At 45.0% G+C, this 288,358-nt stretch overlaps 2 protein-coding genes, 3 long non-coding RNA genes and 3 pseudogenes across 14 annotated transcripts; 5 read left to right on the forward strand and 3 right to left on the reverse strand.

Annotated features, from left to right (window-relative positions):
* Positions 1-1,012: 1,012 nt before the first annotated feature.
* On the reverse strand, positions 1,013-114,640 carry GLCE (glucuronic acid epimerase). Of its 3 annotated transcripts, none has more exons than XM_023255129.2 (5): positions 114,438-114,640; positions 33,494-33,541; positions 14,779-15,375; positions 11,041-11,286; positions 1,013-4,986 (listed from the first exon to the last, which is right to left on the reverse strand). In XM_023255129.2, exons 3-5 carry the CDS (start codon positions 15,359-15,361, stop codon positions 3,962-3,964), a joined length of 1,854 nt encoding a protein of 617 aa, XP_023110897.1. In that variant the 5' UTR covers positions 15,362-15,375; positions 33,494-33,541; positions 114,438-114,640; the 3' UTR covers positions 1,013-3,961. The 3 variants fall into 3 exon arrangements, with proteins under 3 accessions (XP_023110897.1, XP_023110896.1, XP_023110895.1); XM_023255128.2 differs by lacking the exon at positions 33,494-33,541 and adding an exon at positions 76,258-76,324; XM_023255127.2 differs by lacking the exon at positions 33,494-33,541.
* On the forward strand, positions 66,593-67,124 carry LOC123386233 (annotated as a pseudogene).
* Positions 114,641-156,815: 42,175 nt separating the features above from the next.
* Positions 156,816-178,030, reverse strand: LOC123385875. The gene is made up of 3 exons (XR_006599054.1): positions 175,074-178,030; positions 167,735-167,907; positions 156,816-157,406 (listed from the first exon to the last, which is right to left on the reverse strand). It is a non-coding gene; the product is annotated as an uncharacterized LOC123385875 (long non-coding RNA).
* Positions 178,031-185,023: 6,993 nt separating this feature from the next.
* On the forward strand, positions 185,024-205,486 carry LOC123385876. 2 transcript variants are annotated; one of them, XR_006599059.1, is made up of 6 exons: positions 185,024-186,757; positions 187,467-187,640; positions 191,002-191,216; positions 202,482-202,568; positions 204,148-204,260; positions 204,821-205,486. It is a non-coding gene; the product is annotated as an uncharacterized LOC123385876 (long non-coding RNA). The 2 variants fall into 2 exon arrangements; XR_006599058.1 differs by having other exon boundaries at positions 185,024-187,640.
* Positions 205,487-206,133: 647 nt separating this feature from the next.
* On the forward strand, positions 206,134-207,144 carry LOC101098716 (annotated as a pseudogene).
* Positions 207,145-207,463: 319 nt separating this feature from the next.
* On the forward strand, positions 207,464-208,340 carry LOC109491362 (annotated as a pseudogene).
* Positions 208,341-209,799: 1,459 nt separating this feature from the next.
* LOC109500608 lies at positions 209,800-220,230 on the forward strand. 4 transcript variants are annotated; one of them, XR_006599055.1, is made up of 7 exons: positions 209,800-210,448; positions 210,584-210,685; positions 212,209-212,386; positions 214,967-215,864; positions 218,174-218,238; positions 219,213-219,373; positions 219,937-220,230. It is a non-coding gene; the product is annotated as an uncharacterized LOC109500608 (long non-coding RNA). The 4 variants fall into 4 exon arrangements; XR_006599056.1 differs by having other exon boundaries at positions 209,800-210,685; positions 219,209-219,373; XR_002742876.2 differs by having other exon boundaries at positions 209,800-210,685.
* Positions 215,383-259,404, reverse strand: NOX5 (NADPH oxidase 5). 4 transcript variants are annotated; one of them, XM_045059115.1, is made up of 17 exons: positions 259,178-259,404; positions 253,679-253,802; positions 251,894-252,044; positions 247,097-247,307; positions 245,196-245,430; positions 243,315-243,468; positions 242,952-243,130; positions 241,845-242,027; positions 240,226-240,358; positions 236,875-237,011; positions 234,632-234,823; positions 232,485-232,529; positions 231,960-232,084; positions 231,600-231,684; positions 230,827-230,926; positions 227,102-227,268; positions 215,383-215,497 (listed from the first exon to the last, which is right to left on the reverse strand). In XM_045059115.1, exons 1-17 carry the CDS (start codon positions 259,225-259,227, stop codon positions 215,438-215,440), a joined length of 2,331 nt encoding a protein of 776 aa, XP_044915050.1. In that variant the 5' UTR covers positions 259,228-259,404; the 3' UTR covers positions 215,383-215,437. The 4 variants fall into 4 exon arrangements, with proteins under 4 accessions (XP_044915050.1, XP_019687716.3, XP_044915051.1 ...); XM_019832157.3 differs by lacking the exon at positions 215,383-215,497 and adding an exon at positions 225,322-226,117 and having other exon boundaries at positions 259,178-259,401; XM_045059116.1 differs by lacking the exons at positions 215,383-215,497; positions 253,679-253,802 and adding an exon at positions 225,322-226,117.
* Between the last annotated feature and the right edge of the window lie 28,954 nt (positions 259,405-288,358).

Below are 288,358 nucleotides of genomic sequence, written 5' to 3' on the forward strand. Positions count from 1 at the left end.
TGGCTCGAGGCAGCAGGGTCACGTGGCACAGTGGCTGGCAGGGTCCCGCGGAGAAGGAGGCATTCTCAGGTCACACGAGCTCCTCAGACTGTGGAATAAGTCCTCTGGGGCTTGGAGGGTCTGTTCCCGCTCAAGGGCAATGGGGGAGGCGAACAGAAGAGGTTTAGTGTGCTAAAGCAGAATGGCCGATGGGCTAACAGTTTGGCTCTAAATAGCAAATCAAAGCAAGAGCAGCCTGAGCCCTCATCCAGACCAAGAACTGCTTGCAACCCGTGGCTGTCTCCCAACTGAGGATGAGAGAGAGAAAAAAGAGATGCCAAGGATGTGGAGTCGTAGCCTGTGCACCCATCAGCTAGAGAAGTTGCTTGGGGATCCACCGGTACTCCGTCACACAAACGGTGTGCAATGTGTCTAACCCAAAAGATAACGTGCAGGGAAACACAACATAAACCCGCAGGGAAACACAACATAAACCCGGGCTGGTCTCTAGTTTTACATGTATTGGGGAGGGTACATCATTACTGAGAAGAAGGGAGGGGCGGAGATTCAATACTGCTTATTGTTCTGGAGAAGAGGCAAGGAGAGAAAATACAGGAAGGACAAACTTTCAAATAAATATAAGTCAGACGAAATTGGTTACCAGCCTGAATCAGCATGGCAAAGGGCACCCTGATTTTGCTCATTGCCCTTCCCTCTTCTTCGACTCGGCACCGGGAACTGAAGCCCCCAGGGAGGCACTGTCTCCTCCACAACACCTTTCCTGACCAACCACAGAGCCTGGCAGTTTACTTTTCTGAAACTGTTCTGTGGACACCGTGTCCCCCTGTACAATAAACCTCCCAGGGGTAAGACCCACGGGACAGGCCCTTCCCCACTTTGTCTTAAAGGGCCCGATACACCTCTGATGAATATTTACTGCCTAGTTGTCACCGGTTGAACAGAAAATCCTCAGAAGTCCACTTGCTGGGCTCAAAAAATCTTAGATTAGAGAAGGAAGAAATCTCCAGAGATATTCCTTTTAAGATAAAAACTTTATTTTACAATTTTATAAAGCAGCTTTACATTAAGCACAAACAATCCATTTACTTTGTATAGAAACAAAATACCTTTCCATCTGCAAAAAATCCAGTTTTGCTGTATAGAAAACTAACATGTGCACATTGTGCTTAAATTGCCAAGTCTGTACAGCTTTACAAAGGACCGCCCTTCAGAAGGGCGTCCTGTAAACACTTTATTGCATATTTAACACATGGCATCTAACCCACATGGACAATGGAGGAGAAACAAGAAAAACAATTACAACAAGGATGAAAATAGCAGCTTTCAGTGAAAGTGTGCACACCCACAAAGAAAAGGCCTCTGCCACAGCTGGAAAGTTGTGCTTGTGTGTCACTTCTGTATTTGCTCACAGACACCGGGCGGTTTTTGGATGAAGCCTTTCTGTACAATAATCCTAAAGGGCCAAACTTGACCTTTACCTGGAAACTTTTGGCTGGTTTTACAACTGAAGTGGCAATAGATTTAATTTAACATCAGAGCTAACTCAAGATGAATGCAAAAAACAAAGACCCATTATCTTGGAACAAAGACAAATCAAAAGAAACAAAACAAAACTAAAATACCTTCCCCGTTCTTCTAAGCTGAGAACAAGTAAACAGTTCACATGGTTTAAAACCCTAGAAAACTCTGTAGGTGTTTCGGAACAAAAACGCAATCGATGGTCTTGGGCAGTGTTCCTCCACGTCTGCCCCGCAGATCACCTGCGTGAGAATTATCCGAATGCTTGTCAAAAATGCAGATTCCCATGCTTCACGGGCAGATTTAGTGAGTAACCGGCATCTGAATTTCAGGAAGCTCCCAGGCGATGCTGAGGCACCCTGAAGTTTGAGAACCACCGGTATATGCTGGCGGGGCTGTCGCAGGTTCAACTCATCCTCTTAGAAAATTCTGGGATCACGAGAAAAATCAAGTTGCTGTTGCAACGTGGAAGGCAGTGTGAAACCAACAGCAATGAAACAGCAATGCCATTTCTAGATCAAAATGTCTTTCCTTTTTCAGTGGAAAAGGACAGCCACATCGTTAAGGCACTGGTATCTGTCACGGAAGCGTACCATGCTGTTTTTGCTGATTCCCTTAGTCTGAAGTACCAGTATGCAAACACAAGGCAGAAGTCTGGACCGCTCTAGATAATAACAGAGCAGATGAAGTAAAAAGGGTTTCCAGATTGGAGAAAGTTTATTTTTTGAGCACTGAAATAAAAAAAAAAAAGAGGAGTCCAGGTATTTTTGTTGAGACATCTGATGTAGAACTACAAAAGTCAAATGCTAGGGGGAAACTGAGTAACCCGCAGCTCTTCTGTTGTGGGCAAAATAGAGTTGTGGCCACATAACTTGGGAGTTGAAGCTTACTTTTCCGTAATATCGTCTTCAGTGTAGATCTATATTGTTTTCTCGGCTCCTGCTCCCTTTGCCACTAATATATATACTTTGCCTTTATATTACACTCATACACATGTATACATTTTCTGACTTCTAAGTTGTGTTGGTAGGCTGAGTTCAATTTAAGATGCAGTATGTGGGCAAGTGCCCTCGTGGCTCTTGATGTGCATTTACTACAGGTCACAGACAAATTGCAATGTGTTTGTCAGACTCAGTCTCCTGAAAGTGTGGGGTCTCGTATTTCAATCTGTGTAAGTTACAGTAGTGATTTGGTGTTCGTCACACACTAAAACAAGAACAGCAAAATCAACCTCGCTTGATATTGACAATGCCGGAAGCCCTCTAGCAGACACTGCCCGGGGTGTGAGGGCTGTGAACCTATTTATGTGAGGTATGGTGGGATATAAAACCAAAAGAAAGGTCTGGTTACACACGTACAGCGCATGTGGTAGCATCTACCCAATAGCTGAAATAATTTAAAATTAAAATTGCAAAAGAAAAACACTGATGTGCAGAGTCAATGGTCTGGAAAGTTGACAACCAAGAATGACCTAAAAGAAGGGAAAAAACCTGCTATGGTTCTTGTGTATAATATCTGACAGAGTACGTTTCTTTACAGAGGGGAAAAAAACCCCTGGAAGGGCAGCGGGAGGGGACTAGCTCCTTAAAGAAAATTTCCCAAATGTCCCCCCAAAACAGATAAAACTCTCAAGTGTAGTCTGAAACGAAATACAGAATTCTAGACAGTGACAAAAAGAAAGCATCACAGGGGGAGTGGGGAGGGATAGACTGATTATCAAATCTTTACTGATTGTAGATCGAGTTTCATAAAACAGAGTAACATTTTTGTGATTTCTTGTGCAGTCAACAAGTTTCATTTTAGTTGTGCTTACATTATATAACTGTGAAGCCTGAACACTGGTTGTGTTTTTAATTTACATGTTTCAAGAAAACCATACATTCAAAATATTCTCCATATATAACAAATTCAACAAATGCAACACGAAATTTGCCCAGAAATTAATCTATAGAAAAGAAACATCATTTTAAAAAGTTGCACACAGTCCACTATTCAGGCTGCGAGTACACACTTACTGTATTACAGCACATAATTTTTTAAAGTTTGCTTCCAACATAAACATAAATAGTCACATTTTAAGAGAGGCCCATACTAAGTTTTCAGGTAAGCACTAGACAGCTGGCCACTAACAGCCACTTACCAGCGTCTTTCCCAAACCCAGAGGGATGGGACTATCTGTGGAACCGCAGAAGGTGATAAGCAAGGCAAAGTTAAACATCTTTGTTCAGCCATCGACCAACACTTTTCTGCTCCAAGGGCCACCGAGGTTTCAAAACACCCAACCCACAGAATGCAATGATCTCTGACGACTGGTTTCATTTATCACTTTGATGTAATCCACAAAAACCTAGTATACCACCTTTTAAAACGTGCCTATGCTCCGCTGACGTAGAGCCCATAGTTGTGTACGACAGAGGCTGAAAGACGATTTTGGTTCTGAGCTCTAGTTGTGCTTTGCCCTGCTGCCTTTAAGGTAGCTTTTCCACCTCTTGACAAACTCTTTGAAGATTGGGGACTCATCGATGGTGCTGAGTAGCTGCAGCTGATTGATGTGGGTGGTGTGGTAGTCCCAGCGGGCCAGGTTGGGGGCAATGCCAAGCATGAAGTGGCGGAGGTCATAGATGGTTCCTGACCCGGTGTCATACAAGGGGAGCATGGCTTTAAGGGATTCCATACCACGCTCATACAAGGACCTCGCTTCTTTCCCGAGTTTTTCCCCTGCAGTTTCTTTTAAGTCATACAGCCCAATTAAAGAATACATAAAGCCATTTAAAACGAAAGAGCTAGGTGTGGTGGGATATTCTTCATACCAGTCGTGTTTATTCATAAACACAGCCCTAACTCCATGCTGTTCTGACAGAAACTTGTAAGGGGCTGTTGCCCTTAAAGCTGAACTGAGGAATAAATGGTCTTTTGTTAATAGATAGGCCCTGACTAAGGTAGAAATGGCTTGCCCTTGGGCCATGGCCGAGTACCACCCTGGCTCTAAAGACTTGAACCCCTCCCCTAACTTACGGGTCACCATAATTGGCCAGCCACCTTTCTCATCCTGGTTCCTTACCAGCCAATCGCTGGCAGCGAAGAATGCAGCCATGTGGGCTGTGGTAGAGATGGTAATGTTGTCAAGGAATCCTTTCCCTTTTGCAATCAACCTAACCACCTTTTTGGGCATGATTTTGGTTGGCTTGACAGCTTTTGTGTTGGAAAGACCCACTCCTTTCCTGAGGTCAGTGACCAGGTCCCTGGTGACCGTGCTCCATGAAGTTCTAGGCCCAATGCCATAGTATATGTCTCTTTCTTTAAAAGCAATTAGCTGGGTATTTGAGACATAATGTACAGTGAAGAGCTGATTCTTTTCTGTGGTCTCTAGAACCACGGACACACTTCCATTTGTCAAGAACTTGAGGTCAAATGAAATAATAAAATCTTTTGTGTTCCCCAGTTGCAAGGATACACCTTCACTGGTTTCTGTAGGGGGAAAATATACCAACAAAGACTGGTTAGAATAAAAGCTCTTTGTATTAAAAATAAATCACAATTCATCCTTGATAACCACTAACCATACAAAATTAGCATTTCGATATTTTGGTTAACCATATCATCATCATCATCATCATCATCATCATCATCATCATTTTACTGAAGTAACCAAAAACAAATGATACAATTGATGAGCCCATCCATGATGCCTCATGAGTTTCAGGCCTGTCTAGTTTATGTTAGCAGGCTAAGAGCAAATGATTAAAGTGTTGTTGATCAAACTGCCTATTCTAGATCGAATGCTGGCTGATCGATAATCAATGGCTGCCCTAATATACCCATTCTATAAAGAGAAAAAAAATAGCCAAAATAGGCTTAGCACATAATATTGTGAGACGTTAGAAGAATGGCTGCACATGAATTGAAATTTTTTAATCTAATTAACATTTAGTAAGTATTTACTATGTTCTAAGTGCTTTACTAGTCGCTTTTTTTTTTAATGTTTTTATTTTATTTTTGAGAGAGAGAGACAGAGCGCAAGCAGGGGAGGGGCAGAGAGAGAGGGAGACACAGAATCGGAAGCAGGCTCCAGGCTCCAAGCTGTCAGCACAGAGCCCCATGTGGGGCTTGAACCCACAGACCGTGAGTTCATGACCTGAGCCCAAGTTGGACACTTAACCGACTGAGCCACCCAGGCGCCCCAGTGCTTTACTAGTCTTAACTCACTTAATCCTTGTAACAAGAATAGTGCTATTATTACTCTTACTTTATGGTTGACAAACTGAGACACAGGGAAGTTAAGTAACTTGCCTGATGTACAAAATGTGAAACTCAGGTTGCCTAGTTTGGCTTCACAATACACATTTTTTTTTTAAAGTTTATTTTTAAGTAATCTCTATGCCCAACATCGGGTTTAAAGTCACGACCCAGAGATCAAGAGTTGCTCACTCTGCCAACTGAACCAGTCAGGCTTCCCTTTACAATATACATTCTTAACTGCTGCTAACTGATGCTGAAAATGATAGGTTTGCTTCCAGATATCTGCTGGAGTTGTGAATAAAATTTCTGAAAATTAAGCAATGGGTTCATGTAGCCCACAAAAAGGGAGGGGAACTGGGGGAGGTCAAGGGGGAAGCATAGAATTAAAACCCCACAAAATCTTGTTTGAACTGTTACTCTACCACCTACTAGCTTTGAGATGTTCAAGACGATATAACTCTTTGAACCTCAGTTTCTTCGCATGTTAAATAATACTTTGCAAGGTAATTGTGAGGATTTAAAAAAAAAAGATAGTGGCTTGGAACAAAGTAAAAATTGATAGTGATTATCATTATTATTACTCTGAAGCCACTGGCCTTCAGAGGCTGATAAAACAGTAACAGCTGTTTTATCTGGCAAATCATCAAATAAGAGATTTCTCTTGCGTATCTACAGTACAATGACAGCTGACTCCCAAAAAGTTGCCTTGCTGAATATGGCTGGTCTAGATCTACCAAGGAAAGAAACAGAGCATATTAAAGAGCAGCAGCAACACGACCACCACCATTAGCAAAAATACACGTACTGTATATTTTATATATGAATTTACATTCCCATGTGTTATCTTACAGGATCTTTATAATAATCTGAGGCCGGCAGAGCGGGAATTACTACTTCCATTTCAGAAACAAAGATATGGAGGCTTTGCAAGGTTAAAAGGTTTGCTCAGAGCCAAATGCCAATTCGTGGTAGAGTAGGCACCAGAAACCAGGATTCCTGGACCCAAGATCAAAGACTATGAAAAAGAAATGGTATTGGAAATGGCATCCTCATGAGCATAATCGCTGGAAGAGTTATTTCTCTCAAAATAGCTACAGAATCAGATCTGCTTTGAGGAGTCCTTTGAAGAAATCTTCCGTATATCACCAGGGGCAAAGATGAAGTGTGGATTGATGATGGTGTATACAAGTGTAATTAGCCTGGAGAGCCCTAGCATGTGGAGCTGGCTGTTAAACTCTCCCAACACTGGACTCTACCAGTGTGGACATAATTGGTCCAGGGCTCTTAATTATTTCATTTGATGGAACAGACAATCATGGAAATTGTATAAGGAATGAGAACATCTTGATAGACTTACATGTCAAATGATGCTTTGAGTGACTTTTTTTTTTAACTTTATTTTTTATTTTTTAAAATTTACATCCAAATCAGTTAGCATCTAGTGCAACAATGATTTCAGGAGTAGATTCCTTAGTGCCCCTTACCCATTTAGCCCATCCCCCCTCCCACAACCCCTCCAGCAACCCTCAGTTTCTTCTCCATATTTATGAGTCTCTTCTGTTTTGTCCCCCTCCCAGTTTTTATATTATTTTTGTTTCCCTTCCTTTATGTTCATCTGTTTTGTCTCTTAAGAGTCTCGAGTAGTTCGAGCCCTGCATCGGGCTCTGTGCTGAAAGCTCGGAGCCTGGAGCCTGTTTCAGATTCTGTGTCTCCCTCTCTCTGATGCTCCCCTGTTCATGCTCTGTCTCTCTCTGTCTCAAAAGTAAATAAATGTTAAAAAAAAAAAAAAAAAAAAAGAGTCTCGAGTGACTTTTTAAAAAGGGATTTCAGAAGCATATTTCTAATAAAGATCCATTTTATCTGGAAAAATGTCAACATGCAATCTCTCTCTTTACTAGTTGTTTTCCTACATCTACGGTAAAATGGAATCTGATGCTCAATACAACATTCCCAAAACACTGCAGGATTCTGAATTGACTGACAAATCACTCAGGTTTAAATTATATTCAGCAGAGAAGACTGTCTTGAGTGCTTATTTTTTCATTCTTAGGGTAATGCCTCATTAATAAGACAATATTATTAAGTATGACCAATTCATTCTCATGAAACTGAGTAACAGTGATCCATCTTTAGAAGTCCAAATGGGGGGCTCCTGGGTGGCTCAGTTGGTTAAGTGACTGACTTTGGCTTGGGTCATGATCTCACGATTTGTGGGTTCAAGCCCTGCATCGGATTCTGTGCTGACGGCTCAGAGCCTGGAGCCTGTTTCTGATTGTGTCTCCTTCTCTCTCTGCCCCTCCCCCACTTGCACTCTCTTTCTCAAAAATAATAGATAAAAACTTTTAAAATTTAAAAAGTCCAAAATGGGAGGAAGCTGAAGAATTATCTATTTTCCTCCCAGAATTTCCTTCTTTCACTTTATCAATACAAATCTAATGAAATGATATGGGCAAAATTACCTGATGTTTCACTATAACAGATTAGTTGATGTCATGGGATATAACCTTTAAAAAAAAAAGACTATTTTCCTAAAACGCTATCACCACCAGAGGGAGCTACTGAGCCACACAGAAGAAGAGAAGAAGTCCCAATTCCCAACACAAATCAATCAAACAAAAAATGGTAGTCTTTACAACAATCTTCCAAGTCTTTTAATTCCCAATTTATAGACATACAGAGTGGTTACATAACCTGTCAACACCACTCGGAAGGATCCAAATGGTAGCAAAAGGGATGTGAGTGTGGTTGTGGCAACCACTCTGGAAATACAGCAGGCGAGGTCTGAGCTCTACTGAAGGTATTCTGTATCTAGAGATGCCTACTTTCAATCTATTAGTAGAAAGTTCTGGGTTTCCCATATTTTGAAATCCATACTCGTCCTCTCTCTGAGCAGTTAAGCCTAGGAGTTACTATAAGTGTTTATTCTTGGTGTATGTGTCCTTTAGGCCAAAAAAGGATGATAAACACTTAAGAACAGTCTTTAAATCAATGTTGTCACATACAACACAAACCATCATCATTCATTCATTTTAATCCACAGACTTACTAAGCTCAGTGAGAAGAGGCCCTCCCTACTCAGAACCTTGAGGAACAGTGAGAGATAAGGGCCAGGCAGAACAGGAGACGCTCACAAGAAGTCTGAGAAAGAATGGCTGCACAGAGAGAGGGGAGAAAGTGAGGTCATGCAAATGAAGTGAAGAAAGTACATCAGGAAAGGGAAAGCTAATTTAATTTAAAGGAGTATGACAGGTATAAAGTTTCAGTTCATTCAATTTTAAAATTAGGAAGAGGAACTCAAACATTATTCAACAAACAAAACAATAAAATATGATGTAGACCCATGTTCTGGTTCTTTCTTCTAGAGGATTTTATTTCCTTTCAAGGAAAAAAATTAAAGGCCCCAAAAGAAAAACTAAAAGGCCAACAGCATTCAGCCCCTGGTCCTCTGAGACTCACCTCATTGAGGCCAATGTTTCTATACACAAGTTCCAAATTCTTCTCAACAGGGATTCTCTGAATTTATCCCCCAGGAGGTCTATACCCTCTGAAAAGCCTCATCTCCCATCCTGCGCTTCAAATACAACAGTCTCACTGCTTTGATTTCCTTCTCCCGTGCTGAGCAACAACTTCCATGTAACCCAACTCACTTGCCCTCATAACCTAGATCAAATACACCTCCACGCATGCCCAAGATAGCAAAACAAGGGCCCCATTCCCAGTTAGCACACTCCACCAACAAGGAGTTCCAACTGTGAGTAGCTTGTGTGCCACTGACAGAGTGACCGTCCCAGAGTTCTCTCCCCCATATACTGAAAACCACCTTAGAAAGCAGTTCTATCTCTAGCTACGGGCTGCAGAATGAAGAGCTGACGTGAGGGTCCCTCACACAGTATGAGGAGACTTATCTTTTGTATCACCCGGGGCATCCAAAATGAGCAATGAAATCTACTGCTGTAAATAGAATAGAGTTCAAAAGAGCACTCTAGACAACTTCTCAACATTTGAGATCAAGATGAGAGCTGTTTCTCACCCTAATCCAGACAACATTATTAATTAGTGCAAAAGTAAGTTCCTTGGGTACATACAAAAACAAATGTCCTTTTGCTTAGTCTAATCATTTCCTGCTACAATAACCTCTTTGGTATCACAAGCTACTAAATACTCTTGAACATCTCCTTGTACTTTCTCACCAGTCAAGCCTGTGGTTTTACAATAAGCAGAGATGCTCTGTGTACTGGAATATCACAGAATACCATAGGAGAAAAGAAGTTCTAGTCACAATAAAAACTAAAGGTCATTCATTATTTGCACTGCATTAAGCACTCATAAATCCATTACTTAAGGTCATCTAGAATGAGTAGATTTGTATTGTGGCTTTCAAGGTCTGTGAATTACACAGTCATCAATAAAGGACAAGGAGAGAATACAGAAGAGGTCTTATAACCTTTTCTCTCGTTTTATTTACCGACTGCAAGGTTGGTGGGAGGGGGGAATCAGTTCTGTTCTTGACAACATTTCCCCCATAGAGAATTAAGCCTGAGGTGCTAACTGAAATTATTTCATTGTCTTTTTAAGTAATCGACTCATTAATTCTCATGGATATTGATTAGAGGAGAAAAATACATTACATCCTAATTAATGAGACTGTCTTACTAAAAGGGGAAATGTTGCATAAAGTTAATTTGATTTTATAAATGATTTTATTAATGAAATGGTTTTATATGAAGTTTGAGACAATCTAGTACATTAACAAAACTCAATACGAGAAGCAGGCCTGGTTGCTAATGCTATAATATTTTGAAGAAAAAAAAAAAACAAAAAAAACACAAAAAAAAACCATGCTGGTAAAAACCAGACAAAGGAAAGGATGGCTCTCTATAAAGAAAAATTTCTACCTTAATGCAAAACAGTTTAAAAGTTAAAGAATAAATGCTGCACTGAAATACTAAAATAAACCAATGAGGGTCATTCCTATGGGACATAGATCCCTGGAAGGAGACACATACCATGTAGCCATGTAGTAACCTGGATCTTAATATTCAATCTATGGCTTGGTTTTCCACGCAGTTTTTTTTTTTTTTTTTTTTTTTTTTAATAACCTTGAGTTTTTAGCTGTTCTTTTTCTAGGGATTTCACTTGGGTGACACCATGTTTCTTTATATAGATACAATATAAAGGGTCTGCTAATGTGCTTTTTAAAACCATAAGAGCAATTTTAAAGGAGTTATCAGGTACCATAAATCAACATAAAATTAGCAGACACATATAATAATCATCACTTACCTGGAGTAATGAACTGCTTAACATTGGTGAATCTAGACTTATCAGCCACACTAGCCATAAAGCAGCCCTTTGGCACAGTCCAGTCATTCGGCTTGCTGTTTCTGTCTCTGTCTTCTGCTGTTTCATATACCTCTACGTGAGGGGGTTTCTCAGTTAGATTCTTGCTGTAATGACTCAACCCATATTGTGCAATCTGGATTGGGTAGAAATAGCCTTGAGGTCCCCATTGTGTAGATAAAGGTACACCTACAAAATAGAGAAACTAAATAAATAACCACATCTGGACATTTCCAAGCGTATTCTGAACAACGCTCTCCACTGCTTTACCTCTGGGGCACGTTATAGGGTTATCTGCAGCTTTAAAGCTTTGGTATTACGCTACTTTCATAATGATTAAAAACTAGTAATGAGGCAATCAGACATGAAAAACAAAATTGAGGCTTATTCACTCTTGGTCAGTATTTGACAGACAGCAATGCAGTGTGGTAGAAAATCCTTTAAGAACTGATGTTTTACAGAGCTACAGACGTCCCGTTTTCAAAACCCCGTTTCATACATTCATATTTTGTACAATTTAAATACATGTAGATAATGTTACCACAGGTTTATCCTAAAATATTAACTCTGAAATTTTCTTACATGTTTGTACTTCACATTCAAGTTAGTAACCTACTCCTCTCTCTCTCCAGTGTTAAGATGTGGTCTAACTATATCAGCTGATGGTTAAAGTATTTGCTTAAGGAGCCGGGTATGACCAGGCAACTTCAAGTATAAACGCAGTTTGCAATTCTTCTTCATATCCGGCATGTCAAAATGTGACTCTTGAGAATGAGGCGTGTTTTTTAAATGAGTTAAAGTTGTATATCTAACTAGAGATTTCTGACATAATTCATTAATGGATGATCTCTTGTAAAGTTCTAAGCAAAACTTTGAAATGTTTATTAGTGTTTATTTTAGTAATTCTACATGGGGAATACAATAATGCCACATTGCACAGAATATTGTATTGCTGCATCATGGTCTATGTGTTTAGAAATAAACTCCTTTCTGTAGTTCTAAAATAATTTGATCAACATCAGATGGACATAGCAGAAACCAAGAACCTACAAAACTGTATGTGTGATGTAGTTTCAAAACAGTTTAAGGAATTAGGAACTATAAGGGCTAAGAAACCTAAGTACAGATATGCTTTTAATATAAAGACTGCATCATGAATTGGTGGGGACAAGAGATTATTCAATACATGTGAGGGGAAGAGCCTGAAATTATACCCTGACTTTGTACCATTTACCAAAATATAAATCAATTAAGCTGGCCTAAAAAGCTTAATGTAAAAAACCAAAACCCTAATAAAACTATTAAGAGAAAATACAGATGAACAGCTGACCACAATGTGGCAATGACTTTCTAACCATAAAAGTAAAAAAAAAAGTCTGTAAGTTTAGTAAATGAAACTAAAAACTTCCAAAACTGACAAATCATAAGTAAAATGAAAGATAACCAAATTGAAGAAAATATCTTTAATAAGTGTAACAAAGTATTATTAACCTTACTATATATATAAAAGTTCACATAAATATTTTAAAAGCCCACTTAATTACATTAGAGAAAGAGGGCAACAACATGAAGATCATTTTATAATGATTGAAAGCATATGAAAAAGATATCTGACCTCACTAATTGCTATAGAAAGCAAATCATGAGATCCTTTGTAAACAACAGATTAAAAAAAGAAAAACCAATGTTCCTTGGGGCCCCTGGGTGGCTCAGTCAGTTAAGCATCTGACTTTGGCTCGGGTCATGATCTCACGGTTCGTGAGTTCAAGCCCCACACTGGGCTCTGTGCTGACGGCTCAGAGCCTAGAGCCTGCTTCAGATTCTCTCTCTCCCTCTCTCTCTCTCTCTCTCTCTGTCTCTCTCTCTGTCTCTCTCTCTCTCTGCCCCTCCCCCGCTCACACTCTGTCTCTCTCTCTCACAAATAAACATTAAGAAATTAAACAAACAAAAAAACAATGTTCCTTACAGAAAAACAATAAAAACAAAAAACGATGTTCCACGATGTCAAGAGCTGGGTGACAAGTGTGCCCTCACACTCTGCTACTGGAAACATGAGTAGTTCAACCTTTTTTGGAAAGCAGTGTGACTAAATAGATCAACTTCTATTATTTGAATGACAGTTTATTTCCTAGGAAACTACTCTTAGAATATCATAAAAACAGCAAATGATTAACTATAAATATCTATACCATTATGTATAAAAGCAAAAAAAGCTGGAAATGACCTAAGTGGCCAACTAAGGAGAAAGGCTGAATACATTACACATATCATGGCATATTCTTACTATGAATAGTAGTTGTTAAAATGTTCGGTAACTATTTAATAACAAGGGGTGAATAATCAATATATTTTAGATGAAAAAAGGAGAATATAAAATTGACTACACAGTATGATCTCAATTTATTTAAAAAAACAACAAAAAGATCGGGAAAACACATCAAAATATTAACAGCGGTTATGGGTGCTTTTTACTTTTTCTTTAGCATCCAAACATCTATTAATTTTATACATTTTGCCTAATTTACATGAAAAGGTTTGACGATGGGTATCTCTGAAATCTCTAAGAAAACATTACCACCCTGGACACTGTATGGTTAAGTATCATTACAACTATGTTAAAACACAGACCTAGGTACAAAGACCTCCAGAGAATATACAAAATGGTAATAATTATCTCGAAGTGGTATCAATATAAGTGAATTTGGCCCTTCCCTCTTCTGAACATTAGGTAAAGATATCATAAAAAACTTAAAATATTGTATTAAAATCACTTTTTAATAGAATGAAGAAAATAAAATAAAACTAAGCAAAGCCATCTGAAAACACACTAAGTTCTTTCCTCGGGTTAAATGATGTATTTTAAAGTCAAGTTCAATTTGGCTTTCAGATCCATCTTAGGTTTGAAATACAAATTCCAAAATGTACTAATGACACTCATAACGAGCTCCTACTGCTTCAGGTTTTAAAGACAATATGTAGGGGCGCCTGGGTGGCGCAGTCGGTTAAGCCTCCGACTTCAGCCAGGTCACGATCTCGCGGTCCGTGAGTTCGAGCCCCGCGTCAGGCTCTGGGCTGATGGCTCAGAGCCTGGAGCCTGTTTCCGATTCTGTGTCTCCCTCTCTCTCTGCCCCTTCCCCATTCATGCTCTGCCTCTCTCTGTCCCAAAAATAAATAAAATGTTGAAAAAAAAAATTAAAAAAAAAAAAAAAAAGACAATATGCAATAGACTATAGGAGTGTAGCATAAAAGTTCCGAGAAAATGGTGTCTTGTTCTGAGGACTTTAAACCTCCATCCAGAGATGATACCTGGCTAATCTGGTAGCAAGACTGCATTGGTACACAGGTCTATTGGTCTCCTCTCATAGGGCACTAACTGCATATTTTAATGCAACATTTTTGGAGATGCTGTGCCTTTACTTTAAAGGTGATAATTTTAGATTCTGAGGCGGGTTCGTGGAATAATCCTATTTGATCAGGTATCATCTTGCAGCCCCCATATCACATCATCTAGAATGATGCCTCAGGTTTAGACTTAACCCGGTCCTCCTTGCTAAGTCAGAGTGATGAATGGTCTCCTGACAGTAAGCTATGTATGTACTTGCTATATAATTAACACCTACAATTTCTTATTCCTCAACACAATCAAGATAGAAAAAGGCAGTGGAGCAGACAGATACCAACCTTCAACTCCACTTATGCACTTGACTCTGTCTCGGACTTCCACATTGTAGCCTTCAAAGGACATAAACACGCCATCAGGGTGATAAGGGGCTCTCTGTGCATAGACTTTGGAATAGCTATGAGAGAATTCAAACCGATCGTAGCCATCATACTGAACCACCTTTCCATATACGTCAAAATATTTCTCTACCCAAGTGAATGGAAGAAAGACTTCATTCCCCTCTCTTCTCCCTTTAATTGTGTGTTCATCATTTATGAGACAGTCAATTTCTTCGTATTTGAGCCCTAACACCTTGCTTCCCCCATTGCTGTTGAAGCTCCCAACAACAGGGGGTGCTTTCTGCTGTTCCTGAGGGAATGCCTCCTCAGACTGCTTGGCCATGTGGTTCACATAGTTGTTACTCTCAGATGCTGCTGCTCTTTTTTCTAATCCATCCACTCTGAAGCCACTACTCAAGTGCCGTGGAAACTGGATCGCTTTATCGCTGGAACATTTATTCCACAAAAGTACCGTGACCAAAGTGAAGAGTGTGCAGATGATAATCAAAGTCTTATAGTTGACCCGAGCTGCCAAGCAACGCATATTTCAGACCATACCTATGGAGGCAAGAAGAAAAATTCATGCAAAGCTGTACCGCAGACATTTCATAGGATAAGGTTTTCCTTATTTTTTTTTTATATTGAACCACATTAGGGCAATTTTATTCACTGCAGTAATCTGATCAGATTTAAAATGACTAACTCAAACTTCTCAGCAGAGACCAAGAAAAGGCAAGAGGAGCTTCCCCCTCTTAAAATACTTAGCATGATCCTCTAAAGTAGAGATTCTCAAACTTTTCTGTTTGTGGCTCTCTTGGTATCTTACTAATTGTTTCAAAGTCCCTAGGCCAAAAGAAATACCTGACAGTTCCATTTATTAAGTCCTTGGGCCCAAATAACTTAATACATTATTTTGTCTCAACAAGTTAGTAGCTGTCGGAAAAAACACAGTGGCTTTTGTAAAGGTAAACACTGATATCCATGCTGCCAAACCCAACAGTGAATTTTCGGTGCCCCTCCTACTTGCTCTCTCGGCAGCATGAATAGTCAATGACTCTTTCCTACTGGAAACACTGTCTTCTCATGGCTTCCGGGGCACCATCCTCTCATGGATTTCCTTGTACACCACTGGCTGCTCCTCCTCAGTCATCTCTGACCATTCTTTCTCATCTCCCTGAACCGTAAGTGTTAGCGTGCCTTAGGGTCTCAGGCCTCATACCTCTTCTTGACCTCTATTCACTCCTAGGCGATCTCACCCAGTCCCATGGCTTTAAATACACTTTATATGCTAACTACTTTCACAATTTCCTCTCTAAGCCAGAACTTTCTCCAGAACTGCAGGCACATACATCTCAGTACCAATCCAAGTAGCTGACATCTTTACTTGGAGACCAAATGAACTTTTGAAACACCCCAAACTTAACTCCTCATCTTTCCCCCCATCTGTTTCTCTTTTCCTATTGCTCAGGCCAGAAACCTCTACTCCTTTCTTGCTCACCCCATATCCAATCAGTCAGGAAATGCTGTTGGCTTCCTACAGCCCTGAGTATATTAGAGTTCCTTTCTGGTTAAGTTCTCTCTGATTAGCTCTATTTTCTCCAGTAGCAATTTTTCTGGTTATTTTCGTCTTTCATGCCATCAGTTTTCCTCACATGCCTGGTGATCTTTGGTTACTCATTCGCATTTACATCTGAATGATTCATTTTAGCCAACACAGATTTCCTCTATCATTGTGAAGATGGTTTGATTTCTGGTCGGACTGCTCTCCTGAGGAGGGCTCTGTGTGGGGTAGGTACAGGCTGACTGGCAGTGTTCCTTTAGGATGCATGGGTGGGGACCAGCAGACCTGCTAAATACCAGAATAAAGATGGCTTTTTTCCCCTTTTGTTCTGGAGATATAACTTGTACCTTAAAAGCCTTAGCTTTTCCCAATTTCTCTAAACAAAATCTGTTTGATGTCTTGCCTGGGGTTTGTGTCTGCTATCAATAGTCTAAGTGCAGGGAGGAGAGCGGTAAGGAGAAATGAGAGCCTTCTAGTACTCGAGCAGAGACCCAGAAATCTGTTCAATTAACACTCTTTGGTAGCCTTCCTATTTATTGTTACTGGCTTCTTCATTTCTTATTTCTATACATTTTATTTCAGTAGGGCATCAAGAGGGAAAGTAGGCAAAGACAGGGTTTTGGTCCATCTTGGAAATCACACACAGAGTTAAGAGCCAGAATCCAGTAACACTTTATCATCCACATTATTACTATTAGAAAATGTACTGAATGCTAAAAAACCAAAGCGTGGTACAAGCGAACCTTTAGAAGTCATATATTTACAAAGGATTTCCTTGTATTATAGTACCAGCAAACCAACACACTAAATGGCGTTTATTTTTAAAAAGAAGTCCTTTGTTAAAAACACTTATGTGTCAACATTTCAATCATCTGTCAGCTCTACCTAACATTTAGACCAATTAAAATAGAAATATACAGATTTTATCCCATCTTTGAGAAGTGCCCCTTTCTTCACGACTCAAATGAGAGTAAACCCGCCTATGGAAGTAAGCTACCATTATAATGAGATGCATCATGGGAAAATATGGAAAAAATAAAAATAAAAAACTTTCAATAATCTTTATGCAGAGATTTTGTTATCTGATCCCATTCTTTAACAAAAGCAGTGAGGGCTTCTTAGAGAAACGGATGATTCCAGGTGTAGGTCCTTGTCATGCCAGAAAATAAAGAAAACTTAAAAGTATCAATGGGTTCATAATCCAGGGGATCAAAAAAAAAGCAGTAGGAGAAAGATAAAATGAGATTGGAAACACCGATAATGTTGAAACTGAAAGATGTGTTGAAGGTTCACTACATTATTCTCTATACTTTCGTTTGTTTGAACATTTCTGTTAAAGAAAAAGAATAGTATCATAGCAAAAAATACAAGACAAGACTCACCCTGAAAGGTCCCTTTCCCCATTAGTCAAAGCTGTGAAAATTATGACTGATCATAACTGAAACACACTGAAACCAGAAAAATCTGAGCCTACAATGACACTCAAAAAGGAGAAAGCCAGAAAAAAACACTAATGTCATCTTCTGACTGGGCTGGTGCAAACTGGTAACTAAATGAAAGAATTTATTTATCTATCTGGCCTTGTAAGAGAAGAAGTCAGTAGCCCCAGATAATAAAGAATTCTGTTACAGATAAAGGGTGGCTAATGATGTAGAAGAAAATTTTTTAAAACATCAGAAAATTTGCATTGTGATCCCTCACAAAATTTACTAATTTAGACAAGTATTATATTCAGGTATATGTTTGACAGGAACCTAGTGATTCATATTACTCAAGGTAACACCAAATACATTATTTTCTAGTAGCAAGAGGAAAAAGTTGAGACTCTACAATGAGGGCATCAGATTCATTACCCTAATTCAGTACTCAAATGCAGTCTCATTAATGCTGACTCATCCAGATACTGTGGCTTTTGATGAGTTAAAAGAAAAAGTAAATAACCTATTATATATCCCAGCTAAAAATGTTTAACATGATCTCTAGGCTTTACAATTTGACTTGTAACTAATAGGATATACAAGAGACAGAGGAACAAATTAAATGCAGATGCAACCAGACAAATCTAGAAGGCAAGATGTCCTGCAGGAGAGCTGGCCCTGTCCCTTTAATAAGCCAGTGGTATGAAAAGAAAAAGGGGACTAGGTCAAATTTTTTGGGATATGACAACCAGATGTGAGACACAGTCCCTCCCTGGGAAATCAGACTGTGGACTTGATAAGACATGAAGACAGAAGAACATACAGAGATTGTAAATTGGAAAAAGGAGGTTACAAATAGCACACACAGAATGATCTCACTTTAGTAAACAATGCATACATAGGTCTTTATTTTCTCATTTCCCATGAATATATTTACTGGTTTTTTTTTAAAGCATTAAAATAGAAAATTAAGGTCAAAACCACTTTTGTTAAAATATTAAAGTAAATCTAAAATTTAACTTTAAAAATGTCTACAAATAAACAGTTTTCGAAATAGGCATGGACGTCTCTTCAGGCGAGAGGGGAAATATGGGAAAAAGAAGGAAGACGGAAAACAAGAAAACCCTGAGTACCGACATGCACTATTTATTAACTACTAAATAGATTAACCTAAAGGTAAACATGATGATTTTATTATAGTGTTGTTCAGATTATAGAAAACTAAGCAGAAACTTCAAAATTTCAGAAAGTATACTGCACTGACATTTTGCTAGTGCAGTAACAACGGTACTTGTAACAGCCCAAACCAGGGTTTTCTGCTGACTGTTGATAAGCTTCCTACTTACTTTAAAGCTTTTGCCACATCTATAAACCAGATTAACCTTTCAAGTTAAAAAAAGAAAAAAAAGTTTTAAACAAATCAATAAATTCCAAAACCTTGAAACCTCATCTACTGCAGGTCCTAAAGATTTATTTCATTAGAAACATTATCCAATAAAAATTGGTTTTAGTACCTTTGGAGATCTAAAACAGAAAACAACATTCAGTAAGCATCATAAAGAAACGGGAATAATTTCTCTGCAGAAATGGTTAAAAATTAGGGAAAACAAAATATGACTTAGTTTTCCTTTGGGAAAGCAAATTGTTCTCTTCTAAAACGATTTGCAATTCTAAGAACTCTTGTGTGATACTTTACTGAAATTAAATTCATTTTTCTAACTGAATATTTCAAGTAACCAAGTCATTCAGTAAACATTAAATCATGGATATCACCATGAGTTTTTAAAATATGAAGGTCGTATTTCAGATAAGAACATTTAAATAAATTTGTAGAAGATTTCATTGAAAGAAATTTTCTTCCTCTGAATAATGCAGACCAAGGCTTGCCTGATCATTATTTTCTCTTATTTACTCACATACCTAACAATTTGTATTTCTCTGGTACCAAGTAAATAGGAAGAAAAGTAGTTGTGCAATATATAAACTAACTGACTTGTTCAATCAGCATCTGTTCAGCACCTACTATGTAGCAGGTGAGGCACTACTTCTGTCCCTAAAAGCCAGATTACTGGGAGATATGTGCACAAAAACGACAATGCTGAGATACCAACCGAAAAAAGTTACACAGGATCCTACACAGAGGAGGAGGCCTGTAATTCTCCCTTAATGTTTTAAGGTGTTAAGGAAAGCTTTAAGGTGGAATGAATAGAATACTGACAACTAAGCATACTCCCAGATCAAGTACCTGAACTTGCCATGCCCTCTGCCTGGCACCGTTTCCCCAGATATCATTTGGCTTGCTCCCTTACTTCTTCAGGTCACTGCTTAAGTGTTAATGTATCAGAGAGGGCTTCCCTGACCACCTTATCTAAAACAGCACTTCTTACCCCAACATTCTCTAGGTCTTTACTCAGCTTTCCTCTTCTTAATAGCATTTATCATACTTGATATCATACATATTAAGCTTATTATCCATCTCCGGAATCTAAGTTCCATGAGGGCTGGGTTTTGCTTCTCTTGGTCACTGCTGGATCCCCAGTGCCTAGAAATATGTCTGCTTGACACTAGGCATTCAATAGAGATTTGCTGAATGAACAAATATCATTAAGTATGCAATTTTAAAAAATGATAGACAACTTTGTTTTCTTTCCCGTATTTGGGTATTCTGAAATCATAATCCAAATAAAAATGAATGTAACTGAGACAACAGAATATGGACTGTGATGCTGTATACTGGCCAACTCTTTAAAATAGATTTACAACTTAATTACTCCTGTTAGAAATGTTCCATCTGTTTACTGCTTGATAGACCAAGACTTAAATTACACAGTCAAATGGTTAAGTACTCTGTGACAGCTCTAACACAAAAGAGAAATGCCTAATATTTTTCGTGGTCAGGACTCTTCCAGTAATGTAAAACAGTATTCTCACTATAAAGAACAAAGTGAGAAGGTAACTTTGCCATCCTATTTTTTAAAAATATCAAAGTTAAGGGCGCCTGGGTGGCTCAGTCGGTTGAGCATCCGACTTCAGCTCAGGTCATGATCTCGCGGTGTGTGAGTTCAAGCCCCGCATCGGGCTCTGTGCTGACAGCTTGGAGCCTGGAGCCTGATTCCAATTCTGTGTCTCCCTCTCTCTCTGCCCCTCCCCTGCTCATGCTCTGTCTCTCTCTGTCTCAAAAATAAATAAAAACATTAAAAAAAAATTAAAAAATATATCAAAGTTAAAATAATCTCTGATACAACTGGCTCACGATGCTTCAAGTAAGATTATACCTCTAGGCAAATATCCCCAAGAAATTGAGTAGGGGGTATGCAGTACACAGGCATACCTTGGAGATATTGTGGGTTAGGTTCCAGAATACTGCAATAAAGCAAGTATCAAAATACAGCAAGTCAAATAAGTTTTTATTTCCTAGTGCATATAAGTTTAATAGAGTACATTGTTTAATAGACTAATATGCTAAATAGACTATAATGCAGTCAATATATTAAGTGTGCAACAGCATTATGTCTAAAAAAACAATGCACATACCTTAATTTAAAAATAATGCTAAAAAGTGCTAACCATCATATAAGCTTTCAGTCATAATCTTTGTACCGGTGGAGGGTCTGGCCTCGATGTTGATGGCTGATCAGGGTGATGGGTGCTGAAGGGCAGGGTGGCTGTGGCAATTTCTTAAAATAAGACAACAGTGAAGTCTGCCGCATTGATGGACTCTTCCTTTCACGAATGATTTTTCTGTAGCATGTGATGCTGTGTGATAGCATTTTCCCCACAGTAGAACTTCTTTCAAAATTGGGAGTCAATTCCCTTAAACCCTGCCACACTGCTTTATTAACTTACTTTATGTCATATTCTAAATCCTTTGTTGTTATTTCAACCGTCTTCACCAGAAGTAGATTCCATCTCAAGAAACCGCCTTCTTTGCTCATCCATCAGAAGCAACTCCTCATCCGTTGCTAAGTTCTATCCTGAGACTGCAGCCATTCAGCCCCATCTTCAGACTCCACTTCTAATTCCAGTTCTCTTGCTATTTCTACCACACCTGCAGTTAGTTACTTCCTCCACGCAAGCCTCGAACCCTTCAAAGTCCTCCACGAGGGTTAGAATCCACTTCTTCCAAACTCCTGTTAATGTTGGTATTTTGACCTTTTCCCAAGAATCATGAATGCTCTTAATGGCATTCAGAATGCTAAATTCTTTCCAGAAGGCTTTCAATTTACTTTGTCCAGATCCATCAGAGGAATCACTACAGCAGCTATGGCCTTTTAAAATGTATTTCTTAAAATAATAAGACTTACAAGTTGAAATTACCCCTTGACCCATGGGTGGTAGAATAGTTGTTGTGTTCGCAGGCATGAAACAACATTAATCTCACTGTATACTTCCATCAGAGCTCCCGGGTGACCAGGTGCAACCGTCAATGAAGTTATATTTTGAAAGGCATCTTTTTGTTCCAAACAGCAGGTCTAAACAGTGGGCTTGAATACAAAATTCAGTAAATCGTGTTGTAAATAGATGTGTTGTCATCCAGGCTTTACTCTTCTATATAGACCATAGGCAGAGTAGATTTAGCATAACTGTTAAGGGCCCTAGGACCTTCATAATGGTAAATGACCACTGGCTTCAACTTCAGGTCATGAGCTGCGTCAGCCTCTAACCAGTCAGCCAGCCTGTCCTTTGAAGCTTTGAAGCCAGACACTGACTTCTCTCCAGCTATGAAAGTCTCAGATGGCATCTTCTTCCAATATGAGGCTGTTTCATCTACGCTGAAAACCTACTGTTTACGATAGCCAACTTCCTTAATTATCTTAGCTGGTATTCTGGATAACTTGCTGCAGCTTCCCTATCAGCACCTGCTGCTTCACCTTGCACTTTTATGTTATGGAGACCTTTCCTTATACCTCATGAACCAACCTCTACTCGCTTGCTCCAACTTTTCTTCTGCAGCCTCCTCACTTCTCAGCCTACGTAGAATTGAAGGGTTAGGGCCTTCCTCTGGATTAGGCTTTGGCTTAAGGAAATGTTGTGCCTGGTGTGATCTTTGTTTCAGACCACTAAAACTTTCTCCGTATCAGCAATAAGGCTATTTCGCTTTCTTATCACTCTTGTGTTCACTGGAGTAGCACTGTTAATTTCCTTTAAGAGCTTTTCCTTTGCATTCACAATGTGGCTGTTTGGCGCAAGAGGCCTAGCTTTTAGCCTCCCTTTGCCTTCAATATGTCTTCCTTACTGGGCTTAATCATTTCTAGCTTTTGATTTAAATGAGAGATGTGTGACTCTTAACTTTCACTTGAACACTTAGAGGCCATTGCAAGTTTTTAATTGACCTAATTTTGATATTGTTGTGTCTTAGGGAATAGGGAGGCAAGGAGAGGAAGAAAGAATGGGCAGTCCATGGGGCAGTCAGAACACATGCAACATTTATTAAGTTTACTGTCCTATATGGGCAGGGTTCATGGAGTCCCAAAACAATTATAATATTAAGATCAAAGATCACCATAGTAAGTAGATAACATTTAAAATATTGCAAGAGTTACCAAAATGTGACACAGAGACCAGAAGTGAGCGAATGCTGCTGAGACCCACAGACTTGCTCGATGCAGGGTTACCACAAACCTACAGTTTGTGAAAAACAAAACAAACAAAAAACCAAAACTGCAATATATGTGAAGCGCAATAAAGCGAAATGCAAAATGAGGTATGCCTGCCTATATTACATGATTCACATTTTACAGATGAAGGGACTAAGATATCATAGCCCACAAGAGATTCACTAAAGAGGACAGGAACAAAGCCAAGAGAGATGAGAACTTAAACACGGTTAAACATTGTGTTCTTTCTTATTTTACGGATGATGAAACAAACAGGCCTTGTAATGTTAAATAATTTACCCTAAGTTACATGATTATTTGATGGTTCACTTGAAATTTGAACTCAAGTTTGTCTGTCTGACTCCCAACCCTGTGCTCTGACAGGTCATAAGGTATCTTTGAGCAGTTACACATTATATTCCAGAAGCTGAATACTATCCTTCCCCAGAAGATATTCTAATTTATAACAGGTTACCCCATTGTGAATTGAACTCGGCCATCAATGGGTCTTATTCTAGACAGAGCTGAATTTTGATCTTCAATCAATAATTTGCATCGGTAAAATACAATTTTAGGAAAAGTTATTCTAAAAGTTTATTAGTATTTTTGAATGAAACTACCAGAATTTTGAATTTTCTTCAAATCTAACAGTATAATTATACGACATATTAATATCAGAATAGAAATGAGTCAGAATTATGAATATTTATGTATATATCATCCAATAAAGCTATCTGCTCTCCACATTAGAATAATTAAACCCATGAAAACAGGATCCCCATTGCCCCCACAAATCTAGCAACAGCTCACAAATGCATTACAATACCTCATCTCTGCTAATAATTATTATGATGTACTGGGATAACTTGTCCAAGCAAAACCTTTCTCTAGAGATAGGAATGGAGCTTAGTAACAGTTTTATCAGTCCACGTTAATTTGAGGCTCTGAGAATAATGTCGTAAAAACCCCAAGGTGGCAGTATATAAGAAGTGTAACTAGCATTAATATAAGAAGTTAGAGTACAGGGGCACCTGGGTGGCTCAGCTGGTTAAGCATCCGACTTCGGCTCAGGTCATGATCTCGCAGTCCATGGGTTTGAGCCTCGTGTCATGACAGCTCAGAGCCTGGAGCCTGCTTCCGATTCTGTGTCTCCCTCTCTCTCTGTGCCCCTCCCCTGCTCTCGTTCTATCTCTCTCTGTCCCTCAGAAATAAATAAACGTTAAAAAAAAAATTAAAAAAAAAAGAAGTTAGAGTATAACAAAGTAGAAATCTTAAGTCTTATTGGGCGTCATGGCTGTGTTGTGGCCCAGAAAGAAGAGAGAAAGGCAAAAGAAGGGCAAAAGAGCATATCTCTCAGTAGAATGTCTTACCCACTTAATGGGAAGTACTCCACAAATATTAAATCAGAAAGGGCCTAATTCAGTCACACTGATCTAGTCACAGTGTTTATGGTTGCATACGTTTTCAATTTAATCTACTGGCTTGTGTAACCTACATGGCAACCTAGTCTTCCCACAGTCTATAGCTTGTGCTAAAAATTATCACTAACTAGCAATCACTGATGGGTAGGTCAGTCATGCCACCTCATCTATCCTCAAACCTTCATGGGACATACTTAGGCTTAAAACAAACAAACACCAAATTACATTTGAATGATAAAGGAAGTTTGCTGACTTTTGAGGGGGTAGGGGGAAAGGCTACAGGGAAAGGAAACATTTAAAGACCAGTTTTACTATATGCCAGGTGCTATACATATTTCAGTTACTGAAATCAAACCCTAAGCAGGAGTTCTTGTTATCACCATCATATAGCTGAAGAAACTCTACAAAGACAAATTATTAGCAAGCACACAGTGGGATTTAAACCTAGATTTATCTGGCTTCAGAGTGTTAGGTTCTTCTTATACCACAATAGCCTATTATCTGCTTCCAAATCACTATTTACTTTCTCACCAACTAGATGAAGAGTAGAATGATTTGCCCTTAGTTTGTGCAGACATCTTAAACTACTGACACTATGCAGCAACTTTTGAAACTAAAAATTGTTTCCGAAAAGAGGTTCTAAATGTATTCAGCTTAATTCTCCCTAACATTGAAAGCAATAATATAAAGAACTAGGGCAGCAGTGTTTTTTAAGGAGCAAAGAGCAGCAGCTTTTGTATCCAGAAAAGTTGAACAGCTATAGTGTAGCTAAAATGTTCTTTGAAGTGCTGTATAATATTTAACTAAAAAAACTGCTTCTTCTGAGCAATGTGTCAAACTCAGCATATGTTATGTAAATAAATCAGTTCAGAAAGGAGTCCTAGGCTTCTCCAGCTGTGTAACATTTCTCCCCTCATTAGGAAAGCAAGAGAAAGAAAACCTAATGATGTGTTTACTCTGCATGGTTCATGCATACGGGGATTTTACAGTACAGATTGGTGGAACTATCCTAAGAAGTTCTACAGAACAGCTGCTAATAACTTTTTATCAAGTTTGATGCACTCCTGCAAAACAGAAATGACAGAAGGGGAAAAGTTCATCAAGTTGCTTGCTTATAGCAATTTTAAAGGTATAAAGGTATAGAGTCTTTGGCCATGCAGAAAGTATGTGGAAGAAATCATATGTGGACATTGGCCCCAGATGATTTATATATATATATATATATATATATATATATATATATATATATATAACATATATACAAGTATATATATACGTGTGTGTGTGTGTGTGTGTGTGTGTGTGTGTGTATATATATATATATATAATTTGAGAGAGACAGAGAGGGAATGAACGAACAGGGGAGTGTGTGTGTGTGTGTGTGTGTGTGTGTGTGTGTGTGTGTATAATTTGAGAGACAGAGACAGAGACAGAGAGGGAATGAACGAACAGGGGAGAGGGGAAGAGGGAGAGAGAGAATCCTAAGCAGGCTCCATGTTCGGCATGGAGCCTCAATCCCCAGATCTTGAGATCATGACCTGGGCTGAGATCAAGAGTCAGATGCTCAACTGAGCCAGCTGCCCAGTGTCCTTAGAATGCAGTGTTGAGTTACTTCACAAGTAATGCAGAATGTATCACTTTGGGAAAAAAATGATTAAGGGAATGTGCTAAAAGGATCATGTGCGAACAATCTGCCAGGCTGTTGGGCTGTACTGTGAATTCTATTTGCTAGCCGAGTTTGTGTTTTTCTAATGTTTACAATAAAAAGAAACATCCAATATACTGGCCTTCTGATGTTATATAATCTTTTGCAATTAAAGACATTGTAAGTTTAGCACCCATATTTTAGATTTCTCTGAATAAACAGTTAACAGAAGTGCAGGGCAGGAGACAGGGAAAGTGGGACCTTTATAAGAAGGGAAGGAGAGGGGCGCCTGGATGGCTCAGTTGGTTAGGCATCTGACTTAGGCTCAGATCATGATCCCACGGTTGGTGGGTTTAAGCCCTGCGTTAGGCTCTGTGCTGACAGCTTGAACCTGGAGCCTGCTTCAGATTCTGTGTCTCTTCTCTCTCTCTGTCCCTCCCCAACCCATTCTCTGTCTCTGTCTCTCAAAAACAAAACAAAAAAAACCCCACACATTTAAAAAAAATGTTACAAAAGGGGGAAGGAGAGGAAGAGACTGGCAAGTCTGAGTCCTTATTAATATACTCACATTTAATTCTCACAACTACAAAAGTGGGTATTATCTTCATTTTCCAGATAAGGAAACTGATAGGGAGTCAATTGTTGACTCACCCACCTTACTGGCTCTGCTCCCGCTGTCAGTTACCTCATTTCTGTGATTCGCAGTTTCCTCATCAGTGCAATAGGACTGGTACTAATCTACCTCATAGGTACCTCCTAGGGCGTCTAAATGAGCTAACATATACATCTAAACGATGTGGAAACCTTAGTTCCATCTTCCTTCTTGCAGAGTAATTACTAATTTGTTCAGTCACAATCTGTCCAAAGTATAGTAAGACATAAACAGCTGGAAATAAACCAGGTAAAAGGACTAGTAATCAATTTGCCATTTTACTACATTTTCATTATATTTCATTTCATATCCTTTATCTTCATACTACTACGACATAATACATTAAAAAGAGTATGTCCCAAATATCAGAGTACCCTTCAAATTTTGAAAACAGTCAACAACTTTCTTCATCCCCTGATTTCTAACAGAGGGCTCAGAGCCCTCCAATGAGGTATCTCATATTTTATGTTATCCATGACTAAATAACCTATGAAGTAGTATCAAGAGAAAGCCATGTCACTCAAGATGATGTCATGGTACCACAGAAATTTTAAAACTAAACAGGTTACTAACATGAATGTTTATAGCATTTATTCATAATATTCTAAAGCTGAAAACCCAAATGTCCATCAGCTCAGGTGACTACATAAAGAAGCTGTGGTTCACCCATATAATGGAATACAACTCAGTAATAAACTAATACCTGATATCTGCAACGACATGGATGAATCTTTTTTTTTTAAGTTTATTTATTTATTTTGAAAGAGAGAGACAGAGAGAGTGAGAGCAGGGGAGGGGCAGAGTGAGGGGAGGAGGAGGAGGAGGAGGAGGAGGAGGAGGAGGAGGAGGAGGAGGAGGAGAGAGAATCCCAAGCAGGCTCCGTGCTGTCAGCTCAGAGCCCAATGCAGGGAACTTACAAACCATGAGATCATGACCTGAACCAAAACGCAGAGTTGCCATCCAGGCGCCCCATGGATGAATCTTTAAAAGCGTTTTACTAAGTGAAAGAAGGCAGACACAAAAGGTTACTTAATATATGATCCCATTTACATGACATTCTGGAAAAAAGCAAAATTACAGGGATAAAAATTAGATAAGTAGTGGTGGCAAGGGATTAAGAGGCACTAGGAACTTTGAGGGGTAATGGAAATGTTCTAGATTTTTATTGTTCTGGTACAGGTTACATGACTGTATACATCTGTCAAAACTTATCTTAACTGTACACTTTAAAAGGACTGCATTTTGGGGGTGCCTGGGTGGCTCGGTCGGTTAAGTGTCTGGCTTCAGTTCAGGTCACGATCTCACAGTTCATGGGTTCGAGCTCCACACCAGGCTCTGTGCTGACAGCTTGGAGCCTGGAGCCTGCTTCAGATTCTGTGTCTCCCTCTCTTTCTCTGCCCTTCCCCAACTCTCGTTCTGTTCTGTCACAAAAATAAACATTAAAAAAAAAAAAAACTTAAAAGGAGTGCATTTTACTGCATGTAAATTATATCTCAATAAATCTGACTTTTAAAACTTGTAATTTATAAAATTAGTCAAGAATAAATGCATTTCAAAGGGTGTCTGGGTGGCAGTTAAGCATCTGACTCTTAATTTTAGCTCAGGTCATATCTCACAGTTCATGAGATTGAGCCCCACGTCAGACCCTGCACTATCTTCTTGGGATTCTCTCTCTCTCTCTGCCTCTCCCCTGCTCATGCTGTCTCTCTCTCCCCCAAATAAACATTTAAGAAAAGATTTTAAAAAGAATTAATACATTTCTATCATTTTTTTTTGAGTAATAAATGCTATGAATATACAGAAGTAACATAAAATAGGCCATAAACAAAAGGAGAGACTGTATTTGGGGGGTGGGGGGGGAAAAAAGCTTTTGAGCCCAATACTCCTAGATTTCAATAGTGGTAATCTGGACAATCTTGGACCAGGTAATCTCAATTTTCTTATCTGTAAAGCTGAGATAATACCTTCTACTTTATAAAGCAGTTGTAAGACTAAATGAACACTTAATTTGGTTCCCACCGTGTATCAGGCAAAGAAAGGAAAATGTCAATGGATGAAGTGATACCTCTTTTTGAAGTTAATAAAGAGTAAGTTTCATCTATCTGTATCAGTTCATTTAATCAGCATCTATTTGTTAAACATCTATTATATGGTAAGTCACCATTTTCCCAAATAAGCATTATGAAAAAAGAGAGAATTATATGTCTCTCCCCCTGAAAAGAACACCGTTCTCTAAATTTCTATAATTTTTATTATCTCATGAAAGTTGGTAAGAACAGCAATCAAGAAACAAACAGAATGATATATTAGTAAGGAAAATACATTTTATCAGCAACAAATGTGAATTAAGTAAGATTTAAGCTAAGGTTTCCCAAATGTACAATTTTCTGAGCAAACAGGAAGGTTACCAAATTGAATTAACTTCAGCACTGTAGGAACTTTCATTTAACTCCTACTTAAGACTTTACTGCATGCTGAGCAAAGGGTATGGATACTTTCTGGTGGTTTTTAAAACTGGGATGAGGGGCGCCTGGGTGGCGCAGTCGGTTAAGCGTCCGACTTCAGCCAGGTCACGATCTCGCGGTCCGTGAGTTGGAGCCCCGCGTCGGGCTCTGGGCTGATGGCTCAGAGCCTGGAGCCTGTTTCCGATTCTGTGTCTCCCTCTCTCTCTGCCCCTCCCCCGTTCATGCTCTGTCTCTCTCTGTCCCAAAAATAAATAAACGTTGAAAAAAAAAATAAAAACTGAGATGAATGTAAATTACCACAAAGAAATCCATTTACCTAAATAAATAAGGTGGCTGGAGTAGAAATGAAACTTATCCAAAATAGTATTTCTTAATGCACAAAAATATATTTCTATACATTTTCTAAGGGTTGAAGCTAACTTTTCACTGACAATTATGTAAAGTCTCAGATCCTGGCACTAGGATCATTTATGATGGTAAACCTGAATTACAAATATTTAACAAAGAAAATTACATCTTCTAGGATTTTTTCCCCCAAATCAAAATCCTTTTCTCCATATACATATATGTTTATTATGTATATTTCATATACACATACATACATATATTTTTTCTTCTGGCAACAAAGCCTATTGTATACCGAAGCACACGCTGCTTCATGTTTCTAAAAAATTATTCCTTCAGAACAGAATTTAAAGTATTATCCAACGTCTCATGAGCTTTAGGTTTCAAAGTGTGGCAAATACTAATTCAAGAATAAGAAATGAAGATAATACACCAATTTTCCCTTTGCTCTTCAGCCAACCATAAAGCAGAGATGGCCTTCCAACAACCCAATATGAATCTCTTCCTATCATGTCCTATGATGCACATTTGTAATAAGGATAGAGATCATTCTTTGTTAGTGCTAAACTCCATCTCTGGGAAGCAGAGTGAATTTATGTAGGCATGTATATTTTGAGAGAGAAAGAGCAGGGTAGGAACAGAGAGAGAGAGCGAGCGAGCGAGAAAGAATGACTCCCAAGCAGGCTCCACGCTGACATCACAGAGCCTGATGCAGGGCTCATACCTATGAAGTGTGAGATCATGAGCCGAGCTGGAATCAACTGGACGCTTAACAGACTGAGCGCCACCCAGATGCCCCAGAAACAGAGTGAATTTTAAAAGCTTAATATTATATACTGAATCTGAAGACATAATACCAATGTTTTCTACCCCCTTACTATTTACTGCCTAGGGTACGAAAGGGAGAAGGTGTTCACATTTGATAACAAATAGTGAACAATATAGTGCCAATAATGGCAACTATTTCTTGACTGAAAATTAAATTCTTCTGGCAGTTTCTTGGTATAAATTGATATGGTCTGAATGCAGAAATGAAACAAGGGGACTTTGTTTGTAAGCTAAAAACAAACAAGGTCATTGAAACTTTTATTTCTCATTCTCCACTTTAGTCAGAAAGTGACTAGTGCTCCACAACGGAGCAAAGGGGGTTATAGGAATTTGGGGGCTTCAAGACTTCTGGGGGTCATATGGAGTCTTTTACATGTTTTCCATATACTTTAGACCTAAACTCTCTGAGGTTATGGAGCACCCTAAAGATAAACATGTCCAACCTGAACATACTTTTCTATAAGGAACTCCTTAAGAGAATTCATAAAATTCTAAACCAGTATATCTTCCTGCAGTCTTTCCAGGAAAATGAGAAATTACCCTAAAATGCCCCAATATGGATATCCTACAATCTTTAATAATATCAAATAAGCTATTTCTTTACATTATTAGAAAATTATTTCTCATTTGTATATCCTCTGCCTCATTCCTTAATGTCTACTGCAGCATATCCTCCACCAAAACAGAAACACTCTGAATTTATGATTTTGGACTAAAGTTTGTAACTTTCCAAGGATGAATTTCTTATATACCTTTGCTGTTGCATTTATATCAGAAAATAAAGTTCTAAGAAAGAAAGAAAGAAAGAAAGAAAGAAAGAAAGAAAGAAAGAAAGAAAGAAAGAAAGAAAGAAAGAAAGAAAAGAAAAAGAAAAAGAAAATTAAGTCCTTGAGGGGAGAAACCATGTGTGAACAGATTTTTCTCCCTGCCAAAGTGCCTAGGAGTTTTCTTTCCACATAATAGCCTAATTACTCCTGAAATAAATTTGGATAAATTCCTATGAATGTAATTCCCACCTCAAATTCTACTTTGCTATCTCATCCTAAATATCCACCTAAGGAGAAGTAGCCAGTTTGGGAAGTGTAAAGGATCCTAAGCTCTGCAATAATGAAATACACATTAAAAAATCAACACGTTAATTAAAAAAAAAAAAAAGTATTTTGAAATCTTTAAGACAACTGGCAGAATAAGATAAAAGTATAATTGAGCAATTTCTACTTTCACAACAAATAAACCTAAGAGGAAGGAAGGAAAATGGGCACATGAGTTTACACACACACACACACACACACACACACACGCTTCATGCACTCACACCAATCCCAATGTACCAAGTGATACATCAAGATGTTTACCTGGAAAAACATTTCGTAATATAGCACAATATTATGTATCTCATCTAAGATGCTACTGCCTAGAAATATCATTGATTATTTTTAGCATTTTCTTTCTTTTTTTAATTTTTTTTAAATTTTTTTTTTAATGTTTATTTATTTTGGGGACAGAGAGAGACAGAGCATGAATGGGGGAGGGACAGAGAGAGAGGGAGACACAGAATCGGAAGCAGGCTCCAGGCTCTGAGCCATCAGCCCAGAGCCCGACGCGGAGCTCGAACTCACAGACCGTGAGACCGTGACCTGAGCTGAAGTCAGATGCTTAACCGACTGAGCCACCCAGGCGCCCCTAATTTTTATTTGGGGGAAGGGGAGAGAGAGAGGGAGAGGGAGGGGGAATGAAGGAACGAAGGAACGAACAAGCAGGGGAGGGGCACAGACAGATGGAGACAGAATCTGAAGCAGGCTCCAGGCTCTGAGCTGTCAGCACAGAGCCCGATGCAGGGCTCAAAACCACGGGCAGTGAGATCATGACCTGAGCCGAAGTCGGATGCTTGACTGAGCCATCCAGGTGCTCTGAAATATCACTGATTATTCAGAATATAATATTACACCTGGATCAGCTACTGACTGTTAGAAAAGCATTAATGACTGTTTAACCATACTCTCCTATCAGATTGATACTATTGGCCTGACATACCAACATACTAGATACATATAGGAAGTTGTCCTCTAGCTTAAATAATTAGAATATTATTTTTATGCAGATAAAAGGGAACTATGATCACTCTGTCAACAGTCTGTTTTATTCCATTCAAAGGTTTGTATGAAAGGCAGAAACACCTATATACCCTAAATAAGAAAAACTTGTAAGGCATACATAAAGATATTGAAAAGGTCTTTCAAGAGCTAAAGAACAGAGAACACTAATAACATAAATATGAAATGGGGGCATTTGTTGTGAGTTTCAAGAGTTCAACGAATACTCCACCAATTCACCTGATTTTTTAGGAATGACTGGAAAATAAATGGTAGAAGCAAAAGCAAAACCCGTCTCCTTGGAAAAATTTGGTAAAATTTAGATATTTTTGTCTTCAAAAATCTAAAGTGTAATAAAATCTGTCTCTCTCTGTCCACTTATCCACACCCGAAGAGAGCACTAGGAGAAAACTGATTTTTGTCAGAACTGCAAAGTGGATTTGAATTCTTGACCATTTGTTCGCTTTTTCAAATATTTATTTTCGCTGTCTTGTTTGAATTATCTATATATCAAGTATTCCATCTGAAATACAGGCTTTTTTACTTTAGAAGGGAGTCCTGAGCCACAGAACATAGACAGTCTCTAGAAGCTAGAAATGCAAGTAACAGGCAATTCCTAAAGCCTCAAGAGGAATGCAATTCTGTCGATACCTTGATTTTAGTCCAGTGAAATCCACTTTGGACTTCTCACTTCCAGAACTGTAAGATAATTAATAAATTTGTGTTATTTAAAGCCACTACATGGTAAGTTGTTACAACAGAAATAGAAACCTAATACATCTAGCAATTCGTAAGTCTCAATAATTATTTTTACTGATCCCTGGTTGTGGATACTTACACAGAATCGGCACCTTAATACTACTCTGATAATCAGGTTTGGTAGGCATAATCTTTTGGTTAACAAGACAAAGTCTCAAATCAAAGAAAACATTAAAACGAAAAAACAGCAATAAATCATGCCTCTCACGGTAGACTATAGGTCAAACATGTAGTACTGAGAGAATGCTGAAGTTTGCAACTATGTGCGTTTGCCTACTTCTCCTTTTAGTTGTACTGCTTTTCCTCCATCTATTTTAAACTCCTGTCATTAGATGCCTACAGATCTAGGACTGTTATAGCCTTTTGACGAACTGACCCCTTTTATGTTATGAAATAATTTTCCTATTTTTTGTTCTGAAATCTACATTATCCAGTATCAATATAGGAACTCCAGCTTTCTTGTGATTACTGTTTACATGGTGTTATCTTTTCTGTTTACTTTTAACTGGTATCTTTGTATTCAAAGCGGCTTTCTTATAGACAGTATGTAATTGAGTCTTACTTTTAAAACATCTAATCAGGTAGTGGAGCATATAGACCATTTAATGTGATCACCAATATGGATGGATTTAACTCTGTTTTACTATATCTGTCTTATCTCTGTTCTCTTTTTCTTTCTTTCTTTCTTTCTTTCTTTCTTTCTTTCTTTCTCTTTCTTTCTTTCTTTCTTTCTTTCTTTCTTTCCATCTTTTGGTGTTTTTTATGATTCCATTTTAGCTCTACCATTTTTAGCTCTACCTCCTTTTTTTTTGTTTTTAACTTCTACTTATAAACACCATAATGTGTTGTTATTCTTGTTCTAAACAACTGTCTTTAAGAATATATGAGGGGAAAAAGAATTTTACATCCACACACATATTTACCATTTCTTAGACTCTTCATTTCTTTTTGTGGGTACAAATTTCCATCTGAGATTATTTTCTTTCTGCCTGAAGAACTACTCTTTTAACATATCTTATAGTATAAGCCTGCTGGTGACAAATTCTCTCAGCTTTGTTTATCTAAAAAACTCTTTATTTTGCCTTCAATTTGGAAACATCCTTTTTGCCAGGTACAGAGTTCCAGGTTGAGTTTTTGTTTTTCTTCTTCTAGTACTTTAAGGATGTCATTTCTGGCATGCATAGCTTCTGACAAGTCTGTAGTGATTTTTATGTTATTGTTCATCTGTTATTTAAGGTGGTATATTTTCCTCGGGCTGCTTTTAAGGTTTCTTTCAAGATTTTTGTCACTGATTTCTTCAATTTTTGTGCCTGGTTCTTCTGCTTGGAAATTTGTGAACTTCTATAATCTGCGGGTTTACAGTTTTCATCAAACTTGGTAAATATTTGCCTTCTATTTTTTGAAATATTTTTTTGTCTCCCGATCTCCTTCTAAAACTTGTTATACTTGTGTTAAATAGCTTAATGTTGTTCCATAGCTCACTGATAGGTTTTTTCCAACTATTTTTTTCTGTTGGTATTTCATTTTAGATAGTTGCTATGTCTTCAGGTTTTAACTAATCTTTTTCTCCTGCAATGTCTGTTAATCTCATCTGCTGTATTTTCCACTTCAGAAATTTTATTTTTCATCTCTGGAAGTTCTATTTGGGTCTCTCTTTTGAAAAACAACTCCCACTTCTCTCATTGACATGTTTGTTTTCCTTTACTCTCTTGAACATACGGAGTATAGTTATAATCACTGCTTTAATGTCCTTGTCTGCTAATTTGATCATATGTGCCATCTTTCTCTCTTCCTATTGGTTGATTCTTCTCCTGGTTTTGGGTCACATTTTCTGCTTCTTTGCATGTCCGGTAATTTTTTATAGGATGCAAGACATTAAGAATTGTTGGGTAATGAAATTTTTTCAGACCTGTTATGGATATTTTTACCTTTCATGCTTCATCTTCACTACTGCATGTTTTTTTAAAGCAGAAAATGGTATTTATAGAAAATGTGAGTTGACAAATGAATTTGTGCAATTTACTTTTTTGTCTACGACAAAATTTTAAGTGTATGGTACAACATAAGCACAATGTTGTACACAAGATTTCTAGAACTTTTTCAACTTCCATCACTGAAACATTATACTCATTAAATAGCAGCTACTCATTTTCCCTTAGCTCCAGCCCCTGGCAATCACTACTCTACTTCCTGTTTTTCTGAGTTTGACTACTTTTAGATACCTCATATAAGAGGAATCATGCAGCATTTGTCTTTCTGGGACTGGCTTATATCACTTAGCATAAAATGTCCTCAAGGTTCATTTATGTTGCTGCCTGACAGAATTCCTCCTTAAAGGCCAAATAATATTCTACTGTACATACACATCACCATTCTCATCTATTCAGACACTTGGGTTGCTTCCACCTCTTGGCATCTGTGAATAATACTTCAATGAACACAGAAGTGCAAATCTCTCTTCAAGATCCTGATTTCAATTACTTTAGGTAAATACCCAGAAGTGAGATCACTGGATCATTCGGTATTGGATTTTTCTGAATTCCTGTATTGTTGAGCTTTGTTCTGGGTGTAGTTCAATGGCCTGGAAACAGTTTGATAGTTTCAAGGTTTACTTTTTAAACTTTGTTAGGTGGGACCAGAGTACAACAGTTCCCCCTCATCTGTGGGAGATGTTTTCTAAGACACCCAGGGGATGCTGGAAGTTGAGCTTAGTCCCGAAACCTATGTGTGTTTTTTCCTAAACACATACTTCTGCTAAAGTTTAATCTATAAATTAGGCTCAGTAAGAAATTAACAACAACTAAAAATAGGACAATTATGACAATATACCGTAATAAAATTTATGTGAATGTGGCCTCTCTCAAAATATCGTACTATACTCACACTTCTTGTGATGATGTTAGACGATAAAATGCCTATGTGATGAGATAAAGTGAGGTGACTGACACAGGCACTGTGATGTAGCATTAGGCTACTGCCAACCTTCTGAGGATACCTCAGAAGCAGAACCACCTGCTTTTGGACCACAGTTGACCATGGGTAACTGAAACCACAGCAAGTAAAACCGCAGATAAGGAAGGGCTACTACTGTAGCTTTTGGTCTAGAGCAGTGCCCTTGAGACTTTATCCAGTGCCTATTAGGAGGTCGTTCCACTCTGGCTAATGTGGCCAACTTACTCTCTGTGATCTCTGAGGGCTTTTTCTCTACTCCTTCCAGTGGTTCTCTTCCTAGTGTTGAGTAGTTACTTCACATGTATACACAGATTGATAGCTAAAGACTTGAAGAGGCACTCTCCAGGTCCCTGGAGTTCTCCACTTCTATACTTCTTTCCTTTCCAATATTTTGCCTTAAAATTTTAGCTTGTCATCTCTGAACCCCAAACTCAATCCTGTGAGGCTCCTGGGCTGTTTAGGTTCCCTCTGTCGGCACTGTGGCTTAGAAACACGGTGGACTCACCCGCATTCATTTCCCCATCTCTCAGAGATCATTATCCTGGATTGACTTTTAGCCAGTATGTGAAAAACCACAACTAAGAAAGAAGTGAAGTTGAGAAGTCAATTCTTACCATTAATACGTTCTATCTGATAATTATGCCATTGCTTTGCTCCAACATAAAAAGCCTCACTTGTATTTATACCTGACTTCATGGAGGCATGTGTTAATTACTAAACTATCTCATAAAATGTTATTATTCTACAAAGTACATTCTTTTTAAAAAAAATTTTTTTTAATGTTTTAATTATTTTTGAGACAGAGACAGAACAAGAGCAGGGGACGGGCAGAGAGAGAGGGAGACACAGAATCCGAAGCAGGCTCCAGGCTCTGAGCTGTCAGCACAGAGCCCGGCGCAGGGCTCGAACTCACAGACCGTGAGATCATGACCTAAGCTGAAGTCAGATGCTTAACCAACTGAGCCACCCAGGCACCCCAGTACATTCTATTTTTGTAAATGTTTATCCATTTTTGAGAGAGACAGAGAGAGAAAGAGGGAGAGAGGAGAAGAAGAGGGGAGGGGCAGAGAGAGAGGGAGACAAAGAATCCAAAGCAGATTCTAGGCTCCGAGCTGTCAGCACAGAGTCCAACATGGGGCTTGAACCCATAAACCGTGAGATCATGACCTGAGCCGAAGTCCGACACTTAACCCACTGAGCCACCCAGGTGCTCCTACAAAATACATTCAAAATCAAGCATGACTGAGAAAGGATCTTCCATGGAAATGTAAAGTTTTCTTTATCTCATCTTATAAACTGAACATGTACATTTTTGGCTAACTCTCCAAGTATCATTTTCATTTTTTTATTAAAAATTTTAAATAAACTTTTTATCACAGTATAATATCGTAATGAATAGCTTAATTTTCATGAAGTTAATGTGCCTCTGAAACCAATACCCAGATCAAGAAATATAGTACAAGAACACAAGTCTGGTTTAACATTCAGAATTCAAATTAAAAGAAAAAGAGAGGAAACCCATACCAGGTCAATAGCTTTCATCATATAAAAGCATTTGATAAAATTTAGTCAGTATTTTATTAAAAATGCTTAGAGCAAACTATCGGAATAGAACTTTCTTAACCAGATACACAGAAGATTCCCTGGTATTTCCCTGTCACATCTTTCCCCCAAAGAAATAATTCTCCTGACTTCTAACACAATAAATCAGTTTTGCCTATTTTTGAACTAAGTGGAATTACAATGTGTACTCTTTTGTGACTGGCTTTTTCTCCTGAACATTGTGTTCCTGAGGCTTATCCATGTGGCTGTGTACTACAATAGTTCATTTATCCTCACTGCTGTATGGTATTCCACTGTACAAATAATACCACTATTTAGTTATCCAGTTTGCTGGCTTTGAACATTTGGATGGATTCCAGTTTTTGACTGTATGGGTACTGCTCTATGAACACTCTTACACGTGTGTTTTGGAGAACATATGTTAGCATTTCTGTTGGATATATACCTAAGAGTGAAATTGTAAGGTCATGTGGTATAAGCATGATTAAGTTCAGCTTTAGTGAGAAAAAAATAAAAAAAAGTATTAACCAGAGTGGTTAAAGCAATTTATATTCCTACCAGCTGTGGAAAATGAGTTGCAAATACAATACATCCTCATCAACATTTGATAGCATCAGTCCTTGAATTCTAGCCATTCTGTAGGACAGACAGCGATACCACATCATGGGTTTAATTTATACACTGCAAATGAATAATGAGATTGAGGATCTTTTAATATGTCTGTACACTTTCTGAAGACCTTCTGCTGCGAATTGACCATTTAAGTGTTTTGCCCATTTTTCTATTGGGTTGTCTGTCTTCCTACTGCTGTATAGGAGTTTTTAATATATTCTGGCTGAGTATTCTGCAAATACCTTTTGTTCCAAATGCAAATATCTTTTTCTCACTCTGTGGTCTGCCTTTTCAATCTTAACTGTAGTTTAGTGAACAGAATTACTTTCTTTTTTTTTCTCTTTTCTTTTCTTTTTCTTTTCTTTTCTTTTCAAGTAGGTGTCACACCCAGCATACAGCCCAATGTGGGACTTGAACTCATGACCCTGAGATCAAGATATGAGCTGAAATCAAAAGTGGGACAGTTAACCAAATGAGCCACTCAGGTGCCCCAGTGAACAGAATTTCTTAATTTTAATGTATATTCCATGGGAAAGGGAAGGAAAGGGAAAGGGAAAGGGAAAGGGAAAGGGAAAGGGAAAGGGAAAGGGAAAGGGAAAGGGAAAGGGAAAGGGAAAGGGAAAGGGAAAGGGAAAGGGAAAGGAAGGAAAAGAAAAAAAAGAAAAAAAAGAAAAAGCTGGGGGAGTAATACTTACATGAGACAAAACAGACTTGCAAACAAACATTGTAACAAGAGCCAAATAAAGGCATTACATAACGATAAACATACAATCTTCCCAGACGGAATCAGGAAGAAACAGAAAATCTGAGATTACTGGCTATGAAATTGAAACAAACAAAAGTCTAGGACCAGATGGCTTCACAGGTGAATTCTACCAAACACTTAAGAGTAAATGCCTCTCCTTTTCAAACTATTCTAAAAAAAATAGAAGAGGAAGAAATGCTACCAAATGCATTCTATGAGGCCAGCATTACCCTGGCACCAAAACCAGACACTACCAAAATTAAAAAAAAAAAAAAAAAAAAAAAATTATAGGCCAACATTCCTGATAAACACAGATGTAAAAATCCTCAACAATATATTAGCATACTGAATTCAACAATACACTAAAAAGATCATTCACCACCATCAAGTGCGATTTATTCCAGAGATGCAAGATGGTTCAGTACCTATGAATCAATCAGTGTGGTACACCATGTTAACAAAACAAAGGATAAAAACCATATCATCATCTCAATAGATGTGAAAAGCCCATTTGACAAAATTCAACACCCATTCATGATAAAAAATTCTCAAAAAAGTAGGTATAAAAGTTCTCAAAAATACCTCAACATAATAAAGGCTATATATGACAAACCTACAGCTAACATCATACACAATGGTAAAAAACTGAAAGTTTTTCCTTTAAGATCAAAACCACGACAAGAATGCCCACTCTTGCTACTTTTATTCAACATAACAATGGAAGTCCTAGTCACAGCAATCAGACAAGAAAAAGAAATAAAAGGCATCCAAATTGGTAAATAAGTAAAACTGTCACTACCTGCAGATGACATGATACTGTATATAGAAAACCCTAAAGACTCCACCAAAAACAAACAAACAAACAAACATGAGAAGTAATATGTAAATTCAGAAAAGTTGCAGGATACAAAATTAATATATAGAAATGTGTGTTTCTAGACATTAATAACAAATTGCCAGAATAATCCTATTTATACTTGCATCAAAAAGAATACAATACCTAGCAATAAATTTAACCAAGGAGGAAGGAGGAAGGAGGAAGAAGTCCTATACTCTGAAAACTATCAGACACTGATGAAAGAAATTAAAAATGATGTAAACAGGGGCATCTGGGTGGCTCAGTAGGTTAAGCATCCAACTTTGGTTCAGGTCATGATCTTGCAGTTTGTGAGTTCGAGCCCTGTGTCAGGCTCTGTGCTGACAGCTTGGAGCCTGGAGCCTGCTTCAGATTCTGTGTCTGTATCTCTTTCTCTCTGCCCCTTCCCTGCTCATGCTCGCGCTCTCTCTCTCTCTCTCTCTCTCTCTCTCTCTCTCTCAAAAATAAATAAACATTTAAAAAAAATTTTTAAATGATGCAAACAAGTGGAAAGATAAACCATGCTCACGGACTGGAAAAATTGGTATCGTTAAAATGTCCATACCACCCAAAGCAATCTACAAATTCAATGCAATCCCTATCCAAATTCCAATAGAATTTTTCACCGAACTAGAACAAATAATACTAAATATTGTTATGGAATCATAAAAACAAACAAACCCAAATAACAAAGCAATCTTGAGAAAGAAAAAAGCTGGAGGTATCACACCCACATTTCAAACTACACTGCAAAAACTACAGTAATCAAAACAGTACAGTACTGGCACAAAAAGAGAGACATAGATCAATGGGACAGAACAGAGAGCCCAGAAACAAACCCATGCTTATTCAGCCAATTAATCTTCAACAAAGGACTATACAATGGGGAAAACACAGTCTTTTCAATAAATGGTATTGGGAAAACTGGACAGGTACAAGCAAAAGAATGAAACTGGACCACTTTCTTATACCACATACAGAAATAAACTCAAATGGATTAAATACCTGAATGTAAGACATGAAATCATACAACTCCTAAAAGAAAACACTGACAGTAAACTCCTGAACATCAGTCTTACTCATATTTTTTTGGATCTGTTCTTCAAGCTAGGGCAACAAAAGCAAAAATAAACTGGGGCTAGCACAGACTAAAAAGCTTTTGCACAGTGATGGAAAGCATCAACAAATTGTAAAGGCAACCTACTAAATGGAAGAAGATATTTGCAAAGGATATTCTAATAAGGGGTTAAATCCAAAATATATAAATTATAGAATTCATATGAAAAAAGCAAACAATCGGATTAAAAACCAGGCAGAGGACCTGAATCGAAATATCCAAAGACGACACACATGGCCAGCAGACATAGGAAAAAATGCTCAACATCACTAATCACCAGGGAAATGCAAATCAAAACAGCAATAAAATATTACCTCACAGGTGTCTGAATGGCTAGTTAAAAAAATCAAAAAACAAAATAAACACAAACAAAAACAAGAATAACAAGTGTTGGTGAGGATGGAGAGAAAAGAGGCCCTCATGCCCTGTTGGTGGAAATGTGAACTGGTACAGTCAGTATGGAAACTAGTATGGAGGTTTCTCAAAAATTTTAACGTCGAAATACTGTATGATCCAGCAATTCTACTTCTGGGTATTTCCCACCCAAAATGAAAAAAAAAATTCAAAAAAAAAATACATGCAGTCCTATGTTCACTGCAGCATTATTTGTAATAGCCAAGATAAGGAAGCAACTTAAGTGTCCACTGATAACATGAATAAAAAAGATGTGGTATACGTATAAAATGGAGTATTATTCAGCCATAAAGAAAGAATTAAATCTTGTCACTGTGACAACATGGATGGACCTAGAAGGTATCATACTAAGTGAAATGTGTCAAAGAAAGACAAATATGATTTCATTCATATGTATAATCTAAAAAAAAAATAAATGAACAAAAATAACAAAACAAAAACAGACTCAAAGATAGAGAAAAATGGGTGGTTGCCAGAGGGGAGAAAGGTAGGGGGTGGGCAAAATAGGTGAAGGGGATTAAGAGGTACCAACTTCCAATTATAAAAGAAATCAGTCAAGGGACACCTGGGTGGCTCAGTCAGTTTAGCGTCCGACTTCAGCTCAGGTCATGATCTTGCAGTTTGTGAGTCTGAGCCCCGCGCCGGACTCTGCGCTAAGAGCTCAGAGCCTGGAGCCTACTTGGAATTCTGTGTCTCCCCCTCTTTCTGCCCCTCCCATGCTCATGCTCATGCTCTGTCTCTCAATAATAAATGAACGATTAAAAAAATTGTTTTAAATAAATCAGCCACAAGAATGTAAAGTAAGGCATGGGGAATATAGTCAATAATTTGTAGTAATTTTGTATGGTGACAGATGGTAACTACACTTATCATGGTGAACATTTTTTTTAAATGTTTGTTTATTTTTGAGAGAAAGAAAGGGGGAGACAGAGCGTGAGTGGGGAGGAGCACACAGAGAGGGAGACACAGAATCCGAAGCAGGCTTCAGACTCTGAGCTGTCAGCATAGAGCCTGACGTGGGGCTCGAACCTACGAACCATGAGATCATGACCTGAGCCAAAGTAGGACATTTTTAACCAACTGAGCCACTCAGGCACCCCCATGGTGAACACTTCTTAATGTATATAGATGTTGAATCACTATGTTATAGACATGAAGCTAATATTTATCAATTACATTCAATTAAAATTTTTTAAAGATGTTTTCTTCTAGAAGCTTTATTGTTTTACTTTTCATATGTATTAACTCATCTATATTTATTTTTTTGTGTGGTTTGAAGTCAAGGTCAAGATTCATCTTTTTGTTTTCTCCACGTGTATGTCTAATAAACCCACTACAATTTATTAAAAAGAATATCCTTTCCTTCTGCACTGCAGTGTTATCTTTAATATAAATCAAATGACTATACATGCATATATCTGTTGGGCTCTGTTTTGTTTTATTGATTTGTCTTTTCTTGTGGCGGAACCACATTGTCATTATTATAGTCACCTTATAACGTCTTGGTATCTTGTAATATAAATCCTCCAGTTTTGTTATTCTTCAGTATGATTTTGGCTATTCTTGGCTCTTTGCATTTCCATAATTTAAGAATCAGCTTCTCCATTTCAAAAAAACTAAACTAAGAAACAAATCTGGGATTCTGTTAGAGACTGCATTGAATCTACCTGGGGAGAAGTGTAGAGGTCTTTTGTTAGATGTTTGGATATTTGGTGTTTTTGATATATTGATAGGGAAACATTTAAAAATTTTCATTTTTGGCTTATTGCTGGTATTCAGGCCTAAAACTGATTTTTATTATGTCAATTATGTATCTGGTCAACCCTGCAAAAATTTCACATTTTAATTCTATTAGTTTGTAGACTCTTGAATTTTCTTTGTAACAATCATGTCATCTGTAAATAACTGTAGTTTTCTCTCTGCTTCCTCCCTTAGTGCACTGAGTAGGCCAGCACTGTCCAACAGAACTTTCTGTGGTAATGCAAATGTTCTATATTTGTTGTGTTTGGTGGCCACTGGCCACATGTGCCTAGATGTGGTATGCGGCCAGTTTGATTGATGACCTATAATTTTAATTAATTGAAATTTCAATTGTGAAATAAGGTATTAGACAACTTAGGTCTAGGATCTCCAATATAATGGTGGACACAAATGGTTATAGCAGTCACCCCTGTTTTATTCCTGATCTTGAGATAAATGTTTTCAATATTTTACCACTATGTGATGCTTGGTATAGATTTTGGGGGTGGCACGGGTAGAACTCTCTATCAGATTAAGGAATTAATATTCTACTGATGGTTTACTATAAGCATTTAATAAAATCATGAACAGATAAATTTTATCAAACGCTTCCACTTGATAAAACCTATTGAGATGATGTAATTCTCTCTCTTTTTTGTTAATTTGGTTATATTCACTGAGTTCCGAATGTTAGATCAAATTTGTGCTCCTGTATTAAATTCAACTTGGTCGTGACATCTACTTCTGTACCTATATCTATTTACTTAGACTTGATTTACTAATATATTGGAATTCGTTCACCTATATTTACAAGAAAAATAGACTTGAAATTTTTTATAATGTCCTTATCAGGTGTTGATACTAAGGTTATACAATCCTCAGAACAGGTTGGGAAATATTTTCTTTTTATTCTCTGAAGGAGTTTTAGTAATACTGATGTTAGTTCTACTGAAAATTCTTGGAAGAATTCATTTGTGAAGCCATCTGAGCCTAGAAATTTATGTGCGGAAACATTCCAAATTATAGACTCAATTTCATTAATTAATATGAAACTATTCAGATTTCTAATTTTTTGAAAGTTTTAATAGTGCTGTTTTCCTAGGAATTTGTCCATTTCACCTAAATTTTCAAATCCATTGGCATAAAGTTATTTTAAAAATCTTCTTTTTTTTAACATGTGAAGTATCTGCTAAAATGTCCCTTTTTCATTCCTGAAACTAGAAGTTTAGGGGTGCCTGGGTGGCTCAGTCAGTTGAGCATCTGACTCTTGATTTTGGCTCAGGTCATGATCCCAAGGTCATGGACTCAAGCCCTGCAACGCCCTGCAACAGTCTCCACCATAAGAATGGAGCCTGCTTAAGATTTTCTCTCTCACCCTCTGATCCCTCCTCTGATGGGTACACACACTCTCCCTCTGTCTCTCTTTAAAAGGAGGAGGAGGAGGAGGAGGAGGAGGAGGAGGAGGAGGAGGAGGAGGAGGAGGAGGAGAAGAAGAAGAAGAAGAAGAAGAAGAAGAAGAAGAAGAAGAAGAAGAAGAAGAAGAAGAAGAAGTAGTAGTAGTAGTAGTAGTAGTAGTAGTAGTAGTAGTAGTTGTTTATGCTTTTATTTTTTTCCTTCATCAATACTCTGGGGGGGGGGAGTTACTGTTTTTATTAAAAGTAGTGATTGTGTTGATTTTCCCTTTTGTACTTTTGTTTTCTACTTTATTAATTTTGGCTCTAACTTTTATTGTCTGCATTCAACATTCTTCATTGATTGCTTCTTACAAGACTTTGCTTGGTCCTAAGTCTTTGCTCAAAAAAAAAAAAAAAAAAAAGAAAGAAAGAAAAAGTTATCCCGTTTTTTTTAGTGTCTTAGAAAAAATAAGTTGCTGGCTGCCCTGATTAAGCTATCTAACAGTTCATTCTATTGGCTGTGTTTTTAGAAGTTTCCTCTGCAATACCTACTCTAGTATCAGCTCTATAACGAGCAATTAATATTTAAGACTAGTGAGTTGTGTTGTTATAGGGCTTCACTAACACTTCACTAATACTGATATTTTCTCTCCAAAGTATGCTTATATATAAATAGGGGGCCCCTAATGATTAATTGGATACCCTTACTGTAGAACATACAAATTAGGCTAGTCAGGATAATCAAGGCCTGGGGGAAGTAACAAATATTCTTGATACTTTTAATGACTTTAGCAAAACAAATTTATTTCTTGCTCACACATGGTCTCCTAACTCAAATTACATTTAAACAATCAATCACCATTGATTTAAGTAAGCAATAATTTTATATGTGAGGTGTGTGTGTGTGTGTGTGTGTGTCTTTTTTTTCCCTATTGACATGCATTCAAGAATATACTCATTAGTTGGCATGCTTACTCTGGCTGAAGACAGGAAATCTATATTTAAAGTCCTGGTTTACAGATTAGGAATATACATGAACATGAAGTCCTTATAAAGTTTCTATGCAGCCATGTTTGGATTTTCACTAAGGAGTTGGGATTCTTCGTAGTATAAACTTTCCTGCTTGGCAATTTAGCCTTACTCCAAAGACCCCATTATTTCTATACTGCTATGCAATGAACACTATGGACAAGGAAAAAACGCTACATTTAAAGGGACTGATTGGCTATATTATTGCCTTGGATTTTCCTATCTTCTGCATTGTACATCTATCTGTGGGACAGACGGGGCTTATATAGACTAGGAGGCTTATGAGATCTTTAGAAAAATATTCTATTTTCAATGTCTATCTTAGTACAGTATCCAAAATTCTATTTAGCTTGACAGTTCCAACAATAGCAGTGTTTGGAACTTTGCCAAAATCAAGTTTATTACTCATGAAATAGTTCTAAAATGTTAATAGTTTGGAACGAAAGTGTTATTTGTGTCAAAGAGCTAATTTTTATCCAACTCACCTAAAGATAAGGAGTTTAGCGGTCACAACCACAAGATTGTCTAATCACTATAATAACAAAGAATTGAAATGGGTGTGTGTGAAGTCTGATGAATTTAAAGCCCGAAGTCCAACAAAACTCTGAAACTTCACATATATAACACTGGGAAGCTGTATAGCATAGTAATTAAGGATGTATGCTTCCAATTGCTCCTTATGGGTTTGAATCTTACCCTGTCACTTATTAACTCTGTATTTAAGAAGGTTATTTAACTTGTTTACATATCAGTTTCCTCACATACCATATGGGTTTAAAGAGTAACTACTTCAGGGGCACCTGGGTGGCTCTGTTGGTTAAGCAACCAACTCTCGATTTTGGTTTACGTCATGATCTCATGATTCGTGAAATTGGGAGATCAAGTCCTGCATAGGGCTCTGCACTGACAATATGGAGCCTGCTTGTATTCTCTCTCTCCCCTCTCTCTGCCCCTTCCCCCACTCTCGCATGTTCTCTCAAAATAGATAAACATTAAAAAAAAAAAACAAAACTACTTCATAGATTGGGATTAATGAGTTAATGCATGTAAAGGGTTTTAGATCAACGCCAGGCACACAGAAAGTACTCAATAAATGTTAATAAATCCACCACAACCCACCATCTTAAAAAAAAGTGAGAAAAAGAATTTTTAATTAAAAAAGTCAAAGTTCAAAATTTTAAACCTCACAGCAAGTTGTTCATATACTTTCAACCTAATGTCTACCAAAGTTTCAAAACCTTTATCATCCCTCAAAACATTACTATTCCTTATACATGACGATCCAACCAACAGTGTTTATTGAACACCTACTAGGCACTTGGACATAAAGACAAGAGGCATTACAACTGCTATTAAAAACCTTATAATCATATTTAAAAATTTTTTTTAATGTTTATTTATTTTTGAGAGAGACAGAGACAGAATGCGAGTGGGTTAGGGATAAAGACAGAGGGAGACACAGAATCTGAAGCAGGCTCCAGGCTCCGAGCTGTCAGCACAGAGCCTGACGCAGGGTTCGGACTCCTGAGCTGTGAGATCATGACCTGAGCTGAAGTCGGATGCTCAACCGACTGAGCCATCCAGGTGCCCCAAAACCTTATAATCATTTTAACAAATTATTTAGAGAATTAGACCATATATAATCAGATGCTGAACTCTGTGGTAAAGAACATACATCTTGACTAAGATGACAAGGAATTCCATGAGAGCTGATACAAAGGTGCCTAGTGTACCGCAGGCATTCCCAGTACTAAGGGCTAACTCCACATTATGCTAAGCATAGAGAGGTCCAAATAATCCAACCCTTCCCTATCTCCCTCCTGCAAAAAAGAAAAAAAAAAAAGGTTAAAAATATTTGGCTAATGTTATAGTCTTTTATTCCTAATGGCAAGAAGCATATTTTTTTTTACATGTACTGTATTACTATAGGTATATAGAGTAATCTAAGCACTTAAATTCACGAGCATAGTTGTGCTGGGCTGCTCATTCTGAAAACAAAAAAACAAAAAAACAAAACAAAAATCCCTATTTATTGGTTAGAACCAGAAAAGAAAAGTAGACCAACTATACTATTTATATTAGTTTTAGTACAGACATAATTTCTGGCCTAAGAATCACAGACGTGGAATTAATCTTAGAAACCACAGTCTAGGGGCCCCTAGGTGGCTCAGTTGGTTAAGCATCCAACTTCAGCTCAGGTCATGATCTCAAGGTTCATGAGTTCAAACCACACGTCAGGCTCTGTGCTGATAGCTCGGAGCCTGAAGCCTGCTTCAGATTCAGAGTCTCCCTCCTTCTCTGCCCCTCCCAGGCTCTCTCATGCTCTCGCTCTCTCTCTCAAAACTAAATAAACATTAAAAAAAAATTAAGAGAAAAAATGTTTAAAAAGAACCCACAGTCTAATTACTTTACAGACAAAAGAATTTAAGATCTAGAGGAGTTTAATGCTCTGTCCAAAGTCACACGATTAGTATTGGCTGTACCAACATTACAATTCAACTGTGCTGATTCCTAATGGTGTACTTTCCTTTCCAACCTACTGCCTGTATAGATCTTCGTGTAACACCAAAACAAATAAGTAAATAATAAGTAAATAAACAAGTAATGTTTTTACATCATCCTACTTAATATTATACTTTTCCCTAAAATATTAACAAAAGAATAATGAATTCTTACCAGATGTCAACTAACAGCACTTTTAACAAAAGGTCTGTAGTCTGACTGCTTATATACACTGAAACAATTTCCCATACAATTTTATCATATTTGAAGTATTTTCTATATTTATTGATTTGAGAATTTTAATATGCTAGAAATACTAAATAATGACTGGCGTATAGATGGATTTACACTAAATGTACAATAAGATCACTAATACGATGAAAATGTTAAGGAAAAACTCTTACAACTGACACCAATTCTACATATAGTCGTTAATTTTGACAGTATAACATCACTACGGGGTAAAATACCATTCAGATAAAGACAGCTTAATCACTGCACAAATGGAATTTATTGATCTGCCATAAAATGAATTTATTGACCAAACAATCTAAAGCATTATTTGCAAGCTATACAATAGTTTGTTTTGCAAATGTTATACTAAGTATCATTTCTAGTTTAATCAGACTTACTAAAAAGTTACTAGTTACTAGAAGTGTGAAGTTTTGAAATAATTATTTTTTACTACTAAGCAATTCATACACGTATTATTTCTGATTCACACACGATTTTTATCAAGAAAGCTAATTATCACTAACATCACTAGAATCCTTTTTGAGACATAAATTGGAAACTCAATCGTCATTAGCATTAACATGTTTTATGTATTAACATGTATTATGTATTAATTAACATGTATTATGCTGGCAGTTCCCTCATATAACCTGTATAAAATAAGTCTTCCAAAAGCGAGGTCCCTTAAGGTTGAAGAAAACACCACCAAGGTTGAGGTAATCTCAGTCTTACCTAATTATTAGTTTCTCTCCCAGAGGTTTAAATGTTTAGAGATTTTCTAGTAATTTCCATTATTTTCTTCATTTTAGGAGAGGCAGTATAATGGGTAAGCATAGGCTTTTAGCTCAAAAAACAAAAGGTTCAAAATCCGACTCTGCCACTATTAGCTGTTACCTTGGATACGTTTTATTTGTTAAAATGTGGGTAATTATACATACCATGTAGGCTATTGTGAGGACTAAGTTAAATAACGTGGAAATTACAGCACCTGATTTGGAGTCAAGCAAAGAACAGCTGCTCAGAAGTTAAACTATGGGGGTGCCTGGGTGGCTTAGTTGGTTAAGCTCCCGACTTGATTTCAGCTTCAGGTCGTATCTCACAGTTCGTGAGTTCTGTGCCCACAAGCACAGACCCTGCTTGGGATTCTCTCTCACCCTCTCTCTCTGCCCCTCCCCTGTTTGTGCCCTCTCTCTCCCTCTCTCTCTCTCTCTCTCTCTCAAAATAAATAAATAAATAAGCATTAAAAAATAAAAATAAAAAGAAGGGGGCCGCCTGGGTGGCTCAGTTGGTTAAGCGTCTGACTTTGGCTCAGGTCATGATCTCATGGTATGTGAGTTCAAGTATGTCGGGCTCTGTCCTGACAGCTTGGAGGCTGGAGCCTGCTTTAGATTCTGTGTCTCTCTCTCTGCTCTTCCCCTGCTGGTGTTCTGCCTCTCTCTCTCAAAAATAAACATTAACAATTTGTTTTTTAAAAGTGAAACTCCATACTTCCTCAATTCCCCAAATTCAGAAATGGTGATTTCTTTCTTTTCTTTCTTTCTTTCTTTTTTTTTTTTTTTTTTGAAGTTTATTTACCCTGAAAGAGAGAGACAGAGTGGAAGGGGAAGAGAGAGGGGGAGAGAAAGAATCCCAAGCTTGAACCCACGAATCTCAAGATCATGAACTGAGCCAAAGTCAGAGGTTTAACCAACCGAGTCACCCAGGCACTTGAAATCGTGATTTCGATACTGGAAGATAAAGCTGATACTGTCAACTGTCACACACGCACCACTGCTTGTGGCTGCCACTTCTTGGAATCTAAAGCAAAATCAACCGAAGTCACAAAGTTCACCTTCCTAATCTGTAAATAAGGAAGAAGCTACCATCAAAACATTAGAAAACAACCCCACCTTCCTCTTTTTTCCCTGCTGTTCCCATGAAAATGGAAAGAAGGAAATAAAATATATTTATAGCATAAATATATATAGCACACCCCCCCACACACAAGGCTGCTTCTTCTTATCTAGAACTTATTTACAAAGAAAGTCTGAAAAGGTAGGTCAATATAAGTAATATACAGTGACCAGAGCAGCCACTGTAGAAAGGTTAAAATTTCCAATTTAAACTTTGCTGGTTTAGGGGCACCTGGGTGGCTCAGTGGGTTAAGCATCAGGCTCCATGCTAGGCATGGAGCCTGTTTGGGATTCTCTCTCTCCCTCTCTGTTTGCTCTTCCTCTGCTCTCTCAAAATAAATTAATTTTAAAAAACTTGCTGGTTTAAATTCAAACTGCCATGATCATACTAACAACAACAACCCAGGTTCAGCTACTAGAATCATCAGTAATGTAATCACACTATCAAACAGGATATTTAAAGAGACAGACTCACTCTAGTGGTGCCTAGGTGGTTCAGTCAGTTGAGCATCCAACTATTTTGGCCCAGGTCATGATCTCGCAGTTGGTGGCATCGAGCCCCACACTGGGCTCCATGCTGTCAGCTTGGGATAATCTTTCTCCCTCTCTCTCTCTGCCTCTCCCCTGCTCATGCTCTATTTCTCTCTCAAAATAAACTTAAAAAAAAAAAAAGAAAAGCCTCATTCTAAAGCAGACAAGAAAGGCATCTTTCCATTTGTAATAAGTTCTAATAATAACATTATTTTCATAATCTGAATATGTAAATAAAATACTGCTTAAGTTGGCTTTTTCTGCTGAAACTGGGGATAATTCATTTTGTTAACTAAAAATCCATATCAACAGAATCATAATTAACCAAGTGATTGACAGCAATATTATCCTTTAAGGCTTACATAATTATTTTCCCAACTTAAGCATACATTTTATGAAGTATACTAAGTTCTTAAAAGGACTTTATACAGCAAACATTTAAATAATCTGGCATCCCTGCATATAGTCTAATAGATCAAATACAGGCCTTTGCAAAACAGAAACAGTAAATACAAAGCTTCAATAGGGTAAAAATCACTCAATAAAACTTTCTATGTTTTTACTTCATTCTGATAGAAGCTAAATTTAAACTAAGAACTTAGTTACTGAATTACAGCTTTTTTCAGCAGTAGTCTTTGAAATGCAAGAACGTAGGTGACGAGTATTCCACACATTTTTATTAATTCAGCTCAAGGAAGCAACATGTTATTTTTAAGCTGTCAATTTAAATGTTTATGTAAATTGGGGCAAATTTAAAAACATTCACTTCTAATCTCTTTCACCTAATATTAACTGATGAGTTTATAAGAATGTAACAAAGGCTGCATATCTTGACGGACATCCCAAGAAAGTATCAGGTTTGTTTGTTCATTTGATAGTCAAAGGGGAAAAGATCTCACCAAAGACCCTAAGATTTCTTTTTCTACAGTGACATTTGTCAATCCAAAGCCAACCTTTAGCACTAGCAGAGAATTTATTATGTTTTACCTTACCTTGCAGGTCTATGTAGTTACAGATGTAATCTATGAGTAGATTCTTATAAAACAATCTAGCTTTAGACAACAATGAAATTATCATTCAAATACTCAGCTACATAAACACATTTGTTCCACTGTAGTGAGTACAGAAAGCCAAAACTCATAATGGAAATGTGCACTTATTATAAAATATAGCCAAATCGTCAAAGATAATAGCAACCAGTTAAATCAAAACTATATTGGAAAAGACTATCCACCGGGTTGATCATAAAAAGAGAAAATCAAGAGAAATAAAAGGGACCAGCTACCCATTTACAAACATGGATGGCATATTAACATTACTGGACATTTGGGAAACGCAAATTAAAACCACCACACAGATATTAGAACAGATACAAGACAAAAATGGACTGACAATACCAATGTGCTGATAAGGATACATACAGAGCAGGAGAAACTCTCATACTCTGGTGGCGGGAATGCAAAATTGTATAGCCACTTGGAAAAAAGTCTGGCAGTTTCTTAGAAAGTTGAATATGTACTTACAATAAAGTCTGTGATCCCACTCCTAGGTATTTACCCAAGTGAAAACAAAAACAAAAACAAAAACCACCTTCATGTAAATGTAGCTTTATTTGCAATCACCCAAAAGTGGAAACAACGCAGATGTCCCTCAACAGGTAAATGGATAAACAACTCTGGTAATACAATGGAATGCTACTAGGCAATAAAAAGGAAAAAACTAGTGATTTGTATAACAGATAGATGAATATTAAATGCATTTTGTTAAGTGAAAAGAAGCCAGTCCTAAGAGGCTACATATTCTTTGATCCCATTTATATGAAATTCTGGAAAAAGCTAACTAACTAAAGGCATGGAAAACACGTAAGTGCTTGCTAGGTTTGGGAATGGGGCTGGGTAAAAGGGTTGACTATGAAAGGGCAACAGAAGACATTTTGTGGATGATGGAACTCTTACTGGTAGATACATGACTCTATGCATTTCCATAGAACTGTACAACACAAGGAGTGAATTTTATTGAATATAAATTAAAAAAAAAAACAAACCAGATTGTTGGGGAAACTGACGATGGAAACTGTGAAAAACTGGATCTAACTGTATTACAAATGAATGACATAGCAGACTGAAGGGGATATGGGAGAAAAGACCCGACTTAGCGAGCCTTGGAGCATTTTGGCTAGACTCTGCGAGAATAAAGATAAAAAGAACTGTACACAAACACTGTATTCTATTTAGTAAATGTGTTTCTCTCAGAAGTATATGACTGAGCAATTCTGAAACTACTACATACATGGATAGCAAATACATAATTAAACTGCAGATAATGAGAGGTTTCTCACTGTGGGCAAAATAAGTTACAAATAAGCAAAAGGAAATGTGAGAATAATCCTTATGGTGCTAGGTTGGAGTTGGAAGTATCAGTATCAAATGTTTTATATATATATACAGATAGTACATACAGAAATAAACATAGGTGTGTGTGTGTGTGTGTGTGTGTGTATGTGTGGATTAGTATACATGCACACATTTTCTAGGTCTGAAAGGCCTAGAAGCAGTTAATGCCTCAGTAGCAATGAGCACACCTAGCACCCAGATGTTGGTTTGTAAAGACTATTCTCCAAACAGATGGACCTGGGTTCCTTGGAGATGTGAGTGATTTCAGGCCTGGGGCAGGAAAAATAGAAGATGAGCCTAGAGCATCGTGTAGAGCCATAGAGTAAGAAATTGCTGGGGGAAAAAAAAAAGATGCTTTGAAAGGACAAAGATGCAAACTTCAAAGGGCTCCCAGGGGACAAAACTGAAACAATTTGAGCAACAAAAGAAATCAACACTAGTACTGTTTCTAATCCAGAGAATAAAATAAAAATCCAAGAATGTGTATAGGTATAAACAAATGATCAAATAAAATAAGTTAATGTGGGGAAGGACAACTCTTTCTTACAGAAGAAATAAAATTAATAAATGTAAGAGAAAGAAGTGGAATAGAAAATCACCATCAAACCATCAAAGGAGGGGCAACTGTGTGCCTCAGCTAAGCATTCACCACTTGATCTCAGCTCAGGTCTTGATCTCACAGTTGTGAGTTCAAGCCCCACAATAGGCTCCACACCTACTTAAAAATAAATCAGGGGCATCTGGTGGCTCAGTTAAGCGTTGGACTCAATTTCAGCTCACGACTGGTGAGACCACATCCCATGAAAAATATACAAAAACTATATACTATCTTTAGACTTATTTCTACACCTAAAATTATTATAAAATAACAAGTTGAAGAAAATCCCATAATGATCAAATAAAGTAACATTTTTTGCATTATCTCCTATAAGGATAAACCTTAAAGGTTTATTTCCAAATTACTGTCTTTACTGCCCTAAGGGCTATACAATGACATTATCAGGGTCTACAAAACTAAAAATTTGAATGTTTCTGTCCCCTGGAAATTCACGTTGAAACCCTAACCCTCAATGTGATGGTACTTGGTGGAGGGACCTTTGGGAGGTGATTAGGTCATGTGGGCAGAGCCCTCGTGAGTGAGATTAGTGCCTTTATAAAAGCGGTCCCAGAAAGCTCCCGCACCCCTTCCACTACATGAGGAGAACAGAGGGAAAAGACAGATGTCTACTGATCAGAAAGCAAGTCCTTACTAGAAACTAAATCTGCTGGCACAGATCTTGAATTTCCCGGCCTCCAGAACTGTAAGAAATAAATTTCTATAGTTTATTAGCTACCCAGTTTATGTTATTTTGTTACAGCAGCCCAAATGGATTGATATTGACATTCAGAAAAAAATTCCTAACTTGTCCACCCAACCTTTCTTCTCCAGACACATATACTCTAAAAAACAAGCAGCATATTCCATTTAAAGAAGAAATTCTGTGTCTTCAACTCATGCATCTAATTGCAGTGATACTGTCAAATTAACAGTGGCTCAGTATTTGATTTTTAAAATGAAATATTTTATGTTGACCTAGAAAAATCTAACTAATCTAAGTCTGTATGGAAGGACTATGACAAAACATAAATCAGAGAAGTTAAAAAAAAAAAAAGACATCTTAAGATACGATTTTGATAGAGGCAAAAAGCTTTAGCAGTACCTTCTTATATCATCCATCATTTAAAAGGGAATTCTTATTCATAAGTCTCAATCTATGAATCAGATAGGTACTTCCCCAAACCAATTCAGTTTAGACCACAGCTAAACACGCATAATACTAAGATGGCCTCATTCACATATTCAAGCTACCAAGAGTCCCATCAATTCTTCTGTAGCTTAATGTTATCCATCCTTCATAATTCAAATGTGTAAGTACTCTAAGTCTATACTGATTGAAGTATAAAATGACATAAAATAATGCAAAATACACTCTTTCAGATAAAGTTCCAGATTCCTCCTTCAAAAGTTAATTTTAAAAGTTTTAAATTCATTTTATAAGAACATAAGCAAAGATACCTCACACAAGTCTATTAGAAAGTCAAATGTATCTCAGCTTTATGCATGTTATAAAAGAGACTATTTTTCAAATCAAATAGTTCTTATGACATAAAGATTTTAGAAACTTATTTTGTTAACATTACCTAGAAAATAGCAAAAAAGAATTTATTTTTCAGATTTTGGTTTCCAAAAAAGCAAAATCCCTTTGTTTGATATTGCTTGGAAATTCAAATTTATATGTCCACGTATTAAGAAATATGTTTTTCTGTGGTACCTGGGTGGCTCAGTTGGTTAAGTGTCCGACTTAGGCTCAGGTCATGATCTCACGGTTCATGAGTTCGAGCCCCACATCAGGCTCTCTGCTGTCAGCACAGAGCCTGCTTTGGATCCTCTGTCCCCACACCTTTCTCCCCTGCTCACACATTTTCTCTCAAAAATAATAAAATAAACATTAAAAAAATATATGTCTTTCTTTCGCCAAGAGATTCCTGAGCAGCCTAGAAAACATTTTATTAACTATGTAGGCTCATAGTTTAATTTTTCCTTCTATCTTCCATTTTTAAAATACTCATAATTTCAGGAATCACAAACAAGTATAAGTGATTCAATACAAATTTCAGAGAAACTAATTCCAACTTTAACCACTAAAACACAGTTATATATTAGAATCAGTTTTATTTCATTAAAAAATGTATGTACTCTAAAATACTCTGTTACTAGGACAGATATTAAAACACATAATGATTACTTCCAAAATGTTCTGTTTAAATTTACTAGGAAAGAAAACAGAATTAAAAACATTTGTGTGCCTTTTATTTTTTTTCTTTAGAGCAGGAAGTAGCTTGACCTTTATCACATAAACTTTAATTTTTTTTAAATCTAAGCAAAATTAAGACTTCTACTGGAAATAAGAACTTGGCATTTAACTGCTCACAGCATTGTCTTATTTTTAAAATCAATTACTTCAGAAAATTAACACCTCTTTCTAAAAAATAATCTCTAATTAGTTTTCATACAGTTGTCTGTCACTTCACATATAATTACACAGCACAGTTAAGATACTCTCGATTCAGTTTTCTAAGCCAAAGGTCAACAAACTTTTCTTAAAGGGCTAGATTTTAGGCTTGCAGGCTCTACAGACACTGTTGGAACTAGAGAACTCTGCCACTGTAATGCTAAGACAGCCACAGACAATACATAAGGAATGGATGTGACTATGTTCCAATAAAATTTTGTTTAAAATAGGTGAGTGGCCTGTGGGCCATAGTTTGCTGATTCCTGCAACCAGGCAAACAGATCTGGTTATCAATATATAACACCCTCAGTAAACAAATGATCACATGTTCCCTTGTTTCTGAAAGTTATAATGTCCTCTTAAATCTAGAAGTGAAACATCAGTTATTTATATGATAAAGAAATCATTAAAATACTTTGAGGTCAGAATCTCAGATAAACTGAGAAAATGTGCTAATAGGGAGCACACATTAAAATATAAGTTTCAAAATGTATAGTGGGGATATGATTAATTTTAAGTAAGCAATCTTACATTAATCAAATGAAAGAATTTAAACTCTATTATTACATGTCTGGTTTCAAACTCAAAATATATTTAATCAAAACTTCAGTTTTTTGGTCAAATTCCTAGATAAATAAAATTTAAAGCTTTTAAGTCAGGTTCTAGTTCCAGATAAAATGGGTTAATCATACTCCAACCTGTCTCTCTGAGTAAAGGTAGGTACAAGACCTGGATAGAATACATGAATAGCTACTTTGTTTTATTATAATTATTATTTTTTTTTTATTTTTGAGAGAGAGAGAGACAGACAGAGTGTGAGCAGGGGAGGGGTAGGGAGAAAGGGAGACACAGAAGCTGGAGCAGGCTCCAGGCTCTGAGCTGTCGGCACAGAGTCCGACGCAGGGCTCAAACCCACAACCGTGAGATCATGACCTGAGCCAAAGTTGGACACTTAACCAACTAAACCACCTAGGCGCCCCTTGGAACAGCTACTTTAGAACTCTGAAAAGTAAACAGGAGCACAAAGATTGGGTCAGAAGACCAGAACTTGAAGTACCACTGAAACATCATTTTCCAGTATGTAAACTTCCAGTTCAAGTATCCTCTAGCCTGAACCTAATACCACCCCAAAACTAGAAGTGGGCATTAGTGCTGGCTCTAGGAGAGGGAAAGGGATCTTCCAACTAAAAGGAAAGTGTGGAAATCCCTCCCCCATTCCCTCAAGCTCAGCCTCCTGCAGCAGCTTTGGCAATGGAGGCCCATTAGGACCCTAAAACTGAGGAAGGGAAAACCTCCCTCTGATTAGAGGAGCTGTGGTCCAAAGAGGATGTGGTGAATCCCTGTTGCTTTCTCTCTGTTATTCTGCCACTTAGCGCTGGATATGGGCACAGTTGTAGGGACTGCACATTAGAGAAGAAAAAATAAAGCTCTACCTTTCTTGTCAGAGAAAAAGGGAGCCCTGAGGAATCAGAAATTACTGGGAGATCCCAAAGAAGGAGCAGCTTCGGAAAGCAATGCTTCAAAGTTGTTTATGGACTCCCAGGCTCATCTCAAGCAGCACATGTGTGTATCTGACCCAGACAAGCACAGACTTTGAGACTTAACTATGATATAGACCACTACCCAAGTTCCAGCATGGCCCATGTGTGGTGCACATGTGGGACAGATCCATAGAGCATGGCAAAGGCTCTGAAAATCCAACTAAGGTTGTAGTCACAACTCACAGGAACTCGCATCCTTAACCAAACTGGGCTATTTGCCTACGAAAACAAATACATCAACATTCTGCACAGGAACTGAACAAGACCCAAAGTCTCATAACATACTAGTCAAACTCTCCAGGATATAATCCAAAATTACTTGGCAAATGAACAACCAGGAAAATCTCAACTTGCATGGGAAAAGATGCCTACATCAAGGAAATACAGTTGCTAGAATTGAGGAAGATATTAAAGATATTAGAGCAATCCATCATAGAATGCTTCACCAAGTAAAAGCAAACATTCTTGAAACAAACGGATAGATAGAAAGTCTCAAAAAAGAAACAGAAGATATAAAAAGAGAACCAAACTCAAATCTCAGAAGTGAAAAAGTATCAATAACCAAAATTAAAAGCTCACTAGATGAACTCAACAGTAGAAAAGAGATAAGAAAAGATGAAGTCAATGAATACAGAGGAACAGAATTTATCCTCTGTGAACAGAGAAAAAGATTAAAAACAAAACAAAACAGGAAGAGTGCCTCAGATCCCACATTAATGACACCAGAATCCCAACAAAGGGCACCTGAGTGGCTTAGTCGGTTAATGGTCTGACTCTTTGATTTCGGCTCAGGTCATGGTACCACAGTTCATGAGATCAAGCCCGGTGTTGGGCTCTGTGCTGACAGTGCGAAGCCTGCTTGGGATTATCTTTCTCCTTCTCTCTGCCCCCCCCACCCTCCACCTACACACATGCTCTCTCTCAAAAATAAATAAACTTTTAAAAAATCCTAATATGAGAGGATTTCAGTATTTGTTGAATTTGTTGAAAGACAAAAACTTAGAGTTTCAAGCAGCCCAGCCAACTCCCCAAAGAGAATAAATATAAAGAAATCCATGAATAGCCACATTTAGAAAACTTTAGACAAAAAGTCTTGAAAGCAGCCAGAAAAATTTAACATTACTTAGAGGGGGAAAGTGTTCAAATGACTGTGAATCTATTTTCAGAAATCATGCAGACCAGAAGGAAGTAGAACATTTTTAAAGTGCTGAAAGAAAAGAACTGTCCACCCAGAATTCCATAACCAGCAAAAATATCCTTCAGAGATGAAAGTCAAATAAAGACATTCTTAGATGAAGGAAAACTTAGAGAATGTTTTGACAGCAGGAGTGCTGTAAAAGAATTGCTAAAGGAAATTCTTCCAACAGATGGTAAATAATGCCATAAGGAAACTGAAACATCAGTAAGGAAGAGCAATGTAACTGTCAAATATCGAATTAAATATAATGGACTATTCTTATCCTCTTGAGTTCTTTAAATATGTTTGATAGTTGAAAGCACGAAGTATAACCTTCTGTGGTGGAGCTTTCAATGCATGTCATACAATACAATATATAACACAACTACAGCATAAAGTGGAGGGCACAGTAAAGGGACTGACTGTATGATGGTACAGTTTCTATGAGCCACATAAAGTAGCAAAATCTTGATGCTAAGTAGACTGAAAAGTTAAGCACATTGTAACTTCCAGAGCAATCACTAAAAAACAAACCGTAAAAAGATATAAATAAAAACAATCAATAAATTATAGAATACCTAACCAAAACACACACACCAACACACACACACGCACGCACACACCAAACACTCTAAAAGAAGGCAGGAAAGGGAAAATTGAGAAATAAAAACAGGGGTAACAAATGGAAAGAAAGAATAAGAAAATAGTAAATGTATGAGGCGCCTGGGTGGCTCAGTCGGTTAAGCGTCCAACTTCAGCCCAGGTCACGATCTCACAGTCCGCAAGTTCAAGCCCCCATCAGGCTCTGTGCTGACAGCTCAGAGCCTGGAGCCTGCTTTGGATTCTGTGTCTCCCTCTCTCTCTCTGCCCCTCCCCTGCTCATGCTCTGTCTCTGTCTCAAAAATAAATAAAAACATTAAAAAAAAAAAGAAAATGGTAAATGTAAATTCAAACATATAATTACATTAAATGTAAAAGATCCAAACATATCAATTAAGGGAAAATCAAAGAAGAATAGTAGAAAGAAGCATTTTTTAAATACAATGTCATAAGTAGTGAGCCACTCACGAAAGGGGCCACGAGCCAAGGAAAGTGAGCACCTTTAGAAGGTGGAAAGAACAAGGAAACAAATTATCCCACAGAGCTTTCAGAAAGAAACAAAAGTCTTGCTGACACCTGGAATTTAGCCCAGTGAAACTGGCTTCAGAACTGTGAGACAGTAAATTTGTCCTGTTTAAGCCACTGTTTGTGGTAACTTGTTAAAGCAGCAACAGAAAAGTAATGCACTGGATCACAAAACAAACCTCTACAAACTTAAAAAAAATTAAAATCATACAAAGGATGTTATCTGCAATAAAATTAAACTAAATTATCAGTAACAGAAAGATAACAAGATATTCTCAAGAGGAGGAAATTGCAAACACACTTGTAAGAAATCCATGGATCAGAGGCAAAATAGAAAATACTTTGAAATCAACAAAAATAAGACACTATATCAAAATTTGTGGAATGCAGCTAAAGCAATCCTTAGAGGATAAGTTTTGGCATTAAAATACATTAGAAAAAAGAAAATCTAAAATTAACAATCTAAGCTTTCAGCTTAAGAGACTGGAAAAAGAAGAGCAAACTAACAAGTAGAAGGAAGGAGATAATAAAGAGCAGGGATCAATGAAATTGAAATTAATATTAAAAAAACCAATAAAACCTAATTAGCTCTGTGAAAGATCAAGACAAGCAAGAATGATAAGACAAAAAGGGAGAAGACATAAATTCTCAGTACCAGTAGAAATGGGGAAATTTCACAATAGACTGTACAAACATTTAAAGAATAACAAGGAAATACTGTGAGCAAGTCTCTATGCACACAACTCCCTGAAACCATAAACTACTAACATACATTAATATGGATAAGCTGCACAGGCTGTAACTATTAGATAAATTGAATTTATAGTTAAAAACTTGCAAAAGAAGAAATTCTCCAGGCCCAGATGTCTTTGCTAACAAAATCTACCAAATATTTGAAAAACAGATTAACTCTAGACTGATAAGACTAGCAAGTAAGAAATAAAACTGTCCCTATTTGCAAAAAACATTACTGTCTACTTAGAAAATTCCAAGGAATACAAACAAACAAACAAAACCCTCCTGGAACTAATAAATGAGGTTATCAAGGACAAAATATACAAGGTAAACATCAATTATATTTATACATACTAAACAGTGAACAATTCAGAACCCCCAAAGTTTTAAAATAATGTTATTTAAAATAGTTCCATAGAAACAAAATACTTAGGTATAAATCTGATAAAACATGTATAGGATCTGTAAGCTAAAAACTACAACATGCTAGGGCGCCTGGGTGGCTCAGTCGGTTAAGCGTCCGACTTCGGCTCAGGTCACGATCTCGCGGTCTGTGAGTTGGAGCCCCGCGTCGGGCTCTGGGCTGATGGCTCAGAGCCTGGAGCCTGTTTCAGATTCTGTGTCTCCCTCTCTCTGACCCTCCCCCGTTCATGCTCTGTCTCTCTCTGTCTCAAAAATAAATAAAAAACATTAAAAAAAAAATTTAAAAACTACAACATGCTGATGAAATACGTCAAAGATGATGCAAGTAAGTAGAAGGATATACCGAGTTCACAGACTGGAAGACTCAAAACAGTAAAGATGTCAATTCTCTCCCAAACTGGTCTACATATTTAATTCAATTCCAAAAAAAAATCCCAGGATTTTTTTGTTGTTGTAGAGAAGCTGATTTTCAAACTAATATGGAAAGGCAAAAAATCTAAAATAGCCAAAACTATCAAAAAACAAATTTAAAAAAAAGAAAAAAAGTTGGAGGAACTATACAATCCAATGGATCAGCAGTGTCCACAAATAGCTCCACACAAACACAACCACCTGATTTTTGATAAAGGTGCAAAGATAATACAATAAGAAAAGGATAGTTTTTTTGACAAACTGTGCTGGAACAACTGAGTGTCCAAATGCAAAAAAAAAAAAAAAAAAAAAAAAAAGAATGAATTTTTACCTAAACCTCTTATATTATATAAAAATTAACTGAAATGGATCATAAACCTAAATGTAAAATATAATACTATAAAACTTTTTACCTACCCCCCTTCCCAAAATAGGACAAAATTTTTGCGACCTAGGGCTAGGTAAAGAGTTGTTAGACATGACAACAAAATACAACCCATTAAACAAGATGGGATACATTGGATTTTATCAAAAGTAAAAAATTTTGCTCTGGAAATTTTTTTTACCATAATATAAAGACAAGCTATACACAGGGAGATAATGTTTGTAAATTAAATATGCAACAAAGAATTTGTACCCAGAATAATAAAGAACTCTCAAAACTCAGCAGTAAGAAAACACTCCAATTTAAAAGAAAGAAAGAAAGAAAGAAAGAAAGAAAGAAAGAAAGAAAGAAAGAAAGAAAGGAGAGAAAGAAAACAATCCAATTTAAATATGAACAAAAAGCATACTGATCAGAATGGTTAAAATAAAAAAAACATGGTAACACAAAATGCTGCCAAAAATGGAGAACGACAGGAATTCACATGCGCTGCTGGTGGGAATGAAAAATGGCAAAACCACTTTGAAAAACAGTTTGGTGGTTTCTTATAAAGTTAAATTTACACTTACACAACCCAGCAATCAAACTCCTAGATATTTACTCAGGCCAACTGAAAGCATATTCACACAAAAATCTGTATACAATTGTTTAATGGAAGCTTTACTCAAAATCACCCAAAACTGAAGGAACCAAGATGTCCTTCAATGGGCTGTTTAAAATGAAAATGATTAAAGGAAATACTTTAGGTGATACAAACAAATTTTATTTAACACTTTATGAGGTAGACAGTCACCCTTCCAACTGAAAATGGGGCAGAAGGCAGGAAGCTTTTATAGAATAAAGAATAAAGAACAAGGAAGAGAGAAACAGAAAATATCTGACTGGAGAGAGCCACACAGTCAACCTCATGTGGGGTGAGAAGGCCCAGAGGTGGCCTGGTAAACACCAGGGACTGGTTGACCAGAGATACCGTGTTTCTGGTCAAGCGGAGCTTTCACAGGGACACAGGTTTGCGGATGTGGCACCTAGAGCAGGAGCAGCTCTATCTCGGGCCTAGAAAGTTGTTTCAACGAGATGAATGGATAAAACAACTGTGGTAAATGCCTACAACAGAATACGCGGCAAGAATAAAAAGGAGTGAACCATTTGATTCATGTGACATGGAGAAAACTTAAACACACTTTGCTAAGTGAAAGAAGTCAGATCCAAAAAGTTACATAGTATATGACTGCATGTGTATGACATGCTGGAAAGGGCAAAACAGTATGAAAATAAAAGAGATTAGTGGTTGTCAGGGAAGGGGGGATGTGGGAATGGCTGCCTTACAAAGCAGGTATGTGAACTGAGTCGTGGGTTGGGCAGCCCTATGGGACTGAGCCCTTCACCTGTGGAATCTGCTACTATCTCCAGGCAGATGGTGTCAGAAACTTTAGTGCAATTTTGTGATTTATAACAAATACATACACTTGGTCATTCAGATGACCAAAGTATATTTCTCACATATATTTTGCCTTCATGGTTCCTGGCTCACTGTTCCAAAACTTCCTGAGCAATAAGAGCAACAGGAACATCCTTGGTTATATTTGGTCCCTTGTTATTCATAACAGGCCCCTTTTTCCATCACAACTGGGTTTATGTTAATGAGGTGACTTCCATAAAATAACTAAGTAAGGATGGAGGCTGATTTCTGGAAGAACCAACCCCGTGATTAGGGGTTGGAAATTTCAGTTCCACTCCCCACCCCTGGCCTGACCTCCAGAGAAGGGATAGGGACTGGAGGTGAATCGACTGCTAATGGCCAATGACTAAATCAATCATGCCTATGTAATGAAGCCTCCATTAAAAAAAAAAAAAAAAAAAGAAGAAGAAAAAAGAAAAACCAGGAAGGGTTTCAGAGAACTTCTAGGTTGGTAAGTACAAGAGCGTTTGGAGAGAGTGGTATGCTCCTAAAGGGCATAGAGGCTTCGCACCCTTTTCCCATATCTCGCTCTAGGCATCTCTTCCATCTGGCTGTTCCAGAGCTATATTCTTTTTTAATAAACCAATAATCTAGTAAGTAAAATGTTTCTTTGGGTTCTGTGAGCTGCTCTAGCAAATTAATCAAACCCAAAGGAGGGGGTCATTGGAACCTCTGATCTACAGCTGGAGGCTCAGAATCACTGGTGTCAACCTAGACTTGCAACTGGTGTGTGTGTGAACTGAGGGGTGGGGTGGCAGTCAGTCAGATGGGACTGAGCCCTCAACCTGTGGAATCTGATGCTACCTCTGGGTAGATGGTGTCAGAATTTAGTTGAATTGTAAGTCACCCAGCCTGGTGTCTGAGAACTGCGTGTTGGTGTGGGGAACTCCTCTGCCCTCCACACCCACACATACACAAGTTGCAACTAGGTCCAGAACCTTTTAACAGAAGAATATTCAGAGTGATGAAACCGTACGGTACTGGGATAAGCAGATAATGACCCTGTGCCTTTGCCCAAACCCGCAGAACTGTACATTGCAAAAAGTGAACTTTAATGTATGCTAATTTTTAAAAATCCACTACGATATTAGGGAAATCTTAAGATAGAATGCAGTCTGTGACAAATGAATCTGACGGTACTGCAAATGAATGGCAAAACCCCACTGAAGAGCTTAGGAGGAAAATGAGCTGATTTAAGTAACTTTGGAAAACCACATCTTAAGTGGAAACTTTAAGGCTAAATACAAAAAGGCCTATACATAAACACTGTAGTCTAGTTGGTAAGTTTATTTCTCATGAGAGTACTGGTTAATTCTGAATTTGCTTTTTACATGTATACTGGGGTGGAACAAGTAAGTAAATAGGCCAGGTTTCTCGTTCTCAGAGAAGTTACAGATAAGCTCAAAGGAGAAAGCTAGAATGAACCCTATGGTACTGAATGAGAGTCACAGACGTTGGTATGAACTTAACATATATGCTGCTTAACATATAATACAAATGGATAAATACAGAAACATTAAAGATGTGTACAGACGCATCAATTAGCATACAGATGTTTAATTCCTCTGTCCTCTGAAAAGGCCTAGAAAGAGTGACACCCCAATAAAAGCACCCCGACATTGGTCTCTAAACACCATTCTCCAATACCAGCTCTACACCAGAGCTCAGAGAAATGCCTGATTCTAGGAGTAGGGTGGAGACAATACAAGATGAGTCTGGAGCATCTTCTAGTGCCAGAAATCAAGGAAGTACTCAAAAAACGTCAAAGGGACACAGGGGTCAACGATGAAATAATTTTAGCAACAAAATAAATAACATAGCTTGGACTATAAGCCAATGTATAAAATAAGTGTACATAAGGACGTAAATGACTGAATGAATGACTGAATGAATGAAAGGGACAAACTTCCTTATGGAAGAATTCCTAATAATATATGTAGATAGACCCTCATTGATAAAAAGCATCCCTTTGAGCGCAGGCTAGAATTAGTGACTCACTTCCAAAGAACAGATGATGGAAAGACAAAAAATAACTTTACAGTGTAGAAACCTAGCAAATACTACCTTAACCAAGTGATATTATCATATACTCCCTGATATGATGTGATGAGAAGGGAGGGCGCTTTGCTATCATACCTTTGATATTCTTCCCTAAAACCATTAGCCTTGGTGTAATCATAAGGAAACATCAGATAAACCCAAATTGAGGGACATTCTCCAAAATACCTCACTAGTATTAGTAGTACTCAAAACTATGAAGGTCATTAAAAGCAAGGAAAGACTGAGAAACTGCCAGAGACCATAGGAGACTAAGGAGGCACAACAAATGCAATGTGGAATCCTTGGAACAGAAAAAGGAGACTACCGGGAAATCTGAGTTTAGAATCTGGAATTTGGGTAACATAAGGTACCAAAATTGGCTTCTTCGTTTCGGTTTTGTAAGATGTTACCATTACAGGAAGGTGGGTGACAGGTATATGGGGATTCTCTGTATTATCTTTGCAACTTTTCTATAAATCTAAAATTATCCCAAAACAAAGTTTCTATTATTTTAAAAAATGGACAAAAGATGTGGACAGACCCAAAGAGAATAGGTGTATGGCAAAAAAACACGACAAAATGTTTGACATCATTAACTATTAGGAAAATGCAATTTAAAACCATTATCAGATATCGTTCCAAATCCATTAGAATGGCTGTAATTAAAAAGAATGACCACTTGCAGACACCGCAGCCCCAGAGCTGGTCATCCGCTCAGTCATGGTCAACCCCACCACGTTCTTTGTTCTTCAATTATCATTGTGGATGGTGAGCCCTCCAGCTGTGTTTCCTTTGAGCTGTTTGCAAAGTTCTAAAGATAGGAGAAAACTTCTGTGCTCTGAGCACTGGGGAGAAAGGATGTGGTTATAAAGGTTTCTGCTTTCACAGGATTTACGTGCCAGGGTGATGACTTCACATGCCATAGTGGCACTGGCGACAAGTCCATCTATGGGGAGAAATGTGATGAGAATTTCATCTTGAAGCACACAGATCCTGGCATCCTGTCCATGGTGAACGCTGGACCCAACAAACGGTTCCCAGTTTTTCATCTGCACCGCCAAGACCGGGTGGTCGGATGGCAAGCACGTGGTGATTGGCAAGGTGAAGGAGGGCATGAATATCGTGGAAGCCACAGAGGGCTTGGAGTCCAGGAATGGCAAGACCAGCAAGAAGATCACCACTGCTGACTGTGGACGAATCTAATAAATCTCACTTGTGTTTTATCTCAACTACCAGACATTCCTTCCGTAGCTCAGGAGAGGACCCCTTCACCCCCACCTGTTTGAAATACCCTGTAATCTTTGTGCTCTTGCTGCCGTTCTATAGGTTCCATATTTTTCCTTACTCCCCTCCAAGTTTAGGTGGACTGCAGTGTCAAGTTTATGATTATTAATTAAAAACTAAACAAACAAAAAAGAATGACCGTACCAAGTGCCAGCAAACAGAACAACTAGAACTATCACACATGGCTGATGGGAATACAAAGTGGTACAACCAATTTAGAAACTGGCAATTTCTTACAAAGTTAAATTATACAATTACCAACAATGCCACCATTATGTATTTACCTAAGAGAAATGAACACTCACATTCATAAACGCCTATACACAGATGTTTATAATATCTCTATTCAAAATAGCTACAAACTCGAACAATTCCAAGTCCTTCAATGAATTAAGGGAGAGTGGTACATCCATACAATTAACTACTACTCAGCAATAAAAGTGAATGAAATAATGTTATACAAAACAACTTAGTTCACATGAAATCTTAAGGCGCTATGCTGAGTAAATGCATGTGTAACAGTGTCAAATAGCTAAATACTCTATGATCCCATTTCGTGTCATTTTTGAAAAGACAAAACTAAAATGACAAAGTGGTTGCTAGAGGTTATGGGTGGAGTCGGGAGGGTACAAGCACAAAGGGAGAGCATGAGGGAGTTTATGAACTAATAGAACTGTCTGGATACGGACTGCGATGACAGTTACACTAACTTATACACGATAAAATTCATCATCTGTTCACAAGGTAGATTTTACTGCATGCTCACTTTAAAAATTAATTTCTGATACTTAAACAAATCATCTTTAAGTCATCAAGATTTTTCCAGGATGTTTAGTTTGGATTTTACTGTCTGTAAAAATCCTCTTGTTAATTCTGGCTATTTTAACATAGAACAAATGACACATTTCTCAGCTCAGTCCTAACATGTAGAATCACTGGGGGATCAATAGCCTAGAAGACAATTCCTCTAGTCAGTGCATCACCTGCAAAGGAGTCTAATCTACCAACAATCACAATCTCACCTAATTGAAGAGTAAATCCTGACGTGCGCTTAATGGCATCATAAAAGAACATTCATTAATTTTTTAAAGAGAATACTGATTTATGGGGCCCCTGGGTGCCTCAGTCAGTTGAGCAACTGACTCTTGATTTCAGTTCAGGTCATGAGATGGAGCCCTTCAACAGGCTCCTCGCTGTATGTGGAGCCTGTTTGAGATTCTCTCTCTCTCTCTCTCTCTCTCTCTCTCTCTCTCTCTCTCTCTCTCTGCCTCTCTTTCCTCCTCTGTTTCTTTCCCCTGCTCATGGTCTCTCTCTCTAAAAAAAAAACAAAACTAAAAACAACTAATTAATTAATTAATTAATTTAAAAAAAGAATATTGATTTATAGCCAGAGAATTCTGGGGAGGGGAAAAATGGGATTAATAGGTGAAGGATATAAATCAAGTGACATAATATTTCAGAATTCTACTCTTCTGCAAGTTTTACCTCAACTAATGTAGTACTACTGTAAGCTTCCATTATACCATCCATACACATAGCACAAAACATTCAAATGCATCCACTCCAACAATTGGTTTAAATTTAAAAATCTAAGTCAAAAGGTACACCTTTCTGGAAAACACCTTTATTATTATTTACTCTATTTGATTCCTAGGTTTATCTCAGGTGTTATTTTTAAAAATCATATTTTGGCAACTATTTGATTTAAATAAAACTCACTGACTACTTGTTTTAAAGGACACAATTGCTCTCAGTTGTGCTAGTAAATTTAGCAACAATCTTAAAGTATAAAATTTTAAAAATATAAAATCTTAAAGTATAAATTTCACTTTATACTTTATTTTCAAAGAGCCAGAGATTTTTTTTAAAAAGCCAATCTCCAACTGCACTAATTTCAAGTGGAAAACAAAAAACTTCTGTGAGGAACAGTGTTTGCCTTAAGGCTTTTTGTTTCCCTGATATTACATTCAATTAGAAGTGAAATAGCCTGCTTCAAGAACTTAGGTTTATTTTCCCCAGAAACACATTCGGAAAAATATATGACTTACATCTGGAACCATATCCTTTCAAACTGAAGCCATTTGTGTGCAGTCACTGTAATAGTTCACTGAGGCCAGTTTAGTTTTAACACCCATTGACACAGTGCCTACTGCAAATCAGTCTGCTTAGTCCTCCATGTAGTCTTCTCAGTAAATGTTCAATTTACTAAACAAAGGCTGCTTCAGTAATTCAGGTCTGACTTCTAAAGATGCAAATATACCTGTCAAAAGCTTTCAGTAAGTCAGTAAATTTCATCTCTGTGGCATTGCAAGTATTTAAGTCATTCCTATATGTTAATGTCCAAAACCATGGAGGGTTTTCCCCCTCTTAGAAAAATCAACAGAACCTCAGTCATTTTCATTATTGTAGTGTTATACTTCCAGCCCTCTTCAAATTTCCATTTAATAAGTTTTTGCATATGAACTAAAGCCAATAGGATACCACAGTTGCCAAGACACTGAAGCATCAAAGAAAAAAAAAAAAAGGCTCACAGAAATCAACATTATCTATTAATACTTTAAAGATTACAGTGCACTGGGGCACCTGGGTGGCTCAGTGCGTTAAGCGGCCGACTTCGGCTCAGGTCATGATCTCAGGGTTTGTGAGTTCAAGCCCCGTGTTAAACTCTATGCGGACAGATCAGAGCCTGGAGCCTGCTTCGGATTCTGTGTCTCCTTCTCTCTCTGCCTCTCCCCTGTTCACGCTTTGTCTCACTATGTTTCTCAAAAATAAATAAATGTAAAAAAAATTTTTTTAATAAAAAATAAAAATTAAAAAAATAAAAGGTTACAGTGCATTAAACCACGTCTATAAAATAAAAGTAGCTATCACCTACCTAGACCCACATCAATATCGCTCAAACTTAACAGGACAATAGCCATCTCGACTTCAGCAAATGAAATGAATTTTCTAGCCACTGTTCCAAACTTTCTTTTATCAGAAATGAAATTTTGTATAAATACACTTAGGCTACTTGTTTGGAGACATGAAGAGTCATATGGATAAGAAATCATCCATAAGTAATGTTAAATTACCAAAGAATCATGAAGGAATTTTAGTTGGAAAGCTGTGTACTGACATGAAGAAGATGCCCTAAGACCCCATATGACATTTACACTTTGTAGTCCAAACCTGTGTAACAAATATATTTAACCACTTGCCAACAGTTCTGATAACAAGTTCTGTGATGATCAAGTTTAAAATTAATGCTGGTATATGATCTATAAATCTTACATACCTATACTTTACTCCAATCCATCATTACTAGAGTTCCTCATTGCTGCTTTGGGATATTATATAGCACAGAATAACCTTGACCATCACTGAAAAAATTAAGAATTGGCTTTAAAAGTCTTTGAACAATTGGTAAGAATCCCATGGTTTTTCACAAAACTTAGACTGACACTTGGCACATAGTGGGAGCACAACAGGGAGTTGTATATGAAGAAGACAGAGCTCTAGGAGTAGTACACAATCTCGCTCATGATTTTAATTTATTTTTACTCATTTATTTATTTATTTTTCATTATTTTAAAAAGCTATCCATCCCCAGAAAAGCCATATTGAGAAATTTATTTTAATGTGCTTCTGGGTTGGCAATTCACTATCTATTGATGAATGTAGGGCTTAAAACAACAGCTGAGGGGCGCCTGGGTGGCTCAGTCTGTTGAGTGTCCAACTTCAGCTCAGGTCATGGTCTCACAGTTCGTGGGTTCAAGCCCCATGTTGGGCTCTGTGCTGACAGCTCAGAGCCTAGAGCCTGCTTCAGATTCTGTATCTCCCTCTCTTTGTCCCTCCCCCACTCATACTCTGTCTCTGTCTCAAAAATAAACATTAAAAAAATTTTTTAAAAAAACAACAGTTGATTTTTTTTTTAATTGGGTAAGTATTTCTGGCTGTTGAAACCAGGGGGAAAAAAAGCAAAAGTGCCAATTTGGATGATGACAGCATTTATAAAGCTATCTTTAGCACTTTGAAGTTTTAACTCAGAAAAGATGGAGTACATGATAATTCTTAAGGCCTTTTAAAAAATTCTTCAGCAGGTATCTGATTAAATTTTAAATTATCATCTGAGTCTGGATTGATGAACTCAAAATTCCTCACTGCTTCTGGAGTAGAAAGTATCAGAAAAGAGAGAGAAGTCAGGTTCCTACCAATGCAAAGGAAAACCGAAGTAAGCCATTGTGAACGGTATCGGTTAAACCCTATTCTAGTGTGGCATGAGGAAAGGACCACAACAAGGGACACTAAGACCTGCTTTCAAAGGACTTACATAAACACGAAATACATGAAGAATCCTTTATAAAGCACTGCTGTATCTGTTTGGCTTGTTTTTTATAAGTAAACTGCTGTAGACATATAGGCAGGGCAGGGGATATGTCTGGTCTTTTCGCCACAATAGCCCCAATGCCTACTGCAATGCCTGGCACAGTGTAAGAAATCAAAAATTATTTGTTGGACAAATCAAGACTTTCAACAGTTATGTCAATACTGACATTTGGTTTCCTGGACTCTAGTGACCTAGCCCCTTTTGACAGACAGAATGGCCCTTCAAAGATGTCCTTGCTCCTTTCTCTCCTATCCCCAGCCTAGCTTCCCTTACATGCCAAAAAAGGCTTTCAGTTATAATTAAGATTATGGATACTAAGATGGGGAGATTGTCCTAAATTATCCAAGTGGGTCCAATCGAATCAATCACAAGAGTCCTTAAAAACAGAAGAGAAAGACAAAAGGTGGCATCAGAGAGGTGAGACAGAAGAGGAAAGAGGAAATACCGGAAGTGTGAAACAGAGGTGACCATTGTTGCTGGCTTTGAGAAGAGGGGTAAGAATGCCACAAGCCAAGAAATGAGGGTGATCTTTAGGGGCTGAGAAGGGTCCTCATCCGACAGCCAGCAAGACAACTGGGATGTCAGCCCAACAACTGCAAGGAAAAGAATCCTACCTCCAGCTCCAGGCTCTGAGCTGTCATCACAAATCCCGACGTGGAGCTTGAACCCACAAAACATGAGCTCAGGACCTGAGCCAAAGTCGAACATTCAACCAACTGAGCCACCCAGGTGCCCTGAGAGTCCGACTCTTGATTTCAGCTCAAGTCATGATCCCAGGGTCATGGGATCAAGCCCCACTTTGGGCTCTGTGCTGAGCGTGGAGCCTGCTTAAGATTCATATTCATATTCTCCCTCTCTCCCTCTCTCTCTCTCTCTCTCTCCCCTGCCCCTTTCCCCCACTCATGCTCTCTGTCTAAAATAAAAAAATTTTAAGCTATAAAAAAATACACCCCCCTTTAACCTCTACTCTAGCACCCTGTCCTCTTGCCATCACCCTGACACTACTCCAATAAAAGATCTAAAATCTTTAAATGCTTCAATCTGATCAAATCTCCTATTAACTTTTATTCATGCTGCTCATACTTGTCACGATAAAGGAAATATCTTGTTTGAAGGAAGGGAGGAAGGGATACCTTGAAACAAAATGTGTGGTTCACCAATCACAAATTCTATTTTCTAGTTACAATGTTCAGTCAGCATCCTACCAGAGTACATGACTGCCCCCACTGAATGGTTATAATAAAACTGCAAATTTCACATTCCTTGCAACATGCAGTACCAAGGACATATACCGAACTATGTTATTAAACAACCAGTATGTCAAATCCTGACTGACTTACCTTCAAAGGAAAAGCCTTTTGTTTTTAAATCTGGAACCATTTCTTTGCCTCTTTATATTTATACACTTGCTCTAAAATATTAAAAAAAAACCCAACCTCATAAACAATCTGTTTAACAGTAATTAGAATTTTATCTAGTTAAAACAACAGCAGAGCGTGCCACAACACAGATGGCAAAAGACTTTCTCCTTGCCTGATCAGTGTCAAAGAACCATTCTCCTATTTCACGATCAGGAAGAATTTTGTTATAGGCTATCGCATTTATAGCACACACACTAGTGAGTGAAAAGACAGCTTTATTAAGAAAGCCTTCGTTCAGCAGAACTCTTGGCTATTTCTCAATGTAAAGATTTTTCTTACTGCCCAGATAAAACCCAGCCAAATATATGATTAAGGAATCAGAATGGACGGAAGTCTGTACTATTGATTTCATTCTGGTTCCAAGTCCTTAAGCACACTAATTCCTTAGGGAACAGGTTCCCAAACTTGGAGCTTTTAAAAATCCCAATGCTCAAGTTATACCCCATACCAATTAACTCAGAACATCTGGGGATGGGGCAGGCATAAGTATTCTAAAAGATCCCTAAGTGGTTCCAGTATGATGATTAGCAGTGTGGCATGGTATGGTGCACTGAACGGAATCAGAGGCCTGGGATCTGGCAGTGGGCCCTGCTATGAGCAAGCTTGGGCACATCAATGACTGGGTAGCCATTTCCTCATCTATAAAAAGGTAAGACTGGGTAACTTATTGCTAATATCAAACATGTTATGAGTCTATGATGAGATTCCTTAGGTCTCTCCTAAAGATTAATAAACTGCCTCAATTTTAAACTCTCCCACCCCCCAACAAATCCAATCCATGATCTGATACTTTTCCCGCCTGTTAAGAGCTTATTTTTGTAAATAAAGATTATTTTAGAGTAGGGATCAAATTTAGCTCTTCAACTGCTCAGATCTTGATACACCATTATGTCTATCCAGGTCATAACATAGTATATGGACTGGGAAGGACTGGGAAGCTTGAATTACCTCAAAACACCACTTGTTATTAGACTACTTCTTGAATTCCCATTAAGTTATATACACGTTTTCTGGTTTTCCTAAATAGCATTCCTGGTTTTGTTTAGGTCACAGAGGTGTAACAGGATTTTAACTTTTCACTGATGTTAGCTCATTTCAAAGAAGGAAAGCATCAAGGACACTGGCCGGAAACATGAGTTGGGAGAACTGCTGAGGAGTGGCTGTTGCTGGACAGTCTCAAGCAGAGTTCCCGCCTTCAGCCAGACCTCTTACAAATGTACGCCACCAGTGATGAGGCTGCTTGAGAAAAGACTGATCCACTCAACATGTTAAGCACTTCATAGAACGAGGGTTTGGGGACTGGGTGGCAGACTTCTAAAACGGACCTCCAACGATCCCTGCACTCGTGGTACTCACACAATTGTATAATTACCTGTTCCTCTGAGTGTGGTCTGGGCCTAGCGACTTCCTTCGAAAGAAGAGAATATGGCAAAAATGATGGGCTATAACTTCTGTGATTAGGTTAAAAATGATGTCCTTCTTGCTAGTATTCTCTTCTGCTGGCACTCTTTCTTGCCCTCTTCCTTTCCTGCTCTGAGGGATACTCAACAGTAAGATCCATGTGACGAGGGACCAAGGGAGGCCTCTGACCAACAGCCTAAGGAGAAAATGAACCCTGCCAATAACCACGTGAGTGAGCTAGGAAGTAAACTTTTAGATGAGACTGCAGGCCCAGTCAAAACACCAATTGTAGCCTTCTAAGAGACCCACCTAAGCCATTCCTATATTCTTGACCCACAGTGAGATAGTAAATGTGGTTGTGAGCTGCTAAGTTTTGAGGCAATTTATTATGCAGCAATAGACAGAAAATACAGGCACAGAGCAACGAACACAAACACTGTACTGAAGGAACTAAGGGTTGAATAATGAGTAGGACCAAGGTATCAACAACCTAGTAATGGATAAGGGACACGTAAGTAAGCGTGATAAAGTGTTTTAAACACTCTGACAGAAGTAAAAATATGCAGGGTACAGTAAGGACATAAGAAAGGGTTTGTTTTTGGAAGGGCACAGGCAATGAAGTTCTTTAAAACAGGAATGTGAGTTGTAAGCATGAAATATAATGGTCAGTTTGAGAAACTACATGTAATCTGTTAAATCTGGAACATAGAGGGAAGAGATGATTATTAGTCCTCCAACTTCAAAAATGTGCAAGCATTTATAGGTAGCATAAGACTCAAAGAGGTCTCTAGTATTGTATGCTAAATTTATACTAGTAAACTCTCAACCTCCACTAGATTACAGAACACCATTATGGAATATCACTAACTATGAATAAATGATCCATGCTCCAAGACAGGACTTGGCCAGGGCCAATCCTTCCATCCGTATACTAGATCCCCATTCCCTTCCACCTATACAAGGAAACTGCTCCAGCAATGACCTCTTCTCTCTACTGCATTGTCAAATATTCCCTCTCTACTGGATCATTCCCATCCCATATTTAAAAACAAAAATAAACCTGCTCCCTTAACTCTACATGCCATGTGTACATAGCTCCCCCTTTATGATAAAATTCAAAAGTGTTGCCAATACTCACCCTCTCATCTCCTTTTGAATCCCTGTCAACCAAGCTTCTTTCTCCACCTATTTGTCGAACTTGCCCTTAATAAAGTCTATAATGACTCCCACACTGCTAATACAATGATTAAGTCTCAGTCTTCCTCTTATGTGTGGCCAACAGCTGATACAAACAATAACTCCTCCCATAAGAAACATGGCTCCCAGGGCACCCCACTGTCCTGATTTTCATCTTTCACATTATCTTTTGCTAGTTCCTCATTTCTCTATTCTCTATCTTCTGAATACATAATGTTCTAGACTTGTCCTTGGACCTCTTTTATGTAACTTATAATAAGAAATATATGCTCCATTTCTGGCACAAAGCTCCTAAAACTCCTGGAATTTTGGAATTTTCTAAGAGACAATAACAATAAGGACATCTTTTGTTGTGTTAATGAGATGACTTTTATAAAGCACCTAAAGAAGGGAGCTGGTTACCAGGAGAACCAATCACCAAATCTGAGGGTTGGAACTGCAGTCCCACCCACCTGCCATCTGGGAAAACAAGGGCAAGGGGCTGGAGGCTGAGTCAATCACTAACAGCCAATGATTTAATCAATTGTGCCTATGTAATGAAGCCTCCATAAAACATACAATAGGAAGGGTTTTAAGAGAGCTTCCAGGTTGGTGAACACATGAACATCTGCAAAGAGTGGGGTGCTCCTCGAAGGCACAGAAGCTCTGTACCCTTTCTTCATACCTTGCCTTATGCATTTCCTTCCATCCAGCTGTTTCTGAGTTACATCCTTTTATAATAAACCGGTAATCTGTAAGTAAAGTGTTTAAGTTCTGTTAGTCACTCTAGCATAAATTAACCAAGCTCAAGAAGCGGGGAGGGGTCACTGGGAACATCTGATTTGTAGCTGGTGGGTCAGAATCACAGGTTAGCAACCTGGACTTGGAATTGGCATCTGAAAGGAGGACTGAGCCTTTAACCTGTGGAATCTGATGCTATCTCCAGACAGAATTGACTTGTAGGATATCCAGCTGACACCCAAGAATTGCTTGGTGTGGGGAAAAAACCCACACTCTGGAACTGAGTACAGAATAGTATAGTACTTCTATCTACATTCACTCCCTAAGTGGTCTCCTCCAGTCTGAAGACTTTAAATACTACCTACAAACTGATGACTCCCCCAATTATTTACTGATAAAGAATTATTCTTTCTCCATAATTGTCCTCTAATACATCTAAACTTTCTACTCAACATTTTTAATTGGACATTTAATATGCCTTTCTTAGTATGTTCAAAACCAACTCCTGGGGTGCCTGGGTGGCTCAGTAGGTTGTGTCCAATTTTGGCTCGGGTCATGATCTCGCAGTCCGTGAGTTCAAGCCCCGCATCGGGCTCTGTGCTGACAGCTTGGAGCCTGGAGCCTGCTTCGGATTCTGTGTCTCCCTCTCTCTCTGCCCCTCTCCCACTCACACTCTGTCCCTGTCTCTCTCTCTCTCAAAAATAAATAAACATAAAAAAATAAAAAATAGGGGCGCCTGGGTAGCTCAGTCGGTTGAGCGTCCAACTTTGGCTCAGGTCATGATCTCACAGTTCGTGAGTTCGAGCCCCGCGTTGGGCTCTGGTGCTGACAGCTCAGAACCTGGAGCCTGCTTCAGATTCTGTGTCCCCCTTTCTCTCCGCCACTCCCCTGCTTGTGCTCTGTCTCTATCTTTAAAAAATGAATAAACATAAAAAATATGTATAAAAATTAAAAAAATAAAAAGTAAACCAAACTCCTAATTAACCTCACCACCATCCAACCCACAAACTTGCTCCTCTTCCACAGTCTTCCACCTTAGTAAATGATAACTATAAGCTTTTACTAGCTCAGGCCAAACGTCTACTGTTAGCCCTGCTTTCTCTCTCCCTTTTAGTTCTTATCCATCAGCTGAGTTCTTATCCAAAAACTGTTGGCTTCTCTTTTAAAATAGAATCATAAATTAAATAAACAAACAAACCATTTTTCACCATCTCCACTGCTACCAAGCACACACAAATTATTGCAATAGTCTCCTAAATGATTTATTTCTGCCTCAAGCCATCCACTTGCCTACCAGTGGTGATCCTTTCCAATCCCCATGCCTCCCAACATTCCCCCTCCCCTTTCCACCCTTTATTGTTCTCTATAGTACTTATTGCTATCTGCCATCCTATGCATTTCATCTGTTATCTTCTGTCTCCCTTCACTAGAATGTAAGCTCCACAAGAACAGGAATTTCTGTAATGTTGTACACTGTTTAGAACAGTGCCTGACAATAGTAGGCATTGTATTAATATTTTTGTTTGATGAATGACTGAACCAACCAAGGGGATTCTCTCACAGATCCATTCTAATATAGGGAAATAATCTCAATAATTTCAAAGGTACCAAAATATTACATTCATATTTCAATCATTGTGATGTAAGTTCTGGCAGTTTTAACTCCCTAATTATATTCATATTGGGCTCCCATTAGTTTGCATTCCCCTGGATGCAATTATGTGGGGAAGAGAAGTGCAGAATGATCTTCAACAACAAGGAGAACCCAGATTGATTTTTAAAACTAATTTTCCAGGGGCGCCTGGGTGGCTCAATCAGTTGAGCATCCAACTTCAGCTCAGGTCATGATCTCGCGGTCTGTGAGTTCGAGCCCCCCGTGGGGCCCTGTGCTGACAGCCCAGGGCCTAGAGCCTGCTTCGGATTCTGTGTGTGTGTGTCTCTCTCTGCCCCTCCTCCACTCATGCTCTGCCTCTCTCTCTGCCTCTCTCTCTCTCTCTCTCTCTCTCTCTCTCTCTCTCTCCCTCAAAAATAAAAAAACATTAAAAAAAATTTTTTAATAGAACTAATTTTCCATAGATAATCAAAGTGTAGGATTGCAAAGTGTAGGATTAGAGGAGACGTTAGGTAAAAATTTCAAATTTTACTAGTACCAACAAAAACTACTTTAAGGTTTTATAAATTTTTTCATAAGTAATTTATAACCTTTGCCTAATATAATACCACATGTTTTCCATCTGTACTCCAACCTATATTTTCCTTTTTCTAAACTATCTGTGGTAAAATAAATAAATAAACAAATAAACTATTTAGATGAAACTAGACTTACAGATTCTCAAAGATAAGAAGAGGACTTGACTGAGCTAAAATAATATATTATTACACTTGTATTTGTATAATGTTTTACACATTTTCCAAAATGCCTTCACACCTCTATGATGATCTTCATACTGATATGTACAATAAGCAAGCAGATATTAGCTCACTCTCCCCTACCTCCCACATACTTAAACATACCATACAGATGGAAAATTTTGAGTTTTAATGAGATTAACTGACTTGCTCAGGGGCACAAAGCTATTTAAGTGGTTCAACCTGGACTGTAACCAAGTTCTTTCAAATCCAAGTCTACTGTTTTCTATCACAACATATTACCTCACCCAGTGATTAAAGAAAGGTACCACTGCCTAAGTCTACAAAACTTGACTGTGAAAGCGTCTTCCTTCAGGATGGGGCATTTTCACATTCCAACCTATTATAAAATGCTTTGCAGATGACACAAATGTGCAAACATTCCTACAGGGAAAAAAAAGGAGAAAAAGCCCAAGAACCAATAAAAATCAAGTAAAGAAAACTCAGTCTCCAAAGCAGTAGTAAGATGAGATTAATATTCTCTGCACACAAGATCAAGGTTTTCGAATAGTTCAACTATCAAACAGATACTTAATACCACTCAGCCAGAGGTAGATGTTTAACAGGGGCCATTAATAAGTAAAAATCACTTATTACGGCTAGAACTCATAGTAGGTCCCTATCTGAATAACCCTGGAAATCTGGAATGAAAATAAGAAGAATGAATTCTTTTTGCCCTTCTCCCCTACAGCTTAACTCAGGTTTAGATCAACAAGTGCTTCCATGACTCATTTCATCTGGACTTCTTCCTGGTTTCCTCTAATATTTAAGATGAGGAGAGAGAGGAATTCCTTTATCATTCCAGCTGTACCCTAAAGCAATTCAAAAGTGGGTCAAGAGTAGAACTCAAAAAAGAGTACATTCCGTGTGAGATTAAATGCTTTGTTCTTCCCATCACCAGAACCTAACTGTGTGTCTCTGACCCATATTAAAAGTTCTTCTAGGGAACACCTGGTAGCTCAGTCGGCTGGGCATCTGACTCTTGATTTCGGCTCAGGTCATGATCTCACTGTATTTGAAATCGAGCTTTGCATCAGGCTCTGCACTGAAAGCACGGACACTGCTTGGGATATTCTCTCTCTCTCTCTTTCTTCCTCCCTCCCTCCCTCCCTCCTTCCCTCTCTCTACCACTCCTCTGTTCATGCTCTCTCTCAAAATAAATAAATAAACATTAAAAAAAAAAAAGTTCTCCTAGTAGAAATCTAGATTCATTTCTGAAGCCAAGTCAGACATACTCGGGCCTCTCAAACTACAAATATGCCTACAAGCTCAGTGGGCAGTAGCACACAGGAATTAACAGAACCTGGCCTAGGTAGGGAGAGCCACTCCTTTCTACGACCAGGACAGACTAACCTAAAAATAGGTAAGAATTAACCACACACGGTTTGGTTCTATGAAAGAATATTTGCTACCACAGATACTCTCCTTTCTTCCATTTCAGCCAATACCTAGGGACTGACATGTCACATCAGACTTTATTTCCAGTTCCTTCAAGAAAGTAATGGCTGGTGAGAAGTTAAAATAATTTAACTATGTAGGTTAAAAAAAAAAAAAAGTTAAAACTACTCTAAAAGAAATATGTAATATAGTTAATAGTGATTTGGGACCTACACCCTAAGTAATGAAAACGATCTTTGGTCTGGATTATCCCTTGCAAAGCCTGAAATAGAGTAAGACAAGCTAGGTACCTAGAGCACAATATTTAAGGAGGCAATGGGAAGTGCAGTACTGGCACCAGAGAGTGAGTGCCTCCTTAAATTTTGTATTAAAGGTGCCCCTTTATACTGTGAGATATATACACATATATCTACTGTGAGATATTCACTCATTCATTCATTCAAGGCACAGTGGAATATTCTGCGGCTTTAACAAACACCCCAGCAGAATTTAAAGTCTGAAATCCTGATCACATTTATCATGACTATCTTCTGAATAGAATAAGAAAAGGAGAGGCTTGACATTTTGCACACATTCTGAAATGCAATTGCCTTAGAAAAAGGAAAAGTTTATAGTGTAAATGGAAAAGTTCAGTGTTTACAGAGAGATTTCCAATTTGAACATGAAGGACAGGGATTATTCTTCTGCCTAAACAACTAGAACCTAGACAAAATATGGAAAACAACTGTTTTCAAGCACTGAACAAAGGCAACACAAGACTGTGATCCCAGACTACTGCTCTAAAAGGGCAATAAATGAGAGAAACCTCTAGCTTTCTGCCTGGAGGTAATTTCCAGGCAATGGTACAGAGGAGGATAACCCCAAAAGAATCCAGCACTACTGCTGAGTTTAAAAGACACAGATCAAAGTTTGAAGAGGCCAAGGAGGCTAGAATTTTGTGTAGCAGTACCAACTAGCTGAAAGGAGAGATCTACACAAAGAAAGAGATCCAAGAAACTGCATAGGGAACCTAGTGGGTCTTTGGCTGAATACAATTTGTACATGTAGAACGTGAAATCCCAAGAGGTCAGGCAAAAACAGAATCAACCCAGGGAAAGAAAATTACTAGGAAGCTGTTAGATAAAAAATTGCCAGAACTCACAAAGGGCCAGGAATTGTTAAAGTTCCCCCTCTGCAAAGTGGAGAAATCTTGTGGAACACAGAAGTCAACAATGACCCTAGAAGGGCCATGCCTTAGAAGTGAGGTTAAAATAGTCCTACAGTAAAGGCAAGTCTGGGTTTGCCCCGAAACTGTTTATAAACAAGCCATGAAAAGACCAAACTTTACCTGCAAGTAACTTAGCAGTTTACCATAAAAATTCCAACAGTCTTTAATGTAATACAACAAAATCCAGGAAACAACACAAAACAATGATGATCACACAATCAAAACCTATTATGTAACATACAGCATTAAAATTAGGTTTATAAATAAGCAATAAAATGTGACCCATGAACTAGAAAACCATTGTCAGTATTAACAGAATCAGAAATGAAAGAGACGATCAAATTAGGAGATGAAGATCTTACAGCAACTATAATATACTTGCTCAACAACATAATAGAAAATCTGAATATAATGAGGAGATAAGGAAATCTATAAAAATTAATCAAATGTAACTATTGGAGATGAAAAATACAATGTCTGAAATAAAAATGTCATTGGGAGGGATTTATAGTAGATTAGCCATTGCAAAAGAAAAGATTAGTATTTAAACCTGAAGACCAGAGAATAAAACTGCTCAAAAAAGTAAAGACGAATGAAGATATGCCCCTCCCCCCCCCCCAGGAACAGATCAGCAGTCTATCATATGTTTAACCTGAAGCCTGAAAACAAAAGAGGTGTAGCTATGTTGGAAAAGATAATGGCTGAGAAATTTGCAGTTTGTTGAATACCTCAAACTCACAGTTCCAAGAAGTCCAAGGAATCCCATATAGGATAAACACAAACACACATTCACACATACACATAAAGCATATCATAAGCCAATTACTGAAAACAGTGACAAAAAGTCTTAAAAGCAGCTAGAAAATAAAAGGCACACTACATACAATGGAACAAAGAGAAGAATCACCACAATACTCAGAAGGTATGCAAGCCAGAAGACAACAAAATAAAATCTTTAAAGAACAAAAAGATAAAAACAAGACAACCTAGTACACAGAAGAGTTAACTCAGCAAGCTCAAGACTGTTATCCTTAGAAAACTTTCACTAGCTAATACAGGTGGTTCACTGTGCCTACAGTGTTCGTGCAAACAATATGATCTATGCTAAACGCCTGCTTTCCTTCTGGGAGTCTGGTATTTTGGTGCATGCTAGGCAGAGGATGCTTATGTGACCAAACTCTCAATAAAAACCTTGGACACTGAGTCCCTAATGGGTTTCTCTGTTAGACAACATTTCTCATGTGCTGTCACAATTCACCGTTAAGAGAAAAACATTTCCTGTGTGACTCCACTGGGAGAAGACTCTTGGAAGCTTGTGTTTTGTTTTCTCCAGGCTTTAGTCATGCACCTTTTCCCTTTGCTAATTTGGCTTTGCATCCTTTCACTGTAATAAATCATGAGTGAACTACATGCCCAGTCCTGAAAGTTCTCCTAAAGAAACACCAAACCGGAAAGCAGTCCTGGAGACTCTCAACACACTAAAATTCAGCAGCCAGAAAAAAATCTTTCCGAAATCTTGATAAAATACTTTTTTTAGACAAATTAAAGCTGAGAGAATTTGTCACCAGCAGACTCGCACAATAAAAAAAAAAAAAAATGCTGAGAAAAAAAATGGGTGCTTGGGTGGCTCAGTCAGTTGGGCATGCAACTTCAGCTCAGATCATGATCTCACCATTTGTGAGTTCGAGCTGCACATCAGGCGCTCTGCTGTCAGCATAGAGCCCGCTTTGGATTCTCTGTCCCCCTCTCTCAAAAATAAATTAACATCAGGGGCGCCTGGGTGGCTCAGTCGGGTAAACTGCCGACTTCAGCTCAGGTCATGATCTCGCGGTCTGTGAGTTTGAGCCCCGCGTCAGGCTCTGTGCTGACAGCTCAGAGCCTGGAGCCTGCTTCGGATTCTGTGTCTCCCTCTCTCTCTGCCCCGCCCCCTACTCATGCTCTCTTGCTCTCATGCTACTCATGCTCTCTTGCTCTCAAAAATAAATAACATTAAAAAAAAAGTAGCATTTAAAACAAATAAATAGGGGCGTCTGGGTGGCTCAGTCGGCTAAGCATCTGACTTCGGCTCAGGTCATGATCTCCCAGTTTGTGAGTTCGAGCCCCACGTCGGGCTCTGGGCTGACAGCTCGGAGCCTGGAGCCTGCTTCAAATTCTATGTCTCCCTCTCCCTCTGCTCCTCCGCTGCTCATGCTCGGTCTCTCTCTCCTTCAAAAATAAATAAAAACATTTAAAAAAAATAAAATAAAACAAATAAATAAACATTAAAAAATAACGGTGAGAAAGAATTTCTGCAGAAGAAAAAATGACCATAAACAAAGCATAAATCATAAATCTCATAGGAATGAAGAGTACTAAAGTGGGTAAATATGTGAATAAATATAAAATATTTTTCTTTGTTAAGAAAGATTAAAGATTTAAAGATTCTTTAAAAGAATAATAATCTTATGGAGGTTGTAAAATGTATAGAAATAAAACGTATGATAATATTTGGGGAAATGATGGGATAAGGGAAAAAATGACTATGCTTAAAGTCACACATTATACATGAAGTGATAGATTATTATTTGTAGGAAGACTGTGATAAGTTAAAGATGTTTATTATAACCATACAGCAACCAATGAAAAAGATAAAGAGTTACAGTAGTAGTGTAGGCAGTAGTGGAGAGAAAATGGAACACTAAAATGTACTCAATTCCAAAGAAGAGTTAAAAAAACAAAGAAGAGATGGGACAAATAGGAAACAAACAGCAAGATGGCAAACATAAGTCCAATAATATTATATGTAAATGGTCTAAACATCTGACTGAAAGGAAGAGACTGTCATGTATAAAATGCCATCTAAAGAGAACCCCACTTTAAATATAAAAACATAAAGGTTAAAATTAAAGGATTATAAAAATATACCAGGCTACCACTAATAGAGTTGAAGTATCTATCTTAATATGAGAAAAATTATATTTCACAGCTAAGACTATTACTAAAGATAAAGATCATTTCATAATGATAAAGGAAATCAATTTAATCAAGAAGATAGAAGAATCTAACTAAACAGCTTCAAAACACATAAAGCAAAAACTGACAGAATTGCAACAAAGGACAAATCCATAATTGATATCAATGATTTCAACATTCCTGTCTCAATATCTGATAGAACAAGTAGATAGAAAATGAGTAAGGACAGAGCAGACTTGAACAATACTATCAACCAACTTAATCTAACTGAATTTATAGAACATTCAACCACCACTGACAGAATATACACTCTTTTCAAGTAACACACTGAACCATTACCCAAGACAGACTACATTCTGAGCCATAAAACCTTCTCAATAAATTTTAAGGATTTTAAATTACACAAAATACATTCTATTATCACAGTGGAATTAAATTAGAAATTAAAATCAGAACATCTTTAAAATCCCCAAACATCTGGAAACTAAATGCTATTCTAGATCTTAAAAAAGAAAAAAGGTTTGAAATCAATGACCTAAGCTTCCACCTTAAGAAATTAGGAAGAGAAGGGCAAATTAAACATAAACAGTAAATAAAGTGTTCTCTCCTTTTCTGTTAAAAACAAAAAAAAGTAAGATCGGGGTGGGGGAATGAAAATAGGGAAAACAAAACAGAAAATGGGGATGGTGGATGGTGTGGGGTGGGGGTGATAAAAGAATCAATAAAGACCAAAAAAGCTAGTTTTTCCAGATTAGTAAAATGCAAAATGGTAAAGACACTCTAGAAGACAGTTTGGCAGTTTCTTATAAAACAAAACATATTCTTACCCAATTCAGCAATCACGTTCCCTGGTATTGACCCAAATGAGTTGAAAACATATCTCTACACAAAAACCTGGACATGAATATTTATATAAACCTTACTTACAATTGTCAAGACTTGAAAGCAACCAAGACTTCCTTTAATAGCTGAATGGATAAACTGTGGAACATCAATGGAGTATTATTCAGGGCTTAAAAAAAAAGAGCAATGAAGCCAGGAAAAGACACGGAGGAAACGTAAAATGCATATTACTAAGTGAAGGAGCCAATGTGAAAAGGCTATATACTGTAGGACATTCTGGAAAAGACAAAACTGTACAGTCAGTAAAGATCAATGATTGCCAGGAGTGGAGGGGAGGGGGGGGGGGAGAAACGAACAGGAGGAGCACACAATTTTTAGGGCAGTGAAACTACTCTATATAATGCTATAATGGTGAATACATATCATTAAACATTTATCCAGACCCACAGAACACACAACACCAAGAGTGAATCCTAATGTAAACTATGGACTTTGGTTGATAATGATGTGTCAATGTATAGATTCACTGACTGTAAGAAATAAACCACTCCTGTGAGGAATGTTGGTAGTGGGAGGTTTTGCATGTGTGGGAAGCAAGGGGTATATAGAGAAATCTGTACTTTCCACTCAATTTTGCTGGGAATTTAAAATTGCTCTAAAACACAGCCTATTTAAAAAAAAAAAAAAATCTTAAGTCCATTAAAGCAAAAGCTGACTCTCTAAGTAAAATTCATAAATCTCTAGCCAGACTAATCAAGGGAAAAAAAGGAAAAAAGGCAAAACACCAGTATCAGAAATGACAAAGAATTTATAGACATTAAAAGGAGAATAAGGGAATGTTATGAACAATTCTAGGTCAATAAATTTAACAATTCAGATGAAACAGACAAATTCCTTAAAAGACAAGCTACCAAAGCTCACTTAAGAAAAAATAAGTAAATCCTGAATCAGTTTTAAACAAACTGAAACCATAGTTTAAAATCTTTCCATAAACAGAACTCCAGGCCCACTGGCTTCATTGGTGAATTCTACCAAGAATATAAGGAACAAATAATACCAAAGCTAAAAAACATCCAAAAAAATTGAAGAGCAGAGAATACTTCTCAGTTCATTCTACAAAGCCAGCAGTATCCTGATACCAAAACCAGACAAAGACATTCTAAGAAAACTATAGACCAAATCTCTCATGAATATGGACATAAGAATTCTTAACATTTCTGTAAATCAAACCCAACTAAACATGAAAAGTATAATGCATCAGGACCAAGTGGTGTTTTTACGAGAAAAGCTAAGTTGGTTTAACCATTAAAAATGAATTGATGTTAAAAAAAAAACCTTTAATATAAGATTCTGTCCTTTAATGTGGAATACATGTTCTCATTTTCTTATTCTTTATTAACTTTTTGAATGCTTGTTTATTTTTGAGAGAGAGATAGAGAGACAGAGTGTGAGCAGGGGAGGGGCAGAGAGAGAGAGAGAGAGAGAGAGAGGGAAGGAGGGGGAGAGGGAAGGAAGGAGAGAGGGAAGGAGGGAGGGAGGGAGACACAGAATTTGAAGCAGGCTCCAGGCTCTTAGCTGTCAGCACAGAACCTGACGCAGGGCTCCAACTCATGAACCATGAGATCATGACTTGAGTTGAAGTTGGCTGCTTAACCAACTGAGCCCCCCAGGTGCCCCCATTTAACATAGCTTATTAATATATTCAGATCCCACATGTACATTAATGTAAGGCATGATGAATATATTAAGTAGTATTTTAAGTCAAATTCCTCACCATTATCTTAATTTCATTCAACTCCAAATATGAGCTTTTGCTTATCAGAGTTCTCACCAATGAAATTAAACATCTCCTTTAGCAATAACAATCAAACTCCACCCACATTTCTGTATGAAATCCTAGGTTTCTTCAAAAGAATAATGTTCCAAGAAAGAAAAAGAAAGTGAATATGAGAAAAGTCAATAACCAAAATAAATAAATAAATGTATCCATCATACCCTGCAAGCCACATAAAACACTACCGTTTACCTTTACTCTACACCTGCTATCTTTAAAAACAGCCTTACCCAAAAAACCAGGGCAAAATTTGAATGAAAAAAATTGTAAAGAATACCTGAAAAGTTGCTACTAGGATACTTACTCGAATCAAGCATTCAAATAGCTGTTTTCTGATAAAACATCTTTTACTCGTTGAACATCTTAATTTCAAAACAGCTACACATCCTTATCTTCTACTGACAAATCTTGTATACTCCAAATCTAAGATCAATTGTTCACTTTTCAGGACCAGAATCTCCTGTGTTATTTAGGTTTCCTCCCTTTAAATGTACCCACTCTTTAATTAGTGTAAAAATTAAGACAACTTAAAACTGTGTTACTCTGTACTTTCCACATTTCTTTCACATCATTCTGACTCCCATAAGAACTTGGTGAAAAGATACTTCAGCTTACAGAGAAGACAGGTGAAGGTCTGAGAGCTGAAGTGATTTGCCCATGATCACATATAACTGGAAAGCAGTGAAGCTAGAATTAATTAGAACCCTAATCATAACCCAACTCACTTTCTACTTTATCACAATGCTCCAGGCAATTTTTGAAGAGAGAAAGAAAGGAGATACAAATCAAATCACTAAAGTCTCTATGTAAATGGCAGCTAAGTCAATTATCTGGAGGTGAAAGAGGTTAAAAGTTATTGGTTACAAGGAGATACAGATTCAAAACTGCCAACTATCTCTAATCTTTTCACTATTTCAACATTCTCTTTTTAAAGAAAGGAATGCTTAATAATTGCTATGTTGCTTTATATGATAGAAAACTCTGAACGTGGGCAATTAAATCAATAAAATCTGACTAAGCATATTTTGGCTCATTATGAAAGTGTAACAGAAAAAGAATGGATAAGAAACCTCAGAGCACTAGGACACAACCAAAGCAGACACTGTGACTAGTCCAATCTCCATTCTGCAACTTCTAAGTGGCAGCAACCAGGAAAACTGACTTCAGCTCAAGGGTGGGCTTATCCCTATCCTCACTGCTAGAAATTGAATCAGAAGTGAGGAGGAATCATGCCAATGAGACATAAAAAAAGGTTCTCTGTAAGAGCTTCTGGTTAAGTTTGTCCTTTCTGTTCAGAGGAAGCTGTGGGGTATCCAATCAGATGGAGAGGGCACCAAATGTGGGGTGCTCTGATCTGGTGGAGGCCAGCAGCACAGATGAAGAATTCACTCACCCAAGGCAGAATAAAATAGATACAAGATTACACTGCAAGGGCAGGTAGGGCAGAGAGCAAAAGAGACCGAGACAAGGCAGTAGTGACGGGCCACATTTATAGAGCAGAGCAAAGGATACAGGGACAGACAGAATTTTCCATTTTTTGGTAATGTGAGGAACTGTGCCTGGTTGTAATTGGTCAGTTAGGTCTACGGTTATTTCGACGTGGGTAACTTCATGAGCCTATTTGCACTGCCTGTTTGTATTCAGCTCAGTGATGAGAGTGGGCCCTTTTCTATTACTCAGGTTTCCATCACTCAAGCTTGTTGCCTAAAAGCAGCCCCTACACAAGCCAGACTTTTCTTCCTTGTAGAAGAACATATGGTTCTTTTCTGGCAACCATCATATAACTACAAAGAAAATCCTGCCTTGGCATAAAGCCAGTACTACAGAGCCTAGAGTAGAACAATGCAAAGAATCTGAATTCTTGGTGTCTTCATGAAGGTACTGACCAACATTGTCCTGAACACTACTGTCCTCTCGTCTTCCAGTTATGTTAAAAGCTATTAACTACCTTATTGTGTAAGGCTGTTTGCAATGGACCTTCTGATACTCAAAGCTGAAAGAAGCCAGAGCGAAACAGACAGAAACAGATACTGAGATAATACATCTAGCTGATGAATTATAAAATTTGTGTGAGAACCAAACTGAGCTCTTGGATTTTCGAAAAGATTTTAAAAACACTTACTCCATTAGCAGGTAATTTAGACACATTAATATAAAATGGAAAAATATATAGAATAATGGGAAGGAAATGGAAGTCTTTGCTTATTTTTTATGATTAATATTTTTTTCTGACTTGGATATTCCTGAAAGACTTAGAGGGAGGCAGAGTTTGCAAGGTGGGGACGTGTCATTATTCTGCACAGTTTCCCCACAACTACAACTAAATTGAGGAGGTGACTGGGAGGCTACAACAAAAATCATTTTTGTTAATGGTTCAGGACCAGTCTTGGGAAATATTAACCAGTGTCCTACTAATGTTGGTCTTAGGGCTGACATTCATTTTTACAAAAAAAATTCTGGATGCCAAATGCAGAGAATGCTTATTAATTCTAAGTGCTACTAAAAGAAGTAAGTCTAAAAAAGACAGTGTTAAAAAGAAAACGACAGGCCCGAAATGGCATTACTTGGGCCAAGGTAAGTAACCAAACCAGGGTTTTAATACCTAACCTAACCACAGTTTCAAACTCCCACAGAAACAGAAGTCTTAACCTATCAATCAGGAAGTTTTTGATAAGCACCAGTGAGGCCATCTGTCAATGGCCCCACTCACTCCCCCAATGAAAGAGGAGGAAATCCACCTAATAATACCCCTTGTCCTCCCACCTCAGGGAGGATGACAGATCCTTTCTTTTCTTTTGCTAGTAACTTTCTTGCCCTACCTTCCTTCCTACAAAAAAACTTCCATTTTGTACAGACCCTCAGGGATCCCCTCTACTTGCTAGATAAGACGTTGCCCAATTCATAAATTGCTTAACAAAGCCAATTAGATCTTCAAATTTACTCAGCTGAATTTTTGTTTTCTAACAATGTCAAACAGGGATACACTTAAATTCCAAAACTGCACTGCAATTTCTGCTTTCTCCAACACTGCATATCTTCAATGCCTCCATGATATTCTATTTGGGATGTTCTTCACTAGCTCAACTGGTTAAGGTGATTCTTGCTCTAACCACCACTTGACTCTCCCTTCACCACTGCTTCCCAGAATCCGTCTCTAAAAGAGTAAGAAGGAAAAGGAAATGAAAGGGAATGAAAACAATACACTAGAAAAAATAAACACAAAAAAAGGCAGTAATGGAGGAACTGAGGAACAAAGGGATATATTTTTATTAAAAAGAAGACCTTTGAATAGTTACTTTCAATGTAAATAATTTAAGTCTTCTATTATAAAGCAGAAATTGGTAGATTTTAAAAGATGATTGAATTATATGTTATCTACAAGAGACTCATTTTGTATCCAAAGACACAAACAGGTTGAACGAAAAAAAATGAAAAAAGACATTCTATGCAAACTAACCAACCAAAAGAGAGCTAAAGTGGCTATATTTATATCAGACAAAAGACTAAGTAAAAAATAGTTATAAGAGATAAAGAAGAACATTATACACCAACAAAAGGTAAATCAGCATGAAAATATATCAAATATAAACATATGGACCTAACAAAAGATCCTCAAAATATATAAACCAAAAACTAATGGAACTGACAGAAAAAACATTCTATAAGAATAGCTGGATACTTCAATATCTCACTTTCAACAGAAAAACCAGACAGATAATCAGTAAGGAAATTGAAGACTTAAGCAACACTATAAGCCAACTAGACCTAACAGATATATAAAGAACATTCCACTCAACAGCAAAACAATTCATTCTGGAATATTCTCCTCAAGTCCACACGGAACATGTTCAGGATAACCCATATGTCAGGCTAAATACAAAAATAAGTCTCAATAAACTTAAAAGACTGATATCATACAAAGTATATTCTCAGAACACAGTAGCATAATACTAGAACTCAATAACAGAAGGAAAACTTACAGATATGTGGAAATTAAAAGACAAACTCTTAAACAGACTCAACAACTAATTTACATTTATCGTAAATACCTATAGTAAAAAAAAAACAAAACCAGTTTTCAAATCAATAATCTAACTTTACACCTTTAGGAACTAGAAAAAGAGCAAACTAGTAAAAGAAAGAAAATAATAGATTAGAGTCCTGGAGGTAAATTGAATAGAGAACAGAAAGACAATGGAGAGAACCAACGAAACCAAAAGTTGGTACTTGAAAAGATAAACAAAATGACAAACTTCTAGTTAGATTAAGAAAATAAGAGAGAAGACTCAAACACCTAAAATTTTAGTTGTCTCTTATAACTACTGACCTTAAAAAAATTAAAAGGATCATAAAATACTATGAACAATTGAAATGCCAACAAATTAGATAGCCTAGATGAAACGAGCAAATTCCTACCATGATCTACCAAATTGACTCAAAAATAAATTAAAATCTTAACAGATCTGTTAATGGGAGACTATATCAGTAATCGAAAACCTCCCAACAAAGAATTAACACCAATCCTTCTCAAACTCCTGCAAAAAATTTGAAGGAACACTTACTAACTCATTTTAAGACACAAACATTGTCTTGATAACAAAGCCAAAGATACCGTAAGAAAACAACAGATGAATATCCCTTTTAAACAGAGATGCAAGAGTCTTCAACAAAGTACTAGTAAACTTAATCAGCAGCATATTAAAAAGACTTTGAACAGGTAGTATTTATTCCAGGCTTGCAAAGGTAGATAACATATGAAAATAAATCAATATAACATACCTTATTAATATAATGAAAGAAAACATGATCATCTCAATTAATGGAAAAAGGCATGACAAAATTTAACACCTTCTGACAATTAAAAAAAACCAAAAACTCAGCAAACTAGAAACAAAAAAAGCTTTCTCCCTACCAAACATCGTACGAGAAGTTCTAGCCAGAGCGATTAGGCAAGGCAAAATATATAAAGGCATCCAAACTGGAAAGAAAGAAGTAAAACTATCCCTATATGCAGATGACATGATCTTATTTGCAGATGACATGATCTTATACATAGAAAATCTTAAAAACTCTACAAGAAAAATTATTACAGCTAATAAACAAATTCAGTAAGGTACAGAGTATATCAACAAACAAAAATCAGTTGTGTATCTATACATTAGCAATGAACAATCTGAACAGAAGATTAAGAAAATAATTTCACTTACAATAGCGTCAAAAAGAATAAAACACTTAGGAATAGGGGCATCTGGGTGACTCAGTCAGTTAAGCATCCAACTCTTGGTTTTGGCTCAGGTCATGATCTCACAGTTCATGAGTTTGAGCCCCTCATCAGCAGATAGTGCAGAGCCTGCTTGGGATTCTTTTTCTGCCCCTCCCACTTGCACTCACACATGCTCTCTTTCTCTCAAAATAAATTAAAAACAAAACAAAACAAATAAACAAAACACTTAGGATTAAATTTGACCAAGGAAGTACAAGGCATGTAATGTACACTGTAAGGTACAAAAGACTACTGCAAGAAAATAAAGAAGACCTAAATAAATGCAAAGACGTCATATGTACATAAGTAGGAAGACTTAAAATTGTTAATTAAGATGGCAACAATCCTCAAAGGGATCTACAGACTCAATACAATCACTATCAAAATCTCCATAGTTGTTTTTGCAGAAATGAGAAAGGTGATCCTAAAATTCATACAGAATTGCAAGAACCAAACTAATCTTGAAAAGAACCAAACTAATCTTAAAAAAGGCAAAATTAAGTTGGAGAACTCACACTTCCCTATTTCAAAATGTACTACAAAAAGCTACAGTAATCATGAAGTACTGGCATAAAGACACAGCTACAGATCAATATAACAGAATTGAGAGTCCAGAAATAAACCCATTCACACTATGATAAACTGATTTTGGTGGCAAGGATGCCAAAACCATCAACAGAAAAAGAAACGTCTTTTCAACAAATGGTGCTGGTATAACAGGATATCCACATAAAAAGAAGAATTTGGGCCCTCTATGTACAAATATACTACAATATATAATTATACTATATCATATATAAATACTATATACTATTATACTATACATAAAAATTAACTCAAAATGGAGAAAAGACTTAAACATAAGAGCTAAAACCATAAAACTCCAAGAAAATATGCAGTTATATCTTCATAATCTCAGATTTGGAATGGTTTCTTAGATATGACACCAAAAGCATGAGCCACAAAAAAAAAAAAAAAAAAAAAAACAGATCAACTGAACTCTACCAAAATTAAAAATTTTGTGTATCAAAAAAAATTTTTTTAAGTTTATTTATTTATTTGTAGAGAGAGAGCATGCACACCAGTGGGGAAGGGGCAGAGAGAGAGAGAGAGAGAGAGAGAGAGAGAGAGAGAGAGAATCTTAAGCAGACTCCGCACTGTCAGCACAGAGCCTGATATGGGGCTCAAACCCACGAACTGCAAGATCATAAACCAAGTCGAAGTCAAGAGCCAGGCACGTAACTGACTGAGCCACCCAGGTGCCCCTGTGCATCAAGAAATATCATCAAGAGGGGCGCCTGGGTGGCTCAGTCGGTTAAGCGTCCGACTTCGGCTCAGGTCACGATCTCGCGGTCCGTGGGTTCCAGCCCCGCGTCGGGCTCTGGGCTGATGGCTCAGAGCCTGGAGCCTGCTTCCGATTCTGTGTCTCCCTCTCTCTCTGCCCCTCCCCCGTTCATGCTCTGTCTCTCTCTGTCTCAAAAATAAATAAAAAACATTAAAAAAAATTTTTTTAAAGAAATATCAAGAGTCATTTAAACCTCCGACTCTTGATTTCAGCTCAGGTCATAGCCTCATGGTTCATGAGATTGAGCCCCACATAGGGCTTGCGCTGACAGTGCAGAGCCTGCTTAGGATTCTTTCTTTCTCTCTCTCTCTCTCTCTCCCCCCCCCCCCCCCCCCCCCCGCTCTCTCTCTCTAAAGATAAGTTAAAAAAAATTATTATCAGTAAAGTGAAAAGAAAACCTACACAATGGGAGAAAATATTTGCAAATCATATGTCTGACAAGAATCTAGTATCCAGAGTATACAAAAAAATGTTATAACTACAAAAAGACAAACCCAATTAAAAACTGGCCAAAAGATGGGGCACCTGGGTGGCTCAGCCAGTTGAGAGTCCAACTTCGGCTCAGGTTATGATCTTGCCGTTCGTGAGTTCGAGCCCCACGTCGGGCTCTGTGCTGACAGCTCGGAGCCTGGACCCTGCTTCGAATTCTGTATGTCCCTCTCCCTCTGCTCCTTCCCCGCTCATGCTCTGTCTCTCTCTGCCTCTCAAAAATGAATAAACGTTAAAAAAAATTTTTTTTGGGGGGGGGCGCCTGGGTGGCTCAGTCAGTTAGGCATCCAACTTCGGTCCAAGTCATGATCTCGCAGTTTGTGAGTTCGAGCCCTGCATCGGGCTCTGTGCTGACAGCTTGGAGCCTGGAGCCTGCTTCGGATTCTGTGTCTCCCTCTCTCTCTGCCCCTCCCCAGCTCATGCTCACACTCTGTCTCTGTCAAAAATAAATAAACTTAAAAAAAAAATTTTTTTAATAAAAAAAATTAAAAAAAAAATTTTTTTTAAATAAAAAAGATAAAAATAAAAACTGGCCAAAAGACTTGACTAGATATTTCTCCAAAGAAGATACACAAATGATAATTAAGCACATGAAAAGATGCTCTGCATCACTAGTCATTAGGAAAATGCAAATCTAAACCAAAGTGAAATGCCACTTCTTACACACTAGGATTGATGAATTGCTAGAATTTAAAAAAACAAAAGAAATAACAGCAAAGATGTAGAGAAAGTAGAGTCTTCATACATTGCTGGTAGGAATGTAAAATGTTATATAGTCACTGTGGAAAACAATATAGCAATCCCTCAAGAAGTCAATCACGGGGCACTTGTCTGGTTCAGTCAGTGAAGTGGACAGCTCTTGATCCCGGGATTGTGAGTTTGAGACCCACGTGGGGTAGAGAGATTACTTAAAAATAAAATCTTAAAAAAAAAGTTAATCATATAAGTTCCACATTACACAGTAATTTCATTCATACATATATACATCCAAAAATTGAAAACAGGTATTTAAACAAAAAACTTTACACAAAAGTTTGCAATAGCAGTATTCACTATAGCCCAAAGTAGAGACAACTCAAATGCCCATCAATGAATGAATGGATAAAATGTGTTACATCCATACAAGTATTATTCAGCCATAAAAAGAAGTGAAGGGGTGAGACATGCTATGACACGAATAAACCCTGAAAACAATACAGTAAGCAAAAGAATCAAGATACAAAAGGGCACATATTGCATGATCCCATTACATGCAATATCCAGAACTGGCAAATTCATGGAGACAAGAAAATAAAATTAATTGTTGCTAAGGGAATAGGAAGAAATGGGGAATGATTTAATGGGTACAAAGCTCCCTTTTGAGGTGATAAATGTTCTGGATACAGTGGTAATCGTTGCACAACATTGTTCATGTATTAAATTTCACTTATTTGTACATTTAAATATGGTTAAATTTTATGTTATGCAAATTTTATCACAATTACTTCTTAAAAGACTCAGAACACAAATATTAGAATTAGCATAGAAGGACATTAAAATAGTCATTATAACCATACTCCACATGTGAAAAAGTTAAGTAGGGACATGGAAGATATTTTTTTTAATGGAAAATTTTTTCAATATTTATTTTGGGGAGAGCGCAAGCTGGGGAGGGTACAGAGAAGGGGATAGAGGATCTGAAGCGGGCTCTGTGCTGACAGTCTGACAGCAGTGAGCCTGATGTGGGGCTGGAACTCACAAACCACGAGACCATGAACTGAAGCAAAGCTGGATGCTCAATCAACTGAGCCACCCAGGTGCCCCTTTTACCAGAAATTTTATAGATGAAAACTACAATGACTAAGATGAAATACATTAGAGGAAATTAGCATTAGCACGGAGTAGACAATGCAGAAGAAAAGATTAGTGAACTTGAAGGCACAGCGAGAAGCTACCTAAAAGGAAAAAAGAGAGAAAAAAGAATTAAAAAAAAAAGTGAACTATAAGTGGCTGAACCTATAGGTAACTGGAGTCTCCCAAAAGGAAGAAAGTATATTTTTACATTTTACAGAAATAGGGGTACCTGGGTGGCTCAATCCGTTGAGCATCTGACTTTGGCTCAGGTCATGATCTCACAGTTCATGGACTAAAGCCCCACATCAGGCTCTGGTGCTGACGTTGCAGAGCCTGCTTGGGATTCTCTCTCTCTCTCTCTCTCTCTCTGTCTCTCTCTCTCTCTCTCTCTGTCTCTCTCTCTCTCTCTCCCTACTCCCCCACTCATGCACGCCCACTCACTCTCTCCCAAAATAAATTAAAAAAAATTTATATAAAGTTTTACAGAAATAATGACTGAAATCTTCCAAACTTAAAGAAAATTATAAGCCTAGCTAGGCTTTCATAACACATATAAAGGTAAAATTCATGATAATAGTAGTGTAAAGACCAAAAAGAGCTTTATAAACAACCTCAACAAAATCCAACCACAAAAAAAAAAAAAATTTTTTTAAGAAAATTGCACAAAGGTACATCATCAAACTGCCCAAAACCAATGTTAAAGAGAAAATCTTAAAAGCAGCCAGAGGAAAAACAGACATGTCATGTATATTACAATGAGGTAAGGACAACATCATATTCACAGAAGCAATGCCAATGAGAAAACATTGGAACATCTTTAAAGCACTGAAAGAAAAATATGTCAATACAGAATTCTATACCCAGCAAAATTATCTTCAAAAATGAATGCAAAATAAAGACTTTTTCAGACACTCAAAAGTAGAAAGAATTCATCACAAGCAGACCTACATTTTTTAAATGTTAAAGGAAATTCTTTAGCCAAAAGGAAAATCCAGACACAAATATGGATCTACCTAAAGGAATGAAGCAGAAATGATTATTTCAAGGGGAAATATATAAGATATTTTATTACTTAAATCTCTTTAAAATTGTTTAAATAAAAACAATAACAGTATACTGAGGGTTTATAACATATAAATGTAAAATGTATCACAACGGCATAAAGACTAAGAGAAATGAAAATGTTCTTTCCTATGGTTCATATTATTATACATAAAATGATATTAACTTTGAAAGTAGAGAAATTAAAGATGTATACTATAAAAATTTATATACTATAAACCCTAAGCAACCACAAACAAGCAGTTACAGCTAAAAAGGCAACTGATGTGATAAAAGAAAATCATAGAAAATACTCAACTAATCCAAAAGAAGACAGAAAAAAGGAAAAAGGAGCAAAGAACAGATAGGGCAAATGAAAAACAAATAGCAAGATGACAGACTTAAACACAATCACATCAATAATCACATTAAGAGTACAGGCATACCCCTTATTGCATTTCACTTTTTTATATTCCACAGATAATGGTGTTTCTTACAAATTGAAGGTTTGTGGCAATGTGGTGTTGAGACAAATCCATCAGTGCCATTTTTCCAACAGTATTAGCTCACTTTATGCTTCTGTGTCACATTTTGGTCATTCTCACAATATTTCAAACTCTTTTTTTATTATTCTATTTGTTATGGTGATCTGTGATTAGTGATTACAACACTGAAAGCTCAGATGATAGTTTGCAAGTTTAGCAATACAGTATTTTTAAATTAAGGTATGTACACTGTTCTTTTGGACACAATGCTATTGCACACTTAATAGACTACAGTATAGTATAAACATAACTTTTATACACACTGGGAAACAAAAAAACTCATCTGACACACTTTATTGCAATACTCTCTTTACTGCAGTGGTCTAGAACGGAACCCACTGATTTCTCTGAGAAGAGCAATAAAATTAATAAACATCTAACCTGACTGATGAGGGGAACAGAGAAAGACACAACCAATATCAGGAATGAAAGAAGTGACAGCTTTATAGATTCTATAGATATTAGAAGGATAACAGGAAAACATGAAAGCTTTATGCCAATAAATTTGACAAGTTAGATTAAACAGACAAATACAGAATTTGCAAACCACTTCTATAACAAAGGACTCTTATCTAGAATAAAGAACCCTCAAAATTCAATAGTAAAACAAAAAATTCAATTAAAAAATAGAAGACATGAGACATTTCACCAAAGAGGATACGGATGGCAAATATATGTTCAACATCATTAGTCATCAAGGAAATGCAAATTAAACCACGAAGAGTTACCGCTATACACCTATTAGAACACCTAAAGTAAAAAGTAGTGACAATACCAAATGCCAAGGAAGGGCGAGAAACTAGGCCTCTCATACAATGCTGATGGGAATCTAAAATGGTATACCACTCTGGAAAATGGGCTGACAGCTTCTTAAAATATACTTTACACTTTCTTAAATATTTACCATAATGCCCAGTAATTCACACTACTAGACATTCATGCCAGAGAAATGAAATCTCACGTCTTACACAGAAATGTTGATCACAGCTGTAATAGCCAAAGTAGCAACTGCCCAAATGTTCAACAATGGGTGAAGATTAAATAAACTCTGGTACATGCATACCACTGGGTTTTGTTTAGCAATAAAAAGGAATTATTGGTATATCCAACAACTGGATGGATTTCAAGGGAATTATGCCGAGTAAAAAAAAAAGTCAGTCTCAAAGATTACATACTTTTTGATTCCATTTATATATCATCTGGAAATGGCAGAGTTCAAAAATGGAGTCCAGACTAGTGGTTGCCAGAAGTTAAGGGGACGGATAGGACTATAAAGGATCACAAGGATCTTACTGGTGATAAAACAGTTCTGTATCTCAGTTGTAATGTTGATTACACAAATCCACACATGTGATAAAACTTCAAAGAATTATATACACACACAAATGAATACATGTAAAACTGGTGAAATATGAACAAGATCTGTGGGTTGTACCAATGCCAATTTCCTGGTTTTGATATAGTACTATAGTTATGTAAGATGTGACCATTGATGGGAATTGGATGAAGGTACATGGGACCTCTCTGTGCTAATTTCAGAACTTCCTAGGAATTTGTAATTACTTCAAACAAAAAAAAATTTTTACAACACACTCTTGACCGACCTACACACACACACACACACACACACACACACACACACACACACACACACAGTATAAAAGTGTAAAGTGTACGTAAGCAAACCAAAGTCTTACTGAGATCTCAGACTTCCAATCTCCGAGCCCCTCTCCAGAAGAAACTACTCCTTTTCTTATGTATCCTTCCAGAGAAGTCTTTAACATAGAAGCATAAATGTGCTTATTAATGTGTGCATATATATTTGCATACTCACCCACATACACACAACTTACATTTTTTTCACAGCTTACTTTTTTACAGTAATGTCAGCATACCATAAATATTGTATTGCAACTTACTTTCTTCACTCAATAATGTGTTAAAGATGAATTCATGCGGAAGTACTCCTTCTTTCTTTTTTATGGCTGTGTGACATCCCATTGTATGCTTGTACAATCATTTATTTAACCCATAAAAAGAATCATTTTAGGGGGCACCTGGGTGGCTCAGTCGGGTAAACATCTGACCCTTGATTTCAGCTCAGGTCATGATCTCAGGGTTGTGGGATCAAGCCCAGCATGGGGCTCATGGGATTCTCTATCCCTCTCCCTCTGTTCCTCCCCTACTTGCTTTCTTGTTTGCTCTCTCTCTCTCTCTCTTTAAAAAAAATCATTTAGGGCTTAGGCATTTAAAGATAAATTCTTTAAAATTATTGAGTCAAAAAGTATGAAAATTTACCATTTTAATAAGTAAAACCAACTTGTCCTTCCAAGAAACTGCACAAATTTACATTCCTGCCTAGAGTGTATGAGTAAGCAATTCTAGACATCCTTGCCATGGTGGGGTATTACTGAACTTTTTAATCTTTATCAACCTAGCAAGTGAAAAATGTTCTGCTGTTGTTTAACTTTGTTATTACTAACACTTTATACTATATAAGACCATAAGGTTCTGAGAATAAATGATGTACCCAAGAGAAAATTTTACTCTGGGGAATTATAACCAATGAAGAAATAGAAACAAAGATTGGGGGTATTCGCTGGCTCAGTTGGTAGAGCATGTGACTCTTGATCTCAGGACTGAAGGTTCAAGCCCCACGCTGGATGTAAAGATTACTTAAAAGTAAAATAAATTTTAAAAAATCAGAGTTGGAAAAGTCCTTAAAGAATACATTGATTAAACACTACTCAACACACGCTTTAACACCACAGTGAGAAACTGTCCACTCTATTTTCATTTTGATTGTTAAAAAATACCTTCATTATGGGGTGCCTGGGTGGCGCAGTCGGTTGGGCGTCCAACCTCGGCTCAGGTCATGATCTCACAGTTCGTGAGTTCGAGCCCCACTTCGGGCTCTGTGCTGACAGCTCAGAGCCTGGAGCCTCTTCAGATTCTGTCTCCCGCTCTCTCTGCCCCTCCCCCACTCATGCTCTGTCTCTCTCAAGAATAAATAAATGTTAAAAAAAAAAAACACAAAAAACAAAAAACCTTCATCATGTACCAATATTTCCCTTCCTCTAACTTTCATTCATTGTTCCTAGTTCTATCCTCTGGGGATACAAAAGATATGCTTCACTCCCTCTTCCACGTGCCATTCCTTCATGTGTTTACCAGAACCACACATTTGAGGCAGGAAGAATGTTAAAGATCACTCAATTACCAATTTGAGAAGCATTCCCATATACCCCACTAAAGTCTTCTTTTTTCCTGGCTGAAAATCTCAAATGTCTCAATTATTTTGCAAGTATCTGTTTCAGACACTGCTTCATTCTGATTACCCTCCTTCTGAATACACCATCAACATCCTCCTCAAGATGTGGCAAATAGAACTGAGAACTCAGCTAAAGGCAGAATAGAAAAGGATAATCAACTATGTTTTAGACAAACTACTTCAAAATAATGCTGTTTAAGTGAGTGTGAGCCTTTGGAGCAGTTATAATAAACCACTGACTCATCGACTTCAGACAAATAGAAAGACCCACCTAGGCACACACCTACTTCAAACAAAAAAATCCCACCTGTTAGCCCTCCAAGCCTTCAATACTGTATTTGTGCAGATTAAAAAAAAAAAAAAAATTCAATTGTAAGAATTTTTTTGTCCCTATGAACCAGACATATCAAATATAGAATTATTACAAGTAGTTTCTTAGATACAGTCTAATTATTAAAAATTAATAGAGGAAGGATCCTGATTCTGTCACATAACATACTACCCTCATAATTTTGAGAGTAATGGATAAACATTTTAAATAGGACATAGGGGAAGGCAGCATCTTGAGGGACACACTAAGAATGAATTGCAGTTTAATTTTAACATCAGCCCATTGATCAGTCACAAATCCACCTACCTATGCAAGTATTCAGACTACATTTCTCTAACTTGTCTATAAAGATATCATAAAAGGCTGTCAAATGCTATCTGGATAACCTTGGGGGTACCTTACCTCATTTGTAAAACAGTACTAAATGAGGCAATCTATGTAAAGCATTTAACCCAGTGCCCAGCACAAAATTAAAAATCCAATAAACGTGGCTATCATTCTAGACGTACAATGGCAGAGTATCTCCTGATGTACCTACCAGTTTACTTACCCCTATAAGAAAAGAAGTGAGACCAGTGTGGCATGACTTGTTCTCTGGGAACCCACGCTGGCTCCTAGTGATCAGCGTCTTCTTTTCTAAGTACCAACAACACGTGTGTTCAAAAATCTGAGAATTTGGGGGCACCTGGGTGGTGTCGGTTGACACCACTGAAGTCGGTTGACTTCGGCTCAGGTCATGATCTCATGGTTTGTGAGTTCGAGCCCTGCAACAGCTTGCTGCCGTCAGCACAGAATCCACTTCAAATCCTCTGTCCCCTTCTCTCTCTGCTCCTCCCCAGTTTGCACTCTCTTTCTCAAAAATAAACATACATTAAGAAAAATAAATTTTTTAATCTGAGAATTTGTTTAGGAATAACGCCTAACTCATCAGTTTATTATTATCTGCATCCTTTACTTGTTTTCCAACATTGTATATACTTCAGCTAAAACACTCTTTTACATATAGTAGATCGTTAAAAGAAATTTTGTTGAATTTTCTTTTTAAAAATCAGGATGCATTTCTTACTTTTGATAATCATGGTTATATCAAGATGTCAATTAGGGTAAGCTGAGTAAAAGGTGTATGGGAATTCTCTGTACTATCTTTGCAATTCTCCTAGGAATACATAACGACTTCAAAATTAAACCTGTTTTAAAAATTAAGATGATCTTTTCTGACCTCTGATAAACTCCTTCTTTAAATTCCTCAAATATTATCAACCACTATCAGGTGCAAACTCTTTAGCAGCCTTTACAACTTCATAATTAATCTGGAATGGAAGATATGAATTCCAACAAATAGGAATTCTCGTAATACCCCCACTTACCCTGGGCCACACAGAGTTAGTATTCAGTTAGTATTCAATAGCCATCCCCAAATTTTATTTTTGGAAACAAGAGCCTTAAAAGAAATCTATCCTAAAAGCAAACATTTTTATGCCTAGAGCATTAAAGCTCTGTACAATCCAATTAAAACCTCTGATTCTTATTGCTCGAATCACATATTTAGCAGTAACATTCAAGTCAAGCTCAAGATCTTTGATGTATGAGACCAATTACCACCATAGAGTAGCATTAGCATGAAAACTTTTTAAAAACTATACTTTAAAAATATATTTATATCATGGATAATTGGTTTCTGAATTAGGTAAATAAGAGTTTAGGAAAATGATAAATTTTATTTGTAATTATTCAAGCTCAAGCTTCCAATGTTAAGCAACAAAGTCATGAAAATTCTGCTAAAACTTTAACTCTCAAGCAAAAAAATCCTAACACCAAAAAAAAAAATAAATAAATAAATAAATAAATAAAGTATCTTTCCCCTAAATACCTCCAAATAGGTTTTGTACTTTAGAGTTTCTTTCAGGTATCAACTAATTTTCAAAAACTTGGCTTTGCTTTTTGGAACAGTGCTACAGAATTGGTACCATAAACAGAAGTGCTATTGTCAAAGAATCGATCCAATAATAAAAAGAGCTAAGGCCACTTGTCTTATAGAAAATTACTGCCAAATGCTGCCAGACCCTGCTTTTCTTCCTTCTGGGCTAGTGGCCAGATACTAATCATTTTTAGACCCTTTCTAATTTTTAGTACACAATTTAGTACACAATCCCACATCTGAACTAGACAGTATTTTAATGAATGTTCTCCATAATTTGTCTAATGTTCCGGCATACAAATACACACACACACGATCTACCATACATCTGGAAGTATATACAAGAAAGTGATTAACAATGGTTGCCTCTCAGGCAACTGTTTGGGTCTTTGAATTTTGTATGGTTTTGTAAAAACTATTCAAAAATAAATTTGCCTATTAATTCCAGTTAAAATATTTTGCCTTACAAAACAATGCATGAGGCTTTCTCTTGAAGATATTTTTAGGGGCGCCTGGGTGGCTCAGTCAGTTAAGCGTCCAACTTCGGCTCAGGTCATGATCTCGCGGTTCCTGAGTTTGAGCCCCGCGGCGGGCTCTGTGCTGACAGCTCAGAGCCTGGAGCCTGTTTCAAATTCTGTGTCTCCCTCTCTCTCTGACCCTCCCCCGTTCATGCTCTGTCTCTCTCTGTCTCAAAAAGAAATAAACGTTACAAAAAATTTTTTTAAGATATTTTTAAAATATTTTAATATGTAATTGTGTTAAAAACAACTTGCAATGTTCAACTTCAATTATAATAAAAACAACAAATTAAAGTAAGATCATTTCTGCTTACCAAATTAGAAAAGCTGAATACTAGCATACAAATTGTCATAACCTTTCTAGAAAACAATGACAGTATGGAATTTTTTTAAGGTCTTATCTTTGACTAAAAATTTTTATTCCTATCCTAAGAAAATAAGTATGGAGAACAATTATGTGAAGATTTTCTTCAATGTTAGCAGCAGAGGAAAAATTTTTCAATAATTAGGAATGGTTAAATCACTACACATTCATTCAATAGAACATTGTGCTATTAAAATTTAGGTTTTGAAATAATTTTACCAAATAGGAAATTCTTCATGATATAATGCTTGGTGGGGAATAAACAGCACACTATGAGTAAATAATCATCAGAAGAGGAAAAAGAATGTATAACATAACGTTAGTAATGCTTATATTTGGGCTGAGCTTACATTTTTGTCTTTTGTATTTCTCCAAGTTTTTAAAATGAGTACCTGGAACTTATAAAATCGGGAGGAAAATATAATATTAACCTACAAAACATAAACATATACCTTTATTCTTAAATTTATAATATTGCAAAACTAATGTATTTATTTTTGTTTTTTTAAGTTTATTTATTTATTTTGAGAGAGAGGGGTAGGGAAAGAGGCAGAGAGAGAGAGAGAGAGAGAGAAGAGAGAGAGAATCCCAAGCAGGCAACATGTTGTCAGCGCAAGCCCAATGTGGGGCTCAATGTCACGAATTGTGAAACCATGACCTGAGCTGAAATCAAGAGTCAGATGCTTAACCGACCCAGCCACCCAGGAATCCCAAACTGATATAGTATTTAAGCAGTTGAAATTAAAAAAAAAAAAAAAAAAAAAAAAGTAGTTGAAACAAATTAAGTCAAAACCTTCTAATTAATAACATTTAGGGAAACCAATAAAGAGTAACTCAAATTACTGTGTATCTTAAGATCACTCCTACCATACAATAAGCACTACCATTCAATACAATAAGCACTAGCAGCTAGCTCATTTTTAAATCAATACAATTAAAAAATAAAAGAAGGGGCGCCTGGCTCAGTCGGTTAAGCGTCCGACTTCAGCTCAGGTCATGATCTCACAGTCTGTGAGTTCCAGCCCTGTGTCAGGCTCTGTGCTGACAGCTCAGAGCCTGGAGCCTGCTTTGGATTCTGTGTCTCCCTCTCTCTGCCCCTCCCCTGCTCATGCTCTCTGTCTCAAAAATAAATAAAAACATTAAAAAATTTTTTTAAATAATAATAAAATAAAAAGAAAAGAAAACATCAGACTATAATATGGTACACAATATGGACAAAAATTAAATCCCATCAAACAGGATTAATAATGTAATTATGAGTTAAATTATAATGATAGTTATTAGGATAAATAATATCCCTGAAAGAAAGAACTCCTTAAACAAACATATAACATCTAAACTAATATATATTACCAGGGGCACCTGGGTGGCTCAGTCGGTTGAGCGTCCGGCTTCGGCTCAGGTTGTGATCTCATGGTGTGTGAGTTCGAGCCCCGCATCGGGCTCTGTGCTGACAGCTTGGGGCCTGGAGCCTGTTTCGAATTCTGTGTCTCCCTCTCTCTCTGCTCCTCCCCTGCTCACACTCTGTCTCTCTCTCAAAAATAAATAAAGATTTAAAAATTTTTAAAAATAAAAAAATAGACTAATAAATATAACCAAACTTTTCCTTTAAATAAGCAGAGTCTGCTAGTGGGAAAAGTAGTTATTGATGAATAAATTACCATTTCTCAGACATTAATCTGTACAGTTGCAAATGTAGATGGAGTATATCCCTAAAGATTATATCCACCACTACTGACCACTTAACTCACAAGTTCACTATTACTCTTAGCACTCTTCATTGGGTTACCACTGCCTTAAGCCCAAATTCCTTACAATGGGTGTAAGACTCATGGGATGGTCCTTGCTTTCACTCCCCACTCCTTCCTTCTCACCTTCTTTCTATATCTTAACCCAGCAGTTTGCAAGAAAGTATGATCCTTGAACCAGCAACATTTCCATCACCTGTAAGCATGTTAGAAGATTCATATGCACCAGGAGATTCATATGCACATTAGAGCTTGAAAACCACTGCTGCAGCCTTCCTGAATTACCTGCAGATCCTCAAATCCGCCCTGCTCTCTCTCTCTCTGCTCTCTCTCTGCAAATGCAGTTCCCTAGAGTGTTCTTTCACCCCATTCCCTATGAGGTATCCTATCCACCTTGTTTCCTATTAGTCTTTCAAGTCAGCTTAGAAATCACTTCAAAAGAAAACTGTAAACTTTTCCAGAATTAGAAAAATATTCCTCCAGATCTCTTCTATTATTGTAGGAGCTCTTATTTGCATTATTCACCAACTAAAGCCACTTCTAGAATTATTTAAGGCCATCAAAGAAAGCCTTTGCTTGACATACCCCAAAACATAACTAACACATGACAAAAATAAAAAACAGACTCAAAGCTTTTTTACCCATGTTATGAACGCATTAGCAAAGTTGATTTCAAAGCATATAGAATATTAAAGAAATATACAGAAGAACCAAATGTCAGAAAAAATGACTTATTGTTGAAAAATTACAGAAAAATAGCCAACCAGTTCTGAAATTCACATCTTGAAATTAATTAATTTGAATGGTCTCTTCCCTGCACATATTTCTTCTCCCATTTTCTGGAGGAGGAAGAGCAAGTAATAAGGAATATGGCTTAGAAAAAAAGGCAAACCCAGATGAAAGAGAAATGTGTAAAGCCTGGATAAAGCTATGTTTTATGTCAGATATAAGAAACAAGTGTGGACCAGAAACAGTTCTCCAATATTTTTAATAAGTTCGAGATAATCTCACAGTACATGATTAGTTAATAATTTATCTTCAATCATTTAATGACCATCTAACATGTGCTAAAAACCATGTGGGATTAAGAATTATGTGTATGTCTCTCTATATATGGAGATAAGTAACTCCTAGTTATTTAGCCAAGAACTTAACCATTATGTCCACCAAAAGACAGGTACAAAGTTGTTCACAGCAGCTTTGTTCCTAAGAGCTAAAAACTGGAAATGGCCCAAATGCATCAAAAGAATAGAAAAAAAATATATGTACTCAAACAACAGAATACTACACTGCAATGAAAAAGAATGAGCTACTGTTAAAAAAAAAAAAAAAGCATGGATGAATCTCACAGACATAATGCTGAGCAAAGGAAACCAGGTTGATTCAATTTGTATGAAGTTCAGGAATAAACAAAACTAATCTATTATGAAAGAAGTCTGAATAATGGTTACTGTTGGGAAATATTGACTAAAAGAGAACATGAGGAAGGCTTCTAAGGTCCTAGAAGTGTTCTACATCCTGATCTGGCTGGTGACTGCATGTTTACACATGTAGAAGTTCATTAAGTTATTTAGAATTTCTGTACTGTGTATGATTTTCTTGAAGTCCCATACATTTTTTTTAGAAAATGGAAGAGAAAAATTCCCCTTCCTCTCTGCCAGCCAGGAAAGAGGAACAAAGGAAGGAGAAGAAGTTAAATCAAATAATTTTCAAATTCCTGCTTTAAAGTTCAATTATCTTATTTATTGAATAAAAATTTGAGCACCTACTTAGTAACAGGTACTGTTCTGGGTGCTAGGGAGATAGCACTGAATAAAATGAGTAAAACTCCCTGCCTTCATGGACCTTATAGTATACTAGGGGTAGAAAGACAATAAAAAAATATAGAGTATGCCGGATAACAGAAAGAAGAAAACAAAGAAACAAAGCAGGGAAGAGAAATAGGAAGAGAGTGTAGAAAGGATGCTGTGATTTTAAACAAGGTGGCCAATAAAGGCCTCACAGAAGGGGTGATATTTTAACTAAGACTTGAAGGAAGGGAAAGAGACATGGATGTGTGGAAGAACATGTTTCAGGCCTCCTGAAACAGAGAGAAGTCCACCATGACTGCAGGGAAGTAAGCAAAGGTAAGATTAGAAAACAAAACAAAGCAAAACAATGAGAGTTTAATGAAGAGTTTGACTCCACCTCCTCATTTAAAGATTAACTTAGGGGCACCAGGGTGGCTCAGTCAGTTAAGAGTCTGACTTCGGCCCAGGTCATGATCCTACGCTTCATGGGTTTGAGCCCCACGTCGGGCCCTGTGCTGACAGCACGGAGCCTGGAGACTGCTTCGGATTCTGTGTCTCCCTCTCTCTCTGCCGCTCCCCTGCTTGCACTCTGTCTCTCGGTCTCCCCAAAATAAGCAAATATTAAAAATAATAATAAAAAAAAAACAGGGAGTTTGTTTTAAAAAAATAAAGATTAACTTAAATCGGGGCACCTGGCTGGCTCAGTGGGTAGAACATGCGACTCTTGATTTCAGCTCAGGTCATGATCTCAGAGTTTGTTAAGAGCTCGGAGTCAGGCTCTGCTCTGACAACGCAGGGCCTGCCTGGATGCTCTCTCCCTCACTCTCTGCCCCTCTCCCACACACAGGCACTCTCTCTCTCAAAATAAATAAACACTAAATAAATAAATATTTTTAAAAGATTGACTTAAGTCAAATCTTTTTAACACAGAAATTTCTGTAATTACTAGCCCAATCCACCCTGATATCTTCTGAGCTCCTACAGCTGTATCGCTCATGACATCTTTACATACTATCTTGCAATCTAATACATACTGTCTCCCACTCCCAAATAAACCAAGCCTCTTTAGGGCAGTGACTAGATTTTTTGCTTTTTTTCTATCTCTACAGTTGCCCTATGGATGGCACTTAAATGGTTACTGGTAAGGCTGACACCAGTAACAACTTCATCAGGCATAAAGTTAGTAAACTGAGGATAGATTTTCAAAAAGATAAAAGAGGGAGGACAGAAGCAAAGACTAGGGAACCACGTGAGTAAAGGCACCAAGGCGTCTCCATGCGTCATGATCCAAAGTCCGGATTTTCTCTGAGCCGTGTCCTTAAGACTCTGAGATCCTCGACATCACTTTTTCTAAAAGCCACTCCAGGCTTTTATTCTTGGGAGGAGGAGGGAAGAGGCACCTGGTATTCCTTTCAAGTAATGGTTTTTTTAACACCTATGTGTACAACTAGCTTAACAAAGAAAATCTTAACCAATTAGCTGCATGATCTTGAGCAAGTCATTCAACTACTCTTGCCTGTGTCAATTCCCTCATAGGCTACACGAAGGGTTGGATTAAATGATCTCTTAAGTCCAAACAATCTCAAATTCTCTACTTTAGCTTTTGTGAAAAAACTGAATGAATAAACATTACAACCTACTTCAATTTATAAAATGAATAAAATATCTATGAATAATTTTAATACACTAAATAAGCAGTCACATTTCAAAAAGCAGTATAGGATTTGGAAAAGCATAGAACTTGGAGTACAACGGACCTGCATCTGGTTACAGCATGCTGTTTAGTAGATAATGACCCTGAGCAAGTATTAAATCTTCTGCGAATAAACAGACAATATAAAGACACACATGCATTGACAACAATCATGTCCCATACAGAAAGCAGCCAGGTAGGTAAAAAATACCTACCACATCACTGATAGCAAGATCTGAAATACCCAAACTAGTTTATAACTTTCTTACCAATTTTAGTTATAGGGATTAGTGGTTGCCTCAAAATCTGCAAGTTTAACAGAGTAACCCTTAACTCCTATAGTGCTGGGAATCTCACTTCTTAAATATGAGGATAAGAACTACAGATCTAATATCAGTTTGTGGTCATAGGGTAAGAGAATAAGATAATTTAAAAAGCCCCAAATTTTAGAAAAATAGGACAAGACTTAGATTTGGGCTTAACTCGGACATTATGAAAATGGTCAATCTTGGCACAGATAGTTCAAACCTGTAATGAGAGCCAACTATGTAAAATAAGCAATAGAGGTTCAAAAAGTAGTAAGACAAATATAAACTTGGCTTCGAGTCCGGAGGACCCAGCAACAGACATAAATAATTACAGCATACCAGTGAACATAAGAGAATGAATGAACAAGACATAGAGAGTGCGTAACTCAGTGAGGTAAGAAAGAGGGACAACCAGAGGACACAGAAGACTTAAAAAGCAGATAGTGCTTAAGTTGTACCTTGAAAAAGCAGCAGACTTTGTCAGCAAGACAGGAGAACGAAAGGCACTCTAAACAGCGGGGGGAATATATGAGAGGGCTCTGAGTCAGGAAACAGTATGACTCTTTCAGCGAACTGACTGGATTAGTACAGTTGGAGCTTCAGATTTTCGGCAGGGGAAATGCAGGAAATGAGCCAGATGGTGAAGGGCCTAGTAATGACAAAGAGTTAGAACTAAATGTGTATTGTAGGTAAAGGAGAGTATGGATTTTAAGAAGCATTGAACAGATTTGCATTTTATTTTTTTTTTAAATTTTTTTTAAAGTTTATTCATTTTTGAGATAGAGACAGAGCATGAATGGGGGAAGGTCAGAGAGAGAGGGAGACACAGAATCCGAAACAGGCTCCAGGCTCTGAGCTGTCAGCACAGAGCCCGACGCGGAGCTCGAACTCACGGGCCGTGAGATCATGACCTGAGCCAAAGTCAGGCGCTCAGGTGACTGAGCCACCCAGGCACCCCAAACAGATTTGCATTTTAGAAGTCACCTTGGCAGGAGCGTAAAGAATGGATTAAAGGGGGTCAACCACTAGAGACATCATTCTACACCCTAAGTTAAATAAGTACATTACCTTATCACGTAGATACTCTATTAGAGAACCAGAAATCAGAAATAAAAATAATAATGCTTTAACAGATAAATCTAAAGTATTAAAAAAAAATCATTTACCTTCATGAATGTATATTCTGAAATTAAATATGTCCTATATATCTTAAAAAGAAAGAAGTTTCTAAAATTAGGTATCATATGTAAAAATACATGGATCTAGATGTATCCTGAGAACCAGCTACTCTTTAAGGCACCCATTCCTTTTCGTACACAGAATACTGCTGACGGGCAACATCAAAACTAATGCACAAGAATCATTAGAATTGGAGTTTGTACTGATTATTGACAGGGACTTCTCTGTAATTTTGTATATATGGAAACTAAGGCCGTAAGAGACTAAGAAATTACCCAAGGCCATATGGTTAATAGCACAGTGAAGATTGGAATTCATATCTTACGATTTCCTTTCTAAAAACTGCTTTAGTGTATCACATTTATCATTCCAGAATCTTGAACGATAACCCATTATAGTAATAATGAAATAGAAATAGTAATAAATTATAGTAATAATGAACCATAAAACTATTTTTGTTTCATATGCCTCAGAAGAGAAACAAATCTATTAGATGTGTCCATAGGTCGGACAAAAGAAATCTCTTCCTGAAGTCTGTGCCACAATAAGAACACCTCCATCCACAGAAACACAAAGTATTCTCGTCTAAGGAGTTTATAAAAACTTCCCTTCTCAAACTTGGAAATAGTTAAATTTTAAAATAGAAAGGCCTTAATTTGTTTTATTTTAAGTGTATTTATTTGAGAGAGAAAGAGAGAGAGGCAGGAAGGAGCAAAGCGAGGGAGGGAGAGAGAATCCCAAGCAGGCTTGGAGCTGTCAGCACAGAGGGGCTGGAACTCACGAACCATGAGACCATGACCAGAGCTGAAATTCAGAGTTGGCTGTTTAACTGACTGGCGGCCCTAATTTACTTTTATATAATTAAACATCTAACATCTTTAACATGTGTTAACGTTTTATTTGGAGCTTAGTACTCTTCTTATTCTGTTGTGCTCCCCATCCCCTATAATTTTAGATCCTTGAAATAGATTTTTTCCTTCACTAGTACACACAATGGGAGTGGCAACACTGACAAAATGCCTTATAAATACTGTACCTTTCACAAATTTGCATAGTGACTTCTTTAGTTTCCACTTGTTATGTCCACTCATTGAAACAGATTCAAATAATACAAAAGTATAAAATTAACAGCTCTCTTCCAGGACTCTGCAATGCTCTCTTACTAAAGAATGCCCCAAAGGGGCACCTGGGTGGCTCAGTAGGTTAAAGGTCTTGACTGAAGGTCTTGACTCTTGATTTTGGCTAAGGTCATGATCTCACAGTTCATGAGTTCGGGCCCTACAACGGGCTCTGTGCAGTCAGCACATACTGGGATTCTCTCTCTCTCTCTCTCTCTCAAAAATAAATAAACACTTAAAAAAAGAATCCCTCTCCCAATACTTAGAAGTCTGATATGTATCCTTACAGACTTTTTTATGCTTATATAACAAAAGGTACTAATCCTCAGAGTCAATATATATTTAACACCCAAACTCTACTGATCATTATTCCATCTCTAATAATTCAGAAGATGGATCATTACCTTACTTGGTTCCTGGTTATGACAACAGACATCAATCATATTACTCAGGGGTTATTTTAAAAAGTGAGCTGAACCCCAATGTTTCTTCATTATCAGCATCTTAATTATTTTATGTATTCATTTTATTTGCTGTCTTTCTCTCGCTCAACGTAGGTTATATGTGAGCTGGAAATAACTGTACCTCCAATGTTGTGACACCTAGCGGATAATCAAAGATTTTGTTGACTGACTAATATGTTTACTTAGAAATCATGAAAGCTGCTTTTTTTTCAAAGTTACTGAAATTTGCTTAATTTATCATTTGTCTTTCAGAAATAATGAGGGGAAAAAATGGTCTGCTTAGGGTTTTTTAGCTATAGTTCCACCCAAATATCTGCTCAATTGATCAGTTTCGGTAGCCATAAAAGTCAATCAGGCATTTTGGTTTGAATTATAACTAAAGCAAAAAACAAAACAAAACTCTTACACTCTTCAAAGAGTTAAATATTTGCTACGTAGGAGTCCCTCCTTTTTAAAAAATGATTGCAAAACTCAAGGATTAAGTACACTGTCCCTAACCTTTCTGGTTCTAAGATCAAAAAGAAATGTCAATCTAAAAAAACTGACACTAAGAAAAAGGCTAAGGCAGGCAAAAGTCTTTGCTTTGGCAAAGTCAAATTTGTCTGTTTACCCAAAATTACAAAATTACTGTGAATATAGACTCCACTGCCTGCCACATCAGGCTTCATTTACAGGCCTCTGTGATAAAGTAGCTATCTAACCTGAAGAAATGTCAAGCAAATCCAGACTTTCCAAGATATCCATTTTTTTAAAAACCCCATACACATACATACAGGCCATTTTATCTGAATTTCACCTAAGACTGGGCTGGTTACCAAGCACTCTCCATTAGAGTCAAGACTAACTAACTCAAGCTTCACAATAAAACTGTTAAAGCAGGATTCTCTAAAAGAGCTGTTAGCTTACAGGTCTCAAATGACGCAGAGCTCTAGCTCTGGGACCTCAAATTCAATACATTATTTGGAGACCAAACTTAAAAGCTATCCCTCTCCACGAACGTTTTTCAAAGGACAGAGAGAAGCCGGAACACACTTCCCAGCACTACTTGATTCTGCCTAGCACTCGGGCAAGACTTCAGGACAGATCTAATATTGCAGGATCAGCAAAGCAGACTATCTAGGAAAGTGAAGCCAAAACCACACAGCCTTCTGTATCTTCAGCGTCTGGCACGCTCCACCTGAGGACACTCGCCTCCTAAAGAACCTAGAGTCTATACCCACCTAAGGCGCTGCCACTCTCACGCTCCCGGAGCAGCAAGACCGAGCACGCCCCCACAGGGATCCCGGGGCAGAGAAAAGCAAACTGCAGAACAAACCCACGATTTCTCCAACTAAGAAACGACACGCATCAATCTTCCCACTGGGCGCTGAGTAAATCTCATCTAGGAAAGAGACCTGGTCCAGGATGCTGGCCAGCCACAGCCTGTCTAGCGGGGCTGGCTCGGGACGCCACTAGAGCCCCCGAGCCCACCCAAGCGCCTGCTGAGCCGCGCCCTCCATCCGAAATCACCCGGAGACCCGATAACTCGCCCGGTGGCCCCCGTAAAGACTGGAGACCATGCCAAGTTACCGCCCCCCTCTGGGCAAAACAGAAACCCCAGAAAAGACGCCGGGCTCCGCCGAACACCCTTCCGCCCCCAGCAGCCCACCAAGGCTGCCCGACCCCTGCAGGACGCAGATACATCGCCCTCTCGCCGGGAGGCCCGGATAAACAGAACCCCCTCCCCGGAACCCTAATACGCTGCCTCTCCACCCAGGGATGCGAAACAGTCCCGCTCAAAGGACCCCCGAAGACCCCAATGATCTGCCCCTTCAGAGACCTAGGACCTGCTAAACTGAATCCTCTGCCCCCAAAGAGCCTGAGACCGCGGTAAGAGGACTCCCCCCCCCCCATGTTCTGGAACCCCGCTACACCACCTCGAGGAACCCCCAGGACCCTGATAAATCTCCCTGGACCCTGAGGCGGGACCCTGTGCGCCGCCACCCACCCCCACCCCAAAGTGGAAAGAGCCCCAAGATCCCCAATAAACCGCCTCGCCCCAGGAGCCCCGGCAGCCGCCACACCGCCCTGGGGCGCCCGCACCCGGGTCCCACCCCGCCGCCTCCTGCCCCCCGCGCTCCCGAGCTCCACCAAGCCTCGCGCCCACCAGGCAGCGCCGCGCAGCCCGCGGAGCCGCCCCCGTCTGGAGCCAGCCCGCTCCGGCTGCTCCGAGTCCCCGCTCCCCGACCGCTCCGCAGCCGAGACGCGCTCCGGGCTTCCTTACCTGGGAGCGCCGGAGGGCGAGCGGACCGAGAAGCCCTGAGGAAGAGAAGGCGGCGGCAGGGAAGGGGCGGCCCAGGCCTGCGGCTGCCGCAGCTCTAACCTCTCCGCGAGGAAGCGCTTGTGTGAGGAGAGCCCTCCCGCTTCGCGCGCAGCCGGGAGACCAAGCCACAGCCGTGCCCGCCGCTCTTCCCGCGAGATCCCAGCCACGGCTAGGGGCGGCGGCGGCGGCTCGAGTGACAGCCCGGAGAGCCTGTCGGCGGCGGCGTAGCAGGCGGGACTCGGAGCCCGTTGCGACCAATTGTAAAATAGAAAAGGTGATTCGTCCCGCCCACCGCTTCTCCCCTCCCCCGCCCCTCGCAATTAACTAGGGGCAAAAGTAACAGTGACCTCAAATAGTCACAGGCGGTGGCAGATCGCCGGAGGGCACTTTGGGTGGCGAAGCTGGGCCTGTGTCTGGTCCTGCTCAGCCTCCGTAGACGCACCTGGTTTGGGGAAGAAGCAGGTCTGCACACCCGTGTAGGCGTAGAAGCCGTTACCCTTGGTTACAGCGCGGCCCCAAGTGCGCAGAAGGTTCACACCTTCCTGGTTGAAGGCGCACCCTCCTGGGGTTACTGTAATCCCCCTTCCCCCCATCTCGCCTCTCTTCCCTCTCAACCTCAAACAGGGCGCCATTGTTGAGATGCCCGTGTTTTCTAAACCCCAAGTTGGGACATCTGGTCTGACAAAGGACTCTTCTGATTCGATCGTTTATTTCTACTTTGAGCCTTCTAGAAGAGTAAAAAGTGTATCTCACTTGAGTCCCAGTATAACAAAATCCAAAATTACATGACAAGTTGTATCACTGTAGACCCCAGTGTCTGTACAGAGAGGGCACTGGATAAATGAAAGGAATGAATGGAGAATGTGATATTTGAATATTTGAAGTCTGGCCCAGCCCCAGAAAATTCAAGCTATCTTAGCCTTTTCTTTACAATGACAGCCAATCTCTTCACCCTTAAGTCCGGCCAATCACTCCATTATTATGCGTGTCCTGTCGCCTTCATTCATCTTCTTGCCCTCCTTCCCTTACCCACAGCAAGAAGTGCCCTTTCTCCTCATCAAGGTTAACCCCTGCACCTGTGCACTGGATCTCAGCCATTCCCAGATTTTGTTGAATCATCTAACCTTTCGTTCCCCATTATTAATTTTCCCCTCTAATCCAGCTCTTTTCTCCTACAAACACACTCGGTATCCTCCAACATTTGAACAGAACAAAACCACCCTACTTCCTCCACCCTCTGAAGGTACCCTATCTCTTCTAAGAATCACATTTCTTGAGAGACATCAAAGTATGTTTGCTGTCTCCACTTTCTCATCTCTTATTTTTCCCACTACAATGTTGTTTTCACACCACACCATCTGCTGTTCTCTCAACGGTCACAAAAGACCTCTTTCCCGGGGCGCCTGGGTGGCGCAGTCGGTTAAGCGTCCGACTTCAGCCAGGTCACGATCTCGCGGTCTGGGAGTTCGAGCCCCGCGTCAGGCTCTGGGCTGACGGCTCAGAGCCTGGAGCCTGTTTCCGATTCTGTGTCTCCCTCTCTCTCTGCCCCTCCCCCGTTCATGCTCTGTCTCTCTCTGTCCCAAAAATAAATAAACGTTGGAAAAAAAAAAAAAAAAAAAACCTCTTTCCTAATGGGCAAATGTTCTATTTGGGGCACCTTTCTCAATGGCCTCTTTGAAGCTTTTGACAATGGTGGCCAACTCCTCCTTTGGTGCCTAACTACATTCTTCTGATTCCCTAGTTACTCCTCTGACTTTTTTTTTTTCCTTTGGGGGTGAGGAGCGGGTCCCCTCTCTTGGTCTGAAAAATGTCTATGTATTGGTGTTTCCTTGTCCATATCTTGTCCATAATAAGAAAAAATGGCCATTCATAGTTGTACACTTTGAATGCCAGTAAGTGGCTCAAATAAAAGCAGTTAGAAAAGGCCAGTGGGAAAAGACATGACTACGTGACTATGAGGCTGGGTCTTAAAACAGTAGCTTGGCCGGGCACCTGGCTGGCTCAGTTGGTGGACCATCCAGCTCAGGTCATGATCTCACAGTTCCTGAGATCGAACCCCGCCTCTGGCTCTGAAATGACAGTGCAGAGCCTACTTGAGATTCTCTCTTTCCCTCTCTCTCTCTGCCCCTCCCCCATCTCAAAATAAATAAACATTACCAAAAAAGAAAGAAAGAAAGAAAGAAAGAAAGAAAGAAAGAAAGAAAGAAAGAAAGAAAGAAAAAAGAAAAAGGCCTTCTAAACCAGGCCAAGCTGATTTAACTTGATTTTGTATTAAATGGGGAGCCAGAACCAATCCTAAAATTTGTAGGGTCCACAAAGTCTACATTTAGAGGCCCACATATTAAATGAATCAATACGTAAAAGCTATAAAACAAACTAACAAACTGTGAAGTTAAAAAATATATATATATATATGTCTGGGCACCTGGGTGGCTCAGTCGGTTGAGCATCCGACTTTGGCTCAGGTCATGATCTCGCAGTTGACGAGTTTGAGCCCCGCTGTTGGATTCTGTGCTGACAGCTCAGAGCCTGGAGCCTGCTTCCGATTCTGTGTCTCCCTCTCTCTCTCTCTCTCTGCCTCTCCCCTGCTCATGCTCTGTGTCTGTCTCAAAAAAAAAATATATATATATATATATATATTTAACATTAACATATATATAAACATATATAATATATAAATATATATTTATATATAAATATTTATATTTTTATATATTATATATTTATATTTTAATGTATTTATGTATTTAATATATTAATATATATTAAATAGATAGATAGATAGATAGATAGATAGATATCTTTTCACCTTGAAAATATACTTCCAGGGGCTCCTGGATGGCTCAGTCGGTTGAGTGTCCGACTTCAGCTCAGGTCACGATCTCACGGTCCGTGAGTTCGAGCCCCGCGTCAGGCTCTGGGCTGATGGCTCAGAGCCTGGAGCCTGCTTCCAATTCTGTGTCTCCCTCTCTCTCTGCCCCTCCCCCGTTCATGCTCTGTCTCTCTCTGTCTCAAAAATAAATAAATGTTAAAAGAAAAAAAAAAAAGAAAGAAAGAAAATATACTTCCAATACAACTTGGAAGACCAGGTTTGAACTTAGAATTCTGGGACTTCTCAGAGCTCCCTACTAGAACAGAGGCAGCCGGTGTCCACACAGCAGCCTTCCCTACTTCACTTCCCACGGCCAGTTAGGCCCCACACTCCATGGGCACTCCAGCCCACATGTCCACTTTTTCCTCTACAAAACTGTCATTTCTTGGCCACTCCACAAGTCCAGGAGTATATATCAGAAGATCTAGGGGAGAAGCCCAAGATCTAGGGGAGAAGGCAGGGACTTTTGGCTTCTGGTTTTACCTGGAGAAACGGAGAAACATCTGAAGAGGTGAAACCAGCTCCAAATGGACACATTCCTTTGGCTCAGAGGACTCCTGCTCAGTATGCAGGGATGCAGCTGGAGAAGGACGAGGGCAGAGTCCCTTCTGGAAGACCCTTCCCACCTGTGCCTAAAGGAGGTACCAGGAGAGCCGCTGAATTTCTTTAGGAGGCTAATGACATATATATTCGGTCCGTATCTTGAAGTATAAATTCTGTGTGTTTTCTATGTTTCCTAGTGCCTCTTCTCTTGCTTATTTTAATGGCAGGAATATTCTGGAAAGAAAACTCTTCTCGGCTCTCTTGCCATGTGGCATCTTCTCCCCAGTGCCCAGTTTCATAAATTATACTATCGTATGACTCCCTTATCAATTAGTGTATCAGAAACTGGGGTTTCTTCTCTAAACGTGAGAAAAGATAAAAGCAGTGAAACACCCTTAGCCTGGACTACAGCTTGGAATACTTACATTTGACTTCTAAATTCAAATGCTTTGGGGCTCTTGAAGAGGCCCTACGCGAAGGATGCACGGTCAGGATGAGGACTGAAAAGGCACTAAGCCACGGCAGACAGGGGCCCCATGGCCATCTGTCTCCATGGCACGATGCTTCACTCTGTGGCCTGACAGTCACGCTCTGCCTCTCAACCTCTCCATCTGGTCCCAAGTGCTCCCTTCCTCATATTGTACACTTAAGAGCTGCCAAGGAGCCAGAGCCACCATGGTCTCTGTTTTTGAGATCCAAGCCTAGAATTCTGCCCGTGACTCCTCACATCTCTTGGTGGTACCGCGGGTGATTCCAGCCGAGCTCTGGCGCTTGCTTGATCCCAGGACTGGAGTCTGTTCACAGCAACCCTCTTACCGTCTGTGGCTGGTCTTTGCCAACCAGCAGTAGAACAGAACCAGCTAGCTTCTCACTCACCTCTTACCATCTGCTGTTGTATCTGACCTGTGATTAGTCCAGGTGAGTGCAACCAAACACTCCCGTCCCTGTTCAGAATCCGCCCTTCCTGGTGTCCCACTCTCTGAGTGCCCTGGGAAAAGCTACCTCCTGGCCACTGCATATTCATGGGGCGTAGAAGACAGCATTGTTTGCGAAGCTGGAAGAAGAAATCTGGCTTTCTCAGACCCAACCCCCACTCCATGAAGCTTTTGGGGGAGCACCTATATGGTTAGGTTGGAGGCTGAAATTTATATAAATTACCCCAAGAATAGAGGAGCCATATTTATCTGTTTATTGGCTGACCATATACTAAACCTCTGAGTTTGGTTTGTTTTTTGCAGACACTCAGTCACAAAGGGGGAAAATCAAGAGAGTTGTAGTGATTTTAAAATATGTCTACAGGGGTGCCTGGGTGGCTCAGTCGGTGAAATGTCCAACTCGATCTCGACTCAGGTCATGATCTCACAGTTCGTGAAATCGAGTCCCATGCTGGGCTCTGCTCTTCCCCCACTCACACTTGTGAGCAGGTGCACTCTCTCTCAAAATAAACTTAAAATGTACATAAACACACATATATATATATACATACATATATGTATATATATATATAATAAATTAAATTAAATATGTCTACAAATTCTTTGATAAAATCCCTTCAAGAGATGGAGCTCAATTCCCCTCCCCCTGTGTATGAGCTAGACCTAATGATTAACTCCTAACAAAGAAAATATGGTAGAAGAGCCTGGGTGGCTCAGTTGTTAAGTGTTGGACTTCGGCTCAGGTCATGATCTCACGGTTCGTGGGTTCAAGCCCCATGTCAGGCTCTGTGCTGACAACTCAGCCTAGAGCCTGCTTTGGATTCTGTGTCTCCCTCTTTCTCTGCCCACGACCACCACCCCCCCCCCCACCCCAAGCTAGCACTCTGTCTCTCTCTCTCAAAAATAAATAAACATTGAAAATATGGCAGACATGATGCTGTATGACTTCTGAGACTAGGTTGTAAGAGGCATTGCAGCTTCTTCTGTGGTCTCTCTCTTTAATTGCTCACTCTGGAGGAAGCCAGCTGCCGTGCCATAAGGACATTCAAGCAGAGGCTAATATGGCAAGAAACTGAGGCCACCAAGCAACAGCTATGCGAGTAAGCCATTTTGGAAACCCAAGTCCCAGTTAAGCCTTCAGATGCCTGCCACCCCAGCCAACACCTTGATATAACCTCATGAGAGACTCTCAGCCAGAACCACCTAGATTCCATACAGAAACTGTGTGAGATAATACATGTCTGTTGCTTTAAGCTAGTTCATTTTTTGACACCATTTGTTACGCAGCAATAGATAGCTAATACAAGAGTGTTAGAGTTGTTTGGTCTTCTCCTATTCCCAGACAAACATCTAAAAACTCACATCCTGCCATTCATCAGGCATTAACATTACCTAAGAAGCAAAGAACAGTGAATTTGTAGCTATACTTGCTACATCTACAACTCAAGTGGTGCTGATCCAAACGAAAGTGGAAGAAACCATTTCTTGGTGGGAACAAAGATTCCAGCGCCTTCAGACTATTTAGAGCATCACGGCGATTAGTGATAGCAACTGTGGTGCCGTTTGGAGGCAGTTAATAGTAGGCCTTGAACAGTAGAGAAACTTTTCACTCTCAAAAGCTTGGAGTGTTTTGCAAACATACTACTGTTATCCAGTCTTATGGGAAAGTATACGTTTCCATGAAAACGAGGGGGGGGGGGAGGGACCTCAAACATCCTCTTGCCCATCCATATTAACTGAGTATGAAGAGCTGAAAATTCCATCTATCAGGGCCCTGTCAAAATTAAATTGACATCCTGACACCATTAAGAGCCCGTGTGAAAGTAGAGTGTGTTTGACAGCAAGAAGATTGAAATTCTCTCTGAATGAAAAAACTATGTTTCTGGAGTCTTAACGTTGTGAATTAAGATTCAGTGGGAGAGCAATTTCCCTATTAAAAAAATGAGGAAAAGCCATAGAAAAAGGAGACCAGTTAGCCAAATTACATACACTGCCTGTCTAAATTCGTTTTACATGTGTAAGAACTCTATAGATGGGCCATACATACAAAGAGTCGAGTAATTTACAAGTTGAGGGAGAACTTACAGCCAAGAAGATATATCTGAGATGCATCCGCATCTCCATGATCCAAATGACTGTGACACAGATGTGGCGATTTTCCATTTTCTTTAGCAGTGAGGGCAAAAATTAAGTCTTCAAACAAGATCCCAGAAAGACTGACTTCTTGGCCCTTCTCTCAACCCCTCACCATCAAATTGTTAAAACCAGCCAATACTCAAAGAGGTTAGAGTGGGAGAGAGCCAAAGCATAAGAGACTCTTAAAAACTGAGAACAAACTGAGGGTTGATGGGGGGTGGGAGGGAGGGGGGGTGGGTGATGGGTATTGAGGAGGGCACCTTTTGGGATGAGCACTGGTTGTTGTATGGAAACCAATTTGACAATAAACTTCATATATTGAAAAAATTAAAAAAAAGAAAAGAAAAGAAAAAGAAAAAGAAAGAAAAAAAAACAGCCAATACTTCATTGAATAGCTACTAAGTGCAAGGCATTGTAAAGATGCAAAGTATAAGCCATAGTTCCTGCCATTAAACAGAAAATGTCATATGGACTAGATGCGAATCAGAAATATATAGCGCCTTGCATGTGGTAAGTTCTCAACCGCTAGCAGATAAGTTGATTAAAAAAAAGTATCCAGGCAGCCACTCTTGGTGACCTAGCCGATGGCAAGGACCTCACCCCTTCCTTCCTTCCTTCTAACAAAACCTCGCTTTTGTTCAGCAATGTGCTCAGCCCCAGGAATGAAACATGTTTGGGCTAATCCAACCTCAGCTATTCCACTCCCCTTTGCCAGATATTCATTTTCCCTGCCTCCTTGCCAAGTGATCCAAATTTCTTGGATGGCCTCTAAGGAAGCTTTCCTGTCTCTGGAAAAGTCCTTTCTCCAACTGCTCCCTTCTTCCTTCTGCTCGGAATACTAGCATTGCGTTGTGGTGGTTGGGACTCTGGCAACCATCTGATGACCATGGGGAAATAAATAAACGAAGAGGGTAGACAAAAAGAGCAACCGAAATTTGGAACCAGGAGAGTCCACTCACATTTGGAGAGTTGGAATGGATCTGGGCTGATTTTGCCTGCCTGGCACCCATCCTTCCTTCTTCTGGTAACCGTATCTCATTTTTCCTTTGGGGAGCCACCCAACTGTCATTCTTCACGCCCGCAGGGCTGACCCCACCCATGGGTCCCAGGAGTAGACCTATGACCCAGACCTGGTTAATCAGAGCATCATAGCCGTAGGCTTTCAGGATGGGCATGAGACCCATCCTTCTCTGGGACTTCTGTTAGAACTTTTAAGAAAGATAAGTTTGTTTTCCCTGAGGTTGTTAAGATGATAGGATGTGAGCCTTGAGTTTCTGGGGCTACCACGTGAACCTTAGGTTCACCCACTCCACCCAACTCTGAATGAAATCAACAGGTTAGAAGAATCAACACAATCAGAAGAGATAAAGGTCACTAATGATATTTTATGTAAAGTCATACTTATAGTCTATCATGGACTTATTGATCAGGTAAACTAATATATATATGTATATACGTATATACACGTATGTACACATATATGTATATATACGTATATACATATATATACATGTATATACACGTGTATATATATGTACACATATATACATGTATATACATGTATACATATATACATGTATATACACGTGTATATATATGTACACATATATACATGTATATATACACGTGTATATACATGTACATATATACATGTATATATGTGTACATATATACACGTGTATATATACATGTGTATATATACATATGTACATATATACATGTATACATATATACACATGTGTATATATACACGTATATATATACGTATATATAGTACATATGCAGAATATGCATAAAATAATATATATAAATAAATATATGAATTATAAATAAACATATAAATAAATATATAAATATATTTTTATATTTATGAATCTATAAATTTATATATATATATATTTACTTAAACCAGTTTGGGGTTTGCCTCACTATTTGCAACTGTAAGTGTCCTAATACAGGTGGCTCGGGACTATTATACAGGGAAAATGGGATATGAGCTGTACTATCAGGATGGATAGAAGTTTGATAACAGAAGAAGGGGAGCTTCTGGATGGAGCAAATAATGTAAACCAAAGCTTAGAGTCAGTGAGGAAAATTGTCTGCTGGAACAAACAATTCGCTTTAGAAAGCAAGCTGACACAGAAATATAGGTCAGAATCAGATTACAGACAGGCCTGAAGGCCAGGCCAAGTCTGAGCTTTATTGTGTAGCCAGTTCTACTTCAGAGGCTTTTAAGTAGAAGAGTGATCTGGTCAAACCAGTCTTTGGGGAAGACTAATCCAGGAGGATCTCACAGGCTGGACTGAAGTGGGGAGAGCCCAGGTATGAGACAACCTGGGCAGAATCCAAGGACAGAATCTGCCCAAGATGAGATGACCTCAAGAGTAAGTGACCACCCAGCAGAACAGAAGGAATCGGTTTTTTATTGCCAAATAGTAAAGGAACTCTTCTTGATGGAGATTTGACTTAGAGACAGAGTCCTTACGATTGGTCATGCATACATTCCACAGACATTTACTATGAGCCCAGCGCTCTGCCAGGTGCTTGGAACATAATAATAGATAGCTGTGAACACTAGTCAATGAGGTATACTTCCATGAAACAACCAAACACAATCACGATAGGTGCTCTGAAAATTATTGGGTGCTGTGAGATCATGTATCAGGGAACCTAATCCCAGTCGTATTAGGTTCTTAGGAGTCAGGGAAGGCTTCCTAGAGGAAGCAACACTTAAAAGGAGACCTACAGCAGGAGTAGGAGTTAGCATGGTGGAAGGGATTGACAAGTAGAACACTTCAAGCAAAAGCATGCTAAGCACGCTGAGGGATTTCTACCAAAGATCTGATGAAGTTCCAATGTAGTTTTCCTCCAAGGTGTAGAAAGAGCCTAAAGAGTTGAGCAGGAGGCTTTACTATGCAGGGTCTTACGTGCTGTGAAAAGGATTTGGAGCTTTATCCTGAGAGCCGTGTTAGCATGTTTTTCTGAGATCAGTCAATTCCGTTCTCTGACTTGATCATAAAAAGGGGCCAAGGAAAGGACCAACCCCATGCATTTTCCAAGTGGGTGGTCACTAGACGGGGGGGGGGGGGGGGGGGGGGGGCAGGAGGAGATGGGGGGGACAACTCTAAGATTTTGCAGAAGGTCTTCTACTTTGCAAGTATCTCCCCTGCTTGCAAACTGATGTTGAAAGTTTCATGAATAGGCAACCATTTGATACAACAAGGAAAGATCAAATGTCAAATGCTAATTCCTCCAGGAAGAGAAGCACATTTGCACGAAGGTGCAAATGACTGATAGCTGAACTTCCCTGGGGATGGTTTTTGAGGTCAAAGAGAGGGAGAAGACAGGAGGAAGGAAAGCAGGAAGCAGAAAAGTCACAGAGAGGGGAGACAGATACAAAAAAGAAACACTGGAGGCATCAGAGAGAATGTCTAGTACACGCTCAACAAATGTTTGTAGGAAGAAATGGAAGAAAGGAAGAAATAAACTTCATAATTCTACCAAGGCTTGGCATCTATTTCAGGCAAGCATGTTGGCTCTTTTCTCCCTGAGTCCACACATTCGAAAGACCGGGGGAAAGGAAAGGAGACAAGAGAGACATATCTATTCTCCAGAAGTCCAGAAGCATGCGCGGAGCATGGCTTGTGATCCAGCTCATTCCTGGGACCAGAAGCTTAGAGTATGGCTTTGCCTTCCAATGAGGAGGACATCCAACTTTTCCCCAGAAAGGCCGGGTGCCTGGGGAATGGGCTGGGACCGAGCCCTGTGAGCCAAGCAAGCAGATAACCGTGACAGACATTGCATTTCCATGCCTGCGAGCTGGAGACCCAGCACCTGCACTGTGGCGAGTCTACATCTAAGGTCTCACTTGCAGAAGCCATTGCCTTTCTTCTGACGTTTCTTTTTTTTTAAATGTTTTTTTTTAACGTTTATTTATTTTTGAGACAGAGAGAGAGACAGAGCATGAACGGGAGAGGAGCAGAGAGAGAGAGGGAGACACAGAATCGGAAGCAGGCTCCAGGCCCTGAGCCATCAGCCCAGAGCCCGACGCAGGGCTGGAACTCACGGACCGCGAGATCGCGAGATCGCGACCTGAGCTGAAGTCGGACGCTCAACCGACTGAGCCACCCAGGCACCCCTCTTCTGACGTTTCTTTAGTAGCACCTGTTCATTAGCAACCCCTAGAGGATTTCTTTAAGTATTTGATATTGAATCATTGTTACTGACCAAGAATCATCCACACCTATAGACACGTTTCCCACATATGTTGGGGCAGAAGAGTCCGAGACAAACTGGTTTTCGGTAATTAAGGATGGTTTCTTTCTTCCTTTTCATGCGATACAAAAGAGGAACCTCCGACTTTCCTTGTTCACATTTCCACTAAAGGTATATTTTCGCCATATTCTTATAAGCCTCTGCTGTCAGAATAAAAATCCTTCTGGAAGAGCTTAGTAAATGCACCATGTTAATGGTAACTTGACCTTTCACTGATTTCAAATTAACCAACAGGGAAACAGTAAGTTGCCTTAATTAAAGCATTATCTTCATTAAAGATTATTAGATGGGTGAGAAAAGGCTCCCTGAAAACCAGCCATGTGCTCTGTGGTTGTAACAACCCGGCACCTTGAAGGTAGCCTGATTGAAAAGTTGTGCTGCGGAGCCAGAGCCAGGATACTGAGTTAAGACTATGCGGCTATGACCTGCTGAGGGGAAGGGCAGCCGTGGGGGCCCAGGTCAAGAGCGAGTGGGAAATGAGACAGCAGGGTAGCAAGCACCTGTTACTTATAAGGCAGTGGGGGTGAAGGCCACTAAGTTTTCACAGGCTCAACAACCCGGGAGCAGAGCAGAGCAGAGTGGAGCAGGAGGGCAGGAATCTGCCAAGGAAACTTGGGGGAGGAATCCTAAGCTCTGGTTCCTAACTAAATATCAAGACTCTGGGTATGAGCAGGGTTGTCATACTGTGAAATGCCTCAGCAGCAACTCAAAATAGCTGTTTTTCCATCACAAAGGTCCAGAATTGAATTTGGTGATTGGATATCTCTGCAAAATACGAACCATGTTAACAATGATTCCTTCTCCCCAGTGTGTTCTAAAGATTGTTTCCATGGCAATCTACATTGTTTTGTCTAAATTATGCTTCATGCCATTTTTTTTCCCCTCCATCTAGATATTTGCGAAGCACCTATCGCTTGAGTATCTCTTCTGTGAACAAGTCCCCAGGAGGGGAAAGAGAATTTTTCTTGGAAGAAATGAAAGGCTGGCACTTGTCAAATAGAGCCCAATTTGCAAGATTATATGGGGCCTGAGGTTCTCTGCAGGGAGGCCTCCCCTGCTGGGATCTACCTTGTGCTCTTGTAGTGGCAAGGCGAAAGCCCTTCTCCACGTTTTCCGTCATCTCCGAGATGTCTTCCGAGATGTCTTCCGAGGAGTCCAGCCCTCCTTAGGCTTTGGACGGAATGATAAACTGGACGGGGAGGGGATGGCCCTTAGAAAAACAGCTGTCCCTTGGGGCACCTGGGTGGCGCAGTCGGTTAAGCCTCCGACTTCAGCCAGGTCACGATCTCGCGGTCCGTGAGTTCGAGCCCCGCGTCAGGCTCTGTGCTGACAGCTCAGAGCCTGGAGCCTGTTTCCGATTCTGTGTCTCCCTCTCTCTCTGCCCCTCCCCCATTCATGCTCTGTCTCTCTCTGCCTCAAAAATAAATAAATAAACGTTAAAAAAAATTAAAAAAAAAAAAAAGAAAGAAAAACAGCTGTCCCCACTGCGTAGCTGAGACAATGTTACTTGATTCCATTTTCTCCTGGCGCACGGGAGGATTTCACTTTCTAGGTGCAACCAGGAGCAAGTTGTAGCCAATGTCAAGGGCAGAAGCAATGGACACCACTTCTCGGTCAGGCCCTAAAATCTCCTGAGATATCCTTTGCTATCTCTCCTCCTTCCCTTCCCTGGCTGGCTGGACACAGAGGAACCAGTTAAAAATTCCAAGGGCCTGGAAGATGGAGGGGCACCGGATAGAAGGAGCGGTCCTGAACTGCCATTCGGTAGACTGTCAACACTTGAGCTGATGTGAGTGAGGAATAAACCTGTTCAGTCCTAAGCTACTGAGATTTGGGGTTGTTTGTCACAGCGGTTGGCCCACCCTGGCACTGACCGATGATCTATGGCAGGTTTCTGGACAGACCCAGTGACAGATGGCAGCAGGAAGTGTATGCGGGGAACGAAGTGCAGTGGCCAGAAAAATAAGGTGGACAGGAAAAAGGTCAGATTCCAGATCAGGGCCTTCAAAGTGAGATTAGCAGCCATAGCCCAACATTTGCTGAGTATAATAAGAGAGACTCTTTGGGATCCAAAGACTTGGGCTCCCACTGGACTCCAGCCTCTGGGACCTGGTTAGCACAGGGAGGGCAAGACGGGGCCTTCATTCCGAAGGAACGAAGTGGAACATTTCGAAAGGAGTCGGGCAGGGCAGGAGTTCGAGCAAGGATAAGACATAGGCCTGGTGACGAGGACCGCAGCACGAGGCAGAGAGGCTTGGACGTGGGAGAACAAGGCAAGAAGCTGTGTCCCGGCCCAGGGACATGAGAGAAATAGAAGCGATGGCCACAGCAAGGGCGACTCAATGGCAGTCTTCTGGGGGTGATACTATCTGGGGAGGGATTGGGTACTGCTGCACTTAGTGGGGGACACAAAGGGGCCTCGGCAAGCAGTCAGAGGACAGCAGAGCCTGGAGAAAAGGCACTGAGCTCTGTGGGAGGTCAGGTAGCCAGAGCTCAGGAAGCGAGAAAAGAGTGAGGAAGCCGTCTATGGGATCAGGCAGTGAGAGACAGTGGGAACAGGAAGTTAGAAGAAGAATCTGAGAAAAAGCGGCAAGAACGGAGCTTAAGGATCAGTCAACTGCCTGCTAATACCAGGTCAGGTAGACTTCAAGGACGGCAACAAGTGGGAGATGAGAAGGGGCGCCGATGAGCCAGCCGGTCAGGCAGTACCTGACAGCAATCGACAAGGGAAGGAAACCAGTCACCCGAGGAAACACGCTCATTCGCCCCTGGCGGCACCGTGAATCAACGGTGTCAGCACGGTGGTGAAACCTGGCTTTCCCTGAGCATCCCTCTAACCTACCTGCTCTCGTGTAAATAACCAGCCCTCACCTCATTCAACTAGTAAGAAGAGGTCGGATCACCACTCCAGCTGTAGGCACTGGACAATCGCCGGTTACTTAGACACCGCAAAAGAGTTTTTATAGGCAATGAGCGATGAGACTGTTAACATTTACATTTTGCCACACGTCTAGGAGTTTGACTTGCCGTATGTGAAGGGTAAGAGTTCCGCAGGTTGATCATTATGGGGCACGCTGTATTTTATTGGGAGAAATGGTTGGCAGCTCTTGGGATAATGGAACTCTCATCCAGAATACCCAGGGAGCTCAAATACCCAGATACCAGGGATGGTGCAGGCACACTGAGCTGGGCAAATGGTTAGTTCAGTCCAGGATTCTGACTCTGGTGAAGAGTGGCAGATGTGTTTCTCCATAAGACTCTTAGGCTGGGATTTCACTGGACTGGGAATTATCTCCACGACGTTCTTTCAAACAAGAAAGATACGACCTTTTGTTTTACACGCTGAAATACAATTTCTTTCTTTTTTTTTTTTTTAACGTTTTTGAGGGAAAGGGCGCAAGCAGGGGAGGGGCAGAGAGCGAGAGAGGGACAGAGGATCTGAAGCAGGCTCCACACTGACAGCAGCGAGCCCAATGTGTGGGACTCGAACTCACGAACTGTTGAGATCATGACCTGAGCCGACGTCAGGTGCTCAACCGACTGAGCCACCCAGGCACTCCTGAAATAAAATTTTTAACAAGAAAAAAAAAAACCTCTCTAAGAAACAACACATTGACTTATAGGCAATAGATAATCTCATTTATACTATAGTGTATATGACTGATAGCAGGCACTTCCCAGGGCAGGTTTTAATTATGGAGAGGCAGAGAGCAGGATCTCAGAACTGGGGTAGAACTACGAGGAAAAGGAAGCTCACAGGAAGGAGGATGGCAAGGAATGCTAATGGTACTCCTTTACAAGGTGACCTCTGCTTACTTCTCTCCCCGCTTGTCTGGCCATCTTTCACACCTGTCCTCCTCCAACACTGACCAGATACCTCCTTTTTTCAAGACACATCATGGCCTGTTATGTCTCTGTGCTCCTATGTGTATTCCCATGTTCGGAACTTTTCGCACCCCACAATCTCTGTCTGGACAGCTCTTAAGTCTCCCTCCTAGGCCAGGTTAAATGTTTTCTACCAGGCAGTGCCTGTTGCTGCTTCCTCCATGTTCCGTCAGCATTTTTGTTCAGGCTCTGTGTCAGTGCTGGTTGTTTTAGGGATCTCTCCCTTTGGGCTGAGGGGCTTTCGACAGCAGGGACCATCACTTGTCTCTGTGTGGAGCGTAGGACCAGGCATTGGTCACGTCCCAAAAGATGGCTGCTGGATCGATGAAAAATTTTTCTGTTTTGCGACTGCCCCCGACATCTAATTCTTTCCTCAGATTCCACCCTGTCTCCTTGGCTCTTAGTCTCTCAGCCCTCATTTTTCTCACTGGTAAGTTGGAAGTAAATACACTTAGGTATTGTGAGAATGGATGAAGAGAAAAGTAAGCTCCCAGTAGGAGTGATCAAAGCATCAAAGCCACCTAAGAGAATTATTTATATGGCCTTGACTTTGGGAAGGATTTAAAATCAAATGTTGATTCATTAAAACACAACAACACAACCTTTTGCAAAGTACTGGTTATGCTTCAGATGCTGGGCTGAAGGCGAGCCTTTTACCTTTAATGGGATTTATGTACGTTTTCCATTCCAACTTTCCGAGAACAGAGGAGACCAAATGTTTCATCCACTAGAAGATATTGTTCTTCTGGGCTGGTCACCCATTACCACGACGAGGCTTCATATTTGAATCAAGTCTATTCATGAGAGTAGTGACCAGTTAATTCAGAAAGATAAAACCCCGAGCCAAAAGCAGCGTGGTAAATAGGACTGCAAATCTGAAGGAATTGGCTTAATAAACTCTGCCCTGAGGAGATGCGTACCGATTCTTGGTCTCTTCATCTTTCAAACGAAGAAGGCTCGGCAGACTGTATTTTCCAACGATGGCCACGATATTATCTCCCTTTCGATCCCTTCTTGTCCTCTTTTTTAACCGTGGTTGAAACCCTGGGACTGCCTCAACCAGTAGAGCACAGAAGCAGCATTTCATGACTTCTGAGTCTAGATTATTCTAAAAACCTTGCTCTCGGGACACCAGCTCTTTGACCTCAGCTGCCATTGTGTGAGGAAGCTTAAGCACGCCCATGCGACACAAACCAGAGAAAGGCCATGTGTAGGTAGGTGCTCAGTCCATAGACAGATGTGAGTGAAGATACATCCAGAGGAGTCTAGCCATTAGCCATTGAGACACCACCCCCACCCCCTCCCGCCCCGTCAGCCTTCAAGCCTTTCCAGCTGGGGTCCCAGACACCGCGGAGCAGAGAAAAACACATCTCATCACGCCTGTCTGAAATCCTGACCCAAAGAATTTGTGAACATAATAAGATGGTTCTCTCATGTTATCAAGTTTTGGGGTGGTTTGTGCAGCAATAATAACTTGCAAGGGGAGGTAATATCTGTCCTGGCTGCCTCATGAAGTTGTGACTGCATTAGATCAGTATGTAAGATCGTTCTCTGCACATTTTCAAGTAGCCTACAGATCAAATTCAATAAGCTTACGTGGAGGCAACTGGGTGGCTTAGTCAGTTAAGTGTCTGACTTCAACTCAGGTCATGATCTCGCGGTGGGTGAGTTCGAGCCCTACGTCGGGCTCTGTGCTGACAGCGGGGAGCCTGGAACCTGCTTCGGATTCTGTGTCTCCCTCTCTCTCTGTCCCTCCCCCGCTCACGCTCCGTCTCTCAAAATAAATAAATAAATAAATGAACATTTAAAAAATTAAAAAAAAAAAAAAAAGCTTACGTGAAGTGGCCGTGCCTGGCACTCGCTTACCTCCCCCCCTCCCTGCCCTTGCAGCTTCTACGGCACCACCGTGGACCAGTAAGACGTTGAGGAACCCGGTTTGCAAACCCCTGTTTTCATGCAACCTATTGTTCTCTGGATGAAAAATCACCGGCCCAGAGCGGCTCGTCCCCAATCACCCAGCCAGCTATGTGCTCGCTCCAATTTGTCACGCTGCCTCCCCAAAGAGAACTATTTAAGGCAGGACCATCCTTGCCTGAGAGCCAGAAAGTCGCAAGCAGGGACGAGCAAGATCATTATGCGATATTTCTTTTCAAGTCTGGGGCAGACACTCTGAGCTGTTGCCCAAGCATGCCAAAGACAAGCCTATTTCATTTCCCCCGTTCCCTCCCCTGCTCCTCTCCCACTCGGTCCTAGGAGCATAGATCATTTCGTCGGGTAAAACAGAAAGACTGAGAGGCATGTTCTGCATCGAGCTGTGCAGGCTGTCAGCTCAGTGATGAATGGAGAGCTGAGCTAACGCAGAGGTCCGCCGGGGTGCGGGTGAAGCTCTGTTTGATCACCCATCTTTGGCGCTCCCGGAGAGCTCCTAATTGTCACTTGGGGATGGGGTGCTGCGCTGTGGTTGAGCGCGTGGGGTCCTCTCTGGGCTATTAACCTCTGTGTTGTCCCTAAAAGCAGTGAGGGCAAAGGCAGGCTGGCACTCTGATCAAGTCACATTTAATGCACTGCTTCTCTTACTCAGCTAATACCTCAACTATTTCAATGGAGGGGAAAAAAATTAATAAACCCCCAAACCAAACCAAGCAGGAAGGATAAAGGTGAAAACTATTGACCTGAATACAATAATGTCTTTCCATCTGGCGTGATATGTTCCTCTACCTGGAAAGGCCCTGTGGGTATTGATGAAGGACCCCTGACATTCTGAAAGCCACAGATTCATAAATCACTGGGTTTGAAAGAGGCTTTGGTGCTTGTCCCCTGAAATAAGGGTGTCGTTCATTTAGGATTTATGGCTCTGGGGAAGACAATTTATCTAAATGGCTACAGAGAACATTAATGGGAGACTTTAGTGTTTCTGAGCCACGAAGCTGGGAGCTTTCCATGGGGACCCAGGAGTATCAGGTTTAAATAAACCTTCAAAAAAAAAAAATCTACGGATGCGGTAATCACTGAACGATCATTCGGTTGGAATATTAGTGTCGGCATATGCGAGGAAGAGACAATGAATTATCTTTAAAGGCAAAGCAAGATGTGTATTACAGTGCTTCATGGCAGAGAACAGGGATTTTGAAATTTAAAAAGATTAAAAAATGAGCATTTTTATTACCGTAAAAGCGCATGTTCTCTGAAGAAAACTTGGTAAAAATAGAAAAGTGTAAAGAAAAAATTAAATCGCCCATATCCCCATACCGCAATGATAATCATGGGAGATATGCTGGGTGTCTTTCCTTCCAGTGTTTTTTCTTGTGTGAGTATGTGTCCTCATGCACACACATGTATGCATACACACACTTGATTTTGTCATATATATATACATATGTACATATATACATATATATACATATATATACACATATACATACATATACACATATATGTATATGTGTATATGTATGTATATGTGTATATATATGTATATATATAAATTTGTACAAGTAAATTCCCATGTAATTCAAAAAAATAAAAATAAAGATATATAATTAAAAATGAAGAACTTCCGTACTATTGATTCGCATTCTGCTTCTTTACTTGACATTATGTGATATTATTATACATTCTGTGTTTTGTGGAAGCCATGTAACATTTAGTCTCCTTGTATGTGGCAAAGCGCATTCAATGACTCCCCCATCACTCGACATCTAGTGCTTGCCAGCTTTCACGCTGTCTCTGAAATTTTCTTTAGGTGAAATCCTAGAAGGGAGATTTCTGGAAGGATATATACTTTTTTACAAGGCACTGGACACAAATTGCCTTTACAATTTTCGATCACTTTATGCTCTCGTTTCTGTTGCAGTGTGAGCCACGGGGCTTCGGCCTGGCTTTTCAACCCCTCCTCCAAGGATGATCACAGGGAGCCTCATCCGCCCCCCCCCCCCGACCCTCCCTCCCCAACCCAGCTCCCTAATTCCAAGTTTGGTTGCGTGTGTTTACTTACTCCCACACCTTTCCTGCAAATTTGTTTACTCGATGTTCCCCGGACATTTGCTGCCTTTGCCACTCGCACTCACCTTCCCCTCTTCTCCCCTTCCACAGACCCCACCCACCCTCGGGGTCTCCCTTAACTCCCCACAGAACCCTCCCAGACCACTCTATCCACAGGCTTGTCTCCTGAACGGCCCCATAATTTACTGTCTTCACACTACTCCTCCGACAATTAATCACCACTTACCAGCTGTATGACCTTCAGTAATCCCAGAAGCTTGTCGTGAGAATTTAATGAGATCAAGCCTATAAAATAAATACCTATCACAGAGTGGGGAGCGCACTGCAGCTGAGCAATAAATGGAAGCTCTTATTATTATTACGGCCAGTTCGCCCTGTGACATTTCTTCTGTTTAATGTTACACACGCCCGTCTCCGCTGCTATTTAACCGCGTGCGACCTGGATTCCTGATGCCCTGAGGGCGGCCGCCGCGTGGCACCTAGAGCTGCGTCCTTCCCGAGGAAGCTCCCCGGGAACTTTGCTGCTTGTGAGCAGGTAGTCGGGTCACCCAAGTCTCTCTCCCTTGCTTTCCCCCAACTAGCTTAGCTTCTTAGATGACCCCGGCACCCCAAACTCTGAACTTTTCTGCCTCTCGAATGACTGCGGAAGCTGCTGTCGCATGTGGTAACATCAGCGGGGGGGGGGGGGGGCGGGGGGGGGGGGGGCCAGGGGGCCGTGGGTCCAGTTGGGGCTAGTTTGTACTTAATTTGATGGAGGGGTGGAGATGTGACTCTGTATGTGCATCAGCGTTTCTGAGTTGGAAGGGGGCATGGAGGTCCTTTGTCCCTTGTACCCATTTTCTGGATACGAGATACCTTTTCTCTCTCTCTCCCTCCGACCGTCTCCACAACTCTCCCTCTCTCTCTCTAAAATAAAAAATAAAATTAAATGAGAGGGTTGGCCTAGATAATATCTAAAGTGCCTTGCAACTAAGTTTTACGATTCTATGAAACCGAAGCCCAGAGAGGTTAGGAAACTTTCCCTAAAGTACGAAGAGCAAAACTAGAAATATGACTTACATCCCAGAACTTTGTCAATCCTCCAGCCCATCTCGCCAACCAGAGGCGCTCATCTCGTGCCTCCCACACGCTAGACGCCTGGAAGGATCACGCACGGGTGTACGTCAGGGCCCCAGTTCTCCCAGAGCTCAGAGGCCAGCTGGGAACACGGACGCAGAGAGAAAACTACAGACGTGCTAGTTTGTTCCCCAATATCTACTCCCCCTTTTCACGCACGCAATTAATAGAACTCCCAAGTTTAACTGGCTAGGTAGCGACACAGAATAAAGTTAAACGTCTCAAGCTTTGTTGCAGCTAAGTGCGGGCATGTGATTGAGCTCTAGACAGTGGGACGTGATCAGAATGTTCTGGGCAACCTCCAGGTCACTGCTCTCCCTTCACTCATTTTCCGGTCTCCCACTGGCTGGAATAGAAGCAGAGTGATGAGCCGTCTTGGGCCACGTGAATGAAGGCACTATGCTAAGAACGAGGGAAAAGAGAGCAGTCTTGTGTGTCCCTGATGCCCTGGGGCCACCACAGTACTGATCGTTCTTGCACTGCTAAGGAAGACAGACGTACATTTCTACGTGTTAAATGAGGCAGAAATGTGACTCCGGGTCACTGTTACCATTGCAAAACTTACATCTTTACTAATATATGTAACAGCTGAGGGTCAAAGGTATTCCTGGAATACAGGTAAGCGGGCCATTCCTGGAAACTGTGGTGGTCAAGGTCGTCAGAGAGGTGACAGGGTGTGAGCTGAGTTAAAGGCGTGATGGGGAGAAATAGAGAAGAGCCAATCTAAGTGAAGTCTGTGACGTCGAGCCAAGTCACAGAAATGGGATTATAGGTGGCAATTTCGAGAGGGACTCAAGGGAAGGTTTGTGTAAGACAATGGTTTCGAAACCAACCAGTCACTATAATCACATGGGAGGCTTAGAAACAGATTCCTGGGGCACCTGGGTGACTCAGTTGGCGAAGCGTCTGACTCTTAATTTCGGCTCAGGTCATGACCTCATGGTTCGTGAGATCGAGCCCTGTGTCGGGCCCCCGCTGATAGCTTGGAGCCTGTGGGATTCTCTTTCTCCCTCTCTGCCACTCCCCGTGATCTCCCGCTCCCAAACTAAATAAATAAAACTGAAAACAAAAACAAAAACAGATTCCAGGATCCCAGCGCCAAATATTATGATTACAATAAACTAGGGATGGGATCCAAGAATCTGAATTTTAAAGTTTCCAGGTGATTCTAATGATGGAAGGCACTTTGTCTACCATAAGGAGCAGCTGGGGTGGGACCAGATCGCGGAGGGTCTTAAATACCATGTGGAGCATCCATCGCTCCCCCAGACTGTGCTTGGTACACATAAACTTCTTAAATTGGGTCTTTAAAGCTAATTGTCAGGTCGGAGGAATTCTAAGAGAGAGCCCACATGGTATCCTAGCAATAAGTCAGACCCGACTCCCATTCCGGCTCTTCCCTTTGCCAACTGCGTAACCCCAAAGCATGAGTCTCAATTTCTTTTATCAGGGAGAATAGAGACGATGAGCGTTGCTGTGGAGATGAAACGGGAAAGTGTATGCACAAATATCTAGCTCAGCGTAAACATGCAGTCATGTCACCAAAATGTTAGTTGCCCCTCCAGGCACGATGCTCTTGATCTGCCTGCTGTGCACGAGGTAGGTTGGCAGGAGGAAGCGGGGAGGGTGGTCTAGAGACCAGGGCTTCAGTCCTGCCTCTGTTGGACCGGGGGACCTTGGGACGCTGGCACTCTGCCAGAAGTGGACTGTGCCATCATGAGTCATTGGCCCCTGGATAAATAATTCAACCTTGTTATTATTTAGCACTCTGTGGTCACTGCTGGAGACCCGCCAATGTCAGGCCAGGCCTCAGTGACACTAAAGGGCTCTCGTGGGCATCCCTGCAAGCTCAGCCTTCAGCCTTGATTTCCATTAGTTCAGGATGGAGGAGAAAGGGCACATTCTGGAAGCTCCCAGGGTTCTGCATTGTGACTTGGTGAAAATAAAAGGGCTTAATTACTTTGGGCTAAAGCACACAGGCATTTGACATTTTGAAAAATGGTTTTATGGCATTTCTTTAGATAGGTCTGGACCAACGGCAGCTGCTTACTTTTCAGGGAGGTGACAGAAAAGGAGAAGGGAAGAAAGCAAGGGAGGGACCTCAGTATTTTAAGAATACTCCCTGGGGCGCCTGGGTGGCTCAGTCGGTTGAGCATCCTCGGTTGAGCATCCGACTTCGGCTCAGGTCATGATCTTACAGTTTGTGGGTTCGAGCCCTGCATCAGGCTCTGTAGCTGACAGCTTGCTCAGAGCCTGCAGGCTGCTTCAGATTCTGTGTCTCCTTCTCTCTCTTTGCCCCTCCCCAGCTCATGCTCTGTCTCTCAAAAATAAATAAATGTTAAAAAAAATTTTTTTTAAAGTATACTCCCTTATATTTACAAAGTGCTTTATACTTTTTAAGGCAGCTTTTCATTCATTACCAAATCATTTGATTTGCAGAATTATTCAACAAGGGAGAACAGGGGAGGGAGGAAATACTGCCATTTACTAACTGGATGAGCCTTGGTAAATAAACTTCTCTGGCCTCAGTTTTCTCTTCTATGACATGGGGATATTGCCTGCTGTGCAGGCTAGTGGTGACGATTAAACTACATGCAAACTGTAAAAGTCCCTAGCATAGCAGCTAGCAGAGTTTCTGTATTCTCCCATTATACAGATGAGAAAACTAGGAAAGAAAAATAAAGTGATAGGAACCAGTGTCTGGGTCATGCCTGGTCTGGGGATTTTTCTTACTATATGTAACATACGGACTCTCAGAAACAGCAATTTCACAAAATAAAACAAAACTCTGCTTTCCATATTCCCCCCCTCAGTTCCATACTGGGAGGAGAGCCTGAAATGGAGTCGTGGGGGTCCTAATATACAGCAGGAGAGGCAAATGGCTGGAGAAGAAACTTACCAGGAGGGTAAGAGCCCCGCAGGTGGGTGAGGGGAGAAGGAAGCTCCTGGAGAGCCTGGCTTCGGGCAGGGTGTCTTCTCCGCCAAGCCGCTGGTGGAACCAGCTGGAAGAGGACACAAATGAAAAGCATCCAGAGCTAGAGGAACTTCCCACACGAGGCTGGGAGGACCGGCCGTAGCAACGCATCACCAAATCACGGCTGGAAATTACCTAGGCAGATTGAACGAAAGGAATGAGACGAAATCCAAAAGAACCAAAGCCAGGCTCCTGTGCTGGGTTTAAAAACCCAGTAGCACAAAACACTGAATGAGGAAAAACTGACTTGAAAGCGGGAGATCCTGAAATGACAGCCAGCCAGGAGGCAGTCTGATACGGCGGGGAAAGAGCAGGAGATCAGGAATTAGAGGTCCCCGCTCTGCCCTGGTTCTACAGAAGCTGTGAGTCACTTGACCTCTCTGGGCCTCAGTGACCTGTAAAATTAGTGGCTTGGACTGCTAGATAATTCTGACGGTTTAACCTTAGCCTACAACTCTATCTATTTCCCAGGTCCAGAAGACTGGGTACTTTGAGCTGGCTGTCCATTCAATAAGAGCTAATAGTATGCGAAGAAGTGGTTAATGTGAATTTAGGGTGCATGAGTAGGAGGGTAGTGGTCGCTTGAGACACGGCTGTAACCCAGCTGACCTCAGCTGCTGGGCAGACCTCTTTGTAGTAGTCAGTTTGGGAAGAAAGCACATTTTGGGAAGTCTATAGGAAAACTAGAGTCTGTCCAGAGAAAGCTCGCCAGGATTGCTACAGGTCGTATTTGAATTTGGAAAAGTTGAGGAATTGGAAGTACTTACTCTCAAAAAGAAAATCCTGAAAAGGAACATCATAGCTATAATCCCAACATCGGAAAGGCTGCGGCTCAAAAGATGACTTGGGATTATCCTGAGCTCTGTAACTTCTGCAGCCCGGACAAAGTGGGTCAACTTGAGCTCAGTTTCTGAGTGGCACTGGGACAGGGGAACCATTGCGCGGGGCGCACAGGCTGCTGCCGGGAGGTGTGGGCCATCGCCCAGGGACCAGCTTCAAGGAGGCAGGCCAATGCTTCTCCCTCTGAGCTCCACGACGAGGGGGGCAAGGTGAGGGGAGGTAATGAGGAGAGAGGGCCCGGGCTGTCTCTGGATCTGCTGCATTAATTATGCGGCCACAGCAGGCAGTTAGCAAGCGGGCAAGAGGCAAAGCAACATGGCGGGTCGGCTGCCCCCTGCACCCTAAATGGTAGGCCACTGATGAGGGTCCATGGAGCCAGAGGTTTCTGGTTCCTCTCGGCTTTGTCTTGTAGATTGTTGGACTCCAGAGAGCAGGATCTTGTTTCGATCTTTCTGTTTCCCCCTGGGTTAGCTCCTGGCACCAGTTCAGACTCACCGCCAGGGCTCAATACGTGTCTTGTCAAGTGCCTGAATGAATGGATGGAGGAAGAGCGGGAGCTCAATAAATAGTTATTGACTTAATTAATTAATTAATGGAGAATTGACCCAGCCTTTCATTCTGATCTCAGGAGGGTGAAGGCCTGAGAGGTAAGCTCACAACGGAGACAAAGATGAACGTGATAAAAACTAATAAAAACTAAGGAGGCAAGGCCCGTGTTGGAGGAAGGTAAAGCGAGAGGAAGTAGGGAGAAAAACAAAAGGCGAATAAAGATTGGTGAGAGGGGACCATCAATCCTGGCACCCAGGAATGGTACTCCATCCATCCATCCATCCATCCATCCATCCATCCATCCATCCCATTACTCCTTTATTCATTCCTTTGACCAGCCTTTCTTGAGGGCCTACTGTCATACCGGCTTGTTCTAGAGACTACCTAAGACAGCATGAGGCATAAAATCCAGCGACTGCCTCCGGTGTCTATACCAGATGCTCATGAAAAGAATACTTCTCAAAAAAAAAAAAAAAAAGTGTAAGATGCACGATGCCTCAAGATCACGCACCAGCCCTGTAGGTTTCCTAGGTCACCAGGGGCTGGGCTGGAGGGGATCTCTAAGAACACAATTTTTTTTTTTAATTTTTTTTTCAACGTTTTTTATTTATTTTTGGGACAGAGAGAGACAGAGCATGAACGGGGGAGGGGCAGAGAGAGAGGGAGACACAGAATCGGAAGCAGGCTCCAGGCTCTGAGCCATCAGCCCAGAGCCTGACGCGGGGCTCGAACTCACGGACCATGAGATCGTGACCTGGCTGAAGTCGGACGCTTAACCGACTGCGCCACCCAGGCGCCCCATCTAAGAACACAATTTTAAAATGTCTATCTGGTGCCTCCTACCCATTCTGTGGCACCTCAAACTTCCTTCCGCGTACTTCTGGGGGTTCCCAGCGGGTGACCCGTTGTGTTCATGGGGGCCGCAGGGCACCTGACAGCAGCCTGCCTCTCTGTTCTGCCTTGCTGAACTGAGGTCTTTGGTTACCACCAGTGGTGCGTACGGCAGCCACAGGAGGTGCCTGGCAAAGCCTGGTGCGCTGGGGGCGCCACCCAGGTCCCCGCTGCTGGTACTCTCTCATATTTGTGCCGAAGCCTCTCGTGCCCAACACCTATCCACGCCTAACACCCAGCATAGGTGTCCAACCTGGAGACAGTGTCTCTTCCCACTGGGGCAGCAGTTGCTGACCCCAAAGTGGCAGCTCTCTTAGACCATTAGGACCCATGACCACCGTTGTGAAGCTGCTGGGGTTTTTGTAGCCTTCCTACACAAAAGGGCTCAGCCATCAGTCCAGTGGGGCTGGACAGAGGTCATTCTGAGCGACAGGATCCACATCCCCCTCCCCCCCCCCCCCCACTGGGCCATTATCCTTAAATCGAACCTCCGTGACTCCCTTCTCTCTTCTCTTAGGATAAATTCTTTCCCAGGAGGCTCCTTTGCTCCTTATGGAAATAGATCTCTAGTGGGTCTCCCGATAGTCCCCCAAATTGGGACTCCCCTACTATTAAGGGAGGAACCAAATAAGTTGCACAGAACGTGGTTCAGAAACTGGATGTGCAGCTTGGAACCCTGGGTTGAAGATTTAGGGCTTTATGTAAGCTTAGCAGGACTGAGCCCAGTGCAGTCGTTAATTACTGATGCCTGCCATATGGGCTGGAAGGGTGTGGGCACGATGTGTGCTCCGTCTATGCCCTCCCTGGTCTAGGTTACTGTTTGCCTTAGGAAGGGGTGGGACTTAAGATTTGCTTATACAAATATTTGATAGTGGATCTCTTTTTTCTTTTTTAATGTTCATTGTTGAGAGAGAGAGAGGGAGAGCACAAGGGGGGGGAGGGGCAGAGAGAGAGGGAGACACAGAACCCGAAGCAGGCTCCAGGCTCTGAGCTGTCAGCGCAGATCCCCCAACATGGGGCTTGAACCCCTTGAACCGTGAGATCGTGACTTGAGCCGAAGGTGGATGCCCAAGCGACTGAGCCACCCAGGCGCCCCCAGTAGTGGATATCTCACTATATCTCACAACTCTGAGAGATGTTGTTAACAACCCTTTTTCTAGATGAAAATCTACAACTCAGGGAAGGTGAGTAATTTGCTAACAGCCAGAGAGCTACTAAGTGGCAGAGTCAGGATCCACACGCTGGTTGGCCTGATTCCCGGAGCTGTGCTTTGTCCGCCACCCAACGTGGTGTCCTAGAGGTCGGCCGAAATGGGAGGGACCGCAAGACCACTGAGTGTGGCAATGAGGACTCAGGTCCTATCCCGGACAGGGCTTTAACCAAACATCGTACATAAGCAGGCATTTCAGTAACTTTCCCTGGCAATGACGATGGCTGATCATGATAAAGACTGTGGGGCTGTTGCCCAGGTCCCCACCCCCCTCATGAAAGGTTAGACTTCACAGCAGTAGAGAAAGGGTGAGTTGCCCCCAAATCATCTTTGTAGGTGATAGATGATCAGACAGACTCGTGATCGTTTCAAAACTCACATATTCATCTGCATTATCCACAGAAGCACTCAGCCCACAGACGTACCCGAAGGCTTTTCCTAAATGCAGACTCTGTCTTTGTCCTGCTTGCTGATACCAACCATGGCAGGGCAATCACCTTTGACCGCTGGCTGCCCTTGACCGTTGAGGCGTCTGCGTGCAGTAACAGTATTTTATGCATACAGCTTCCCCGTGACATTTTACGGTTTACCAAATACGACACAGGCACGCTTCGATTCCACATCAGGCACCTCCAAATCTGGCCACTCCCGTTAAGGGGTGTGAAGGTTTCATGGGAGGCAAGTAGAGTACGCTCCTGTGTCCGCCCTCCTCCAAGCCACGCACCCGGCAATTTTCACCTCCCTCGTTCCGTGCCCCCCTGAGGGTCAGAAAGTGGAGTCCTGGCCCAGAGGTTCTTCCAGTGACAGCTGTACGGAGCACTCAGCCCAGTGCCGATCACTGTGGAGGAGATAAGAAAAGACAGAATTCACAGAATTCACCCTGCCTCCAAGAGATGAGGAGACCACCCAGGCACAGCTGTACCACGTAGCAGAGAATTAAGTGCTGGATTTGGAGGAGGAGGAGGAGGAAGAAGAAGAAGGAAGGGGAGGAGGAGGAGGAGGAGGAGAAGGAGGAGGCAGGGGAGGAGGAGGAAGAGGAGGAGATCTTAGGGAAAGCCTCATGAAAGGTGGCTTGCAGGGATTAAATCTAGTTCTTACTAGAGGCTAGGATTAGACTTTGAAGAAAACTCTAGGCTTGAATCTGGGCTCAGTCCTTCACTGTCTGGGTAACCTTGGCCGTGTGCCTTTTCTGAGTCTGTTTCTGAATCTCATCAAATAGGATAATCATATTCCCTTCTAGGGCTATCGTCCTGCCCCCCCCCCGCCCCCCCCCCCCCCCCCCCCCCCCACTACCAACCGCCCAACGAAGTGTTAGAATTACAGCACAGTGTGTTGATTCTGGTATCCCTGACGCGCTGAGAACAAAAAGTGATTTTTGTAACTCATTTGGCAGCCACATCTGACCTGACCTGACGTATTGGGTGAAAGAAACCTGGCTTGAATTAATAATCTTATGTATCCCATGTACGTATTTCACTACAGAAAAAATTAACGTGTTTGATTTGGGCACGCTGCCTCAAACCCCACGGTGGGTGACACATAATACACTATTTATTACGTATCTGTGTGCTAAAATCTGAACGGTTCCGAGCTCTAGAACACCTCCGGCCACAAGAGATCTGGATTATTATCACACCGCCTCAGCTAGGAGGAGAGCAGCAGGCATTTCCAACCCACTCAGCCCTATGACTGTTACGATTGCTATGGAGAGCGAGGCTTGCAGACTTTTTTCTGTGAAGGTCCCTGCGGTAAAAATTTTAGGCTTTGTGGGCCACGAATGAGCTCTGTTGTAACTATTCGTCTCTGCAGCATGAAAGCGGCTACCACAAATGGGCGTGGCTGCGTTCCAATAAAACTTTATTTACAAAAACAGAACAGCTCGCTGGGCGTGGCCCCACGGGCTGTGATGGACGAACTCGGAGGTAGAGGAAGGGGACGGAGAACTGGAACAAGCCCCAGAGGTCACCTGCTCCATCCTACTCCCGTTTCACATTCTGGTCCCTGAGAGGGGCAGGAAAACCCTGAACCGGGTCCAGAGTCCAGGCTGTGGCTCTCTCCATGCCCACATGATTCTGGTAAGTCCTCAAAGTAAACTCTGCCCTGCCGTGCAGGCCTGTGACACCTGGGAGCAGGGCAGAGGGCCAGCGAGCCTCTTTGATCCTGACCCAGTGCCAGAGAGCACCGGACGCCGACAAGAATCTGAATTTCCTCATTCCGCTAAATGAACAGGGCAGCTCCAAAATCAAAAGCGATGAGACGTATAAAACCGAGCCTCAGTGCCCTTCGTCTCTAAAGGGCGTTTGACTGACTGCCCGGGCTGCAGGGTGCATGCTGCCGGCCAGGGGAGACCAGAGCCAGAGTGAGAGTGGCAGATGACGGCCACCCAGGGCCCGGGAGCGGAGCAGCTCTGCTCACCATCTGCTGTCCTCCCTCCCCTTCCTCCGTCAGAGAGGGAAGAGCCCTGCCTTTTGGCCAGGTACCGCGAGGGGCCACCTCCTTCCCCAGCTCCACGCCAAGAAGCAGGAAGGCAACGGCAGATGCTCACCGAAGGCCCTGAGATGGGAGAGGAGCCGCCAGCCTGGGGCTGCAGGGAAGAGGGACAGCGTGGGGCAGAAGCTGCACAGCCAGCCTGAGCCCAGGAAGCCAATGGAGAGATGGGGTCCCGGCAGCAGTGATGGAACCGCGGAGCCTTAGCACAAAGGAGCCTTAGCAGTGCTGTGCTTCCGCCCCCGCTTTCACCGTACGGATGAGCAGGCCAAGACGCAACGTCACACGCTCGTCAGTGGCAGAGGGGGATCTGCAAGTCCTGTGTCCTGATTCTTGGCCCGGGCCTCTTTCTACCGGAGGCACGCGTTACCAAAAAGGCTTTCGTCCATGGGAAGCGTGCCAGCGTGTAAAAACTGGATATGACAGCAATACCTATGTCATGGGGTTATTTCAAAGGTTAAACGAGTAGGGGCGCCTCGGTGGCTCAGCGCGTTAAGCGTCTGACGTCCTCTGAGGTCCTGATCACGCAGTTCGAGGGGTTCAAGCCCCACGTCCGGCTCTCTGCTGTCAGCGCAGAGTCCGCTGTGGATCCTCTGTCTCCCTCTCTGTCTGCCCCTCCCCCCAACCCAAAATAAATAAGCGTTAAGAAAATAAAAATTAAAAAATAAAGGTGAAACGAGTAACTACACGGTACAAGCTTTTGCAGAAGTGGGTTTCGTCACTTAGACTGTCGTGTGCCTCTTCTCTGTTGGTTCGGACCAATTGATTTTTCTGTGGACAAAAAGCATGCTCTGACTGGTCATGATCAGCTCAGCATAATGACTTCTGCCTTTGTTATTAGCCGAGAGAGAAGGGATGATATCCCGCTGATATGTACATATGTATACGTACATGTTTATATATCCATTCTCCATCTGTATCTGTCTCCTATATCTTTCATCTTTATATTCATGTGTAAATACACACACACACACACACACACACACACACACACAATTAACCTTGTCCTAGAGACCTGCTCAGAAACAAACCAAATGGTCACCTTCCAGTGGCTCCCCCTCCTCCTCGACAACAGACAGCGTAGGGTCAGATAGCCCGGAAAGGCTACCCAGGCATCCCGGCCTCTGCAAGTAGGCCTTCCTCTCAGGAGCCCCAGGAGGCATCACCACTTGGCTGGAAGCTTCCTCTTCTCCACACACTGGCTCCCTTTCTCTATTATACTGATGGAGACAGCCTCACACAGGCGCTAAGGATTCAGAGTCTGGGAGCCAGGATGCTAGGTTCACGTGTCAGCCCTACCATCTGCTTGCTGGGTGACCTTGAGCTAGTTAAGCTCTCCGTATGCCAGTTTCCCTGTCTGTAAAACGGTAGCTACCTTAGAGGATTGCGAGGATCCACAGTTAACACACTATACGTGCATATTGAACACCAAACAAATGTGAGCTTACAGCGTCGCACGCCTACAGATAGCGCTCTTACTTTTCCCAGGCCCAAAATGCGGGGCGGGCTCGGCCCTGGTCAGCCTGGGCCCCCGCCCGACTCTGTGCCTCAAACGTGCTTTCTGCTCCCCCCCCCCCCCTCACCGTGACCTCTGCCGACAGTGGCTTTTCTGTCCCCTGAAACCTCAGAGCGCACAACTCTGCCCTTCTCAGGCACTACTCGCCCTGCTGGTTTCTTTCTGTTTCTCCTAAAGAGGAAGAGTTAGTTGGCTTTCCAAAGTTTTCATTTCAGAACGCTCGAATGTAACTACCTACCCTGAGCCAGCTCTCCTAACAAGCTCAATCCGTGGGGACAGTCACACCCTGCCCCTCCTTCCGTCCTTTAATATTTCAAACCAGTGGTCAGCTTTCAAGAGTGGCTACTTTGTGGGGCGCCCGGGTGGCTCAGTCGGTTAAGCGTCCGACTTCGGCTCAGGTCATGACCTCACGGGTTTGTGGGTTTCATCTGGGCGTCGGGCGCTGGGCTGACAGCTCGGCGCCCGGAGCCGGCTTCGGATTCTGTTGTCTCCTTCTCTCTCTGCCCCTCCCCCGCTGGCGCTCTGCCCCGCTCTCTCTCAAAAATAAACATTAAAAAAAAAAAAAAGAGTGGCTACTTCGTAGAGTATCTGACAATGTTTTCTCTCTAGTACAGGCCTCAAGGCAGTGGTCAAGCACCACACTGTGGTTGTGTTCCCCAGGACACCTTAAGAAACGCTCAGTGAAGACAGACCTACGGGTCAATTGATTGGCTGGCTGATTGAACCGGGCGGGGTTCCAATGAACCGGGCGGGGGACAAGGCCCCAGGGCCAGCTCCCTGGCCAGCAGTAGGGAGAGGAAGTGAATCTCAACTCCGCCCTCCTTTCTTTGATCTGACTTCAGTTTCCCCTCTCCTAGGGGCACACTTAGGCCCAAACCGGCTCCTGCAAAGATCCTGCTGGGATCCTGCTCTATCAAGGCCAGAAAACCAGCTCCCGTGAGTACTGGAGCAGCCTTGATGAATTCTGCCTGGCAGGGGGACCGTAGCCCAGTTTCCCAATCGATGGCGCTCAGCAGAAGCCTTTTCAGAGCAGAGCCAAAGAAAAATAGTAAGTAAGGTTTGCTTAGTACATGGGACCTTGCTGGATGGGGACGGTATTTTCTCTCTTCTTTTCCTCTTAGTTACTTGTCAGATATTCTAGCTTCTCCTTCTTCCTCTTTTCCCTCCTCCGCCCTCTTCTCTCACTCAACAGGGTAAAAGGTATTGTCTGTCTTACAGTGACAAAGGAGTGGCTCTCAGCTTTGTTACATCTGCTTCAAATAATGTTTGGAAAAAGATGAGGTATAAAATACATGAATGGGTCCGTGATGGTTGAGTGGGTCACAGCAAACTAAGCATTCAGCGTTTGAGTTTGTTGTTAAAAGGGACTCTTTTTTCACTCGGGTTCCTAAAACCATCAGGACAGGGACCAATTAAAGGCTGGCCAACACTTCCTGATAATTCTGTTTTCTTTAAAGTGGGGGTTCCTCGCTTGTATTTGTGGGTTGGGTTTATCAGGATATTGCATATTTCCCGAGTCATTGATCTGTAATCTAAGAACACCTGGCTGTCACCAGGTGGCAGGTGAGTGGTGCCCCCTTTGCGACCTGCTGTCCAAATGGCGAGTTTCCACAGCCAATGCTAAGAAACGCAACGTGAACTCCCTCGTTTAGCAGCGGGGAAACTAAGGATTAGTGGGACTAGGTGAGGGGGTCCAAGGTCGTGCAGTGAATTAGTGATAGAGCCAAGGCTATGGGAGACAAATGGCATGACTTTCCTGGACCCCTAGAGCAAGGTTCTTTGGGATTAGAGTCAACTGAGGGCTTCCTGCAGTTGGAAGGGTAGAGGAAATTCCAATGATCGGAACTGCCAAGAGGCCCCTCAAAGTTAAGCCACCTTCCTTCTGGATCTCTAATTTCTAGTTGCTAATATTTGTGAAAAAGGACAGAGTGGCGATGTTTTCCCCTTCAGATACATTTTTTAAAGACGAAGAGGAAAAGAAACAGAAAACAAAAAGGTGCTGCGAACATCGTCAGACTTAGGCCTGAAGAGGAAAGGAGTTGGTTTGTAGAACCTGGGAGAAAATGTAGCGGACATCTGTGGGCAGCCCAGGCAACCACTGGGGCCAGAGGGGTAGGCATCTGGGTTGCTGAAGAGATGAAAACTAGATACCAGCTGGTCCCTGGCCACAATGCTTGCCTGAACCACCTCCAGTGCCCTGGGCCTGAGCTGTGGGCCTCCCTGAGTCCCCAGAAACCACCCCTCCCCAGCAGAAGACACCTGCCTGTGGCCCCCTCCGTTTGCTGGGCCCCTAAAGTGATCTCTGAGAGCAGGACAGGCTACTTGACAAGTCTCAGGAAACATATCCCTAAAACTGCCCTGAGCTCTGGCCTCAGATCATTCCCTCGCCTAAAGCAAACCTCAGCCTGCAACGGAGTCAGGCTGTTAAACACAGATTACTGTGCCCCACCCGGGTCTGGCGTGGGGCCTGATAATTTGCATTTCTAGCAAGTTCCTGGATACTGCTGATGGCGCAAGTCCTGCCATCGAGAATCTTGGCTTCAAGCATCACCCTCGTCACTGACTCCATCTTTTAGGAGGTGAAATGGCCTGGCGAGATGGGAGGAAGCCTCGATTTGGAATCAGGCTCACCAGCCTTGTGAGGTGTCCGGGGGGGGGGGGGGCGGTGGGGGCAAGTCAGTTCGTCACGTCACCTCCCTACGTCTCCGTTTCCTCACCTGGAACATGAGACGTCTACTGAATAGAATATTCTTTCCCTGAAGTTTTTGTCTTAGACACACAGTGACGTTGATGTGATTTTCTTTCCAGGGCTCCTGTCCCCACCCCCCACCCTCCCACACACATTGGAACCACCCCGGGGGGCTTGTTAGAATCGCACAACCTTTATTCAGCCATCATTTGGAGTAGAGACTGGAAAGTGTGTTCTCCTTTGTGCTCCTCCCCCTTTCTGCCAGGAGAGAGAGTCTTGCACCAACTTCGATCAAAAAAAATATATATATATGTATCGAGCGTCGACCATGTGCCCGGCACTCTTGGGGGCACTTGGAATACAGCGGTGAATAAGGACAAAGGTCCCCGCCCCAGTGCAGCTTACAGCCTAAGAGGTGGAGTCACACATCACCTTCTGGGGGCCACCATTCAACCAGCTACGGGCACCAAGAAGCACGTGATGCATCGCCTCAAAGCGTGTGCTCAGCCACAGGGCTCCGCGAGTCAGATGGACTCTTTCGGTCCGCAGGGTGGATGTCTACGAAGTGGGCCAACACACTTGGGCTGCTGAATGTGCTGTGAGGTGCACTCCAGCCCCGTGCATGTGCCAGTATAGACTAAAGGTTACGAACAGCCCCTCCTGTACCACTTTACTCTTACAAAACAGGTTCACCTCTTTTTACCTGATCTGATCTGAAATCAACCCACAAAGGAAACAGTCATAAAGTCACATGGAGGAGATCTAAGAATATTTATAAAGCAGTATGTGGCGGGGGGTGGGGGGGTGGGGAGGCGGCTGGGAGGTTCAGTCAGTTAAGCGTCTGACCTCAGCTCAGGTCATGATCTCACGGCTCGTGAGTTCAAACCCCATGTCCGGCTCTGTGCTGACAGCTCAGAGCCTGGAATCGGCTTCAGTTTCTGTGTCTCCCTCTGTCTCTGCCCCTTCCCTGCTCATGCTCTGTCTCTCTCTCTCTCTCTCAAAAAGAAATTTACATTAAAAAACATTTTTTAATTCAAAAGGCGATACATAAACAAGACACCGACCTCAATGTCTCAGCTCTGGATGGAGGAAACAAGGGGTGATATGAGCACGTGAACAAGGGTAAATCTTGGCTGGGCTTTGACCGAGGAAAACCAACTTGGGAGGCTCAACGCTGTGTAGTCCGAGGATTATAAAAACCACCATTTCTCTGGTGCCCCAGGAGTTAACGTGTTGGGCACCGCGCATACACTATCTTCTATCATCACAGCCAAGGGTGATGCTAACATATTTAACAACCAGGAAGACCTGATATCAATCTGCCAGAAACATCGCTCTGGAACCATGTCTGCAGGCTCCTGCTGGGTGGGACATGACCCTCGGGCTGGATGTCTTGGGGTCCCGGAAGGGGGTGGCTAGAATGTTAGAAGCGGAAGGAAACCCAGGCACTTAGGGCAGTGGCTCTTCAGCAACCGCTATGGATGCATTCGAACATTCTAACAACTGGAACGCCTCCACTTATGGGTGCAGGCTGGGTAACAAGCCTTGCAAGGTAGGCACTGATGTGATGTCCCCGCTTTATAGATGAGGGTGCCAAGGCTCAAAGTTGGGGGAGATTTCCTTGAGGGCCCAAGGCTAACAAGGGAGATACTTGGCTGGGAAGAAAGGGCCACAGCTTTGGAGAGTGAAAGATTTCAGCTAAGAAATCTCCCCTGACGGTTTTCATCCGAGGAGCTTAGAGCAAAACAGCCACTCATCGGTTAGCTCACAACGGGTGGGGGGGATCTCAAAGCAGCTTCTTCCTCCCCAGGGAGCCCGGAGTCTCATGTTAAATAGGATGAAAACTTATCAGGCATGCCCAGACGCTGAGGCCGCCCTCCCCACGAGGGACAGCGCGGCGCTCCAGCTGCCCAGCTGGGCAGTCCGGTGTGCAAGACACAGAATGGAATGGAATGTCCAGACACTGCCGGGCAGAGGGCCATGGAACAGAACATTTCAACGTGGCGGCAGGAAAGGGCTGGCAGAAATCAAAGACACTGGCCGATCAGGGGTATTTAGGAAACACTTGGCATGTGGAGCATGAGCCGTGTAAGAGGTCAGCCAGGAGTCCTCTGCCAGGGTTTCAAATCACGCAACCGGCAAGCAGGGGGAGGCTGTGTGCCGCACCCCTGCTTCAGCCACAGCGCTTCTCTTTCACTTGGTTTATGCATTAGGGTGCCGAATCCAATTGCACGAAAGGGTTCCGCGGCTCAAAGCCATTTCCCTGGGTTGGCAAACCACCGACCTCATTCACTGGGCCCATTTTACTGATGAGGAAACTGAGGCACAGAGTTGGAGTGAGCGGCTGTCACCCAGTGGGTGTGGTCTCCTGACGGCTAGTCCGGTATTCTGTTCACTTGCCCCCCGCCCCCACCTCCTTATCTCTGCTAGGCACAGGGTTGGGGGAAGGAAAGTAAAATAATGCTTGTCCTTATGGGCGAATTTTGTTATGGAGAAAAGATTGAAATCCCCAAAGCTGTCATCCCCGGGTGGATTATGTCTGGCAGGGATGGGGAGGTCAGTTGTTCTGGAAGGTTGGTGACGAGGGGGTGATCAGCCAGGCCCCACAGGATGAGCCGGACAGGAAGGGGCAGAAAGGAGCAAGGGGGACGCTGGGGAGGAAGGGCGTGAAGAAAGCCGTGGCAGCCGGTGGTGGAAAGATCCCGAGGAGGCCTGGGACGTTGGCCGTGCCCCTCCGCCAAGCAGCCAGTGTCTCAGACCGCAACTGGTCTCCAACCATGTAACAGATCAGAGCAGCGTTTCCCAAACTCCACTGGCCGACAGAACCACCTGGGGGCTTTTTCATAACACAGGGTCCTGGGTCCTGGCCCTTCTGAGGGAGGTCGTTCAACTAGTGCACTGTGAGAATCTCAAGACCCCCTGAGTTCCCCTCCCGGCTCTGAAATTCTCTGACTTTTACGATGCTTCCACGGGCATTTGGATCTCTCCCCATAGAGCTCAAACAGCATCCTTTTCTCCACCAGAGAGGAGTCCTTGACATGTGCACCTGTCCAGAGCCTCCAGGAACAAGAAGAGCTGCATCTCTCAAGGAGGGAATTGGGTTTACGACTTCGGCTCAGGTCATGATCACGTGGCTTGTGGCTTCGAGCCCCGTGTCGGGCTCTGTGCTGACAGTTCAGAGCCTGGAGCCTGCTTCCGATCCTGGGTCTCCTTCTCTGTCTCTGCCCCTCGCCCGCTCACGCTCTCTCTCTCTCTCTCTCTCTCTCTCAAAAATAAACATTAAAAAACTGTTTAAAAAAAGAAAGAAGAAAAATCACCCCAAATGTCATTTTAATCATACCTGGTATTGAGATTCTGAGATATGTTCTTCTAAACTTGGTTCTATCCAAATGAAATCCTGCTCAATTTCTTTGGTAAATTCACTTCCCCGACACTTCTCGTCTTGCGTTTCTTTGAAAGAACAGAAGCCCTCATAGCTTCTCGTCACCAGGCTTTGAATGCCCCTCCGTCTTTACATGTCCTGGTTGTTCTACCTATTGTGACGGAAGTGGGTTTTGTGCATGTCAAAAACCAACCCCCCCTTCCCACCGGGGCACTGGATGCTGGCCTCTCTCTCCTCCCAGTGACCCCACTTGTCATTGCCCCAGCTGCCTTACATCCTCAGGGTCTCATGCCCTGGATCATCCCCAGTAGCATACAAACCTGCTGTAATATCTCCTCTGTTTAAAAATTCCCTCCTTGGGGGGCGCCTGGGTGGCTCAGTCGGTTAAGCGGCCAACTTCGGCTCAGGTCATGATCTCGAGGTTGACGAGCTCCAGCCCCGCATCGGGCTCTGTGCTGACAGCTCAGAGCCTGGAGCCTGCTTCGAATTCCGTGTCTCACTCTCTCTCTCTGCCCCTCCCCGCTCACGCTCGCTCTCTGTCTGCAAAATAAACATTAAAAAAAATTAAAAAAAAAAAAATCCCCTCCTTGGGGCATCTGACTGGCTCAGTCAGTAGAGTGAGCGACTCCTGATCTCCGGGCTGTAGGTTCAAGCCCCGTGTTCGGTGTAGAGACTTCTTAACCATAAAATCTTTTTAAAAATTTTAAAATAAAAATCCCTTTAAAAATTTTTTAAAATAAAAATCCCTCCTTGGCCGCTGTATTACTTTCCCAGGGCTCTTGTGACAAAGTACCACACACCAAGTGGCTTAAAACATCAGAAGTATATTGTCTCACAGGTCTGGAACCTAGAAAGCCCAGATCAAGGTGTTGGCTGTGTTCCCTCTGAAGCCTGCAGGTGAGAATCCTTCCTTGCCTCCCCCCAGTTTCTGGGGGTGGCTGGCAATCTTTCATGTTCCTCGGTTTGCAGCCACAGCTCTTCAATTCCTACCGCTGTCCTCACGTGGCCTCGGTCCTCTCTCCTTTCGTCTGAGTCTCTCCTCCTCTCTCACAAAGACTGCCCCGTTGTCCTTTGGGATTAAAATCCCACCAGACTCCAGTAGGACTTCATCTTAATTTACATCTTCATGACATCGGCAAAGACCCTATTTCCAAATAAGGTCACAGTCACAGGTACCAGGGGTTAGGACTCAACAGGACTCTGGGGGGGGGTGGGTGGGAGGGGGACGCAGTTCAACCCCCAACCACTGCCGCTTCCCTCCTGCACCTGCTCTGTCTCTGGTTCCCTCCCCCGACACATCTGGAAGCTGGTTCCATCACCCCACCCCCACCCCTCCCAATCCCACCCCCTCCCCCCAGGCGTCCTTGTCCTGAATCCCCTCCTCCCTGCACACCACGGGGGTACTTGTGCCATCATCCAAGCCATTGCTACACTGCCCTTCCAAACTCGTACCTGGCCTCTCTGCTCCCACTCTCGCCCCTGGATTCATTCGTTCACTGAACCAGAGTGCTCTCGTAGAAATATAAACCAGCTCTGCTTAAAACCCTCCAGTAGCTTTGTATCACACTTGGAATCACATCTAAGTCCTTCACGTGGCCTGTGAGGGCCTTTGTCCTCTGCCCTGCCTGCTCCTCTCACACCAACTCCCTCATGTGTCCCTTCACGCGCTGACCGTGGTTTAGGGTCTCTCCCTTCCCCCTCCCCTAGAAGGTGAGCCCCCAGAAAGCAGACGCCTTGTCTTTTTATATGTGTACATTGGGGGTGACAGCCTCCAGGATGATCCCCAATGACCCCTGCCTCCTAGGATTCCTGCCGCTTCCTGCAGTCCCACACTGAAGAGGGAGGATTTGCATAATCAAAGGAATGTAGCAGGGGTGCCAAGGTGTCCCTTCTGAGGCAGGTCCTGACAGACCCTGCGATCTTTGTCCCCTTCTCCGGGATCACTTCCTCTGGTGAGCCAGCCGCCATGTTGTGAGGGCACTCAAGCTGTCCTACGGAGGCCTCCTCACAGCCACATGAATGAGTCCTCTCGGAAGCAAGCCTCTAGCCCTGTCAAGACTACAGGTGACATGGCTGCCCCTGGCCTTTTGACCATAACCTCATGAGCGGCCATGAGCCAGAAGCCACTTCTGAATTCCCAGCGCGCAGAAACCGTGAGGTAATAAACATTCGCTGTTTTAAGGCACAAAGTTTTGGGGAGTCATTTGTTACACAGCAATAGATAACTAACACACTTATAAATGTATTTTTTATTTTACTAAGCGTATTTATTTTGAGAGAGAGAGTGCGCGAGCATGGGGAGAGCAGAGAGAGAGGGAAAGAGGGAGAAACCCAAGCAGGCTCTGTGCGGTCAGTGCAGAGCCCAAAGTGGGGCTCGAATTCTCAAACCGCCCGTGAAAGCGTGACCTGACATGAAGTCAGGAGTCTGACGCTGAGCCCCCCAGGCCCCCCAAACATATTCCTTCGTTAAAAGGTGTCATCATAAGATACATACTGTTCAGAAAGCAACTCTTTCGTTTAAATGGTGTCTCATGATTTTCCTAGGATAAATTCTTAGAAGTGGCATCTCTGGGTTAAAGAATGTATTTTGGGCTCCATGTTTTCAAATTGTGCTTCCAGAAAGCTTATGCGATTCTTTCCAGTAGGATCTGAGAACACCTGTTCAGTAGGCAAAGCCTGCAAAAACTTTTGCCATTTGCCCATCTGATAAGTTTTTAAAATAGCCTTTGATTATGGGAAGGTACATTCCTTTGATCCTTAATTACAGCAGCTTTGAAACTGCCCGAGAGCAGCCCTGGGTGGGTAGGATGCACAGGTGAGGGCCCAGATGGCACTTCTCCCCACCCCACCCCCCAACAGCCCTTGCAAGAGCCTGCACTTCCTGGGTCTCTAAGCTCCCCCCTCTTTTCCTCTCCCCAGGGAGAGAAAGGAATAAGGGCTTTCCTTCTGGAGGCCAGGCTGGGGTCTCAGTTTGTCCCTGCAGGTGAAGGCGCTGCCTTTGCTGAGCCCCCCCCCCCCCCCCCCCCCCCGCCCAGGCTGCAGACCCGACCTGCTGGCAGGGTGAGGTCCAGCGGTGGGACCTCCCCACTGAGCCGCCTGTTCCCCATCCTGAGGAGAAAGCCCAGCCTCCATTTCCCCACGCCCAGTCCATTTGTCCAAGGTGCTTAAGAAATGGCATTTAAATTAGTAATGGCACTGACCAAACCTGGGTTAGCTGCCTAGTCAGACTGAGCCATTTAGAGCTCCACTCATCAGAAAGAAGGGGGGTTCCCTGCTCCCTGGGAGGCCTCCTGACCTTCTGCTTGGGGTGCCCACAGACCTCTGCTGGGCTTGCTTCCCTCTTTCTGGGGGAGGGGGATGGGGACCTCGGGGAGGGAGGGAGGTGGGGGAGCAGGGGCCAGCAGGGAGGGAGGGAGAGAGGGAGGGGAGAAAGGGGAAGTGGGGAAGAGAGAAGAAGAAAGGAAAAGCGAAATAGAGGGGACCAAGGAAGGAAGGAGAACAGAGTAAAGAACAAGAAGGCAGCGAGGCGGATGGGTGCCTCACTCACACACACAAACACACACACACACACACACACACCCCGGATTTGTTTGGCACTTAGTGGTATCACCAAAGCATACAACTCAACTCCAGAGCAGGGGTGAGGAATGCTGATTTTACGGGCTTCCCTTGCAGGGAAGGAGCAGGTCACATCACACCCCAGCATAGCAGACCCTCATCAAATGCTCCCCTTTTTCCTCTCTCCTAACTCTCCCGAAGCCTAGTTTTGAAAGGTCTCTTCAATTTGTGGGGGCTTCAGAACCCCACGGAGCAGGACCGCTCCCTGGTCTGCAGGCTGGCCACGCCTCTGGCCCCCGGAGGCCCTCCCTCTCCTCTCTCCATCTCCCAGCTCCCCTGGGTTATTCTAGAAGCCAGATCAGCCCTCTGGCCAGAGTTGTGTGGTTCTCCGAAGGCTTCTGTCTCCCTGCAGCCCCTGCAACCCATCAAAGGCCCAGGTAACTCATCCAGCTTCTCCCTAACTTATTTTTGCCCAAGAACGGGACAGATAGCGGCTGCCTGGTGGATGTAAGGGCGTCCAGAAAAAATTCACCGGTCCTCTGGATCCGTCCGTTCCTGGAGCGTGCGTGTCTCCACCTTCAGTCCGTGTAATGGGCATTCTGACCTCGTACTACCTGGTGCCTGTTCTCACGTTTCTACACAGCTCACAGCTCCTTAGAGATGGGCTGAGAGGCAGGGAGGAAGAGAAGCCCTGCGTTGTCCCCTGTACTTGCAGGACTCTGAACCACAAAATGGATCATTTGCTCAAGGTCACAGGGTTAAAAGGTCTGAGGAAGGACCACGGCTTTGTCTCTCCAGTCCCCGTTCAAGTCTCTTCCGTACCCCCTGCTCAGGACTGCGATACGGTTTCCCTGAGCCCTAGGCACTTTTGCCTTCATGGACCCCTTCCACCATAAAAAGTGTATTTTATGATTGTGTTGGTATGAAGACAGACAAAATCCCAGCCGGATTCGTTATTCCGTGTTCGTTAGTATGATACGCGTTTTTTTCCTTCGGATTTTACAACAAGCTGAAAACCTTTTCATGGCCCCCGAGAGTCCCGTGGGCCCCAGACACGGCGCCTGCTGTCCTCAGGGACCAGTGGGCCAGCCCTGCAGCCCGGCATTAAACGCTCTGCCCACTTTCCGAAGTGTTTCCATGACGTGGAGAGAGAGGAGATTATTAGGAAGAAGAAAGATCTAGCTGATTAATAATGTAAATACCCATGTGCCTCACAGGCCTCCAGCTGGGAAACACACAACAGCCAGAATTGATCCCCCAAGCAGCCAGGAGGCTGGAGTTCAGCTTCCCCTCTGGTGCTTGGGTTCCACTGGGTCCCCCTTAACCTCTTAGTACTCACTCCATCCTTCCTACTCCATCACACCGAAACTAGCTTCCGGATCTGTGCACCAAACACCTGTCACTGGGGCCACTACAGAGACAGATTCTTCGCTCTCTCTCCCTGTGAGTCCACATCAGGGACGCTTATCATGAAGATCAACGGGAAGTGCGTGGTGACTGGGGACATCACCGATGGTCCAAAGTGATGTCCGGAGAGCATTCAATTAGGAGGCTGAGTCGCTCCTTCCGTGTGAGCCTTTGAAGTTCTCAGGCAATGGCTTCTATAATTCTCCTTCAGGTAATGACAAGGGTCACGGCTTGTCTTTGGCCTTCAGGGGGGAGTCAACTAGAGCACAGACGGCACCTGTGGCTTGGGGATGCTACGAGGCCCCCTGCCCAGGGCGGAGCAGACATTTCCACCCCGTCACGCCCTCCGTCGAGGCTGGGGTTGCCCTTGGAATCCTTCACAGCCCCGGCAGGGTGGCGTCCCGCTGACACCTGCCAGACCACCCCCGAGCGAGCGTCCTGCTGGAGACCTGTTAGCTAATCCCTGATCTCAGCCCTCCACGTCAGTCCCTGTCCTCCATTCTTTTTGTAACCTTGAAGAAATGTGTTCATTAGGAATCCAAACAGCACTGCCTATTTCGAACCCTTGAAACCATAAGTATGTGTGCATGTATATTATAAAAAATATATTATCACTGTACACATAAATAACCACGGTCCCTGTTTCACAAAGGCTGAAAGCGAGGCTTGAAGAGGTGGAATATTGAACCCAGAACGTAACAACTAACAAATGGTAGAGCCGGGGTATGCAGGCAGACGGGGTAGCCCAAGCCCAGAACATAGCTCAATGGAGATGTGAATCCTAGTAGGGATAAACCCTTACATTGATGATGAAATGTTGACTCTGGGATTCCTGGCGGTGGGGAGGTAGGAAGATCAGGGTGTCATTACCCCAGAATCACATCATGTGAGCCTGCCTCGTGAGACTGAGATCTTTATGTGCTCTCCCCTCAAAGGCTTTATTTTTATTTTTTTAAATTTTTTTTTCAACGTTTATTTATTTTTGGGACAGAGAGAGACAGAGCATAAATGGGGGAGGGGTAGAGAGAGAGAGGGAGACACAGAATCGGAAACAGGCTCCAGGCTCTGAGCCATCAGCCCAGAGCCTGACGCGGGGCTCGAACTCACGGACCGCGAGATCGTGACCTGCCTGAAGTCCGACGCTCAACCGACTGCGCCACCCAGGCGCCCCTCCCCTCAAAGGCTTTAAAGGAAAGGGTAAGCGGGCTGCTGTGGGGCCATCGATCTGCTTCCCCAGGGCTCACTTGCCTCTCTTGGGAGGCTCTCAACCTCCTTGGGAGACCCTGGCAGTGTCTGGGCAAGAGGCAGATCTCCGCGGCGGCCTCCGCCACAACGGTTGGCTCTCCTCTTAACTCTAGGGACCCAGAGTTACAGGAAAGCTCACCGCTTCTCTATTTTCACCAGTCATCTCCCCAGAGGAACCCTTGAGGCCTGTAAGTCATGCGCCCAAAAGAGATTAGAATAAAGCAGGGGGAAGGAAGCATAGAATCGGCCCCACGCTGCATGCTTGCATCAGGGAAGGATGGTGTTGAGGCTGGAGTTTGAGGGTTTCTCCTTATTCTCTTGTCTGCTCCTCTCTTCTCTCTTGGCCTCCTATCCGCTTCCACTGACTTCCTTTCCTGGTCCAGGCCTTTGGGATAGCCCTTTGAATTGGTTGCGCAATCTGAATTTTACAATACAAAATTGAAGACATTAGGGAATTTGCCCAGGGTCACGCTGCTGGAAGGCAGAACTGGGAGTCTGTCCCATGTTTGTTTGGCTGTAGGAGCCAGGTAGGACCTTCCCTCCCTGCCTCCTGTCCCCGTCCCAACCTCCTCCCCGCCCATCAAGCTGAGCAATACATCAGAACTATCATACAGATGGGTTTTATCCTTCTGGGTACCATCATCCCTTCCGTGGGGTCACCAGTGCCTCGGAATCACCAACAGGGCGGGTGAAACACAGATACTCTTTCCCCCCAGATCCTGATGCAGGAGGTCTGGGGAGGGGCCTTTGAACTTGCGTTTCGAATGAGCTCCCAGGTGCTGCTGCGGGGGGGCCCCACTTTTAAGACCTCCCAAATCATAAGCTTGGCTGTCTAATGGTGGAGTTCAGGCTTATAACAGAAAACTAGTTGAGGCTTGAGGGATTTTTCCAGCGACCCTGGAATCACACCAAGCAGGCAGCTGCCTCCTCTCCCCCAGGCAGGCTGCTTTTGTGCAAGTCTTTGATGTTCTTCAAGGTGGAGCCAGAGAATGTGCCGTGTAACTGGATCTTTGGGGAAGGAACCTCAGCCGGCCCTGGCCCTGGCCGTGCCCAAGCGCAACAAGAAAACAAGAGGAAAAACCGGGACAGCAGGTGTGGGGCCACTCCAGAGGCTGCAGTGAGCTTTTCATTAGCAGGAGCCCTATTTGTCCTCAGGGTGAATCTGACAGGCGGTTGACAGGCCACAGCAGCTGTGGCCCAGTCACAGCAGCTGCCCCCACCTGGCCAGCAATTAACACAAAGCGTCACGGGGGCGGGGGGGTGGGGGTGGGGGTGAGTCGGGGGCTTAGAAGGCTTAGAAGGCAGAGCAACTGCTCCCCTCGGAGGACTCCACCGGGGGTCGGGGTAGCTGCCCCACTGCCTGACACGTGGAGGGCACAGGGAAGGGCCTCCAGCTGTCCCCTCCTTAAGAGGGGGGGAAACCCAGGTTCAAGAGGAGGTAGGTAATGAGGACGGCGTCTGAATGACCATACAGGCTCAAATACCGGCCCCCGGCCATTCTAATAAGAGCCTAACATTTATTGGGCATTTACTAGTTCCAGGCACTGGGCAAAGCACATTAAATGGATCCTATCATTTACTCCCTGCAATAACACTATCAGGACTTTACAGTCCTCATTTTGCATGTAGGGAAAGTGGGGTGCAGGGAGATTGAGTAACTGGCCTGAAGCAGCACAGCTAGTAAGCAGCAGAGCTGGCATCCGAGCAGAAACCTTCCCTCTCCAGATCCCGTGCTCCCTGTTACCCTGCATCCCGCGTGAGCCTGGATTCCCACCGGTCACTGCTCGTTCATACACTGCTTTCGTGGATTCCCAGCGGTCACTGCTGCTTTCAGTCATACATGCATTCGTGGATTCCCTCGCTTAAACATATTAGGCCCCAGGGGCCCCTGGGGGGCTCCGTCGGTTAAGTGTCCGACTCCAGCTCAGGTCATGATCTCATGGGTTGTGAGTTCGAGCCCCGCGTCGGGCTCTGTGCTGACAGCTCGGAGCCTGGAGCCTGCTTCGGATTCTACGTCTTCCTCTCTCTCTGCCCCTCCCCTGCTCATGCTCTCTCTCTCTCTCTCTCTCTCTCATAAATAAACATTGAAAAACCAACCAAACAAAACATATTAGGCACTGGGTAGTAAGAAAGGAAGACAAGTTCACAGGATGTGGAGAAGAAAAACAAGAGATTCATAGCCTGACAAAGGCCCTGAAGGGTTAAGTACAAGGACTGGGGTTGTGATATGAAGGACCCTCACCCTTAAGGGCAGGGAAGGCGCCCTGGAGACACCATTAGAAGTTGTAACACTTGAATAAGTAAATGAATCAACCAGTCTCCTGACCCGTTAGGGGCTCACTTGGTCTGGACGTGACATAGGTTAGGCAGATAGTCCCATTTGGGAAGCTTGAGAACCTCCTTTCCTGGTGGTTTTCACTTGGGAATCCTCTGGAGACCTTCCAGAAATCCCTACGCCCTGCCTCATGCCCGTCAATCAGAATTCAGGGCGGGGACTTCCCAGATGATTCCAAGTGTAACAGAGTTTGGCATCCCTGTTCTAGACAGTTCCCGTGCACTCCAATAGAGAGCTTAGCAAGTTCGTACACGCTTCTTTTGCTCCTGTTTTGCAGCGAATGAGCCAGGGTTCCAGGAGAGCTAGAGTGGATCCCTGGTGATCCTGGAGTTTCCAGCAGAGGCACTGCAAAGAAGGGCCTGGGGGGACACCAGCTATGCTTTTCTGACTGCTTCCGGCTGAAGTTTCAAACTTGAGAACAAACAGTGTTTGTGAGGAGGGGTCGGCTGGATAGACGTGTAAAGCGAGATTGGAACTCCAGATCTGTATTTATCTTTCCCTCTCTCTCCCTGCATACACAATCATAGAGCCGAATCTCTGGATCCGGGATTCCAGACCTCGGCTGATGCCGAAGAAACGGTTGCCTCCTAGCAGAGGGATTCAGTGCATCTCAGCAAGACTTGGAAGAAACTTTTTGGTAAAAAGAACGTGAGCAACAGCAATGGCCATTTCTGAGCTCTCACTAATGGCTGCTCCAGGCCAAACACTGTTCCTTTAACCCTCACACCAAATTCAGCAGGGAAGTATTAGGATTATTCCCATTTTAGGAACGAGGAAATGGAGTCCTAGGGAGGTCGCCCGGCCCCTCAGGGGAAGAAGCAGGGTTTGAGTCCAAGTTCCAAAGCTCTTCCCACTAGACCATGCCGTCTATGGAGTATAAAGGAGTCACCGATGTGAGAAAGGGAGGCTTGACCCAAAATTTAAGGGGGATGAAGGAGTCCAGATAAAACTGACTCCACGGAAGGCTCCTTCTCCCACCAATGCTTCTATTCGATCATTTCCATCAGTAAAACCTCCATCTTTTCAAAGGCCCTCCCTTGACCCCACCAGCCCTCTGGTTACTGCTTCAATCTTGCAAAGTGCCAAGTTATCTGTGTTTGCACGAGAAGGTATGTATGAGAGATGAGCTGGAGGGAGAGGCAGGGGTATCCCCTGGATTGGGAGGACTCTGTGTCCTTGGAGCTGTTGGGGGCGAGCCCATTCTTGTCTTCCTTCCCCCGTTTCTCTCTCCGCCTCCCCAGGAAGGACTCTGTCGAGGCTGGGGCAGACGAAGAGCTGTGGATGGCCAGACAAGGGTGAGGGCATAGGGAGCCCGGGCCACGAGCTGAGATAGGTGCCTGGGTCCTGCTCACGGGAGATCCGGCCAGTACGACCTGAGATGTGGTCATTATCCAGACTTTATTCTCCCTCGAACGGTTAGGCCCTGGGTTATGTAATTGGAGTCTGAAGGAAGTCCTAATTTGTAGGAAACCCACAGTATGTGAGATGCGGTGTCAGGATGTTTGACATACTTTTATTTCATTCGCGGCCCAAGCAGTGAAGTAGGGAATGTTGCCTTCGTTTTCTGGAGGAGGACACAGGCACAGGAAGGCAAAGACCAGCACATGTCGAGCCAAAAACTTCAGTCCAAGAAACAGCTTGAGGGGGCAGGGAGGGGGGGGTGGTGGGGAGAACCTGCCTTGCTGGCTTTCTCTCGAAGAGTATTCCGAAGAGTATGTGGGTGGGAGGAAATGGTAGCTTCGGTGGCCACGGAAAACCCACCCACGCTGTCATTTTGTGCCCTTGGAGGCGGACAACCTGACTCCAGCCCCGGTACTGGGTCCGCTCACGGGGAACGTGGCACGGTGATCACCAGACCCACGCGTTTCGTAACCCCACACGTCAGGACGAGCACCTGATGCCACCGTTTTAAACGGGATGTCAAGAAACAAGCGAGGGACTAACCGGGGGCAGCCTCTTGACCCGCCCCGCTTGCCGGGGAAGCTTCTCGGAGGAGACGGGGTTTCAGAACTGCTGGGTCGGGGTGGTGGCTGGGAGGGGGTGTGGGACTCAGCGTGCTTTCTCACCTGGCTCTGCTTACCAGCTGTGATTACTAACTTCTCCCAGCCTCAGACTTCCCATCTGTAGAATGGGAACAACCTTTCTTCATAGGGCTGCCGTGGGAGTTAAAGGAGACCCAACATGTAGGGCCTTTGGCACAAAAATGGCAGCTCAGTGAATGGTCGCCCGCTGACAGAGAAATGGCTTGGCTTTCAGAAGTGAAGGGAGGGGAGCTATAGCTTAGAGAGGAGGGAAGCTGTTTCTTTGTACCCTCGGACCCGAGAAGGGACAAGGGCAGCCCCTCGCCAGCCCTTCAGGATTCTTGGAGAAGAATCCCAGGAGTTCATGGAACTTCTCCACAGATTCCTGGACAATTCTGATCCCGAGCTGCTAAAAAAGGAGAGGATGTCTGGATGCGGCTCTTTTCCCTGCGGTTCCTTGTGAAGAGAGGACGAGAGGCTTAGAAACAGCTTCACCCCTTAGACAAGACAGTCTGCAAGATGTGGAGACCACAAGGCATGTCCCTGCTTTCAAAGAATGTACTGTGCAGCCAAGAGCACAGAGGAAAATCACAAAGCATGTTATTAAGGATCAGAAGGAATGTTCCAGACAATAGGCGTGTGAACCGTTTGACAGAGACAGATCTCTGGAGTCTGGGGTGCAGCAGGGAAGGCTGAACAGCAAGTGTGGGGTTTGGGCTGGCCTTGGAAAGAAGGATTTTACTAGGAGACAAATGGAAAGGATTTTTCATTTGTTTGTGTTCTTTCCCCAGATGGGGCGGCTGGCACGAGCAAAGGTGTGAGGGCGGGAAACTGCAGGGCATGTTCGGAGGCAAGCAGGTGGCCAATTTTTAAAGGGCAGCCTGGGTCCGGGCAGGGAGAAGAGGCAGGGGAAGTGGGTGATGTTGTGCCTACCAGGCCAGGGCAGGCGGTGAAAGACGGCCAGGACAGGTGTCCGGGAGGCTTGGACTTGACTGTACGGGCGGAGGGGAGCCGTGGCAGGGTCTTGAGCCTGGGAGTGGCCCGTTACAGCTTGGCAGAAGTGTACAAGGCAGATTGTGGGGTCGAGGAGAGGATGTAGCAATGCAGGGGCACAAGAAGTGAGTGGAGACGAGGGCCCAGACTGCTCGTGGCAGCCACGGGCACAGACAGCAAGAGAGAGTGGCAGGTGCCATTGGGAAAAGACTGGACGGGGTGAGGCGACTCCCTGCCCGTGTAGTTGAGGGGAGGTAGGAGTCTGGTGAGACTCCAGCTCTCCAGCTGGAGAGACTAGATAAAAGGTGTCCTAGAACCACGGAAGGAAATGAGGTGTGGGAGAAGGAGCCAAGTGTTCAGGGGAATCTGGCAGGAAACTCGGATGTGGAACAGGGAATAAGGAATCTGGAGTGTGAGACGGGTCCTGAGAAGGTGTCTCCGAGAATCCAGAGACAGTGCCAACAATATCAGATGCTCACTGGGGAAGCCTCAGAGCAGATGCACTCCCATCTTTACCTCCTGGACCCCTCTTCTCCCCGACCCCTTGGTCATGAGTAGAGACTCCAGAAAACAGCCCCAGCACTGCCCTGATGCCTTCATCCCAAGTCATCATTTAATTATTTCACGCTCCAATAATAGGGGCCATGTAATAATGCTGTTATTGCACCCAACAGCAAGTGAACAGTAAAAAGGTTAATTACATTTGTTTTTTTTAAATCTGTGCAAAAGGAAGATGTTCAAACAGTTGGGCAGACTAATTGAAAGCTAATGTTGTCACTAAATTGAATTTCAAATGAATTTTATATCCATAGTTCACTTTGTTAATTTCATTCTCTGCATCCTGTAATTTGTTGACAGTGATTGATTATTTAAGTGAATAATATCTGTGTACCAGGATCATTTAGTGATAGAAAATGCCACCCACGATCGTAACATCAATGAATACCGTTTACTTAAATTTTCACCACCTACTTAGATTGTAAAAGGTACTGGGTTAAAGGAACTAGCCCTGAGATTCAGGGGATCAGAGATTAGAGCGACTATGGGGGGTGGGGTACATGGGCTTTGGGGGTGACCTTCACAGTCGAGACTGGATGGATCCCTGTACCTGTAAGACACCAGGCTACACCTTGACGTATTCATGGGTCGTCTGTCACTATTTTTTTTTTTCCCCCAGCAAAAACAAATCAGAACCACAGACAGATATCTGGGTTTGGAATCCAGGAATCTCTTCTGGATAGATCACTAGCTATGCTGGTGATGAAGAAAGCATGACTTGTGTGTGGGGCATGAGGAGGAAAGGTGAAGAGAGGTTTGAGACGGAGTCAGGGTAGTGCTATCTGGATAGAGTTACATGCAATCTCCACTCCTGGGGAAATCTACGAAGAGGACTTGGAATCCACACACTGAAAATAAGCACCCAAAGTTATGCTAATGTGGGTAGCCGTTGATGACAATTTAAAAAACACTGTTCATCCCTAAATATTCCCGGGGACCTGCCTCCCACTCTTTGCCCAATGGTTTCTGATCCACTCTAGTCCTTGCTGCCTTTTTTATAATAAAGTCTTTTATAATAACGTTTTTTTTTTTAATTTGAATCTCCCCCCACACCCACGATGTGTGCTTTTTTTCTTTTCTGCCCAGTTTCCTTATCATTTGCTGTAGCTTGCTTATTTTGGATTCATGCAGCCTATGTTGCAAATCTGTCTTATCTAGCAAAAACTGAAAATTATTGCTTTAAAAAAGCACCCGCATAACATCCTCTCCCACCCTCCAAACAACTTTATGAAATAGCCGCTATTGTAATCTCCGTGTTATAACTGAGGAATGGGAGGCCCAGAGACGTTAAGTACTTGTACTGATTATAAGTCCAACTTTTAGAAAAAAATCTTTTTTTTTTTTTTAAGATCTTAAATTCAAGTTAGTTAACATATAGTGTAGGATTGGTTTCAGGAGTAGAATTTAGTGATTCATCACTTACATATCACACCCAGTGCTCATCCCAACAAGTGCCCTCCTTAATGCCCATCACTCGTTTAGCCCATCCCCTCCCCCGCCCCACCTCCCTCCAGGAACCCTCTAGAAAAGAATCTTGCTTTTGGTTCTCACTGTGTAAACCTGGGTGACTGAATTACCCAGCCACTCTGAGCCTCAGTGTTTTCAACCGTAAATAGGGATTCTAATCCCTCCCTGACAGAGCACTGAGTGGGATTAAGTACTTTGCATCGTGTCAAATGACTCTTAGCCAGCTCTGAAGACCAGCCCCACCCAGAATGAGACCAGAGAAGCAGAGCACACAGGGCATGGCAAGCCCAGCGGGGGCATGGGGAGGACTCCAACCTTATAAACATAGGATTGGGCCCAGCATTCCTGTATTAAAAATGTCACGATCAAAGTTCACTTATTTCCAAAATGTACTATGCTGCAGCGATATATTCACAAGCCTGGAAATCATCTATACACAACATTCTGGCATTGTCTGGAATATCAAGAAATGGGAAACAAACTAAATGTCTACTAACTGAGGGCTGGTTAAAAGTTTTAAAGTTTTCTACATACCATTAAATGCTATGCCACTATAAAAAGGCAAAAGTTCTTATGCGGTGGCGTGGAATACCTTTGCATTTCAAATACCTTTGAGTGAATTAAAAATTAGAAATCGATGGGATGCCTGGATGACTCAGTTGGTTAAGCACAGAACTCTTGATTTCGGCTCTGGTCATGATCCCAGGGTCATGGGATCGAGACCTCGCACTGGGCTCCGTGTTGAATGTGAAGCCTACTTAAAATTCTTTCTCTCTAAAAAACAAACAAACAAACAAACAAACAAACAAGCCAGTGATAGGTGATAGGTCGATAGAGATAAAAAGACAGAGAAAGAGGTATAAAGTCTAGTAGGATAGAAAAGAAATATCAATTGTACTGGGGTAAGGAAGTAAAGAGGGGCTGGATGGACATGGGCTGGAGGAAGGCTTTTTGCTGTAAACCTTCTTGTGCCTTTTGAATTTTGAAAGAGGTGAACGTATGACATATTCGGAAAATAACTGATAATTAGAATCGGAAAAAGTGTACTAACAGCTATTTATTTATTCCTTCACAAAACGAGTGTTGGTGGGACCCCTGCTACATGCCAGGCCGTCTTCAAGGTGCTGAGCGCTCAACAGTGAACAAAACAGGCAACAATCCCTGCCCTTTGGCTTCCATTCCAGTGGGAGAGAAACCGTAATAAGTGATAAAAAACATGATAAATGAAGAATCTAGCACACTAGAGATGATAGAGGCTATGGGGGCAAGAAAGCAGAGTGAGGAATGCTGGGCGTCCACATTTAACAAGGTGGTCAGGGCGGGGTCTGAGATGGTGAGTTCGAAATAGACTAGAAGGAGGCCAAGGAGGGAGCAGAGGATACGGGCGGGGGCGGGGGGGGGGGAGGACAGCCTTCCAGCGGGAGGGAATGGTCAGACAGGGCTCGAAGGGGGCAAATGCATAGCTTAGAATAGAGAGGAGGTGGTGGCTGGACTGGGGTGGGCAAGACGGAGAGGAGAAGGCGAGGGGGTCCAGCAGGGGGTGGGCGGGGAGGGGCCAGAACCGATAGGGCCTTTGGGGCCGCTGTAAAGAATTTAGCTTCTATTTTGAGTGAAATTGGAATCACTGGAAATTTTGAGTAGATTGGAGAGATCTGGCTTATGATTTAACAGGATTGCCCTGGTGTTGAGGAAGGACTATAGGAGGGAAGGATGGAAACAGGAGACCAGTCAGAGGCTCTTACAACAATCCAAGTGCGAGACGATAGTGAGGTACTCGCTTCCTAGGGCCTGCCTTAGCAAACTAACACACGCTAGGTGGCTTGAGACAGACGAAAACTAATGCTCCAACACTTCTGGAGTCCAGGAGTCCCAAAGCTAAGGGGTCAGCAGGGCGGTGCTCCCTCTGAAGGCTCCAGAAGAGAATTCCTCCTTCCTTTTGCCAGCTTCTGGTGGTTCCAGGCATTTCCTGGCACGGGACTGCAAAACTCCGACCCCCACCTTCGTCTTCTCGTGGCCTTCTCCTGCCGTCCCTGTGTCTCTGACCTCTCTCTGCCTCTCTCTTACAAGGACACCGGTCAACAGATCTAGAGCCCACCCTGAATGCAGGACGATCTCAACTCAAGATTTTTTTTTTTTTTGAGAGACAGAGAGCGTGTGAGTTGGGGAAGGGCAGAGAGAGAGGGGGAGAGAGAGAATCTTAAGGGAGCTCCACACCCGGCATGAAGCCCAGCGTGGGGCTTCATCTCACAACTGTGAGATCATGACCTGAGCCGAAATCAAGAGTCAGAGGCTCAACCGACTGAGCCACCCAGGTGCCCCTCAACTGAAGATTCCTAATTACATCTACAAAGACCCCTTTTCCAAATGAGGCCACAGTCACAGCTTCCACGTATCTTTGGCGGATAATTCAACCCGCTACAGTGCGCTAGGGCCGGGATGGTAGCAGTGAAAGTCTTAGAAGATTCTTAATATATTTGGAAGAGAGAGCCCAGAGGACTTGAGGTATCAAGAGTGACTGCACAGGTGTTGGCTGAGCTCCTGGAAGGTCAGAGTTGCCACCAATGAGATTAGAGACGTGGCAGGTGGCTCAGACTTGGGGGAGGGTTCAATCCAAAGTTAGGTCTTTTTTTTTTTTTTTTAAGTTTATTTATTTATTTTTGAGAGATAAAGAGAGAGTACAAGCAGGGGAGGGGCAGAGAGAAAGGGAGAATCTCAAGCAGGCTCCACACTGTTGGCACACAGCCCGACGAGGGGCTCGAACTCACGAACCGTGAGCTCATGACCTGAGCTGAGTTGGGCGCTTAACTGTCTGAGCCACCCAGGCCCCCTGATCTGAAGTTCAGTCTTGAACGTTCTAAGCTGGAGATGAGAATTTGGCACCCGGCTGGAGATTCAGGTAGGCAGACGGATATAAATGCCAGGGTAAAGGAGAGAGTTCCAGGCTCAGGATATAAACGTGGGAATTGTCAGCATCCAGATGGCATTTAAAATCATGACGCTGGATGAGATGGTCTCAGCAGCGAGACAGCACAAGCAGAGTAGAGGGATCTGTGCCCAGGACCTGTGCTTGGCTGCGGCCAGAGAAGAATGTGATATTCCCGCTCCCCAGACACCCACGGGCCCGGGTGGGAGACGGACAGATTCACAGATCACCGCTCACAGCTGCCAGCCAGCCTTCCTTCCCAACCACCATGGGGCATGAGCACGCCTCCTGCATATATCCTCCAAGTGGCTGATAGGTCATGGCTTCTGTTTCCATAGACTCCTTTTAACGGTCAGCTCTTCTGGACACACCCATACGTATAACAGCGTAAGAGCTAGAAGAAGGAAGAAAAAGCCCCTGGGGGCTTGGGGAAACCCCCTTGCACTCACCGGGAAGGACCTGGGCCACGGCGCCCCCAAATTCATCTCCACCCCAGAAGACAGTTCCCATTTCTGATCTTTTCCTTTCCACGTAAAAGGCCAGCCAGGCACATCGGCTGAGATCAAAACAACGCTGCCAACCTCTGTCCATTTCTGCAGCTTTCAACCGCCGTTGCCATTTGCTGAAAGACGAGAAAACAAAGATATTGGCAGGTTGTCATGAAATATTTCCTCCCGAAGTCCAGTATACTGTATGTGATTCAAATCTGTTTATGCTCTTAAAAGATTAAAATCAATGCTTCTGTTTGTAGCATGGCTGTTTGTTCTAATCAAGTTTACCTTCACCATGAAGGGACTACACAGTCGGCTGAGAGCTTTCTCCGCTCACGAACCTTGGGTGTTTCTGCAGGTGGTTGATGATACCAAGGTTTTGGAATAGACAGGGGTGATTGGTGTGAACAAAACTGAGGTCAAGAGGGTCATCTTTTTTTTTTTTTTTTTACATTTTATTTATTTTTGATAGACAGTGAGAGACAGCACAAGTGGGTGAGGGGCAGAGAGAGAGGGAGACACAGAATAGGAAGCAGGCTCCAGGCTCCGAGCTGTCAGCACAGAGCCCGACGCGGGGCTCGAACTCACGGACCGCGAGATCATGACCTGAGCCGAAGTCGGACGCTTAACCGACTGAGCCACCCAGGTGCCCCTAGCCTCCGACTCTTGATTTCGGCTCGGGTCACAATCTCATGGTTCTTGAGTTAGAACCCCACATTGGGCTCTGTGCTGACAGCACGGAGCCTGCTTGGGATTCTCTCTCGCCCAGTCTCTCACCCCCTCCCCCTCTCAAAATAAACAAATAAACTTAAAAAATATATATAAAAATAATGTGTGGGGGAGGGGTAATGTAGGAAAACATCAGCAAGGACACAAACCAGTCAGCAGTGGCTCTCTCTGGAGAGTAGGCTAGGAGCGCAGAGAACTCCAACTTTCTATTTTATAAATCCCTATATTGTTTGTTTGTTTTTTTTTTTTTACAACCAAGCAATACATTTGTAATTTAATTTTTTTTTATGAAGTAACTTTTATTTTTTTTTATTTTTTTATTTTTATTTTTTCAACGTTTATTTATTTTTGGGACAGAGAGAGACAGAGCATGAACGGGGGAGGGGCAGAGAGAGAGAGAGACACAGAATCGGAAACAGGCTCCAGGCTCTGAGCCATCAGCCCAGAGCCTGACGCGGGGCTCGAACTCCCGGACCGCGAGATCGTGACCTGGCTGAAGTCGGACGCTTAACCGACCGCGCCACCCAGGCGCCCCTGTAATTTAATTTTTGCAAATCTGGCAGGATAAAGATTTGCAAATCTGGCAAGAGGCTGCTCTTGCCCCTGGGGAGATCCGATGACCTTCAGTGTCTTCATCAATGTCGCCATATCCAGGGCCTACCGTGTGCCAAGTGTTTTACTCTAAGTCTCACCTGATCCGCCACCATCGTGCCATAAGCTCCGTATCAGCACCCTCATTTTACAGACGGGGAACTTGTGCTCCGAGAGGGCAGATGGTTGGGCCCAAAGTTACCCAACAAGCAATGGGCAGAGGCTGGAGTCAGGCCTGGGTCTTCCAGAGGCCAAATCTTCCCCTTTACTGGAAAAATGACGGAGCCCCTGCTGCCGAGCTCATTGATGGTAGGGGAGTAGTGGCACTTCCTTGGAGAAGGAGCGTCCCCTCTTTGGCTACTGGGAACCAGCCAGGGAGGTGCCCACAACGAGTTCTCCAGTTGTTACTCCTTCGAGCTAACGTCACGTGAGTGCCCACTGCCTGCCTAGCTCTGCCGTGAACGCTTAACATCTGTTAACAGATCCGTCGCGACAACCCCATTTTGTAGAGGAGAACAGCGAGGCACAAAAAAGCTCCCCCAAAGAGAGAGAATCTGATAAGCCGCTCACTGCTGGCTTTGTACAAGCTGCCGAGCAGCTCAGCGCCTTGCTCACAATTACTCCCAACGCAGCAGGAACAACACGATACAAATTCCTTGGTGATCAAACAGGATCGATTGGAAAATGTGGGCCAGATGGCAGTGGAAGTAAGTAGATTCGCCGCCATTAAGCGAGATAGTGGGTGCTGTGGTGCCAAGGAGAGTGCCTGGCACAGTGTGTGTCCTCCTGGACAAGCAATTGTTCAGTCTCAGACCACAAGCAAGGGGCCAGGTGCCTAGGATGGGCAGTAGGTGGGGACCACACTGATCCTTGAGTTGCAGGATGTAGGCATACATCCAGAGGTGAACCAGGGATCTAGAGCCAAATGCACCGTCCGATCTGGAATCGATTTAGGAATTCCAATCCAGAGCTGAGAATTCAGATGTAGTGATGGGGGTGAAGCCTGGGGTGTCTCCTCGGTCACGGGGCAGAGCTGCAGGAGGGGTCTCTGCAGTGGGTGGGACTTGGGGATGAGCGAGTTAACAGGCTTGAGCTCACAGTACGTGCCCAACGCAGGCTAGTCGCCTTCCATCCTGAAACCAGGGAGTGTTATTAGTGCACTGGTGAGATTTGGGGGTGCCTTAGAATTCCATATTTCCAGCCAACGTTAAAGCCCTCTGAACTGGTCAGAGTTCATCGGGGTATCGGGCCCAACGGGCGATTTCACGGAAGCGGCATTATTCAAAGCTGTGCACAAAAGTGGGTTAGGAAGAAACAGACAAAACTCTCCAAGACAGCATGGGGACCAACAGGGATGGGTGCAAAGGCACGCAGAGAGGTTCAAAATATCATGGCACAAGATGGCTGGAGAGGCCGGGCTGGACAACACTTTACATGAAGGCTTGAAGTTACTTGGCCACAAATTCCATAGGAATTTAAAGCAGAAAAGGACACAGCTGCGAGGAAAGCTATTGCAAACGTAGCCGGCATTCCTAGAAGTGTAGTGTGGAGGGGAGGGGAGGGGAGGGGAGGGGAGGGGAGGGGAGGGGAGGGGAAGCCCCCCCCCCAATTCCTCAGGACTGGCCAGACCTCACTGGGGTTTGGGGTCCAGCGGGTGAACGACGAAACCCGCAGCCCAGGGGCTGGATCCAGCCCGTAGGCACGTTTTGTTTGGCTTACACGATGCCGTAAAAAACGAAACTCACAAAAAGGGATCTGATAAAAATCAAAAAATTTCAAGTAGAAACCCAGATTTCCAGCAGCGTTGGAAAGCTTCGGAGATCTGGCAGCCTCGCTCAGAGACGACTCCAGGCTGGATCCGAACAGCAACGGCTTCCTTCAGACCAAGCATTTGCTTGCCTGTTTGCACAGTGCCCGCCACTCACGGTCGTCTCTGACGGTGAGCCTGAGGGATGGTTGCCTTTTATCACTGAATTTGCAGAGAAAAACTTCTTTGTATCCCTGTCTCTATGAAAAGCGGGTCAATGGCGGAGTGAGGCGGCCACGAGATTTTACTGGAGTTGGCCTGCTCTTTTTGCGTCCGTGACTAGCCCGGCGTCTGCAGAAGCCTGAAGTCACGGTCTGACAACAGTCCACACAGAGGAGGAGGCACAGCACCTTGGAAGGGTCACGCTGTAGATAATTAGCCTGGCGAAGAGTAAGGCTCAGAGAACGCACAATTGTGGAGAGCGGATATTGGAAGGACAGTCAGAGGCAGAGGGATTGGCCTGTGTGCTGCTTTGGTGGGCAGACCAGATGATACAGACGTTAAAACCACGTTTCCTTGGGGTGCCTGGATGGCTCAGTCGGTTAAGCGTCTGAGTCCTGATTTTGGCTCAGGTCATAACCTCACCGTCGTGAGATCGAGCCCTGCCTTGGGCTCTGTACTGACAGTGTGGAGCTTGCTTGGGATTCTCTCTCTCCCTCTGCCCCTCCACCACTTGTGCTCTCTTTCTCTCTCTCTCAGAATAAATAAATATTAAAAAAATAAAATAAAATCATGCTGACTTTTAGAGATACGGTAAAAGTAAAATTAAAGAGAATAAACGATTTTCTAGAACATTAGGCATGTAGCAAACACTCAATAAATGTTAGCTATTATTATTTGCAACTGGGTGAAAGGTTGGATAATTTATTTCTACGAGCGTGGCCAAATCCTAGCTCTGTGATTTTATGTCTCATTCATCTCCATTTCCTCCCTCCAAGAAGTTGCTAAAAAGAAAGAAAACGAGTTAATTTCAATCTCATTTTCTTTTATCGCTCCTCTCCCACCTCCCATCAAGACACTTCTAACTTCTGAAACGGCCACAGGCTAACTCTGTGAACTACAGGCTTTATCTTTAGCTCCTTCTATGGCCTCTTCCTTTGTGCCAAACACCCTGGAAGTCAGCGAAGGTTTGCAGAAGGTACGCTCATTTGAAAATGTTTGCTCATCTCTTTTGCTTCAGATTTCAAGTTGGTTGCCCGGAGACCTCTTATCAGTAATGATGATACCAATGGGCTGAATCAAGTTCAAGATCAATCGGTTTCTTATGAAATGAATATGGAAGCAGCAGACAGACGAACATGAAATGTCGAGCCTTTAAACTGAGACAAGAGACTTCTTCCTCTGAGCGCGGGGTAAGTATGTGCTGGCTGTAGGCAATGCCGGGCCTGCGGTTTTATGGCTAAATTTGGCAGGGAAGGAAAAAATTGTGAGAAGAAACACAAGTTTCTTTTCCTAGCAGAAGCTGGCTGTGGCAGACACGGCAAAATACATACCCATTCCTCCTTCCTCCTTACTAGTTAAAACCCCAGTTTGGGTCAGGATGTTAATGTGCCCAGTGAGTCACACTTCCCTACTCCCCGGGGCAGATTGTCCTTATCGGTGACACAAAGGTTGACTTTTGTTACAGGAGTTGATAAACCTCCTACTCGAGTCACTGTTTATCAGATGCTCTGTTACCTCCAGCCAGTCGGGGTCCCTGCAATCCTCAGATCCTCAACTGGGTGTCCAACAATTCAGTTCTGACACGGTCTACCCAGAGTTAGCATCAGACCCCACGGGTTAAAGACTCAGCCTCACAAACCTGCCCCCCACTTCCGATGCGAGTCATGAGTCCTGGGCCGTCCATACTGCTAATCAACCAGCTATATAAATTGGGGCCGGCACTGTCCCCTTGTCAGTTTTGCTAATTTGCTAGAACCACTCATTGAATTTTACTTGTGTTTACTGGTTTATTATAAAAGCTCTAGAACTCAGGAACAGCCGAATGGAAGAGGTGCCCAGGGCAAGGTCTGGGGGGTGCCTGTGGAGCTACCAAACCCTGTCTTTTAGCATTTCCAGGAGTTTACCAACCCGGAAGCACCTGAAACGTTTCAGGGGCTTTTTGATCGAAATCACAGGCCATTCATGATGGAACTCAATCTCCAGCCCCTCTCCCCTACCTGGAGGTGAGATGGGGCTCAAAGTTCCACTCCTCTAATCAAGCCTTGGTCTTCCTGGTTCCAGCCTGAAGCTAGCTGGGGTGGGGAGCAGTCACCAGTCACTGCATTAGCAAATAAAAGACGGTATCATTCAAGAGATTCCAAGGGTGTTAGGAGCTCCTGGGCTAGGAACCAGAGACAAAGACCAAGTGAATTCTATCGGGTTCATAGGCCAGCTACTTACTAGGTGTTTCCCTTCACTAACACAGTACTCTAAAACTTAGTGGCTTAAAACAACCACCATTTTTTAAAAATGTTTATTTTTGAGAGAGAAACAGAGGGAGACACAGAATCCAAAGCAGGCTCCAGGCTCTGAACTGTCAGCACAGAGCCTGACGTGGGGCTTGAACCCACGAACTGTGAGATCATGACCTGAGCTGAAGTCAGACGCTTAACCGACTGAGCCACCCAGGCGTTCCCTAACAACCACCATTTTATTTTTTCTTGTGAAATAATGAGGCTCCGCTGGATGATTCTTCTGCTGGTTTCTCTTGGGGGTCTCATGTGGTTGTGCTTGGCTGGCATCTTGGCAGTCACAGGTGAAAACCGGGGGCTCCTTTCTCTATGGTCTTTCCACAGGTCTTTTTACATGGCAGCTGGATCCCAAGGATAACATTCCCATCTACAAGGACTTGTCAAGCCTTTGCTTGCATTATGCTTGTTAATGACCTACTAGCCAAACCCAGAGTCGCTGTGCGACCAGGTTAATAGTCTACCACACCAGGAACGTTGTGGAAAGAATATATTCTTTGCATAGAGGATAGGACTACATTAACTCCCGGGTCCCTTCTAGTAGATTCCTTTTCAGTGTCTTCCACGATTCCATCCTTCTTTCCTTTCTTCCTCTTTTCTTCTTACAACTAACCGTCACCCCCCAAAAAGGCAAAAAATGTGCCACGTTTCCACACAAGCAGCTCAGTGACTTAGAATCTAGGGATTAGGACCTGAACTCGTTAGGGTTATAAACTGATAGGCTACAGACATGTTTTTTTTTCTTAATTGTTTAACTGAGTTTTTTTATTAAGTATTTTTTAATGTTTATTCATTCCTGAGAGAGAGAGAGAGAGAGAGAGAGAGAGAGAGAGAGAGAGAGAGAGCGCACAAGGGGGGTGGGCAGAGACAGAGAGAAGGAGACACAGAATCCGAAGCAGGCTCCGGGTTCTGAGCTGTCAGCACAGAGCCCGATGCGGCGCTCGAACTCACGAACCATGAGATCGTGACCTGAGCCAAAGTCAGAAACCTAACCGGCTGAGCCACCCAGGTGCCCCACCTACAGACACGTTTTGATTGGAGCTCATTTCTTTTAAAGTAGGGAAATTTCAAACAAACAAACACAAACAGACTCAAATACTGTGAACACACCAGTGGTGGGCGGGTGGGGGGCAACACAGGTGAGGGGGATTAAGATGTACAGCCTTCCGGTTAGAAAAGAAACTTGTCCCGGGGACGAAAAGGACAGCATAGGGAACACAGACAATAATGTGATAACATCATATGGTGACAGATGGTAAGTACACTTACCGTGGTGAGCCTTCTGTAATGTGTCTAAGTGTTGAATCGCTAGGTCATAAACTCGAAACTAATATACTATTGTTTGTCAACTCTACTTGGATTTCTTAAAAAACTGGGAACTTTCGCGTGAGAATTCAGATTCGCAGCTTCCCTTGGAAATGGGAAAGAGCAAGGAATTTCTGGCCTCCCCTTCCTCCATGGCAACAACAGGCTGTTGGGGCTTCCCTTTTCAGGAGGGCCACGGCTCCCCAGCTCACCGGGCTCCCCACAACGGATTCCAATTCGACTTACCTGCCTCACTCCTTCCTTTTATGGGGCAGGCCTCTGAAAGTTTTTGAGTTGCAACCCCTGCTTGAAACTAATTCTGAATATTCTCTCTTTCACCATACCTCCTCTCCCCGCCCCCACAATTTATCTCCTCTCTGTAAAATGTGCTCATTGTTATTTTCCACTCACTCACCGTAATTCCGTTATTGTGCGGGGCCCGAAGTCTTGCCCCGCTTGAGGACAGCTCAACAAAAACAATGCCTTGCCTTTTTGTTTAAGCAGTGCCAAAAATCCCACCTCCTCTTAAAAGCCCTTGCTTGACTTAATAACGGTAGTGGATTCATCTGGATTCAACCACGTTTGCATTCAGGACCCAGGATCCAACGCCTTCGTGATGTCTCCGGTCAAAGCCTGATTACAAAACCCTCCAGAAGTTGCTTGCTTTAACTGAGCCACCCAGGTGCCCCTCTGCTGCCTTTTTTATATTTTCCAGAGTCCCTCGTGGCAGCAGGTTAGTGAGTCCCAAGGTGGCTCAGCATCGGTACCACCTGAGGACTGGTTCCCGGCTCGCCCCCATCCCCACGTGAATCAGCAGGTCTGGGCTGGAGCCTGGAAGTGTGCACCTCTAACAAGCTCCCCAGGGGATGCTAGTGATCGCTGACGTGATCACTTGTAGAAAGTACCTGCTAATGGGCTCATCTCTTTCTACCCACCACTAAGCACGGGGTTGGGAGGGCAATCTGGCACTCCAGTTCTTAGAAAACCACTTTCGAAGCCCACTGCTTTTGGAGGGGTACTGAGTGCTGTGGGGCTTCTGCGAGTCATACACCGAACCACTTCTGCGGGCAAACTGCAGCTCTCCGGCCCAAATGCCCTCGCTGCCAAAGTGTTTGGTAGGCCTGCCCTTTGGGGTTTTTTGTAATGGCATTTGACCCATAATATGCTTTCTGCCTGGCCACAGGGGATTGTTTGCAGACCTTCTGGAGGGTTAATAAATAAATGATGGGCTTCTTTCTGGCCACGGGAAACCGTCTCAAGGTCAATGCTATTGCAGAGCAGGGCTTTACAGAGCTTGCTGAGATTAAAAAATCATCGGCTCCCACTAACCACATCCCCTCTTTTCTGAAACTTTGAAGCTTTGCTGCTGCAAAAAGAAGCACAATTAAGCCTCGATAAAATTTTAATAGCGGGAATTATGCACTCTGCAACCAGCCTACAATTAGCCGTTGCTATGCTACGGGCAGAACCTAATCACGATAATGAGGCAAACAAAGGGAGGGAATTAATCAGGGCTATAAGGTTAGAGCACAGCCGGTTCCATCTCGGGAGCACTGATTTCTGAAACACAGCAGTGGGGCCCCTGGGAAATCTCAGTCCTACGCAAGGTTAGATTAGCTGGTGTGGGGTGGGTGTGTGTGTAATATTCTGAGTAAGGAAGGCACTGAGAGTGCAATATCATTCCTACACCACCACGAGGATGCATTCATTTTAAAACATGACGATGCCCCTACTCTGTGCAGGAAACCATGCTAGGTTCCGCGGAAGAGATATTGCTATGCAACACACGAGCCCGGCCCTCTAGGACTTTGCTACTCCAAGTGTGCCCCTTGGACCAGCAGCATGGGCACCCCCGGGGGCTTGTTGGAAATGCAGAATCTCGGGTCTCACCCAGACCTCCTGAATCACAGTTGGATTTTAGCAAAATCCCCGGGTGACCTGGGTGCACACCAGAGAGGAGACACTCTGCTCTAGAATCCGTCCTAGTAATTAGAAGAGTTGTTATTATAAGCGCATGGTTTCTGCCAGGTTCTGTGTGAGGCATTCGACATGTATGGCTATCTCATTTAATCTTTGCCATAACCCTACGAGCTTCCCCCCATTATGCGTGTGAAGAAGCTGAGGCTCGGGGAAGTTAAGAAACTTGCCCAAGGTCACCGAACTAGCAGCAGGAGATAGTCACATTGTAATTCCGGGGTTTCCTGATGGCAAAGCCCGGGGCCTCACCCTCTGGTCTGAAGTGCCTCCTATCACAGATGGACGCAGCGTGAATAAAAACAATCACAATTCAGATCCGGGTTTGACAGAGGGTCACGAGTGAGTCCCAAAGGGAAGATGGTTTTAAGAGATCATAAAGGGGGCAGTAGTCCCTTTTGGTTGGGGTGAGCAAGGATGGAGGAAGTAGCCTGTGAGCTGGGATTTGAATGATACGTGGGAATGACACAGACATAAGGGTGGGCAGGGTGTTGCCAGCAGCAGGGTCAGCATAAGCAAAGCACAGTGACTACAAGGCATGGAGAGTGTCCGTGGGGCTAATGAGCAGAACACTTGAGTGTGATCCAGGTGTGAGGTAGGGCGGGCTTATGGTAGGCCTTGAATGTCAAGATAACTCCATTAGGAGGTGATGAGGATCCATGGATGGCGTCTGAGCTGGGGGGGAGGGGGTGTCACGGTCAGGCCAAGCCCCGGAAAGAGCTCTCCTGGATGTTATAAACGGCATAGAGAAGAAGACCAGAGGGCAGACTGAGAGCACGAGCCACCGTGGGGTCTTTGGGGTCTGAACTGGGGGTGTCAGTGAGATAGGAAAAGAAGGGGTGCCAAGAGATCCTACGTGGAGGGGGGGGACAGGGCACTGGGACGAGCCAGAGCCTCTGACTCCAGACTCCACCCCTGGTGACTGGGAGAGCACCGAGTCAGAGGGAAAGATGATTGAGATGTATTACGGCGGATGTGATTCGCAACCTCCCATCCGTGACATCAATGCTCATCCAACGGATGTTTACTGGGAGGGACAGCAAAGTGAATGAGGCGTAGAAGCGAACCAGTTCACAGTAACTGAGCACCATGTGGTCCGAGCTCAGTGCTTTACAGGCATTGCCCTACTGGCCCCTCCACAGCCTCCCAAAGTCCCTCAGAACCCAGGATGTATATTCTAATCACCTAGGGAGCTTTAACAAAAATACCAGGACCCAGTGCCCACGCCCTAAAAGATGTATGCACAGTCACTGAGTTGAGGGAGGGTCCTGGGCCAAGGTGGTGAGAGTATCAGCTGAGTCTCAGTGAAACCTCCAATTCTGTCCATGTTCTTCAGCCAAAGAGCACCAGGAGCACATCCGTAGTTAAGCAAGTGAATGCACTTGGCTTTGATGGGTGACTTGGACGGGGCCGGGGGGAGGGGTGGATCTCAGGAAGTGGGGGTTGCTCTAGATTGGATGGGGGGGCAATGACAGCAAGTGGGGCAACGCTATATCTCAATAGAGCTCCTCTAGGGGGAGGGGAGACTGGAATGAAGACAAAGTTGAAATCGTCAAGAGGTAGTCACTCGTCATGGCCAAGAGGGTGACTGACTGCTGGGTGGCAGAGTGATCTCGTTTTGTCTGTGCTTAAACAAAATGATGGCATGGACTTGCTTCGTCTCATTTCATCTTGGTCTCAGTGCAAACTTGTCCGAGGTTGGCGTTCTGTGAGACCGTGTTGATCTAATAGGAGCTTAGCCCGGCTTGGCTCCGCGTGTCAGGCCGGCTTCCGGATGTCAGGTCGCCACTGTTTTCTCTCCCCGGACCAAACCCTCCCATCCATCCTCCTTCCCAGCCAGCGGCAAAGGAAAGTAGAGGGGAAGTTAAGAGTGAGGAAGGTGTGCAACTCAGGAAGTGAAAAGAAGAGGCACAGAAGGAAACGGTGCTGGTGGGTGCGGGGACAGTAACCCGATGAGCGAGTTCTGCTGCCCAGCTCCAAACTGAACCGCACCTCAGCTGAGCACGGGTGGCTGGGCCGGAAAGGGCCCCGACTGAGCATCAGCACGAGGCGAAGCCATTCGTTAATGTTTCACTGCCCTGCAGCCCAGCCCTCGCGTGTCAGCGGTGACCTTGCAGCCCACCAGCAACACCGCCCCCCCCCCCCCCCCCCCGCAAAGCAAGCACTCTTTCCCGCCATCTGTTTGGCATCGAGCGGCTGGTGATGCTCAGCTTGGTGTGAAGGGGGGACCTGCTCACGGAAGGGGAGGCGAGCAGGCGGCTCCGAGAGGATCCAGGGAGCCAGGCCCGCAGCCCTGTGCGGGAGGGGGCGGGGAGAGGGGCGTGTGCGCATGCGTGTGTTCACTCCGGCTTAGGGAAGTCTTGGCCAGACTAGGCCCGTTGACGCACAAGGTGTGTGGGCTGAGGGCTCTCCCCGAATCTGGAGTCCGGCCCCCTGAGCAGGTGTCTGCAGCCTCCCTGCCCCTACCCCAATGTGCCTAGAGCGGGAGGAGAAGGCACCGGAGCCCTCTGATGCTCCTACTGGCTCAGGGGCTGCCATCTGGGAGGCCTGTGTCATTCCTCCACTTTGGGGCTGGCTCTGGGGAACTCTGATGATTCAAGGGCTGTGGAGGCCACAGGGTCCAGGTGGCCCCAAACCTGCCACGTCTGTTATGTCTTTTGTGCCTTGGCTCAGGCTTTCCCTTTTCCTGGAAAGCTGGTGCCAACCGGGCCCCAGCTACCCTTAGGACTGAGTGTAAATTCCTGCTTCCTCCTACAGAGTCAATTATCCCCTCCTCCGTGCTCCCAGAGGGAGGCCATTGCCCCTGCTTCTGCGGAGAAACTCCTTGCGTTGTGTTTGTTGTTATGTGTTCCTCACTTGAGTGTCTCTCCTACCTACAGGGAAAGGGCTTATTTATCACTTGGTCCCCAGCCCCTGGAACTTGGCCAGACTCACAGCGGACATTTGGTAACTGTTTGGGGGAGGCGAGGAGAGAGAACTCGACCGCCATTCTCAACTCCCAGCAGAGTCGTGGGGGGGGGGGGGCAGTGAGGGAACTGTAGAAGTCAGCCCTGGTTGCTGTTGAAGGCAGGCAGCGGGCTTCCCATCTGGGCCAAGCCACAGCCGGTCACCCCTGCTCCCTTCTCTTCCCATCTCACTGGGGCTTTTACGGAGTCGAGAGTAGATAAGGCAGACGTGGGAGAGTTCCAAACTCAGGAAGAATCTAGGCCACAGGAAGCAGCAGGTGTTCTGCTGTTAGTTCAGGAGAGCCTCAAAGGAAGGGGTGACTGGCAGGTGGCTCCCCTGTTAATACAATTTTAATCCACAACTTGGCTCTCCAGAGCCAACTCCTCAGCAAAGCCCCAGAGACAAACAGAACCAAACCATAAACCTAAAGCAAGATTCTCAGGGCAATAAGATGGGGGGACGTGGGGGCTAGGAAACATTACTCACCCCCTGGGCTCCCTCGGGGGGAAGCAGAGTTAGATTCAGTACTCGCCTGGGGTGGCCGCGTCCTTGGGCAGGTGCAGTATGTGGCCGTGTCTCCGGGCCCCTGTCAGGGCCTCTGCAGGGGGACCTGGGCTCTGTGATGTTTAGGTGGAGCCGGTCTCCTCTTTGCAAACAAATGGTGCGTCTCTCCAATTATGCACTTCAGCACCCGAGCCTTTGAGCCTTTGGTGGGGACGCTAAGTGAAAGTGACAATCAGCACACGCATAATGATTCACAGCATTTGTAATGGGTGAGACACATCAAGAGACTAGGGAGAGGCAGGGAAGGCAGGAGGGATTTCTGTTCTCAGCCGGAGATGAGCGTGGTGGTCGGCACCTCAGTACTCAGCAGCCTGTCAAGTCCTACCTCAGGCCGTGTCAGGAACCACAGAGGCGCCTTTCAGAAGTTTTGGGATCCAGCCAGGGGCAGGGAGGAGGTGGGAGAGAGTTGGGAATAGCATTTGAAATGTCTGCCGGAGCCCATCCCCATGGCGCACAGGGGCAAGATCTTGGCAGCCGTGATCTCAAAGAGGTGAGGGAAGAGCCGGGTGTCAGACAGGCCAGGGTTCAAATCCCGGCTCTACCCCAGCTAGGTCTGTGATCTTAGACAAAGCATTTGAATTCCCCAAGCTTCTGTTCCATCATCTGTAACAGAGCTCATGTCCCTTCTCTGAAGCTGTTGGGATTTGGATTAAAAGAAAGGAGGAGCGCCTGGGTGGCTCAGTCGGTTAAGCCTGCGACTTCGGCTCAGGTCACCATCTCATGGTTCATGCGTTTGAGCCCCGCGGCAGGCTCTGTGCTGACAGTTCGGAGCCTGGAGCCTGCTTCAGATCCTGTGTCTCCCTCTCTCTCTGCCCCTCCCCCCCCCCCCCCCACGCTCTATGTCTCTCAAAAATGAATAAATGTTTGAAAAAAAAGTTAAAAATAATTTAAAAAGAAAGAAAGGAGATGGCCTGGGCCACCTGGGTGGCCCAGTGGGTTAAGCGTCCAACTCTTGATTTTGGCTCAGGTCATGATCGCGCCGTTCGTGAGATCGATCCCTGAGTCTGGGGCCTGCTTGGGATTCTCTCTCTCTCTCCCTTTCTCGCTGCCCCTCCCCTGCTCTCAAAATAATTAAATAAATATTTTAAAAAAGAAAAAGAAAGAAAGAACATGGCCCATAGGGAAGGAGGGAGCACAGCTTGGCCCACTGGAGCTGCCCAAGGAAGTTCCCTTCCCTCCACCCCCCCCCCCTTCACAGGCTAGGAGCATGCCCCCCCCACCCCCATGCCCTCCTCCCCATACACTAGACAGCCTAGTTTCTCACAGCATGAATTACCTAGGAATTCTCTCGCATCTAGAATTACCTAGGAATTCTCTTGCATCTAGACACTCTGTGAGTGTGTGCTTGGCAGAGCGGAAGCGGCTGGCTTGAGGCGCTGGTTGGTGGGTTCCAAATATTGGCTGTCCTCTGTGTAAAGCAGAAATTCTAATTTGCCCTAAAGAATGGCCATCCAGCTGCCCGGAGGGCCTCAAGCTGGAGCAGGCTGGGAGTAGATAAGAGTCTCTCCTTTCCCATCACAATTTTATTGACTGTAATCGCCTCTCTGTCCAGACTTCCAGCCTCCAAGTTTTCAGCTTCAAGTGATTCATCTCAAAGGCCACCCCCATGGGCCCCTCATCTGCTGTTTAATTGGAGAAGGGGGTGCTGGAGGCCCCAGAGCCTTAATTGCATTTGTTAATGGGTAGGTGCAATTATCCCTGCCACACTCCTGCACACTGCCAGGCAGACAGGAGATGATTAAGGGGATCTTTAAAACTCCAGCTCCCTACAGCCCTCTCCGCTAATTGAGCAGTGGAGGAAGCGATCTTGAGCTCCCCCACTCCTTTCTTTAAATTAACTCCTGGCTCCCAAGTCCTCCTCAGAGCAGTGCATTGGCCACATGGCTCAGAGCGTTCTGTTCCAACCCCATCTGTCACCCGTCACTTAGGCACAGGGCCCAGCCAGATCATCAGTGGGTCCATCCATCACCCATGGACTGGGAGTAGCAGACTGGGGCTGGGGGGTACCTTTACGGCCCCCAGAGGGTGATATCATCCAAGCTGATTTAACTGAGAGGTGACCTGAGAGTGGCCCACTGTCCCCTGCCTTGGACCACCTGTGCTCAATCTGGACTGTCACAAGTGCCTAGTGACCGGTCCACCGTGCCCTGATTTAGTGTATTCTCCACCTGGCAGCCAGAACAGAGTGATCAGCTTGCATCATAAACAGGGTCAAGCACTCATGCGAAAAATGCCTTAACACCTTCCCACCTTTCCCGCAATGCAATCCAAGCACCATGGCTGACGAGGCCCCCGGGGGCCTGGCGCCTGGCACGCTCTCTGTTCTCAACCTGTATCCTCTGGCCCTTGGCTACTAAACTCTAGCCACACTGGTCTCGTCATTCCATTTCCCAAACACACTGAGTTCTTTCCCAGCCTCAGGGCCTTTGCACATGCTCTTTACACTTCTGGGAAGAATTGCCTTCACACCTCTTGTGGTCAGCCCCTTCCTATCCTTTAGCTCTCCCTTTAAATAGATGTTGCTGAAGAGAGGACTTCTGTCCTATGACTGCCATATCTTGATTTCCCGCTTCCTTATTCCTTTTTTTAAAAATACTTGTTTCCTTCAAAGCATATATTACAATTTTCATTCTGTTCTTTTGTTATCTATTTTTGCTGTGGTTTGGGTCTCACTAGACTATAGCTCCATGAGGTCAGGACCTTCCTTTAGTTCACTGTTGTATCCCACACGCCTATCGGAGTGCTTGGTACTTCCTCACTCATTGAACAAACATTTATTGAGCACCTACTATGTGCCAGGCACTCCCTCAGGCATGAGGGATACAGCAGTGAACAAACAGGAGAGAATCCCTGCCCTCCTGGAGCTTATATTCTAGAAAGGACAGGAGAGGCAGGCCATAAACAATGACTATAATAAGTAAATTGTATAGAATATTAGAAGGTGACCGGACTTTTTCTGTCAACCAAGGCTGATGCTAGACAGTTGTCCACGATCCTGGGAATTAAATATTGGGTAAGAAGCTAACGAGAAAAGGAATGTGTGTGTGTTGGGGTGCTGAAGGATGATCAGTTAACAGGGTGGACATAGGTGCATTTTGTTCCCATGAAAGCAGACAGGTCAGCTTACACCTTCTTTCTTCTGGGTGCCCGTCTCCTCACTGCTGCTGGCCCTAGCTTTTCTCAGAAGTGCCCCCTCTATGCATCTTCTATACCCTTCTTCATTCTCCGTAGGAAGTCTCCCACCCTGCATGCCCATCACCACGGGATGGTCAGGGGAACTTGGGCTTTGGCCTGCCTGGCATTCGTTCCCCTTTCTTCTGGAAGCCGCATCCCGAGTTTAATTTGGAGACCACTCCCGACCCCATGAGATACGGGCTTGGTAGGACTGTCGATCACAGCGTCTGCCCTCTCCCGGCCAACAGGTGGCACTGGCCCCAGGCCTGAACCCGAGTCCTACGCGGAGAGACAGGAAGATTTCAAAACAGTTTATTCATTCCGACGAAATGACTGTCCATTCGTTCCTGCTCCACCCCGGGTCCTCAAAGCCGCCTGTTCCTGTCCTTATCAGTCATGTGTCTCACTTGTTTCTTTCTGGAGCTGCACCACCGTCCTTCCATCCACGCTTCCTTGTTCACCGTAGTGGGGGCTGGTCAGTTTCAGTTGCTGGCGGCCAGAGCCCCTGACCGGTGTTGACCGCCGCTGGCCGCATCAGTGCAAACGGATGTGGCTGCAGATCAGTGCTCTTGTTGGCTGGTGGGCGAACTGGGGCTAGAAGCCGATGCCTTTGGGCCTCGGTTTCCTTGCCAATAAAATGATAGTAACAGCGCGTTCCTCGCCGGACTGGATGGAGGTGTTTGCCTGTGAAAGTGCCCGACGGCCCTCTCCCCTCGTCTTCGCCCCGACCTCTCACACAAGTCCAGGAGGAGGAGGAGTGAAGTGGTAGAGGCGGCAGGTCCCCACAGAGGTTGCTATGGGAACCCCAGCCACATGTGCAGCATCCTGGAGTGGCGGGGGGGGGGGGGGGGCGCAGCTGCTGGGGGGCTGGCGGCAATGACTCTGCGCTTTGGGGCAAAAAGGCCCAGCTGTTCCCGTCCCCCCAGGTCCCAACTTGGCTCGGTTCACGGGACTCAGAACAGAGCAGCTGTTGAGCTTGGGGAGAAGGGAGGGGGACCGGACTCTCCGTGGCTCTCGCCTTCCAGTCTCGGGGGAGGCTGGGAGGGAGAAGGCGTGGTGCTCAGCTCAGAATCCTCGGACGGCAAACAAGCCTTCAGAGAGCCGTGTAGTCGATCAATCCCACAGCGAACCACCAGTGAGTCAGTCCTGGAAGCCCGGCACTAAACTGAGTAGGCAGTGAGGGGGACGAGAATCAGAAAACAGTGGTGGGAAGACCTTAGTGGAAATAAAAATAGACGCTGGCAACAGCAAGCTTGGCTATTATTGATGGAGTTCCGACCATGCGTTAGCCACTCAGCCCAGCTCTTTACATGCATCCCGGTGACAGCCCCCACCAGTAACTGCAGCAAGATGCCCCTTCACCCGCGCGGAGGCAGAGCTCAGAGAAGTCACGTGCGTGCCCGAGGATCACCTAGCCGGGCGAGATCACCTCGTGTGAGGTGAGCATCATACAGGCCAATTCATTCCCTGGCCCGCACCCACAGTACGTTTTGGGCTTCGTATCAGCCATGCTGGGAGCTCCACGGGAGAGGCTGGTGTGCACACCGGTGACAGCGACACCGGTGAGGGCCAACCAAACGCCTGTGAAAGCGGTGGGGCAGGACGGCGGCCGTGCCTTGAATATCGGGGTGAAGTGGAGAGATGCGGGTGAACTGGGCCTCGAGGGATGGCCGAGTGGTAGCTTAGCAAAGGAACCACGAGGGAAGCCGGGAGGAGGGAGCTTCCCGCGGCGCGCGCGGTATGGTCGCAAGTGTGGTCCAGGGCGGCCTCCTGCAGGAGTCCCTCGGCTGGAGCGCCAAGTGCGTGGGGCTCCGTGCCAGCTCATGCCACGAGCTGAAGCCAGATCGCAAAGGGCCTTTTCTGGAAGGCCAGAGGATTTGAACTGCATCTGGGGGGAATGGGGAGGCGGCAGACGGGTTTTAAGCAGCGGAGTGATGGGATCAGATCTGCCCGATACCCACACAGCCCCTGCTCTTGTGTCTAGGGCCAGAAGAGAGGTGGGGACCCTGTGGCTGTCGTCCAGGGGTCCAAGTGGGGGGTAAAGGGAACCAGGGCCGTGGGAGGTGGGGAAGAGGGACGGTTAGGTGAGACATTCGGGGAGGGAATCAGTAGACCCTCGGGGGCAAGACGTTGAGGACAAGATTACGTTCTTTGCCAGGAACCTCTGGGCGTGTGTGCGTCTGCCTGTGACGGTGTGCGTCTGTTTACGTGCGTGTCACGTGTATGGTGCATGTGCGTACGTGCACGTGACGCTGCTCTCTGGACGCACGCTGGGGCTCGCACGCACCTGTGTCCGTGAGCTTCCGGATGCTCTCAGGCACATCTGCACGCACGACCGTTATCTGTGTGTCTGTCTCATGGTCTGTGTGTCCACCTGCTGCTCCCAGTCCAAGGGCGAAGCCCCCGCCTCTCACGCTCTGGGCTCAGTGGAGCGCTCACTCAGTGGGGCACTCCGTGTGCCACGCACCTCCAGTGACTTAAGCTGTAGACGCTCCCACTGCTAAGGCGAGATGCACCTTCTGTCCCTGTTTGATGCTGCAACGTGAACCCTGAGGCAGTTCTTCAAAGGGAGTACTGGGGGTGGAAAGAAAGGAGGCACACGTCAGGATTAAAACTGCGAACTGACCGTGCCCCTGCTCAGCCCTGGCCCAGGGACCTTCCTCCACAGACAGGCTGTGATTTGCAGCTGCATTTCCCCCAGGCCAGGATGAGGGGCTTCTGGGAACCGGTGATGGGCAGGGCTTGGGGAGGGGAGAGAGCTGCCCTCCCAACCCAGCAAGTCCCTTCACCAGCCGCCAGCCGCGAGCCGGCAGGTGGAATGGGCTGCCCATAGGGGCTGAACAGAGGAGCCCTCCCTTCCTTCCTTCCTTCCTTCCTTCCTTCCTTCCTTCCTTCCTTCCTTCCTGTCCTCCTCTTTAGCTCGCTCCCTTCCTCTCTTCTCTTTCTCCCTGCCCTCCTCTTCCTTTCCCTCCCTCCCTTCCCTGCCCTCCTTCCCTATCCACCATTTCCGGAGGACTTGGAGGCTTGGCACCGACTCCCATGTGTGTATTAACTCTGATGCTTAGTGATGGTGTGATGGCATGATGGCGGGCAGGTGCTCCCCTCTCACCTCGCAGGGTCGTTAGAATTATGTGAATTCAGGCTCCAGTGCACAGCACAGTGCCAGGCTCCCCGGAGGAACTCAAATGGCAGCCATCCGTTTGTGCAGTGGATCAATAAGGCATCTCCCCATCAAATTGGCTTTACCAGTCAGAGACATGGTCAGATAAACAAATAGTGCAATAAGAGTTTTACAAAAGGTGGGGGGCTAGGGTGCTTGGAGGAGGCTCGGAAGAGGAAGGGCCACCCTTCCTAGGAAAGGTATAGGATCAGGGAGAGCTTCCTGGAAGAGGTGCCTCCTGAGTCTTAAAGGCCGGCCGGATTTCACCGAGTGAGTCCGAGGTGAGGGCATCCAGGTGAGGGGAGGATTTTGCGGAGGTGTGGGAAGGAAACTACAAAAGCACCACGGTGCATCCGGGCCTCTGGTTCCGTGTGGGGAGATGGCCGCGGGCTGCAATGCGAGGCAGGTCTGTGAGTGAGGCGTGCCCCGGGGAGAGTTTAACCAGATGACCAGTGCTGGGCTGAGGGGTCTCAGAAAAACCTTTCCAGGCCGAAAGAGCTTTTCCACTCAGGTGGCAGGCTGCCTTTGGTGGCCGCCCACATGCCTCTTCGGGTGGGGGGGGGGGCTTGCTGGAAGGGCTGTGGCAGGTGGCCTTCAGCGGTCAGCTCCTGCAGGATGGCCCTAGCTGCAGAGGGGGCTGTATGCCAGCTCCCCCCGCTTCCCCCCGCCGCAGCCCACATTCAGGGAGCGACCGGTGCCAGAAGCTAAGGATCTGGCCGTCGTGGCCCAAGTCAAGACAACTCTGAGGGGCTGATCCAGCCCCAGGACTTCCCTGAGAGGTCAGCTGAGGCTGTCAGTGGGCCCGTACTGCACTGTGACCTCTGCCTCTGCCTCCCCTGCCTTCCCTCCCTCCCACCGCTGTGGATCCCAGGGGCTCCCTAACCAGTGGTCCGCTGTTATCAGCACTCGCGTCCATCTGAGTCTGCGGCTGAGCCTTCAGCCTGAACGGTGCCCTTGCAACCTTCTTTCCCACCCCGCCTCTTTGTCTAGTAACCTTCCTTTTTGTTGAAGTGCCACATGCATACAGAAAGGTGCAAAGCTCTTTGAATTATGGACAACTCAAATCCTTGCAAAGTGAACCCGGCCCGTCACCGTTGCCCAGATCAGGAAGCAGAATTTTAGCACCCTTGCCCGAATCCCTTCGTGCCTGTCTCCGTCCTGAAGGTAACCACCGTCCTGACTTCTAACACCATCGGTAGATTTAAGGTTTGCTGGTCTTTGGCCCTTAAACTAATGTGGTCACCTTTAGAAGAATGTGTCTTTTTTTTTTTTTAATTTTTTTTTTCAACGTTTATTTATTTTTGGGATAGAGAGAGACAGAGCATGAACGGGGGAGGGGCAGAGAGCGAGGGAGACACAGAATCGGAAACAGGCTCCAGGCTCCGAGCCATCAGCCCAGAGCCTGACGTGGGGCTCGAACTCACGGACCGCGAGATCGTGACCTGGCTGAAGTCGGACGCCTAACCGACTGCGCCACCCAGGCGCCCCGAATGTGTCTTCTTTTACTCAGTGTTACGTTTGTGCGATTCACGGTGTTGCAGGTGGCCGAAGTTCATTCATTCTCACTGCCGCACACATTTCCTGTGTCTAAATTTACCATATTGTATTCATTTATTCACCGCCCAGAGTAGTTTGGGTCCTTTCCAGTTCGCGACGATTACAAATAGCTCTGCTGCGAACACGATTGTACAGGACTTTCGGTGTTTTAGAAACTAGTTTCTGTTAGGTGTATACCCAGGCTCAGGGTTTTGGGGGTCGGTCTGAGTATGTCCATGTTTAGTGATATTTCTGAACTGTTTTCCAAAGGGGTTATGCCACCTTCCTCTTTCACCTGTAGCTCATGAGGGCTCCAGTTACCCCGCACCCTCACCAAAACTTGACATGACCTGTCTTTTTAATTTCCATGGTGGTATGATTCTGATTTCAGTTTCCGTGATGGCCAACGAAGCCGAGCATCTTTTCATGGGTATTGGCTATCTGGACACCCTCCTGTGTGAAGCCGCTGCTCTAAGTCTTTTGCTTATATATTCACTGTTTTTTTTTTTTTTTCCTTATTGATTTGTAGGAGTTCTTTATATATTCTGTATACAAGTCCTCTGTCAGATCCCCATGCTCCTTTTTTGAAATTCAAATATCCCCAAGAGAGGGGTGGGGGGATGGGGCGGTGGGAAGGAGGAGGATGAGGCAGCGGTGAGGCCCAGCATCACCAATACCTGAATGGTACCAAACTTCTTTCTTCCCTCTCTGAGCCTGGGAAGCCCTTCTAGAAAGGAGGCGTCCTCGGTGAGGCTGCATTTTCCTTCCTCCTACCGGTCTTCTTCCAGCTGGGAGAAGCTGGGATATAAAAGAGGAGTCACAGAAGAGCCAGCAGCAAAGATCTGGAATTTTCACAGTCAGGAAGAGGAGCCGAGGGAAGAGTCTGACCTCCCCCCCTCCTTCTGGGCCTGCACTAGTGGTGAGCAGAGGACAGGGGAAGGATAGCAGGAACACCCGGGCTCAGGATGCCTCGCAGTGGCTTCTTCCAGAGAGACAGTGACTGAGTCCAGGGGACACTGGAGCCCAAGCGGATTGGAGAAGGAGAAGGAAAGACCGGGGGACCAGAATGTCTTGAGGGGAGATGTGACCCCCCCCCCAATGTACAGGATTCTATCCTCTTCATCCCCAGATCCCTGGCCCCTTAGCAACAGGGGCCCCTCTCAGAAAGTAAGGGGCCTGTGGGGCTTTCTGAGAGGAAGCCCAGTGAGGTGAGGGCCTGGGGGGGTGCTCATTAGTGTGGGTTGAATGAATGAAGCTCAAAATGGCACGTAAATGACAATGGCACCGTTTCTTGAGCGCCTGCCCTTCGCCAGGCACACTCACTTACTAGCAGCTCCTGTCCTAAAAAGAAGCACCTCCATTTTGCAGAGGAGAATAAATAATTTGCCCATGGTCACAAGGCCGTAATTCGTCCTCAGCTCTGCCGGACTCTGAAGTCTGTGTGCTTCCTGCGAAGCTGCACAGCCTCTGATTAGGGGGCCCCCTATCTAGTCGCCCCCCCCCCCCCACACACTGCAGAGAGCAGTTTACCAAGGTGTTCCCAGCAGGCAGCGCGCTTCTCCCTGCCAGGTGTGGGAATACGAAGCCCGTAGGCGGGGCTCCAGGAAAAGAGGAGGGGATAAAGGGGAAATCAAGGGCTCTCTCTCAGGCTGTATGTTACCTGCTCTCCTGCCTCCCTCCCTCCCTCCTTTCTCTCTCTCTTCCCTCTCTCTCTCCCTTCCAGAACACTAACTGAGCCCTACTGTGTGCTAGGCCTGTGCTAGGGCCAAAGTGAAGAAAAGAGGCACAAAACCTTGCCCTTGTGCAGCCTATTTATGGTCAACTGGCGAACACCGGAGACGGTCATTCATCAAATGACTATGCAATCGCAACGGGAGGTGGGAGGGGAGGGGCTCACGTGTGCTTCCTTGGCTCCTTCTGCAGCAGATGTGCCCCCAGCATGGGAGGGGGCCCAGTGTCTGTGAGTTCTGTTCCCAGAGGCCTCTGTGCTGCAGGGGGAGCCAGCCATAGGCTGCTGTTGCCAAGCACCCTGAAGACATCCTTCCCCTTCCTGGCTTTTGTTTTGTGAAAACACGTTTTCAGGGGAATTATGCTGCATTGTCTGAGGGATGCGGGGCTTGGAGGGAGTGGGGGTGGGGGAAACAGCTGGAGGAGAGAATTGGGAGTGTCTCCCAACCAGAAAAGGGTCAGGCTTGGGAGGTGGGGAGGGTGCGCTGGGGGACCTTAGAGGGGGAGTGGTCAGCCCCATCACACAGGCTTCCAACACTGTCAAAGATGCAAACAATCCCTCATACGCACAGATGCTTGGCAGGGACACCATGGAGCTTCTAGTCTTTGGGGTCTAGGAAATTTGGGCATAGCTATTACCTGTGGCATCCACAGCGGAATGGAGACTGGAGTACCTAGCCTCAACAGTGCATATTCCATAAGGCCCCGGAGACCCTTGCTTGAGTTGAGGGGGATTCTCAATGTCAGCTAAGGTGGAGTTTCCCACCCTCGTGGCCACCTCCTCCGTTCCTCACCTAGAGGTCCCCAATTTATGTTCAAACTCCTGGCCTCTGAACTATCATATTTTTGTCTAACTACGGTGGTTGACTTCCAGCCGGGATCCATATCTGCTTTCCAGCATCTTCCGCCACCTGCTGGGGCACTGACCGGGGTGACACCGGGGGAGGAGGAGGGATGGCACTATTCATGGGGGATTTGTAAGGATTAAATGAGACAATTCACGTGCAGCGCTTAGTACAGCGCCTGGCGCACAAAAGTGCCCGATAAACATTAGCTATTGTTATTAATTACCTCTCCAGGCAGAGTGGGAAGTGGAACAGAGGCGCGGAGGGGCACGGCACGCTCAGATAGTTGGATCACCAACAGCTGGTGCAGCACGGGGCTCAGGGGATGGTATCGGACGCAGGAGAGTGACCCAGGACCTAGAGCACGTATGGGATCACATGCACCATGCCAGCGGGTTTGCGATTTCTCCCTGCAGGCCATGGGAAGTACCAGCGTTTTATCAGCAGGAACATGTGCTTCAGAGAGCCCACTCCGCTGCAGTATGGAAGATGGATCTGAGTGGAGAGAGACTCTGGGCGTGTTGTTACCTGCCGCTGACCCTGGTTTATGAGGACGGCGCTTCGGCATCTGAACAGGCAACATAAGGAGAAAGGGAGTCTAACCTACTTTCCAGCAGCATCTCATTTCTAAGTGAGTAAGCAACTTTAGGATGTTAACTGTACAGTCAGGGAAGTGATACAACAGCAAAAACAACAACAACAACAACAACAAAAACCCGTAAAGAGATTGCAAGTGTGGCTCTGCAGGTGACAATGATTCAGGGACACAGAAGTGTCAAACTTTCCGAAATCCTGACACTTTTCCTCCCATCGTATGTTCTACCCACTGACCCGAGGAGACCTCTCCTTCAGCTTGTGCGTTAATTAGGACTCTGGGTAGCAAGCAGCAAAGCAAACAAAACCTTTGCTCAAATGGGGCTGGGCAGTAAAGGGAAGTTACTGACTTGCATAACTGAAAAGCCTAGAGGTAGCTGGCTTCAGGTGAAGCTTGATCTAGTGGCTCAAACAGTGTCATCGGAGAATTGGCTGCTCTCTGTCCTGCTATCTGCAATTTAGACTGCCTCCTCAGGCCTTAGACAATCTCCAGCCACCCCAGGCTTCCTCCTCACAATTATGAATGGCTGCACTGGTGCCTGATTCACACCCTTACTTTACTCTTTCCAAGGCCGGATGGGTGCTGTATGTGTGTGGGGTCTCTCTTCTGGGAGAAGTATTCCTCTAAGAACAGCCGCCCTTTCCTCCCCTCACTCAGTCCCTGTCTCCCTGCTTTCCATTGGCCTTGAGAGCTTATACGGCCCTCCCTAAACCGAGCCATGCGGTAGGGCTGGGAGACACAATTGCCCAAGGACGGACCCTCCTCACTCAAAACACATGAAAGAATGACAGGAGAGGAAGGGTGATTTCCTGAAGGAAACTGCCCTCAGAAGTGGCATATGGACACAGGCCACCATGACATTGGTTCTCCCTATGTCCTTAGCTTCTGTGACCACTCCTTCTAGAAACTGGGGATCCTTCTCGTTTCCCATCCTGGAGGTATGAGGGTCCTCACAGTGCTGTCTTGGGCCTTCTCTCTCCCTCTTCCACGTCCCCTACCCACCCAGTTGTTGGCTGCTGAATCCACACCGCCCATCCAGGTCTCACCCTGTGCCATGAGACCACGAGTCCAACTGCCTGCTGGACCCGCTGGGGCCTGAAACCCAACGTCCCTAAAACCTGACTCATTCTCACCCCCACCCCCCAAACCACCCGCTCCAAAACTGCTCTGAAACCCGGTCAGCCTTGACCCTTCCTCCCTCTCTCCCCCAGATATAACCAAGCCCCAACTATAAGTCTCCGGGGAATCCATCTACCTCTTTCCAGCCCCAGTGCCCAGCTCATGTTAGGTGCTCGGGAAGCACGGGGTGACCGATGGCTTCTGATTCAGCCAAGGCCACACCCCCTATTCTGCACAACCACCTCAGTGCTCCCGCAGCCACCAGAATGGCCTTGCCACGAGGGCAGGGTCTGTATTGTCGTAACTGCTGCCTGAGCAGAGCCCGGGACGGTGCCTGGTGCTTAAAGATCTCCCCAGGACTGCGTGGATTGAACACACGGACGGATGGACGAGAGAGAAAAGAAAAAGGGACTGCCTCCTGGGGAAAAGAGTCAGCATCTGTGAGGCCCTGTGAGGCGGCCAGTAGGGCAGAGGACTCTGAAGGTCCTCTGGGTCTCCAGATCCTGGGATCCCCTCAGGCTCGGTGCGGTGAGGCCCCATGACCATGGGAGCAGTTAAAAGCTGAATCGCCCCGTTTCTTGTTTGAATTCATCAGAAAACGAGCCTCTCGAGGCCAGGGGCTCTGGGAACAAAGCGTGCTTGTTCTTCCCCCGCCCGGGTCACGGTCACGGGTGCTGGGCATGTGGGTTAATGACACCTAGGATTTCAGCTCCTGCGGTGACATGAAAACGTGTATCGAGGAGAAGGCAAAATGGGCCTGCTGGGCTGTAAAAAGCTCACCAACTTTATTAACCTCCTGTGACTTGGCAGAGACGGTAAGCTGGTGGCAAACACACGGATGTGGAAACAGACGTGTGGCTCCGCGACTTTGGTTTTCTCTATGAGGTCTCTGTACTTTTCTAGACAAAGACTCGCGCTTACCTCTCTCCTGCTGAACAGGGGCCTCCTTCTGCCCTCGGCAGGCTCGGAACAAAAGGGAAAGGAAGGAGAAGACTCTGTTTTGTCGTGTTCCTGCCTGGGCCAGTTTCCACGGACACCTTCCGAGCATGATCTTATTTAAACCTCACGGTAACCTTGAAAACAGACATCTTCACCTTCCTCCTTTTTATAGAGGAAGAGACAGAGGCCCAGAGAAGGCCCCCGATTGTCAGAGGCTGGAGGGGTTGGCGAGTGTCAATACTGCACCCTGCGTGCAAATCTGTTTTTCCTATAGACCTCGTCACCAGGCTGATTACACGGCCATGGTTAGATTTTAGGGTCTCTGTAACCTGCATCACACATGTCAGAAGCACAGGGGACGGGTTGGGGGTGGGGGGTTCAAACTGCCTTTGGCTCTGGCTCCCGAGGAGAAGCCTGAGTAGTAAACTTTACAGAACAGTCCAGGTTTCACGTTTGCAAGAAAATAATACATGCGTACCATGATAGATTCTCTGCCTGATTTCTCCATATGAGGCTCACCTTCTATTATGCTGCTTAAAACTTTTTCTTTTGCTTTTTTTAAATATTTATTTATTTCTTTTGAGAGACAGAAAGTGAGCAAGAGAGAGCAGCAGGAGAGGGTCAGAGAGAGGGAGACAGAGAATCCCAAGCAGGCTCCACACCATCAGAGCAGAGCCCAACGTGGGGCTCGATCCCACAAACCACGAGATCACGACCTGAACTGAAACCAAGAGTTGGATGCTTAACCAACTGAGCCACGCAGGCGCCCCTCTTTTTCTTTTTAATATGGAGAGATTCCAAGAAGAAAACCCAAAGTGAGCCAATAAGCTCCCTGGTCAGGTTGGACTTTGTGGACACTAAACTTATTGTGGTATCATTTCACAAAATACACATGTATCAGATCGTCATGTTGTACGCCTAAAACTTATATAATGTTACCTGTCAATTACATCTCCATAAAACTGGGGGCGGAAAACCTAAGTATAAATTTAGCAAATTCAAACAGCAGGAACATTTTTAAAGTTAAGTACTATTACCTTCTCTCTCTCTCCCCCAAAGGCAATCTTTGCTAACGTTTTCTTGTGATTCCTTCAGCAAAAAAGAACACATACGCGTAGGACTGTATTTTCTTTGTGACAGGAGTAGGGTCACATGATACCCCTGAGATGTTCTTTCTTTACCTTGTTCTTTTTCACTCTGTACCACATCTGAGAGGATCTTCCCACTTTAGCACCAGACCATCCACCTTCCTTTTCCTGAGCACATGGTGTTCATTTTCTCTGCTCGTTTGAAAAACCTGGTTTGGGGTCTTTTTCCCCATCAAACTCTTAGAACTTACAGAAGTCAGTTTTCGGTCAACTTTAGGTGTTACAAATACGTTGTCCTCATTTTTCACTGTATAATCTCAAACACATGTTCGCATTTCTTGTTCCTAGAGGTAGCTCAAATGATTGCTTCACAAGGACCAGGAGGAGGGCAGGAAGGGGCTGTATTTGTTTTCTACTGCTGCCGTAAGAAATTACCACAAATCTGGTGGTTTAAAACCAGTCGAATTTACCGTCTGAGGTTGGCAGTCTGAAGTGGGTCGCGGGGCTACGTTCCTCCTGGAGGCTCTGGGGGAGAACCTATCTCTTTGCCTCTTCCAGCTTCTAGGCCCCCCCCCTTGATTTCTGGCCCCTCCCTCCAAGTCAGCATCATAGAGTCCTCTCCTCCCTGGCTGTTTCCATCCTTACATCCTTCCTCTCTATTTGAGCCTCCTGATTCCTCTTAGAAGGATCCCTGTGATTACACTGGGCCCATCCAGATAATCCAGGATAATCTCCCCATCTCAAAATCTTTAATCACATTGGCAAAGACCCCTTTGCCATGTAAACTGTGACTATGTCCAGGGATAAGGACATGGACATCTTTTGGCGGGCGGAGGAGGGGTGGGAGGAAGGGTTGGTAGTATTGCTCCAAAGCATAGCCACCCCTCCTCCATCTCTGGCACTCTAGAACTTTCTACATGCAGTGTGACCTAAGCCTCAGTACAGACCTCTTCCTCCAACCCCATCTAAAAGGGGAAGCCTGGGGCACCTGGGTGGCTCAGTAGGTTAAGGGTCTGACTTCGGCTCAGGTCATGATCTCACAGTTTGTGAGTTTGAACCCCGCATTGGGCTCTGTGCTGACAGCTCAGAGCCTGGAGCCTGCTTCAGATTCTGTGTCTCCTTCTCTCTCTCTGCCCTCCCCCACTTGTGCTCTGTCTCTGTCTCTCAAAAATAAATAAATAAGTGTAAAAAAAAAGGGAGGGGTGCCCTTATTCTTCAAGGGCTGGCACATCACCGTGTTTGTTTCTCACCCCAACAAACCCCCCTCCCATCTGGCACAGGGACAACTTCTGGAAATCAAGCTCTTGGGCTAAGAAATTAACTCTCCCAGCTGGACCTTACTCCCTGACCAGGCTCTCAGCTCCTGGAAGTTTCAGCTTTTGTTGTTTTGTACCCAATATGCCTGTTGTGGTACCACCTGCTGTCAGAGAGAAAAGAAAGGAAGGGGGCTGGAAGAAAGGGAGCGGTTGCTTCTCTGCAGCCCAGCGGGCCTCCCTCTCTCTTCCCTCCTGCTCACCTGGGGCTCAGCTTGACTTCTCTCTCCCCGTGGGTGCCTGGGTTTTCTAAGGGCCACCTCGGAGCAGAGACCTTGCAGGAGGATCTTGCCCTATTTTCCATCTAGCTATCGGTGCCCTGGTTTCTGTTCTGCACAATGCTGGGGCCACCACAGGAGCAACAGGGACACTTGGTATGAAGCTGAGCGTCTTTCGGGGTTCTGCTGGGGGTGGAAGGGTGAGGAGGGCAAGGGGTGGTTTCCGGCGTAGGGAAGGAGTTCAGATATTGCGTCTTGTTCAGGTACTTCGTCTCAGAGGCGGGGTGGGGGTGGGGTGGACTGGATGGCCCCTCGGGGTTGCTACCAGTCCCATGTATCCGTAACTGCCACACCCCCACCCCGGCAAATCTGCCTCTTTCTCTGAAACCTCCAGATTTGAGACCTCCCTGGGCAAGTGGCCATGGAATTTTTGTGCCTCCTGATTATAAAAATAGCACATGCCTCTTATTATTAAAAAGTTGACAGTCTCGGGGCGCCTGGGTGGCTCAGTCGGTTAAGCGTCCGACTTCGGCTCAGGTCACGATCTCGCGGTCTGTGAGTTCGAGCCCCGCGTCAGGCTCTGGGCTGATGGCTCAGAGCCTGGAGCCTGTTTCAGATTCTGTGTCTCCCTCTCTCTCTGCCCCTCACCCACTTGTGCTCTGTCTCTCTCTGTCTCAAAAATAAATAAAAAACATTAAAAAAAATAAAAAAAAAGTTGACAGTCTCAGAAAAACATAAAGAAGCAGGAAACTATGATACCCCTAACCCAGGTATCCAGGAGGAACCACGGTTGACCTTTTAGCCTATGTCCTTCTAGTCTTTCTACGCATATATATTTGTAACTCCGCATATATATTTGTAACTCCTGTGAGAGGCTTCTTTCTGGGGTCTTCTGGGGAGGGGGCGTCTGGAGATTCACTTAGGACCTCCAGGGATCCCTAGTAGGGGGTTGCTGGCCATGTTGCTTTGGCCCATGCCACCAGGGAGAAGGTTGAGCAACCTTTCTCAACAGCGGTCCTGGGACCTTAAAGAACATTTCAGTTCCGTACTGGATGACAGCAGAAGACCGTCTCCAAGTCTTACAGAATGGGAGTCCTATTTGGAGGGGGTGGGAAGGTGGTGTAGGTATCTCGTGATATTCCGCGCCTCCGCCCCCTCCCCCCCCCCCCACCCCAGCCCAGGAGCCCTCCTGCTTGGACGTCTTTCTCCTCTCCTCTCTTTCCTGTTGCCCCTCTGACGCCGCACCTCTTCCTGCTCAGAAATCCAGCTCATCCCCTTCTGGAACAACCTCTCTCCCTGAAACAAACCAGAGACTCTTAAATCCACTCCTGTACCTCCCACGCTCCCAGCTCCTGGCTCCGAATGACCACGGCTCGTCTCCACTGCTGCCACCGCTGCTCCTGTCTGGAAGACAAGGGGGCCTCTGCAGGGGGGTGCAGGGGATGAGGGAGGAGCCCTGTTCTCTGAAGTGCAGGGACAGAGGGGGGCGGGTGGAGGGTCCTTCCTCCAAATCATTGCCGCTTCACCCAACAATGTACCTATAATACAACATGTCTCACGAGCTCAAGACTAATTCTTCCAGGAACAAAAATACCCACAACCATACAAATAATATTCGACACACATAAGAAATTAATATTCTTCCTATTACTATACTCGTAACGCTATTTCCTGTGAGCAAACTGCCTGACCTTATTAGCTCGAGAGAACATTTACCTCCTCTCTGTCAAGGTTAGATGACAAGATATCCTTCATTAACTTGACAAAAAAGCATATTGCTTTAATTGCTCAGAAAGGAAATTGGGGTGGGTGTGGGGTGGGGGGGATGGGTGGGGCGAAAAGTCGCCCTTTCAGTCTATCACACACATATTTTTAACCTACTTGAAAATACACAATTTTGTATCTTGCTTTTTTTCACCATGTGATAAACACTGTCCCCCTATTTAAAAAAAAAATTCCCCAAACACCCTGTCTTACATAAGCACCATTTAAAACCATTGTGTAACATTCCATCGTAGAACAGAGCCTGGGCTTTTTAGGGGCAGAAAGTCAACATCCCAGGATCATTCTTGCTAAAGTAAATCCTTAAGAGCCCTAATAACTAGCTTGGGAATTGCTGGAGACTTTCCAGAGAAATCACTAATAGGGAACAGCTTACGTTAAGTTGGAAAGGCTGTTCCAGGATATCAGAGCTGTGTGCAAGACAGCTTGAGGCCAGCCCTGCTGTAACCCGAGTGAGCTGGGTCAAGAATCATATCCTAGGAGGGGCCAAGGTAAAAGTATTAAAAAAAACAACAACAAAACCAAACAGACACAAAAGGTACTCAACCTGGGTGATTGTGGCAGCAGCCATCAACCGTCCCCCAGGAGTAGAATCAGTGACATTTCATCTTGGACACAGGCAGACAGCTGTATTCCTGGATGGGAATGAACAGGCGTAGGAGCAGGAGATTCCTAATTTCAAGCTCTGACCATCTCTGAGACTAGGTAGCCCTCAGTTCTCAACGCTGACTGAACATTGGGGGGGGGGGGTGGGAAGAAAAAAAACAAAACACAAACCCAAAGAAAATGCCCAGGACTTAATCACAGTCTGATTAAAAATAAAAATCAGATCCGCCCCCGCAGAACCCTAGGGAAAGCCAAAGCTCTCTGTTCAGTTTGTGCGTCTTAGATACCCTAGAATGCCTTTCTGAAGGCAGGGGGGTGGACTGTATGACCTCCAGTATGTGTCACATCCACCCCCACCAAGACTTGGCAGCAAATCCTGGGATGTCAGGAGTATTTTTTGCCCATTTTTTTTTTTTAATTTTGCAAACCTATTTTCAAGTCTCGTCATCCAGGAGACTTGGTTAATAGGACAGAAATGTGGGGGTATGACAAGGAACTCTGACTGCCTTAGGTCTTCCCAGGTGGGTCTAGCAGTCCCGAGTTTCATCCAGATATCTGCAGGGGACCTTCCAGGGAAGTGATGGGCTGCTCACTGCCCCATTAGGATTCCTCTGTTGTCTTCCCAGAGGGCCCAGCCTGACCAGATGTGGCCTGGAACTGGGCGGGAAGCCGCGGAAGAGGAAGCTAGCTCCCTGCTACATCACAAGCGGCTTCTGGTAGCCAGCCCTGAAATGGTCCCCCACACCCACTCAAACATGCAGTCAGCCAGTGAAAGTCATCCACACTGCCTCCAAAGTCTGTCTTGGATCCACTTCTCTTCCTCTCCAACACCAGCTCCCCAATGTCGAGATGATCTCCTCACTGGTCCACCCACCTCCAGTCTTTCTGCCGTGGGTCTATTCCCCACGTGCCACAGCCAACGTGATCGTTGAACTTCTGTTTCCAAGATGGTGTAAAGGTAACAATGCCCCCTTCTGTTACTGGAAATAATCCAAAACCAAAAAGGAACTAAAAGCAAAGCACTAACTCCGTTTTTAGTAAAAGTAGAACCTAAGACACAAAACAGGCGGAAGAGTGACCCCCAAACGATGGATCTTCAGCAGAGGCGCTCGTAGGAGGAGGCGGAGAGAGCACACCAAACTGCCAGCTTGCAAAGAAGGTAAGGGGCGCACCTGGACGAGCAATGCAGCGAGCCCTCGTTTGCAACAGCTGGAAGCAGGTGCACGTGCTGGTGACACGGGTTCTGCTGGACCAGGACTAACCATACTTGTAGGAAGTGGTTTGTCTCTGTGGCAACAGGGGAGGAGCGACTTTGCACGCTGGGAAGAGCCTCGCCATTGGTGAAAAGAATTCAAGGCTAAGTGCCCTTATATTGCCCCCGGGTCATAAGGAAAATTTAGCCCACCTGGAAGACAACCTTGTCCACTGTCATAGAGGAGGCGCAATGGGAAAGGAGGAAAAAAAATCACCTGCTTCAGTGACAAGTAATCTATACAAAACAATGACAAGAAAAAAAGGAGGGGTGGGGGGAGAAACAAACAGCAGGCAAAGAAGATACACCAAAAAATGTTGCCACAGAGCAGATGAAAACTCTAACCGCAAAATGAAGAGAATGTAGGGAAGCAATCGCCTCCGTGAAGAAAAATACAGACCTTAGAGATCCCGGAAGAGGTCATGAAACAGTAGGAGGAAATGGATCCCGAGCCGGAGTGCTCAGAAAAAAAGACAACCATCCAAACTTCATTCTTAAAATAAAGTCTAAAATCTGAAGGAGTAAAAGGGACCATAAATTCTGTTAAAAACTCAGTGAAAAATAGCCAGAGGAGTACAAATTACAGAAATGGATCGGCTGGGAGACAGTAGGTATGAAGGACAAAAAAAGAGCTGTTTGTATGTGCGTGAACTACTTCTGAAAGATCACACAAGAAATTGATCGGATGGTTTGCCTCTAGGGAGGGGGTGGGGGGGTGGGAAGAGGGCAGGGATGGAAGGGAGAATTTCCACTTTTCTGCCTTTTAAGAACGTTGACTTGCATGAACATAGTAGCTCTTCAAGAAATATTCTCATCCGGCAAATCCCAAAAGCCCCCAGCACACATAACGCACGCACATTTACCAATCTGATCGTGTTATTTACTCCGCTCCCTGAAAACCTCTGAATGGCTCTCCTTGCTGTTAGGATAAAGAGTGTACATCCATCTCCAGATGGCTTAGCCGTAGGGCGACCATAGAATTTATTGCGCAACAGGGCAGCGTTGAGGTGGGACGGGGGTCGGTGCTACATGTGTAACCTGAGACTAAAGTTGCCCACCTATGCAGGTGGTCACGACCTGACCCTTGCAGCCCTCTCCAGCCTCCACGCTCGGCCCCCAGCTCTCTGCGCCCAGCCACACTCCAGAACCCTCCACGGGGCTAGCCCTTTGGATCTGAATGTACCTCTCACCACTTCGCGTATTTTACTAATTCTAAAATGCATGTTTCCCTCTCTACGTTTGTACGTCTGAAATTAGAACAGGTCTTACAATCCACAGCGTGTCCTAGTTTTATCCGAAGCAAGCTTGTTGGTGGGCCCTAAATGAATGGCACATCCTACAACAGAAGGCACATGTTATCACTCTGAACTGTAACTGTCTCGTCCCACGGCTAACAGTAGTTACATGGTAAATAAATTCCACAAGGAAGCAGAAATTTTCAGGAAAAAAAAATCGGGTGGGGTTAGGGGATTTTCTCTTGAAAACTTCTGAAAGTATTTTTTTTTTTCCTGAATATGACTGGTTTTCTCTAGGTCTTTCAGGTCTCCAAATAACCCAAACTTGATTATAGAATGAAATCAAGTTCCATATCAAATACATCTTTATGTTTCTAACAGCAGGACTTTTGATCTATAAAGGAAAGTGAAATAAAGGTGAAAAATATATATATATTGCTATTGCAGCATCTCCACCTCATCCTTGACTTGGGTCACAAGGTAGAAGTGACAGGGGCGCCTGGGTGGCGCAGTCGGTTAAGCGTCCGACTTCAGCCAGGTCACGATCTCGCGGTCCGTGAGTTCGAGCCCCGCGTCAGGCTCTGGGCTGATGGCTCGGAGCCTGGAGCCTGTTTCCGATTCTGTGTCTCCCTCTCTCTCTGCCCCTCCCCTGTTCATGCTCTGTCTCTCTCTGTCCCAAAAATAAACGTTGAAAAAAAATTTTTTTTAAACAAGGTAGAAGTGACAAAGTGCAAAAGAACATGTTCACTCATTCAAGAAACGTCCACGGAGCATCCATGGAGCCCCCATGATGATCTGTCTGCCCTTGGTTCCATACTGAAAACACCCCAACAAAATAAGACCAAGTCTCCTCCCTGCAGAGCTTACAATCTAGTGATGGGTATGAAACAGGAACATACACAGAAGTAAAAATATGACATGTCAGAAGTGGTGGTTATAATGATGATAATACACTGACTGGAGATCTCCAGGGGAGAGACTTGGCGAAATTATTTGAAAGAATGTTTCAGTTGATTCTTGTGATCACTGGCTGCCTCGGCTGTATTAGAGGTTTTGAACTTAGGCTGCAAGTTCATGATAGAATCACATGAAACGCTTTCATGTGTACCACACCTGGGTCCCTCCCCTAAAGATTGTGATTTAATCCATCCGGGGGAGCCCTGAGCTTTTGTATTTATTTAAAAGCTCACCAGGTAATGCTAGTGAACCGCAGGGGTTGAGAATGGAGGGCTGTTGCAGTCTCAGGGATGTTTGGAGATCGGAATTAGGAGCTCGCTCCTCCCAGGCTATCCACTCCTGCCCAGGAGTCACGATTAGGCTCTTACACCCACCTGCCCACCCGTGTCCAAGGCTAAATGTCTTCAGATCTACACCCAGGGACAGACTGATGGCCAGCTGGAGTACTGTGCCTTCGCATCTGCTTTTATACTTCTGCTTCGGCTCCTCCTTGGCTATGCTTCCTGTACAAAGCCAAGTCTGGGAGGTGACCCCTACCATAACATTTCAGTCAGGCCCTAATGCCTTCTGTGCACAGCTGTGACTGCCTGGAGGACAGTCCAGTCCCCGAGCACAGGTTGCTTTCCATTAGCAATTTCTTTGGAAAGTCCCCGGTGTAGAATTTCCATTAGTGACTCCATTTTGAAATCCCATCAAGTCTACCAGGTTCTATGCCAAGAACCCAATATATAAACACCCTAACAACTCCCTCTTAAAAAAAAAAGAAAGAAAACAAAATGTTTTCCTTTTCAGATCAAAATTTCCAAAATTCTTCTATCCCTACACCTGGCCTCTGAGGGGGATTGAAGAGGGAAAAGATTGGGGTCCCAGGACATCCAGGTGAGAGGAGCCTAGCTATTCTCTTTTCTTACGACTCGCCTCTGAAATCACTCCCACCCTGACATGAACTTGCAGGAAAGCTCCCCAACTGGCCTTGGCTGGAGCTGGGTGACGTCTGTGAGCCTCAGTTACTCCATGTGTCGGTATTATTGAGAGAATCAGGGGTGCGGGGGCATCTGCGTGGCTCAGTCGTTGAGCGTCTGACTTCTGCTCGGGTCGTGATCTTACGGTTCGTGAGTCTGAGCCCCATATCAGGCTCGCTGCTGTCAGCCCGGAGTCTGCTTCAGATCCTCTGTCCCCCTCTTTCTCTGCACCTCCTTTGCTTGTGCTCCCTCTCTCACTCTCTCTTTCTCTCAAAAATAAATAAAATGTTAAAAAAAAACAAACAGAATGAGCAGTGCCGGGACTGAAGCCGCAAGTACCAAACCTTGCACATAGTAGGCAGTTCTGGTTGTTATTACCTCCCTCTGCCTTCCAGTGTTTTTCTTCTAGAGAACTGATTGTGTCCGGACTGTTTTATGTCATTGCTCAATGAGCTGGAAACGGCAGCCGTGCTGATTAGAATGCTGGTTTGCAGGGAACAAACAGTAGTGTTGACATTTGCAGAAAGCTTTCTCGCTAAACTTTAAACACTTTGCAGATCTAATCCTGCTGGCATTGCCTGTTAGTGATATTTCTATGGCTATGATGGACGCGCCGAGTTCAATCAGACACCCGGGGAAAGGGCAGGATAATTGGTTTCCTTTAGGGTTCCAGCAAAGGTAGGTGGATACCAAGTTCATTTTAGCATGAAGGAGGCTAACTTGTATTGAGCGTTACCTGTCTGGCACATAGGAGGAGCTCAATAAATGTTGACAAGCTGAATAATGTGAAGGAATGATTAATTAATTGCATAGGCCAGAACGAACTCTGCATTTTTATTGGGTACTATCTGTTCTATATGCACAAAAGGCTAATTTCAAATATTGATGTATTTATTTGAGCACAAAATGGCCACCTTCTCGCCATGTTCTCATATGGCCTTTCCTTGGTATACGTAAAAGAAAAAAGCCATCTGGTGTCTCTTCTTTATTTTTCATGTTTTGCTTATAGATTTATTTTGAGAGAGAGTGAGTGAGCAGGGGAGGGACAGAGATAGGGAGAGAGAAAATCCCAAGCAGGCTCCACACTCAGCACAGAGCCCGATGCAGGGCTCGATCCCACCACCATGCGATCCTGACCTGAGCTGAAATCAAGAGTTGGATGCTTAACTGACTGAGCCACCCAGGTGCCCCTGGTGTCTCTTCTTATAAGGACACTAGTCCTATTGGATCGGAGGCCACCCTATGGCCTCACTTAATGTTAATTAACTTCTTACTTCCGATTATAGCCACATGGTTAGCGCTCCAAAACATGAATTGGTGGGGGGTCAGGGGGAGGGGACACAAACGTGAAGACCCCAACATTACCCTACAGTGCAGTAAGTCCTGTGATGGAGAAAGCTCTGATTGTGAGCTCCTTAAGGCTAACTGGAGCTTTGGAAGGGTTTACGCAGGGGAGGGAGTAGCAAATCATAGCCCAGCGTTCTGTTTCATCTCAGGTGCCCAGGGAAGTTGGTTCAGTAAGGCTGCTGAGATGGGGGCCCAGCCTGCAGGGAGGAAGGCGGAGGAGGAACCCCATACTTGGCGCGTCTGACATCCGCAGATGCCTCAGGTCTGCAGTCCCCTGTCCGACACCAGGTCCAGAGACCCCTCCATGTCCCCTTCTCTTGCAGAGGCCTAAGCAGGGTGGGGACAAGCACGGCGGCCAAGAGGCCAGATCCCAGAGCTGGAGGCCAGCTCCCTCCCTTGCACCTTGTAGGGTTGCAAACCGGCTCGAGCCTCTCTGTGCCCCCTCCTCCAGTCTCTGGTTTGTGCCCAAGGAAGGGCCCAACTGAGTCTTCCCCAGGCCTTTATGCAGAATCTTCGTGGACTTCCTGAGCCTGGGGACTCTGGGGCAGCCGCTGTCCCCGCAGGGCAAGCAGTACAGCACGCCCAGGGGACTGAGAACGCCCCACACCCCACCCTGCTCCAGGCTCACCACCGCACCCCTTTCCACCTTCTCCCCTAATGTCCCTCAGCCACTCTGCGTGGCCTGCACCCTGCCCTTTGGGTGTAGACACCCTACCCCACCCCTGCACCCCCTCTGTACCTCAAACCCCACAAGGGGAGCACGGGGTCCAGGGACAAGGAGGGATCAAACCAGGTAATTACCATCCTCCTTCTCCTCAACAGACCACCCTGAGCACCACTGCGGGACGGCGCCCAGCGAGGGCAAGGCCACAGAGAGGTTTCCTTCCTGTTTTCAGGTCAGGTGCCTGTAGTGAAGACTCAGTGGGTTGTGAAATGCCTCTCCCTCTCCTCCGCTTCCTTCCATGTCCTGTCTGCCTGCCTCTTTCTCTTTTCATGATCTTCCTTGTTCCATCACACGGGGGATACACAACCGCATTTTCAGGTAAGACGCTGAGACCATACATGATTGAGGTTACAAAGCAAAGCGTCAGCACCCTGCCGTGCCTCCACCTCCCCCACAATCCCCCTTTCCTCCTCCCAGGTGGAATCAGTGCCAGAGTTTGGTATGCGCATCTCATCCCCGTAGCTGGGGGGAAGTTCCTGCACTTACACATATGTGAATACACACGTCTGCCCGGTATATACAAATATGGCCTTCTTACCTATATGCCTACGTGTACACGTACCTACGTATAGCTTTTGCGATGCTTTGATGTAATCGAGGCCATACCATAAGTGTTCTGCAACTTGCTATTTGCCTGTGATGTGTTTGGGGGAACCGTCAATCACAGAACACACAGGTCTACACGGAGCCCTGTCTCGTCCTAACGGCTGCACGTTCCAACCTGCAGATTTCTACAGGTTTTTTAACCTCTCCTTATGGACAGTTCTGGGGTTTCTTTTTCTTTTTTTTTTTTTACTTTTTTTTTTTTTACATTTATTTAGTTTTGAGAGACAGAGTGAGACAAAGTGAGAGTGGGGGAGGGGCAGAGAGAGAGAGAGAGACACAGGATCGGAAGCAGGCTCCAGGCTCTGAGCTGTCGGCACAGAGCCCGACGCGGGGCTTGAACTCACGGACCGCGAGATCATGACCCGAGCCGAAGTCGGCCGCCCAACCGACTGAGCCACCCAGGCGCCCCCGGGGTTTCAAAGGTTGGTTTTGGTATCACAAACAAGGAAGTGACGACTATTATGATCAGTTATCTGTCGCTGCCTAGCACATCACCCCAAAACTCGGTGGCTTAAAACCATAATACGTATTTATTATCACTCACGGTTTTTGCCAGGCATTGATCTGGGAGCCGCGCAGTCAGGTGGCGTCTGCCTCCGCATTTCTCACGAGGCTGCAGTCACTGGGTTGTGGGGGGCGGGGGCTGGAGGGTCCCCTCGCTCACAGGGCTGGCAAGTGGGTCTCAGTTGATGGCGGCGAGCCTTCGTTTCTCCCCACGTGGGCCTCTCCACTGGGCACTCTCACAACATGGTGGCTGGTTTCCCCCAGAAGGAGTTATTCAAGAGCGAGCAAAGCAGACGCAGCAATGCCTGTTAAACCTAAGTTCAAAGGTCACACGTGGTCAGTAGGAGGTATTTTTCCATTCCAGTGGGGGCTGGGGGAGGGGGGACGGGGGGGGGGGGGCTGGCTGGGGACGGGCAGTCCGGAGGAAGCTAGACTGCCTTCCATTGGAGGGGACTGGACCACATCAGCCAGGGAGCCGGCGGACTCTCGGCGACCTCTCGACCGCGCCTGCGCCGTCTGGACCCGTCCAGGGTCACAGGTGCCCCTGATTGAGGCCGCCCCGCCCCCGCCGACAGATCTCATCATCAACGGGTTAAGCGGGGCAGACGGGGGATAATTTCAAACGCAGGTGCCAGAATCTCTTCGGTCATGACGGAGGAAGCCACAGTGAACACGTGGACGTGAACTCCAACAGTTACTTGTCTGCTAAAGAGAGAAACATCAGGATAGGTGACTCAGCTCCTCAGCAACAAAGCAGCCCCTCGGGAGAAACACGACTTGCAACAAGAGATTCCTACTCTGGGCACGTTCCGTGGAGTGGAAGAAAAAAACTTTCTTGTTCTCCAAAGACACAGTTCATCGGATACTGATAAAAGGTTTGGGAGAACTCGAATTGGACTCCAAAGAAGAGAGGTATGGCGTAAGCTCTGTGCACAAGACGGACAGAGGGTCCAACAGAACTGTAGGAAGTCGCTCTCTGACACAGAGGTTGCGGGAAACTGTGGGCCTGTGTTTTCCCATGAGGACTTACAGCAAGCGGTCAGAATCCCTCTTCTAATAAAGGAAAAATACACCTTTCTGAATTAGTGCTTGAGAAATGCCCTTTTCCTGCTAGCTCAGATTTAGCCCCCAAACGTCACTTTTTACACGCATATAGCCCCTGTGAGCCTACACTCAACGTTTTTTGATACATTTGATAGATCCTCGGTTTCTACGAAAGATGGAGGAGATCAGCTTTGAAAAAGAAAGCAGCGGGGCGCCTGGGTGGCTCATTTGGTTAAGCATCCGACTTCAGCTCAGGTCATGATCTCATGGTTCATGAGTTCGAGCCCCGCATCGGGCTCTGTGCTGACAGCTCAGAGCCTGGAGCCTGCTTCAGATTCTGTGTCTCCCTCTCTCTCTGCCCCCCTCCCTCCCCCACTCACACTCTGTCTCTCTCTCTCTCTCAATAAATAAACATAAAAAAAAAAGAAAGCAGCAACGTATTGAAGAGGGGGTTGACCCCCCCCTCCCAACGCACACATATGTACATTTGAAGCAGACCACACAGGTCGATCCATTTTAAAGTGGGACCGACGTTAACCTGGAATGACTGAAGTAAGTGGGGACAATCCTGCAATTCCATAAGCTGATGTGACTCAGCAGGGGATACTACCACCCTGTGTCTGAGGTCAAGTAGGCAGAAGCAACAGCAGGTGTCTGGAGACAGCCTATGCTCACAGGTTAGCAGACAGGGAGCTTGGAAAGTCCATACACAGATTGATTACATCCCCCGCTTCGTGCCTGATTTGCTTCAGATTCCAGGGAATCCCTGTTGCTGGGGAGTGATGGACCGTTACGAAGCATAAGCCTCCTTGAAGGGGAACCTGAAGGCACATTCTCGCTCAGGGACTCTGAGCAAAAGGTCTACCTCTTCTCTATGAGCTCCTGGCGCTACAACAGATCCCTGTGTGCCCCGACTGAACAGTGGAACCACAACGTTGGTTCTGACGCCCACGACCATGTGTGTTTCACTCCTCCGCTGTCACAGGACTTTCGGAACATTATAAAGGTCCCAGTGCTGGCACGGGTTTTTTTTTTTTGAACCATCGCTTACTATCTCACCAAGCAGGACTTTCCCTTTTAGCCTGCAGTATATCTGCCATGCCGTAATCTGCAGACGCACTAATATGATGGAATTGATGGGCTCCCTTTACCATCAGCGTTGCAGGACCTTTTCTGAAAGAGTATCGTTATAGGCAAAAAGGTAGAGTTCGCTGGTTAGAATGAGAACCAGTGAAGGCAAAGGAAACTCTCCTGCCCTCAAAGGGCGTTAACTAGATCTGCTTTTAGGTGCATCAGACAATACACCTATAACAAGTACTGTATGCATCGGTGTTAGGTTTTTTCAGTACAGGATGTAGGCTTAGTATCCATCAGAGGCAATCTGCTGTTACTTAGATAAATGTGGTGCCGGGGCGCCTGGGTGGCGCAGTCGGTTAAGCGTCCAACTTCAGCCAGGTCACGATCTCGCGGTCCGTGAGTTCGAGCCCCGCGTCGGGCTCTGGGCTGATGGCTCAGAGCCTGGAGCCTGTTTCCGATTCTGTGTCTCCCTCTCTCTCTCTGCCCCTCCCCCATTCATGCTCTGTCTCTCTCTGTCCCCAAAAAAATAAATAAAAACGTTGAAAAAAAAATTAAAAAAAAAAAAAACAAAAACGTGGTGCCTATGGAGACAACAGAGGACAGGGCTACAGGTGTTCAGGAAGGCTACAAACACATTTTGTCCGTTGAGCTAACAGTTTGGTTTTTGCAAACTGTAGTAATTGAGTGAGGCAACTCCGGGGCATTTGCCGTGAAGAATTCTATTTATTACTAAAGAACAAATTATTAATATTGGATGAGTGTTTCAACAGTGTGACTAATGTTTAAAATCGTTATTTTTTTTTTCAGACTTTTTCTGTGAGCTTCCAAAAGTAATGATGTTTGTCGTGACTATAAATCAAGCTTTGGAAGTCCAAAAAATAAAGACGGCCTTCCTTTGAGGAAAAAAAAATGCAGTTTTCTGGCCACAAGGGCATATAGTGCATTTCACTTATGTATTGGTATAGTTTATAGTCAGTCCCCTGTCTCTTCTGCAAAAGGTACTGTTAAGTAAACCAGGTTTTCTAAGTAGTTGTTCTAAATTTTCAGGCTTCTAAACTTGGCAATAGAATTTTATTTAAAGGCCCTAGGTATTAACTTTTTAAAAAAATGAGTGCTTTAACTTAAAACACACTGGGGAAAGCTGCAATGTAGTCCTGTGTGTGATTTTTTAAATTTCTTAATATTTTTATTTTATTTTTGAGAGAGAGAGATGGAGGGTGAACTCGGGGTAGGGGGGCAGAGAGACAGGGAGACACAGAATCCAAAGCAGGGTCCAGGGTCTGAGCTGTCAGCACAGAGCCTGATGCGGGGCTCGAACCCATGAACAGTGAGATCATGACCTGAGCCGAAGTCAGATGCTTAACGGACTGAGCCACCCAGGAGCCCCTGATTTTTTAGGTTAATACATGTAGTCTAACCGTTGATTAAAGTTGCATCTTTTCCTGGGCCCATGATGAGTTTGTGAACCATGAAGAAAATGAGACTAGAAGATGCCCGACCAGGTCAGATCAACAATAACTACAGTGGTTGCTGATGTTGCGATTATTGTTAAAGTGTAATGAACAATTTGGATTTATCTCTTTGTTGTAAACTCTTATAGCTGAATTGCTTAAGTACAATTTATACAATTTCAGTGCAGTTAATTTCTAATGGAAAATCTGAAACTTACATTGTAGATTTAAAAGGTACTGTACAGGGGCACCTGGGTGGCTCAGTCAGTTGAGTGTCTGACTTTGGTTCAGGTCATGATCTCACAGCTCGTGGGTTCAAGCCCCACATCGGGCTCTGTGCTGACAGCTTGGAGCCTGGAGCCTGTTTCAGATTCTGTGTCTCCCTTTCCCTCTGCCCCTCCCCTGCTCAAGCCCTGTCTCTTTCTCTTTCTCAAAAATAAACATTAAAAAAAAATTTTTTTTAAGGTACTGTGCAACCATTATATTTGTAAATTATTTAGCACGTTTTTGTCACCTAGAATAGCGTGCCATACTACTCGAGGGGGCTATCTTGCAAGTAATACCAAGTTCCAGTGTTTGCTTCTTAGTATTGAACTACATTTACAGTTCTGTCCTAGACATGTCGCACCAGTCGAATCCATTCGTGTGTCTTTTTGTTCACGTGCTCTGTACCACTGGTGAGTGCGCCTTGGTTTCCTTACCTGCTGCCACAGAAAGTTCTCTTACATCCTGATGGCTATTGCCAAGGCTACACAAAAGAAAAGCTATATTTGTATGCAACCCTAACCCTTTGATGGCTAACCTAGGTTCCTGCTTGCTGCGCCTTGTTCCATCTGTGTTCTTATGCTAATAAAGTATGTTTGGTGTTCTCCTTGTAAAACAACAACAAACGAGTCACATGTTGTCACTTCTGCCACATTCTGTTCATCAGAAACCAGTCACTAAGTCCAGCACTTTTGAAGGAAGGAGTGCAAAGGATTTGTGAACATATTTTAAAACCATCAGTTCTGCCCTGACGCACGATCTGTATGGACTTATGCGAAGGTATCCCTAGAATAGATTTCTAGAACTCAACAACTGGATCAAGTGATATATGCACTTTGAATCTTGACAATTCCTGTTTGTGGCAGAAACCGTTCATCGTCCTCCAATAGCCATTGTCTCTCTTTCTCCATTTAGCACTGGACCTCCTGACTTTTAGCTGGCACAGCTCGAGAATGTACCTCCCAACCTCCATTGCTGCTACGTGGAGATGTGCGACGAAGTCCTGCCCAGTGAGAGGTATTGTGTGAAACTTCGGGTCGTGCCCTTAAATTAAAGGAAGCTATTGGCATACTTCCTTCCCTGTGCAGATCGTGGGGTGACACGTAGAAAGAACCCATCCCTGGATCCCCTCATGGAGCCGCCCTTCTTCGTAGGACTTCCTACCAGCCTAGACTTTTGTATGAGAGAGAAATGGAGTTACACTGCCCGCCTGCGTGTCCCATCTCTGCCACTTGTCTGTGGTGACATGTACCTGAGTGCCCGCTAAGCGCCAGGCACAGTTTCCCTCGAGAAACTGCTGTATCCAGAGCTCACCTGTGAAGGGCCAAGAAGGACAATAAGCCAGGCTGGGCTGCAGTCCCCTCACCTGGAGAGTGGGGACAACTCCCAGGGCCATTGCAAAGACCGAATGAAGTTACATGAGCATCGGATTGTGACCACAGCACCTGGAGGCAGCAAAGCCTCGGTACAGGCAGCTGTTATAATGAAGAAAAGCTATATAGGTGCCTGGGTGGCTCAGTCGGTTAAGGCTCCGACCCTCGATCTTGGCTCAGGTCATGATCTCACAGTTCATGAGTTCAAGCCCCACGTCGGGGTTCAAGCCCCACATTGTGCTGATGGCCATGGCTCAGAGCCTGGTTGGGATTCTGTCTCTCTTTTTCTCTGCCTCTCCCCCGCTTATGTGTTTTCTTTCTCTCAAAATAAATAAACAAACTTTAAAAAATAATTAAGGAAAGCTATAAAAGAAAGCCTCCAGCACCCCCCTTCCCATTTCCTCTCTGTGCCCTTTTGTCCCCTTACTGGTAACTTACATAGACTTTAATACCCATCTCCCTGGGGTGGGGGGGGGAGGGGGAACCTGCTTTCGTAAAAGATCTCATAAATTCTTTCTCACCAAGATAAGAATGACTGGTATTGTTTAATGCACTTCTCCTGCTATACGTACACTCTAGTGGGGAACATACTGTGCTTGACTAGACTACAGACGTGAAAAGCCTAACTATGAAATTTCGGGCACCAGTGAAGCTAGGTGGGGGTGCTTGGCCCGCTAGGAGGGGCTTCGCTGATGCTGTCGAAATTGTAATTTTTAGGGAGCCGGCCCTGACCTCCTCTCCCCTCTCTTCTTTAATATCTTCTTCCCTCTCTTTACCTTTTTTTTTAAGGTTTATTAATTTTTCCAGAAACAGAGTGCGAGCAGGGGAGGGGCAGAGAGGGAGGGAGACACAGAATCGGAAGCAGGGCTCCCAGCTGGCAGCACAGAGCCCAACACGGGGCTCGAACCCACGAACCGTGAGATCATGACCTGAGCCGAAGTCGGACGCTCAACCGACTGAGCCACCCGGGCGCCCCGCTCTTCCCTCTCTTCTCTCTTCAGCTCCCTCCGTGTCTTTTCCTTGCCTAAACGGCCATCTGAGTCTCTGATGATTCAATGTGATTACGTTTCCACAGGCAGGTGTGTGTCTTGTTTAGTCACATTAAAAATAAATCACTTAGCCCCACACAGTCAATGCATCAATCTGTTGCTCTCCTCTGCTTTCCAGGAACGGGTTGCTCAAAAAGCAAATGACTCGTGGGTCACGTGAGTGGGGAAGGCCGAGGTGGAGTGACAGCGCCCTTCTAGTTCGCCCACCAGCCTCCCGCCCGAGCAGACAGGGAATCCGTCGTGCCCGCGACGATGCCCATCTCAGAGTGCACGCTGTGTTCTTGCGGCCCGTGACGGTGAGCTGTGGAAGAAATACGGCTTGGGGAGGTGGCGTGGGGCTCGGATTTACTGATGCTTCCTATGTGCCAGGCCCAGTACTTTTTTTTTCGTCTCTTCCCTTCTTCCATGGGGGAATCAGGATTCTGGTCGCGGGAGTCTGGGCACGTTGGTCTTTCAGGGCCTCGTTTCTTCAAACCAGAAACATTACATCTTTCTCTAATCATTCCTTCTGCTATGACGGAAGAGTCTGGGGGTTAGGCAGACCTAGCTCGCCACTGTGGGCACGTGGCTTAGCCTGTTTCTTCAGCTCTAAAATAGGGCCAGAAATCAGGATCGAACCAGATAATATATTTAAGACACCTTATAAATAGGCAGCTTAAAAAAGGATGGTGTGTAATTCCTCCTTCACAACACAGGTGACATACTTCACCGTCTTAGAGGTTTGGTCATTTTTATAGGTTGGGGTGGCAGTGTTCCAGGAGAGGAGTGGGTGTGGGTGTGGGTGTGGGTGGGTGTTTCTTGATGAAAACAGTGTGGGGGAGAGAGACCAGAGTCTTTGTAGAAATCTCAGCACTTTAGAAAAACAGACCCCAGCCTCTATCAAATGCTGCCGGTGGGGCGTATCAAAGACCGTCCTCCCAAAAGTCTTGCTCCGTGTGGCCTCCTTCCACGTCCCATGTGGGCTGGTCTGTGATTTGCTTTAACCAGTAAAATGTGGCAGAAGTGACTCGGAGGCAGTTCTGGGCCTAAGCCTTAAGGAGCCATGGAAGGTCCCAATTTTGTGCTTTGGGGAGATCTGGAGCCAATATGTAAGAAATTTAGTCTCTCTGGGCTGGGGAGACCATATAGAAAGAACACGTGGAGAAGGAGAAACCCTGAGAATATATGGAGAGAGGGAGAGACAGACGGACAGTGGGAGAAAGGCCCAGCCACTCCCGTGTGCCACGGAGCCCAGCCCTCCAGCCACGGCTCTGAGGCACCAGCCATGTGAGTGACCCAACCCAGATACTCTAGCTCAGTCCAGCCCCCACATGCCTGCGGTCCCAGCCGACATCGTGAGCAACAGAACTGCCGGGCAGATCCCAATCACCCCACAGTCTCACGAGAGACAATAAAACGGTTGTCTTAAGCCATTAAATTCTGTGTATTATATACAGCAATAGATAAAGAAGCAGTTAGCGGGATCTTGGAGTTATCGCTATGTGACAAACCATGGACGCTCATTATGAGAGGTACACAGGCACCGCCCTTGGGAGCTTGGTTTGGGCAAGGAGGTTGCACACGGGCAAGCATGAAGATTTGAGACTGTTATTAATCCACACTCAAGGGTGTGCTTAGAAGCGGGATGCACGGACTGTTGATGATGGCGTTGGGAGGGTGAGGCAGGAATACTTCTAGAGAAAAGGAGTTTTGAGCTGGGTTTGAAGGAAAGAGCAGATGACCTGAGAAGATGTCTCAGAGAATGAAGGGTAAGGCATTGATAGCAGCATGGTGGGGAAATTAGGACCCTGGGGAGGAGGAGCTGAGAGACTTAAAGTCTGGTGTTAGCTGGGTATAAAACGAAGGGGGCTGGGGAGCCTGGGTGGCTCAGTTGGTCAAGCGTCCCACTTCGGCTCTGGTCATGATCTCGCGGTCTGTGAGTTGGAGCCCCCGAGTTGGGCTCTGGGCTGACAGCTCAGAGCCTGGAGCCGGCTTCGGATTCTGTGTGTCCCTCTCTCTCTGCCCCTCCCCTGTTCATGCTCTGTCTCTCTGTCTCTCTCTCTCTCTCTCAAAAATAAATAAAAATTAAAAAAAAAATAAGGGGGGCGGAAAGGGGATCTTGCCAAGCTAGGCCTGTGGGAGCCTCAGAAAAAGCTGGTTATGTCATGAGCGTTACTTTCTCCATCCCATTTGGTAAAAATATAACTTGTGAATGGCAGCATCCTTCGCTGCCGAATTGCACATGCTCGCGCTTGCCACTGCAGTCTCTTGGGGACTCTTCAGCACCCCCTGGAGGAGGCTCAGGGGGTGCACAGGTCTCCTCCCAGGATGGCATGTGGGGGCGGGAAGTGAAGCTGAGGGAGGGGGCTCCTCCGTGTGGCTGAAGAGGAGGGGAAGACTTCAGTCTGTGGAAGCAGCAGCCACCAGAGCGAACTGGTGGGTAATTAACAGGTTAATTAACAGGTAATTAACAGTTAATGGCTCACTTCAGGGCTAACGTGAGGCTGGAGCCAGGGCAGGAAATGACTTTAAAATCCCTTCCTTCCCCTCCGTGTTTGGTGGGGTTTTGACCTCTCCTACCTGGGAAGATCTGGGTCATGTTTGCCTCCCTGGCTCCGGGAGTCAGGGCCAGAAGGTGATGGCTAGCCCCAAGAAACGTCAACTCCTAAGAAAATGAGCGATTCTGCCTTTCCCTTGAGGAAACAGGGGCCCAAGTGCAAGTTGTAGGGAGAGGGGCACATGGTCCCTGCTCTAGGCACGGAAGGGCTGACAGGGTCAGGGGCCAGGCGGCTTACCCCGCCACGTCTTTCCAAATTGTAGGGTGGCACCTGAACTTGTGGGTCCACACAGCTTACTCCATTGATAACTTCAGTATTCACTGTTATTAATTTTTATAGGCATGGAGTGAATCGGTTAGGAGCCTGCTTAGCTGTGAGGAATACAGCGCCCAACGAACTGTGCCCTGAGCGATAAAGACATTCCCCCAATCCACAAAGAACTACTGAGAGGTGACCCCATGCCAGGCACCGTTGTAGGAGCTGGGGAGAGAGCAGAGAAAAGCGAACTTCCTGTTCCGGAACAAGAAGGTAGCTCCTGTGAGGGCAGGGGCTTGACTTTGCCTTGAATACCCCGGGCACCTTTCTCCTCCAGCCCCCCCTTGTATTGGCTTCTGCCTCGTGGTCAACAGGTGGCTTGGGATGTCCAGGAATCTCAGTGGAGACAGGAAGCAGGAGACACAGGTGACCAGCCATCCCTGTTCCCTCTACCAAAAGGACACAAGCTTTCCCGGAACCCCCAGCAGATTCTTGCTTACCGTCATCACTGGGGAGACCCTGGGGCAGCGTGCGGCTACCTCAGATTTTTCATGACTAGTTAATCTGGTTGTCATTTATCACCTGGGGTTGCCCAGAACAAAGTCGGGGTTTAGTCTGCAAAAGAAAAGGGGGAAAGAACATTGGGGTCAGGCTGTCTTGTTCCCCCCTGTGGCTCTTGGGGGTCGGCAGCCACCGACAAGGTAAACACTCTGTGGTCAAATCTTAAGTAAATAGAGAAACAAGTTAAAAGTGGCATTAGATACAACCCCAGATGAAGCAAAAAGGCTTTACTCATTTACTGCTGTTTACTGAGCTCTTTGGCGAGCGCTCTTCAGGACGTGTGAAGGGGGATGAAAGGCTCCAGCCTCAGGGAATGTTCAGACCAGCTGGAGATGACAGGCACAGGAAACAGCCTACGCCCGTGAGAGAATGAAAAGGCTTTGGTGGGATCTCAATGCACAGATATCGAACAGAGGTCCAGGTAAAGGCCATCATCGCATGAGGCACCCTCATGGCCCTCCCTGCCCACACCCCTCCTGGAGAACACATTCTGCTCACAGCTCTTAACGGGTAGTCCTGTGACACACAGGCCCCTCCCCACCCTACGCAGGCCCCTCCCCACCCTACGCAGGCCCCTCCCCATCCCACACAGGCCCCTCCCACCGCTGCCCAGGCTGTGGGGACCACACATGGGCCTTGAGTCAAAGGCAGCGGATCCCCTGGCTGGCGGCAAGGAGGTGAGCCCAGCCACTCAGATTCTCTCTCGCTCGCTCTCTCTCTCTCTCTCTCTCTCTCTCTCTCTCTCGTCTAAAGTAAGGGACACAGAGACAACAGCCCCTGTGCAAGAGGTCCTGATACCAGATGGGGCCTGAAGGGAGCAGAGAGCTGAGGCCTCTCACTCCTGACTTGGGTCCATCCTCTCTGGTTCCATCCTGACCATCAACTTCCCTTTTACTAGGGCTGGTTTGAGTGGGTTTTGTGTCTCGGCTTGAATGCCATTGGTGTGGGAAGGCTTGGCCTCCACCCTTTACCCTTCACCCCTCACCCCTTCACCCACCTCTTACCTGCTTCCCAATCTATCCCCCGCCTCCACCTTGCTCCGGGTTCTCTTCCCCCAACTGGTCTCCCTGCATTGGCTCTCCTGCCTCCATTTCATTTCCGCCTGTGGACAGGGATCTTTCTAACATGACCCTGGCATGCCCTTGCTCTAAATCTTTGAGTGGCTCCTCACGGCTCGGCCTTGCAGACCCAGCTCCACCACTGCCCTCCTGCTCTGCCAGCTCCCCCCCCCCAACCCCTCCCCCGCCGCCACCCTCCACCACCCCGAGACACACAGTCCCATGGGGAAGCCTGTGCACGTACTTGGACCTGTATGCATGAATATCCACTTCCCTCCACCCCTGTTTCCCACTCCTCCTTCAAGACCAAGGCCTGGGTTCATCTCACCCCACCCTGACCTTGGTTCCCTCCTCTGGCCATCACAGCACTTTATGAGGACCTCCCCTGGTATCTGCTTCATTGTGTCGGGACCACACTTGCTGTCCTTGTCGCCTGGCACAAGGCAGGCATCCAACAAATGCTTCTAGAATGAATGAATGAATGATTTTCAAATGGTGAGCCAGCAGGCCTCAGATGATTCGATAGGGTTTTGTTGGGGGAAGAGGGCATGAGGAGGGGGTTTTCCTCCCTGGGAGATTAGCCTCAGTCTAGCCTGGGTGGACAGCCAGGTTCTTTTTTGTTTGTTTGTTTGTTTGTTTGTTTATTTTTGAGAGGGAGAGAGAGAGAGAGAGAGAGCACAAGTGAGGGAGGGGCAGAGAGAGGGAGAGAGGATCCCAAGCAGGCTTTGCATTGTCAGCACAGAGCCCAACGCAAGGCTTGAACTCACGAACTGTGAGATTAGGGCCCGAGCTGAAATCAAGAGTCGGACACTTAACTGACTGAGGCACCCAGGCGCCCCTTGCCAGGTTCTTTTTGAGGCCCTCTTGCCTCCTAAAGCCCACCCCATCTCCCTGCTCATCTGGGGACATGGGGACAGGCTATTTGAAACCGGCCTTCTTGTCCTCAACACTGAATTGAAACCCCCAGGAGAATTTTGCTGTGTTCGTCTTCCGGAGAAGAGGAGCACAGAGCCGAAGGGCAGAGGCTGCAAAGTGTGGCTCAGATTTGATAAACAGGCAGGAGGTTTCAGAAGCAATCAGGGGAGAAAAGAACATACATTATTCCTGGAATTCACAATGAACCGCTAATGAGCTAGAGGAGCTATGATCTGATCTTGTCCTGCCTCCTACAGCCCAGGACTGCTGGGTGTGGGACGGGACGCAGGGAGGGGCGCTGTCTGCCGCACCAGCATCCACACGGCCCGGCCAGGGCACCCCCCAGGACGGGAGGGGTGGGGCGGTGGTGTTTGCTGACCCCTGGGAGCCTGGTGGCCCTCCCTGGGATGGGAGGGTGTTTATTAGCCCTCCAAAGGTGGCCGGTCATAAACGACCTAAAGACAAGGACTACAGGTGCTTCCTGACAGCAGTGCCGGAAGAGTGTCCTCCCTAGAACCCAACAGTGCTGGCACCCTGTCCTTGGACCCCTAGCCTCCAGAACTGCAAGAAATAAATCATGTGGTTTATAAGCCCCCAGTCCGTGCTGTTTTGTTACAGCAGCTCAAACAACCAACAGTTATTGAAATGTACTACATGCAGAGGACTGTTTTAAGCAGCTCTCACACATTACCTCATTTAATCCTTACCATTGTCCTACCTAATAGGTACCATTATTATGATTGTGCCCATTTTACAGATGAGGAAACCGAGAGCAGAGACCTTGACCCTTCTGTCCACTGTTGAACTCCAGCACCCAGAATGGTAGGAATTCAACACACTCGTCTGTTTAACGGCACCATGATGTGCTCTAATGGGGAGCTCAGGGGCCAACAACCTCCCGGATGATGGCCCAGTGGGACCTGGGAAACGGACTGAGGCTCTGATGCCATTCAAGAGGTCTGCCCCTGCCTCCTGCCCTCTTTTCATCCACGCTTATTTTTCAAGGCCACTTATATGCAGCACTTTCACAAAGAGAGAAATCAGATTTAGGTTTGGCTCCCGAGTAGATTATAATTACAATTTAAATCAGGGATAACCTATGCAGAAAAACCATGGCAAAGTAACAAAAATCACAAAGAGAAGCAAACAATGTGCTGTAACAATTTTCTCATTCGTTCGTTCATTCATTCATTCATTCATTCGTTCACTCACTCAAGGAGCATTCAGTGGGTTCAGCCCTGGGATGCAGAGATGAGAGTGATTTAGGTCCCACTTCCAGTGGGAGGAGGCAGTGAAGGATAGCAAAGGCCTGGGGCCAGCAGGTGAGGAGAGCGGGCTCCAGGCCAGAGGCCTGCCCCCCACATCTCTCTTCTCTCTGCTCTGAGGGGACCTTTCCCCAGAGCTGGTCCAGCCTAGAGTGCAGCCTAAAGGGTTCTGGTCTGCCGAGAAAAGCAAGTCAGTGGACCTTGTCCCAGGCCTTGGGGCTAGCTGACCCCTTTCTGTGTCCCTCTGTCCTCCCCCCTCCCTCTGTGATAGCTGGCAGAGGGCTCCAGGCTCCTGGCCTGGCTGCACACTCATGCACCTGCTCACTCACGCGGAGCCATCTACAGACAGCCCGGCCTCTTCCCCCATCTGCCCACGCAGCTCTGCGGGGTGATTGATGGGGCTGCTCTCGCTCTGGGTCCCAGAGAGCTCCTTTTGAATAATAACTTGGCAAAATTACTCCCTTTTTTTTTTTGCTCTCCCTATTTCTGATTCATTTGTTCTTTCTAAGTCATTCATCTTTTTTGAGTCAGAGGAAGAATGAGGAAGAGGAGGAGGAGGAGGAGTCACAGGTGCGAGGGGCCAGGAGCCCCGCCTCCTCCTGTCACCGACTGCACCCGAGACGGCACCTCTCCCGCTAGGATGTCTCTATTACACCTGACCTCTGCCCGTGGGAGAAAAGCCAGTGTGGGAGGTAAGGGAGGTGGGGGAGGGAGGGGCCTTTCTGGACTGCGGAAGCCCCACCTTGAAGGCAGCCGCCTGCTCTATTCACATGCAAGGTCTCCTGACACGCTTGCGGGAATGTTAGGGTTTTCTCACCCTCAAAGGGGAGCAGCAAAGAAGGTAGGAAGGAGAGATGGGGGTTCAAGTGGGTCCTGTCAGCTTACCAACACCTTCACTGGCCACCTGCCATGTGCCAAGCTCCATAAAGACAGACAAACCGATTCTATTCCTGCCCCCAAGGGGTTCGCGGGCTAGTACACAGGTAAGCACAACACCTGCGGTACATGGTCTAGTGGAAGTAAGTCCCGTGCAAGCATACGGAGGAGACTATTTATTCTGTGACAAGAGGGACCAGCAAGGCAGTCTTCACAGATGGGCGGGTGATGAGCTCTTCCGAAGCCTCAGTCTAAAGGTGGGGGAGGATGCTCCAATGGGGGGAGGAAATAGCTTCTTTCTTTTACCAAAAAATGTGCCCTTTGCTCCTCTGCCACACAGAAACTCACTGCCTATTTCTCTCTATTTTGTTTTCTCCAGCAGGCTGCACGCACACAACTGGGATGGTTCGAGTATGGCCCCAAATGTCCGCGGGCACGATCAGGGAGCCTGTTTGGGGCCATTTGCCGCATGGCTACGGTTGGGAGGCTGGAAGTTTCCTTGAGAGTCAAGTCTCCTTCCAGCCATCTCTGCCATTCAGCTTGAGTATTTTTCCCCCTGGGAAGGATTTCCCCATAAAATAAATGTCTCGTCTGAATTAATCTTATTTTTCAAAGGAGGGAGTCGTCATATTGTAAAGACAGATCATAAAAAGATGCATCAATCTGTCAGGAAGGCTGGTTACTATGAGTATTTGTTTAGCAGAAACGGTGTGCCCCATCCCCACCCCAGACATCTGGCCCGAGAGGCTGGGCTATTGCTGGGCCCAGCCCCATGCGGGCAACTTCTCCTGAGTGCCCCAGGCCTCTGCAGTCTTTGCAGACCAGCCCCAGGCCCGGAAGGGGCCTGGCTAGGGTGCCCAGGTTGGCATATTGTGGCAGCCTAACTTTTCAGAAGAGGCCTGGAGCGCCCCCCACTGGAGGGGCCAGTCCCACTGCCCAGACATGTCCCAGACACTTTCATTCGGGAGCTAATGGTCTTTGGGATCTTTTTTTTTTCTTTTTTAATTTTTTTTTTCAACGTTTTTATTTTATTTTTGGGACAGAGAGAGACAGAGCATGAATGGGGGAGGGGCAGAGAGAGAGGGAGACACAGAATCGGAAACAGGCTCCAGGCTCCGAGCCATCAGCCCAGAGCCTGACGCGGGGCTCGAACTCACGGACTGCGAGATCGTGACCTGGCTGAAGTCGGACGCTTAACCGACTGCGCCACCCAGGCGCCCCTAGGATCTTAACGATACTCCAGACAATCTCTCCATTTTGTTTACACTTGGAGAAAAAAAAAAAAAAAAGATTATATAGGCCTTAACCTCAGGTCATAGATTAAAAAGTAAACCGGTTAGGGGCACTTGGGTGGCTCTGTTGGTTAAGCGTCCGGCTTCAGGTCACGATCTCACAGTGAGTTCAAGCCCTGCATGGGGCTCTCTGCTGTCAGCACAGAGCCCTCTTCAGATCCTATGTCCCCCTCTCTCTGCCCCTCCTTCACTCGCGTTCTGTCTCTGTCTCTCAAAAATAAACAGAAGGGGCGCCTGGGTGGCTCAGTCGGTTGAGCGGCCGGCTTTGGCTCAGGTCATGATCTCACAGTCCGTGAGTTCGAGCCCCGCATCGGGCTCTGTGCTGACCACTCAGAACCTGGAGCCTGTTTCAGATTCTGTGTCTCCCTCTCTCTGCCCCTCCCTCGTTCATGCTCTCTCTCTGTCTCAAAAATAAATAAACGTTAAAAAAAATTAAAAAATAAACATAGAAAAAACGTTTTTTAAAAAGTAGCACAACCACACAAGCAATTCCTGAAGAGCATGATGTAAAATTTATATACTATAATATAAAACGTACACGGATAATACATGAAATACGAAAGAGAAAAAGGCAAAAGTCCTCCTTCACCTCCTCTACAGCTGACCACTGTGAATGTTTGCTTATCTCCTAACTCTTTTGACGCATTTCTACTGATGTATCCCCTGCTCCCCACGCATACACGGGGTATTTTGGATTACATGAAGTTGTTCTTTTTTCTTTTACTTAATATTCTTTTATAAAAAATAAAAGAATAGGGGCACCTGGGTGGCTCAGTCGGTTAAGCGGCCGACTTCGGCTCAGGTCATGATCTCGCAGTCCATGAGTTCGAGCCCCGCATCAGGCTCTGTGCTGACAGCTCAGAGCCTGGAGCCTGTTTCAGATTCTGTGTCTCCCTCTCTCTGACCCTCCCCTGTCTCAAAAATAAATGCTCTGTGTCTCCCTGTCTCAAAAATAAATAAAACGTTAAAAAAAATTTTTTAAAAAAAGAATAAAACCTACAGACATTTATCATAGAAACTTCAAACTTTATGGAGGGTAAAAGTTTTTTAAAAAAGATAAAATGTAAAAAAAAAAGATAAAAAGTAAAAAAAAAAAGTTAAAAAGTAAAAAAAATCATAAAAAAAAAGAAAATCCTTCCTGTTCCTCATTCCTACTCCCCAAAGCAGATACAAATATATATATATATATATATATATATATGCATGTATATATATATATATTTGTGCATCTTTTAAAGAAATATATTTTATGTATACACCAGTATTTAAAAATATTCACATTCATTCTGGGGTGCCTAGCTGGCTCAGGCAGCTGAGCGTCTGACTCCTGATTTCGGCTCAGGTCAAAATCATGACCCCAGGGTCATGGGCTTAGCCCCATGTCGGGCTCAGCGCTGAGTCTGAAGCCTGCTTGAGATTCTCTCTCTCCCTCTGCCCTTCTCCCCTGCTCCAGCTCTCTCTCTCTCTAAATAATTTTTAAAAATATATTCATCCTTACTGTGTCCATTTTATAGACGAGGAAGTGACAGCTCAGAGAGGTCACAGGGCTTATCCAAGGTCACACAGCCAACTGGGACAGAGGCAAATGTGGAAACCAATGTCCTGACTGTGGCGGGCGGAGGCCCTTTCACTGCACGTCTCCAAGGTGTTTGCCCAGAGCCAGTCTCTCCTGGTGTCTCTAATCCCTCCCTAATCTTGACTTTGTGTGCAAGGCTGGTGACACCTCTCAATATTGTCCGTGTCACCGTCCCCTCCCGTGAGCGCCTGTTGGCTCTCGGTGTATTAATAGACTGCACTTGTGCCTCTCGTCCGGGTGGGCCTGTCTAATCGCTTCACGAACGCCTGCCGTCTCTGTCAGAGCTGTCCTCAGTGCAGAGTGGCCTCATGGAGCCTGACAAAGTGATTCATTCAGTGGGCTTTTGTTTCCCAGACTACAAATGACACTTATATGCAGAAGACCCTTCTTCCCAAGGATAATTCCAGTTCAGTAAGCCTTGTGGGAGCTGACATGCGGGGTAGGCCTTTTGCCCCTCCCTCTGTGCTAGATTCTGGGGCCACAGGCCTGACCTTGGGGAGCTCACAGGTTGATGGAGGACAGCACACACCTATATATAATCCGCCCTTTACCGCAGTTCGCCTGTGTTCCCTCTGTTCTCTTTGTGTGTGTCTGCCTTAGCCCTCTGAGACCCAGATGTGTCTATGGAGAACAGTCAGCCAGCCATATGGACACATTCGTTTCTTGTTGATAGCAGGATGGCCCCCATCTGGACGTCCGGCAACATCCAGATGGACACGCTACCCATCGATCCTGCCACCTACAGTGATAGAAGGTGGCAGAGCCTCAGGGCCTACAGGCTCTCTCCACTTACAGATGGAAAAGTGGGAAGCCCAGAACCTGGACAGCAAGGACCAGGAAGGGAGCGCTACGTTGGGGGTGTGGCAGGGGAAGGAGGGTCTGTGTATGCATTCGAGTGTTGGGGTTAGGGGCTGGCAGCTAGAGGAACTCTGATCCTGAAACTGAATTCTCCTGACTTCACAGAACTGCCCAAGTCTGGGTCTGAAGACTGGAGCCCGACCTTCGGGGTGGGGCGCGGTCTCCCCCAGCCTTTGATTCACTGCCACTCCGGAACCGGTCTCCTTCCCGGCAAACAAAACCTCCGCGATCTCTGATTCTGCAGCGCCCTCCAGTGGGTAACGGGAGTATGTCTGCAGAGAAAGTCTTAGGACTCCACGTGGTAGGTCATTACTGGATTTTAGAATCTATATGCAAGTTCCTTACTGGATTTTAGAATCTATATGCAAGTTCCTCCACCTGCTCCCCACCCTCTGCGTGAGAGAAAATTCTAAAAGCACGGTTGGCTGTTTGTATGGAGGAGTGGAGAAGGGAAAGTCCCATGCTAAACAGACTCTGCTGTGCCAATTTTCCAAATGACTTTGGTCCATTCTTATTTCATCCCCCAGCCCTAAGTCAGGACACCCTCTTAGTTAACTTCTAACTCCAGATAGTGCCTGTTTCCCCCCAAGCCTTCGCAAGTTTGATGAAACTTGGGGGGAAACCCTAAACCAGCAGGGGGAAATGGGTTCCAAGACTCTGCGACCTCAGTGAGATAACACAACTCCTCCAGATCCGAGTTTCTTCATGTGAGCTGCGTGTGTACCCCAAGCGTGTTGGAAATTAAACCTGGCCACATGTGGAGGGGCCCCCAACACCAGGTCTCCCAGCTGTGGGGGCTCCCAGCCAGAGAGGGGCTCAGTGAGGCTCCCCTCCTCCCCACCTTCCCTCCCAATGCGGTTGCCTTCCTTCCCTGCAGGTACTTGGTCCCTCCTCCTCTCCTCCTCTTCCTCTTGCGCCTCCTGCCTCCTGCTTCCGGGGTCATACCCCTCACCTCCTGTCTGCCTCAGTCCTCATGGAGCATACTGCCCTCTCCCCCAGTGGGCCCTTCAACTCCTTCAGCCACCATCCCCTTCTCTCGTGGCTGCTTTGTGAAGAGAACTTTTCCCACCTGCTTTGTTTCCTTGTCACCCATGTGATGCTTCCATCGTCCTCTCCGCTCAGCTGCTGCACACCCCCCCCCTCACCTGTGTCCCAGCTCCCTCCCTGGATGCCCAGGCCTTTTATAAGGGGTGTCACCGTCACGGGTGTCACCCAGCTCCTTTACCTGTTCTCCCTCGGGGTCTTCCGACCCACACGAAAGAAAAGCACTTTCCATGGGAACGTGTCGGACCTCTGGAAGGCAGCTTTGGGGAGGAGGGTTTTAGGCTCTCACGGAAGAGAGAGAACTAGAAGGGCAGGCCGCAACACGGAGGACTCCCAGGAACTGTGGGGTTCACAGGGGCTTGCTGTGCGGGGCAGGTGGAAAACAGCTCAGATCCGAGGGGGTGAGGCCAGCCCACCCTCCCTTGCCCTCAGCCCAGGGCCTCCCTTCCACAAAGTGTCTTCTAGGAGAACTTTGGCATTTGCTGTTTCTGCCAGGTACTCTGGCCACACAGTGACAGAAGGGGCCACGAGAAGATGCCGAGATAAAGAGACGGGCAGGGAGGGAAGACACGTGTCCTGAGTACGGACGGTACGGATGGTGATGTCTCCTCTTACTCTCACAACAACTGTGACCGGGGGCGCCCTTTTTCAGATGAAGAATCTGACTCAGAGGGGTTCCCAGGGCTACACCACTGGGCCATGTCTGAACTGAGCTTCTGGGAGCCACCTACCCAGTGTCCAGGCACACAGCCTTGCCATGTCCCCCGCCCCCCCCCCCCCCCCCCCCACAGACTGTCACCTTCCTATTTCTCTAATGACTCCATGCATGGAGAGAAGGGAGAAACTGACATGTGGAGCAAGGGAGGGACATGGAGGCACACACGCAGGGGAGCGGTAGAGAGAGGCAGGGAGAGAAAGGCGGGGGATGGCAAAGGGACACAGATGGGGAGACAGTGACCTAGAGAGAAGTGGAAATAAGCTGCTCATCTCTTCCTAAGGGAATGAATGGATTTGTAATAAAATACGCCTTCCAGGTCTCATCCCCAGAACTTCGCAATCAGAATTTCTGGGAGTGGGGCCCAGGAGTCTGCGTGGAAAGAAAGCTCCTCTGAGCAGCAAAGCGTGCTTTGAAGTGCATCCAAAAGACAAGATGCATTGATGGGTGGAGACAGAACGGGCAGACGGATAATATGCAGTAAAGCAAATACAGCGGCATGTTAACGGAGGAATCCAGCAAGTGGGTAACCCCGTTCACTGTACGATCCGTTTAGCTGTCTGTATGTTTGAAAATTTTCATAAGAAACTGTTGGGATAAAATCCTGAATGACTGTGCTGATTAGGCAGGTCTGGGACCGCTTGTTGTAGGGGAAGGCTTCCTCCGAGGACTTTGGGAGGAGCAGTCGCCTGGCAAGCGCCCTCTGCACCCCCCTCCGCGGCACCTTGGGTCTGATCAGTTTCTCAGCAATCCCAGAATGCACAGCGGCCCCCGCGCAGGCCACTGCCCTGTCCCCTGGGTCCTGAAGGAAGTCCATCTGCCCCTGGGCCCTCCTGTGCCGGGTGTGGAGCAGGACTAGGCAGGCCCTCCGAGGCTGGCCCCTGCGGGGCACAGAAGCAATGTGATCAAATCGGCTGGCGGGCTGGGTTTGGCAGAGGTGAGGCTAGAAGTTCTCTTGGAAGAATCTGAAGCTGAAGTGCTCACAATGGCCCTTGAGCACCTTGGCCAGAGCTGGGGAGCCACAGAAGAAGACCTGCACCTTGCCCTTCTTCTCAGCAGCCACTTTCTGGAACACCTGGAGCCCACACGGGGTTAGGAGAGAGGGAGGGGGAGTAGGCCTGTGGACCTGCTCAGGTACCCACCCACCTGGTGCTGACGAGGAAATCCAAGGCACAGCCGCGTGGCTTCAGAGCAGAGTCCAACGTGCAGCCATTAATTTGGGGGCCATTTGCTCACCCCCCAGCCTGACCCAGACCCCAGGAAGGGGCTGGGCCGGAACGACCCAGTTCTTCCACTCCCAGAGCGCGCCTGCGGGGAGACTGCAGGGCTGGAGGGCCACCCCAGAGCATGCTGAACCCCGACTGCTCAGACCTCACACTAGTCCTCCCCTGGTCACATGCCTCCATTGAAATGTCTCTTTCCTAAAGTCCAGCTTTTCCCCCAGTGAGGACCCTTCCCCACCCCACATTCTGCTTAAGGAGGCCACTGCTGAAAGTCCTCTTTGGTGGCCAAGCAGCGGCAGCGTCCTGCTCCCTCACTGGGGACAATTGTCTCCAGTACTTTGAAAAGCAGTCCCTTCTGGCACCTCATGCAAACTCTGCACCTGATTGGGAAGTACTCAGCAGGAAAAATGACCTGAAACCCAATCTGAGAAATCAAATAGAAAGACCGTAAATTTCTGTGCCTTTGGGTCTCAGTCTTTTCCATTTGTACCAGAAACAGTAAGACATGGTGCGACTTCTCCAAGACCCTTGTCTTCTCAGGGCCTTCTGAGCCTCCCTTCACAGGGAGTTAGGGCTGGGGGAGGCCTAGGAGGTCATATAGGCGAACGTCTCTGAATAGATGAGGTAAGTGAGGCCAATAATACGACGAGGTAAGCTAGTGATGGCACCAGAACGTAGGTCCCCTGCCTCCCTTTGTGGCTCTGGGATCCCGGTTGGACTCTGAATGCTGGCCTCATGCTTGGTCCCTAGCTTCCCGGCCCTAATCTCCCAGCCACTGTCTTAGGCTCTCAGCCCCACTGGGCCCTGCAGGCTGCGGGGCCCTCGCTGGCCTTTACCTTCCTCCAGTCAGGCCGCCCAGGCTGGGTGCGTGTCTGGAGGCCCGTGATGGAGTCCTTCTTCTCCTTCTTGGCCAGGAGGTCGAGGGCCATCTGCAGGCCAATGGCCTTCATGTCATTCTTGCCCAGTGCAGAGGTCATGTACATATGCAGCTCCAGGAAGGGGCCTGTGTGGCGGGGGGAGAAGGTGGCACTGAGGAGCTCGCGCCCGTGATGGGGACAGGGTAGGACTCCAGCCCCTAGTCCTGGGGCTTGGATAGAGACCAAGAGTGCTCTGAACTCACACCTTCAGCCCACTGCGCTTGCCCATGACCTCCAAGGGACCAGAGCTTTAGAAAGGAAAGGTGGTCCACTGCTGGAGTGGAGCCTACTCTGTGCATGGCATACACGAGTGACTGTCCATCCACTCTCTGATGTGCGCCCCACAGCCACCCCAGGAGTAGACGGGGAAATGAATCCCAGGACAGCACAGCACAGCAGTCCTTGGGCTCTGAGCTCATGCCCTTTCCTGCCTCATGGTGTCTGCTCAGTCTGCTTGGGGACACAGGCCAGGCACACCTGGAAATGTAACTGAGAACAAAAGGTCAAGGGTTATATGAGTGGCAAATGCTACTGGTCTACAGGAAATGGATGGGGCAGACTGAGCCGCTTCCTGAGAGGGTTGGGCAGGGCGGGGGGGGGGGGGTGCTGGGATAGGTCTTGAGAGAGGACCAAGATTCCAAGGTGGGGGGAGGGGATGAACAGAGGGCATCCTAAGAAGGGGGACCAGGTGAGCCGAGGATGAGAGGCCCGAACAGATGTGGTGTTTGTGGGGCATGATGTGACTGCCTGCCTGGAACACAGGATCCTTGAATGGGAGCAAACGTGAGATGGGACTGGGCACCCACTGAGACCAGAACGTGAAGGGGCTTGAATTCCCAGCCAGCAAGAGGGGGAAGGGAGTGGGTGTTGGAGCAGGGCATGATGGGATGAGAACAGCACCCCAGAAAGGGGAGCCAGAGGACAGGAGGGACAGGGCAGAGTTTGGCCTGGACCTGCCTGGACACTGGTGAGTGCCCACAGCTCAGTGCCTGCAACAGGACAGGTTTGCTGAGACACCGATCCCTTGAGCTCTCAGGGCAACTGGAGACCCCTGGTGGGCACCTCTGGGCTCAAGCACCTTCCTCCGTTTCCCCCGACATGGCGTACAAATGTTCTCATTTCCCAAGAGTGCCATGATGGGGAAAAGGCTGGCGAATGATGCCTTCCACCTGTGCGTTAGTCCAAGCTAATGACAGGCCCCGATTTAGGACGCTGGGTCCACAAGCTGATGATCACTTCATCCTTCTCTCCCAAGACTAAAGGATTCACGCCATGCCGGCTGGCTCTCTACTGTCTTGCGAGATATACCATTAGCCTGCTTTTCCTTTGGCTCAAGGTCTCAGTCACTGTTAAAATGCAAATGGCCCTAGGAGAGATTCCACATTTTATTTCACATATCACTCCAGTTGAGTAGGGCTGGGTGGTGTGGGAGGGAAGAAGATGTACCATAGGGGACGCTCATCTGAGAGAGCCCCGACCCTTCTTCCCCCCTCCCTGAGACTCCCCATCCCCCTGCGAGGGGTAAGGGGGAGCGACACCATGGTGGGAGAAGAAGGGTTCTGGAGAATGACCTGACATGGTTTTCATCCTCTCCAAACAGTCGTGTGGGAGACAGTCCATTTCTGGGACGCTCTCTTAAGGAAAGACTTGAGCTATGTGCACATACATAGTAATTGCAGCTTTATATATATATAATATATATATACATATATACATATATGTATATATACATACATATATATACACATATATATATGTGTATACACATGTGTATACATACATATATATGTGTATATATATGTATATATATATATACACACACATATACGTATATATATATGGAGCATCAGGAATAAATATAGTGTCTAGTAGCCGAAGCACGGCAAACCGTTAACTGGATCATTCATTATACAGCCATTAAATGCTGCTACTGTTAGTGGTGACGCTGAGGCTTTTCTTTCCAGGAGGTAACTTTACTCGTGCCGGCACAGCTCACTTGGGTTTGCACCTGAGCCCCGAACGCCACGGGGCGTGGTTTTTTATGTACTTGCTACTTCTTTGTCTCCCGTATCTGGTAACGTACAAACGCGCAGTCTGATTAAGTGGTCTCAGGTTATAAGGTCGTGAGGGATGTCACATATGCACATAGCCAGCTTGGCCCGAGTTTCCCTTTTTTATCCTCCCAGCAGCCCTATGGGGTAGGCGCTAGTTGTATCCATGCTTTTTTTGTTTTTGTTTTTCACATGAGAAACGTAAGCAAGGCAATACCATGCCCAGGTTTCTACAGCGATTACAGGATAGAATAAAAATTAAACCCAAACAGAATGTTTGAAGCTGAAGCTACAGAAACTGAACACGATGAACCACAAATTCTAGGACTCAAACCTTGGTAAATAATTAAAGACGAAATCAGAAGTCGCGGGCTTCAGCTGCCGTTAATGAGAAGCCTTGGAAGAAATGTGAGGTAATAAAGTTGTTGACTCAAGGGGCTTCGAGAACGCAAAGCACCAGGTTGGCTGTTACCCTTTGTTTATACAGATTACGAAGGCGCAAACGGCAAATATTTATATACCAGTAACCAGGAAACTTAAATGAAATCTAAACTTTCCCCCTAGCTCGTCATCATAAAAGTGAGTTTCTAATGAATTAATAGACATAAAAGCATTTAGAGCAAAGTCGAGGCTCTGTAAATATTTGCTATAATTGTTATTTACAAGAAAGAGCGAAGAGCTTTACTGTAACATTCTAAAGTTTGCCGATTCCATGGCAAACACTGTTGACTTGTGCTTTATGGCTTTGAATGTTTGTTGTAGTAAGCTTCGTCTGTTTAAGCATTTCTTATAGAAAACTGCATCTGAGTACTTGAACTTATAAACTGTTTTTCATAGGAATTTGAATTCGCTCATGGCAGCTCTAGGATAATTAAACAGCCAAATAAAATCTGGTTCCACTGACCTCAACCAGTGTAAGAAAAACCCGCCAGTTCTCTAAAGTTAGAAACATATCTAAAGGCATTCCTCCTCATGTTAGTTATTCCATAAGGAAAACGAAACCGTCAGGCTTTGCACTGACAGTGCGGAGCCTGCTTGGGATTCTCTTTCTCTCCCTCTCTCTCTGCCCCTACCCCGTTCATGCTCTCTCTTTCTCAAAATAAACAAACAAACATACAAATATACATCTTTAAGAAATGTAAGAAAATATATCAGGGGGTCCTTTTTAAATTTTTCTAAATATATTTTTTAATGTTTATTTTTGAGAGAGAGAGAAAGATAGAACGCAAGTGGGGGAGGGGCAGGGAGAGGGAGACACAGAATCTGAAGCAGGCTCCAGGCTCTGAGCTTGAACCCCCGAACCATGAGATCATGACCTGAGCCAAAGTCGGACGCTTAAGGACTGAGCCACCCAGGTGCCCCAGGAGGTCTTTTTTTTAAAGACCGTGTGCATAGCCTGATGGGATTATGAATACATTTTTCTCCTCTTTTTTTGGTTTCACAAATGTTACATTTTAGTCGGGGCGGGGGGGAAGTCATCCTCTTTCTCCCACATTTTGCATAGAAATGGAATAATCTAACACCCTCTTAAAAAGACCCTGAGCCTGAACCGCCACCCTGCTGCCATGCTCCTCAGCCCCCTCCTTCTCCTACCCTCTCGTGTCTCCTCGGACTGGTCCAGCTCCAGTTTGGTCAGCAGGCTCACAAACCACTCGAAAGACCGCTGGTCTCGATTGATCCAGATGAAGTCCACCTAGGGGGAGGGGCCCTTCTGCTCAGAGCTGGTGCTGCCTTGCTCACAGCACGCTCACACCTGTGGTCCCCACCGCGGGATGACCACCTGGGAGTCAGCAGGGCACACATTATCACCCCCATTTAATGGAGGGGGAAACTGAGGCTTGCAGAGGTAGGAACCTTGCCCAGGTCACAGGGCAGCGTGGGATCAGGACCCAGGTTCCTGACTGCCGGCTCGGGGTTTTCTGTAATGATCTATTTGTTTATAGCAAGCAGGGTTCTGAAATAGGAAGCTTAGGAAGAAGCCAACAGAACATTAGTTAATTATTTTTTAGAAACTCTTTTCAGTGGTCTATAGAAAATAATGAATTTTCAAAAGGCAAACGTTTTCATTTTTAAAACCACCACCACCAGGCAATGGTAAACACATCATGGCTGTAACTGGATCCCAGGTGCCTGACTTTCGGGCTCCCAGGTCTTTAGTGGGATTCCATCTTCAGGGCCCGCAATGCCTCTCAGAAGTGACAGGGGAAGGCCTGGACGCTCGGGAGGCACCATAGGGACCAGTGGATCCAAGCAGGGGAGAGAGCCATCTGTCCCTTCCCCTCATCTGCAGCAGAGAGCCCACTGTGGTTCGGGGAGGTTTCCGGGACACAGGGCCCAGAGGCCTGCCTGGAGGAGGTGGCGCTCACCTTGTGGAGCTTCATGTCCTCATCCTGGACGTCGTCCATCCAGGAGTGCTGGCAGCTGGGGCAGATGTGCTTCCTCTTCTGGTGCCTGGGGGGAGGTGATGAGGGATTTTGAATTTGGGGTGAGTATAAGACTTCTCAGGACCCCAAAGAACAGTGCAGGGGGCAGGGGAAAAGGGTGGGGTGGCAGGGCCCAGCCTGTGAGGAAGCGGAGGGATGAGAGCCAAAAGAGAGAGGGAGGGGGAGCAGGGGAGGAAAGAGAAAAAAGGGTGAGAGGAGAGGAGGGAAGCGCAAGGGGGAGGGAAGAGAGGAGAGAGGAGAGTGTCTCTGGGCTCTGTCCCGGGATGCAGCCCACCCGCCCACCTGTACATGATGCTCTGCAGGATGGAAGCGAAGGGGGTGATGCCGATGCCTGCTCCGATGAGCACCGCATGCTCAGAGGCAAAGATCCTGCGGGTGGGGGTTCCGTAAGGGCCGTCGATATAGCACTGTGAACAAACAGGAGGGCATTCGAGGGGAGGGCTGGAGGCATGGGGGAGAGCTGAACCCCAAGGCTTCAGCATCTCCCTTTTACATGCAGGCAGTCACCTCCCGGGCTGGAGCCCAGATCTAAGTGGCTCCCACTGCACTGCCTGGAGCCCAAATCTGGGAGAGCCCTGGAATATTAGAAGGCAGAACTGGTGAGAGTGGGACCCAGCCAGCATCCCTGTGTGCACCTGCAAGGGGACGGGTTCGATCCCCTTCTCTGGATACCGGGAAGTCAGGCCCTGGGGACTTGAGGGACTGGGGTACCCGGGGCCACGGCAAGCCCTCCCTGCAGGCAGAGGCTTCATATTCTCTGGTTGCGGCAGGGATTCTTGGTCATGTCCACCTGCTGGAGCCTCCTACCTTGATGTTGCAAAACAGATGGTTCTCAGAGGACATCTCGGAGACCTGTGATGAGCAGAGAGTTGTGGGTCTCTGGGAGTGGAGGGGTCAGGCAATTCTCAGAGGCATCCTGGCCTCTGCCAGTCTGGGCACCTTCACAAAAGGGGAATTGCTTTTTCTGCCCCAAGCATGGCAGGGAGCATGGAGTGTGCCGGTAACCCGGCTCTTCAGGAAAAGAAAACAGCAACACGCTCCTGACTGGTAGCGTCTGGAGATTTCTGGTAGAAACACTGCCATCACGGCGGCCACCATAATGACTGTGTCTAAGAACCGGCTCTCAAAGCTCCTGAAAATCTAACAGTTGGCTCTTGTGATCCAATACAAATCAGCTCCAGTGGGTGACTGGAGACCACTCCCTCCGCCTATCTCCAGCCACTACTGTACCTTTCACGTCTCCAAACACACCCCCTGGCCTTGACCATTCTTTTCCCTCCGCTGAGAGCAACACCCTTTCCTCTTCCCCAGCTGGCAAATTCCTATGCATCTTCCGGAGTCCAGCTCATCTAAAGTAGCTGCTCCTTCTTGAAGTTCTGCCCGGCTTCGCCAGGCAGAAAAGCCAGTGGCTGGCCTGGCTCATGGCTCCACTCTGCCCTTGGGACCCTGTCCTGGGCTTGCGGATGGGAGCCACTGGGGGCAGGGAGGAGGCCTCTTCTGTCTGCTCTGCCTGATTCCTCCAGGCCTGAGCACGTGACAGACCGGATCTGGGAGGTCAGCGCACTTCCTCCCACAAGGTGAAGGAAGTAGAACCCCCCCACCCCCCCCACCCCCAAACAGGCTATAGGGGCCTGTGATCGTTCCCTGTCTGCTGCTGGAGGGCAGAGTTAGGAGTGACCTTCACAATTACCCAGAGCAATCCCTCACTTGACAGAAAAGGAGCCCAGTCTAAGAGTGGGAACAAGCTCAGGGGAGAGCCTGGGTCTCCTGCTGACCGTCCAGTGCCCGTCACACTACAGCATGCTGCTTCTTTGTCCGGGGGCCACTGAATGCTGTGTCCCCCACGGTGTCAGACTTGAACTACTTGTGTCGGAGGTACCCTGGACGAGAGCTACCCTCCTTTCCGTGGTCTTTAAACCTTCCAGTTGCAAGGAGAAAGCCCACATCGCGCTTAGTAATCTTAACGTGCTACGCTTACCAAGCCCACCTCGTTCTTTTTCTTGTACTAAAGCAAGAAAGAGAAAGAGCATGAGAGAGAGAGAGAGAGACAGAGAGGAGAAGGAGCAGCAGAGTGTGGCTTCAGGCTCAGAGCGTCAGCAGGCAGGAACATCTGGCCAGAATTGATTAAGATTGGCTTTGATTGATTTTACTTTTTTTTTCCTAAATTTTTTTTTTCCTTAATGCTTTTGTTTTTTTGAGAGAGACACGGAGTGTGAGTGGGGAAGGGGCAGAGAGAGGGAGACACAGAATCCGAAGCGGGCTCCAGGCTCTGAGCGGTCAGCGCAGAGGCCGCCGCGGGGCTCAAACCCACGAACTGTGAGATCATACCTGAGATGAAGTCGGACGCTCCACCGACTGAGCCACCCAGGCGCTCCTTGATTTTACTTTGAGAGTTACCTTCTGATTATGGCACACGATACTAGTTTACCATTCAAGATAGCAATCTACAGCGTCCTTTTAAATGCAAGTAAGTTTATAGGGACACCTGGGTGGCTCAGTCGGTTAAGCGTCCTACTTCAGCTCAGGTCATGATCTCGCCACTTGTGGGCGCGAGCCCCGCATCGGGCTCTGTGCTGACAGCTCGGAGCCTGGAGCCTGCTTCGGATTCTGTGTCTCCCTCTCTCTGCCCCTCCCCTGATCACACTAAGTCTCTCTCTCCCTCAAAACTAAATAAACATTAAAAAAAATTTTTCTTTTAAATACAAGTAAGTTTAAAGTCATGTTGGGGTGTGAGGAGAGAGACCAGGTAGGAAATATTCCCAGTGAGGAGCGAACACGGCAGAAGTTAGGAAGGCAGTGTGCACATGCCTGGCTGCAGGAGCACCACATAATATGCACGGCTTCGTGCGTGTGGCTGCCCTTAAGGACCTCTCTCCTGAGTCCCATGGATCCACCACCCCTGGGGACACAAAGGCCGGCTCTCCCGCCTCCAGCCCCAGCTTCCTGAGCCTTACCAGACCCCACTCAGACGTGGTTCTCCGCTGTGCCTGAGCCGATTCCTCTGTCCCTGTGGGCACCGGGCCTGGGTCCCCATGCTGTGGAGTCCCCCTGGGCCTGTAGGATGTCAGCTCCACGATGACATCCTTGCTGGAGGCCACAGCTCCCTGCACCGCGGCTCCGGACTGGACGGGCTGGCACTGAAAACTCTGTTTGGTTTCGAAGTGGAAATGGCTTTATTATTTAAATCATGAAACTAGGGTGCCTGGGTGGCTCAGGTGGTTGAGCATCCAACTCTTGATTTCGGCTCAGATCATGATCTTGTGGGTTCGTGAGTTCGAGCCCCACGTCAGGCTCTGTGCTGACAGTGTGGAGGCTGCTTGGGATTCTCTTGCCCTCTCTCTCTGCCCCTCCCCTGCTCAAGCTCTTTCTCTCTCTCTCTCTCTCTCTCTCAAAATAAATAAACATTTAAAAAATTTTAAATCATGAAGTCAATACATGTTAGTTTTTCAAGATTCACATGTTACAGAATTATAAAGAATAAGGTGAAAAAGTACCCTGAATAAAGTGGAATCACTTCTCTAAACACTTTTCTCTATGTCCTTCCAGACTTTTACTCTCTCTCTCTCTCTTTTACATAAATGAAACATATTGCTTTGTAACCTGCCTTTTCCACTCACTCCATCTTGACTAGCTTTCCGTGCTAATGCACGTACATTTACATAATCTTTTTTAAGGAACTTCCTATTCCGTGATAAGGGTGATCAGTAATTTATTTAGCTACATCCCTAGTGTTGGACAATTTTGATTATCCCCATTTTCTCATTAGTGTTAATTAACAACCACCACATGGAAGATAACATCTTTCCCATCTCTATCCCTTTACCCTGATTTATTTTTCTTCATGGCACGTATTATCACCTGACACATGATGTCTGTATTTTGTTTGTTTATTGTCTACCTCTCCCTCTGGAAGGGAAGCAGGCACTGCATCACTGTTGCTTACGGATTTATCTCCAGCATCTAGAATAGTACTTGGAAAACAGGAGGTGCTGTGCTCAGTAAATATTTGCTAAATGAATGAAGGAACAAGGTGATTAATGTACTTCCTGTGCAGCTACCCAATTAGCTTTTTAGGACAAATCCCTAAAAATGGAATGGCTGGGCCTGTGGGTACACATATTTAAAATGTTGACGCATGTGGCCAGACTGCCTGCCAGAAAGATTATGCCAATCGATTCTATGGCGGTGGTACCTTAAGGTCCTAAAGAAACACAGTCTTTAACGTATCTACCCACAGATTCCTGGTGTGCATGACTCTCCCGGTTTTCAAAGCCAGCTTCCTCCTTCAGAAAGGTTCCCCTGACTAAGAACAGAGAACGTTCTGCTTGTTTCTACTGACCCCTTCGTCTCCCAAAGCTTTGCTCTGGGCATCTTTCTAGAGGGCTTCGTGATCTGGCCTGGCAGGATTCCGCCTGGTTTTTCTCCCCTCGGAGTTTAAATTCCACAGGGGCACGACAGGGCTGAGCCAGGCCCGGGGCTGCTTTTCCTTTGACCTTCAGCAGGGGCTTCCCCACATTAACATGTCTCCCAGCTGAGCCGTACAGCCTACTAGGTGTGGGTTCGGGCGCCTTAGCCTCCTTTGTCCGTTCTCACTGTCGTCTCGCTGCCCTCCTCCAAAACCTCCCCGAGTCAGTATTCGTTCCAGACACTGGCAACTTGTCGGCTTCGTGGGTTCATCGGGGCTCAAAAGATAACAGTGCTGCCGCTGATGCTGCTGACGCTGATGGTGAATGGTCCACGTGGACCGTGCTGTCCCGTTAGCTCAGGGCTTTCCCTGCATTCATTCCATCATTGGCCCTTAAAAAGCATCACGTGAGAAGGGGAGGCCAAGGACGGGAACCACCTGCAGTTAGTCCATTGATGACTAAGCTAAAGTTCGAGTAAGCGAAGGGACATACAAGGCCGTACACGCAAGGTGCTGGAGCAGGGACGTGGAGGCGGGGTTTTCCGATCTCAATCTCCCCTCTCTTTCCATTGTCCACCTGGCTTCTAACGGAGGACTTGGGACTCGGGAGGTCCTGGGGCGGGTGGGCTGTTGGATCACACTGTCCACAGTTGCCTCGCCCCCTGTGCTGTCGTCCAGCCAGTGTATACAGCCGTTGCTCAATGATTGATGTTCACCATTGAGCACATCAGCAACTCAGTCCCCACTGGGTTTGACTCCACAGTGGGCCCTTCCTCCCCTGAAGCAACCTACCTGGGGCTTCCTCTGGCTCCTTCTCATCCTCAAACTCCTTGACAGCCGTTTGGAGTCCACAGGGTCTGATGTCTTGAAGGACTCATACAGCCTGTTTGTCCACTGCCCTTGGGACCGGACGTGTAGCCAGATGGTGTCTGAGCAAGAGACAGGGCAGGGGGAGAGGGGGTCAGCGCCGGCCTCCAGCAGGGAGCAGGCCCGTCTCACCTGAGGGACTGGGGCTGGGCATCTACTGCTCAAGCTCCAGACTGAATGTCCTTCCGCGGGCCCAAACTAGCAGTCCCAGCCCTGGGACTTGGAAATCTCATCTTTCTGGTGCAGATATTGTAGTCTTCCTCCATGAAGTCAACTTAAGCCGTCTGCTTTGCCAAGACCAGGGTCAGAGCGGCCCTGAGCAGGCTAGAAGCTCCTGCCTCCTTGATCAGGCCAGGGTCTCACCAAGGTGGTGACCACTCCCTCCCACATTCAACCAGGTGCTTGTCAACGGCTCTGCACACAGTAGGTGTTCAGCCTGTGGCACGAACAATGGCTTTCATTGTGCCCAGTACCTGGGATGTAGCTTCTCTGCTGAGGGGTGACCGGCAGAAAGGTGGTGTGGGTGGCCACCCCTCTGCTGAAGGGTACCAGAGAGAATCCACAACATTTGAACAAGGAGCCCCCCCCGAGAGATCTCCTGCTCAGGCATTCTTACCCTTTAAACAATTTCTTTAAACCATGGGGGCGCCTGGGTGGCTCAGTGGGTTAAGCGTCCGATTTGATTTCAGCTCAGGTCATGATCTCACTGTTGATGAGTTTGAGCCCCACATCAGGCTCTGTGCTGACCCTGCAGAGACTGCTTGGGATTCTCTCTCTCTCTCCCTCTCCCTCTTGCTTGCACTTTCTCTGTCTCTCTCCAAATAAAGAAATAAACTTAAAAAAACATTTTAAACCATGGACTCTCTTGGCAGTCCTGTGAATACAACGGAGAGACTCCTTCTCAGAGCAAGGTTTTTTAAAGACACAAAGTCACACGCATGGAAATCACAAATGAAACAGCATGTATTTGTTTGCAAAAAAAACCAAAAAACCAAAAAACAAGCACCCCCCCCCAAATGTGTGATTGAAGAATGCGTCTGCTTCTTTGCCAACACAGGACTATGAGGTCCCGCCAGAATTGCGTGGCCATGGAAACCCGAAGTCATTGATGAGCATAAAGGATATCCCGAGGTGCCGGCAACCATGACAGTGCGATCTCAAAGAACCTTGTGATTTTTATTTTGAAAGAGTCACAGGTATTGTTAATGCTTCTGTGGCTGGCTGTGGGCATTCACAATCGAAGAAGATGCTAAGGTTCAGTTAATTCTCCGAGGCTTCCTCTCCCTTGACCCTACAAGTGCCAGGGGGGCTGTGCTGTGCCTTGTTTACACAACACACTCTGAGGCGCCCCACACAGTGAGTGCATGTGGGGGGGGGGGTCCTCCCTAAACGCTGGGAGAATGCAATCAGTTACTACTGGCGACCTGAATCCACTCCTGATTTCTGTGAGCCAGCTCCGTAAACCAACTCGGAGTATGTGCCAGCCCTCATACGGACTCACTCAGCCCACCACAGGAGGCTCAGGGCCTGAGAGACAGGCAGGTCCCAAGCAAACGCCCTGAAGAAACCCCATTCGAGAATCGGCCAAGTCAATGGCACATCCATCTAATGTATGTAGTCATTTTAATCATACTGGTATCACTATACTGGAGTACTATGCAGCCATGCAAAGGGAAGTTCTTATTTATTTTTTTTGTATTTTTAAAAATGGTTATTTATTTATTAGAAAATTTTTTTAACGTTTATTCATTTTTGAGAGACAGAGAAACAGAGCACGAGCCAGGGAGGGGTAGAAAGAGAGGGAGACACAGAATCCGAAGCAGGCTCCAGGCTCTGAGCCCGAGGCAGGGCTTGAACTCACGGACCGTGAGATCATGACCTGAGCTGAAACCAGACACTCAACCGATTGGCCCACCCAGGCGCCCCTTGGAAAGTTTTTTTTTTTTTTTTTTTAAAGAACTGACATGCAAAGACTTTTATGACATACTGCTCACAGAGAAAAGGCGGGCTGCAAAACAGTGTGAAGAATGTGACCCCGTGTAGGCAAAACCATCTCCACATCTATAGAACCACGTGGGTATATAAAGACAGATCTGGAAGACTGTTCACCAGAAGACTGACAAGGGCTTTCTCTGGATGGCATTGTTTGAGGGATTTTAATTTTCTTCTGTGCATATTCCTATACGGTTTGAATTTTCTGAGAGCAGATCTCTTTTGGAAAAACAGAACAGGAAAGAAAAATAGGAAGAAAAGAACCTTCCCCCTCCTGCCTCCGCCCCCCACCTTTGCCCCATTGTACATCCAAGCCACCACTCAGGTGACTCCGGGGCAGGTGGTACGTAGCCTCGCATGAGGAACCCTGGCCTTGGGTCTGAACTGTGGGGGCTGGGCCACGGGTCCTGCTGGGCCGGCGCTGGGAGGCATCCTAAATGGAACTAAAGTTTTTAATAGGGATGGGTCAGAGGACACAGGCAGCCAGGACCCTTCATTCCTCATGAAGCCGAGCAAGGGTCAGGCAAGGCATTCGCTGCCAGAATTACCACTTAAGGTGGAAAGGCCGATCTCTGGCCTAGGAAGAGGGCACAGGTCTGGGTGCCGGCTCAACAACAGTCCAGGACCAGAAGGATGGCACGTACATGGGTGGAGGCCAGAGGTCCACTGGGTGAAGGGAGGGTCAGCTGAGCAGTTCCACGGGTGTGCTGGTGACCCAGAGAGAGATGGGAGTGGTCCAGGGATGGGGAAGAAGGATTGGAGGGATTCTGCTGCCTTGGGGCTCCACAGAGATGGGGGAAGCCTGGCTTCCCGCCGCAGTGCCCTTGAGAACTCCCTGGCTCCTCTGAGTTCACTCCTCCTCTGCCTCAGACCCCTGCGGGCTCCCAAGTGCTGGCACCAACCGTCCCCATTCAGAGTCCCCCTCGGCCCCACCCGGGCTCTAGCCAGCTTTGCCAGCCACCTTGTCTGCCTTTCACCTCTTCTCTGACCCTCTCTCCTGCCTCCCCGCCCTGTCCTTCCCTTCTTCCCTCCCCGCCCCACCCCCGATGTAGCGCCAACTACATTAAATTGCCCTGTGTTCCCAGCTTTCCATGCTGTTCCTCACGTCTTTTGCTCTGTCTCCTCCCTCATCTCCTTCTCTGTCTAGTAAGCTTCCTGGAGCTTTTGGAGGTCGACTTTGTGGCCCTGGCCTTGCTCACGTCCGGGTTCCCAGTTCCCAGCCCGCGCCTGGCACCAGGCAGAACTCGGTAAATGCCTGCCGAGCGAGCAGCGGGGCTGGCGTACCTTTCTGCTCTGGCGCGCTGCTGATGGTGAACGGGTGCCACTCGTAACGCGCAATGGTGGGGACGTTCAGATACAGGTAGTCGCCCGGCCTATAGTGGAACAGAGGGGGCCGCTTGATGAGCAGATGAGTGACCTGGGAAGAGAGGAAGATCGGGGTCATCCGTGCAGGCCCAGGGGCCCCCGGGCGAGAGGGCAGAGGCCGGGTCATCCTCCTCCGTCACACACCAGGCCAGCCCTGGACGTGAGACCCTCAGGCCTGTGAGTGGGGCTTGGCCTGCGGCACCTCTGCCAGCCAGGGGGTAGGTGATGATCAGAGAAAGGGACAGTAGGGTTTGATCCTGGTTTGATCCCACTTCTTATGGGGTGAACACTGCTGGCAGTGGCCTTTCTCGGTGAAGCCCCCTGACTGCTGTAGCCCGTTTCTTGCAACTGCTGTAGTATTTGGCTGGCATCCAACCACTAATGGGCATCTCCCCCAGGAGAACAATATCCCCCTGGACAACAGCTTCTGTTTATTGGGCACCCACAGCGTGCCAGACCTGCGCGAGGCACTTAAAAGTGTCATCTCTGGTCCTCACGGCAGTTCTCTGAGACGGATGCCATTCTTTCTCCGCTTTATAGATGAGACGCTAAGGCTCAGAATGGTTAAGGAGTTTGCTCAAGGCCACCAGCTAGGAAACCATGAGATCCGCAGCTAATCACGGCGGAGGCTGTCCAGAGCTGAGCCACCCAGAACTGCCTTCCCTTTCTCCATAAATGGCCCGGTCACTCAGCCACCCAGGAGATGTCCTAGGCTCCTTCCTCTCCCCGCCCCCAAATGCAGCCGGTTACCTCTTGAGTCTTTCTGTGATATGCCACCCCTTTCCCATCCCACAGCCACTGCCCCTGTTTAGGGTCAAGGCCCTCATGAGCTCTCGTCTGCATATTGTGCAACAGCCCCCAAATGGTCCTCACTGGACCGTCTTCCACAGAGCCACTGCAGAAATCTAGCTGGAAAATAAACTGGCTTACTACCCCCACCCCCCTCCCCCTGATCAGGCGTTCCACCAGGCCCCGCCCACCCCTCTCCCCGGCACCTTGGCTGTAGCTGTGCTAAATTACCCATAGTCCCCAAGGACAGCACCCCTACCACAACTCGGTGCCTTTGCTCAGCCTGTTCCTTCTCCCAGGAGTACCCTTCCTTATCTTGTCTACGCAACAAACTCCTGCTCATCTCTCAAAACCCCGATGGGGCATCTCCTTCCGCGTTCTGAAGCTTTCTCTGACCTCTCAAAGATAGTTTCCTACCTCCTGACACTCTGCTCTCACCCATACAGCCCTGCACTGTAACTAAAGGGCAAAGCAGGACAGTGCCCAAGCCGTCTTTGTGACCTGCCACAGGGCCTGGCAGTTTGCAGGCTCTTAAGACTGATCTTTCATGGTATCCTGCCTACCTGTCATGCCGCTTCCTAAAATGTCCCTCCTGAAGGCTAGACCAGATCCCACACTTTGCTTGTCTCCTCTGCTGTGCAGGGTCCATAGCTACGCTATTCCCTGCTTCCTTGCGGGTCTAGCAGGGTACCCAGCTGCTGCGCCCTACCATCTGCAATGCCCCTAGGCACCTCAGGCCCCCTTCACACCTTGGAGGGAAGGAGATTGACTTCCACGATGTACAGGGCTGCCATGCGGGACACTGCTAGCCCGATGGCCTTCTCCAGGAAGAACAAGATGCCAGGGACCAGAAGCCACTTCCAGAAGCTGGGCCCGTGCACAATGAGCAGGATCCACATGGGGAGGTAGGACAGATGAGTCCAATAGAACACCTGCGAGGGTGAGGAGGGAGGGGGCAGTAAGCTTCCAGAGCTCAAGTCCTGGGGGTGGAACAGGGAAGCCCTTAGAGCCTTGGTCATGTACTGCTCTCCTGGGGACAGGGGCTGGGGCTGGGAAGCTTTGGGGCTTATTTATTCTGGGCCCTTGGCCCAGGGATCGTATAAGGGTTCCTGGAGCTCACACCAAACATCTGAAACCTCTGCCTGGGGATGTTCTGGGCAGAGTGGAGTGCCCCCAAAGGGCTCATGAGCATCACGGTCCCCATCACATTGACCCTTTCTCAGGGGGACGTGAAGACAGCCACTTCCTGAGCATGGAGAAGAAAAGAGCAGAGCACCGAGCTGGAATGCCTGCTCTACTACTGGCTGTGGGAGCTAGGAAATTACTTGTCTGAGCATCAGATTCCTTGCGGGTCAAGCGAAGATGCGGATTCCAACTTCAAAGGATTGCTGCTGCTGGTGCTGTCTACCTGATGTGGTTTGGTTTGGGGCTCCAAACCAAATCTGTGACCTCCTGCGCAGAACTAACGCTCCTCCGTTGGAGCATCGACGTGCCAGGTGTATACTTAGCGGCTTCACATATAGTATCCCATTTAATTCCTAACACAAATTCATAGGTAGAGAATTATAGGGCCATTTTATAGATGGGGAAGCTGAGTGAGCCTGTGTCCCTTCCCCTTCCTAGCTTAACCCCATTAGGGCAGGGGGCACGCCAGCAAACAGGCAGAATCTTCCAGAGCAAAACATTTTTCGCTTTGCAGACATGAACTGCAGCCCAGGGGAAGAACCAAGTCGCGGGCACATAACATCCAGAGCAGCCTGGGCACTTCCTGGGCTCTGGAGTAAGTGAGAGGGGACACGGCACGCAACGAAGTTGGGAGGCCAGCCTGGGAGAGCAAAGGGGCAAGGGCCTGGCACCTCAAAGTGGCCGCTCCTTCGGATGCAGGAGCTGGAGCAGACAAACATAAGGAGCAGCAACAGCAGCAACGCCACTCCGGTCGGGGAGGCGGAGCCACGGACCCAGCCAATGCCTGGCCTCGTGGTGAGCAGCAGTTCCCAAAACCGGAAGGGGCTGGCCCCGGACTGAGCCTGGAGCGCTGGAGACAAGCACAAGACAAGCTGTTCCCTCTCCACCTTTCCCTTGGGGTCCCCACCCTTCCCCATCAGGCACCCACCCAGGCAGAGACCCCTTCTCCACCCACCGGGCATGCAGGGCACACAGGGCTGATAATGAGTGGTTTGTGGGTGGCCCACCGGGCTCCCGGCCCCCAGGCGACTCACCGAAGTTCGCAACGTGGGCCACGGTGTGCACAAGGGAGAGCCCAACCACCACCCAGCCCATGAGCTGGTGGAACTGGATGTTCTGGTCCAGCGGCAGGACCTGAGCCAGCCACGTGGCCCGCAGCCAAGTGAGGCAGCGTCTGAGCATCAGCACCTGGCCGGGGAAAGTGGCGGAGAGCCTCAGCTGGCGCTCTCTCTCTCTCTCTCTCTCTCTCTCTCTCTCTCTCTCTCTCGGCCCCGTTCTCTTTTCCCCGGCAGCCAACTCCCAGCCTCTTTCTGAGCTGTGTTTCCTGCACCGGCCGCTTCCCCATCTCCCCTGTCCCCAAGCCTTCACTGCCCCCCTAGGTCCACAGCTGGGGTGTCCAAAGCAGCGTCTCCAGAGTTGGGGCAGGAACAGAAAATGTTGCAGAATGATTGCTGGTATTACTTTGATCTAAACACAGGAGGAGGACATAAGCTTTTTGGTAATATTTAATATCTGTGTTGACATGGTGCCCTCATTTAGTCTTTACGTCAGACGTCACATGTTATGTCTAGTTCTCAAGGTGTCCTGGAGGAGAAAGACTGGCTTTTCCAAGGGGCTTTTGACAAGGGCTCCCTCCTTGCTCATTTGCTTTCAGTGTACGTGTGCCCAGATATGTGGACTTGTAGATTACATTGTCTGATTCTAACAAAGCTGAAGTACCTCTCACAGAAAGGACAAGTAGCTTAAAAAGGTTCCCTGCAGAGAAAGTGCTGATTGAAAGCAATGTTAATAATGCAAGAGCAAGTGACCAAGAAAATAAGTCATGGGTCTCCAACTCCCACACATAGCCAGTTCTGAGGATAAAAATAAAACCCACGGGGCACCTGGGTGGCTCAGTCGGTTGAGCATCCGACTCTTGATTTCAGCTCAGGTCATTAGCTCAACTGTTCAGTTGGGTTCAAGTGCCGAGTCGGGCTCTGCACTGGCAGCATAGAGCCTGCCTGGGATTCTCTCTCTTCCTCTCTTTCTGCCCCTCCCCTGCTCACACTCTCTCTCTCAAAATAAACATTAAAAAAAAAAAAACCCACATAAGAAGCTGATATTATCAAGAAGAGTATTTGAACTAAAGCTGTACATCCCTGATCATTAGGGATAACTCTTGCCATATAGTGTGCTGTAAGTCTAATAGCTAATGGTAATAGGGCATGCACATAATTACAAGTAAATGAGCATGAATTGGGTTATTGGAAGGGATTTTTGTTTTAATTGTAGGAGCAGAATCGAAACCACTTGGAGACCTCACTCCCTGGCCCAGAGTATCATATTCTGACTCATTAGCCTGGCATTCAAGGGCTCTTACAGCGTGCTCTCTGCTTGGAGCCCTGCACAAGAGCCAGCCCCACCTCCTCCAGGGTCCACCGTAAGGCTATTGTGAACATCAAACGGAAAGTGCTTAGCCCGGTGACTGTACAGAGTAAGCAAGTGCACAAAAATGCCAGCTGTGTCGGGCACCTGGGTGGCTCAGCCGGTTTGTGAGTTTGCCCCCCCCCGCCCCCTCCCTTATCGTGTCAGTCTCTGTGCTGACAGCTCAGAGCCTAGAGCCTGCTTCGGATTCTGCGTCTCCATCTCTCTCTGTCCCCTACCCCGCTCACGCTCGCTCTCTCTCCCTCTCGAGAACAAACAAAAAAATTTTTTTTTAAATAAAGTAAAAACGCCAGCTGTGTTTTACGTGCTGCGTGACTATGGACACGTCACTGCCCCTCTCTGGGCCTCATGTCCACCGCGTATTGCCCCAGCTGACGTCTGAGGTGCCATCCTGCCCTGAGGCACCCCAGGTGTCCACCTGTCGGTCTATGAGGAACCTACATCGTCAGTCCTCCCGCCCGCTTCCCTGCCCTGGGACGGCGGAGTGTTACCACGATGAAGCTGCAGTCAAAGTTGAGGCACTGGCCGCAGCCCTTGGCCACCATGACGCTGGCGCCCAGGGCCCGGTGCGCGAAGGCCGCCAGGGAGAAGAGCAGCACGTGGAGGCCCGCGTAGGCGGCCAGGCAGAGCAGGTGGCTGCGGTGGTTGTGCCAGTAGGCGGAGGTCAGAGGACGAGGACGGCGACTGCGCGGCCGGGCGGCAGGGGGCGTCAGCCAGTGGGCGGCGCTGTGGGAAAGGGGCTCGGCTCAGGGGGACTCGGCCAGGCGGGCTGCGGCGGGCACCACCGAAGTCGGAACCTAGAGACCTCCCCCACCCACCACCCGACCCTCGTAACCGACCAAGTCTCTGGAGCCTCGTGGCAAGTGGGTCGGCTTCCCTTGACACCAGGAAACAGAGAGGTCAAGCGACTTGCTCACAGTCACACAGTTAGGTGAAGCCGAGATGGAACTCCCGTCTGTCCGATGCCGCATCCACCATGGCTATTTTCAATACCTCCCTTACTTGCCAATTGGGGGGGGGGGGGGGGAGGCAATCGAAAAGGATGGAAGAATCTGAGACGTGTTGTGGTGAATAACCCACAAGTAAGTTAATACACGAAAAGAATGAATTACAAAACCGGCACTTTCCAGAGCTCGGAGTCAAACTTGGTGTGTTGTTACACCAAGTCTATTTTATTTCCTCCGCAGCCCTTACCAATTTAGTACTTCCCTAGTTTATGCATTAGTTTATTAGTATCAATTACATATAAATTAACGGTGCCTGCTCCATCAAGTTGAATAAATGACTGCCTTTGCTAATTATTTGTGTGACCCCAGGTAAGTTACTTCAGGTGAGGTAACTAACTTCCTTTGGGGGCGTTGCTATAAAATGCACTGGTATATTTGTATAAATGCCCAGCCCACAGTAGGTGCTTAATACTGTGAGGTTGATTCTGAAAAGACACTGTAGAAAACGGGGGCAAGACCATAGCTGCCCCGCAGTACAAGACCTTTGTCCCCTATGAAAAAGGGGGCAAAGGCCGGACTTGGAGGGGCTAGGCAGAATGCAGCTGGGCGGGGTTGGGCGAGGGTAGGGCGGGCTGGGACTAGGCAGGGTGTGGAGTGATGGGGCTGGGCAGGGTGCGGCGAGGTGGGACTGGAGCATGGTGGGGCTGGGACTGGGCTGGGAAGGACCGGCCTGGGGTGGGGCGGGGGCGGGGGCGGGCAGGACTGGAGCGGGCCACGGGTGGGACGGGCCTAGGCAGGTTGGGCTGGATTGGGGTGGAGCGGGGCTGGGCGGGGCTGGAGCTGGTCACCGGTGGGACGGGCCTGGGCGGGGTAGGGCGTGGTGGGGCTGGGCCTGGGCGGGGCTGGAGCGCGTCACCGATAGGACGGGTCTGGGCGGGGTCGGGCGTGGCGGGGCGGGGCCGGAGCGGGGCTAGGGAGGGAGCGGCTGGAGTGGGGTTGGGCGGGGCTGGGCGGGGCCAGAGCGGGCTACCGGTGGGGCGGGCCTAGGCAGGGTAGGGCGTGGCGTGGCGGGGCTGAAGGGGGTGGGGGGTGGGGGGTCACCGGTGGGACAGGCCTGGGCGGGGCTAGGGAGGGGCTGGAGCGGGGCTGGGCGGGGCTAGAGCGGGCCACCGGTGGGGCGGGCCTAGGCAGGGTAGGGCGGGGCGGGGCGGGGCTGGAGAGGGCCACCGATGGGGCGGGCCTAGGTAGGGTAGGGCGTGGTGGGGCGGGGCTGGGGTGGGCCTGGGGCGGGGCTGGGGTGGGCCTAGGGCGGGGCTGGAGCAGGATTGAGCTGGGCTGGCCGGGCTGGGGGCGGAGCTGAGGGATCCCCGGGGCCTCGGGCCCCTCTGCGCACCTGAAGGGTAACCCCTACGCGGGCAGTGCCCACGCTGGAGACAGGGCCACACCTGATGGTCAGGTTTTCCATGACCCCGGGGAAGCGCTGCAGCTCGTTCCGGAGCTCGTCGAAGGTGATGGCGCCGTTGTTGTCCTTGTCGGCCGACTCGAAGAGCGCCAGCGTCAGCTGGTCCAGCTTCTCGTCTGGCAGCGAGATGGCGCTCTCGCGCATGCACGATTGCAGCACGGTGCGCAGCTCATCCGCGTCGATGGAGCCGCTGCCTGTCCCAAGTGGGGATGAAGACGAGTGGGGGCCTGCCCGGGACCCCACTCTGTACCCGCAGACTCCCCTTCCCCTACACAGCCATTGCATCGAGTGGCGAACGTTCCCTAATCGTGCACCTCCAGTTTTCTGCGAACCAACTCCCTTTCGGGGTATAGACCAGGCAATCAAAAAATACACAGTATCACCCTCCTCTCAGAAACCTTCTATGGCTCCCTACTGCCCAGTTCAGGACAAATAAACTCCTCTTAGCCTCAGTGCATGTCTTTCTCGAGAATCTGCAGCCTCCTAAGTACTGAGCTTCCAAGACCATCTGCACAGAAGATGCACTTGCTTGCTTAATTTGTAAGGATTACTCTGCTTTGAGTATTAATTATCCGGAAGCAAATTGTCCTGTTGCTCTCTCACTTGAAGCAGACCTTCCTCTTCCATGTTGTCCTGAGAGGCCACAGCTGGGCACTCAAGTCCAGCCACATGACTTTACATGAATATGGGTGACTGAGAGTGTGATGGGAAAAAGAAGCCAAATCTCTCCGCCGCGATGAGAATTAGAGGCATATTTTTTTCTGTGTGTATTTCCATTCTTCCTGAGCAGCGGGGCCTATGATTAATGAGTTCTTGGCCTCTTGGGATGTAGACATACTTGAGGTAGCTTTGGATTTCTGCCCTTTACTAACTGCTGGTGGGCTGTAAGTCCTTCTGAGTAGTGAAACTTACTTTGCTCATCTATAAAATGGGGATCATAATTCCTCCCTTTCAGAACTGGTTCAAGGATGAGAGATCATTATATAGCACTGCAGTATCTGGAAAAAGGTAGTTGCATATAAATGGAAAGTCTTTACTGGTATTGTGATCGTCAGGAAGACCCAAAGCCAAAGTCTCAAATCACATGCCAGGGCAGAGTCTAAAGTACCCCTCTCCAGTCACACTCCTGTCCTTGGCTTTCCTAGTCAAGAGCCACCATGCAACAGGTTTCTAACCACATCTGGAGCTCCAGTCCCTCCCCTGTCCCCTTCACACCCTGTCATCCATCCAACTTTATTCTCTCCTTGGCTAATTTCAAATCTAGGGTCCTCCTTCATAATTATTCTCAGACACACGTTCTTCTTCCTTGTCCCGCTGTCCTTCTATTCCAATGACCTAAAAATATCCCATCTCTGAGGGAATCTAGCCACCTGCTCTCTCCTTTCCTGCACCAGGGCAGCTAATAGGACACTCCCGAAGAAAAGCACCCAAGAGGGCAGGAAGCTTTATCCCCAGCCAGAGCAAGGCCTTCAACTTGCCCTGCAACCCTCTCCTGCTTCTCTAGTGTAGTCACTCTCCTGCTGTCTGCAAGGACCACTTCTCACCTCCATGGCCATCCAGTCCCTCACTGGATCTCAGAGAAAGCAGAAGTCACCAGAAGGGAATGCCCTCTAGTTCCTGCCATAAAACTGCAAATCTCCTTCCACCTGCCCTGCCCTGCCTTCCTCCCCGCCACTGCCTGCTAGGAGAACGTGAGTGTGCCACTCCTCCCGTCACAAACCGACTTCTCCATCTGAGGTCATCGGTAAACCTCAGGAGCGAGCAAAGCTTGATGCTCAGAATGCAGTCAGTGAGGACTGTCCCATGGAGACTGGGTGGGGTCTGAGGAAGATGTTCAGGAAGTGGGTATGGCCAACTACCCACATACTAGGGGAAGGGGGTCGATTTGGGGAATGGGTTCCAGGAATGAGGTCTGGCTAGATTTAGTCAGGTGCAGCGGGGAGCTAGAGAAACCCCATAGGCCAGAGGGCCCTGCCCAGCAGCAGGCCTGCACCTAGGTTGAGCTTTTCAGGATGCAAATCCAGCCCAGTGACTTCCCTGCTCAACACTCTTCAATGACTCCCCGTTGCTAATTGTACGGAGACTCCAAACCTTGGCCACCGAGGCCCGCACAGTCTGGCCTCCCCAACCATCCCAGTCTCACTGGGTGCCTCTTTCTCACTGCAGTATCCCTTCCTCTGATGATTCCAGGCCTTCAGAGATGCTTGCTCCCACGGAGTTGCCAAAGGTTGAAGTATATATTTTTTTTCAAGTTTATTTATTTATTTTCGAGAGAGACAGAGAAGACAAGCAGGGGAGGGGCAGAGAGAGAGAAAAAGAGAGAGAGAGAGAGAGAGAGAGAGAGAGAGAGAATCCCAAGCAGGTGCCTCAGAGTTGCCAAAGATTTAAAAGCAGGATGTTCATGGGAGCGGCTCAATCGGTTGAGCATCTGATGCTTGATTTTGGCTCAGGTCATGATCTCACAGTTTAAGGTTGTGTCCCACATCTATCTCTGCGCTGACAGCATGGAGCCTGCTTGGGATTCTCTCTCTTCCCCTCTCTCTCTGCCCCTTCCCTGCTGGTGTTCTCTCTCTCTCTCTCTCTCTCTCTCTCTCTCTCAAAAATAAATAAATAAATATTTTTTAAAAAAGTGGCGGGAAGGGGGAGACAAATTGTCCATTTTGGTAATGGAGTTTGAGTAAACAGTAACACGTAATGGCTGACACCTATAAAGGGTGTATCCTGTGCTGGGCACTGTTCTGAGTTTACACAAGTTAACTAATTTAATCCTATCAACCTCATGAGTATATACTGTTATTATAACCATTATTCTCATGTGATAGGTAAAAAAAAAACCTGAAGCACAAAGAAGTTAAGTATCTTGCCCAAGGCTCACCATAATAATAATTATTTTTTTAATGTTTATTTATGTTTGAGAGAGAGAGATCAGCGCGAGCAGGGGAGGGGCAGAGAGAGGGGGACAGAGGACTTGAAGCAGGCTCCGTGCCGACAGTAGAGAACCTGTTGTGGCGTCTGAACCCACGAACCGTGAGATCATGACCTGGGCCTAGGTCGAATGCTTAACCGAATGAGCCACCCAGGCGCCCCCACCATGATTATTAATAAGTGATGGAGCTGGTTTTGAACTTAGGCAGCCTGACCTCCGAGTCAGAGATCTTAACTCCTAGACTCTGCTGCATGGGACCCAGGATCAATATATACATACAGTGGAATATGATGTGGCCACAGGAAGTAATGCTGTAGCCACACTAAGTTACCACTTAGTAGCCAGGGTGGCTACAATTAGAAAAACAACAACAACAACAACAACAACAACAGAAAGTAACGAGTGTGGGCAAGATGTGAACAAACTGGAACCCTCGTGCATGGCTGGTGGGAATGTCATGCGTTACAACCTCTGTGGAAGACTACGGCGTTCCTCAAAAGACTAAAAATAGAACTACCATCTCATCCAGCAATTCTACTTCTGGGTCTACGCCCAAAAGGATGGAAAGCAGGGTCTGGAAGACCTATACCTGTATTCATAAGAGCATCACTCACAACAGTCGAGAGGTGGAAGAAACCCAAGGGTCCGCTGATGGATGTATAAACAAAACATGGTCTATCCATACAATGAAATATTGTCCAGCCTTAAAAAAGAATTAAGTCCTGTCACATAGTACAACATGGGTGAACCTTGAAGACATTATGCCTAGTGACATGAGCCAGTCACGGAAGGACAAGTATTCTATGATTCCACTCATATGAAATACCCTAGAATAGTCAAGTTCTTACAGACAGAAAGTAAAAGTGGTTTGCCAGGAGCTGGGGAGGGAGGAATAGAAGCTCGTGAGGGTTTAATGGGTATAGAGTTTGGGATGATGAAAAAGTTGTGAAGATGGGTGGTGGTAATGATCGTTCAACAAGGTGAATGCACTTAATGCTGTGGACCTGACATTTAAAAAATGGTGAAAGTGGGGGCGCCTGGGTGGCTCAGTCAGTTAAGCGTCAGACTTGGGCTCAGGTCATGATATCACAGATCGTGGGTTCGAGCCCCGCGTTTGGGTTCTGTGCTGACAGCTCGGAGCCTGGGGCCTGCTTTGGATTCTGTGTCTCTCTCTCTCTCTGCCCCTCCCCCCTTGCACTCTGTCTCTCTCTCAAAAATAAATAAAAACATTTTTAAAATGGTGAAAGTGGTAGATTTAATGTTATATATATTCTGCTACAGTAAAAATGATGTTACAAAGCAATACAGTCTTGCATAAACAAGTGTTTATATTGTTTAGTAAGAAAAGGCAGTATGCATAGTATAATCCCATTTTTTAATTTAAAAAATGTGTGTGTGTGTGTGTGTGTGTGTGTGTGTGTGTGTGTGTGTGTGTGACAGAGATCAATTAGAAAGCAGTAGAGAAAAATGTTACAGGTGATTTTTGCTTTCTTCTTAAAACCATTCTGTATCATCTAAAATGTTCACGGTGGACTTAACGTTCTTATTATAATATGGAAAAAGCAATAAAGCAATTTCTTTTTTCAAACATAGAAAAGAACAAAAGAAAGTTCTGGATTCTGGTGAGTTGAATCAAAGGCATTGGTCTCCTGGGCTAGAATGGCCCCTTCTCGCCACCTTCCACAAAAGGGAGGCAGAGATCAGACAGAGAGACGGGTCGGGGTCACGCCAAGGGAGACAGCCATCAGCTTGGCCTGGAGAAAACAATCCTGTTCTGCCCCAGAGACGCTGAGATGGGTCGATTCCTTTTGTCCCCTCCCACTGAGGCCACCCCCGCCCCCCAAGAGCCCTTACCGTCAACGTCGTACACCTGGAAGAGGAATTTGAGTTTGTCCATGGGGTTGCCGTGGATGAGCAGGGTCAGCGCCTCCAGCAGCTCCTGGAGCGTGATGGTGCCACTTCCATCGGAGTCAAACAGGGCGAAGAATCTCTCGGCAAAGAAGGACTGTGGCCAGAGAAGGACGGGAAAAGGCACAGCGTGGACTCGGGGCCTGCGCTTTGAAGTCGCGCGGTGTGCGCGCGCGCATGCGCCGTGGGGTGGTGGGATTCCGGCAGGACTCCGTCAGGTGCGTGGGGTGTGATCGCAGGGTGTGATCTGTCCGCTTGGCCACACTAGGGAGCGGTGTCCATGGCCCATCCTGCCTGCCTAGAGCAAGTTCGGACTCCCGGTGGAAGAACTATTCAGATCCCTGAAGGGAGGATGGACTTGTGTCTGGGCCTCAGGCCCTCTGCCGGCATGGCAGCCTGGTCATTTGTATGGACTGTCTGTCTCCTACCTGCCATCGCCCCCATCAGCCTTGCAGTTCAGACCCCTCAACCTGCAAAAAGGGTCAGACAGAAGGTCTCCTGCAGGCTCCTCCCAGGTCCTGTCTCATCCCCTTGGGGTGAACACGAGGGATGAGTGAACCAGGAAGGTCTTGGAGGATGGCGCTTGAACACGTGTGTCTTTCCTGTACTAACTGTTTAAGCTGCCGGTAGCCTATACTTCAGGCTTGTTCTTAAGCGCCAATTCACTCACTCCATTCATTCATTCATTCATTCGGCAGCCATGTCCCGCACAGCTCCTGCCTGCCGGGCCTGGTGATAGACACTCAACACAGAAATTAAGACACGCTGGGTCAGAGCCCCAGATATACCAAGCGCAGACGCTCCCCTCGGGGCAGGGGGAGGGGTTCGTAGGGTTCAGGTCTCACCTAAAGGGACCGTGAGGCGTTTACAAGCGCCAAGTGGGGGCCAAAGTCGGCTGTAGACAGTCAGCCCTGCCTTGGCTCTCCTCTTTCTTCCCTAGATCACTGGGTAAGACCTTAATCAGTCTCCACCATCTTGAATGGTCTTTATCTTAAGGTATTTTGCAGCCTCCTGTTGAGAGTGTAATGTTCTGCCAGGCAGGTCTTTTTTTTTTCCTTCCCCATGTTCACTATATAGAAGGAGGCATGGCATTTAGAGCTCTTAGCAGCATCCCTGCTACCAGCAAGTGAGGGGCCCTCTGGTCCAAACGGGGACATGTAGATGGTCCCTGGCCCGCCCCTATCAAGGACACAGGCTACCACTAGATGCCAGCCCACAAAACAGGTGGGGAGAGGTTGACATTTGCCGGCTCACTCTCCCTGTCTCTCTGTGGATGTCTCCCCAGTCTGCCCGGCATGCAGGCTGTTCCAGGGATGGGCAGAGACTCTATCAAATGGGAGAGGACCGGGGACAGTGTGGGAGTCTCACGGATACAAACCATTGAAAAACGTTATTTCTTGGAAGGAGGCTTATGTACACGATAGCATCAACTCTGCCCGTGAGGCTGGTGGAAAATATGAAGCCAAAAATATTTCTTCAGATTTGGCAAGCTGCTGATACCCAACTTCACATGTTGTTTTGAAGACCCCAGGAGGCCATGGCTACCAAAGGGACGGACGGGCATCGGTAGCAGAGACAGAAACGTCCTCTGATCCTGCTTAGAGGTGGGGCCTTGAGCCCCGAGGACACCTCGGGAGCGATCTTTCCCTCCTTGTGACGTACTGTGTCCCTGAGAGCCGGATGGCTCTTCCCTTATGAACGCGGGGCCCTACTTCGGGAGCGGACACTTGCCTCTTTCACATTCAAGGCTGTTTTGAATTCTTGCAGGTTGATCTCCCGGTCTTCTCCTGCAATGGTCTCAAACTGGTGTGTCACCCACTGAAGCCACTTGGCGTCTTCCTCGGCACTCATGGTGCTTGAGACAAAGGAGACAGGTTTATGGGCTTGGGGTGGCCAAGGGCTCCGGGTGGTTCCAGGCCCTGTGCCTTCTTCTAACAAGGGCCTCGGGCCTTCCATGGGCTGGATCAGCCTCCCCAGGACTGCTGAGTCCCTGTCTCTCCCTTCCATCTGGCATCAGCCAGCCTGGGCTCGTGTCTCCGTAGGTTTCGGAATGATAGGGTCCCAGTGAGATGGAGTCCAGATTGTGGGCATAAGGTCAGAGAGTGGCACACTCTGGGAATGCCATTAACATGGTGACAATCCTCCCCCCCCCCTCACATTAACACAGCTCTTTAGTGTTTTCCAAATACCTCCCACCCACCACTTCATTTGGTCTCTGTCACCATCTGGTGGGTCACGACATTTTATAAGGAGGAAATAGATTCCGAGCAGATGAGTACTTCAGCAAAACTTATTCAGCCAGTGAGAGAGAGAGAGAGAGAGAGAGAGAGAGAGAGAGAGAGGGAAAGTGAGCGCTCAAATCCAAGGCTGGCGTGTTTTCCATCATGCCCCAGAGCCTCCACCCTTTGCTTGAACATTTCTAGTACACGCCATGCCAGGACTCAGGCCTCGGGTCTTGACTCTCTGGGTCCAGGGCATATTCTATGATGTTCCAAGGGTATCAGTGGGCAGACACCCTCCCAGATGAGCTAGCTATACAATGACCTGAACAGAGGTTAGTGATAAATGAGGACACCACTTTCTGTGGCATCAGAATCCGACAAACCAGAATTGAGACTGTGACTGAGGATACATAACATCCTGTTGCTATCAACCTCCCTCTGAGAGAATGGCTTTGTCTGTATCCCATGAGTTCAATATAAACTTAAATGATTTAGCTACAATTGATCCTCATTATTTGCAGATTCCGTATTTGTGAATTCGCCTGTTACACTTTACCTGTGACCCCTAAATCAATGCTTGTGGCATTTTTGCAGACATTGTGGACTTGAGCAGAACAGTGATAAACTTGAGCTGCCCAATGTACACGTTCCCAGCTGGGGTTGAACAAAGTGATGCTCTGCCTTCTTGTTTCTTGTTTCAGCTCTCATATTATGAACGAGTGTCCTTCTCATGATCTACTGAGTGCTGCAAGGGTTGAAGTTTTGTGCTTTTTGTTGGTGATCTTGCTTTGTGTGTGTGTGTGTGTGTGTGTGTGTGTGTGTGTGTGTTTGAGAGAGAGGTCTCAAGTGAGCAAGGGCGGAGAGAGAGAGACAGAGACAGACAGAGAGAGAGAAGTGGGGCTCACCCAACGTAGGGATTGTGTTCACCAGAAGCAGGGTTCGTGCTCACCTGAAGCGTGGGCTCAAGTTCACCTCATGTCAGACTTGAACTCACAAACCGTGAGATCATGATCTGAGCCGAAGTCAGATGCTTAACTCGCTAAGCCACCCAGGTGCCCCATTTTTTTCATTCTTAAAAAAAATTGGGGGGACGCGTGGGTGGCTCAGTCGGTTGAGCATCTGACTTTAGCTCAGGTCATGATCTCCCAGTTTGTGAGTTCAAGCCCCGTTTCGGGCTCTGTGCTGACCACTCAGAGCCTGGAGCCTGCTTTGGATTCTGTGTCTCATTCTCTCTCTGCCCCTCACCCACTTGTGCTCTATCTCTCAAAAATAAATAAATGTGGAAAAAAATTTAAAAAACATTTTTTTTTGGATGCCTGGGTGGCTCAGCCGATTAAGTGTCTGACTTTGGCTCAAGTAATGATCTCAAGGTTCATGGGTTCGAGCCCTGCATCGGGCTCTGGGCTGACAGCTCAGAGCCTGGAACCTACTTCGGATTCTGTGTCTCCCTCTGTCTCTCTGCCCCTCCCCTATTCGTGCTCTCCCTCTCTCTCAAAAATAAATAAATAAAAATTAAAAAAAATAATACTAAAAAAATTTTTAGGAGCGCCTGGATGGCTCAGTCAGTTAAGTGTCTGACTTCGGCTCAGGTTATGATCTCACGGTTTGTGGGTTCGAGCCCAGAGTGGGGCTCTGTGCTGACAGCTTGGAGCCTGAAACCTGCTTCAGATTCTGTGTCTCCCTTTCTCTGTCTCTGCCCCTACTCGGCTTGTGCATGCGCACTCTCTCTCTCAAAAATAAATGAACATAAAAAAATTCTTAATTTTTTTTTTTCTTACAGGGGACACACAATGTTACATTAGTTTTCAGGTGTACAATGTATCTCTACATGCTATGCTGTGCTCACAGCGAGTGTTAACTACCATCTGTCACCATGTAACATGATTACAATGTCATTGAATACATTCCCTGTGTTGTACCAGGGATTTGCTCTTTAAAATGGCCCCAAGAGTGATGCTGAAATGCTGGCTAGCACTCCTCAGCACAAAAAGGCTGTGATATGCCTTATGGAAAAAATATGTGTATTAGGTAAGCTTTGTTCAGACATGAGTTTCAGCACTGTGGACTGTGAGTTCTACGTTAACAAATCAACAACTTAATATTCTTTTTTTTTTTTTTAATTTTATTTATTTTTTGAGAGAGAGTGAGCACAAATGGGGGAGGGGCAGAGCAAAAGGAAGGCACAGAATCTGAAGCAGGCTTCAGGCTCTGAGCTGTCAGCACTGAGCTGGACGTGGGGCTCAAACTCACAGACCGTGAGATCATGACCTGAGCCGAAGTTGGATGCTTAACCGACTGAGCCACTCAGGCGCCCCTCAACAACTTACATTCTTAAAGGAGGCTTTAACCACAAGCACACATAAAACAGGGTTATACATTGAGGGGTGCCTGGCTGGCTCAGTTGGTAGAGTGTATGACTTTTTTTTTCTAAGTTTTATTTATTTATTTTTTGAGAGAGAGAGAGAGAGAGAGAGAGAACAGGGGAGGGGCAGAGAGAGAGGGGGGCAGAGGATCTGAAGCAGACTCCAGGCTCTGAGCTGTCAGCACAGAGCCTGACACGGGGCTTGAACCCACGAATCATGTCCCATGTGGGGCTCGAACTCACGAACCATGAGATCATGATCTGAGCCGAAGTCAGACACTTAACCGACTGAGCTACCCAGGCACCCTGGAGTGTGTGACTCTTGATCTGGGGGTCATGAGTTTGAGCTCCACATTGGGTGTAGAGATTATAAATAAGTAAACTTAAAAAAAAAAAAAAAACCCAAGGCTATACATTGATTTTTTGACAAAAACGTTGCACCCAGATGTTAGCAAGGACTTAACCCTGTATTTTCCCTAGGAGCAATGGCTCAGAATTCCCTAATTCATTGTTTTCAATGACTTTATAGGACACAACTGCCATGAATAATGAGAATCAACTGTATTTATATATTAAATTTAAAAATAAACAAGCTAACTTTCACTTAAGGAACTGGGAAAAAATAAAATACACACACACAATAAATAGAAGGATTGACTATTAAGTAGAAAGTCTGAAATTCAGGAACTAGAAAACTGAATAAAGTCAAAATAATAAATTTATTTTGATTAGGGCAATGATTTCACAGATGTATCCCTATGCTAAAAGCTCATCAAACTGTTCGCTTTAACTATGCGGTTTGTGTTTTGTCAATTACGCTTCAACTCAGTGAAAAAAGAAGTTGGGTCTTGGAAAAGCCTGAATAGAAAAACGCGATTAAAGAAAAAAAAGTGAAAGAAATACATTAATATTGAGAAGGGCAATAAAAATGGAGGTGCTACAGAAATGGAAGAGTATTGTGTGTAGATTGTTGGTGAATTCAGGGAAATGAATCGATTTCAAGAAGTAACAACCTGAACAGACCAAAAATCATTCAAGAAAGGAGAAAGGCAGTGAAATGTTAACCCTTTACAATAATATCAGGCCCAGCTTGTTGTTACAGCTGAGTCCTATCCAATCTTCAAAGAATAAGTCCAATGCCAAGTCATCTCAGACGGTAAAAAATAATGGTGAGACTCCCAATTTACTTTACAAAGCCACCATTACCCAATCCCGATGAAGATAGCATACAAAAAAGCAAGCAAGCAAGCAAGATAGATGGATAGATAGACAAATGTAACTTGGAGAGATGCAAAACTCCAACTAAAATACAACCAAGCTAAACCCTGGGGTTTACTTAAAAAATAATAGGGGCGCCTGGGTGGCTCAGTCCGTTGAGCGTCCGACTTCAGCTCAGGTCATGACCTCACAGTTCGTAGGTTCGAGCCCCATTTCGGGCTCTGTGCTGACAGCTCAGAGCCTGGAGCCTGATTCAGTTTCTATATCTCCCTCTCTCTCTCTCTGCCCCTCCCCTTCTCACACTCTGTCAATCTCTCTCTCAAAAAAATAAATAAACATTAAAAAAAATTAAAAAAAATAATCCACCTTTATCACGAAGGACTTTTCCCAGAAATACAAGGATAGTTAGTTCACTGTTGAGTAATCGATGAAGTGCCCTCTGCTGGCCAGTAGTGCAGTATGGGAGGAGTAGTGATTCCCAAACTGTGATACATGCCTGTCAGAAACAGGGAGGGCTTTGCTAAGATGCCCATTCTGACTCACCAACTTTGGCGCGGAGGGGCTGGGAATCCGCACATGTAACCAAGCACCCTGGAAGTTTGCGACCCACAGTGAGTGGTCTAGGCTCACACCGGGAGAACTGCTGCCCTGAAGGTTAAAGCCCCACTTACTTCACCTCTTGGGACCTAGAGGAAGGCATTCCACAAAGCAGAGAGAATTCTGGAAAACAGGCTGCATTGCATGCAGGTGCTAACCAGGGAGGGTGGGAATGGGTTTCTGATGTTCACCACCCCCTTCTCAGAAATATGAGTGTTTTGGGCCTGCAGAATGAGAAGAAATTCTGGGAGGCTGGTGGAGAAGAGGCTGGAACAGCTGGCAGGAAGGAAGGAGGGAGGGCATGGGGGAGAAAAGAAGGAGACAGAAGTCCTCGACGATGAGCGAGGAATCCAGACTTCACAGCTCCAGGGGAACAGTATGCTCACCAGAGGCCAGAATTTTCCTCAGGAGACCAGGATTTTGGGTCCGGGCTTGCTTGGCCCTAACTGAATAATAACTGGCCCCACGCACTCTAGTTTCCTCATCTGTAAAATGTGACAAGCATTCTTCCAACAAGAGCTGCCGCGGGGATCACACGAGGTGCCATTTGGGAAAGTGCAACTGGCAAACACTGTACAAATGCCAGATATCGTCGTTAGTCTGACGATGCCGATGCCTGATTTTACAGATGTGAAAACAGGTCCAGAGAGGTCTGGTGACTTGCCCAAGATTGCACAGCTTGCTAGTGACCAGGCAAGACCAGGCTCGGGTCTCCTCACTTCTGTCCCGGGCAGACAGTCATCCTTTGTAGCTCACCCCATCTCCAAAGGCAAAGAACCCTTGCCTTTCCCTTGTCGCTGGCATGGAAAGCTAGACAAATGAGCCACTTACCCTCTGCAACTTTCAAGGTCTGGTTGGGCTGGGTCTCCCGGTGTGCTCATCCTTTCTCCTGTTTTCTAGACCACAGGTCCCAGAGAGGCTGTGGTCTGTATGGCAGCCTGCATCGAGGAACCCACAGTTCACTTCTCTCCAGCTCCTCCTCTTCCTGAGTCTTCTAAAGCCCTGCTCACACCCACAGCCCCTCGGTCACCCACGTGCTGGCCACTGGCCAACTTGCTCCTGAGAAATTCCAACAAGGAGCCTATTGCGAGGGTGGGGCAAGGATTTATCTGGAAAGATGTTGGCTGTCTTCCATCTGGCCCGATATCTTGCATTTCCCCTCCCTCAAGGAGATCAATAGGTAGGAGATCTAGAAATGCACCATGCAATAATAATAATAATAATAAATCACCAATAAGTCAGAGTAGGCTCTGCTCAACACCTAATGAGCCAACTGAGACTTCATTGATCCCAATAGCATTGATTACCAACAGAAATGTTGAAGTACTCACTCTGAGCCATGCAGTGTGCTAAGGACTATATACACAGCATTCAGGTAAATATATAACACAGTCCCGTCTGGTGGGCATTATCATCATTAAGCCACTGAAGAGGAAAGTGGGGCTCTGAGATGTGAAATAACATGTCCAGATGGCGTGGCAGGCAGGCATGCAACCATGGTAGGCTAACTCCGGAGACTGTGTTTTTATTTTAATGTTTATTTCTTTTTGAGGGAGGGGAGGGGGAGAGGGGCAGAGAGACAGAGACACAGAATCTGAACCAGGCTCCAGGCTCTGAGCAGTCAGCACAGAGCCCAACACAGGGCTCCAACTCTCGAGCTGTGAGATCGTGGACCTGAGCCGAGGTTGGAAGCTGAACCTTCTGAGCCCCCCAGGCTCCCGTGGAGACTGTATTTAACTACCCAGGGAGCAAAGCTCAGTCCCAAAGTACTGAGTAAAAACATATTGGAACAGTCCTGTGAAGAGGTTGCCAGTTCAAGGGACCTGGGGAGGGAGGGAGGTCTGTGAGCTCTATTTGCTAAAAACCTAAGAGAGATTATACAAACACAAAGCCATGCCGCAACTAAAATTTGAAGTGCTTTTTACTTTTTGTCCTGCCTGGCAAGAGATCAGCTGAGGCTGAACATCTGTGGCAGATTAGGACCCCTGACTGGTGATTTTAGAGGTCTCTGGTTAATTTCCAAAATGAGGGCAATAATAATTGTTTAGTTTATTTAAAGTGAGAGACAGAGAGCAGGAGAGGGGCAGAGAGAGAAAGGGGAGGGAGAATCCCCATCAGGCTCCGCGTTGGCAGTGGACGCTCGGCTAGAACTCACGAACTAGGAGATCATGAGGGGGAAATCAAGAGGCGGACACTTAACCAACTGAGCCACCTAGGTGCCCCAAGGAACGTGTAGTTTACGTTAAATCTCCTTACAGCTTGCAGCCCATTGATAGACACCTGAAACATACAGAACGTGACCTTCCTCCAGGAACTCATGGCTGCCTTGGTGCCTTAATATTTATGTTTGATATTATTAAAGGCTAAAAGTAACTTTAGTTACTTAACAGCAGCTAGCTTCTCAAGATCCTGAAAGCCCTGCTTCCAAATTCCTTAGAGACTTATGCTCTCTCTAACCCCCCCAATTAAAAAGTATATAATCAGTCACTCCTCACAATCCCAGCACGGCTCCTTCTGCCCACGGGTCTTGTCCCTGTGCCATAATAAAATCACCTTTTTGCACCAAAAACATCTCAAGAATTCTTTCTTAGCCATTCTTTCATGAACCCCAAACTTCCAAATTTCATAATTTCATCACCATGATCATGGTTTAGGCTTCATGTGCTTTCCTTTGACTCAGGATTAGAAAGACCTTCAAGGTCGTAGAGCTTAACCAACCTTTTTTTAGCTTAAGTCTCTCTTCCGTCCTTCCCCAACCACACTTGGTGGTCGTCAGCCCTGACTTTGCACACCCCCAGTCACAGGGGGATCACTTGCTTGGGAAGCAGCAAATGGGGGGCTATTTTGAGTATTCAAATAGTGTTCCTCTGTTCTAGAGTGAAGAGAGAAATAGAAACTTCCATTAAGTGACTTTAGAAACTATGTGTAGGAAATGGAAAATTCTTTTGAAGAAATAGGCAAAGCAGTTAGTATGAATTATGCTTTCAGGTGGTAACCAGTTAGGGAAGAAAAGGAGGGCTAAGAAGAGGTGAGACAGAGCTGCCCCTGTCCTGGCGTCACTGTGATTACCCGTGTATGATTCTCTGTCTACTCTCACTGCACTGTGAGCTCCTAAAGGCAAGGACTCTGGCTCATTAATTTTGAATTTTTTCAATGTTTATTTATTTGTGAGACAGAGACAGAGCATGAACGGGGGAGGGACCGAGAGAGAAGGAGACACAGAATCCAAAGCAGGCTCCGGGCTCTGAGCTGTCAGCACGGAGCCTGACACGGGGCTCGAACCCACAAACCGTGAGATCATGACCTGAGCTGAAGTCAGATGCTTAACCGACTGGGTCACCCAGGCGCCCCTTTGGCTCATTAATTTTGAATCCCAGGAAACTAGCACAGTGCCCAACACATGGTGGGCACTCCAGGTGTATTTGTGGAATGAATAAACCTGCCTCAATTTGACAAGTATTTATGAAATACCATGTGCCATGCACCGTCTGGGTCTACAGAGATGAGTAAAAGAATCCAGCACGGTCAAGGCAGATACAGAAGGGCCAAGAAGAGAGTATCAGGAGGACTCCCCAGTGGAAGTGACTGACCTGAGATGGGTTTTAAAGTATGAATAGGAGTTTGCCAGCTGGAGAACAAAAAGGACATTCCGAGCAGCCGGAAGATCGAACACAGAGGCACGAAGACGGAAATGCATACTGTGTTCAGGAAGCCAGAAGCAGTGCAGGTATAACTAAACAGCGACATGGGGAAGGACGAGCCTGAAAACAGACCCAGAGCCAGGAGCAGGAGTCAGATCATGAAGGGTCTTGTACGAGGCAAGCTAAAGAGCTAGGACCCTACCCTGGGATGTGGGGTGCCAGTAAAAAATATAACACAATGGAGCAATGTGATCCGATACTTGCCAACGTTCTGACACATAAAAGTCTAATTTATATCCTAGTATCTGGGCAAAATGCAAATTTTTAAAGGGATGATAATAAACATTGTGAAATGTATTTTTAAACATGCCTTCTTTTTCACAAACATTTGGGGAGGATAGACTTTTTTCCCTGGTTACGTTTTTGCAGGATCACAAAAATGATAAACATTATAGAAAAAAAATACATAAAAGCGCGCACACACACACAGATTTAAAAAAATCACTGTAAACCCACCCACCCAGGTAAAGTCTCTGCTACAATGAAGGGTTCCTTTCTAGTCACATTCAGAAGATAGCCCAACATGGGATTCAGAGTGGACTAGTTTCTGAGGAACCCATTTGTATGAGCTGGTTTGCCTTTTGAAAGGTGAAATGGAATGGGATGGCTTAGGACATGGGGTTTTACCCCATGGGGTTTTACAATGGAGCTGGGAGGCCATTAAGGAGGTGGGCCTGCACACTTCACCAGGTAGACCGTGAACTTCTGAACTGGGCTAAACCACAAATATTCTAAGGATCCAGCCTGAACACCTGCAACTTGCTACACAAAGAGACTTTGCCTAGCGATAGCCCTAGCAACCAATTAGATTCAGCCAACACTGGTTTTCCGCCACCAACAGAAATTCTTTGTAAACAACTTATACAAGCATTCCCTTTTGTCTTTAAAAGCCCTTGACTTGTGTTCCCTGGGAGGGCACCCTTTGGGTCACTGCCTACCTCTGTTTCCCTGAATTGCAATTCTGAGAGCACAAATATATGCTTTTGTTTTATTTTATTATTTATTTTAGCGAGTTGGCTCAAATATTTTGTTTGGTATTTTATTTTAGCGCAGCCTTTTCTGAGCCAAGAACCTTGTGGGAAAGGCTTGGGTGGCACCTGGGAAGAGGAGGAGGAAAGCATGGGTCTGTTCTACCCTTGACCTCTGGTCTGAGCTCTCAGAAAGTAGAGATGCTCTTCCTGCTTTTGCAGGGAATGCAGGTGGCCCGGGTACGGTGTGGGCTCAGGGAGTCTTGAAGTTTCAGAGGACCTCAGTGGCTGAGTAGTGGAGGAGATGTCCTCAAATGGCTGGCTGGTGGTGGACAGCTCCGGGAGCACCAGGGTGGCAGGGATTTGAGCAGGCTGGCTTGTGAGCACAAGCGACAGCAAAGGCCCATGGGAGAAACCCCTGGGGGAAGTTGGAAGCGGAGTAGGGAGGCCAAGATCCACAGTGAGAAAAAGGTGGGCATGAAAGCTAATGTGACTTCCTTCACATCCGCAAGCTGGGGTCAGAAAAGTCAGAAGATGCAACTTGGGGCTTCTGGTTAAGGTGGCCCGAAGTCTGCCCCTTGAGGACCCCTTGTCTATACCACACACAAAGCAATGACAGATAAAATACTTTAAGAAATGTAAAAGACCGGCTGCTCTCAAAAATAGGATAAATATCCCTGTCGGCCAGAGATGAAACAGAAACACACAATGGCTGTAAAATGGAATCTCTCGTCTCGCTCGCCTCTGGGAGCAGAGGCTTCTAAGAACTCTGCTCCTGGGGTAGGATGCGAGTCTCCCGACTTGGATCAGGGCTGAAAACAGCTGTGACCAACCATTGCCAGGGATTGACTTATTTTGTACTTGGGAGAAAAAGAGGAGTTGACATTGTCTCCTCACCCAGACCTGGACAGGCCAATGCCTGTTTGGTGACTGCACTCCCAGTGTCCTCAGATCTCCATGGATGGGAGCTCTGGGCCACCGAGGTAAAACCAGTATTGAATTGGGGAGGAGGGGAAGGCAGAAAGCTGGATGGAAGCAACAGTGAAACGTCTAGAGGAAGACTGAACATGAACACACACACACACACACACACACACACACACACACACCCCCCATTCAAGATGAGCCAACAAGCTAGGATTCCAAAAGTCCCCAAAAGAATGAATGCTAAGAAGACAGCCAATCAAACCAATAACAGGGAGAATTCATTCTGTAAGTTGTGAAAATCATAGACTGTAAGCCTATGTAGATTCCTTGAAGAGAGAAAAGAAAGAAAAACGCCCATTAGAAAAAAGAAATAAAGAAATAAAAAATGGACAGAAGGGAAACTAGTTTCAGCCGGTGTGAAGAAAACCCAGCTAGACATAGGGAGAATGACATGGGTATTACAATTCAATAAATAGGATAATGTTTTTAAACTAGACCTAGTTGAAGAGGGAATATACAATCCCTAAGATAGCATGGAATCATTCATTTGTCATACTTCTATAGCTTTTTTTCACTTACCAACATATTCTAAGCATTTCTCATTATTGGCAGATATGAAAGTGTCCAAATGTTGTAAGCTAGTGTTCAATGTCTAGACATTTGATTTCTCCATATATATTCCATTACTGTAAACAAGTTTCTGAGAAATCTTGTGATTAATCTTTGCCCAAGTTTTCAATGGTTTCTCTCCATTCCCCAAAAAGGGATTGCTGAGGGTAAAAGGAATAAACTTTACAAAGCCTTTTGATAAAGCCAAAGAGCCAAATTGCTTCCCCCAAACCTTGGGCCAGTTTTCTCTCCCACCTATGTTTTATTTTTTTATTATTAAAAAAATTTTTTTAATGTTTATTTATTTTTGAGAGAGAGACAGACTGTGGGTGGGGAGGGGCAGGAGAGAGGGGCAGAGAGAGAGGGAGACACAGAATCGGAAGCAGGTTCCAGGCTCTGAGCTATCAGCACAGCTCGAACTCACGGACCTCAAGATCATGACCTGAGCTGAAGTCGGATGCTTAGTTGACTGAGCCACCCAGACACCCCTCCCACCCATGTTTTAAGAGAATGCCTACTTCACCAAATACTTGTGAATAATAGGGATTATTCTTTAAAATACTCGTCAACCACTGGGGCGCTTGGGTGGCTCAGTCAGTTAAGCGTCTGACTTTGGCTCAGGTCATGATCTCAGGGTTCATGAGTTTGAGCCCTGCGTGGGGCTCTGTGCTGACAGCTCAGAGCCTGGAGTCCGTTTCAGATTCTGTGTCTCTGTCTCTTTCTGCCCCTCCTCCACTCATGCTCTGTCTCTTCTGTCTCTCAAAAATAAATAAACTTAAAAATAAAATAAAATACTTGTCAATCAGGCAAAAAAAATGATACCTTACAGGTTTTGTTTGCCTTTGTCTGATTACTGAAGAAGTGAAACGTCATCATGGAAGGAAAAGTTGTAAAATGCTCTTTTTCTTATCTTTTTCTTTTTTCTCAGATGAATTGGCACACATTTTGCCATAGAAGGGACATGAGCTTCTTTTTTATAGTCATGTTCCCAACTGGTGGCTTTTTTTTGTTTTTTGGGGTTTTTTTGGGGGGAATAAAGTACCTTTTTTTCCCTACTTTTTTTTTTTTTTGTTTCGAAGGCATGACATGTTTTCATTCTATCCCTATGGCAGATGGCTGATTTTTGGGCCTGATTTTGAGTCTCGAGTCTGTAGCCCATAGATACTTCCCTGCTTGCTGGAGGATGGAGACACTGCTATGGCATTTCCTCTGCCAGGGAAAGTCAGGGAAGGCCTCTGAGATGTGGACAGAGGGCAGGGGAGACCGTGGGTCACTGGCCTGTGCTCCTCTGGGTGGCTAGTCTGCCACCTGTGTCCTGGAGCCCAAATCCCCTTACCCCCTCGAGGTCTCTGGCTATTGCCCAATATCTCCTTAATAGCAAAACTTCCTGAACGAGTTGCCTATACTCAGTCTCTACTTCCTCATTTCCTTTTTTTTTTGGAGAAGGTGGGAACCCACTCCAATCAGACTTCTATCCCAAAAGAAGCCTTTCTTTTTTTTTTTTTTTTAATTTTTTTTTCAACGTTTTTATTTATTTTTGGGACAGAGAGAGACAGAGCATGAACGGGGGAGGGGCAGAGAGAGAGGGAGACGCAGAATCGGAAACAGGCTCCAGGCTCCAAGCCCTCAGCCCAGGGCCTGACGTGGGGCTCGAACTCATGGACCGCGAGATCGTGACCTGGCTGAAGTCGGACGCTTAACCGACTGCGCCACCCAGGCGCCCCAGAAGAAGCCTTTCTTAATGAGATTACCAATAACCTGCCCATGGCTATGCCCAGGGGTTATTCTCAGTCCTTAGCAGCCTTCAGTGAAGGTGAGAGCGCCCTTTCCTTTTTGAACCTCGCTCTTCATTTGACTTCCAGGGTCTCGTCCTCTCCTGGTGTCCTTTCTAACTCACTGTCTCCTTCTCGGCCTCCTGCCTTATTGGTACATACTGTCCTTTCATCTGACTTTGAAAGTTGGGCTCAGTCCTCAGACCTCTTTTCTTTTCTCTATAGGTTAGCTTCCTGCTAAGTGCATCTAGCTGTATGGTTTTTAAGTGCCTGCTCCATGTCTCCACTTAGATGTCAACGTGCATCTCAGACCGAACGCCTCCCAAATTGGACTCGCGGTGTCCTTAACTCTGAGTCACCTGGCGTGAATGATCTCAGTGAATGATCCTCTCTCCATTTTACCTAGCTTTTCTGACGATAAACAACGGAGTATTCATCTACTCTTTTCTTCCACACACCTGACATCCAACCCACAAGCAAATTGCTTCTACATTGGAAATAGATCCAGAATCTAGACTGCCTCTCTGCGGCCATCACCCCAGCCAAAGCCACCATCACCGCTCACCTGGACTCTGACAGCCTCATTCACCTCCCTGTTCCACCCCTGTTTTCTACTCAGCCGCCCTGGAGATTCTGTTCAAATGTAAGTTAGATGAAATCACTCCCTTGTTTAAAGTCTTCGCGTGGTTTCTCGTCCTGCAAGGCCCCCCCCCGTTGTCCCTCCATGACATGGCCTCATGACCTGGTGCCCTCATCTTGGGCTCTCCCCCTCACTCACTCAACTCCAGCTACACTGGCCTCCTCAGTATTTCTTTCTTTTTTTGTAATGTTTATTTATTTATTTTGAGAGATTTTGAGGAGGGGGGGTGGAGAGAATCCCAAGCAGGCTCCATGTTCAGCACAGAGCCTGATACAAGGTTCTATCTCACAAACCTGAGATCATAACCCGAGCTAAAATCAAGAGTCAGGTACTTACCTGACTGAGCCACCCAGACACCCCCTCAGTATTTCTTGATCATACCAGGCACACTTCTGCCCCAGGGCCTTTGCACTGACTATTCCCTCTACCTGGAACACTCTTCTCCCACACATCTACCTGGCTAACTGCCTCACATCCTTCAAGCTTTTGCTTCCCTCACACCTTCTCAGTGGAAGTCTACCCAGAGCACCCTATTTTAAATTGGGTGTCACCTTACCCCAAACTGCTAATTCTCATCACTCTGCTCTCTTCTTTCCACAGCATGTATTATTTTCTAACATACTACACAAAAATATACTTCCTTATGTTTGTTTTTTGTCTGCCTTCCCCCCAACTAGAATGTAAGCTCCAGGAGGGTGAGAACTTATCTGTTTTATTAGCAAATGAATCTAGAGACTAGCACAGTACCTGGGCTGTGAGTACCCTGTAGAGGAATCTCCCCACTCCAGCTGACCATTCCCAATGCCCCACTCTGGTTCTAAGGAGGGTCAGCAGGAACTGAGGGCCACCCAGCTCCAGGCATTAGTAAGGAGAAGTGGCCCCTCTGCCCAGCCTGCTAACTCTCTGCATGGCCTGGAAGAGCCACCTCCTCTCCAGGACTCGGTCTCTCATCTGCTCAATGGAGACTTTTTTTTTTTTCCTGTGCTCCCTAAATCAGGACATAGTGTAAGAGTGGGTACGGAAATGCGTATTTTAAAGCCAAAACAAGTTGACCTCATTATGCAACTCACATCTGGGAGAAAGGCTCACAAGGCTCTGTTTACAGACCATTTGCTGAGGATAATGCTCCTCCTGGAAGCCTGTCCCCCAGATTGGCACCCCTGGGGTCAAAAAAAATATATGCAGAAGTTCATTTCCTGCTGCTGTAAGTAGGGTTCATTCCACTGTGACGTGAAATATATATGGTGTATCCTTCCCAACTCCTCCCCTTGATCTTTCCATGGAAAAACAGGGCAGTTAAGGTCACCTAACACCATTCCAGAAAGTTCTGTTATGATTTTGACTGATATATACAATTTCAGAGGGTATGATTTCACCAGCTTTTCTTAGCTCCTTTGTAGGACCCGGAAGGCTGGGACAGGTCTTCCTTCTCTTTATCCCCTGCAGGGCTCGGCCCGCAGGAGCAGCTCCACAGGGGTTGCTGATTTGGTCCGTGTCGGTCTGTTGGGCCCCTGACTTGCTGTCCCGCAGTTGGAGGAAAACGTGGAAAGAGCAAATACTGCCCCTGGACCGGCAGCTTTTGCAGGGACCCCCGGGATCGTGGGGGGCATTAGCATTAGCAGTCCACGTCTCAGACTGCAACATGCTTGTGCAAACACTTCCCAGGAAGTCCCAATAAGATCCCAGTGGCATAGACACTCTGAGCCTCTGTCAGACAGACAAACTAAGGGGCAGAGCCCGGACCAGGATGCTCTGAGCCCCGCCAGTCCTGCCCGGGCTTCCTTCCCTCTTGGCAGAGATGTATCCTCGGCTGGGTGCTGAGTGTGCCTTGCTCGCTTGCAACGCGGAGACCTTACGGGAACTGCCTCTCTTCTGGACCAGCCCCTGGGAGCTCTCCGCCCCGCAAACTGCAAACCAGGCTCATCTGTCAAGGCCCGGCCCAACTTTGGCCTCCTGGAGACCCTAACTGCTGTCCCTAGCCCTGAGTGTCCTGTGTTCCTGCAGCCCTTACTGGCTGCACCACAAACTTGGCCTGAACGCGTGCTGTCTTGCAACATCTCATACCATTGCTTTGTATGGTAATTTAGTCCTTGGGTCATAATTTCCCTTTGTGTGTGTGTGTGTGTGTGTGTGTGTGTGTGTGTGTCTGTACCTCTTCTCTTCCCCACTAGCCCATCAGCTCTAGAGAGGCGGAAACCATCTCCATTCATTGTTTATTTCACTCATCCATTCCTTCAAGAGGTAAACTGGTGATCAAGGGAGACACACTTCCTCCCCTCACAGAACTTTTATTCCCTATTTATTCCTTATATCCCCACACAACTCAATATAATCCAGCTATATAACCAGCAGGCAAGAGTTCATGGGGACAGCCTCTAGCCAGCGAGTTCCAGCACCGTGTGTCCCTTTGGTCTGGTCAAAGCCAAGCAGGAAGGACCACAGAGACAGGGTCTGTGTGGGGCACCTTCTAGGTGACAACCCCAGAAAGGAATTCCTTCTGGGTCCTGCTCCGGGGATACTTTGGGGGCCCACCCATAAAAGGGTCAAAGCCCTCAGGCCCCGAAGAGGCCTTAAGGCTCACCAAGGGAACATTTCTTGGCATAGAGGGAGAAACCGAGGCACCTAGAGGTCTGTAGTCGCTCTCCTAGCCCAGTGCTCTTCTCCAAGGATCCCACTGAGGTAGGATTTCCTGCCGAAGAGAAGGACTCGTTTTGCTGCCTGGCAGTTGAGAGCAATTCTGGTGCACAGGAGTGTGTGGGTGGAAAGAGACCTCCTGAAGCCTGAGCTCTCGGTAGTGGGGATCTGTCCGCTCTGCCCACCGTTCTCTGTGCTTGGGAGGATTAGATCAAACGCCTGGCCCAGACACTCAATTCGTTTTCACTCATTCAGAAGACCATTTTGATTATTTTCAACCAAGTTCCTGAAAAAGAACCCTAGTTGGTCTTCTTGAAGCAGAAAGAGCTGAGTGCACGTGACCTCAACTGCCGCCCCAGGGGTCTCGGTCCTGATGCTCCAGCTCACCCTACCACCCACACAATGGGCGCTTTGGGTCCACCCCTTGATGTCTGAGGCCAACATGCTCCTTTCCCTATTCCTTGTTTTCTTTGCCTGTTAAAAAGGGTCTGCTCAGCCCTGCTGCCGTGAGGTTGTCGGACTCTGCTGAGATGCCACCATGAATACACTTCTCTGCAGGTGGCACTGGATCATGCTGGCTCCTGTCCCCCGTTGCTTCTCCTCCTGGAGGAGTCTGTTCTCTAGACAGAGTGAGACAGGGTTCCAGGGCTGGGTGAGGGCCTCTTCTCCTTGGCCACCCCCACCACCCCCTCCCAGCCGCCTTCAGAAACACACGCGGCCAGAGCCAACAGCTGCTGCCCCCACTGTTCAGCTCAGGTGACAAGTGTGAGGCACACTCCCATCGGTAAAAGAAGGCAATGGGTGGGCAGGGGTTTTTGTGGGGACCCCTTCCCCCTCCTTCCTCCCTGCTTTATGAGCTTGGAGAAGTCTAGAGACTTATAGAAATTATGTCTGCATACAGCCTTGGAGATGACATATTCCAGTGGCTTCCAAACACTTAACATTAATTTTTAGCTCCTTGGGTCATGTTTTAACTGACCTCAGTAAAAAAAAAAAATGCACACAGATTTTTTTTCTATGAAAGATCTAGTACAACCTTTCCTTTCTAGAAGGGGAAGGTGAGGCCCAGCCCGAGGAGTGGATGTGGCTTCCTAGAGGTAACTCGGGAGTTGATGTGGCTGGGACTAGATCCCTGGTCCCCTAACACAACATTCTTTCCAGTAGCCTTAACACTGAGGAGGTGCCTGCAAAACTGAGGCTCGTCTCAGCATTGAGAAGGAGGAGGGAGACAGGATGGGGTACTTGCAGCTTACATGAGAAAAGAATCTTCAGCTAATCTAGGAACTCTGCAGATGTGTATCTTAATCCGGTTCCCTAAGAATTGGTTCTTGGAATAAGGCTGGCAGCTGTAAACTCGGACTTTTTATCGGAAGAAATAAAAATATTATTCTTGCCTTTTGTCGTTAAGAGGTTTTGTTAAGAGCCACCAGGCTTTGGGAAGGCCAGAGGAAGGAAGCGTGGGCTCAGATGTTAGACTTTGGAGAATGCCTATCCCTGGTTCCCACCGTGAGTTGTGGCCTGAGATCTTCACCAAAGCTGACTTGCCTTGACTTCCCCTCTGTCCCCCGCTTCCCCCCTGCCTCATTTCTCTACCTTGCCTTGTCCTTCCTTTTGTCCCTTCTCTTGTGTTCCTTTAACCCTTTAATTTGCACACATAGGAACCACAGCATGAATGGCAAGGCCTTACTCTAAGGCAATGGCCCAGCCTGTGCCCAGAATGCTGGTTCCACAAGAGAAGCAATGGAGCATCTGGTGATTCGGGGTATATTGGCATATTACAGGCTCCGTGTTGACTAAACATGTCCTAGCCAATGACAAGAGGGCATTGCCTCTCTCCAGACTCAGAGTTCACCTGAACCTACTCCTTAAATCCTGGAGATGTGGAAGGGTTGGGGTCTTAACATAGATAGTTAAGGATATCTTAACTAGATAGTTAAGGATATCTTAACATAGGATACTTCGGGAAGGCTCTAGATAGAGTCAGGCCCTTGGTTTAAGCACCAAACATATGATAGCTCTCCTCCTCATTTCTTTACCTAGTAAACTCTTTTTTTTTTTTAATGTTTATTTATTTTTGAGAGAGAGACAGAGACAGAGCGTGAGTCGGGAGGGGCAGGGAGAGGGAGACAAAGAATCGGAAGCAGGCTCCAGGCTCTGAGCTGTCAGCACAGAGCCCGATGCGGGGCTCGAACCCACGAACTGCGAGATCATGACCTGAGCCGAAGTCGGACGCTTCACCAACTAAGCCACCCAGGTTCCCGTAAAGGTGCTTTTAGATGAGAAACATTTGTCTTCAGAGAAGGTACACCGTGCAGCACAGAGCACAGAATACAGAGTCCTCCTAAAATAACACTGCTGACTCACTCACACACTAGTGCTACTAGAGGCATCTTTTGAACACTTGGGACCCAGATTGGTGTGAGGATGCTGCTGTCCCAGGGGGGAGGGGGTGTCCAAGCCCCCTGCACACAGGCCAGGCCTATATGTTGTGTCACCAGGAGCAATGGCTGCCATGGAAACTAGAAGCTACAGACCCCCTTTTCAGACTGCTAAATCCTGAGGGGGAGCTTTTGCAAACCCCGGGGAGAGGAGAAAGCAAGGATATGACAATACGGAACTTCTGTTCAACCTTGCTTAAGGAGGGTCCAAATGGGATTTAACTTCCTTTTAACAAAAGCCAGGCGTGAAGAAAAATAAATAAATAAACGAGGCATGCATGCATGCACATAATGAAACTGGAACAGCACAAGAGAGTAGACAAGGGAAAAGGAGCCCGCCTCCCTCCTCAGCCCCTGGTCTCAGTTTCCAGGGGTGAGAGCATTCGTGGTGTTATGTTTGTGGACTTGCACACAATGGATGATCACAGAGCCACCTGCACACACCACCTCGTTCTTTTTAGTGGCTGCAAGCATCCCATTTCCAGTCCCGTTTCAATGGACTTCCTCGATTTAGACACTCTCAGGAATGTTACATTAGCTGCACCTGGAATGATTTCATTTCTCCATTTACCTAGGCATTTCTGTCGACATATATTTATGCCTAATATTCCACATATTGCCAGGATTTGTAATCTGCATCTCCCTCCCTCCTAGGCTGACCCCCCTCCCCCCAAAGGCAACGTCTGGAAGGGAAAGCAGTGGCCAAGGGTTAGGAATGGAAGGTAGGGCACAACGACAAAAGGGAGGCCCAGGGAGCTCCTTTGTGGCGACTGAACAGCTCTGTACCTGGATCGTGGTGATGAGCACACAAATCTATACATGTGACAACAATACACAGAAGTACGCACACACACATACACACAAAGCTCTGTGGGGTTGTACCAATATCAACTTCTTGGTTTTAATATTACGTGGTAGTTTTACTTATGTTTTTACTATTGGGGGAAACTGGGTGAAGGGTACCTGGGACCTTTCTGTGCCGTATTGGCCACTCCCTGGGGATCTAGAATTATTTCGAAAAAAAGTGACCATGACAACAAGGTTGGAGTCTCCTGCATCCAAGTATTCCATTCCTGGCTCTGGTGCAAACCCTGGCACAGAGATGTGCTCAGTAAATATAAGTGGAAGAAGCAAGGGGTGTCTCATTTCTAGGCCTCAGTGTCCCCGTCTGGGAAATGAGGCCATGGACTGAATGATCTCCGGTGGCCACACATCCCACACGTTTCCAGTCCCCACATTCCATTCTGTTTGGTCAGCACGTGCTCCTGCCTGTGGAACCAGTCAGCTGACTCTCCTCCTAACTGCTGATCTCCCGTACCGTCACCCCCTCCCTCTCACTTGCCGGCCCCATAGGCTGATACCCACTAAGTTTCCCAGCAGAACATAATAGTAGTGTGATGAACTCACCAGCCAAATTAAAATGGAAGATGTAGCACTTCTTGAAGAATGATCTTTCTTAAAGTCTCTGATGTGAAGAGCAACAGAAATTTGCCAGCTATGTCTTAGGGTGGCCTGGTTTGCTCGATGGACTGAAAGTATACAACCAAGCGAAAGAATAATGTAATAGTGAAGACAGGGTTCCAAGCTCCAACCTTCCTTCAAATGAGGCTGCCACAGTCTCTGTAGACCAAGCCTCGGGCTTGCTAGGATTTGAGGGGATACTGGCTTATAGTGGATAGTGTTGCTGCTCCACACAGACCCCTTTTCATCATTTCTGTGCCCTTGTTCACATTCCACAGACACCCTCACCTCTTCTGAGAAAACGGCTGAGGCCAAGAATGCTGGGCTTGGCCTGGGAGCCAAAATCTTCCTCCTCTCCCACTGGGTGATGAGCAGGGCAGCATGAAAGCCCAGCTCCCTGGCCCCAGCTTGGGACATGTGAGTGTCACTTACACTCTGGACTCTCCCTGTGGGATTGGGTGGCACTCAAGAGATAGGTGAGGCCTTTTGTCTGAGGCTGCACTGGCTTGGATTTCCCCTTCCCTGTTCTGCTTCCCAATCAATCCCCTTACAAGTGTTCCCTGGGAGCTTATTAAATGATTTGCTTACAAATTCACATCTCAGTACCCGCTTCTGGGGAATTCATTTGAGCAATGGTGTCCTCAAACAAATTCTAGCCATTGAGATTTGTCGCAATGCCACTCCTAAAGGGTGGGTGTCATCATGGAGGGCCCCCCTCTCAGACTGAGGCTTGGTGAGTTCCTCCAAGGGTGCAATCAGGCAAGATGGTTAGAAAAGGAGTTGAGAGAAAATCAACAAGGGAACAGGAGCTTTGAATAACACACTGAATCAGATGGACTCAACAGATAAATTCAGAACATTCCATCCTAATACAACAGAATACATATTCTTTTCAAGTGTACGTGGATCATTCTCCAGAATAGATCACATATTAGGCCACAAAACAGGCCTCAACAAATTCAGAAGTTTGAAGTCATACCATGCACCTTTTCTGACCACAACGCTATGAAACTAGAAGTCAACCACAAGAAGAAATCTGGAAAGACAAAATACATAGAGGTTAAATAACATACTACTATTAAACAACGAATGGGTCAACCAGGAACTCCAAGAAGAAATTTAAAAGTACATGTAAACAAAGGAAAATGAAAACCCAATGGTCCAAAACCATTGGGATGCTGCAAAAGCAGTCATGAGAAGGAAGTATATAGCAATACAGGTCCTCCTCAAGAAGTAAGAAAACTCTCAAAAAAAAAAAAACACCTAAAATTATACCTAAAGGAGATAAAAAAGAGGAAAAAAATGAAGCCTAAAACCAGCAGAAGGAAGGAAATAATATAGATTATACCAGGAATAAATGACATAGAAACTAAAAACAACAACAAACAAAAAACAAACAAAACAAAAGAAAAACCACAAAATAGTAGAACAGATGGATGGAACTAGGAGCTGGTTCTTTGAAAAAATTAATAAGATTGATAACCTCCTAGCAGACTCTTCAAAATGAAGAGAGAAAGGACCCAAATAAACAAAATCATTAATGAGAGAGAAGAATTAACAACTAACACCACAGAAATACAATTATAAGAGAATATAAGAAAAATTACATGCCAATAAACTGGATAACCCAGAAGAAATGAATAGCTTCCTAGAAACAGATACATTACCAAAGCTGAGGAGGAAGAAATAGAAAATTTGAACAGGCTGATAACCAGCAACGAAATTGAATGAGTAATCAAAATCTGCCAACAAACAAAAGTCCACGGCTGGATGGCTTCACAGGTAAATTCTATCAAACATTTAAAGTAGAGTTAATACCTGTTCTCCTCAAACTAAATAGAAAAGGAAGGAAAATTTCCAAAGTTATTGTATGGAGCCAGCATTACGCTGATATCAAAACCAGATAAAGACACAACACAAAAAAGGCCATGTTCTGATGAACATGAATGCAGAAATCCTACACGAAATACTGCCAAACCAAATCCAACAATACATTAAAAAAATAATTTACCACGATCAAGTGGGATTTATTGCTTGGTTCAATATTCACAAATCAATCAATGTGATACACCACATTATACACCACATTAATAAAAGAGAGGATAAGAAGCATATGATCCTCTCAGTAGACGCAGAAAAAGCATTTAACAAAGTACAACAAGCATTCATGATAAAAACGCTCAACAAAGTAGGAATAGAGGGGACATAACTCAACATAAGAAAGGCCATATATGGAAAACATACAGATAATATCATCCCCAATGGGGAAAAACTGAGATGTTTCCCTCTACTGTCGGGAAGAAGACAGGGATGTCCATTCTCATCACTGTTATTGAACATAGTACTGGAAGTCCGAGCCTCAGCAATCAGACCAGAAAAGAAATAAAAGGCATCCTAATTAGCAAGGAAGAAGTCAAACTTTCCTTATTCACAGATGACATGATACTATATATAGAAAACCCAAAGGATTCCACCAAAAAATTGCTAGAGCTGGTACACGAATTCAGTAAAGTCACAGGATATAAAATCAACATATAGAAATCTGTTACATTTATATACACCAATAACGAAGCAGCAGAAAGTGAAATTCAGGAATCAATCCCATTTACAATTGCACCAAAGCCAATAAGATACCTAGGAACAGATCTGCCCCAAGAGGTAAAAGACCTGTACTCTGAAAACTATAAAACACCAATGAAAGAAATTAAAAATGACACAAAGAAATGAAAAGATATTCCATGCTCAAGGATTGCAAGAACAAATATTGTTAAAATGTCCATACTACCCATAGCAATCTACACATTCAATGCAATCCCTATCAAAATACCAGCAGCATTTTTCACACAGCTAAACAAACAATCCTAAAATTTTTATGAAACCACAAAAGATCCAGAATAGCCAAAGCAATGTTGAAAAAGAAAAGTACACCTACAGGCATCACAATTTCAGACTTCAACTTATATTTCAAAGTTATAGTGATTAAAACAGTATGGTACTGGCACAAAAATAGACACATACATCAATAAAACAGAATAGGAAGCCCAGAAAGAAACCTACAACTATATGGTTAATTAATCTTCAACAAAGAAATAAAGACTATCCATATGGGAAAAAGACCATCTCTTCAACAAAATGGTGTCGGGAAAACTGGACAGCCACATGCAAAAGAATGAAACTACACCATTCTTTTTCATCATACACAAAAATAAACTTGAAATGGATTAAAGACCTAAATATTAGACCTGAAAAGAGAAAAATCCTTAAAGAAAGCACAGGCAATAATTTCTCTGACATTGGCCATAGCAACTTTTTTCTAGATATGTCTCCTGAGGCAAGAGAAACAAAAGCAAAAATAAACTAAACAAAAATACTAATTCAAAGGAATACATGCATCCCAATGTTTATAAAGGCATTATAAACAATAGCCCAAGTGTCCATGGACTGATGAATGGATAAAGAAGATGCGGTAGATGCAGACAATGGAATATTACTCAGCCATAAAAAGGAATGAAACTTTGCCACTTGCAACGATTATGGGTGGAGCTAGAGAATATTACGCTAAGTGAAATAAGACAGAGAAAGACAAATACCACATGATTTCACTCAGATGTGGAATTTAAGAAACAAAACAAAGGCGCCTGGGTGGCTTAAGTCGGTTAAGCGTCCGACTTTGTCTCAAGTCATGATCTCGAGGTTCATGAATTCGAGCCCCCTGTTGGGCTCTGGGCGGACAGCTCAGAGCCTGGAGCCTACTTCAGATTCTATGTCTCCCTCTCTGTTTGCCCCTCCCCTGCTCTGTCTCTCTCCCTCTCTCTCAAAAATAAACATTAAATTAAAATTTAATTTAATTTTAAAAAGAAACAAAGCAAATAATCATAGGGGAGGGAGAGAGAGAGGCAAACCAAGAAACAGACTCTTAACCATAGAGAACAAACAGTTACCAGAGGGGAGGTTTTTGGGGGAGGGGTGAAATAGGTGATGGGGATCAAGGCGTGCATTTGTTGGGATGGGCACTGGCTGATGTATGGAAGTGCTGAATCGCTATATTGTACACCTGAAACTAATATCACAGTGTATGTTAACCAACTGTTTAAATAAAATCTTTAGAAAAAGAAAAAGAAAAGGAGCTGAGAGCAGGGACTGGCTGCAGAGGGAAGGGCGAAAGGTGGCTGTAGCAAAAACTAACATCACGTAACTTGCTGTTGATAACTGCAGCCTAGCGAGAGGCCCAGGAAGAAAAGTTGCAGTCTGCCTCTGGGCCAGTGCAGCCAGTACCAAACACGAAGCTGGGCTATGTTTGCCCTCCAGTCTCCCTTATGTTCTCCACTTCCCTCCCTGTAGGCCCCCAGCTCCAGGCACAAACTCTCCAGACTGTATTATTTAAATAGCACTACTGAGGTATGATTGCACGCAATAAACCACAACTATTTCAGATGTGCAATTTGAGGTTTTGGCACATGCATATAACCCATAACACCATCATCGCAGTGAACAGCAAGTATACTCATCGTCCCCCAAAGTGACTTGTGATCCTCAATCAGTGTCAGAAGGACATAGCAACACGGAGGTGGAAACAGCGAGAATCCAGGGACAAGGGTGCCAAGTGGTGTCCAGATCGCACTGTTCCTGAAGGTGACTTGGCTGTGTTTCTGTCTACCAGCTTCCTTTAGGTGTGTGAACACTCTGACCCTGGCTTTTCAACTTCTCCATCAATCTGTGAACACCCTGATAGCCTAATCAAGTACTGCGGAAGTTACTTATCACATAAAACCTCAACTGACAGATGAAGGGTGGGGAATGGATGAAGGGTGGGGAATCTCTGGACAGAGATTTCTAGGCAGGGGTTGACCCAGAGACCTTCAAATCCATCGGTTTCTCTCCTTAAACCTCATGAGCCAATCTCTGCTAACTTCCCAATTTTCTTCGGCAGCCTCCTCACCTCTCAGCCTATGTAGAATTGAAGAGGGTTAGGGCCTTAAGAGGGTTAGGCCCTTGCTCTGGATTAGGCTTTGGTTTAAGGAAATGTGGCTGGTTTATTTTTCTTTATTTTTTTTTTTAATTTTTTTTAACGTTTATTTATTTTTGAGACGGAGAGAGACAGAGCATGAACGGGGGAGGGTCAGAGAGAGGGAGACACAGAAACAGGCTCCAGGCTCCGAGCTGTCAGCACAGAGCCCGACGCGGGACTCGAACTCACGGACCGTGAGATCATGACCTGAGCCAAAGGTGGCCGCTTAACCGACTGAGCCACCCAGGCGCCCCTATCTTTCTTTCAGATCACTAAAGCTTTTTCCGTATCAGCAATAAGGTCGTTTTGCTTTCTTATCACTCATGTGTTCACTGGAGCGGTGCTTTTAATTTCCTTCAAGAGCTTTTCCTTTGCATTCGCAACTTGGCTAACTGGCACGAGAGGCCAAGCTTCTGGCTTATCTCTGCCTTCAACATGTCTTCCTTACTAGCTTAGTCCCTTCTAACTTCTGATTTAAAATGAGAGATGTGTGACTCTTGGTTTCACTTGAACACGTAGAGGCCATTGCAGGTCATTAATTGGCCCAATTGTGATATTGCTGTGTCCCAAGAAACAGGGAGGCCGAAGAGGGAGAGACACAGAGAAATGGCCGGTCTGAGGAGCAGCAGAGACACATGAGATATGTATCAATTAAGTTTGCCATCTCATATGGGTGTGGTTTGTGGAGCCTCAACAGTTACAACGGTAACCTCAAAGATCTCTGATCACAGGTCACCATAGGAGATATAACAATAACAAGGAAAAAGTTCCAAGTATTGCAAGGATTACCAAAATGTGACACAGAGACACAAAGTGAGTGAATGCCACTGGGAAAATGGTGCCCCTACGCTTGCTCGATGCAGAGTTGTCACAAACCTTTAATGTGTAAAAAAAAAAAAAAAAAAAAAAAAAGAAGCAATATTTGCAAAGCATAATAAAGTGGAGTGCAATCAAGTGAAGTGTACCTGTACCTGCAGATTCCCAGAAACGGGAGGCATGCCATGCCTCTCAGGGCCACATGGATAAGCACCAGCATCAGTGGGGAGGTGGAGGGAAGAGGGGAAGCGGTGGGCAGGAGACTTGTGGTCATTTCCATGGGAAGGGTGGGTGAGGCAGGGTGAGCAGGCTCAGGATTGGCTAGTTTGAATACTTTTAGCAGGCTCTGGGACATAGGGGCTGTCTGTCCCTAGTTGTCTGGCACCTGGCCCTGAGGTGAGTAGTTTCCCAAAGTGCAAGAGCCCGAAGAGGAGGGGGTTGGGGGGGTGGGGGCTCCAGAGTGGCTGGTTTGCACTGAAAAGTGCTCTCACACTACAGCCACACCACCTGAATGTGCCCAATCTGTCTGAAAGGTACACTCATATATGTGAGTTATTTGCTGTCTCTAGCAATTAGCTCACCCGGGGAGGGGCAGTTCCTTTAGGGGCAGCAAGGCCCCAGATGTCAAAGATTAAATTTAGAAAATAGGGAGACGTAGAGGCACCCAGGTGGCTCAGTCGGTTAAGGGTCAGACTTCAGCTCAGGTCATGATCTCACGGTTCATGAGTTTGAGCCCCATGTCAGGCTCTGTGCTGACAGCTCAGAGCCTGGAGCCCCGTTCAGATTCTGTGTCTCCTCGCCCGCCCCTCACCCGCTCATGCTCTGTCTCTCTCTCCTATAAGAATAAACAAACATTAAGAAAAAAAGGAAAAGAAGGCATGGGTAATGCACTGATGCATGCCTAATATGTTTTTATCACACTGCTAGGCCATGTGCCACAGGCCTGTAGACATTATCTGTGCTTTTCCAAACAGCCCGGAGACATCAAGCAATTTATCCAGGCCACAGATCTGTAAGGGACACAGCCAGGACCGGAAACCGTTTGACCCCAGAGCTCCATGCTATGTTGCGTGCAGGTCCTTGAGTGAGCCCCCTTCCCCTTGTGGGCACCCAGAGGGCCTCTTTGGTCAGCACAGAAGAGTGGCTTTGTCATTGGCTTTCTGTCAGGCCTCACCGTTTAAGGAGGCTTTAACTTTCATCTGAACTGGCCTCCAGCCTGCACACACGAATCACACCGATGCTTCAGTCCACCCTTTCAGTGGGAGATGCAGTGGGAGATGCACCCCCCAGTCATAAAAGGGTGACATCAAGACATCTGTGAGACTGGGGAGGCTATCAGGATGGAAAGCCATCACCCAAGAGTCTCAGTGCCCCTTTGTGCATCTGGAAGCCCAGGAGAGGACTGCGGTTTGAAACAGAGGAGCAGCGAAGGTCACAGAGATAAGGATATGTAAGGGGGGAGGAGGGAGGGGCCGTAGGCGCATTGAGTGGAACAGATGCATTAAAACGTCCAGGATGCATTTCCAGATCCTTTCCCCACTGTATCCACCTGAGGAAAAGGTCTGTTTTGGGAGCGCCTGCAGGGCCTCGTTGGTTAAACATCTGACTCTTGGTCATGATCTCACAGTTCATGAGTTTGAGCCCTGTATTCGGCTCTGCCCCTCCCCTGCTCATTCTCTGTCTCTCTCAAAACTAAATAAATAAACTTTAAAAAAAAAAGAAAAAAACCTCACTTTTACAAAAGAAAACACAAGGTCTGTTTTGTACCTTCTTCTGGACCTCCTACACGGGCGTCATTGGGCAACAGCAAACTGACCTGATAATGGCCTATATCATTATTTACTAGGGTTTCTTTTGTCTTGGTGGGGCCTTGCCACTATAGCTAAAACCAACATGGCACTTCTTCCATTCTCCCTGTGTATGAGTCTCCCTCCCCCACGTGCTCATGTGGGATGCTGAGGGCCAGCATGGGCTTGCCTGGGCCCGTCTCTTGTCACCACTTACCTGGATAGGGACAGAGCACTTGGGCTCGGGCAAAACCCCTGCTCACACTTGCATCTGTTGAGCGAAATCAATGGAGGAGACTTGGTGCTACATAGGAACTGAAACGACTCCCCTTCTGGCCTCTTGAGCTGCCCCAGACTAGAGCGATCGGGGCTTTTTCAGTTTAGCACTAGAAGTCCTGTGTCCTGCAAAACCCCTGGCCCCAGGCACACCGGGACAGTTTGTCTCCCTGCTTGGACACTGTTGGTTCCTGCCCCTCAAGCTCTTTCCCAGAGCAGACCTGCTGGAGACCTTTCCAAGGTGTTCCAGGCACAAGCCCTGCCATAGCTCCCTGACTGTTAGCTTTTGGCTCCAGTAGCAGGTTCAATCCTTCAGCAGTTTGGATTAGATCCTACCAACCAAGATCATGCTGATAGAATGCCGTGAGGTCAGGAAGGAAGTCAAATTGAAAGAGATTGTTTCGAAGGGTGTGATTTTGACTTGAGACAAGAAATATGACAGGATGCCCCAGGAGGTGGGAAACTGCATGCTTTTAATAAAGGAAGACAGATATAGACTCCCACCCTCAGATGGCAGCTAAGATTAGCAGACAGCTTGTGTGTTCAGGCAGGGGTCCCCGCCCAGGACTGCCAAAGAAGACTTACCAGCAGATAGGGACACTGCTAGAATGAGAGCACCAGAAAGACTACAGTAGAAAGGTTAAAAGCAGGGTGCCAGTTGGTTAAGTGGCTGACTTCGGCTCTCAGGTCATGATCTCTCAGTTTGTGAGTTCGAGCCCCGCATCGGGCTCTGTGCTGACAGCTCGGAGCCTGGAGCCTGCTTCGGATTCTGTGTCTGCCTTGCTCTCTGCCCCTCCCCTGCTCGCACTCTGTCTCTGTCTCTCAAAAAATGAATAAACATTTTAAAAAATTAAAAAGAAAGCAAAAGAGAAGTTAAAACCGCAGCTGAGGTTTCGCAAGCAAGAGGACAAGGATAAGGGAGGTGGGTCTGGAAGGGAGTCAGCAGCAAGCGAGGAATGCCCAGCCTGGCTTGAGCTGAGGCGAAGAGAGGAGAAGGGACAGAGAACACGGAGAAGGCAAAGCCCTGAGTCCTGGGAGAGGAGGTCCCCACGGGGCTGGGGGGCGACTCACGACTCATTTACTGAGAACCAAACCTAACCCAGGCCTTGCCCAGGTACAGAGCGTTACACTCTTTCAAGGCTCAGATTAGCGGCTCAAGCCATGGCCTGCACGGCCTATGTGGATACGTGCAAGGCTGCCAGGCCGTCGTGGTGGAGCACGGCGTATCTTATCACTGCTGTTGTTTGGAATTGCTCATGCATGATGATAACGAAAAGCGGACCACCTTTTACTTCTAAGGTCACAGGTATTACTATCTAAGGTCACAGCTCCTATTAGGAGCTCTCTCACACAGCACGCTCTGTCCCCGGGTTCTGGTAAGTCTCCTTCTCCTCCCCATTCTGCGCTGAGGGAAATAATGGTGTCCCCGCTGTCACTTGCCCTGGGACGCTGCACTCTTCTTCGTGGTATCCCTGCCCGTACCTTCGTAAAAGTTTCTTTACTAACTCTCCTAAAATCACCTAATTTGAGAGGGCCATCTGATTCCCTGAGTGGTATGGAATGTGGCCCCCAGAAAGCCCCGCAGAATGGGATTCCAGGGTGAGAGTGCTCACATGGTTGTGGAGCACGAGGATATATACTCCTTGCTTGGGAGAAGGGGCGAAGCAGACAGTCCACAGAGTATAGTGGTGTCATAAATGCTCAAAGTATCACCTGAGTGCTGTGGTGGAAATCAGAGGTGCTCTCTGGCTACCTTCTCTGGGCCCATCTCTGATTTCAGCCTCAGATACCTCCCTTGTTCTCACCACCCTTTTGCCTCAGGCATCTCCCCTGCGCCACAAGAACGTGCTCAGCCTGCATGGAAGGAACACCCGGCTTGGACCTGTCGGAGAGCTGCCCTCCACACTTGGGAGACAGCCGTGTAAGAGTTAAAAGACGGCCACACTTCCTCTGGGGGGACACGCCTGAGGTATATACGTCATGATTTGTTAGAGGGTCCCCAGAGTGATTAAACCCCGGTTGCTCGCAGAAACACCAGCTCAAAAATACTCTTTGCATTTGCTGTCTTTCTCTTCAAACGCCTTTATCCCTGCTCTCTTGGATCATCTGGCAAATAAACTTCCTGTGTCCACATCTTTGTCCTAAACTCTGCTATCTGGGAGGAGCCAAAGGAACGTAATGGGTGCCAGGAACGGCCCTAGAAAGGAGTCCCCTTGGGATGAGATTCTGGAACTGGGTCATTAAGTCAGATGGCAGCACGCTTCTCATTGCTGGTAGTAAGTGGGGCAGTTGCGCCCCCTGGTACGTTGAAGCTTCAGAACTACTAAGAGTATCCCGTGCGGTGAGTTGGCAGGTGGTTAAAAGAGGGAGGGGAAGTACTACACGCAAAAGCTCTACACTCGGTGTGAGGCCATCACAGAGGGCCAAGACTAAGGTGAAGCAAGTTAGATGTCTGGGCACAGCATCCAAGGAGGTACATATTCTCAGGGTTGTGCAAGTGCGGGGTTGGCATTTGAGAGTGTTTCCTTGAAATCTGCACTTTAGGTGCCTCCACTTGGTCACCCTCATCCTGGCCTGGCATCCTGGCTCCTGGTTAGAGTGGGGATTTAGGACCCCAGGTGGTCAATTGTTTCTTTGCTCATATTTGTTTCACACTGCTTCCAAAGGCTCCATACACCACCCTCTGGGTATTTCACTGTCCCTGAGTATATTGAGGCAGAGTTTCTTAGCAGCAACTAGTCCTTGCGTTGTCTTCCTGACCTGTAGCATTTGGGTCATTATATAGGAAAGGCAAGTGAAAGCTCCTAATTTAGTGCCCCCCCCCCAACAACCAAGATGGCAAATCAGTAGAAATAATGAATCTTTATGCATTTGCTGAGTGTCACTCTCAAAAATTTAAAGGATGCTGGGTGGTAATCCCCATCACATCCCCCATTCAATCCACTTTTATGGCCCCTGCAAAAACCAGACAGACTGTGGCATCACGTGATGTACAACCAAAAATTAAGCCAAGTGGTAGCTCTAATTACAGCTGCTGGGCCAGGTGTTACAGGTTTGCTACAACAGATCTAATACTTAGTATGTGACTAATGTTTTGGCAAATGCAGTATTTTCAATCTCCATCAATAAAGAAGAGCAAATGAGGATAATATTTACATGAAAAAGGCAGATGTACGCATTCATTGTCTTGACCCAGAGCTATATTGAACACTCCTGTTCTCTGTCACGAGACAGTCCTCAGGGATTTTGATAATTTTGGCATTTCACAGAGTATTGTGCTGGTCCACTGTATTGATAAAACATCATGTTAATCCGTTTCAGTAAACAAGAAGTAGGAAGTTCTAGGGAAATGTGCCAGAGGGTAGGAGGTGAACCCTACCAAAATTTGGAAGCCTGTCATATCAGTGAATAGTCTGGCCATGCCAGTTCATCCTTTCATAATATCAATTTTTTGTACCTCTTTCCCCCGTATCTTTAAGAAAGAGACACAGCACGTGATGGGTCTCTGGATTTTGGAGACAATGTATACTTCATTTGGTATTGCTTCCATTCATTCATCGGGTAACTCAGCAGGTTATCAATTTTGAGTGAGGCCCAGAATAAGAGAGGGCTCTGTTGGCTCTAGGATGTGAACAGCACTGACATTTGGGCCATACGACCCAGCCTATCCAAGGCTCTAGAGATAAACAGAGTAGATAAATACACAATGAGGAGTCTCTGGCAAGCCCTGATAGGAAACCTATGATTCTGACCTATAGGGTTTGGAGCAAAGCGAGGCCTTCTGCAGAAAAACAAAACAAACCAAAATAAACAAAAAAACTCTTTCTGCTTGGAAAAGAGGTCTTGAGGTGAATCTTAGTAGAGACTGAGCACATAACCATAGCATATCAAGTGACTGTGAAACACCCGTCATAAGGTGTTTATCATCATATCTACCACCTCAAAAGATGGATAGATATAGCGGTAATCCATTGTCTCGCGGAAATGGCATAATCAGGATTGGGCTCACGTGGGCGTGGAAGGCACAGATAATTCACATGAACAGGAGACCCAAACATCCAAGATTCCCACAGCAACAATACATGAACAGGAGACCCAAACATTCAAGATTCCCGCAGCAACACCTCACCTTGAACCTTGGGGAGGGGTTCCGTACAATCAGATGAAGGAAGGAGAAATAACTCGGATCTGATTCATAGATGGGTTAGCTTGGTATGTTGGTATAAAGCAGGAAGGACTGCCTGCTGCAGCACATCCCCCGTTAGGAGTGTACCCAAAGAAAGTGTAGGTGGTGGGAATCCTCTCAGTGAGTACAGCTTTGAGAACACAATAGTTTGGGAAGGGAGAAATGACTTAAAGATATACGGGGGTGTCTGCGTAGTGACAAATGGCCTGAAGGGAGAAAGAATGGAGATTAGCGGCTCTGGGAAAGAGACAGGTAGATGATCCATATGGGTGGGCATGAGTGTGTGGAACTTTGACTCTCAATGCCTACCTGAGAGTATCTCTTCAGAGGAGCACTGCGAAACCCAGTGAAAACGATGATTCATCAAGTGCAGGTAAGCTAGTCTCTGTCTTTGGCTACCTCAGTGCTTGCAAAATGATCCCATGAATGGAACAGCCATAGTGGAAGGAGTAAGGCCATATGTTGGCCCAACAGCATAACCTCCTTTTCACTAAGGCTGATCTAGTTACTGCTACTGCTGACTGCCTGACTGTACAACAACATAGACTGAACCTGAGCAGTCACTGTGGTACCATCTCTTGAAAAGAACAAGCAGCTAACTACATCGAACCCCTTCATCATGGAGGGGGAAGTTATTTATTCTTCCTCTTCTTTATATATGGGGATTTTCTTTTCTGCCCACAGCACTTATGCCAACACTGCCATCTGAGGGCTTACAGAATGCCTGCTCATGGGATCCCGTGTTACATCGCCTTGGACTAAGGTACCCATTTTATGGTGAAGGAAGTATGACAATGGGCACATGACCAGAGAACCCCATTGGTCCTAACATATCCCTAGAAGCAACTGAGTTTATTGACTTCAGTGCACTCACCCAAGATTCAGGACTTAATATGATGGCTTAAGCCCTGGAGGGGGTGTGGGGGTAGCATTAATAGTCTGCTAGATTATCTAAATGAGGCCTGACCTCAACAGTGGCCAGTACTGTCCTTAGACCTACTCTTCTTCCAGGCCCTTACCCATAGAGCAGGGCCACCATACTCCAGAGTGGATTCCAAGGAGTCTTAGACAATTCTAAATCTTAACCTTCTATATATATTTTTTGAGGTAGGAGGACAAATTTAACTTTTCAAAACTTGATTTATAAATGTTTTTGTATTTTAAATATTTAGACAATTGAACAACACTGTAAGCAAACTAGACCTAGCAGACATATTGGACATTGTACCCAACAACAAGAAAATAGTCTTCTCAAGGGTACATAAAACATAAATCATATGTTAGGCTACAAGAAAGCCTTAATAAATTTTTAAAAATTGAAATGGTTCAAAATATTCTCTCCAGACACAATGGAAAAAAGTAGAAATCAATAACAGAACAAAAACTAGAAAAGTAAGAGATATGTGGAAATTAAACAATACTCTCTAAAACAACCATGGGTCAAATCAAAAATCACAAAGGAAATTAGAAAATACTTAGAGGTGAGTGAAAATGAAACACAAGATATCAAAACTATTGGGTGCAGTAAAAGGGAAATTTATAGCAGTGAATTTCAGAGTGCTCAGAGGGAAATTTATAGCAGTAAATGCCTACATTAAAAAGAAAAAGGGAATTATCTTGGGGTGCCTGGGTGGCTCAGTCAGTTAAGCATCTGGATCTTGATTTTGATTCAGGTCGTGATCTCATGGTTTGTGGGAATCAGCTCCCATGTTGAGCTCCACACTGAGTGTGGAACCTGATTGGGATTCTCTCTCCCTTTCTTTCTGCCCCTCCCCTGTTCATGCATGCATGTGCTCTCTCTCACTCTCTCTTTCAAAATAAATAAATAAAACTAAAACTAAATATCTATATCTATATCTATATCTATTTCTATATATATATATATCTTAAATAAATAACCTACTTCACTCCTTAAGGAGCTAGAAACAGAAGAGCACATTAACCTGAAACCTAGCAGAAGGAAGGAAATAATAAATATCAGAGTGGAGATAAATAAAATAGAGAATAGGAAAACAAAAGAGAGAATCAATGAAAACTAAATTGGTTTTTTGAAAAGATCAAGAAAATTGACAATCTTTAGCTAGAATCACAAAAAAAGAGAATGAGAAGCTTCTTAAAATAACTAAAATCAGAAATGAAAATGAGAACATTACTACCTACTTTGCAGAAACAAAAAGGATTACAAAAGAATACTATGAACTGTTACATGCCAACAAATTAGACCTAGATGACATGGACCAGTTTCTAAAACACAGATACCAAAACTGGCTCAAGAAGAAATAGAAAATCTCAGGGCACCTGGGTGGCTCAGTCAGTTAAGCGATAGGCTCTTGATTTTCGTTCAGATCATGTTCTCATGGTTTGTGAGATCAGCCCCGCATTGGGTTCTGCACTGAAAGCACAGAGCCTGCTTGGGATTCTCTCTCTCCCTCTTTCTCTCTGTCAAAATAAATAAATAAACATTAAAAAAAAAAAGAAAATCAAGGGGGGAGCCAAGATGGCAGAATAGCATGGGAGTTTTTTGTGTGTCTCGTGTCCATGAAATACAGCCAGACCAACACTAAACCATCCTGCACACCTAGCAAACTGATGTGAGGATTAACACAGCAATCTGCACAACCTGAACCACAGAATTCAGCAGGTACACGGCGCAGAGAGGTGAACTTGGGGAGCAAGAAGGTGCGGTAGGCAGGGAGCCGCTTTTGTGGACGGAGAGAGGACAGAAAGAGGATGGAGATGGGGGGGGGTGGAGAATATGGGAAAAGCACCCCTCCCCAAAAGCAGCTGGA

Source organism: Felis catus, chromosome B3 (genome assembly GCF_018350175.1).
Source record: "Felis catus isolate Fca126 chromosome B3, F.catus_Fca126_mat1.0, whole genome shotgun sequence".
In the NCBI taxonomy this organism is placed as follows: domain Eukaryota; kingdom Metazoa; phylum Chordata; class Mammalia; order Carnivora; family Felidae; genus Felis; species Felis catus.

What these genes read in the sequence shown, in the direction of transcription:
- NOX5 (XM_019832157.3), bottom strand. Translation starts at nt 259,227, where the DNA reads ATGAGCACACCGGGAGACCCAGCCCAACCAGACCTTGAAAGTTGCAGA. An exon ending in CAGCGCGCCAGAGCAGAAAG is followed by an intron (nt 237,012 to 240,225) that starts GTACGCCAGCCC and finishes TCTCTTGCTCAG; the next exon opens with ACACCATCTGGCTACACGTC. An exon ending in ATCTGTTTTGCAACATCAAG is followed by an intron (nt 232,085 to 232,484) that starts GTAGGAGGCTCC and finishes GTTTGTTCACAG; the next exon opens with TGCTATATCGACGGCCCTTA.
- GLCE (XM_023255127.2), bottom strand. Translation starts at nt 15,361, where the DNA reads ATGCGTTGCTTGGCAGCTCGGGTCAACTATAAGACTTTGATTATCATC. An exon ending in GTGCATAAGTGGAGTTGAAG is followed by an intron (nt 11,287 to 14,778) that starts GTTGGTATCTGT and finishes TCTATTTTGTAG; the next exon opens with GTGTACCTTTATCTACACAA. An exon ending in TAAGCAGTTCATTACTCCAG is followed by an intron (nt 4,987 to 11,040) that starts GTAAGTGATGAT and finishes TTCCCCCTACAG; the next exon opens with AAACCAGTGAAGGTGTATCC.